General features: G+C 43.5%; 10 protein-coding genes across 12 annotated transcripts; 4 read left to right on the top strand and 6 right to left on the bottom strand.

Annotated features, from left to right (window-relative positions):
* The first annotated feature begins 19,649 nt into the window (after positions 1-19,649).
* On the top strand, positions 19,650-21,952 carry armc7 (armadillo repeat containing 7). The gene is made up of 4 exons (XM_064923994.1): positions 19,650-19,750; positions 19,838-19,949; positions 20,188-20,331; positions 20,460-21,952. Exons 2-4 carry the CDS (start codon positions 19,859-19,861, stop codon positions 20,804-20,806), a joined length of 582 nt encoding a protein of 193 aa, XP_064780066.1. The 5' UTR covers positions 19,650-19,750; positions 19,838-19,858; the 3' UTR covers positions 20,807-21,952.
* Positions 21,953-26,162: 4,210 nt separating this feature from the next.
* Positions 26,163-65,158, bottom strand: acsf2 (acyl-CoA synthetase family member 2). Its single transcript, XM_064923992.1, has 16 exons — positions 64,759-65,158; positions 54,125-54,320; positions 45,255-45,383; positions 45,075-45,128; positions 44,759-44,877; positions 43,116-43,277; positions 42,754-42,850; positions 42,208-42,359; positions 41,972-42,063; positions 41,695-41,771; positions 28,739-28,846; positions 28,082-28,233; positions 27,844-27,985; positions 27,630-27,740; positions 27,467-27,535; positions 26,163-26,996 (listed from the first exon to the last, which is right to left on the bottom strand). Exons 1-16 carry the CDS (start codon positions 64,869-64,871, stop codon positions 26,946-26,948), a joined length of 1,824 nt encoding a protein of 607 aa, XP_064780064.1. The 5' UTR covers positions 64,872-65,158; the 3' UTR covers positions 26,163-26,945.
* Positions 31,210-41,218, top strand: LOC135505000 (chondroadherin-like). Its single transcript, XM_064923991.1, has 4 exons — positions 31,210-32,260; positions 39,072-39,235; positions 39,471-39,619; positions 40,139-41,218. Exons 1-3 carry the CDS (start codon positions 31,475-31,477, stop codon positions 39,610-39,612), a joined length of 1,092 nt encoding a protein of 363 aa, XP_064780063.1. The 5' UTR covers positions 31,210-31,474; the 3' UTR covers positions 39,613-39,619; positions 40,139-41,218.
* A 10,368-nt stretch (positions 65,159-75,526) lies between the features above and the next one.
* Positions 75,527-89,088, bottom strand: tap2t (transporter associated with antigen processing, subunit type t, teleost specific). The gene is made up of 12 exons (XM_064923990.1): positions 88,732-89,088; positions 87,700-88,253; positions 87,400-87,514; positions 87,122-87,252; positions 86,662-86,867; positions 84,895-85,092; positions 84,561-84,689; positions 84,269-84,457; positions 81,156-81,329; positions 78,909-79,068; positions 78,503-78,639; positions 75,527-78,239 (listed from the first exon to the last, which is right to left on the bottom strand). The coding sequence occupies exons 2-12, from the start codon at positions 88,208-88,210 to the stop codon at positions 78,048-78,050; spliced, it is 2,142 nt and encodes a 713-aa protein (XP_064780062.1). The 5' UTR covers positions 88,211-88,253; positions 88,732-89,088; the 3' UTR covers positions 75,527-78,047.
* Positions 89,089-93,524: 4,436 nt separating this feature from the next.
* LOC135503741 (monocarboxylate transporter 6-like) lies at positions 93,525-99,071 on the bottom strand. Its single transcript, XM_064921882.1, is given in 5 exon segments — positions 93,525-93,873; positions 94,815-95,482; positions 95,484-95,643; positions 95,860-96,003; positions 98,833-99,071. Coding segments are annotated over 5 exon segments (1,440 nt in total). The 5' UTR covers positions 99,032-99,071; the 3' UTR covers positions 93,525-93,604.
* A 22,520-nt stretch (positions 99,072-121,591) lies between these two features.
* kctd2 (potassium channel tetramerization domain containing 2) lies at positions 121,592-137,456 on the bottom strand. The gene is made up of 6 exons (XM_064923989.1): positions 136,825-137,456; positions 136,442-136,550; positions 136,195-136,286; positions 135,810-135,905; positions 135,516-135,641; positions 121,592-126,192 (listed from the first exon to the last, which is right to left on the bottom strand). The coding sequence occupies exons 1-6, from the start codon at positions 137,173-137,175 to the stop codon at positions 126,163-126,165; spliced, it is 804 nt and encodes a 267-aa protein (XP_064780061.1). The 5' UTR covers positions 137,176-137,456; the 3' UTR covers positions 121,592-126,162.
* A 163-nt stretch (positions 137,457-137,619) lies between these two features.
* On the top strand, positions 137,620-150,002 carry LOC135504997 (gamma-tubulin complex component 2-like). The gene is made up of 18 exons (XM_064923988.1): positions 137,620-137,714; positions 138,273-138,430; positions 138,512-138,640; positions 138,749-138,925; positions 139,170-139,332; positions 140,962-141,169; positions 141,786-141,985; positions 142,780-142,969; positions 143,141-143,286; positions 143,466-143,646; positions 144,607-144,787; positions 146,040-146,212; positions 146,450-146,578; positions 146,686-146,806; positions 147,133-147,276; positions 147,407-147,535; positions 149,113-149,276; positions 149,574-150,002. Exons 2-18 carry the CDS (start codon positions 138,281-138,283, stop codon positions 149,647-149,649), a joined length of 2,661 nt encoding a protein of 886 aa, XP_064780060.1. The 5' UTR covers positions 137,620-137,714; positions 138,273-138,280; the 3' UTR covers positions 149,650-150,002.
* A 1,954-nt stretch (positions 150,003-151,956) lies between these two features.
* On the top strand, positions 151,957-160,288 carry LOC135504996 (zinc metalloproteinase-disintegrin-like 4a). Of its 2 annotated transcripts, none has more exons than XM_064923987.1 (23): positions 151,957-152,135; positions 152,451-152,557; positions 152,716-152,789; positions 152,876-152,954; positions 153,091-153,167; positions 153,562-153,760; positions 153,904-153,969; positions 154,069-154,131; positions 154,369-154,538; positions 154,771-154,995; positions 155,103-155,280; positions 155,546-155,635; positions 156,752-156,947; positions 157,206-157,308; positions 157,506-157,677; positions 157,798-157,878; positions 157,969-158,053; positions 158,138-158,258; positions 158,375-158,549; positions 158,824-158,871; positions 158,983-159,033; positions 159,170-159,340; positions 159,564-160,288. In XM_064923987.1, the coding sequence occupies exons 1-23, from the start codon at positions 152,090-152,092 to the stop codon at positions 159,621-159,623; spliced, it is 2,637 nt and encodes an 878-aa protein (XP_064780059.1). In that variant the 5' UTR covers positions 151,957-152,089; the 3' UTR covers positions 159,624-160,288. The 2 variants fall into 2 exon arrangements, with proteins under 2 accessions (XP_064780059.1, XP_064780058.1); XM_064923986.1 differs by having other exon boundaries at positions 159,561-160,288.
* Positions 160,289-164,490: 4,202 nt separating this feature from the next.
* On the bottom strand, positions 164,491-177,159 carry LOC135504995 (inhibitor of nuclear factor kappa-B kinase subunit alpha-like). Its single transcript, XM_064923984.1, has 22 exons — positions 176,783-177,159; positions 176,474-176,580; positions 175,965-176,059; positions 175,692-175,809; positions 175,324-175,393; positions 175,158-175,246; positions 174,889-174,978; positions 174,648-174,772; positions 174,401-174,508; positions 172,521-172,656; positions 172,063-172,257; positions 171,408-171,510; positions 171,054-171,177; positions 170,229-170,380; positions 169,947-170,008; positions 169,259-169,368; positions 168,597-168,646; positions 168,333-168,438; positions 167,929-168,076; positions 167,621-167,757; positions 167,404-167,503; positions 164,491-165,930 (listed from the first exon to the last, which is right to left on the bottom strand). Exons 2-22 carry the CDS (start codon positions 176,576-176,578, stop codon positions 165,865-165,867), a joined length of 2,289 nt encoding a protein of 762 aa, XP_064780056.1. The 5' UTR covers positions 176,579-176,580; positions 176,783-177,159; the 3' UTR covers positions 164,491-165,864.
* An 8,363-nt stretch (positions 177,160-185,522) lies between these two features.
* LOC135504994 (PH and SEC7 domain-containing protein 1-like) lies at positions 185,523-246,385 on the bottom strand. 2 transcript variants are annotated; one of them, XM_064923982.1, is made up of 17 exons: positions 246,031-246,385; positions 235,412-237,912; positions 234,913-235,030; positions 234,129-234,645; positions 229,941-230,471; positions 223,376-223,564; positions 222,505-222,585; positions 222,068-222,180; positions 221,919-221,977; positions 219,521-219,610; positions 201,121-201,164; positions 191,619-191,812; positions 191,044-191,114; positions 190,118-190,275; positions 186,580-186,724; positions 186,152-186,295; positions 185,523-185,924 (listed from the first exon to the last, which is right to left on the bottom strand). In XM_064923982.1, exons 2-17 carry the CDS (start codon positions 237,701-237,703, stop codon positions 185,658-185,660), a joined length of 5,013 nt encoding a protein of 1,670 aa, XP_064780054.1. In that variant the 5' UTR covers positions 237,704-237,912; positions 246,031-246,385; the 3' UTR covers positions 185,523-185,657. The 2 variants fall into 2 exon arrangements, with proteins under 2 accessions (XP_064780054.1, XP_064780055.1); XM_064923983.1 differs by lacking the exons at positions 219,521-219,610; positions 221,919-221,977; positions 222,068-222,180; ... (5 more) ...; positions 235,412-237,912; positions 246,031-246,385 and adding an exon at positions 205,730-207,601.
* Positions 246,386-250,735: the final 4,350 nt, after the last annotated feature.

The following is a 250,735-nucleotide window of genomic DNA, read 5'->3' as shown; positions in this document are numbered from 1 at the left end:
TTGCACTCGATACATTTTCTTCCCTATTAGGGGTCATATTAGCGGGCTATCCCGGGGTTAGCGCGAGGGAATGTATTGTAATGAAACAGGAAGGGAGCAGGTCTCAAACCCTGCAAAAGCATGCTCAAGCGGCAGAGTCGATATCCGCGCTTATAAAGCCAGGGTCGTAACACTACTCCCTCCCAGTGTTGCCAACTCCTCAGTAAGGAAAGTAGCTATTGGCTGTCCTAAAAGTCGCTAAATGATGTCATCACCTAATTTGTATAATTTGCCATGTGCATGTAATTGTGATGGACGCTGTAGGAGAGGAATAACGTCGTGGGAGTGACAAAACGTGAGTTTAAAAAACACCCTACATATGTTTTGAACTACAAATGAGCAAGCTGCAGAGAGTGGCACACACAGCAAATAAAAACCAGATATGAGGCCATACTCCTTCAGCACTTGATGGACCCCATTGTCAGTCCCTATCCCCAGGAGTTTCTCTTTTTTAGGACAACACTTCTCGAGGAAAGCCACAACAGCACAGGCTATAGATTTGGCATCTCCCTCCAACTCAACAAGCCCCAGAAATGTTGATACAATTGTCTGCTTGGTATCACTAAAGTACCTTATCACAACCCCCAGGTACTTAGAAACACTTACATTGGTGGACTCATCGAGGAGGAGGCTGAAACGCTGGTCACCCACATCTGCAACCAACTTTTTCAGGAAGTATGGTGCTAGAACACCATTAATAATTTCTGTGCACTTTGTCCTGTGCATTTTGAAGTGGGTAGCAGCAGTGGAGTCTGAGAAAGCATCTCCAATGTGATCACATGCCAGCATGGAAGTGTTCAGCGATAGCTAAATACCATGGTGGCCTCAACCTTTTTTGCAGTCAATTTTTTAAACCATAAATGTCCGCTTGTTTTTGGTGGTACTGTTATAAGGCGTTGCCTTTTGAGTATGTTTTTGAGTTGTCATGTGTTTTTTTACATCACTAAGTTTGGCGTAGAAATCAGCCTTACAATACAGGCAGTATGCCCGTGTATCATCTCCAATAAACGGCTTCAACCAGCCTTTGAATTCAGGGTTTGATTCCCACTCCTTTCTGTATTTCTGAGTGTACAGTTTAGACTGAGACATGAGCTAGCCAGCTAGATGTTTAGCTTATGTCACAGAGAGGCACACACACAGTGGACAAGGTGAGTAAGTGACTGAGGCTGTGTCAGTCAAATGCCGTGATTTATTTTTGACAAAGAACATTTTACATTTACATCCTTCCCTAAATGTAACCCAGGGTGAGATCAGAAAGCGGCGGCTTCCCGCATGTGCGATTCATTTGCAGTCTGGACGTGGAGGGGTGAACATCTCCTGCTCTGACTGCAGCTGCGCGAGGAATGGGCCACCTGTGCTTTGGGATGGGGGAGGGGCTCACGGCAGCACCCGCTGCTCTTTGAGAAGAGTAAGAACGATAAGCGCTTTCACGTCAGTCTCCAATAACACCAGAAAAGGTCGCTAGATTTGTCGCTAGTCAATTTTTTGAAAATGAGGGGTCTGAATACTCGTTAAATATAGCAACTAAGTCGCTAAATTGGCAACACTGCTCCCTCCTTTCAAAGAGCGCGTCCTCGCGTTAGCTTGTGACTCAACGTCTTATAGGAGCGCGCTCACCGGTCAAGCACACGCACTGTCGTGGATGCAAGGTCCGATCACATCTGACACCAGTGTAATGAAAACAAGCAGGGAGCAGTTCTCAAACCCTCGACCTTCTAGCCCGAAGTCCAGCACGCTATCGACTGTGCCTCAAAAGCATGCTCAAGCGGCAGAGTTGATATCCGTGCTTATAAAGCCAAGCTCGTTACAGAATGCATCTTAGAAGTAGTTTTCACTTACACACATGTCCGAACTTAGAATCAAAAATGCTTCCCAATGATTGCATATTTTCTGCATTTCAGAGTGCCGTCAGTAGCATGATTTCAGATATGTCAATGTAAACAGGATTATTAGGGAAATCGTTCTTATTTGCGAAGCATGTAAAAACATTTTAAACACTTATATTAATCTGACTATCCACAATCATATTAACCATGCTCATTGTCTCGAAGCTAGGTTGTGCCTTTAGATTGTGAAAATGAACAGCAAAGGAATAATCTTTCACTTCTGTAATTTATTTCTCAAACCCCTGGCCTGCTTTGCAAGCCTCTCTGTTGCCTCTGGGTTTAGAAACTCTGATAAAATTATGAAGAAAAAGTCAGCCTGAGTGAAAATTATTTTAATAATTCAATGAATGCTTTGTGCACAAAGGTGATGACTTAAGTGTCTTATTAGGAATTTTCAAATCTGACTTCTTTGTGTCAGTGTACGGAAATAGTATTTCTGGGCAGGTCGTCAGTTAAACTGCTGTACCGAAGCAAAACTGTAGTAACAGTTGAAACCGTGCCTCTGGACTGGAACTCTGGCCCCTTGGACCGCTGGAACTGTGGGAAAAAAATGGAAGGCAGTTGGGAAGAGGCAAGATCAGGTGGGACCACAGCCAATAAGAGAGCAGATATGTGTGTGAACGACTGGCACAACTCCTATATAAAGCGTTTTTTTTAGCTAAGTTTCCAGGATGTCACGTGTCCTACTTATATCACACTTGTAACATCCTAAGCATTAAGAAACTTCTATTCAATCAAACAAGCTAATAAGTCATTCCATTTTTCTGTTGACCAAATTCAACACAATTCAAAGGGCTTTATTGGCATGGGAAACCAAGGTTATGTATGTAACCACGGTTATGTGAGCAATATGGATCACTCCAATATATTGGTATCACTCCCCTGCGGAGGGATACATCCGAGGCGAGGATTTACAGATTTACTCCCGTGTACACCTGTCACGGCTGGGGTCCACCCCTATATACAGTGCCTTGCGAAAGTATTCGGCCCCCTTGAATATTGCGACCTTTTGCCACATTTCAGGCTTCAAACATAAAGATATAACTGTATTTTTTGTGAAGAATCAACAACAAGTGGGACACAATCATGAAGTGGAACGACATTTATTGGATATTTCAAACTTTTTTAACAAATCAAAAACTGAAAAATTGGGCGTGCAAAATTATTCAGCCCCTTTACTTTCAGTGCAGCAAGCTCTCTCCAGAAGTTCAGTGAGGATCTCTGAATGATCCAATGTTGACCTAAATGACTAATGATGATAAATACAATCCACCTGTGTGTAATCAAGTCTCCGTATAAATGCCCCTGCACTGTGATAGTCTCAGAGGTCCGTTAAAAGCGCAGAGAGCATCATGAAGAACCAGGAACACACCAGGCAGGTCCGAGATACTGTTGTGAAGAAGTTTAAAGCCGGATTTGGATACAAAAAGATTTCCCAAGCTTTAAACATCCCAAGGAGCACTGTGCAAGCGATAATATTGAAATGGAAGGAGTATCAGACCACTGCAAATCTACCAAGACCTGGCCGTCCCTCTAAACTTTCAGCTCATACAAGGAGAAGACTGATCAGAGATGCAGCCAAGAGGCCCATGATCACTCTGGATGAACTGCAGAGATCTACAAATGAGGTGGGAGACTCTGGTGGGAGACTTTGTTGTCCATAGGACAACAATCAGTCGTATATTGCACAAATCTGGCCTTTATGAAAGAGTGGCAAGAAGAAAGCCATTTCTTCAAGATATCCATAAAAAGTGTTGTTTAAAGTTTGCCACAAGCCACCTGGGAGACACACCAAACATGTGGAAGAAGGTGCTCTGGTCAGATGAAACCAAAATTGAACTTTTTGACAACGATGCAAAACGTTATGTTTGGCGCAAAAGCAACACAGCTCATCACCCTGACCACACCATCCCCACTGTCAAACATGGTGGTGGCAGCATCATGGTTTGGGCCTGCTTTTCTTCAGCAGGGACAGGGAGGATGGGAAGATGGATGGAGCCAAATACAGGACCATTCTGGAAGAAAACCTGATGGAGTCTGCAAAAGACCTGAGACTGGGACGGAGATTTGTCTTCCAACAAGACAATGATCCAAAACATAAAGCAAAATCTACAATGGAATGGTTCAAAAATAAACATATCCAGGTGTTAGAATGGCCAAGTCAAAGTCCAGACCTGAATCCAATCGAGAATCTGTGGAAAGAACTGAAAACTGCTGTTCACAAATGCTCTCCATCCAACCTCACTGAGCTCGAGCTGTTTTGCAAGGAGGAATGGGAAACAATTTCAGTCTCTCGATGTGCAAAACTGATAGAGACATACCCCAAGCGACTTACAGCTGTAATCGCAGCAAAAGGTGGCGCTACAAAGTATTAACTTAAGGGGGCTGAATAATTTTGCACGCCCAATTGTTCAGTTTTTGATTTGTTAAAAAAGTTTGAAATATCCAATAAATGTCGTTCCACTTCATGATTGTGTCCCACTTGTTGTTGATTCTTCACAAAAAAATACAGTTTTATATCTTTATGTTTGAAGCCTGAAATGTGGCAAAAGGTTGCAAAGTTCAAGGGGGCCGAATACTTTCGCAAGGCACTGTATAGACCCCATGGCCATGACACATGTTCTCTACATAATTTTTGAAGCGCCTCTAGCAGTGTAGAGGATTGGCGTGATCCATATAGCTCACATATGTAACCTTCGTTATGTTTCACTATATTGGATCAGTCAGGCGGTATGCTGTCATAATCATGTCCACAATCCAGAGAGAGAGCCTTTGCTTTGATAGCCCAGCCCCCAGGACTCTCTCACCATAGCAGACAAAGAGCTGGTCTGTTCTCACTGACTATGTGTCCACCGCACAGGGCACAGCATTTCGGAGGTAGGCCCACTCCCCTGCCACTGCCGGGGGGGTCGTAAGCAGAACCTTCAGGAGGAATGAAGGGTTGGGACAGAGATATACTCCTCCCACCAGGATCCACCCAGTAGCACTCAGAACTTACCGAAAAAGCATGGAGCTCACCCACCCTCTTCTTGGAAGTAATCACCACCAAGAAAACCACCTTCATAGAGCGGTGTTTCAGGGAGGCAGACTCCCAACGGTTCGAAAGGCGGTTTTGCCAAAGCTGCCAAGACCACATCCAGATTCCAGCTCGCCATTGAACGGGTCCTGTACCCTTGCACTCTGCATGGTGTTCATTAAGCACTCCTGTAGTCCTAACATGGACTATTGGTGCCGTTCAGCGGCCAAGCCCACAGACTGAGGCGGTGCGATCTCCCGGCAGGTCAGGTCTCAGGGGCAGTTGCCAAGGTGTCCCAGACAACAACAGGGACAGGAGAAGACTGGTACAGGGTCATCTGGGCCAGTATGGGGCCACCAGCAGCAGACGATGCTCCGCCATCCTGGTCCTGTCCAGCACAGCCTGGATCAGGGGAAAAAGAGGGGGGAATATGTAAAGCTCCAGCCCAATCATGAGCCAGTGCATCCAAGCCCAGAGGCCCTTTTGGCGTGGGTTCTCCCGGTGCAAGTCCTTCGGGAGGGAGTCTCTCAGGTCTGGGTGGGTGTCATGTTGTTTTTTTGAGTGGGGTGTCTCGCTGGTCTGGGTAGGGTGTCTCGCTGGTCTGTTACTCCTGGTGAGGTGCTGAGGCTGCGGTTGAGGGTGACATCCTTCAGGGACGTGGCAAAAATTGGGACTGCTGCCTTGTAGAGGTGGACCTGGTCGTAAAGGCTGTTCAAGTCCAGGGTGGAGTGGCAGGCCAGGTAGGTTTTGAGGCAGTCCCTGGAAATGCTTGCATTCACTCGCTGTAAATCAAATCTAATCAATTTTATTTGTCACATGCACCGAATACAACAGGTGCAGTAGACCTTACAGTGAAATGCTTACTTACAAGCCCTTAACGAACAATGCTTTAAGAAGTTAAGAAAAAAATAGCGTTAAGTAAAAAATAGAAAATAAATGTAACAAATAATTAAACAGCATAAAATAACAATAGCGAGGCTATAGTCAATATGCGGCTGCACCGGTTAGTCAAGGTAATTGAGATATGTACATGTATGTAGGTAGAGTTAAAGTGACTATGCATAGATAATAAACAGAGTAGCAGCAGCGTAAAAGAGGGGTCTGGGTAGCCCTTTGATTAGCTGTTCAGGAGCCTTATGGCTTGGGGGTAGAAGCTGTTAAGAAGCCTTTTGAACCTAGACTTGGTGCTCCGGTACCGCTTGCCGTGCGGTAGCAGAGAGAACAGTCTGACTAGGGTGGCTGGAGTCTTTGACAATTGTTAGAGCCTTCCTCTGACACTGCCTGGTACAGAGGTCCTGGATGGCAGGAACCTTGGCCCCAGTGATACACTGAGCCATACACACTACCCTCTGTAGTGCCTTGCGGTCGGAGGCCGAGCAGTTGCCATACCAGGCAGTGATGCAACCAGTCAGGATGCTCTCGATGATGCAACTGTAGAACCTTTTGAGGATCTGAGGACCCATGCAAAATCTTCTGTCTCCTGAGGGGAATAGGCTTTTTCATGCTCTCTTCACGACTGTCTTACTGTGTTTGGACCATGACAATTTGTTGGTGATGTGGACGCCAAAGAACTTGAAGCTCTCAACCTGCTCCACTGCAGACACGTAGATGAGAATGGGGCGTACTCTGTCCTCCTTATCCTGTAGTCCACAATCATCTCCTTTGTCTTGATCACATTTAGGAAGAGGTTGTTGTCCTGGAACCACACGGCCAGCTCTCTGACCTCCTCCCTATAGGCTGTCTCTTCTTTGTTGGTGATCAGGCCTACCACTTGTGTCATCGGTAAACTTGATGATGGTGTTGGAGTGGTGCCTGGTCATGCAGTCATGAGTGAACAGGAAGTACAGGAGTGGACTGAGCACGCACCCCTGAGGGGCCCCTGTGTTGAGGATCAGCGTGGCGGATGTGTTGTTACCTACCCTTACCACCTGTGGGTGACCCATAAGGAGGTCCAGGATCCAGTTGCAGAGGCAGGTGTTTAGTCCCAGGGTCCTTAGCTTAGTGACGAGCTTTGAGGGCACCACAGCTCAGCGTTGTTTAACGCTGAGATGTAGTCAGTGAATAGCATTCTTACATAGGTGTTAGCATTCTCACATGGCAGGGTGAAAGTATTTTCATGATAGCAGGGTGGAGATGACCACTTGTGGAAAGTGGAAGAAGCTTTTTCAATCACTCCCTTTCCTGCTGTGGCCTCCCTTTACTGCTGGGCCCTCAGGTAATTTGAACTCATGTGAATTATGATGTGGCTGGGAACCTAGTCTGTCCTTTGACAACAGCTCCAGGGCATGCCTATTGATGAATGATGGTGCCGACAGAGATGGTCGCTTCACTTCGAGTTCTTAGGAAACTATGCAGTATTTTGTTTTCTTATATTGTTACCCCAGGAAATCTTAAGTCTTATCACATACAGCCGGGAAGAACTATTGGATATAAGAGCAACGTCAACTTACCAACATTACGACCAGGAATACAACTTTCCCGAAATGGATCCTCTGTTCGGACCACCACCCAGGACAATAGATCTAATTGCAGTAGTCGACCCAAAACAATGGTGCCGCAGAAGGGGCAGACGAAGCGGCCACGTGGTCAGGCTCCATAGACGTGCACATCGCCCACCGCTCCCGAGTATACTACTATCCAATGTCCAGTCTCTTAACAACAAGGTAGACGTAATTCGAGCAAGGGTCTCCTTCCAGAGAGACATCAGAGATTGTAACATTCTCTGTTTCACAGAAACATGTCTCTCTTGGGATATGTTGTCGGATTCGTTCAGCCACCCGGCTTCTCCATAAATCGCGCCGACAGAGATAAACATGTCTCTGAGAAGAGGAAGGGCGGGGGTGTAAGCGTCATGATTGACGACTCATGGTGTAATCATAAGAACATACAGGAACTCAAGTCCTTCTGCTCACCCGACCTAGAATTCCTTACAATCAAATGGCGGACATTTTACCTAACAAGAGAATTCATCAGTTATAGTCACAGCTGTGTACATTCCTCCTCATGCAGACACCAAGATGGCCATCAAGGAACTTCACTGGACTATATGCAAACTGGAAACCATATCCTGAGGCTGCATTTATTGTAGCTGGGGATTTTAATGAAGCAAATTTGAGAACAAGGCTACCTAAGTTCTACCAGCATATTGATTGTGCTACGCGCATGGGCAATACCCTCGACCACTGCTACTCTAACTTCCGCGAGGCATACAAAGCCCTCCGCCGCCCTCCCTTCGGAAAGTCCGACCATGACGCCATATTGAAAATACTGTCTGATAGGCAGAAACTCAAACAGGATGTACCAGTGACAAGATCCATTCAACGCTGGTAAGACCAATCGGAAGCCACACTTCAAAATTGTTTTGATCACATGGACTGGAATATGTTCCTGTCAACCTCAGAACACCATCGACCTATACGCTGATTCGATGAGTGTGTTTATAAAGAAGTGCATTGGGGATGGTGTACCCACTGTGACTATTAAAACCTACCCTAACCAGAAACTGTGGATGGATGGCGGCATTCGCACAAAACTGGAAAGGTGATGCACTGCATTTAACCATGGAAAGAGGTCTGGGGATATGACTGAATATAAACAGTGTAGTTATTCCCTCCGCAAGGCAATCAAACAAGCGAAATGCCAGTACAGGGACAAAGTGGAGTCGCAATTCAATGGCTCAGAAACGAGCAGTATGTGGCAGGGTCTACAGGAAATCACTCCAAAAAGAAAACCAGCCACGTGATGGACACCGACGTCACGCTTCCAGACAAACTAAACACCTTCCTTGCCAAGGACTCCACCCCCCCCCCCCTTCTCCGTGGCTGATGTGAGTAAAACATTTAAACGTGTTAACCCTCACAAGGCTGCTGGCCCAGATGTCAGCCCCAGCCGCGTTCTCAGAGCATGCGCAGACCAGCTGGCTGGTGTGTTTACAGACATATTCAATCGCTCCCTATCCCAGTCTATTGTCCCCACATGCTTCAAGATGGCTACCATTGTTCCTGTTCCCAAGAAGGCAAAGATAACTGAACTAAATGACTACCGCCCCAACAGGTCCACAGACGACGCAAGCGCCTTCACAATGTCCTATCCCATCTGGACAAAAGGAATACCTATGTAAGAATGCTGTTCATTGACTACAGCTCAGCATTCAACACCATAGTACCCCCCAAGCTCATCATCAAGCTGGAGGCCCCGGGTCTCAATCCCGCCCTGTGCAAGTTGGTTCTGGACTTTGACGGTCAGCCCCCAGGTGGTGAAGGTAGGAAACAACATCTCCAATTGGCTGACCCTCAACACTGCGGCCCCACAAGGGTGTGTACTCAGACCCCTCCTGTACTCCCGGTTCACCCACAACTGCGTGGCCATTCACACTTCAAACTCAATCATCAAGTTTGCAGATAACACAACAGTAGTGGGCTTGATTACCAACAACGACGAGACAGCCTACAGGGAGGGGGTGAGGGCACTCGGAGTGTGGTGTCAGGAAAACAACCTCTCACTCAATGTCAACAAAACAAAGGAGATGATCGTGGACTTCAAGAAACAGCAGAGGGAGCACCCCCCTATCCACATTGAAGGGACAGCAGTGGAGAAGGTGGAAAGTTTTAAGTTCCTCTGCGTACACATCAAACAAACTGAACTGGTCCACCCACACAGGCGCAACAGCGCCTCTTTAACCTCAGGAGGCTGAAGAAATTTGGCTTGTAGAGAGGCTGCTGCCTGCCTACATTGAGACCCAATCACTGGCTACTTTAATAAATGGATCACTAGTCACTTTATACAATGCCACTTTAAAAATGTTTACATATCTTACAATACTCATATCACATGTATATACTGTTTTTAATACCATCTATTGCACCTTTGCCTTCACTCATCCATATACTTACATGTACATATTCTCATTCACCCCTTTAGATTTGTGTGTATTAGGTAGTTGTTGGGGAATTGTTAGGATTTGTTAGATTACTTGTTAGACATTACTGCACCGTCGGAACTGGAAGCACAAGCATTTCGCTACACTCGGGGGATTATTCTCTTGAATGTGTTTCCCATTTGAATCAATGAGAAGCACAACCTCTGGCTTTTGTGTGTCCTCGTGGATGTGTAGGAGCTGACTGGAGGGCAGTTAGGGAGGGGTAGCGTCTTTTGGGTTGGTGGGTTTTGTGTTGTCTGTCCCATCGTGGTATTGAGGTTGTGGTCCAGGTCTGAGGTGGACTGTTCAGCTGGATTCTCTGAGCGAGTCACACCTCAGCATTCTCACTTCCTCCTTCAGTGCTGTTAGCTGTTCCATGTGTTCCTCTCTTCTCCTTCAGATCTGTTAGCTGTGCCATGTGTTCCTCTCTCTCCTCAAGTTCTCTCTTCTCAGTCCAGGGTGCAGCAAGCTCTCTCGTCTATCTCCACCTTCAGCCCTCCGGGTCTTGTGGGGGGAGGGTGAGTGTGGACTCGCTCTGAGCTCCACAATTACTCTCTCCATCTTTGTGAATATATCTTACTCAACAATGGAGGATCAGTGCAGTTGTGGAACCTGGGTCTGTTCAGTGATGGGGGGGGGGGGGGGTGACTCTCTTGGGGCTGCTCGTCTGCTGGACAGTTTGAGGATGAGGTGTGATTTGACTCACTCAGATGGGGAGTCCTCACCAAGAGAGAGCTTTTCCTTTTGTGCTCTCTCTTTGATCCCTCCATAAAAAAACTGCTTAGTGAGCAAAATAAAAAAAACGCTGCCTGTTGCAAAGACCCAGGTGGCAGCATAAACCCCTGAGGGATGATGTCACAGCTGGACCCTATTGGAAAAATTGCTCTCGCTTCGCCTCTTCCTCTCTGGTTCTAATCCGTGATTTCTCGTATCCTCTCAGTCTCCTTCTCAAACCAGTTGGAGAATGTCCCCCCCTCTGACCTCCAATGCTGTTAAACGAGGTGAGGAGAGACGGTGTAAGGAATCAAGGAAAGAATAATTGAGAAAAAGCTCAAACTTGAATAACGAAAACTCCATTGAGTGTAAACTCTGCCCACTGCCTTCATCCAACATGTCACATTCAAGGCCTAAACTCACCAAGGGCAAGGCGTTTTGTATGATATATTTGAGAATCCATTGTTTAGTTAAGTGATAATGCCAGAGAAGCCAGTGTTTGGAGGATGTATTGGCAAGGGTGTTGTTAGGCATGAGACGAAGTCGTTCTTTCTTAATGTTCTATTGCCATACTGGCTTGCAACGTTCTTATCCCTTGCTTGCTAGCTAGCCAACTATGGCTAACTCACAGTCATGTCAAAAAGTGCAGCCAGAATAACAGCAAAGTAGCTGCATTTGTATTTGTTTAAGCTGTTTTCTAGTGACATTTATTTGGATACATCCATAACAATGAGGCGCGATTTACCCTGGCATAGAAAATGTTCTCACTCGTCAGGACACTGTTGTTCAGAGCTAGCCAACAACACAGCTACAGCAACACAATCAATCACTTCAAACTGAAGCTGGAAAGACTGCAAATTAGCTGCGTTTCGTTGGACCTTTTTTCAATTTACATTTGTTTTTGTAAATATATCCATAAAAATTATACCAGCTTGATTCATGATTTCGACTGGCTGAGAAACGCTGCCTGCCTGTCTGTCTCGTCCTGACACGTTCATTACTAGTACGGGACAGCAGGAGATCAAATGTTGTAAATGTTGGAGAGACAGACAGCAAGGTTTATACAAACCTCCGCTGTTGAAAACAAAATATTAGTCTAAATGAAATGTGAGATAATGTCTAGATGCTTTTTATAGTGGAGATTAAGTTTATAAATTGTCTGGCTGGGCTGATGAGACAGTGGATCGCGTAAATAGGCATTTTAACGTCATAGACTTTGCTGGTGGCAAATTGTTGAATAGACACTAGCTGGAATGTTGTTTTAACCAATCAGCATTCAGGATATGACCCACCGTTGTATAAAATTATAATAACCCAACCGAAGCCGGGCGGGCGGGTTGTCTCCTTTGACGCCCCACTCAATTAGTACGTGTCTATTTTGGCGTTTTATCGCTGGCGCTGTAATCACACAAAATAATACAAACGTCAGTATTCACTTTTTTTTCTAGCTCAATTGGAAGAGGTAGCTAAGGGTTGAGGCTTTACCATACATGCTAAATTAGACCAATTCATCCACTTATGTTAACACCATATCGCTATCAACAAAGATGTTCAGTGACTATGTGCTAGCATAGTCACTGCTCTGCCGGTCACGTCCTTTCCACCCGCCCACTTCTGGTGAGGTTTTAGCTTCATAGCCCTCGAAACAGTGATGCCCTAAGAACAAGACTAAGGATAACGCAACTGAACATTGAGTCACCACTGCCCCCTGGTGGATTACAGTTGTACTTGCAAATTGAACAAAATTATACAAAAACTACACCAAAGTAATGGTTTCCATTCTAGATTAGGCCGTAATTTCATAATTCTTATTGGTAGAGGTAAAGATAACGTTTACCACCATTGCCCTCATGTTTTGTTTTATTTAAATCCAGCAATCATACATTTCGGATGTTGAATTCCCTCTCCGTGGTACCCACTAACAAGTGGATAATCTATTCTGATTAAACATCATGATTTGCTGTACAATTAATGATGACTACTGTAGGCTTCTTCACAGCTGTACCCGATTATCATCATGGGACAAATGTGATGCTCCGCTCTTTAAACAAATATTATACATTGTAGTGAAGTTGCAGCAGCAAACCAAAAAGTGTACCCACTCCCCAAACACCTTATTGCCTTTCAGTTCTTTCTTTGACAAGAAGAGGACCTATTCATGGACATCTCATTGGACAATTTAGAGCTCCACGAAAACATTGTTAGATGAATGATTAACCACAATGAAAAGGGATGCTGTCATTCGGTCTGTCCAGCTCAGTGTCTGTTGTGCCCAGTGGGTCGAGGTTCATCATGGCTTCTTCTTCTCTGCTAACTCCTCCATCTGCCTCTTCCTCATCTCCAGCACCTCCATTAGCTTGGCATCATTCTTAGCACGCTCCTGTGCCCTCATCTCTGCTAGGTCCTCAAAGAATCGGTGTCTGTAGAAGGTATACAATGTAATTACACACACACAAATAAAGTAGCACGCTATATATGCGCCTAATAATTTATTGGGTAAACCAACCTTTCATCATCACAGAAGGCAGTGTGATGCCGAAACGCTGGTGGTTGACCCAATAAATTACTGGGAGCTTATATAGTGACTTTTTTTATAGCCTATAGTTTACTCGCCGTTAGTCAGCACCTCTACTAGCTTCTTGTGTGTGCATTCATGCTTTTCATGAACACATTCATAGATGCCAACTGCCTTTAACGCCTATTGATTTCTTCCAGTGGGGACTTCTGTTAAGAGTCCCGACCCTCGGTCTGAACGTGAACATGCATTGCTTATGGTGAAGTTTTGGAAACATAAGGAAAGTATCTTTCATATCACCAAGAAATCATTTCAATTACTACACACCTTTTATGGCGTTTTGGTACTCCATTCATAGATACTAAGGGCCCAATTTCCGATTTAGGAAATTACACCTTTCTTGCGCACACCTTTCCTATGTACTTCTCAGTAGTTAGTATTCAGACTTACCTTGTGAAGTTGCGTAATGCTGAATAAATGTAATTCAGCAGCTGAAAACCCTTCCACTTGCTGGCCAATCGATTTTCTTGTGGAGTTTTCATTCAATAGGGTTTTCAGTAAATTTATTTTAAGCCATCCCTTTAAATACGGTGTACCTTTTAATTAGAATTTTGATGACAGACTAGAAGACATCAAGAGAACCGGTTCAGAAAATAGGGATAAATGAAAGAATTCCCTCTATGCATCTTCAGCTCCATTTCAACACCAACAGGTAGATTAAAATTTTTTTGTAGATTTTGTAGATTATTTAGGCAAATGTTAGGGTTAGGAAAGGTATATATGAATCATTAAAAAAATACAGTTTGAGAGCCTTTAGGCACAATCAATATTGATGAATAAACAAATACAAATAAACAAATACAGTAGTTTGATTTATCCTGAAAGTTGTCATATTCAAGTTCAATCCAGAAAATACTGGAAGGTGGGAAAAAAAGGTGTACAATGGGGGTATAAATCTACCCTATAAATCTACCCTAATTCTCACTAATCATGGAACTGTATGACAATGGTCGTTGTGAACAGTGCACTAAATTCCAGGTTTAACCTGCTATGTGTGGTCTGAGTTCCATAACAATTCAAATAGGCTACAGGTCCCAAATTATTGCACAACGTTAGCCTAATCTGATCGAACCACTAATGCTAGCGACCCTCGGGAACAATTTACACAGACGTGACAGAGGCAAGAAAGGTAAAGGGAATGGAATGATGCTAAATGTAAGCTACAAATTGAAAACTAACACTAAAGTGCACATAATAACGGCACAGCTATTTATTGCCTGTGTTACTGTGGAAGAGTGGCTGCAATTCATGTCATGTTGATATTATTTTCAGATTGCTTCCATGTGGCTTGTTTCACATTCGTCTCCAGGATCATATGGAAAAAATAATCTAAAACCATTGCTATGTGTATTTACAATCCCCTTTTCCAAACTGATTAACTTAGCTCTTATCAATAGAGCTAATCATATTGATAAAAAAATTACAGTGCATGGAGAATGCTGTTGTTTAATTCTTTCGGAAAAGAGTCGATGCTTTTTCCACTTGGAATCGGCAGGTTCGCTCAACGTTATTCATGTTTCCTCACGCGTAAAGGTGATGGAATTAAGTAAAGGTCAGAATAGGACTTTTTCATTTAACTAGGCAAGTCAGTTAAGAACAAATTATTATTTACAATGACGGCCTACACCATCCAAACCCGGACGACACTGGGTCTGTAGTGATGCCTCAAGCACTGACATACAGTGCCTTAGACCGCTGCGCCACTCCGGAGCCCTAAATCCGTAGACACCACCACACCTTCATTTCTTAGATCTCCACCCCGAACAAATAGCAGGTAAATAGCATGCTATTCTCATGCTTAAGTTAAAGGTCTGAATACGCATAGAGAGAAGTGCATAAAAGGGAAAAACTTTCCATTTATGCATGCTTAACTCGGCTCAGAATCGAGGCCTAACTGCTTTAGCGCCTATTGAAAATAGTATTTTCTTTGTGGGGTGGGGTTGTTAACAGCCCTGATGCTCAGTCGGAAAGTTTACACGCATCGCTTACTGTACTGTTTTGGAAACATAAGAACTATCTTTCATATCAGCAATAAATTATTTTGAAAAAAATGTAAAGGTTAAATTGATGTACACCTTGACAGGGCCATATCTCCATGTTACGGTGCTTGTTTAAGGAAGATAAGGGGTGACCACCTGTGCTAATTAGCTATCTAGCGGAAGTGTAGTTTCGTCGAATGTAGGCATCCCTAACTGTATGGATCTATAAAAAACTGCTACAGTGAGTTTTTTTATTTGAATGATTCTTTCTCGCTGATGAAAGATAAGGCCATATGTTTCAAAAGCCATATTGCAAGCGGTGATCATTGTGTTTGTAAACGTAAAAACAGTGTCAGAATTGTAGTTCACACGAGGTAGTCGTTGGCGAAACGAATGGATGAGAACTGTAGGATAAGGCAGAATGTCGTCTAAAAATTGAAAGCTGAGGTAGGGTTCCCAAACGGTCGTATTTCCATGTTACAGAGCTTGTTTAAAAAAAAACAGAAGACATAGGTCTACCTGTGCTAATTGGTCATCAACACCTGTGTGTAAACGGAAGGACGCCAATACTTCTGTTCACAGGAGGTTGGTGGCACCTTAATTGGGGAGAAGGGGCTTGGGGTAATGACTGGAGTGGAATGGTATCAAACACATGGTTTCCAGGTGTTTACCATTCCATTTGCTCCGTTCCTGCCATTATTATGAGCCGTTCTCCCCTCAGCAGCCTCCACTGCTTGTTTTTGTTTTTTTCACCTTTATTTCACCAGGTAGGCCAGTTGAGAACAAGTTCTCATTTACAACTGCGACCTGGCCAAGATAAAGCAAAGCAGTGCGACACAAGCAACAACAGAGTTACACATGGAATAAACAAACGTACAGTCAATAACACAATAGAATAAAATCTATATACAGTGTGTGCAAATGAGGTAAGATTAGGGAGGTAAAACAATAAATAGGCCGCAGCGGCGAAGTAATTACAATTTAGCAATTCACACTGGAGTGATCGGTGTGCAGAAGATGAATGTGCAAGTAGAGATACTGGGGTGCAAAGGAGCAAAAAATGAATTATATGAGGATGAGGTAGTTGGATGGGCTATTTACAGATGGGCTATGTACAGGTGCAATGATCTGTGAGCTGCTTGAAGTTAGTTAGGGAGATATGCGTCTCCAGCTTCAGTGATTTTTGTTGTACACCTTTTCTATGCATATACAGTCCATAATGGGTTTTCACAACCTCATACCTTTATATTCCCGGACTCTGGACATTGCTCGTTGAAATAATTCTCTCTTAATTCCTTTGACCTTTTTTGGAATTGCGTGTATTGTTAGGTATTACTGCACTGTTGGAGCTAGGAACATAAGCATTTTGCTACACCCACAATAACACTGCAAAATACAGTGCCTTGCGAAAGTATTCGGCCCCCTTGAACTTTGCGACCTTTTGCCACATTTCAGGCTTCAAACATAAAGATAAAACTATTTTTTTGTGAAGAATCAACAACAAGTGGAACACAATCATGAAGTGGAACGACCTTTATTGGATATTTCTAACTTTTTTAACAAATCAAAAACTGAAAAATTGGGCGTGCAAAATTATTCAGCCCCCTTAAGTTAATACTTTGTAGCGCCACCTTTTGCTGCGATTACAGCTGTAAGTCGCTTGGGGTATGTCTCTATCAGTTTTGCACATCGAGAGACTGAATTTTTTTTCCCATTCCTCCTTGCAAAACAGCTCGAGCTCAGTGAGGTTGGATGGAGAGCATTTGTGAACAGCAGTTTTCAGTTCTTTCCACAGATTCTCGATTGGATTCAGGTCTGGAATTTGACTTGGCCATTCTAACACCTGGATATGTTTATTTTTGAACCATTCCATTGTAGATTTTGCTTTATGTTTTGGATCATTGTCTTGTTGGAAGACAAATCTCGGTCCCAATCTCATGTCTTTTGCAGACTCCATCAGTTTTTCTTCCAGAATGGTCCTGTATTTGGCTCCATCCATCTTCCCATCAATTTTAACCATCTTCCCTGTCCCTGCTGAAGAAAAGCAGGCCACACCATGATGCTGCCGCCACCATTTTTGACAGTGGGGATGGTCTGTTCAGGGTGATGAGCTGTGTTGCTTTTACGCCAAACATATCGTTTTGCATTGTTGCCAAAATGTTCAATTTTGGTTTCATCTGACCAGAGCACCTTCTTCCACATGTTTGGTGTGTCTCCCAGGTGGCTTGTGGCAAACTTTAAACAACACTTTTAATGGATATCTTGAAGAAATGGCTTTCTTCTTGCCACTCTTCCATAAAGGCCAGATCTTCTCCTTGTATGAGCTGAAAGTTTAGAGGGACGGCCAGGTCTTGGTAGATTTGCAGTGGTCTGATACTCCTTCCATTTCAATATTATCGCTTGCACAGTGCTCCTTAAGATGTTTAAAGCTTGGGAAATCTTTTTGTATCCAAATCCGGCTTTAAACTTCTTCACAACAGTATCTCGGTCCTGCCTGGTGTGTTCCTTGTTCTTCATGATGCTCTCTGCGCTTTTAACGGACCTCTGAGACTATCACAGTGCAGGTGCATTTATACGGAGACTTGATTACACACAGGTGGATTGTATTTATCATCATTAGTCATTTAGGTCAACATTGGATCATTCAGAGATCCTCACTGAACTTCTGGAGAGAGTTTGCTGCACTGAAAGTAAAGGGGCTGAATAATTTTGCACGCCCAATTTTTCAGTTTTGGATTTGTTAAAAAAGTTTGAAATATCCAATAAATGTCATTCCACTTCATGATTGTGTCCCACTTGTTGTTGATTCTTCACAAACAAATACAGTTTTATATCTTTATGTTTGAAGCCTGAAATGTGGCAAAAGGTCGCAAAGTTCAAGGGGGCCGAATACTTTCGCAAGGCACTGTATGTGTATGTGACCAATAAAATGTAATTGATTTGACAAATGTGTTGTCACTGAACAATACTGTCGGCTGAAACTGTGTTTAAATCGGTTAAAAACCTCTACAGGATTGGTGTCCCCCCAGCGGGATGGTTGAGCTAACGTGCACTAATGTGATTAGCATGAGGTTGTAACAAGAACATTTCCCAGGACATAGACGTATCTGATATGGGCAGAAAACTTACATTCTTGTTAATCTGTCCAATTTACAGTAGCTATTACAGTGAAAGAATACCATGCTATTATTTGAGGAGAGTGCACAATTATGAACTTGAATGTTTTAAACTAATTAGGCACATTTGGGCAGACTTGATACAACATTTTGAACAGAAATGCAATGGTTCATTGGACCAGTCTAAAACGTTGCACATACACTGCCACAGTGGCCAAAATCTAAATTACGCCTTAACTGGAATAATACTTTGGACTTTCTCTTGCATTTCAGATGTATTATCTTTTACCAGATCTAATGTGTTATTCTCCTACATTAATTTCACATTTCCACAAACTTCAAAGTGTTTTCTTTCAAATGGTATCAATAATATGTATATCCTTGCTTCAGGTCCTGAGCTACAGGAGGTTAGATTTGGGGATGTCGTTTTAGGTGAAAATTGAAAAAAAAAAAAAAAAGTCCAATCCTTAAACTTTAGTAACTATATTTTGCATTCGTTAATTTTTTCGTGTGATTTCAAAGTAGAGGGCTTTATGTTTCTGTAATCATACCACAATTGAGAATCAATTCACATTAAGGAGGATTCACGTTTGGAGGCGAATTGGCTCCTCTAAACAGAACATGTAATGTCCTTGGACTATAAGGCTCCTTTAGTCCATTATTAGCGTTTCACTAGATTATTATTACACACTCACTATTGGCAGTCAAACTGACATTGGCAGTACACCATTAAGCACTAGATAGGGGTCCAAAGACATGTTCAACCACCTCTAACAACAATGGGCAGTGAGTCATAAGTAAATTAAATTGTGTCATAGAATTACGTTTTTAGGATGAATTCAGAATTGACATTAATGCAGTATTTCCCTGCAAATAGGACAACACAGACAGGCTACTAAGTGAAGAGCAATTATAGACCGTCTATAGTTAATGGGTCATTGATTGCCCTTTACCAGACAGAATACAGCTACATAGCTAGCTAGAAACATTAATGAAAGGGGATCACCTGTTGAAGAAAGCAGTGGCCAGTCCCACGATTAATGTTCCAAATAAAATTGGTTTTGTAAGGCGCTTTATGGCAGACAGTTGATGTTGCTTCATGGTAGACAACAACCACCACTAAACTTGTCCGAAATTTTGCAAAATTAGTAACTGTTGTCCGTCAAAATATTCTTATTTCACTAGTATCTTGCAACAACTGTACCGTGACCTCCCCAAGAACGCAAAAGATGCACGTACAACGACTTCCGCCGGATCACCCCTCCCTTCATTACGAAACACGTTGGTTAAATCACATGTATTTTGTGAGAATTTAAATAAACTATTTAAATGATAAAGTATACAAGTGTACACAGTTGTCACGCATTCACCAATAAAGTAAAACTGCAGGAATATCCTCCTCCTAGAAAGCCATTTAGTAGGAACCAACTACATTAAGGACCGTGTCCCGTTGGTGAAACAATTCGAGGACGGACCAATGCTTCCCAAACATCCGGCAACAACACTGGTATTAAAATGTGAAAAAAAGATTACTTTATTTATCTTGAGTGAACGTTCGTCATTGTAAATATATCAGTCGATGTTTTATTCATAGTAACTGTGACGAAGTGAACACATGTCGGGAAAAGGACATTCTGCGACGGGATCTGATCGTTTTGAATACCTGCAGACGCTTGTCACTGAGTTTCAGGACACCGACAGTGATGGTACGTTGCTAGCTAATGCAGTAGAGTAGGCTATGTCATGGTTAATATAATATGTAGACATTGGTGTCGCTAATGTTTTAGAATGCAGAAGCCATGGTAATGATTTGGTGGATGATAGACCTCCTGTTTGATTATATTCTAGCTAAATCTTACTACACCACATATAACTAATTGAGCCTTATTTGACCATGTGGTTGGCATTAGCTAACATTACTGTCGAATTGTCCATTTCTTCTAGAGGCGAAAGAGCAAGTGCTGGCCAACTTGGCCAACTTCGCCTATGATCCGAGGAACCTGGAGGACCTGAGAACCCTTCAGGTTACTGATCTCTTCTTGGACATGCTCACAGAGGAAAATGAGAACTTTGTGGAGTTTGGGATAGGTGAGTATGGCACAAGGGACACTAGTTGTGAAATACATAAGATCATGTATAAATGATACATACAGTATATCAACGTAACTTAAATCCAGATGTTCAAAAGGAGAATCTCTGCTTCTGTGCATTCCCAGGGGGTTTATGTAACCTGAGTATGGATCGGGAATGCCGTGACCAAATCTTGCAGAGCGAAGCAGTCCCCTTGGTTACAGGATGCCTGTCCAGCCGCCGGGAGGAGACGGTGCTATCTGCCATCACCACACTCATGAATCTCACCACCGCTGCATCACGCTCCCAAACCACCGACACCGCAGTGCTACAGTGCATGCTGCGTTTTTCCATCTCCCAGAGCCCACGCCTGCATAACCTGGCCTCTGTGTTCCTCCAGGACTGCTGCACTGAGGAGCAGGTGGCCAGGGCAGAGGCACAGATGCAGGGACACCATCCTACAGCACTGGGGATCCCCTTGCCTAAGGACTAGGCTAGTCTGGAGACATGATCGCTAGGTCTGATCTCTGAGAAATGAACAGAGAATCACATACACCGAGTGTACAAAACATTAAGAACACCTGCTCTTTCCATGGCATAGACTGACCAGGTGAAAGCTATGATCCCTTATTGATGTCACTTGTTAAGTCCACTTCAGTCAGTGTAGATGAAGGGGAGGAGATGGGTTAAAGAATGATTTTTAATCCTTGAGACAATTGAGACATGGATTGTGTGCCATCGAGGGTGAATGGGCAAGGCAAAATATTTAAGTGGCTTTGAATGAGTTATGGTAATAGATGCCAGGTGCACCGGTTTGTGTCAAGAACGGCAACGCCGATCGATTTTCACACTCAACCGTTTCCTGTGTGTATCAAGAATGGTCCACCACCCAAAGGATATCCAGCCAACTTGACACAACTGTGGGAAGAATTTGAGTCAACATGGGTCAGCATCCCTGTGGAAAGCTTGACACCTTGTAGAGTTCATGCCCTGACGAATTGAGGCTGTTCTGAGGGAAAAACACCTTCCTAACATTCCTAGCTTTACACTTCAGTACCACATGAGGGAGACAACACCACTGCTATGCTTTGCCGTTGAAAGCTGTGATGTTAACTCGCTCGGTTGCTCTTAGCTAGTGACAGTATGGACTTAAGACTCAGTTGACTCTGTCAACTCACTTCATCCCAGTTAGTTATTGCCGATTTAGAGATGACATAAGCTCTTATGTCCCCTTTGACTGAAGTTACTCAGCACATTAAAAGGGATTGGCAAGAGAAAGTCACTGCAAAGATTCACTGATCTCAAAATCCCTCTGGAACGTGGGGGTTCTCTCAATATCACAGATGCTGCAGCGTCACAAGGATGGAATCTGGTTTGGTCTGGTGGGCCACATTCCAGCTGTGGTGAAGAAAAACGTGGTGTTGGGCCGGTCAATCACATTCCAGAGGATTAGTAGCATAGCTAATCTTCAGTTGGAATACATTGGGATTCAGAGATCAGTGATTCTGTGCAGTGCCTTGCTCAGGCGTATTCCACCAAAGCTGGTCAATATTGAGCCAAATCTCCTGCAGTCATGTCTGCGACCCATTACTATGCTATCCAGTGACATCTTGACATATGGTCCCAATAAAGTCTCTGAATTCAGTAAACTCAGTATTTTTCATCAAATTCAATGCATTCCTTAGATACACCCATGGTCCCAATAAGGTACAGTGGCAAGAAAAAAAATGTGAAATCTGGAATTACCTGGATTTCTGCATAAATTAGTCAGAATTTGATCATCTTAGTCACAACAATAGACAGTGTGATTAAACTAACAAGTTATTTTATTTTTCTTGTCTATATTGAATACATAATTTAACATTCAGTGTCGGTTGGAAAAAAGTATGTAGGCTAATAACTTCTCCAAAAGCTACAGGAGTCAGCTAACCTGGAGTCTAATCAAGGAGACGAGATTGGAGATGTTGGTTAGAGCTGCCTTGCTCTATAAAAACACTCACAAAACTTGTTTGCCATTCACAAGAAGCATTACCTGATGTGAACCATGGATTGAACAAAAGAGATCTCAGGAGACTGAAGATTAAGAATTGTTGACTTGCATAAAGCTGGAAAGGGTTACATAAGTATCTCTAAAAGCCTTGATGTTCATCGGTCCACGGTAAGACAGATGGTCTGTAAATGAAGAAAGCACTGTTGCAACTCTCCATAGGAGTGGCCATCCTGCAAAGATGACTGCAAGAGCACAGCGCAGAATGCGCAATGAGGTTAAGAAGAATCCTAGAATGTCAGCTAAAGACTTACAGAAATCTCTGGAACATGCTAACATCTCTGACGAGTCTACGATACATAAAACACTAAACAAGAATGATGTTCATGGGAGGACACCACGGAAGAAGCCACTGCTGTCCAAAAAAAACATTGCTGCACGTCTGAAGTTCGCAAAAGAGCACCTGGATGTTCCACAGCGCTTCTGGCAAAATATTCTGTGGACAGATTAAACTAAAGTTGAGATGTTTGGAAGGGACGCACAACACTGTGTGGAGAAAAAAAGGCACAACACACCAACATCAAAACCTCATCCCAACTGTATAGTATGGTGGAGGGAGCATCATGGTTTGGGGCTGCTTTGCTGCCTCAGGGCCTGAACAGCTTGCTATCATCGATACAAAAATGAATTCAAGTTTATCAAGACATTTTGCAGGAGAATGTATCTGTCTGCCAATTTTTTTAAATATTTTTATTTCACCTTTATTTAACCAGGTAAGCTAGTTGAGAACAAGTTCTCATTTGCAACTGCGACCTGGCCAAGATAAAGCATAGCAGTTTGACACATACAACAACGTTAAACATGGAATGAACAAAAGTCAATAATACAGTAGGAAAAAAAGAAAATGAAGTCTATATACAGTGAGTGCAAATAAGGTCAAATAAGGGAGTTAAGGCAATAAATAGGCCATGGTGGCGAAGTAATTACAATATGGCAATTAAACACTGGAATGGTATTTGTGCAAAAGATGGATGTGCAAGTAGAGATACTGTGGTGGAAAAGGAGCTAAATAAATAAATACAGTATGGGAATGAGGTAGATAGATGGGCTGTATACAGATGGGCTATGAACAGGTGCAGTGATCTGCGAGCTGCTCTGACAGCTGGTTCTTAAAGCTAGTGAGGGAGATGGGAATCTCCAGCTTCAGTGATTTTTGCAGTTTGTTCCAGTCAGTGGCCACAGACAACTGGAAGGAAAGGCGACCAAAGGAGGAATTGGCTTTGGGGGTGACCAGTGAGATATACCTGCTGGAGCGTGTGTTACGAGTGGGTGCTGCTATGGTGACCAGCAAGCTGAGATAGGGCGGGGCTTTACCTAGCAGAGACTTGTAGATAACCTGTAGCCAGTGGGTTTGGCGACGAGTATGAAGCGAGGGCCAGCCAACGAGAGCGTACAGGTCGCAGTGGTGGGTAGTATATGGGGCTTTGGTGACAAAACGGATGGCACTGTGATAGATTACATCCATTTTGCTGAGTAGAGTGTTTTATAGATGACATCGCCGAAGTCAAGGATCGGTAGGATGGACAGTTTTATGAGGGTATATTTGGCAGCATGAGTGAAGGAAGCTTTGTTGTGAAATAGGAAGCCGATTCTAATTTTTGATTGGAGATGCTTAATGTGAGTCTGGAAGGAGAGTTTAGTCTAGCCAGACACCTAGGTATTTGTAGTTATCCACGTATTCTAAGTCAGAGCCGTCCAGAGTAGTGATGCTGGATGGGCGGGCAATGATCGGTTGAATAGCATGCATTTAGTTTTATTTGCGTTTAAGAGCAGTTGGAGGCCACGGAAGGAGAGTTGTGTGGCATTGAAGCTCGTCTGGCAGTTAGTTAACACCGTGTCCAAAGAAGGGCCAGAAGTATACAGAATGGTGTCGTCTGCGTAGAGGTGGATTAGAGAATCACCAGTAACAAGAGCAGCATCATTGATGTATACAGAGAAGAGAGTCAGCCCGAGAATTGAACCCTGTGGCACCCCCATAAAGACTGCCAGAGGTCCGGGCAACAGGCCCTCCGATTTGAATAGGCTAGTAATATGGGTTGCAACAATTTCGGCAGATAATTTAAGAAAGAGAGGGTCTAGATTGTCGGCTGATTTGTAGGCGTCCAGATTTTGCAGCTCTTTCAGAACATCAGCTATCTGGATATGGGTGAAGGAGAAATGGTGGGGGCTTGGGCGGGTTGCTGTGGAGGGTGCCGGGCAGTTGCCCGGGGTAGGGGTGGCCAGGTGGAAAGCATGGCCAGCTGTAGAGAAATGCTTATTGAAATTCTCAATTATAGTGGATTTGTCGGTTGTAACAGTGTTTCCTAGCCTCAGAGCAGTGGGTAGCTGGGATAAGGTGCTCTTATTCTCCATGGACTTTAGTGTCCCAGAACCTTTTTGAGTTTGTACTGCAGGATGCAAATTTCTGTTTAAAAAAGCTAGCCTTAGCTTTCCTAACTGCCTGTGTATATTGGTTTCTAACTTCCCTGAAAAGTTGCATATCACAGGGGCTGAACGACAGATTTATACCTTGTCAGCTCGGGGATTTGAACTTGCAACCTTTCGGTTACTAGTCCAACGCTATAACCACTAGGCTACCCTGCCGCCCGTGTTTACGGATTTGGGGTTATATCTGGTAGGTTCATTGATAAGTTGTGTGAGATTGAGGGCATCAAGCTTAGATTGTAGGATGTCCGGGGTGTTAAGCATGTCCCAGTTTAGGTCACCTAGCAGCACGAGCTCAGAAGATAGATGGGGGGCAATCAAACCACATATGGTGTCGAGGGCACAGCTGGGGGCAGAGGGTGGTCTATAGCAAGCGGCAACGGTGAGAGATTTGTTTCTGGAAAGGTACATTTTTAGAAGTAGAAGCTCATTTTTTGGGTACAGACCTGGATAGTAAGACAGAACTCTGCAGGTTATCTTTGCAGTAAATTGCAACAATGCCCCCTTTGGCAGTTCTATCTTGTCGGAAAATGTTATAGTTAGGAATGGAAATTCAGGTTTTTGGTCTTCCTAAGCCAGGATTCAGACATGGCTAGACAATTGAAGCTCAACAGAAGTTGGGCAGGACAACGACCAAAAACACAGTAAATCAACAACAGAATGGCTTCAACAGAAGAAAATACACCTTCTAGAGTGGCACAGTCAGTTCTGACCTCAACCCGATTTAAAATGCTGTGGCATGACCTCAAGAGAGCAGTTCACACCAGACATCCTAAGAATATTGCTGAACTGAAACAGTTTTGTAAAAATGAATGGTCCAAAATTCCTCCTGAACGTTGTTCAGGTCTGATCCTCAACTCCAGAAAACGTTTGGTTTATTGCCAAAGGAGGGTCAACCAGTTATTAAATCCAAGGGTTCACATACTTTTTCCACCTTACACTGAATGTTTACATGGTGTGTTCAATAAAGACACACGTGCTATTAGTTTAAGCAGGCTGTCTATTGTTGTAACTTAGATGATCAGATTTTATAACCAATTTATGCAGAAATACAGGTAATTCCGAAAGGTTCACATACTTTTTCTTGCCACTGTATTTTCCATTTGGTATTCAAGTATTTGACTAGCAGGTCTCAAGTAGGCTGCATCTGTGATCTTCTTGGCCCTCTGACAGGGCAGGGTCTGGGTTTCTCATCCAGAAATACTGCATTCCTAGCTCAGACAAGTGTTGGGTGCAGAGGATAGGTATCCTGGAAAAACAAAACCTGACTGGAAATCTTATCCAGCTGTGTGTCTGCATGCTTCCACCTGCCACTGAGATCAATGGAAAAGCTAAAGGCTTCTATCCTCCAACAAAAACACAGACACCTACGCCCAACTTTTAATGGTAAGGTACATGTTTTTTTTATTTTGACATATAGGCAGCTGTAATATAAGGACGCTATTCGATCTGCGTCGCCGAAGTACAGCTTCACTGAAATGTAAAGGCAATGTTCCCGCTTCAGCGTTAAACCCTGCAGATGTCGGCTCAATTGGAAAATCGCGGAATCTGTTAACGCTTCAGTTTTACAGACTGAATAGAGCTCCGAGTCACAGATTGATGAGGTGGTTTCAAGGCTGTCAATAGAGTAAAATCATTTGGCTGTCAGTGTTTAGCTGACTGCTGTACATGGCTTCACTTTCCTGTTAAGCTGTGCCTGCTAAAACATAGCATTAATCCAATGGGTTCTGCAAAAAGGTTTGCACTAAACAAGGCACAAATGATGGCACTTAAGGCTGCATTCAATCCCATATCGCGGAAGATCCACGTTTAAAATTGAAAGGTCATTTCTGTGTTTACCGTGACTGCGGGAACATTGCCTTTAATTGTCAATCGCTCTGTAAAGTGGATCTTCAGCCCTTAGGCTGCCCAATTTAGATATCTTTTCCAATTATTGGTCTTTTGACCAATCACATCAGATCTTTTCACATTAGCTATTAAAAAAATATTTGTAGATAATATTAGTAGAAAAGATAAGAATTGGGCTGCCTGTATAAATTCAGCCATAATGACTGATGATTTCAGCAGGTGCTTTGGCAGAGTGGAGCGAAAACATATGCCATGCGTCGGAGATATGAGCCACCATGTCTAGCCCGACTTTCTCTCCTTACTTCACAGACCTTCACAGTGCCAGAAACTTCTCTGTCTGCTCACGCAGTTTGTTCTTCTGGATCTGAAAGAGGAATTTAAAAAGGAGAGAATAAGTCTTTGTATTAAATACAGTGTTTTATGTCAGGGTGGTTTCTCAGATCGACCAGACAGCCGTGGTGGTTCGTGACTCCCTCCAACATGACGCCCTCTGAATGTGTTTAGCAGGACTGCTGCGTGCAGACTGCTTAATAACTCTGTCTCTAGACAGAAGGAAACTGAGGGGGGGACTGGGCTACTCAAATTACTCTCCATTTCTAAATGGTTTTGAAGTGTCTTGAGCGAGACTGAGGACCACGAGGAACATACAGTTTATGCAATGGACTGTTCATCAAAACTAATTTGTCTCTGACAACTACTTAAGCTTCCTGATTATGTCTTCAGAATTGTATAAACAAATACAAAACAAAATGTTGGTCAGTGTTCATGTAGAAACATACATTATGGGGCATGTCAGCTTAGCTTTGAGTAAGAGTATATGGTTTGAGAGATTACCTTTCCTGAAACTGTGAGCGGGTAGTCATTCACAAATGTTACATAGCGTGGGATCTTGAAATGAGCAATCTGAGGGGAATAAAACAGAATATCAGTACATTTCAAGGATTTAGGCGAGCCACAGCAGGATGTCGCAGAACCTCTCTTTCATTCAATCTCTCACCTTTCCCTTGCAGTAAGCTTTAATGTCCTCTGCACTGCAATCCTGTCCCGCCTTCAGCTTGAGGCAGGCACACACCTCCTCTCCCATACGCTCATCCTTTATTCCAATCACCTGATAGAGAGCGAGAAAGAAACGACATTAGCAGTCATTTCCCTAGAAACCTATCCTTCTGCTTATGTTCAAGCATATATAAACAAACGGATTGAGGATTCACCTGTGCCTCCTGGACTTTAGGGTGGGTGTGTAGGAACTGCTCAATCTCAGCTGGGTATATGTTCTCCCCTCCTCGGATGATCATGTCCTTGATTCGACCCTCGATGCGGCAGAAGCCATACTTGTCCAGGCTGGCGATGTCACTGCATATGGGTATAAGGACACATGTATGACAAATAAGTCAAAGTGGTGACATCAGCGTTTTGGGGAGGTGTATGGGACCAGACCTGTCCACTCACCCAGTCTTATACCAGCGGTCTTTGGCAATGCACTCGTCTGTCTTGGCGACATCCCCCCAGTACTCCAGCATTACACAGTAGCCCCTGATCATCAGCTCTCCTGATATCCCGAGAGGCACGAGCTGACCAGAGCCAGGGTCAACTACCTTAGCCTGAGGAACAGCAGTGATGAGCACAATAGGGTGCGACTCTACTGCAGTCAGTTACCATTACTAGAATACAAATCAATGCTCCCAGCAGTTCTGCCTATGTGGATAAGACATGTAACGTATATACTTTAGTCATGCTTAAAAGGGACAGTTCAGGATTTTGGGGAATGGAAAGTCAGGTGAACTTGTGGATGCCTGGTCATTTTGCGAGCCAACGCTAACTAGTGTTAGCCCAATGTGTGGAAGTCTATGGTAACAGATAGACTTCCAGTCATTGTTCTAATGTTAGTTAGCAATTGCGCTAGGGCTCGTTAGCAACTTCCTTCAAACTGCAAGCAGAGATAAAAATGGTATCCAAGAGTTCATCTGACTCTGGGGAAGTAGATACAGGGCTTCATTGCCAAAATCCCGAAGTATCCCTTTAACAGACATAAATATAGTTATTGTATAATAGAAGTAAAGACATTAAAACATATGCACATAAACGACTCAGGTGGATGAGACGTACCTCTATGTGACTGGCAATGCACCCAACAGTCTCTGACTTCCTCTCCAAATTGTCTGTTGGGAAGCCACAGAATGACACAGGGCTGTTCTCTGTGGTTCCATAGGCAATCTGTCAATCCAAAGTGAAACCACACACTGTTCAATTAAAACATACAGTATCACCACGGTGCTATTCGTGACGTTCTACAACCCTGTGTCATTTGCAGAGGTAGTCGGAGAAGGTGACTGAGGGGACATGGAAAAGTCTGTCCGTTTGTCTACCAAATCATATTTGTCACATACACATGGTTCGCAGATGTTAATGCGAGAGCAGCGAAATGCTTGTGATTCTAGTTCCGACCATGCAGTAATATCTAACAAGTAACAATTTCACAACAACTACCATATACACACAATTGTAAAGGGATGAATAAGAATATGTACATAAATATATGAAGGAGCGGTGGCCAAACGGCATAGGCAAGATGCAGTAGATGGTATAGAGTACAGTATATACATATGAGATGTATATACACAATGTAGGGTATGCAAACATTATATAAATTGGCATTGTTTAAAGTGGCTAGTGATACATTTATTACTTCCAATTTTTATTAAAGTGGCTCGAGATTTTAGTCAGTGTGTTGTCAGCAGCCACTCAATGTTAGTGATGTCTGATGACCTTGAGATAGAAGCTGTTTTCCAGTCTCTCGGTCCCAGCTTTGATGCACTGGGCCCACTGTCTGGTGGACAGTTTCCTGTCAGTACCGGACGCCAGCGTGACTTCACAGTTCCAAGGCCAGGACCAGCTGAGTCAGCGAGGGGCAGGGGGTGAGTCAGCAGGCAAGCCAGGGCATGGGAGCTCAGTGAGGTATGTGGTGCCCCCCTGACAACTGGCACACCTGTACAGTAGGACGGTGCCTGCCCCCTTTCCCCTCTGTAAACCTCGCCCCATACATCTGTCCTGCTGTGGCCTTTCACTAACCAGGGAGTCCTCTTGATAACCTTTTCTTGATTACCGTTTTTAAATTGACAAATTTCAACTGGGTCGTCGGCAGAAGTTGTAAGTTGAGTGAAATGAAGGCTAAGACTTTGAATAGCAGGACCAATGGAGTCAGCAATGGTTTCGTCCTCTGAAGCGCTCGCTAGACGATTCATCTGCTGCCACAAGCACATCCTTCTGAGGGCCAAGTCCAGTAGTGATAGAGTGGCAGAGTAGGGTCATCACTGGTGAACAGAAAGGCATTGAAGGAGCCATTTGGGGATGGTGAGAATGTTCGCCTGGGCAGCCAGGAGAAAGACGTTCCCGATAAAATGCTAGATTTGTTAAGTAAACTCGAGATTCCACTTATCATGAGAGTGTCCATCGGACTCATAAACACACCCTTCTGAGGCCAAAGCGTCATAGGAGCTGAGCCAGCAAGCCCAAGGGCTGAAGTGGACAACTTCGCCCTCTCTCTCCCTCCATCCATTCCTGTCTCTTTCCCCTCATGCTCCTGGTCAATTTCAAGTAGCCAATGGATCAGCGCTCGAGACCAAGGTCTCACATCTGGTTGGTTAAGGCCCACTCAGAGCCACACACACACCTCTGAGTGAAAGCTAATGAAAAATATTGTGATTTCTAAACATACACTATCTGCTGAAACTCAATTCTGCCAGACAGAACCTCGCCTCTATTTGGAAAGTGAGAGTGACCACAAAGACCATTGTAACACCCTACTCCTTTTCAAAATAGTAGAAAATATGCACGCAGGAATGAAACTGAGCATTTGAAACCCTCTTTTAGTGAGGTGAAGAGGGACCATTTCACATTTTTTGGACTTGAAAAGGAGTCCCGCCACTTGCCAACCATCTGGTGAAGATTATGGGTTATAAAACAGCCACAGCCTTTTCCTCTGACTGCAGACTGAAAAACAATAGAGACGTCTGGAACCCTAAACACTGGAACCTTAAATCTCTTGCCTACCGCCTGACTACACTCAGGCAACTATTTTAGAAATGACTGACAATGGCCACGGCCTGTGGAGGGCCTCTTATCTACCCAAAAAAAATCCAGGTAACCTGTACAGGTATACAGACCATTGCTATATGGGCTTGATCCACCAAGACACTATTTGATTTGGAAGCACATTTTGCCCTTCTTGAGAGTGCAATGTTTACACCATTTTTCTGCTTATATAACTAAAATGACCTAGATAGAGATCCTTTGCCTGCTAAACATAACAATCAACTTAAACATATGCACGCACAAAAACTGTTTGATTAAATGTCTCATGCAGAAGATCTGGAAGCTTTTTAGAAATTTTAACCAGAAGTTAGCTGAATTTAGTTGAGCTCCCTATGGTCAGTGGAAGATCCCGAACTGTGTGCGCAGAGTTAAACTCTCAGAGACACTTGACTTCCTCTTGCAGCCGTCTCCACGTAACACCTTGGTGAGCCCTCCTCAGATTTTTCCTCAAATAAATGTTATAAATAGTGCTGTGTTCTGTTCAGCGCCGTGCCGTCCTCCTCTCAAAGCCCCAAGTGAATATTTTTTGCACTGCCCCCCTTTTCTCTCAGTCGCACACTCACTCTCTCAAACCAGCTCACCTCTTGCCTTCCCTCTCTGAATCCTCTCTCTTTCTCTCTCTCGCCCTGAGACTTTCTGGAGGACTTTTTCTAGCTTGGAGTGCCTGCCAAGCAGTGAGAAGAAGCTCTCAGGAAGAGGCAGAAAGACCGATAAGGTGGACAGACACAAGTCTAGAGTAGCAGCGTCAGCATGCGGTGTGTGAGCTTCCTCTCGGTCTGGCCCTACCTGCTGGTCCTTGGCCCGGTGGTATGGGGCGCTCCCAGCCAGTGCCCGGCCCTGTGTCACTGCCACGGGGACCTGCAGCACGTCATCTGTGACAACGTGGGGCTAAAGAATATTCCACAGGTGTCCGAGGCCACCCGTCTGCTCAACCTGCAGAGGAACAACCTGGGCAGCCTGCCCACCGGCTCATTCGCCAGCAGCAAGGGTCTCATCTCGTTGCACATGCAGCACTGCCAGCTCCGCGAGATCGGCGGACAGGCCTTCAAGGGGCTCAAGAAGCTCATCTACCTCTACCTGTCCAACAACGAGATCACCAGCATCAAGCCGGGTGCCTTCGAGGACCTCACCGAGCTCACCTACCTCTACCTGGACGGCAACCGCATCAGCGACCTACCCAAGGGCATCTTCTCGCCCATGATCAACCTGTTTATCCTGCAGCTCAACGATAACAAGCTGCGCGACATCAAGCCAGGCACCTTCGCCGGAGCCAAGGACCTGCGCTGGCTGCACATGAGTGGCAATGAGATGAGCTCGCTGCAGCCGGGCTCTCTGGACGAAGTAGAGAACCTGGCCATCCTGCACCTTGACAGGAACAGGCTGTCCACCTACCCCAGTCTGGCCATGAGCAAGCTGAGAGTGGTGGAGGAACTGAGCCTGGCCAAGAACCCCCTGAGAAGCATCCCTGACAACGCCTTCCAGAGCTTCGGACGCTACATGGAGAAGCTGCACCTGGACGGCATGGGGCTGGAGAAGGTTAGTCTCTCAGATTGTTTGTGGGGTGGGTGTGGGTCCTTTTTGTGGGTGCAAAGTGCTTATTGAGTTGGGAAGAATTAATCGGTGATTGAAACTTTAAGAGAACGGCAAGGCAATAACATAGATGTGGTAAATAAGTCTACTATGAAAAGAATAGAGAACAATTAATTTCAAGCTTTAGAATATTGAACATTTACAACAGATCCATTTCATGCAACCTGAATCTCATTTATTTGACGCAGTTAGCCATTCAGGAGACAGAGAAAGCTTCAGTAAGTACACATATTTTGTATTCTTGTCTACTCTAGCAACCCTGTGGATTAGGGAGGCTCGTTGTTTGTTTGTTTTGGTTCTGGCTTGCCATATTTCATCTGCTATTTATATGTACAGTCTGGCTTGCCACCGGCCAACTCCCTCTTTTCCAGTAGCCAAAAGTTGTTTGTCTTTTCCCAGTTCTGTGGTTGCGTACTGTAGCCTGGGAGGGCAGATAATAATGTGAGGTGGTTTAGTAGATTGCTACCATTCATAATATGATCACTGACAGTTCAAATTTCCGAGAGTGGACTACTCAAATCAAATGTTATTGGTTGCGTACATACTTAGCAGATGTTATTGGTTGCGTACATACTTAGCAGATGTTATTGGTTGCGTACATACTTAGCAGATGTTATTGGTTGCGTACATACTTAGCAGATGTTATTGCGGGTGTAGCGAAATGCTTGTGTTCCTAGCTCCAACAGTGCAGTAATATCTAACAATAATCACAAATCAAAAAGTAAAAGAATGAAATTAAGAAATATAGAAATATTAGGACGAGCATTGGAGTATATATATATTTATTTTTTTAAATACACAGTATCAGTCAAAAGTTTGGACACACCTACCCATTCAAGGGTTTTTATTTATTTGTACTATTTTCTACATTGGAGAATAATAGTGAAGATATCAAAACTATGAAATAACACATGAAATCATGTAGTAACAAAAAAAGTGTTAAACGATATCAAAATATATTTTATATTTGAGGAATGCTTTTCCAACAGTCTTGAAGGAGTTCCCACATGTGCTGAGCACTTGTTGGCTGCTTTTCCTTCACTCTGCATCCAACTCATCCCAAACCATCTCAATTAGGTTTAGGTCGGCTGATTGTGGAGGCCAGGTCATCTGATGCAGCACTCCATCACTCTCCTTGGTCAAATAGCCCTTACACAGCCTGGAGGTGTGTTGGGTCATTGTCCTGTTGACAAACAAATGATAGTCCCACTAAGCCCAAACCAGAATGGATGCTGCAGGATGCTGTGGGAGCCATGCTGGCTAAGTGAGCCTTGAATTCTAAATAAATCACAGACCACCAGCAAAGCACCCCCACACCTCCATGCTTCACAATGGGAACACCCATTCACCTACTCTGTGTCTTACAAATACACAGCGGTTGGAACCAAAAATCTCAAATTTGGACAGATTTCCACCAGTCTAATGTCCATTGCTCATGTTTCTTGGCCCAAGCAGGTCTCTTCTTATTATTGATGTTCTTAAGTAGTGGTTTCTTTGCAGCAATTCACGCAGTCTCCTCTGAACAGTTGATGTTGAGATGCGTCTGTTACTGGAACTCTGAAGCATTTATTTGGGCTGCAATTTCTGAGGCAGGTAACTCTAATGAACTTATCCTCTGCAGCAGAGGTACCTCTGGGTCTTCCTTTCCTGTCGCAGTCCTCATAAGAGCCAGTTTCATCATAGCGCTTTATAGTTTTGCTACTGCACTTGAAGGAACTTTTAAAGGTCTTGAAATTTTCCGAATTGACTTACCTTAAAGAAATGATGGATTGTCGTAATATGGACTTGGTCTTTCACCACCCCTACCTTGTCACAACACAACTGATTGTCTCAAATGCATTAACCTCTTGATGCTATGGGGGCGCTATTTCATTTTTGGATAAAAAGACGTGCCTGTTTTAAGCGCAATATTTTGTCACAAAAAGATGCTATGCTAGACTATGCATATAATTGATAGCTTTGGAAAGAAAACACTGACGTTTCCAGAACTGCAAAGATATTCTCTGTGGGTGCCCTAGAACGGGAGCTACAGGCAAAACCAAGATGAAACGGCATCCAGGAAACCAGCAGGATTTTTGAGGCTCCGTTTTCCATTGTCTCCTTATATGGCTGTGAATGCGAGAGGAATGAGCCTGCCCTTTCTGTCGTTTCCCCAAGGTGTCTGCAGCATTGTGACGTATTTGTAGGCATATCATTGGAAGATTGACCATAAGACTACATTTTCCAGGTGTCCGCCATCGAAATTGGTGCGTCTTTTTCAGCTGCTGGTATTTTTCCATGCGATTCTGAGGGGAAAGCAGGCTTCCATGAACTGCATATCAATGAAGAGATATGTGAAAAAACACCTTGAGGATTGATTCTAAACAACGTTTGCCATGTTTCGGTCGATATTATGGAGTTAATTCGGAAAAAGTTTGACGTTTTGGTGACTGAATTTTCGGTTCGTTTCGGGAGCCAAATGTGATGTACAAAACGGAGCGATTTCTCCTACACAAAGATTCTTTCAGGAAAAACTGAACATTTGGTATGTAACTGAGAGTCTCCTCATTGAAAACATCCGAAGCTCTTCAAAGGTAAATTATTTTATTTATTTGGTTATCTGGTTTTTGTGAAAATGTTGCGTGCTAAATGCTACTCAAAATGCTAAGCTAGCTTAGCATACTCTTACACAAATTAGTGATTTGCTATGGTTCAAAAGCATATTTTGAAAATCTGAGATGACAGTGTTGTTAAGAAAAGGCTAAGCTTGAGAGCAGGTGCATTATTTTCATTTTATTTGCGATTTTCAGAAATCGTTAACGTTGCGTTATGCTAATGAGCCTGAGGCTTTATTCACGATCCCGGATCCGGGGTGGGGAGTATCAAGAGGTTAAGAAGGAAAGAAATTCCACAAATGTAATTTTAAAGGCACACCTGTTAATTGAAATGCATTCCAGGTGACTACCTCATGAAGCTGGTTGAGAGAATGCCAAGAGTGTGAAAAGCTGTCAAGAATATGTAATAAAATATTTTGATTTGTTTAACACTTTTTTGGTTACTACATGATTCCATGTGTTAATTCATAGTTTTGATGTCTTCACTATTATTCTACAATGTAGAAAAAATAAAGAAAATCCCGAGTAGGTGTCCAAACCTTTGACTGGTACTATATGTGTGTGATGTATAGACATTGTGCACTTTCTCCGCATCGCTCTAACTGTAACCTAATAAGATCCTTATGACTTATCCACCCATATGGGAAGAAAATAGGTCACACAGGCTTTGGGTCAGGATGCACGTGCTGAGACCAGTGGGATCTCTGTCTCAGGCTGTTTGTCGGCAAAACAGTTGCCTGTGGTTTTAGCCGGTGTTTTAGCCCTGATTGCTCTGCTCGCCATATGGTGTGGTACAAAGAGATCTCTTCCCCTGAAAGTGTGTAGGTCAGGAGGATTGCACAGTGGTAGAGAGGTGTGGTATTCTAGTCTTGTGTTGCTCCATTCCCATATATAACTGTAGTTGGTTGGTGGACTGTTGGCGCTGAAGATTGGATTCATGTCCAATTTAGCTTGGTGAGGACAAGAAGTGGAGTTGGCGGAGGGATCCGGTCCCTGCTGTTCATATTAAGGAGATATGGGCGACACATACATGCCGTCCTAATTGGGAGATTTGAAACAATGTCAGGTGGCCAAGTGACATCACCTAGTAAGCATCACACTCTTCAGCTTCAGCTCGTACAATACTGTAAACCCAGACACACCATCATACAAGGGTTCCTGAAGCATAGCCCGAGATATCCTTGACCATGCAGTGAGTGGGCGGCGTCGACGCAGGTCTTGATCATTCCTGAGGTTCAGGCTGGTGTGTGAGGTGGGTGACCGCCTCATTACACTTAAATGGTGCAGCCCGACGAGGTTTTTAAGATCTGGCTAGCTTCCATCCTTTGGTGGGGAAGGAGTTTTGAACTGTCATACAGACACTCCAAGGCTATATAGTTCAGGGAACAACAGCAGACACAGTCCAGAGAGCACAGGAAATGGTGTCCTGTCTAGAGATAATCGTCGATCCTACACCTAGTAACGCGTAGCGTAACAATGTAAGAGGTAACAAGGTTGAATGAACCCCAGTCAAGGCCTGAGTGGAGAGATGGGAAAGGCTGGCCTCGAGGCACTTATCACATTTACTGATTGAGGGGTTAGCTTGCTGCTGCCCATTCATTCCAAACTCAAAGTTAATCCAATATTTGAGTTTTTCAAACCATAATACAGTATGGAGAGATTCCACAGGGGAAATGGTAAAATAACAAGCATCTCTCAGGCAGACTGTACCAGTGAAAGTGAGGGGAAAGCAGTGTGAGATGGCAGGGTTTTGGGGTGGCGGGAGGGCACATGGTGGGGGAGAGTAAAAAGCAATTTTCCAGTCAAACGTGGGTATTTTTAGGGTGTTTTTGTTTGCTAGCCCGTATCCAAGCATGTACTGTACCAGCCAAATTCTAGAATTTTCAGTGTGTTTTTTCCCCTTGGAAGGAGGGTCCTGCCAACAGGTCAGTAAGGGTTAGGAGACAGGTAAATAGAGGGTGTTCCGTAGCCCATGAAGGACGGGTATTTTTAGTTTGCTTAGGTGAATGGACAATTGGGCCCTTTGCAAGCGTTCTTGGCAGAGAAGTGGCTCAGAGAGAGACTAAAAAAAAGAGAGCAAAAACAACCTGGCCACGCTGGAAGTCATCCATCTTCCATCGCTGCAAATTACTAGAAACCTCCACCTTGGCACTTGCGCCCTTCCGCAGTGGAAATTTCCAAAAGACACCTCAATCAACAGCCTCCTCTCTTATAGACTTACATAACATGTTGCAAAAGCCCACCCTCCTCTCACGGCTGCCCCCGGAACCTCCTTCTCTCCCTGTTAAGAGGCTAAGAGCCAACCCACTGGACAAACGGGTTGAGTCAACGTTCTTTCAAAGTCATGTCAACATTTTTGACGTGGAAAATACATCGGATTTGGAAAAACGTTTTGAGAGTCAAATTTCAACCACAGGATTATGCCATCATGTTAACCAAATTTCAACATAGACAAACCCTGTACACATTCCCCTAAAATTATACCTTGAAAACAACATCAGATCTTCAACATTTATATCCACTATCTAAAAAAACAGGCCGGGCAGCACCTCCTACTGGAGAACTGATCTATCTACTGCTACCTGTTGGTCTCCCATCCAAGGTTTCAACTAAGCCCTGCTTAGCTATGATATTTGTCACTGACTATTACCAATGTGCTATGATGAGATTGATTGTTAAGATCTCACTCATGCTATCAAAGTCATTCCAAAAGGGTAGGTTTAACAGAACAAATGAAATGTGACCATACTTTCACTCATATCATCAATGATGCTATTTAGGCCTATATAGCATTTACAAAGTTAACAACTATTGTTTCAATTCAACCCAGAATTCAACTAAAAATTAACAATACAGTAAGCCTAGAGTTTCAAGCTCAGGTTGATTGAAAAGGACAGTTATTTTTGTAGACAAGTTAACAAATGATATGTTGAATTCATGTCTCCAACTCAACCAAAAATACAAAGTTAAAGAATAGGATTAAGCCCATCCAAGAAGTAGATATGCCTATATCTCCTTTTAAAATGTTGATATTTGGTTGTGTTGTCAACCAAACACAATTCAATATTACTTTTGTAATACAGTAAATAGCCTAAAGTTATCTTACAAACTAATGTAACATTCAACCTAAAAATGAGTAACACATCCATGGCCATATTAGGGTTACTATAACTATACATTTCTTTATATGTAATCATATAAAGCGTGAATGTTCAAGATAGCATGCATAGGTAATTGCAAGTCTGTGGAGATCCTCACAATTGCTGTAATATTCTGTGCAGAATCTTGAACATCATTGATCACTTGCACCATGTACTTTTTATGTAATCTCAATTGCAAGCTAGGTCATTTGGTTCTGCTATTAAATGAAGCACAGTGATAGATATTTAATTTATTTACACAACAAATAAACCTTGACATTGTATTCCCCTTTGCTGCTTTTAAAATGGTTGAAAGCGTAGCGATACACGTTTGGGTGACAACTAAACCAAAAACCAGACATTGTTTTTCAGTTGGAATTTGGTTTTGCTCTTAGATGATTGAAAGTACAGTGATAACACGTTGGAAATTCAACTAACTTTTTTGAGTGGGTGAATATAGGTTATAATCCCATTGATCAACGTCTCAACCAAATATTACCCTATTATTCACGTTGAAACAAAACACGGTGAACATCAGCTCATCTTGCACCTCTGTGGAGTTTTTAGCAGCCTCACAAATGCGTATGAAGTTTGGGAGAAGGGAGGGGTGAGACAGTCCAGTTTACATAAGCAACAGTACAGGAACCAGTTATGAGTGGAGGCTTTCATGTCAGACAGAGTGACATTGCTGGAGAAAAAAAAACAATCCCCTCTACCAAGCATCGCTGTCTGCCCTATGACAGATATTAAGGATGAGGTCTAACTGCAAATTCTACATCCATTTACAGCACCAGGCATGCCTTCCCTGCAATGTGAGAAAGGGGAGATCTACCTTACTGTTGAGTTCAGGGTTTCAATCAGTCACATGAAGCTTTTATACTTGCAATTAACTACTTTTGGATTTGAGGGACGAGACTATTCTTGGTCATGACATTATGGTTTAAATATCTCTCGTCAAAGTCTACCTCTTCTGATGAAACTGAATAGCCTCCTATACTGTGTCTTATATCTGTCTGCCTGTAGTTTTCTGACGGGGCGTTCAACGGCATGACGGCCATCAAGTCTCTGCACTTGGACAACAACAGGCTCAAGTCCCTGCCCAAGAGCCTGGAGTTCACCAGCATCACCAACCTCACGCTCGCCAACAACCCCTGGAGCTGCACCTGCATGCTAGCCCCTCTGCGCAAGTAAGTAATGACCTCCCCTTTACACACACATACAGTAGGAAATCTTACCTTGAACTGACACAATAGAGGTAGAAAACCCACACACAGACAGTTGTCTATTTGATATGCACACTAAACGGAATCCATGAATACATTTCAACATTCTAAAACCTTGATTAGCAAACATATTATCCAAACCGCGAGAGAGAACTTCCAAGACCCTGTATGTCTGATTCTCTCGGTTTCCCTCCACTAGGTGGATGGATTCTAGCCGCCAGCGCCCTGATGCGCTCTGTGCCGCTCCGTCCTCACAGAGAGGAAAGCAGATCAGGGACAGCTCTGCCTTCAGCGACTGCACAGTTAAGACAAAGAGAGCCAAGAAGGGCACACGCCATTAAAACACAGGTAACCTGACTAACGATGACTCGACGAAATACAAAACTAGTCCGTAAATAGGCAAGTTGAAACCTCAGTCAAGTGAACTTATGACCTGAGCTTAGCAAGCTTAAGAGTTTCTCAGTATCAAACTTGAGATGTTGCAGTCCTATGCATTTACCCAAGAACAGCTTGTCAAAGGATTTCGATTGTGATACATATTTCACATTTTTGTTGGTCCCCTTCTGGCTTCAATGCTTTCCTCACGGTTTGAATTCTTACAAAGGATTGTATTTATGTGTTTGGGGACTTGGCACAACATGACATTGGATTGAAACGATAGCACTTACGGTCGGTGGATGGGTTTGGACCGGTCTAGCTTGATATTCTTCTTTTCCCTCAGAACTTTGTCTTCTGTCCTCTGGCTGTTATTTTCCGTCTTGGCCTTGGGGTCCTGTCCAGAAAAGAACTGTGTGTCCCGGTCATGGCGTTGAACAATAGGAGGGCAGACTGTTTGACTTGGCTGCTGATGTTTGTGTCTTTCCACAGGAGACGCTGCCTGAGGGGAAAGGCCTGTCCAGGTGACGGGCTCAGTACGTGTGCAGAGAAAGAAAGCGACGCTAACTGCTACTTAAAAGACCGTCCATCTCACTATCTGCCAAATATCATGCATCCCACAACCAACATTCAGATGAGCAGCCATGTTGACTCTCCTTCTCTCGCTCTCCCTAAAGCCGGCTTTACACCCTCACCTCTCAGGACCCCATCACCTGTTGCCACAGCAACGGCCTGCATCATCCCCCAAGCCCCCCCCCCTAACAACCTTCCAAATGGAATGTTCCAGGCCAGGTCTCCCTTTTATTTAATGTGGTTCACTCGGTTGGTCATGTCTTGCTTCTCCCATGAGAAATTCTGTCAGACTGAGAAAACAACATCCTGAAAGGACTGTAACCGTAAAACGGACCTTGACATAGTGACTTGACCCGACTCCTCTCAAAACTCTGACCAAAGGTAAATGACACAACACAGCGCAGGCGGCTAAGGACTTCTTCTGAAAGGGTTTGAGATAATGGAGCAACGGCAAGTTGAAAAGGAGCATAGTCAGAGATGACAAAGAGAGGAGTCCAGTTCTCCAGCGGTATCTTTCGTTTAAAGACTGTCCTTTGTATGTATTCAATCTCCCAAGAGATACAACAACAAAAAAATCATGCTTACATGAATGGAGGTTGGAAGTGTTTGCAGTGCCTTTAGGTCTGTTACCACAGGAGGACATGTTGTACAGTTCAAAATGGATTAGAGAATAGGTAGCAGAGGTGTCATGTCTGAGTCTTTGACTAAATAATATACTATATATTTAGCCTTTTCCACCCCCCCACTCCCACTGCTGTGGCAATGCTTACACTGTGTGACATTTCATTTAAAGTAATTGATTTACATTGAAAACAAGATTCTTTCCACTGCTAAATCAATGGATTATCTATAGGCATTGAAGACTTCCCAAACTCTGGGAGCATGTAGGTACCCCCCTTTCCCTTTCATAACTCTTAATATTTGACTCTTCAGCATTTAAAAAAAATGTATATTGAACATCATATTTTGGGGGGACATTAAGAAATAAATATGTAACCTTATCTTGTCCAGATTCCATTTTCAACTACTCTGCGCTAACATATTAACAGAGAGATAATGTCATAGGAGCGGCCGACCTTACTCCCAGGGAGCTACAGAGTTTGGGGGTTTGTCCCAGCCCAACACGAGCACACCTGCTTCAACTAATCCAAGTCTGGATGTGTAGCTTATTAGCAAAAGCATGTGAGTTAGTGCTGGGCTGAAACAAACGCATGCCCATCCTGTAACTCGCTAGGAGTAGAGGTCGGCACACAACTCTGCAATAATGAATCTGGAAGGACGCTCTCATATGAAAATGTCTCCCTCTAACGAAAAAAATATATTAACTGTACCCAGCAGTGAAGGTCCTGAAGGGTTACCCCACAGCTGGTTTTGAGCTTCCACCTCTAACCAGGGACTGACTCAGGCCTAAATTATATTCAGTAATCATTTAGCTAACTTTAAGCAATTAACTTAATTAAGAAAACATTACTCACTACGAACTCCTTAATGCCCATGGTAGAAATGACCTTCTTCACTATTTCAGGTGGACACGGGGAACCAGCCATGATGCCTAAAATGCATAAATAAACACATCTAAGATACAGTACATTTGATATAACCAATATAAAGATTGCTCAATAACGGTCCTACAGGACCCCCGAGTATATGCAGGATTTCATCCCAATCAATGGCCATCCTTCAATCCAGCCGATTTCCAGGATATGATTAGAACAGAAACAAATGAGCGGAGTTAAAAACATGATCTCTCACCTCCCTCCACTGACGACAAGTCAAACTTGGCCAAGTCAGGCTGGCCCAGCATGTCGATGTACATAGTAGGAGTGCCATAGACAAAGGTACACCTGGTGGAGGGAGGGGGTGGAAAAGTGGATACACTTGATCGAGGCACAAAGCACACAACCTACACCACAGTTTACTGTCCCAGAAATGTCCTCAATAACACTGAATGCATGTTTACCACCAGGACTTAGTTATTTCTGCCATACCTTTCACTCTCCATAGCTGCCAGGTTGGCACGTCCGTCGTACCCGGTGGAGGGAGAGACCAACGTGATGCCATGCGTGGCCATGACAATGCCACCACCCACCGAGCCGAAGCAGTGGTACATGGGCACAGGCAGGCACACGCGTACCTGAGACTGAGGGGACATATCATATCAAATGTATGTGTCACATACACATGGTTAGCAGATGTTAATGCGAGTGTAGCGAAATGCTTCTAGTTCCGACAATGCAGTAATAAACAACGAGTAATCTAACCTTGCAGTAATCTAACATGGATTAAAGATTACCCCAATGACTCTATGGCTATGTTTAGACAGGCAGCCAAATTCTGATTTTTTTTCTTCACTAATCGGTCTTCTGACCAATCAGATCAGCTCTGAAAAAGATCTGATGTGAAAGTATCTGATGTGATTGGTCAAAAGACCAATTAGTGTAAGAAACAACATCTGAATTGGGCTGCCTGTCTAAACGCAGCCTAACTAACTCATTGTCTGGAATCATATGTGTCTGTGTAGGCAGGGCACTCACCCTCCAGTCATATCCAAGTCGCATGCCAATGAAGTAGGCATTGTTGACGATGTTGTGGTGGGAGAGGGTGGCACCTTTAGGGTTCCCCGTCGTGACATCAGACCTGACATCAGAGAAATAGTGGGCACAAAGCAATGCATATTCGCAAATGCACTTGAATAGGTCAACTGGGGCATGCACAGGGGACATGCATCATGACGAAATACTGTTGAGTATTATGATTCAGATCCCTGTCAGAGGATTTAACATGAATTCACAGTATAGATTTGTTGGACACCATGACCATGTAAAGACGACATGTGAGCACAGGATCAAATGGGAAGAATAGAGAGTGAGAGTATATACAGTTTACTAAAAGTACCGATGTGAACTGAATATTGATGGGGTCGTCGAAGGACAGTTTCTTCTGCAGCTCCTCCAGCTGCTGCATGTGCTGGCTGCTCCCTGCCTGCATCACGTCCTCTAGGTGGTACATCCCCGGCTGCCGGCTGTCTGTCACTATCACTGTGTGGAGGTCAGGGAGTCTGAGGAGGAAGGGTCACACGTAACAAAACATTCAGATAGAAATACATTATGTAGAATAGAACAGATAATTGTGTGAGCTCAGTGGAGTGCAATGTAACTAAAGCTGAGCGATTATCTGACATTTTGGTTATTTTTAAACAACTAATTGAAGTCTGTTTGTATTTTTTTCTGTGAGTTTAATAAGCACATTACACAGTTTCTGTAGAGATAAATCATATCAAGCCCCAACTGTGCGATATAGTAGGAAGTTGTAGTTTCCAACAGGCCAATATTCTACTTAGTTGAGTGCAGATAATGTGGCAATTAACTACAATGACCATAATTCATTGCGGGCAAAAAAATTTGTTCTGTGTTTTTTTATTTTTTACAACTGCTATGTAAAAGAGAGAAGAATGCGCAATCTAGTGGTATCTCTACTGGAAAATACAAGATCTAAGTTAGGGATGGGCAACTTTGATGGGGGTGCACATTTTGACATTCGGTGGTAGAGAAAATGGAAGTTTTAAAGCAAATTTGCTGCAATTCTACACATTTTGCCATGGGGCAGAGAAGAAATGTTTGCAGTTTTTTTATATGATATATGAGTGAGACTTAAAAAAAAAAACATTAGTCAATCAGTGGGTGGCCCCCTGGCCAGTAATTCAACCGTGATAGTAAGTTTAGATATCTGGCCACTAAACAAAGCAATCTAAAAATGTTTTGCTGACATGGGCTAATTGACTGACTATCAGTGACTTCTAACAGTAAGGTGAGACGAAAGAGTTTCTCCCCCAAAAAATATATATACATATTAGTATTACATTTTTTATTGATCCGAAAGCCTTCAATAGGGGCGCCGCTAGTTGCCCATTCCTGATCTAAGTGTTTGACAGTTGGTATTTAGCAGTCATAAAAGTATGCCTTATTTACTGAAGAATAATTACTAAAATAGTGATTTTGCCAGACAGCATATAGAGCTCTATTGAGAAGATGACTTGGAATGAAATAATAAAGTCATCAAATGAAACAAATATACACAACTGAAATATTTTAGTAATGTGAATAAATGATGGTTAATAAGTGAAAAGCAGTTATGGCAAGTCACCTCCATCATGGGACTTTCCTTAATTGTTTTACTCTGCGTTCTTACAGCATTCAACCCACAAAATGTGTATTGCATTTAATGTTGTTTTTTTCCTCCGAAAAACATAATTATTTTTCAAACTGAACCGACCTCAAAAAGCTCTAGTCGCTCAGCACTAAATGTAACAAAACATTCCGATAGAAAAACATGTAGAACAGACAGCCATGCTTCTCAGTCATGTAGAATAGATCAGAGAATCGTCTGAGCTGTAGAATTTTTTTCTTTCTGCAATATTCAGTGCTTTGCACCCACCAGAACACAACCCATTGTAATTTGATCGTCATTCAGTGTAACTGAAATTGTGTTATTTCGTCAAAAGAAGAGTTGTGATTGTATATGAAAACAGGGTGGTCATACCTGGCACTCTTGACCGATCCTGGGATAGCAGTGTCCATCTCTGGACAGATCTGCCTGAGCATGTCACAGTACTTCTGGGTCTTAAACTGGGTCGGGCACACAATGGCATTGCATCCAACCTGGACCAAAGCAGGAAACTACATCATTACCACCAATGAACACACTTATTACCACCAATGAACATCATCAACATCATTGCCTTTATCCTCATAATAAACTGTTTAATTAGCAATAATCTCTGCACCGTACTTAATAGTGCCACACCCAGTGCAACTTTCATGGAACAAAACATGACGTGGCAACTCAAGTGACCCACCTTCCTCAAAGCAAACTCCAACTCCTGCACCTGATAGGCTGGGTTCACAGACACCTGTCAGAAGACAAAGCATAACCACTGAAAACATCCACTTTAATGTACTTGACTTCACAATTGAGGTTGAAAAACCTCTTTCCCCTGTTAAGATTCCTCCTCCATGCCACCAGTGTCAGCGCTCACCAGTATGATGCCAGCCTTGGCTGACGCAAACTGGAACAGGACCCACTCATATGTGTTGGGTCCCCACATGCCCAGTCGGTCCCCCCTCTTCAGTCCCAGTGCCAGGAGGCCTGCAGCAGCCTGGTCCACCTGAGCCATAATGGAGCACCATCAGCACAAAGAGGTAATGGTAATCAATGCATAGCTGGACGCTAGAAAGCGATTCACAGCAGCATTGCTGAAAGAGACAGGGGAATTGAGAGAGACAGTTGAGTAAAACAGTAACAAGAGATATGGTAAAACATATCTAAAGGGATATTTTGTAGTGCACATTTCAACATTGAATTAATCAGAACCGCATAAAAAAACTGCAGAAATACATTATTGATTACTATGACTATCAATAGAATCTAAACCAAACTGAGTGAGCGACACAGCTGGTTGTTACCCAAACACGTGACAATTCTTTATCGCCTAATGAATGTTTAACTTCAAAAGTCAAGGTTTGGCTATCTGAACTCTACACACACTATGCACCGTGAAATATCATGGGTAGCTGTATCCACAGCAGGTAAGTGCCGTAGAAATCACTTTCTAATCAGATACCAGTAACTGCCTGGTTACCGTAGTCCCAGGACAAATACTGTTAATACGTTTGGTGTCATTGGTCACATTTGAACTTAGTTTAATGCTTTCATAACCTGGAGATCACACCAGGTTAGACTTTGCCTCCAACCCAGCTCACTGCATTCTTCCAACCATTGGGGTCTTGTTAAATAGCCACAACTGCTTAAGATAACCCAAACTCAGCAAAAAAAACATCCTCTCACTGTCAACTGTGTTTATTTTCAGCAAACATAACGTGTAAATATTTTTGTGAACATAACATTCAACAACTGATACATAAACTGAACAAGTTCCACAGACATGTGACTAACAGAAATGGAATAATGTGTCCCTGAACAAAGGGGGGGTCAAAATCAAAAGTAACAGTCAATGCAGCTGGTGGCCACACCAGATACTAAGTACTGCAGTGGATCTCCTCCTCATGGACTGCACCAGATTTGCCCATTCTTGCTGGGAAATGTTACCCCACTCTTCCACCAAGGCCCCTGCAAGTTCCCGGACATTTCTGGGGGGAATGGCCCTAGCCCTCACCCTCCGATCCAACAGGCCCCAGACATGCTCAATGGGATTGAGATTCGGGCTCTTCGCTGGCCATGGCAGAACACTGGCATTCCTGTCTTGCAGGAAATTATGCAAAGAACGAGCAGTACGGCTGGTGGCATTGTCATGCTGGAGGGTCACGTCAGGATGAGCCTGCAGGAAGGTTACCACATGAGGGAGGAGGATGTCTTCCCTGTAACGAACAACGTGGAGATTGCCTGCAATGACAAGCTCAGTCCGATGATGCGGTGACGCACTGCCCCAGACCTTAACGGACCATCCACCTCCAAATCAATCCCGCTCCAGAGTACAGGCCTCGGTATAACTCTCATTCCTTCGACGATAACCGCGAATCCGACCATCACCCGTGGTGAGACTAAACTCATCAGTGAAGAGCACTTTTTGCCAGTCCTGTCTGGTCCAGCAACAGTGGGTTTGTGCCCATAGGTGACATTGTTACCGGTGATGTCTGGTGAGGACCTGCCTACAAGCCCTCAGTCCAGCCTCTCTCAGCCTATTGCGGACAGTCTGAGCACTGATGGAGTGATTGTGCGTTCCTTGTGTAACTCGGGCAGTGGTTGTTGCCATCCTGTACCTGTCCCACAGGTGTGATCTTCAGATGTACTGATCCTGTGCAGGTGTTGTTACATGTGGTCTGCCACTGCGAGGACCGTCAGCTGTCCGTCCTTTCTACCTGTAGCGCTGTCTTAGGCGTCTCACAGTACGGACATTGCAATTTATTGCCCTGGCCACATCTGCAGTCATCATGCCACCTTGCAGCATGCCTAAGGCACGTTCATGCAGATGAGCAGGGACCCTGGGAATCTTTCTTTTGGTGTTTTTCCAGAGTCAGTAGAAAGGCCTCTTAGTGTCCTAGGTTTTCATAACTGTGACCTTAATTGCCTACCGTCTGTAAGCGGTTAGTGTTTTAACGACTGTTCCACAGGTGCATGTTGATTAACAAGCATGGGAAACAGTGTTTAAACGCTTTACAATGAAGATCATTTAGTTATTTGGATTTTTACAAATTATCTTTGAAAGACAGGGTTCTGAAAAGGGGACGTTTCTTTTTTTGTTGAGTTTATGTCAATGAAGTAACAGATTCCTTTTTTAAATCTACAGAACAAAAGAGCATCATGTGCAACAGTCGATAGTAAACAGTGATGAATTCTCATCAAATCAACCCCTTCTCTAAATTTGTTTTGGGCTGAATCTCCTCCTCGTATTTGTTTTGGCTCTGTGTGTGATGTCAGCGCTGCATTTGCGAACTCGTGCAATGCTGTTTCCAACTGAACGAGAGGGGAGAGACAGCTGATGTATTGACGTCCAATCAACCTGATGTTCCCTTTTGTGCAACCCCTTGTGTAATGGAAAATGATTTGATTCATTATTTCCATGTATTTGATAAACTGTTGATATGGATTGATATGTACTAAACATGATCGTAGGTGCGGGGAGATGCATTCCCTTTGTGGAATGGAAACGGGAGTTAACCATGTATGTATCAGGTATGAAGATAAGACCCAGATGAAGACATGTCAAATTAACAATGGTTTAAGAATGCAGCAGGGGCAGGCAATAAGACAGGTCAAGGCAGGCAGGGTTCTGTAAACCAGAGGTGGGGCAACGGTACCAGATGACAGGCAGGCTCAAGGTAGGCAGAGGTACAGGTCGGCAGGCTAGCTCAGGGTCAGGAACAGGCAAGGGTCAAAACTAGGAGGGCGAGAAAAAGGGAGACTGGGAAAAGCAGGAGCTGATAACAAAAACGCTGGTTGACTTGACAAACTGGCAACAGACAAACAGAACAAAGGTATAAATACACAGGAGACACCTGGGGGGTGGGCGACACCTGGGGGGTGGGCGACACCTGGGGGGGGTGGAGACAATCACAAAGACAGGTGAAAGATCCTGGTGTGACAGTATGTTTAAGTACCATATTTAAATAAATAGTTTTTCACTACAATTATCTGTTGCAAATAAGTACCGATGTTCCCATCTTTGACCTGTTTAACTGCCAGTATCAAATGCCTGCCTGTACTGTGGCGGACTGCAATAGCATCGAACAGTCCCCGCGATATGCAACTGTTCAGGGAAGTCAGGAACCAATACACGCAGTCAGTCAGGAAAGCTAAGGCCAGCTTCTTCAGGCAGAAGTTTGCATCCTGTAGCTCCAACTCCAAAAAGTTCTGGGACACTGAAGTCCATGGAGATAAAGAGCACCTCCTCCCAGCTGCCCACTGCACTGAGGCTAGGGAGCACGGTCACCACCGACAAATCCATGATTATTGAAAACTTCAACAAGCATTTCTCAACGGCTGGCCATGCCTTCCGCCTGGCTACTCCAACCTTGACCAACAGCTCCGGCCCCCCCGCAGCTCCTCGCCCAAGCCTCTCCAGGTTCTCCTTTACCCAAATCCAGATAGCAGATGTTCTGAAAGAGCTGTAAAACCTGGACCCATATAAATCAGCTGGGCTTGACAATCTGGACCCTCTATTTCTGAAACTATCCGCCGCCATTGTCGCAACCCCTATTACCAGCCTGTTCAACCTCTCTTTTCTGAGATCCCCAAGGATTGAAAGCTGAGTCATCCCCCTTCAAAGGGGAGACATTGGACCCAAACTGTTACAGACCTATATCCATTGCCTATCTAAGGTCTTCGAAAGCCAAAGGGGAGACACCCTGGACCCAAACTGTTACAGACCTATATCCATTCTGCCTTGCCTATCTAAGGTCTTCGAAAGCCAAGTCAACAAACAGGTCACTGACCATCTCGAATCCCACCGTACCTTCTCCGCTATGCAATCTGGTTTCCGAGCCGGTCACGGGTGCACCTCAGCCACACTCAAGGTACTAAACGACATCATAACCGCCATCGATAAAAGACAGTACTGTGCAGCCGTCTTCATCGACCTTGCCAAGGCTTTCGACTCTGTCAATCACCATATTCTTATCGGCAGACTCAGTAGCCTCGGTTTTTCGGATGACTGCCTTGCCTGGTTCACCAATTACAGACAGAGTTCAGTGTGTCAAATCGGAGGGCATGCTGTCCGGTCCTCTGGCAGTCTCTATGGGGGTGCCACAGGGTTCAATTCTCGGGCCGATTCTTTTCTCTGTATATATCAATGATGTTGCTCTTGCTGCGGGCGATTCCCTGATCCACCTCTACGCAGACGACACCATTCTATATACTTTCGGCCCGTCATTGGACACTGTGCTATCTAACCTCCAAACGAGCTTCAATGCCATACAACACTCCTTCCGTGGCCTCCGTGGCCTCCAACTGCTCTTAAACGCTAGTAAAACCAAATGCATGCTTTTCAACCGATCGCTGCCTGCACCCGCATGCCCGACTAGCATCACCACACTGGATGGTTCCGACCTTGAATATGTGGACACCTATAAGTAAATAGGTGTCTGGCTAGACTGCAAACTCTCCTTCCAGACCCATATCAAACATCTCCAATCGAAAATCAAATCAAGAGTCGGCTTTCTATTCCGTAACAAAGCCTCCTTCACTCACGCTGCCAAGCTTACCCTAGTAAAACTGACTATCCTACCGATCCTCGACTTCGGCGATGTCATCTACAAAATTGCTTCCAACACTCTTCTCAGCAAACTGGATGCAGTTTATCACAGTGCCATCCGTTTTGTCACTAAAGCACCTTATACTACCCACCACTGCGACTTGTATGCTCTAGTCGGCTGGCCCTCGCTACATATTCGTCGCAAGACCCACTGGCTCCAGGTCATCTACAAGGCCATGCTAGGTAAAGCTCCGCCTTAGTTCACTGGTCACGATGGCAACACCCATCCGTAGCACGCGCTCCAGCAGGTGTATCTCACTGATCATCCCTAAAGCCAACACCTCATTCGGCCGCCTTTCGTTCCAGTACTCTGCTGCCTGTGACTGGAACGAATTGCAAAAATCGCTGAAGTTGGAGACCTTTATCTCCCTCACCAACTTCAAACATCAGCTATCTGAACAGCTAACCGATCGCTGCAGATGTACATAATCTATTGGTAAATAGCCCACCCATTTTCACCTACCTCATCCCCATACTGTTTTTATTTATTTACTTTTCTGCTCTTTTGCACACCAATATCTCTACCTGTACATGATCATTTATCAATCCAGTGTTAATCTGCAATATTGTAATTATTCGCCTACCTCCTCATGCCTTTTGCACACATTGTATATAGACTCCCCTTTTTTTTCTACTGTGTTATTGACTTGTTAATTGTTTACTCCATGTGTAACTCTGTGTTGTCTGTTCACACTGCTATGCTTTATCTTGGCCAGGTCGCAGTTGTAAATGAGAACTTGTTCTCAACTAGCCTACCTGGTTAAATAAAGGTGAAATAAATAAAAAAAAATAAAAAAAATGTTATGAATAAAGTTTGAACCCAGACTGAGCCGAGGGCCCACTGATAATGTACAGTATCCGTGAAACTGTGTGATTCTGTACCACAGTGATGGGCAACTGGCGGCCGCCCTTTCGTAGGCCCGCGGATTAGTGATCCGCAGGTTGACTCATAACCTGCAGCGTGGCAGTCGGGTTTAAATATTGTGTGTATGTAGGGATGGTGTGTGGCAGGTGGGTTGAATAAAGAGAAAACAATACATTAGGGCTGCCAGCTTTTGAAGAAAGCTTGGAGTGAGATTTCCTATGTGAATTTCATTCCCCCCTGGCACAACCCCTGGAGGGGATATTTATTTTACTGTTTAAAAAGCTCATTTCTTGCATTTCTATGCATTTTGACATGGCTCAGGCCTATGACCAGGGTGGAACATTTCAAAATAAAAACCACAGGTCAGGTGAATTGAACATCAAATGAACCCTAAAAATTGGACGACATTGTTACTTTGAAATTTTGGGGGAATGGCATTTAAAGTATGCTAATATTATTTTTTAGGTGGTTTGACACTTTATTCAGACAGTAATTAAATTAGTTAAGGAGACAGGTAAATGCTAGAAACAGTTGGAAGGTTGAAAGCAGAGATCACCTGTTCTCAGGTGAAATGTTGTATACGACATGTTACCACTACACAAAAGCTCTCCACAGGAAATATTAACGGTTGATGGCAGTGCATAGCCAAATCATAGATTGCAGTCTGCTTGTCCATAGACTGCTTTTAAGATGAATACAAAATGTTTGTATTCTTTTGTCATTTGGGTGAACTGTTTAAAATAGGGATGGAAAAAAAGACCAGAGTAGGCACATTTGCTATTTATCGCAACAGTAGAGTTGAAAAGTCCATAATTATTCGGTACATAAGAGAAAAAGTAATTGTGTGTGCACTACATCATCACCCACGGATCTTTGGAGGCATAGGGTATATGTTGTGTGTGAATGAAGGAGAATGGATGAGTAAGTAGATGTAAAGAGGAGTGTAAATTTGCCTGAGAAGATAAGACGATAAGGGAAAGATGCAAGGATGGGGCAAGGATAGGGGTTGGTGATAAGCTTGGCCAACAAAATCCAATTTATCACATGGAATGTGCACGGGCTCCATAATGTTTTTTTTATATGATTCTCAAACACTTAGAAATTGTCAGCAGATGTGGTTCTTGCAAGAGTTACACTTAAATAAAGGAGAAATGTAATATTTAAATAGGAATTGGGTTGGAGAGGCCTATTCTGCTACCTACTGTAGCAACAACAAAACTGTAAGCATCATGATAAATAAGAATACACTATTTTCCCTTATATCTCAGCATATTTTCTCATTTTGAATTGTACAGTACCTTGCATGGGGAAAAATATACATTGCTTTTATTGTATATCCCACCAGGGGCACATCTGGTGTTTTTAGATAAATTCTAGCTATATTAGATCAAATCCAGACAGGAACTATTATTTTAGCAGGTGACCTAAATTCTACTTTAGATAAGATTGACAGACGTAATAAAAAGGCACATTTAGGGAGCCTCCAAATATTTACTAGGACACCTGAAGATTACCATTCCTAACTACAAAAGATTATTAATTTTTTTCTCAAAGTAACAAAAGCTATTCAAGAATTGAATGTACTCAACAATAGATTCAAACATTCATGATATAATGATATCGGATCGTTGCCGATCACCAATATAATTTGGGATGCCTTAAGAGAATGATAATTACCTACTTGGCAAAAGTTTTTTTTTTTAAATAGAGATTTGTCAATAATGGCTGTTGATGCCGAAAAGGCTTTTGACAATCTTGGATTGCCTTTCTATTCAAAACTTTCCAGCTGAAATAATAAATGTTATACAAACATTATATAAAATGTCCTAAAGCAATAATTTACCAAATAATACATTACCTGATTCAATTCCTTTCGAAAAGGGGCAGGGCACAAGACAAGGATGTCCCCTCTCCCCCCTCCTGTTTGCACTGTCAACTGAACCGCTTACAGAAAGAATTAGACAGGACCCAAACGTAACAGGTATCATGGTAAACATTAATATAAACTAAACTTATTTGCAGATTGTTAAGGGAATTTTTTTATCAATGATGACTAATTATGTATACATTTCAATCAGGACTGACTAATCAGAATACTATTATGTTACTGTATATGTACTAATCAGAATACTATTATGTTACTGTATATGTATGAATTTTCGTTCTTAATCTTAGTACTGAATATAATGTTTGTCAATGAATCAAGGATTAGAACAATGACGGTCTGTTCCTGGGTAGAAATGAATGAACTAAATCTTCAGACTGGCTAGAATGCTTATCTACACCGGAAAACCTTGGCTCAGCCATAATTTATATTAAATTGGTAGGGAGACGAGGTGAGAAGGCTTGAGATACAGCCTTTGTACTGGAACGGAGATGGCATGGGTTGGTGCTGAAACTAATGATGTCATTTTCAGTTTATAAACCTGTGGTAAACTGTATCGTGGTCAGTACTCTCGTGAATAAAGGCTGCTATTTGACTTTAAGACCGGGCTCTGTCGATCTCTATAAAATAAGGATCTTACAAATTCTTATGAATTGACAGTGTTTAATTTTAATTGGGAATTAAAACAGAGGAATTAAATTCCTGCAACACAGATGATCTCCTGATATACCTGACTAATATTGAAAATTCTATGCCCCCTTTGATAAAAAATATTTTAGGACTACTCTAAAATCTCAGGATATAAAATTAATGGGGTAAAAAAACAACAAAGGCAATAAAAATAACTCATGATATACAGCAATCCTTTAAGTGGACCAAAAAATATGAAATACTTAGGATGCTTAATAAGTGACAACAAATATAAATGAGAATGACAGCAAGTCTAACAAAATGTCACGTAGGGCACCCAAAAGGCTAGGGCCAGCTCTGACTGCATGTGTAGGTATGGATGAGAGTACATAGACCATTATGTGTTACTGTATTCATATTGCAAACAATGACACACTTTGCTTTTTTATATATCTGCCTCCATAGGGTTTCCCTTAAATGGGTGTAGAACATGCTGTTTTAATTAGATGTTACAATTCCTTTTGAAGGGGGCGAGAAGACACGTGTCTTGGCTCGGTCTGAAAAGTGTGCAAGCCTCAAAATCCTTGATTCCTTAACTCTCTCGCCTTGGATCTCCTCCTTCAATGAGCTTTGAGATAGTGGCAAGGAGTTGAGGAATCAAGGATTTGAAGTCTTTCACACACTACAGAAAGAGCCCTTGTGTACCCCTAATCTGTTTGGCATAGGATTAGTAGAAAATAGGAAGTAGACACCACTCACATCCTGCTGGAGCTGTGAGAAGGTCTTCCTGACCCCGTCCTGTAGGAACACTACAGCCTCCCGGTCTGGAAAGCGTTCAGCTGAAGCCTGGAGGCTCCCACCAACCGTACTGTAGAGTAGAGACTTGGAGGAGGTGCCGTGGGCATAGCTGGTGGTAAGTGTGGGGATAGTGGGTGGACTGTCCACATGGACTGCACTAGGTGGGAAAATAGAGAGAGAGCTGAAGTTACAGATCTGAAATGGTCCGAGTTTTAAAAGTCAAACAAACTGGAGTTCGTACACAGCCTTTAGATTAAAATGGAATTCAATAAAGGGTGATATTCATAAGAGGATTTTCAGAAAAATTATGGGAGCCATGGAAACAGTTTGAGTAGGACATCGTTTGAGATAGTGTCATATGGAGTGTCAAAATGGGGCCGACAGTAGGGAAAAGTAGTCCAAGTAAATGAGTTAAATGGTTAGGATGTGAGACCGATGAGGACAGGGAGGGTGAATAGGAGAGTAGGGCAAGGGAGGGGGAGGTGCACATTCAACACAATGGACGGAGAGGGAGAATAAATTCATTGGTTAGGCTAGATATTTAGGGGAGATGAAGTTCATGCAGCTCCCACCCAGGCTAGGGGAGACTCCGCAGCTGTTGCCGGAGTGAGATTCAGAGCCGCGTGCCTGACCACTCTGTTCTCAGGACCTCTCCTCACACATAGTCTGTTACTGTGTCAGTTGAGTCTGGCTTCTCACATCAATACCATGCCCATTCCACCTGTATGGATGTACCTAGGCTTAGAGCATACAATTCAGGCTGTGGATTCCCCCTTCAGTGCTACTCTCGGCCCACGCCTACAGTATATGAAGCACGATTGGCTATGATGTCACGTGCTAATGACAAAGCCCTGTTTACAGTCATCTTATCACGCAGACAGCTTTGGCTCTCACAGACAAAAATGTCAGCCTCTGTGAAAAAAATCTTATGGAGCTCCCCATCTCCCCAGGCCAAATTTTGGTCCTAATGTGGATGCCATTTTGGACCAAACGGCTAAGCTGCAGAAGGACAGAGAGACCCTGCAGTCTTGCATGGGTCCCTCTGGGTAGGGTAATGCTGGGCAGAGACAATTGCAGTCTAGACCTCAGCTTTCCCCTGCCTCAAAAGGCCGCTTGGGTCCTCCACCAAACCAGCCATGCCGATATCACCCACATCAATAGACTCCGGGTCAGCAGTGGCGCCCCCACCAGCACAGGCAGTGACATAACAAGCACTGTCCCTCTGCTCCGAAGGGCCCCCTCAGTCATCCTGATGGGTGTGGCAATGGCTTGAGCTTGTGGGAGGAGCTTGTGGAGTCCCTCTGGGTACAGTACTACAGGGCTAAAAACTCCAGTTCCGATGCCGGCCACCACCTTTCAGAGGGGTTTGGTCAACTACAACAGCCGACCCCCTGAAAAGAGAAGCTCTTCCAACTAGAGATTGCATTCTTCTCCATCAGGGAGGCAATCAGACAACTCAAACCATCAGAACAGCACAGTGGGTTCTGAGGAGTGGATTCTAAGCACAGTGGGTTCTAAGTTCCTAGTCCTCAAGAGGGATGGTGGCTTTTGCCCCATCCTGGACTTGAGGCCTCTCAACCGGTGCTTGAAAACCCTCCCCTTCAAAGTGCCATCTTCGTCCTGCATCCTACAGGCTATCAGCCCAGGCCAGTGGTCCACCACTGTTGACCTAAAAGATGCCTACTTCCAAATATCGATCCACCCGGCTCACAGGAAGTTCCGCGCTTTGCATTCAACGGTATAGCGTGAGTACCAAGTGTTACCTTTCAGCCTCTTCCTGGCACCAAGAACATTCACAAAATGCATGGATGCCGCTCTAGCACCCTTAACATCACAAGCTATTTCAGTACTAAATGACCTAGACGATTGGCTAATCTAAACTCAGTCATGAGAACAGGCAGCAGCATGCATACAAGACAGCTCTCGTGAAGCACATCTCAGAGCTAGGCCTCCGGTTGAACATGCAAAAAAGCTACCTGGTCCACACACAAACTGTGATATTTGTGGGCATGCGGATCGACTCGTCTCAAATGGAGGGCTCATCTCACCAAAGACCGAGTCCAGAAAATTGTAGATCACCTCAATCCTTTTGTCCAAGACCAGAACGTGAATGTTCTTCAGTGTAAAAGACGGATGGTTCTCCTCCCCTCCGGATGGGGAGTGGCGACTACATCCCTGAATAGTGAGTCGCATGTTGTTATTCTTTAGGGAAGCGGAGGTGGATCTGTTTGGCTCAGAGGTACACACAGTGTCCCCCCTGTTTCTCAATATTTAAACCCCCCTGGGCCATGTGGCCTAGATGCCCTGGTCCACGAGTGGCCGAGGAAGAAACTATACACCTTCCCCCCAATCCCAATGATTCCAACGACTCTGAACAGAATCGGGAAACAAGGTCCTTCTGATTGCCCACAGATGGCTGAGACACCACTGATTAAGGTCAATACTGTCACTCCTAGCGGGGACAGCATGGGAACTACCTCGGAGGTCGGACCTATTGTCACAGGCGAAGGACACATTGTGGCATCCAAATCCCTGCCGCCTGAAGCAGTGGGCCTAGCCACTGAACAGCGAAATAGGTCTGATTTAGATCTTGAGCCCTCTTGTTGTTAACATCTTACAGAGGGCCAGGGCCCTGTCCACCACATTAACCAATGACACAACGTGGTGTGTGTTCTGCCAGTGGTGTGGGGAGCCGGGTGTTGGTCCAGAATCTTGGAACATAAAAAAAAACTGTGCTCCAATAATAGAGGTCTTTGTTCAATGCTGGCAGGGCAGCATCCACACTTAAGGTACTGTATACGCTGCAGCCATTTCAGCAAGTCATGATGAAGAGCAGGATAGTCCACTTGGCAGCCATCCGCTCATGCCAAGGTTTCTTAAGGGAGTCTGTCGATTACACCCAGCAAGAGCTCCATCGGTTCACAAATGGGATTTGGATCTGGTTCTTGGAGTAATATCCAGACCTCCCTTTGAACTGTTAGATGTTATAGACTTGAACATCTCTCTTTTAAGACTGCGTTTCTGGTGGAAATCGCCTCAACCAAGAGGGTTGGCAGGCTCCATGCTTTATCGGTTAGTGATGAGTGTTATCGTCTAGGCCCAGGTAAGGCGATCGTTACTCTGCGGCCTAATCCTGCTTTCACGTGAACAGAGAAACAGCCTTGTCCACCTCCATATCCCCTGGGGCTCATGATTTTGATGTACGCGCTCCGTGTCCTGTGAGATCCCTAAACGCGTACGTGGAGTGGACTCATCATCTGATCATCTGTTTGTGTGCTTTCGAGAGTACAGGGTAAGCCTCTCTGAAAACAGTTGGTACTTGAATTGCAGACACTATCCTGCAAGCATATAGCCAAGCTGGCCACCCAGTGCCATCCTCTGTGGTAGCACATTCCACCAGGGGAGTTGCCACCTCCTGGACACTGCTTAAGGGAGTCCCCCTCTCTGACATATGTGCAGCTGCCAGCTAGGCGTCGCCCAGTACCTTTGCAAGGTTTTATCGGGTGAATGTGGCTGACCCGCATGGTATGAGTTCAGCTGTGCTTGGTGCTACCCTTCCCTCCAAACAGTAACCTGCGGTTGAGCCAGGTACTGCCTCGAACACCTATGGTGATGTGTTGCTCTAGGCTATGCCCTAGAGGAACCGACTTACTCTCGTAGTCATCCCATTGAGTGACTAGCATAGTCCCTTAAGCAAAATAGAAAGATTACTCACGTAACCACGGTTCTATGAGCTAGGGACCATGCTAGTCCAGATGTCAGTTCCTTTGTAGCCTCGGGAAGAGTCTCAAGGAACTGACACTACATGCCCAGGAATTTATTTGGTGGGGTAGGGTGTGGGTATGCACATCACACCCATGGTACGGAATAACTCTGATATTAAATCTTAACTCATCCTGTCCGCCAGGGGTACGGCTCTCCCATTGAGTGACTAGTTGGGTTTGGGGTTAGCTAACATGTTAAGTAGTTGCAAAGTAGCAAGAAGTTGCAAAGTTTCTAATTAGCAAAAATGATAAAGTTGTCAGTGATGACATTCGAACATGCAACCTTGCTAGATGTTTGCGTAGTAAGTAGTTGCAAAGATAATAAAAGTTGTCCATGATGAGATTCGAACATTCAAACTTTGGGTTGCTAGACGTTCGCATTATACAACCACCCTGCTTTTATTTCTGCCCTACTGTATGTAAACTTCTGTCTTATGTTACCATACAAAACTAATTTGGAGTATCCCAGATTTACATTTACTATGGTCGTCTCTACACTTGATATACTTACATGCGCCTTCTGCTATCAGAATATGAAGATCGCATTGAAAAGACGATTCTAGGCGCACAAAAGCCGCTTTGTGGTCCGATTGTGTTCAGATCTGGCTGACCACTTCAGGTGGTGGTCAGGGATGCATTGTGTGCGGATTTCTCCTCAGTCTGGACGCAATCAGGCTACGGAAATGCACACAGTGGGCGACGTTGTCAGCACTCGTCGCACAAGTCTCCAAAAACATGTGTTTTGGGACCGAGAGGCACCTTTTTATTATAATATTGGGGGAAATACGTTCCTAGCATGAGGGCCGTGTTTGCTGACCTCATAAATGCAGGCCAGCAAGCTAATATTTTGAAAAATGTATTATTTTTGTATCATTTAGCAGACGCTCTTATCCAGAGCGACTTAAAGTAGCGAGTGCATAGATTTTTTCATACTGGACGCCGTGGGAATCGAACCCACAACCCTGGAGTTGCAAGCAACATGCTCAACCAACTGAGCAACCGTTTTGCAATCTATTTTGCATTGCTTGCTAGCTACAGTAGTTAGCTACTGCCATCAGTTGTGTGATTATCATATTTTGCCTGTTCCACTGCTTGTAGAATGCATACTGGCATTTGAATATACTGCGGGAAAAGGTCATCCAGACACCATAGACACATTTAAATGTAGGTGTAGATGCATGACGTGTTCGGAATTCCATGATCAAAACTCAATGATCAGAATACTAATAGGCCGTCACTGTAAATAAGAATTTGTTCTTCTTTGGGAACGGGGGCAGTATTGAGTAGCTTGGATGAATAAGGTGCCCAGAGTAAACTGTCTGCTACTCAGGCCCAAAAGCTAGACTATGCAAATAAGTAGTAGATTTGGATAGAAAACACTCTGCAGTTTCAAAAACTGTTTGAATGATGTCTGGGAGTATAACACAACTCATGTGGCAGGCAAAAACCTGAGAAAAGATCCAACCACAAAGTTGGAAATCTGAGGTTTGTAGGTTAAGTATTTGCCTATCCAATATACAGTGTCTATGGGGTCATATTGCACTTCCTAAGGCTTCCACTAGATGTCAACATTCTTCAGAACCTTGTTTCAGGCTTCTACTGTGAAGGGTGAGAGAATAAGAGCTGTTTGACTAAGAGGTCTGGCAGAATGCCATGAGCTCAGTCAGGCACGCGGCCGTGAGAGCATTCCTTTTCATTTCTAAAGACAAAGGAATTGTCCAGTTTAAACATTATTGAAGATTTATGTTAAAAACATCCTAAAGATTGATTCTATACATCGTTTGACAAACTGTAATATAACTTTTTTGACTTTTGTCTGAACTAATTGCTTGCGCACTGTGCATTTTGATTACTGGGCTAAACGCTTGAACAAAAAGGAGGTATTAGGACATAAATGGACTTTATCGAACAAAACAAACATTTATTGTGGAACTGGGATTCCTAGGAGTGCATTCCGATGAAGAGCAAAGGTAAGTGAATATTTATAACGCTATTTCTGAGTTTTGTGACACCTCTCCTTCTCCGAAAATGGCTGTATGTTTTTCTGTGACTTGGCGCGGACCTAACATAATCGCAAGGTGTGCTTTCGCCGTAAAGACTTTTTGCAATCAGACACTGTGGCTGGATTAACGAGAACTTTATCTTTAAAAAATGGTGTATAATACCTGTATGTTTGAGGAATTTTAATTATGAGATTTCTGTTTTGAATTTGGCCCCCTGCAATTTCACTGGCTGTTGGTTAGGTGGGACGCTAGCGTCCCACATTTCCAAGAGAAGTTTTAACTGACTTGCCTCGTTAAATAAAAAAATATATACAAATTATAATAATAAAATATTAAAGCTGCATGAACTGTCAAGTCTAGACACGGCCTGTGTTATTTCTAGTCTATGAGACCAGGCTGCCCAGGAGTAATCCGCAAACAATGCTTGACTGATCACCTTCTCAGCCAGATCTGAACACATTCCGACCACAACGCGACTTTTGTCCATCTAGACCTGCCTCTACAATGCGATCTTCGTATTCTTGTAGAAGTCACATCCAAGTGTTGACACAGCTTACAGTACACATTCAGAAAGTTCAGACCCCTTCCCCTTCTCCACATTTTGGTACGTTACAGCCTTACTGTAAAATGTATTAAATAAAAAATTGAATCAATCTACACACAATACCCCATAATGACAAAGCAAAAAGTATTTTTTTTGCAAATTTATTACAAATAATAAAACAGAACATAAGTATACAGACCATTTGCTATGAGACTCGAAATTAAGCCCAGGTGCATCTTGTTTCCATTGATCATCCTTGAGATGTTTCTACAACTTGATTGGAATCCACCTGTAGTATATTCAATTGATTGGACATAACTTGGAAAGGCACACCTGTCCATAGTCCCACATGTGATAGTTCATGGCAGCGCAAAAACCAAGTCATGAGGTCGAAAGAATTAGAGCTCCGAGTCAGGATTGTGTCGAGGCACAGATCTGGGGAAGGGTACCAAAACATTTCTGCAGCATTGAAGGTCCCCAAGAACACAGTGACCTCCATAAATCTTAAATGGAAGACGTTTGGAACCACCAAGACTCTTCCTTGAGCTGGTCGCCCGGCCAAATTGAGCAATCTGGGGAGAAGTGCTTTGGTCAGGGAGGTGACCAAGAACCCGATGGTCACTCTGACAGAGCTCCAGAGTTCCTTTGTGGAGATGGGAGAACCTTCCAGAAGGGCAAACATCTCTGCAGCACTCTACCAATAAGGCCTTTATGATAGAGTGGCCAGATGGAAGCCACTCCTCAGTAAAAGGTGCATGATAGCCTGCTTGGAGTTTGCTAAAAGCCACCTAAAGGACTCTCAGACCATGAGAAACAAGATTCTCTGGTCTGATGAAACAAAGATTGAACTCTTTGGCCTGAATGCCAGGCGTCATGTCTGGAGGAAACCTGGCACCATCCCTACGGTGAAGCATGGTGGTGTCGGCATCAGGTTGTGGGGATGTTTTTCAGCAGCAGGGACTGGGAGACAAGTCAGGATCAGTGACGATTTTAGCATGTACATTTTGGTGGGGCAAACTCCCCTAAAAATATATTTCAGATGCATGCCAGCAAAGCCACTACACAAAATATTCATTGCACTATAACGGCAGAGCTTTCTTTCCAGCACAATGGAGTGAATCCTTACCACCACTACATATGGCTATCAGTGGAGCCTTGTCTGGCAGGGAAACAATTAATCCTTTTTTTTTAAACATAGCTGATATGGCTGACCATATCTCCCTGGCATATTACGTCATTTATGCAGCAGCATATAACACATTTTTGGACTCACCTTGTTGTGCGCGGTGATCCATCGTTGGCAAATTTTGTCATCAAAGAAAGATTTTACAATTCCGAGTTGGATGACCATTCAAAATGTATTTTCCCAGTCTGACTTCCCAGTTGCAATGCTTGCGGGTAGCCACTGTCACTGATTCTTTCCATACATCTAAATTGTTGAATTTGCAATTTCCAACTTGTTGTGTAATGTTTATGTCCACTGAGCACCGACTCGTTTTATCTATTTTATTTTATTTTTTTATTTCACCTTTATTTAACCAGGTAGGCTAGTTGAGAACAAGTTCTCATTTGTAACTGTGACCTGGCCAAGATAAAGCATAGCAGTGTGAACAGACAACACAGAGTTACACATGGAGTAAACAATTAACAAGTCAATAACACAGTAGAAAAAAAGGGGAGTCTATATACATTGTGTGCAAAAGGCATGAGGAGGTAGGCGAATAATTACAATATTGCAGATTAACACTGGAGTGATAAATGATCAGATGGTCATGTACAGGTAGAGATATTGGTGTGCAAAAGAGCAGAAAAGTAAATAAATAAAAACAGTATGGGGATGAGGTAGGTGAAAATGGGTGGGCTATTTACCGATAGACTATGTACAGCTGCAGCGATCGGTTAGCTGCTCAGATAGCAGTTGTTTGAAGTTGGTGAGGGAGATAAAAGTCTCCAACTTCAGGGATTTTTGCAATTCGTTCCAGTCGCAGGCAGCAGAGTACTGGAGCGAAAGGCGGCCAAATGAGGTGTTGGCTTTAGGGATGATCAGTGAGATACACCTGCTGGAGCGCGTGCTACGGATGGGTGTTGCCATCGTGACCAGTGAACTGAGATAAGGCGGAGCTTTACCTAGCATGGCCTTGTAGATGACCTGGAGCCAGTGGGTCTGGCGACGAATATGTAGCGAGGGCCAGCCGACTAGAGCATACAAGTCGCAGTGGTGGGTGGTATAAGGTGCTTTAGTGACAAAATGGATGGCACTGTGGTAAACTGCATCCAGTTTGCTGAGTAGAGTGTTGGAAGCAATTTTGTAGATGACATCGCCGAAGTCGAGGATTGGTAGGATAGTCAGTTTTACTAGGGTAAGTTTGGCGGCGTGAGTGAAGGAGGCTTTGTTGCGGAATAGAAAGCCAACTCTTGATTTGATTTTCGATTGGAGATGTTTGATATGAGTCTGGAAGGAGAGTTTACAGTCTAGCCAGACACCTAGGTACTTATAGATGTCCACATATTCAAGGTCGGAACCATCCAGGGTGGTGATGCTAGTCGGGCATGCGGGTGCAGACAGCGATTGGTTGAAAAGCATGCATTTGGTTTTACTAGCGTTTAAGAGCAGTTGGGAGGCCACGGAAGGAGTGTTGTATGGCATTGAAGCTCGTTTGGAGGTTAGATAGCACAGTGTCCAAGGACGGGCCGGAAGTATATAGCATGGTGTCGTCTGCGTAGAGGTGGATCTATAATTTATCTTCATTATTTATCTTCAACTGACAAGGATTAAAAAGGATTCTCCAGTAGATTGTCGACTTGACTTGACTTGATGACTGCCAGCTAAGATGTTGACATGATCAGTCCAATCAAAGCTACTGTTGATATGTTATTTGATGTAATTTTATCTGTGGCCAATGACCTTAAGCCTTATTGGAAGGGCACTTCTAATCCAAGTCTATGGTAGGGCCCAAAGGGCTCACATTCTTGATGTCTACCCTTACTAAAGGCCACATTATTGACATGACAGAGCCAATCATGGTGCAATGATCCTATTTTTCTTTATGCAAAAAATGTGGGGCTCAAAACAGGTGGGGCTCTGCCTCATCTGCCCTGAATGATGGGTCGCCACTGGTCAGGATTGAGGGAAAGATGAATGGAGCAAAGTACAGAGAGATCCTTGATGAAAACCTGCTCCAGAGTGCTCAGGACCTCAGACAGTGTTGAAAGTTCCCCTTCCAACAGGACAACAACCCTAAACTCGCTGCCAAGACAACACAGGAGTGGCTTTTGGATAAGTCTCAATGTCCTTGAGCCCAGAATTGAACTCTGGAGAGACCTGAAAATAGCTGTGCAGCAACACTCCCTATCCAACCTGACAGAGTTTGAGATGATCTGCAGAGAAGAATGGGATAAACTCCCCAAATTTAGGTGTGCCAAGCTTGTAGCATCATAACCAAGAATATTTGAGTCTAATCGCTGCCAAAGGTGCTTCAACAGTACTTCTGAGTAAATAAGGGTCTGAATACTAATGTAAATGTGATATTTGCGTTTTTTATTTTTAATACAAATCTAAACGTGTTTTCCATTGTCATTAGGGGTATTGTGTGTAAATTGATATGGGGAAAAACGATTTAATCACTTTTAGAATAAGGCTGTAACGTAACAAAATGTAGAAAAAGTCCAGGGTTCTGAATGCTTTCCGAATGAGGTAGCACCCTCAGCTGAAACATGATACTTTCATTTTGAGATCTGCTTAAAATATTATTTCTGAGCGAGCCTGAGGAAATGCCCCACCATATCCAATAGCAGCCAAGGTTAATCTACACCCTATTCTTGAATAACCATTTAAAATGAAAGAGCAAAGAGAAAATATTGGAAGTTAGGAGATACACACGTAACAAGTCGACAATAATTCATTATCTGTGATTGTAAGCCTGTGTGGTCTATTGCACATTCACTCGATTTGGGGTTGGGAGGATTCTTGAAACTTCTGCAGCTCAAATACCTTTGGTGTCTCCAGAGAATAAATCAAGTGCATTATTCCGTTTTTATACACTCACTTGGTCAAATTTGGTAACAGTTTAAGTATGAAAAGTGACATCAATATTTTTGTGCAGTTGCATATAGGGGTTGTTTTTCCCAAACAACTGGAACACTGAATGATAACATTTATTGTAACAAGTAGTGGCAATCTATTTCGAGTTTATTTCCCACGAGGTTACCAATTTTCGCATAGGCCTATAACAAAAATACTGATCACGAGTCACGGATGAGCATATTCTCTGCATGGTTACTCACCAACTGCCTTGTGAAGGAAAAGTTGTCCTTGGTGTTTGCAAAAGTTTTACTGGCTTGGAAAAAAATACATTCGACCGAAGAGGCTGAGAGCCAGATGCAATCCTCGAAAACATTATCTAAGAAATCCTTTAAAAATATGTTTATGCAATATTAAAAACCAAACGATAGACTGCAGTTAAAGCTGACCCTGGTGATGCGCCATCGAGTTAAGAAAGTTCCTTCAGTAGTTGTATAACAAGTCCCATTGCACCAATCTACCCGAAAAGAGGTAGAAAATATATGTTGTTTGACACTGATTGGTCGGTTTGGAATGCCTCCCAGCCATAGATAATATCGCCTTAAAATAACAGTATAATAAACCCGTATGTTGAGATGACAGATTTTGTTACATAAATTACAGCAGATGAACTTTGTTCCCAGGTTGTGCGTTACGCTTCACTGACCTGCAGATGACACAAATGTACATGGTGTAACCAGTTTCTATTCTTTGCTTTCTTTGGTGTAGCAAGCAAGCATTTTGGGCTTGAAAACACCCATACAAATGTTTTTTCAGTTAACACGTTTGATCCGTGTACGAACCGATCAATCACTATCCGAATTTAAACAACTACGACGGATAATCATTTCGAATGCATGAATTAATGTTTCTTATGTCATCCACAATACTTTATTACTTAGAAGAGGGACTGCAACAGGATGTGTGCTAGCTGTGTTCTTTTATTTGTAATTATCTTTTTATTATAATGTTATTTTCTTTTAACAGGGGTTACATAGACAACCAAAAAACGGCACCACACAGACTAAGTACAATAAAAGGAATAAGGATACAAGCAAAAATCTAGTCCTTATCACATCCGGCCGTGATTGGGAGTTCCATTTGGCAGCGCATAATTGCCCCAGCGTCGTCCAGGTCTGTCCGGGGTAGGTCGTCATTGTAAATAAGATGAACTGACTTGCCTAGTTAAAAATAATAATATTAACATTATACAAAAAGGCAGTTATAAAATGGAGTGTTTTGGAATAACAGAAGCTTGAGAAAGCTGCATTCACGCAGATGGTACTTCAAGTATGGAACATAATAATAAATCAAATAATTTGACTGCAAACTGACCGCAAGAAGCTTAAACAGATATAATAAAACATAATCATTTCAAACCTTGATTACATTTGGGAACATTGTCCTGCGTAGGGTGCCGTCTTTCGGGTTGGGACGTTAAAACGGGTGTCCTAACTCTCTGTAGTCATTCAAAATCCCATGCCGTTTATTGTAAGATTAGGGGTGTTCACCCCGGTGTCATGGCTAAATTCCCAACCTGGCCACATTCTATCATGGCCACCTATTCATCCCTAAATGCCATATATCACTCCTCACCCTTCCACCTGATAGCTGATGTGTGGTGAGAGTTCTGGCACAACAATTGTCGTTGTGCATCAACAAGGTGGGTGCTACACATTGATGGTGGATGAGGTGAGTATTGTAAAGTGCTTTGAGTGCCTCTATTGGTAAAGTGCTATATTTATTTGACATTAATTTAACTAGGCAACTCAGTTAAAAATACATTATTATTTACAGACGACACTGGGCCAATTGTGCACCGCCCTATGTGACTCCCAATCACGGCCGGTTGTGATACAGCCTGGAATCGAACCAGAGTCTGTAGTGACGCCTCTAGCACTGAGATGCAGTGCCTTAGACTGCTACATCACTCGGGAGCCGTAAACCCAATCAATTCTTATTATTTGTATATGATCACAGCATTCGGAAAGTATTCAGACCCCTTGACTTCTCCCACATTTTGTTACGTTACAGCCTTATTCTAAAATGTATTAAATTGTTTGTTTTTTCCTCAATCTCCCATCAACATTTCTAGTAAGAACTCTATCCTGCTGCTTTGCTTTTGCTCTGATGTGATCACCCCATACATTTGTAAGAATAAAGTTACAAATGAAAGTAGTGCTATTGTTTGGATAACTTTTCTGCCCTGATTTACTTGGTATACTCATGTATACTCCCAACAGTGGAGGCTGGTGGGAGGCGCTATAGCAGGAGGGGCTCATTGTTCTGCCTTTCTAGGGAGTTCTTCCTAGCCACCGTGCTTCTACATCTGCATTGCTTGCTGTTTGAGGTTTTGGGCTGGGTTTCTGTATAGGACTTTGTGACATCGGCTGATGTAAAAAGGGCTTTATAAATAAATGTGATTGATTGTAATGGCTGGAATGGAATGTATGGAATGGTATCAAACATGGAAACCACATGTTTGACTTCCTACCATTTATTCCATTTCCGCCATTACAATAAGCCCGTCCTCCTATAGCTCCTCCCACCAGACTCCGCTGACTCCCAACACATATCAATTAATTCAATCGGACAGCTGGCAAAGATGGTCAAGGATTCATCAATTTACAGATCTCAATGCATTTACTAACAACTAAATGTTTTTGTTGTAAAATATAAACAACATAAATAAATATAAACAAACATTTAACATATTAACAAAACAAACAAGTTCAAGTCAAACAACATCACATCAAGAAAAAATACAGTCAGATCAAACATTCTTGCAGTGCAGCCAACCAGCCAGCCAGCCACCACTTTCAATTCCTGTGTCATTGCAGGGTTACAGCAAATTATTTGACAGATATTATTTCAAAATCATATTTATATTGATGCCATAAGTCAATGGTGCCACCTGTCAATGATTTTAGAAGGCGAGGGATAATGATGATTTAATTGGTTTCACTGTCCAGATCCGTCGACACTTGCATGTCTGACTACCTCGTGACTACCTCCGGAGGTTGTCAGGCAGATCACAGTCAGACCACAAATGCATCTTTTAATCATCTACACCTACCTGTCTGGAAATGTGGCTACAATCAGAATGTGGACTAGATCAGGACAATGGATGCATGTTAGAACCAGGTATAAACAGGGCTTTTGTCACCTTGGTGACCTGGACAACCTTGATCTTCTACCCCAACAAAACAAACTTCTCTGGAAATATTTTGCTCTGGAGAAGAAATGCATCTTTCGAAACTAAAATAACAACTCCATACAGAATTGGCACAAACTGATCGTTGAATATGTAGACATTGAACAAATCGCAATGTCAACAACCCATCAAACAGCTGCATTCATTAAAGTCTGAAATACATTAATAGCCCATCTGAATCTCATCTCCAATTGATCAATTCAACCCCTTCACGTACTCTCTCTCTCTGTCTTTCCCTGTCTCAGAACTTGACCTATTTGCTTGTCTGTCCTAGGCACCTTGTTGTTAATTGTTAATGTCTTAAGTGAAATGTAGGTCTTGGTTCTGTAAACTGTCTAAAATGTTTTACACATTGGTGTTAGTGTATGGAGGTCAGTGGCAGTTGGTGACGTTTAAGATGAGGGAGGGCGATTATTGTTTTTAGGAGCATGGCCTTAATTGTGTTACAGCATATTGGATGACTATCATTCATATTCCATTCACCCAGCTCAATGTAACGTCAATGGGTTTAGGCTACTGCATGACACTCAAATGTTCCCTATACCCATCATGAGGTTGCTACAACCTAGCCTATGAATTAAAGTTTACAACGTAGGTGCACAGGTCAAGAGAACATTTGAGTAATCAAGGTGGCAGACATTCAATACTGCCTTGCACACTCTTTCCTGCATCTAGATGATCTAGGGTGTAATGATTAGTCCAACAGTTGCATATGAGAGTTTCTATTGGACAAATTCAGGTACGTTTATCCCCGTTTCATTCTGTTTGCTTCCGTTTAAGAAACGTTTTGAACAGAATCGGCTAAATGAATACACCCCTGATTTCATGCAAACACATTTCACTTTCATAGCAGCCACATACAAAAAGCATGATCATTGTATCGTTATATAATTCCTTCTCGTATCTAAGTGCTCTCCTCTTCTCACCTTTTCCCTTCACTTGTGGACTAGGTGAAAAAACCTTTCCAAGCCAAACCTTCATATCATAACCGCTAACCGCTACACACAGCCTACATTGTTGTCTCTTTATTAGCTAACATCATAGTCAACATAACTACTAGAACTAACATGTGTGTAAACCCGCTACAATCATGCAGTACAGTGTACAGTCAGCAAGCAGTTTAGCATTTACACCGGCGGGCCCCGGTGGCAATAAATTAATAAAACCAAAAGCTTACCTTGACTTAGAAGCATTTCTGTGTTGGATAGCCAGAGCCAGTTAGCTAACACAGTATCCCTCTCTGTTTGAGCCGGGTGTTTGAGTAGGCTAACATTAGCTGCATTTGCTAGCTATGTGAAAGTGAAAAGAATACAACAAAATATAGCTAGCTTTCTCTCTCTTGCTTCTCCTTCATTTTAAAGAAATGTATTTGTTAACTGTTCAACTACTGTCTTTCTGTGAGTCAACCACTCACCAGATTTTATGCAATGCAGTGCTAGCTCGCTGTGGCTTATACTTTCAGTACTAGATTCATTCTGATCCTTTGATTGGGTGGATAACATGTCAGTTCCTGCTGCAAGAGCTCTGATAGGTTGGAGGACGTCCTCCGGAAGTTGTCATAATTACTGTTTAAGTCTATGGAAGGGGGTGAGAAGCATGAGCCTCCTAGGTTTTGTAAGTCATTGTACCCAGAGGGAGACGGAAACTAGCTGTCCTCCGGCTACACCGTGGGGCTACCCTACAGAGTGTAGTTGAGGTTACTGTAGACCTTCATTGCAAAACAATGTGTTTTAATCAATTACTTGGGGACATGTGAATATATTTTCTAAAGTTTAATCTAAAAAGGACAACTTTTAATGTTTCACTATTTTTATTGTTATGAAATTCAATGAGGAGGATGGTCCTCCCTTTCCTCCTCTGAGGTACCTTCACTGATGGAGCTGTTTTACTTGTATATCACAGAAATACAATTTAAAAAACATATACAGTATATAAAATAAAACAGAGTTGCCACTAAACCACATGGCAGCACTAACTAGCAGCAAGTATCTCTGTTGTGTTTACAAGGTATCCCGGGACCTCTTGAAATGGACCATCATTGTAGTTTACTGTATTATTAAATACCCAATCACCTCTGCCAAGTGATTGGGTATTCATTTTCCTGCAAAATAATAATATGGTCCACCAAAAAGTAAGCCATGTTAAGATAACCATTTGAAGTCAGCAGAGATACAGTACATGTAGGACATGTTCAACACTCCTACATCCAACTTCATACTACCACTTATCCTCTTCCTGCTATCCCTAGTCAATCTTATTCATAGCATGTCTTGTGCTGCAAAAGTGAGTATCATTTCCAAAATAAATGTCTCTCCGCTGTACAACAGATTTGTATCCCTACTTTGTGAGTTGTGTGTTGGTGGTTCTACCACGGTTTAAGTAGTGCATCACATGCAGTAGCCAAGGGACACAGCTTGAAAGTAGATGTAGTAAGCCTGCCCTTGCCAGTACGCTCTCCATTACCAAGACCCTTGCAGTGCCTCCTCATGGCAACACATATGCAACGAGCTAATGTATGACTCAGGCTAAACTGCTTGCGATCTTTCGGGAACAGCAGTGGGCTACAGAGGTGTAAAGTGCATGCCCACTGGCATGTGAACCCGCCCAACCACTTCCCCAGCTATGGGTTCTTAAAGAGTAGGGTTATTGTAGGTATGCATGTTATATAAAGAAACAATTTATCTGCAAATAAGCCCCTATGGTCAATAAATAATGTCATATCTATGGTCTAGACTGGATTGTGTCAATACTAATATGTTGGTATGTGGATAAGGCAATGGAGCTTAGATGTAAGAAGTAAGGGTTGTGTGAAAAATTGGGTTTAGTTTGCTGCCAAGCTGATGTGTGGCAGTAAATGACTGCTTTCTTGATTTACAAGGACATGACATTCAGATGTTGCCCTGCATCTCAATTTTTCTTTCAATCTATTTTAAGCTGCAGGGAGGAAGAGGCCTTTTTCCTAGAGAGGATTTATAGCAAGATAAAGTGGTTCTTGCAGCTGACTCCCTTCCTGCGGTGGCCTCTGTGCAGCAGCTGACCACGCTCCACCTGCAAATCCTTCAGCGGCAGGTTCTGAAGGACACGTTTTCCTGTGCTGTATGCAGAGGTGGCTGATCTCTGACATTCTCACTGACTGCCACACTGCAAGCAGTGGGTAGGTCCTACTGTAATCTTTTGTCATTTGAATTTCATTTAGCCGATAGTCCTTCCACAACCAACAGGACATGTGTTACACATAGGCTTATCAGCATTAGAGACAAGGACTAAAGAAAGTATAGTACTTTGCACCCTGTGGAGCACAAGGCAGCAACAAGCCCTTAACTTTTTCAGCTCTCCCCCCCAAGACAGGCTCATTTACATTTACATTTAAGTCATTTAGCAGACGCTCTTATCCAGAGCGACTTACAAATTGCATTGTCTTCAGTCCTTTGTGGTTGAATTAGAACTAGGTGTTAAAGTTGAAAGGAAATCCAAACCATGTTGTCCTGACTCATTTGGTCAAGCCCAGTTGAAAGTAGGCTCAGCAAAGTGTTCCATTTCTAACCAGATCATATAGACATAACATGACTTTCATTTATACCTTTGTTCTTACACATTTATGAGGTGATCACAGCAGAGCAGTAGTTACTGACGTTATCACACTCAAGGATAAAGTTCTTAACAGAAAAATCATGGAAAACATAATGTATTATTTTATTCACACCAACTGACATAACTAACTCTTGCGGTTGCCATATCAACAGTTGATTGAAATGTATTTCAGTGCAGCTCATACAAACAAAAACAGTACCACAAAATAAAACACAAAATATCCACAAAAGCATTCATATTTGATGATTGAGGGCCTCTGTACATACTAATGTCAAGTGCTAACCAGAAGAGTATTGTCCTCACTATAGTGCCTGTGGGAGGAAGCTACCAGACTATTGAGATGCAGCCACGGTGTGTGTCCTCAAGATAATGAGGTGTTGAAGGTGCCCCCCATGGGGTCCGCAGGAGGCGAAGAGGAGAGAAGTCCTTGCTGGCGAACATGAAGACATTGCTTGGTTCTTTGCTGAAACAGGAACTGCAAGAAGTCGGACATCGTGGCACGGAGCTCCTGGTGCTGTCGCAGGTACGAGACATGTTCCGCCTTCAACTCCTCCTGTAACACGCACGTCAGGCCATGTTGGAAACTTAGGGGTTAGTGGTTTAAGAAGGGGCTATGAAAGAGTAGGGGGTAATGGTAGAGTGTAGGGAAACACCAATATAACATTTCTGTCCAGGAACTTGGAGTGCATCTGCATGTCCTCCTCACACACCAGATCCCTCTTCTCAAACATTGGCTTATTGTCCCTCAACTCTGACACACACAACATTTAAATAGGTGGAACATTCATAATAGTCTGTGTTCTGTGTATGTCGGTGTGTATTTGGGGAGTGAGCACAGGAGCCTCGTGTTGACAGGAGAACACACCTGCATTCAGCTGGCCTGGTGCCTAAGCAGGAACATGATATGACATCACACATGTAGAAAGAGATGGCAGAAGCAGTGGTACCCTGTATATCCCGGGTTCCCCTGGTGTAGGCCGGCTTACTGTAAAAACACTTTGTGACACCTGCTGATGTAAAAAAAATATATATAATTTTGCTTGATTGATTGTATAAGGAGAAGTTATGTCCTCTGACTCGTCAGGCAGGAAGTAAACAGTGCCAACACTGCCAAGTGGCTGGGATGTCCTCCACTGAGTCCACCGTCCTCTCCACCCCAAACACCACTATCTGATGTCTGCACCCCAGCTCACTGACCACAGTTTGACGTGTTGGCCCACCAGGGCACTTGGTCGGAAGTGTCTGGGAACGAGATTAAATCAAACAACTGAGAACACACATCAACTTCGTGGAACATGTGGAAGGACCACCAGAGGGCAGGCTGGGCTCACGGATAGTCGCCCAACAAGGCATGGGAGACAAAGTAACCAGAGGCAATTAAGCACAGCTGACGGTACTAATGACATATTCTCCTTCCCCTATAAGAGAGAGAATGGAACCAGCAGAGAAAGGGGAGAAACTCTGGAAGATGGCCACCAAGACAGAGGAGCTATCCATGAAGAACCACTAAGACGGTGACAATCCTGTGACTTTTGTTGTAGTTTAAAGATAATCTTATTGTATTCCTGTTTGATCTGGAGAAGATGTATGTTTTTTCCTTGGGAGATTTTTATTGGTTTATGTTGGAGTGTTTGTTGACCAAATGCCCTCAATAGAGAACTGTGTTCAATCAAAACCTACTCCTGACTCGTTTATTCCACCTTTCCGCTTTAGTGACGCCCAATTACTTGGTCCGCTCACAAACGGGTAACTTATTGCGCAACAAAACACACTTCCATGAGTTATGAGTAGGGCAGACTAAAACAACTGACACACACACACAGTATGTAGAGGTTGAGAAGTGTGTGTCCTGGTGAAAGGAGGGGAAGGCCATGTTTTTTCAGGACGTTCTTCCTCAGAGGGAGCAGCGTCAGAAGCAGCATGTTAGAGCCCTCACACACTAACCCCTTCAAAGAGGACAGAGGGTATGACAGTCTGCATCCTCACCTCCCACACACAGGTTAGCACCTTCAGATACATACCCTCTAACAGAGCATAATGGGAAACATTCACTCTGCACGCTTACCTCACACATACACAAATATCTCATAAGATTATCGGTGCAGACTAAACCTTTCTATGCAGAAATGATGACCGTTTGTGTGCTCATCCATTCCTGTGTGTTACCTGTAGGAAGTGGTATCTGCTGCAGCAGATTGTAATTCTGCATCCAATCTATTTAGTCCTACCTCAGGCCAACAATCTGACAGGATGGGACACTACAACGTAACGCACCCTGTAACTCTCCTGATGTCAAGTCTCGCACACCCAAATATCTCTGCAGCTTTCGTTCTATCCCTGAAGTAACCATTGCTAAAAATACAATCTTACGGAAACATATCACTTGTTGGCCTATCTCTCTGTACTGGTACAGATCTACTCACACCACTCCTCTCAGGATCCCTCCCCCTTGACTCATGTTCCTCTACTTTCTTCCCTGCCTCAGCATATGACAACTTCTGCACGCCTAACCCTGGAAACATCAACCTGCTTCTCTCGCATGTGACATTTCTGATCCCCAGCCCCATGGGCATCCCTACAATTAACACATACCACTACTTTCCCCCAATGCCACACATTCTTTGTCTCATGCCCTTTTCACACCTCCCCTCCTACACACTGCTGCCACATGCCCATAAGCTTGACACCTGTAACAACAATGTATTCGGGACACTAAAGCACGTACAGGATAACTTATATCCTAACATCACTTTGTCGGGCAAAGACTCATCAAAACTCGAAAGAACAGAATGACTCTTTCACCACTCATATCACCATGTCTGAGTCGCACCAAACGACAAGCATCACAAACACCAGGAATCTTCCCCTTCAGTTGGTAGACTTCTTCTGCTTACCCACAATTCACATTTCTTGTCCCCCATTCATTTAACATGGAGCGCCTTCTCCCTCTGACCAGCAGAAACCCAAACAATTATCACAAGACCACTTCTGGTTACTCTCACCAATTCCACAGCACCCAACTCTGTTTTCACCCACCCTGAAACCACAAATGGATTAGCCAACAGGCAAGGGTCCACTTTTTCCAAAAACTTCCCTCCTACTGTCAGACTCAACTTTATCCTGACCCTCGATGCAAGCCTCAGCTCAGAACTTCACCACACCTCTACCACCTCCAATATTTCGACCTCATTCACTTCCATTTCTCCACCTGTCTTCAGCTCACTTTGCTTACATTTTCTACCATTGTTAATTAACAAACCATCTCCCTTTTCCCACCATTTTTAATCTCAAGCTCACCCTCTTCCTCCTTCTCTCTTAGACCTCCTCTGCCTGTTTTCCCCCTCCATTCCTCCTAGGTATTCCAAGTATACTTCTCCTTATAATGCTGCACTTCTCCTGACATACATCTTGCCCTTGCTTTCTCAAGGGACGCCATTTAACCGGCTGTCACAATCAGCATGAACCCCTCCGGGTGTAGCGCTCACCAGTGCACCCCACGTATAAAGCAGCTGCTTCGTCTCGAAGTCCTTCTTTATCAACGGCTACCGAAACGTTTTTCCATGCGAAACAAGCGCGCTCTTCTAACCACCATTCACCGTCTCGCTTCCTGCTGGTTTTCCATTCTACCTGATAATTAATAGCACCCACCTAAACCAGTCCATGATTAGAGGGGAACGATGAAAAAAGGCAGTGGAACTGGCTTCAAAGTCCAGAGTGTAGTTTGAGGGCTCTAATATATACAAAGGCATGGAAATGGCAGAAGGGATGTGCCTACCTATATGTGTAGTGTCACTGTCAACACTGCCAGCTTCAATTTCACCCAGTGGTGCAGGTTTAGTCCATACGCAGTATGCCCACAGATTTACTCCTAATTACCATTAAGAATAATTGAATATAGATCGTTATATTTTTCAATCTTAATTCCTTTAACCTCTGCCATTATTAGGTGGGAATGACCACCTATAGCTAGCTACGTACACCATATAGACAATTGTTGATAATTAATTCCTACTCACCTGATGGCAGAGGTGGTGATGGTCAAAATGTATGTCAGCTGGGGCTGGATAGCCTTGGATGATCCTTGTACAGTGTACAGACAGGCACATACACCTGCTTATTATGATTGCTAGTGCTAGTGTTTCATACTGGAGAGGGAATGCAAATCAACGACGCTGGACAGAGTGGAATCAGGTGTATCAAAAAGGCCGTTTATTGATCAAATATATCTTGTCCCGCAGTTTAACGTGCACGGATCTAGTTCATATAACCCAGTAAGGAGTCAGGTGAAAAAGAGACTTAGATATTGGTCACAACAGATTTTATACATGGAATATGTAGGTGGAGTCTTGTCGTGTTGGTCTTCTGACTGGTCCTGAAGAGTTGGAGGCGGGCCTTGCTCTAGCCAGAGCGGGCCCCATTGGTGCACAGCAAAGTCCTTTGCTCTTGGCACCCGAACAGTAGGGGGGGTAGAGTGTGAGTGTACAGTGCTTTGTGAGATGTGTGTGTCCAGTAAGCGTGGATATTGGTAATGTCTGCTTTAGGCTCAGGTGCTTCCTGTCTTTGCAGGAGTGCATGCAGGGTTCAATGTCAGTGAGATAGCTTGGCACTTCTAAGCTCGTTAGTGTTGCAGGATGCTCTTTGTAGTTTTACAGGGGAGTAATATTTGCGTTATGGCAGCTGTGTGTCCTTCGGATAATCATGTTATTGCACACAGGCTCTAGACTTGGCTGAAGACACTGGGCCCAGAGTTATCTGAGGGCATCCGGTTTAACCAGAGCTTTGGTCTGCTAGTAACGCTTTATATTAGATTATTTATATAACACTAGCCAGTGGTGATTTTAGCATGTCAATCTTGGTTGGGCAACAAAAAAAAGTGGGATGCATGCCAGCAAAGCCACTACACAACACAACACTAAACAATACATTAATTGCACTATACTTTGCAGTTAACAGTTGCTTTGAGCGCGGCATAAATAATGCTTAATTGACAGCATGGCCAATGTTGAATGTTTATAATTTTCAACTAGGAAAAGAGACCCTTAATCTTAGACTTGGGACCACACAGCCACTCCACTGAATAGCAGGCTAACGATTGCTTTGCAATGCTTGCATTTAGCCAATGATTCCTTCCAAACCACTCATTTTTGAATTTGCAATTTCCAACTTGGTGTGTAATGTCCAATGGCCGATGAGAACCGATACGTTTGATCTACAATTTCTCTTCATACGACAAGGATTAAACAGGATTTGCCAGTAGATTGTCAACTTGATTCATGATGATGACTGCTAGTTAAGATTTTTCAGTCCAATCAAAGCTACTGTTGATATAATGTGATTTGACGTCATTTTATCTGTGGCCAATAACCTTGAGCCTTCTTGGATGGGCACTTCTAATGTAACTCTATGGCAGCACCCAAGGGGCTGGAATTTTAGAACTCTACCCTTGGACTTGGCAGTGACGTAGTGTCCCCATGAGTGACAGAACACTGAACCAATCACGCCGCAGCGCTCTGTATTTTCTGCTGGCTTGCCCCACCACCACAGAAAGCATTGAGCTAGGCTGAAACACCTGCATTGGAGCTGCCTTACTCAAGAAAATAAAGCTGCATACAAACATGGTCGCTTTTTTGTTAACTCAATTATATATATTTTTTACATTGTTTGCAAACTGATATGTGACACGTACTCATGCCAAAATAACATGCAAAACAAAAAATTCTAAATAATCTATATATGTGAATGACGTGTGAATGATAGGTCCCCACTGTTGCTAGCTAGATTTAGCCTTTTAATATAAGCTCCTTCTCTTGTCTGCCAGTAAAGCCAACAAGCATTGAAGGCAGCTAACTTACTAAATTACTTGCTGGTGGCCCTTATTTTTAACTAACCTGGCAAAAGCTAGTTAGCTGGAGCGATGGGTCAGGTAACATCAGATAGTCACATACTGTAGATTTGACTCTGAAAACAGCTAGCACACGTATCCTTTTGCAGTTCCTCTATCGCTGTGCATTAATTCAATATTATGGATGACATAAGGAAAATACATTTATGCAATCTAAATGATTATCCTTCTTAGTTGTTTATGTTCAGATATTGATTGAACGAACCGAACACGGATCACTTTTGCACTCATTTTCAAAGATGTTTATTATATATATACATTTTTAAAACTAATTTTCAGTGTTCACAAACTTGTTCTTTAATTTTAACATTTCAGTGCCACTGAAAAAAAACATCACATTTTTATTTGATTGTGAATCAAAGCAAGGAAAATAGATATATGTGGATTTCTTGCAGTAAAAAAAACTATTAACATGCGTCATATTCAGGTCTGATCATTGAGTATCATTAGCTATGTTTCTATTAACTTGCCCGGTGATTTTTTTTTTTGTCGACATTTAGAAAGTTTGAATAGAGAATAGATGCGACAATTGCCTGCTTATGGCGCGTATCCATTTAACCATAGATAACACGGTTAATTTTGGATATGCTTAGTTGGTCGTTTTTTTAACAACCATGTAGTTGTGTCGATTACGTAATGACGTCAGACCAACAAAGATTATTTTTTGCGGCATTGCTTTTGTCGAATAAACCTGTGTCTATGGAAACATGCCTCATGATAGTGTGCAGTTCAATCAACATTTTCACTTTTCAGAAATGGAAGTATTCTGTGTGGGTCTCTCTCTCCGACAGCTGTGTGATTCCTAATCAGTCCTCAAAGAGTTTCTCTTTGAGCCGACGGTAGCGCCCCTTGCAAGCCATGAGCTCCTGGTGTGTGCCCTGCTCAACCACCTCCCCACCCTCCATGAAGATGATGTGGTCAGCCTTCTCCACAGTCTGCAGCCGGTGGGCCACCACCAACACTGTCAGGCCCACTGAGCCTGCCAGGACGCCCTGCACCTGGGAGAGAGCATTAAGAACCCTATTGACATCATGTTACTGAAGCTATTAGATTTAGTTTCTATGACATTATTGGGTCCTGGTTATAGGCTATACCTAGGACCCAGAGTTGTTCCTACATAAGTCCAATTCTGACTCCTAAAAAAGATTCAGAGTCTGTAGTAGTTAGACAGGTTCATTTTGCAGTTGGTTTAGTTATATGTTTTACGTTAGACATGAAAATCATGTAATATTGTTGTGCTACAGAGGTCTTGAATGTGTACCGCATGCTGTGTGTTGATGTCCATGCCACTGGTTGCCTCGTCCAGAATTAGGACCTGTGGCTCTCGAACCAGAGCTCTGGCTATGGCGATGCACTGCTTCTGTCCAGAAGACAGCTGCCCTCCACACTCACCTACATCTGAGAGATGCACAGGACATCGGTCAGCTGGTAGCTACACAGACAGATAGGCCTGTAACTCACAATACGACACACAGCAGATTCCTCCCTCAAGCATTGTACAACCGGTTGTTCCAGTCTTACACCTTACATGCTAACTTTGTTAGTCTTTTTGGCAGGCTTTTATGAAGGCAGAACAGCCCCTATACAGAAAATAAAATGCTTGTCAATTAATACATCTGATGAATATTGTCAATACAATGGCCACAAGATGACCCATCACTATCTACCTGTGTCGTAGCCCTGTTCCAGCGTACAAATAAAGTCGTGGATATTGGCGCTCTTCGCAGCCTCTTTCACCTTCTCCAGGGTGCATCCCACGAGGCCGTACTCTATGTTGTGTCTGATAGATCCAGAGAAGAGCACTGGTTCCTGGGACACCAGGGCCATCTTACCTCAAAGAGAGATAATCATTGGGGAAGTTTGGTTTAAAAACATATTAAAAACAATTGAACAAGTCACATGGTATGTCTATATGACACGAAACAAGTGTTCTTTTCTTCTCAGGAAGGCCAAGTCTGAATATTTTATGTCTGTTACCACTGATAACCTGAATGACCCTAGAAAGTTTTGGAAGGCTATTAAGTCTATGTCTGGTAACAGTAATGTTAATGAATTAACGTCATGTGTTTTGAAGGACTCTGTTGCTATATATGACAAAACTGAAATGCTGAATTGTTTCAATGAGCACTTTGTATCATCTGGTAGGCTGTTTGATTCAGTGTCCTCTGTCTCTGTACAACCCAGTGTGGATGAACCAGTGAGAGCTGGTCAAACTTTTAGCTTATTGCCATTCTCTGTGCAGGTGGTACATAAAGCCCTGAAATCCTTAGATCAGAGAAAGCCTGCAGGTCCTGATCTTTTGGATCCCTGCTTTTTAAATCTGGCAGCTGATTTCAAACCCTTGTGAGTGAACAGCTAAAAGAGTTTTTATTTACTAACTCTATTTTATCAATGTACCAATTGGGCTTCAGGAAGAAGCATAGCACAATTACAGCAGCCATGAAAGTTTTGAATGATATCACTGAAGCCCTTGACAAAAAACAGCACTGTGTTTATTGATCTCTCTAAGGCTTTTGATACAGTTGATCATGCTATACTAAGGCAGAGATTGTCGAGTGTAGGTCTTTCGGGGGAATGCAGTTGCATGGTTTGATAATTACCTGTCTGATAAAACTCAGTGCACTCAATTTGATGGGCTTATGTCCGTTAAATTGTCTGTCTTGAATGGTGTGCCCCAAAGCTCTGTACTTGGTCCTCTCTTATTCACTATTTATATAAATTATTTAGACAAAAATGTCCAAAATGCACAACTTCATTTTTATGCTGATGATACTGTTATTTAAATGTTGTGCCTCGTCTCTTACAAAAGCTTTCCAGAACATGCAAACTGCTTTTTATACTGTTCAACATACCTTGTGTCAATTGAAGCTTATCCTCAATACTGAGAAAACTAAACTAATGGTGTTTTCTAATGCAAGAAATAGACCTCTGAACCTTTCACCTATTACTACCTGTCAGGGCAAGGAGATTGAGGTTGTAACCTCATATAAATATATTGAAATTTTAATTGATGACGTCCTCTCTTTTAAATTGCATATTCAACAGCTTACAAAAAAAATGAATCTGAAATTGGGATTTTATTTTAGGAATAAGGCCTGTTTTTCTTTTGAAGCCAGAAGGAGGCTACATTTATGCCTTTACAAGACTATGGGGATATTTTATATATGAATGCTTCCGCTCAGTGTTTGAGATCAATTGACACTCTTTACCATGGCACTTTGAGATTTATTTTAAACTGCAAAACCTTACTGCACTTTGTATACCAGGGTTGGCTGGCCTTCTCTAGTCACTCGTAGACTCAGTCACTGGTATACTTTTATTTACAAAGCCATTTTGGGATTATTACTTTTTTATTTGTGCATTTTTATTGTTCAGAAATGTGGTGGGTACTCTCTTCGTTCACTTGACTTTATCCTGCTAAGTGTTCCAAATGTCCAAACTGAATTTGGTAAAAGGGCTTTTATGTACTCTGCGCCATCGTCTTGGAACACCTTACAAAATACTTTTAAACTGGAAGAACTTGTCCCGATTGGTGTTTTTAAATCACCGATGAAGGATTTTGAGGCTGATTCCCTGACCTGTCAATGTTTTTAATTTGCTGTTTTATACTCTTGTGAATTCAATGGTTTTTACTAGATTACTTGTAGTTTTTCATGTTGTCAGTCTGTAATTTTTTTGTAATGACTTGGTGCTGCCTATCTTGGCCAGGGTGCTCTTGAAAAAGAGATTTTAATCTCAATGAGCCCTTCCTAGTTAAATAAAGGTTAAATAAAATAAAGAGGGAGTGAGCTGAACAGTCCTAGTTTGCATAACGGTTGTTCACACACGTATAAAGGATTATGGAAAGCAGAGCCCTATCAACAGGCTAAAGTACTACAGCACATTATTGGACATGGCGGGTTTCCTGTCTGTACCTTCTGATGCAGGTACTGGTGCTGGTAGCAGTGCAGGGGATGTCCATCCAACAGCACCTGGCCCTCCTTGGGCTCATACAACCTCGCCAGCAGGCTGACGCAGGAGCTCTTCCCGCCACCAGAGGGCCCCACCAGCGCTGTCATCTTCCCCGGATGCAGTTCCAGACTCACAGCCTGGCAGATAGATGGTTAGAGACATTTAACCAACAATATACTGGAAATTATTGCAGGTACAGGCAAGCATGGCAGGAAGATAATAGAGTGCCTTCAGAAAGTAATGACACCCCTTGACATTTTCCACATTTTGTTGTGTTACAAAGTGGGATTCAAATGGATTTAATTGTGTCATTTTTTGCTAACGTTCTACGCAAAATATTAAAAGGTGGAAGAAAAATCAAAACATTTGTAAAAAAAATAATAAAGAAAAAAAACATTAATATATCTTGATATATAAGTATTCAACCCCCTGAGTCAATACATGTTAGAATCACCTTTGGCAGCGATTACAGCTGTCTGGGTAAGTCTCTAAGAGCTCTGCACACCTGTGTTGTGCAATATTTGCACATTATTATTTTTTTGAATTCTTCAAACTCAAGTTGGTTGTTGATCATTGATAGACAGCCATTTTCAAGTCTTTTCAGAGATTTACAAGCCGATTTAAGTCAGAAGTGTAACTAGGCCACTCAGGAACGTTAAATGTTGTCTTGGGAAGCAACTCCAGTATATTTGGCCTTGTGTTCTAGGTTTTTGTCCTGCTGAAAGGTGAATTTGTCTCCCAGTGTCTGTCGGAAAGCAGACTGAACCAGTTTTACCTCTATGATTTTGACTGTGCTCAGCTCTATTCCGTTTATTTTTATCATAAAAAACTTCCTAGTCTTTGCCGATGACAAGAATACCCATAGCATGATGCAGCCACCACCATGCTAGAAAATATGAAGAGTAGTACTCAGTGATGTTTTGTTTTGGGCATAAAGTTAATTTCTTTGTTACAGAATGCATGTTTTGGAATATTTGTATTCTGTACAGGCTTCCTTCTTTTCACTCTGTTAATTAGGTTAGTATTTTGGAGTAACAACAAAACTAAATAAAAACACGATTATTGCACACACAGTGAGTCCATGCAACTTGTTATGGTCTTTATTAAGCCCACGTTTTAGGCTTGCCATAACAAAGGGTTTGATTACTTAGTCAAGACATTTCAGCTTTTCAAAAATGTCTAAAAACATAATTACACTTTCACATTATGGGGTATTGTGTGTAGGTCAGTGATATACAATCTCAATTTAAGCCATTATAAATTCAGGCTGTAACACAACAAAATGTGGAAAAGTTCAAGGGGTCTGAATACTTTCTGATGGCACTGTAAGTGCTTGGCCAACAGACATAAGGTACAATGCATTCGGGAAGTATTCAGACCCCTTCACCTTTTCAACATTTTGTTACTTTACAGCTGTATTCTAAAATTGATTAAATTAAAAAAAAATCCTCAACAAGCTACAAACAATACCCCATAATGAGAAATAAAAAACAGGTAATAACTTTTTGCAAATGTATGAAAAGTAAAAAACAGAAATACCTTATTCATATAATTATTCAGACCCTTTGCTATGAGACTCAAAATTGAGCTCAGGTACATCCTGTTTCCATTGATCATCCTTGAGATGTTTCTACAATTTCATTGGAGTCCACCAGTGGTAAATTCAATTGATTGGACATGATTTGGAAAGGCACACACCTGTTTATATAAGCAGTTGACAATGCATGTCAGAGCAAAAACCAAGCCATGAGGTCAAAGGAATTGTCCGTAGAGCTCAGAGACAGGATTGTGCCGAGGCAATGATCTGTGGAATGGTACCAAAACATTTCTGCAGCATTGAAGGTCCCCAAGGAACACAGTGGCCTCCATCATTCTTAAATGGAAGAAGTTTGGAACCACCAAGACTCTTCCTAGAGCTGGACACCCGGCCAAACTGAGCATTCGGGGGAGAAGGGCTTTGGTCATTGAGGTGACCAAGAACCCGATGGTCACTCTGACTGAGCTCCAGAGTTCCTCTGTGGAGATGGGAAAACCTTCCAGAAGGACAACCATCACTGCTAGCACTCCACCAATGAGGCCTTTATGGTACAGTGGCCAGTAAAAGGCACATGACAGCCTGCTTGGAGTTTGCCAAAAGACACCTAAAGGACTCTCAGACCATGAGAAACAAGATTCTCTGGTCTGGTGAAACCAAGATTGAGCTATTTGGCCTGAATGCCAAGCACCACATCTGGAGGAAACCTGGCACCATCCCTACGGTGAAGCATGGTTGTGGCAGCATCATACTATGGGGATGTTTTTCAGCGGCAGGGACTGGGAGACAAGTCAGGATCGAGGGAAAGATGAACAGAGCAAAGGACAGAGAGATCCTTGATGAAAACCTGCTGCAGAGTGCTCAGGACCTCAGACTGGGGCGAAGGTTCACCTTCCAACAGGACAGGGCAGATGTGGCTTCGGGACAAGTCTCAATGTCCTTGAGTGGCCCAGCCAGAGCCCGGACTTGAACCCATTCGAACATCTCTGGAGACCTGAAAATAGCTGTGCAGTGACTCTCCCCATTCAACCTGACAGAGCTTGAGAGGATCTACAGAGAAGAATGGGAGAAACTCCCCAAATACAGGCGTACCAAGCTTGTAACGTCAAACCCAAGAGGACTCGAGGCTGTAATCGCTGCCAAAGGTGCTTCAACAAAGTACTGAGTAAATGGTCTGAATACTTATGTAAATGTAATATTTCCAGGGGGGGTTTATATACATTTGCAAACATTTCTAAAAACCTGTTTTTGCTTTGTCATTATCGGGTATTGTGTGTAGATTGATGAGGGAAAAAAACAATTTAATCCATTTGAGAATAAAGCTGTAACATAACAAAATGTGGGAAAAGTCTGAATATTTTCAAAATGCACTGTATATTTCAATAGTTACATTTAAAAAAAGGTGCTGGTTCAAATACAAGTCTCCCTATTAAGAGATGTAATGGTATCGGTAAATCCATGAAAATAGCAGGGCTATTACGCTTTTTTTGAATATTGTTACAATCTTTCATAACAGCTCATATCCTGTAAATGGATGCTTACCTTCAGTGCGGGTGTATTTTGGCATGAGGGATAGTAGAAGCTAACATGGTGGAAAGCAAGTTTCCCCTGAAGCTTTGCAGGAGCCAGCTCTCCTGCTTCTTTCTGGTCTGGCCTCCTGTCCAGAAATGTGAACACTTTGGCTGCCGCCCCGACAGTGCACAGCATCTCTCCAAAGACATTCACAAGTTGCTGACAACACCAAAGAAAACATTTCAGTCAGTTTCACATCAGGTATTCCCAAACAATGACCTGAGAATTCAAACGCCTGCTATTGGTTCATTTGCTTTCTCACCTTCATATCGGTCACCATGTCTTTCTGGAAGAGGACAAAAGCCAGCACACTGCCAATGCTCAGCTGGCCAGCCGAGATGAGCCTCCGACACAGGAACAGCATAGCCACCTTTAGGCCCACTGTCACCACCTGGCCAGACAGAGAAAGACACAGAGGGGTATTGGATACAGGAACATGTCACGTATATAGAGTACTGTATACGAGTTAAAGGTCTTCAGTGTGTAGGGATGTAGGGAGGAACAGACACATCATGTGGGATAGACTACATCTCCATGTTATTTACAGCACCTAGGTGTCTCAAACATCCTAGAGTTATCATTAGTTGAATTTTTACCTTTCTCAGTAAAAGGTGGACGGCACTGATGATGCCCTTGTGCTCCTGGACCTTGTACATCCTCTCCAGTGCTTGGTTGTACCTATCTTGCTCTTTCTCCTCAGCTTTGAAGCTGCGAACCGTTCTCACCGCCCCAATGGCCTGGGATGCCAGCTCCTTGATCTGGGCCTGGCAGTCCTGCAGCTGCTTAATGAACTCCTGTTGGGTGGTAGCAGTCAGTCAGTCAATTAATCAATCAATCATAATTCTACAAGCATCTATCACTAACTAGTCAATAATCCCATTACTTTTCTACACTTGGTGTAGACATTTAGTCTACATTGCTGTCAGAGTTATAGCTGCATGGGTGTTTGGGTGTTGTTCTAGCTGTAGGTAGGGTAGAGTGGGGTAAGTTGAGCCGGTATCACTCCGTCAAGGGAAATATAGTATTCTTTCTAAAAAGATATCGGCATATATTTTAGGATGTTGTGTGTCCCTGGAAATAATCAGAATTCATGTAAATATTACAGGTTTGAAAACGTTGCTTGTCCTGAAAAAAATGGTCTCTTGGCACAACTTACCCCGGGTTTGGGGTAAGTTGAGTCACGGGACAGGGTAAGTTAAGCCACCTACAAATTTCTGTACTGATTGAAATATTACCTCTACCTTTTTAAAGCCATGTCTTTATTTCCCCAAACACCATCGTTTTTTTGTCTTTTAATAATTTTAAGAGTCTTTTAACACTGGCTTAACACCTAACAAGCACGTTGTACTTTTTTTAACACTTTTAACATAGGCCAGGCCCTGTTGTTACCTCATATCCCAACAACAATGCCTTGCATTATGCCATGGAAGAAAACACTTAAATTTGCTTAACTTGCCATTGGCTCAACCATTGTCTCAATTTCCCCATGGCCATTGGCTCAACATACCCCAAGGCTATATTGACTATATTAGCCCACACAGATACAAGGATGCACTTTCATGCTAGGTTTAGGACCTCATATTGAAGCTTATGAAGACCCCAACTGATGTACAATCTTAAAATGATCTACTTTGGTTTAAATAGTATCATATAACCTTTAACACAATAAATTCACAGGATGAAAATCCTTTTTTTGGACCTAACTTGTTTACCACTTGTTCCATGTGGTGTCTTCCTTCACAGACTCCATGAATTTAAAAACATTTTTTATTTTATTTTACCTTTATTTAACTAGGAAAGTCAGTTAAGAACAAATTATTATTTTCAATGACGGTCTAGGAACAGTGGGTTAACTGCCTGTTCAGGGGCAGAATGACAGATTTGCACCTTGTCAGCTCGGGGGTTTTGAACTTGCAACCTTCCGGTTACTAGTCCAACGCTCTAACCACTAGGCTACCCTGCCGCCCCAATGATGACCTCTTCCTAAATATTTGGTCAAATTATTACATTTGTGTATGGTTTCCAAGAAACAAGAGTGGCTCAAATTACCTCTTTGGCTCAACTTACCCCCACGCTCCACTATTATATTTTAGGTGTTTGGCTGTTGTTATGTCCACCTGGCAGCAGGTGTTTGGATGTTGTTGTGTCTATCTGGACGTATAATGGTGTAGGTGTTTGGGTGTTGTTGTGTCTATCTGGACGTATAATGGTGTAGGTGTTTGGGTGTTGTTGTGTCTATCTGGACGTATAATGGTGCAGGTGTTTGGATGTTGTTGTGTCTATCTGGACGTAATGGTGTAGGTGTTTGGATGTTGTTGTGTCTATCTGGACGTATAATGGTGTAGGTGTTTGGGTGTTGTTACCTGGTTGTATGTGTTATATTTGGTCTGCAGCAGGGTGAGGAGGGGCATCTCCACCATGGTGAGCAGGGTGAGCTGCCAGGACAGGCCCAGCATCAGGAACAGCATACCAGCCGTCTTCAACAGGCTGCGCACCAGCACATTACTGTTCAGAGCCACAGAGCGTCCCATCTTGTCCACATCATAGCCGAGGCGTGAGACAAGGCTTCCTGTGGGAGGAAGGACATCATTCCTAAATCAATTGGATTATAATGGTGGTAGAGCTGTCATATTTATACCAGAATTGTCTGTGAGTAAAGATAGAGATCACATCACATGCCACCAAAACAAGCGAATAGGACATGGCATGACAATATGTGTTATCATTCTATTATCTCTATGATATAATACCCATCCCACTGGGCACAGACGTCAATTCCACGTTGGTTCACCCAGTGGGATGTTCCTGTGTACATCATCTCACCTGGTTTGTTCTCCTCAAAGAAGGGTATGTCCTGTTGTACCAGGTTGTGGAACAGCATGTGTCTCATCCTCTTGTTGAGTCTGGACAGGCTACACATGAACAAGCCCCCTCGCAGGCCTGAGCACAGAGCACTGAGGGGAAAAAACACAGAACGGTCACAGACAGGTCCATCAACAATCACAGAAGGGTCTATCATTCTTCTCTCTGTCTATTCACAGATAAATCAAAACACAGAGGAGAGGAAACAACCAAAGGAAAAAGTGGAGAAACCTGTGTACCTTCCTAGTGAGACGAGTCCCATGCCTCCAATGGCGTACATGAAGCTGTTGTGCTGGTACTGACCACTCAGTGTATCAATGACCTTCCCCTGGTAGTAAGGGATAAACGTCTCACCTGCAACAACAAGATTGGCTCGATCAAAAACAGTTCACTGGAAAGGTAGGCGTAAGTAAGATTAATTATAGCTCAAAAATAACTAGCTCAACAAATTCCTTGAAAACAATTGATAACAGAATACAAACGAACGCATGTGCTTGGGATGCACATTTTAAATTACTTTTACACAACGCTATACTCACAGATGACAGCCAGGCTGAGGAAGAGAAAGGCTGCAGCCAGGTAGAGGGTGTCTGGTTTGCAGTATCGCACCACCCTCATCAACTGTGCCCTGGCCTCCGGTTTCTTCTTCTTCTCCTTCCCTTGGTTCCCTCCATCATCAGGGAAGCCCAGCTCCCACGCCAGGCAGGCCACAGTGGAGGATACCAGGGCCAAGACCACCATGCTTGGGCCAGGCACCAGACCCAGGTCGTCGGCAGTCGATGCCGGCACCATGACCATACGTCCACTTTCAAACACAGGAGGTAAGAGGCAGAGCACTGCCACCCATCTCCTCAGCACTGGCTGTGGCTTTCTTTCAGAAAGAACCAGGGTGATTGAGTGGTGCAATGCCCACCTCAGGGCTCCAAAGGCCCATAACCCCACCAGTCCTCCACTACTGGAGAACTCAAGTAGCACTAACCCAGTCCACAGTGCCCCCCACAGCACTAGGTCATAGAGAAGGACCAGCCCATATGTTTTTAAATGAGCCATGGCCAATAGATAGAGTTACAGCAGTATCTTAATTGTGCTTATCCTGGAAAGAAAACAAATAAACAGGTGTGTCGATATGGTGCTCATTATTAACGTAACAATAGCAATGCCTTTACATGCATGATATTGATATCCATAATGAGCGCACAAGACACATGGGCAGTATATATTTCTGAATGTATAGTATAAAATTTGTATAGTAATACAATTAAGCAATAAGGCTCGAGGGGGTGTGGTATATGGCCAATATAACACGGCTAAGGGCTGTTCTTAAGCACAACGCAAAGTAAACCTCCAACCACCCAGTTTATAATATAGTATAATGCATACATGGAAGACCGGGAGTTTCAGAAAAAGATAGGGCCCATGGCATGCTCATCGTAAAATCGATGGAGACTGTATTGCAATAGACAGCTAGCTTAGTCATATGAAGTCAGAAAACGTATTTGGTAGTCTATCATCCACACTGACAATCGACCTGCATAACTCTACTTTCTTAGAAAAGCTAACAATATTCTTACCATAGTCTTTGCTGGCTGATGTAAAAGTGGCTTTATAAATACATTTGACTGATTGTTTTCGTGTAGCAGGTTAACGTTACCAAGTAAGGGAAGGTACGTGGATACTTTTACTTTCCCTTTCTATTGACCACCGGAACAACAAGGTTTCTGTGAGCGAGCGGTTGAAGTGTCTAGCCTACTCCAGTCCTAGCCTCTCTGTCAACAACATTTTACTATAGCTTTGTAACTGACAACTTGAAAAGTACATTTAAAATAATGTAAATATAAATATTTAGCTTTGGGAGAATATCATTCGCTTTTCCTTGGAACAATTCTCAAATTCGTTCACCTCGCGTCCTCCCTCATCGACTCCTTCTCAAAATCCTTTGGAAGACAATATCAGGGGGGCGGGACCTCTGATATTTTCATCCAATGGGTTTTGAGAAGAAGCGAGGAGAGGACGCGAGGAATCAAGGAAATACAATTGAGATTCTCCCCTTGAGTTCAGCTGAAAAACTATTCCGCCTTATTTTCAGTTTGAACTGGCAGGCAACACTACACTGTCGCCACATCATGTCATACTTTGACAACATTTATCAAATTGGAACACTCCGTTCTCAGAACATTAATGGATCGCCTACCTTTCTGACCTCGACAGCTTATTTGCTCTTTTTTTTTTTTTACTTATGTTTTTTAAAGTGACATTTATCATTTCCACAATTATTTTATATAAATAATGACTTGTATAAAATGAAATAAATAACTATTTGGCCCCAGCGCAAGACACAATAGCCCTTTCTATAAAAAAAAATACCTATTAATCGTTCCATGACAAGGGAGCTATAGCCAGGGGCAGACTGGCCATCTGGCATTTCTGGGAAATAGCAGATTGGTTGGTCCAATTTTTGCCTAGTGGGCCTTCTAAGTTGTATTTTTTTTGCGCAAAATTATAATTATTTGGCCAATAATGGGGGCCTCAAGTGAATAAATGGGCCAGTGTGTTAGAAATGCCATAGCCTAAAAAGTATGTTGCCACATACAGTACCAGTCAAAAGTTTGGACACACCTACTCATTCAAAGATAAAAACAACTATGAAATAACACCAAAAAAGTCTTCAACAAATCAAAATCTATGTTACATTTGAGATTCTTCAAAGTAATCACACTTTGCCTTGATGACAGCTTTGCACAAACTTGGCATTCTCTCAACCAGCTTCACCTGGAATGCTTTTCCAACAGTCTTGAAGGAGTTCAACATTTGCTGAGCACTGAACTCCTCCCAAACCATCTCAATTGGGTTGAGGTCAGGTGATTGTGAAGGCGAGGTCATCTGATACAGCACTCCATCACACTCCTTCTTGGCCAAATAGCCCTTACACAGCCTGGAGTGTTGGGTCATTATCCTGTTGAAAAACAAATGATAGTCCCACTAAGCTCAAACCAGATGGGATGGCGTATCGCTGCAGAATGCTGTGGTAACCATGCTGGTTAAGTGTGCCTTGAATTCTAAATAAATCACTGGCAGTATCATCAGCAAAACACCCCCACACCAACACACCTCCTCCTCCGTGCTTCACGGTGGGAACCACACATGCAGAGATAATCTGTTCCCCTACTCTGCATCTCACAAAGACACAGCGGTTGGAACCAAAAATTGTAAATATGGACTCATCAGACCAAAGCACAGATTTCCACTGGTCTAATCCCCATTCCTTGTGTTTCTTGGCCCAAATTAACCAGGTGAAATTGTGTCACTTCTCTTGCGTTCATTGCACGCAGAGTCAGTGTATATGCAACAGTTTGGGCCACCTAATTTGCCAGAATTGTACATAATTCTGACATTTATTTTCACCTTTATTTTACTAGGCAAGTCAGTTAAGAACAAATTCTTATTTTCAATGACAGCCTAGGAACAGTGGGTTAACTGCCTGTTCAGAGGCAGAACGACAGATTTGTACCTTGTCAGCTCAGGGATTTGAACTTGCAACCTTTTGCTTACTAGTCCAACACTCTACCCACTAGGCTACCCTGCCACTTAACATTAAAGGTTGTGCAATGTAACAGGAATATTTAGACTTATGGATGCCACCCGGTAGAAAAAATAAGTAACGGTTCCGTATTTCATTGAAAGAATAAATGTCTTGTTTTCGAGATGATAGTATCCCGGATTCGACCATATTAATGATTTAAGGCTCGTATTTCTGTGTGTTATCATGTTATAACTAAGTCTATGATTTGATAGATCAGTCTGACTGAGCGATGGTAGGCACCAGCAGGCTCGTAAGCATTCATTCAAACAGCACTTGTGTGCGTTTGCCAGCAGCTGTTTAAGACTTCAAGCCTATCAACTCCCAAGATTAGGCTCGTGTAACCGATGTGAAATGGCTAGCTAGTTAGCGAGGTGCGCGCTAATAGCGTTTCAAACATCACTCGCTCTGAGACTTGGAGTGGTTGTTCCCCTTGTTCCCCGCGGTTTTTGTGGAGCGATGGGTAACGCTGCTTCGAGGCTGGCTGTTGTTGTTGTGTTCCTGGTAGGAGCAAGGAGAGGGAGGGAAGCTATACTGTTACACTGGCAATACTAAAGTGCCTATAAGAACATCCAATAGTCAAAGGTTAATGAAATACAAATGGTATAGAGAGAAATAGTCCTATGATTCCTATAATAACTACAACCTAAAACTTCTTACCTGGGAATATGAAGACTCATGTTAAAAGGAACCACCAGCTTTCATATGTTCTCATGTTCTGAGCAAGGAACTTAAACGTTAGCTTTCTTACATGGCACATATTGCACTTTTACTTTCTTCTCCAACACTTTGTTTTTGCACGATTTAAACCAAATTTAACATGTTTCATTATTTATTTGAGGCTAAATTGATTTGATTGATGTATTATATTAAGTTAAAATAAGTGTTCATTCAGTATTGTTGTAATTGTCATTATTACAAATGAATAAAAAAATTGGTCGATTAATCAGTATCGGGTTTTTTTTGGTCCTCCAATAATTGGTATCAGTATCGGCATTGAAAAATCATAATCGGTCGACCTCTAGTTGAGATGTGGTGTCTGTTAATAGGCCATCATTGTAATTAACAATTTGTTCTTAACTGACTTGACTACTGTAGTTAAATAAAGGTTAAATAAAATATTTAAAATTGAACTCAGTGAAGCATTTACTTGGGCTGCAATTTCTGAGGCTGGTAACTCGACTGAATTTATCCTCTGCAGCAGAGGTAACTCTTGGTCTTCCTTTTCTGTGACAGTACTCAAGAGAGCCAGTTTCATCATAGCGCTTGATTGTTTTTGCGACTGCACTTGAAGAAACTTTCAAAGTTCTTGAAATGTTTCGTATTGACTAACCTTCATGTCTTAAAGTAATGATGGACTGTCATTTGTTTTTGCTTATTTGAGCTGTTCTTGTCATAATATGGACTTGGTCTTTTACCAAATAGGGCTATATTCTGTATACCACCCCTACCTTGTCACAGCACAACTGATTGGCTCAAACGCATTAAGAAAGTAAGACATTCCACAAATGACCTTTTAACAAGGCACACCTGTTAATTGAAATGCATTCCAGGTGACTACCTCATGAAGCTGGTTGAGAGAATGCCAAGCTGCCATTATTGTCAAATCTCAAATATATTTTGATTTGTTTAACACTTTTTTGGTTACTTTAAACATTTTTAACTAGGCAGTTAATTACAAATTCTTATTTACAATGACGGCCTACCGGAGAACAGTGGGTTAACTGCCTTGTTCAGGGGCAGAACAATAGATTTTTACCTTGTCAGCTCAGGGATTCGATCCAGCAACCTTTCAGTTACTGGCCCAACGCTCTAAACGCAAGGCTACCTGCCATCCCCCCCAAAATGGCACGTGTTATTTCATAGTTTTGATGACTTCACTATTATTCTACAATGTATAAAATTGTTCAAATAAAGAAAAACCCTGGAATGAGTAGGTGTGGCCAAATTTTTGACTGGTACTGTATGTGACTATGTTCCTTAGAGTAACATTTTCTTGATGATACCTGAAAAACGAGCAGGTTGAGAAGTAACAAATCTAACACCTACAGTACTTGCTTCAGTCTTTGACAATGAATAGCACCCATGTCCTCGTAACTCCTGCACTTTTACACAAGACATTCTCAGTCATACCAGTAAGCTACTGATTGTTCTTTAACTCTGTTACACAATGAACATAAGAACAAGGCATGAACAGTACCATAAAGAAATGTTTAGGCGCAAAAAAAATCCAAGACTTCTTGGGATAAAGCACTTGAGTCAGTCAATGATATCCAGCTTAATAAACTGGTAGACCTACAGTACTCATCATTCAGTTAATGATATCCAGCTTAATAAACTGGTAGGCCTACAGTACTCATCATTCAGTTGAAGTTTCTTCTGGTGAAGTATATATATATGACATTTAATAGGCCTACAGATATTAAATGTTTATTTTGATTGATTGCATGTACAAGGCAGGGTGGCGAAGGATTCCTAAGGTATGTCTTCTTGAACAACTTGATATCGATGAATGTGTAACAGAGTGTGAGGGGGAAAGACACAGGTTTGCAGAATGTGTGAAAAAGTACTGTATTCGATCACCAATAATAGTATTAGTCCGCATAAACAGTTCAGACTGTAATAGCAATGAATAATCCACTCCTAGCATGAACCCATTGGATGAATTACTCAACCCATTTGCACTCACCAATACTCTAACAGTCAAGAGTGTGTATACTATGTGTGTCAGATCCTAACAGATTGGGATATCATATCAATTATCATACACGTGTACTGTAAGATCAGCAGCACAGGGTATACAATCACAAAATCATAGGAAATATACATCTGTGAGTTTGGGGTATGTGTTTGGACAATGACGCTGTTCACAGGCAGCTGACATCCCCAGTCTCAGAGTCTGAGGCCTTGTCTTTGTCCCCCTTGGTGGGCACACTGCTGTACTGGCACTGGGGGACCACATTGTGAACACTGGCAGGCTTTGGTGGGGAGACCTGCGGTGGCACCTGCTGCCCCTTTAGCACCTTTCTGTCCAGGCAGTAGAAAGACACCATGAGGAATACAGCCGATGAGGCAACAGTCGCACTGCAGGCGAAGAAGACATACAAATACTCCCCAGTTCTGTCCACCAGGATTCCTGTAACAACAACATAAACAACAATATCAGGAGCCAATCAGCATGAGTAAAGCCCCAGCAGTGCATGACAGACAGTTCATGATGACATAAGGGAATAACTGCAACAATAACAGAGTATTTCCCCAGAACTTCTTAAACCCAGAGGCGCAACATCATATGACTTCCGGAAACGCTTGTAAAGCAGACCAGGCCGGGGTTTGAGAACTCAATGAGAGAAGTGAAACATTCTTCCTTAGTTGTTCATTTTGTAAAAGGCACAACCTAGACTAGAGCCTATGTCTTAAGCAGTTGAACATGTTATTACTCCAACCTGGTGAAAGTGACACGTTTCCATTTTCGTCATAAACAACTATATCGAAGGTGTGCCTTTGATTTTGACAGCCTGCACATGCACAGTTCGGCGCAAGATGATCGTTAGATCCAATGATGTGTTTATGCACGAGCTTAGCTGGCCAACGTCGCCATGACATTGCCTGCAAGTGTGATCAGGAATTTCTATTGGAAAAGCAGTTCCGTACTATGCCGTCTTTGATTCTACCATTCCACAGTGAAATACAACCAGCTACATAAGCAGTCAGACAGAAGTCGGTTGCATACCTGACATTTGAGCTGGAATGCCCCCTCCCCAGGAAAGAGGGAGCTGAAAATTCCATTCTTATTCAAGTTTGTCTTTAAGACCCCCCGCAACATGCACAAACAGGCATGAGCACACACACATGATTGGTTGGATGTCTGTGGAATCCAAGCAACAGGATATGCTCCTTGCCTCTGACCACAGCCTGTGTTAAGCCTAGCACTACTTCAAGTTACACTACAACACTTACTTGATGAATGTGTTCATCATTGAATAGGACATCTCCTCGCCTGGTTTTCATGTAGGGGAGGGAGGCACACACACACACACACACACACACACACCCCCCCCTCAGAGAGTTCGGTACCTGCAAGCGGGGCCCCGATCAGTAGCATGACACTATCCATGATGGCGAGCAGGCCCAGGGCAGCGGGGAAGCGACTCATATCCAACGTATCCATGAGGACAGTGAACATCAGCGAGCCCACCACGCTCATGGACAGGCCATAGGTCACCACGTACACCAGCAGCACATGGAAGCTGGCATCGATACAGCAGATACTATTACTCAGTCTGTTGATCAGCACAGCAGCAGAGAACACGTAGATGTAGCGCCCCTTGAACCAGGGCAGACTGAAGAGCAGGCCACTGGTCGGCCGCACCATGATGTTGACGATACCCAGGATGGAGAGGAGGAGGGCGGCCCGGCTCTGCTCCATGTCATGGGCCGTGGCGTAGGGCACAAGGTAGATCAGCGGCACCAAGAAGCCAAGCATCATCCAAGTGATGCCCACAGAGAACACGCGGTAACGCGGGTTGTTACATAAGAGGTCAAAGGCCATGTGATGGTGCAAGGCGGCCTTCAGGCTACCCCACAAGGCCCTCATACTCCCCTTTGGCTTCTCCTCCTCCGGCTGAAGAGGCCCGTGGTTCATCAGGGGCTGGCCACGATGTCTGTGGCTCCACAGATGCCTCATCACAGCTCCACACACACAGCAGTTGAGCAGAATGGCCCCCAGAACCAGAAAGCTCCCGCCAGCCCAGCTCAGTGTGGAGGTAGTTTCCCAGGAGGGGCAGGGTGCACAGGCCCAGGGCAGTGCCTGTGGATGACATTGCTTTGGCGAAAGCCCGCCGCCGCATAAAATAGTGCCCGAGAATAGTCACTGCAGGCTGGAAGCTGAAGCAGAATCCAAGTCCTGTCAAAGGAGAAGACAATGAATAAGGCACATGGCTGAATGCATGGGAGAAGGTAGAGGTTGCCCCTAACCACTAATACAGGGTGTGATTTTTTTTTACCTTCCCTAAAAATAAAGATGGTAAAATTGGGATGTAGGGTTATCTGATTCTAGATCTGTTGTTAGGGGTTAACTGCTTTGTGGAGTGATTCCATTTTTTGTTAGGAGGTTAGTGACCTGTAATAACCCCAGCTGTGACGTAGAGCTCAGTGATGGTGTGGGTAAATGAACTGGCCGCCATTCCAAGACCACTCAGGACCCCACCCACCATCACCGTCGTCCGGCAACCAAACCTCTCCACCATTACACTGCAGAATGGACCTAAAGGAGGAGACGTGCTATTGGTTAAACACACAAAGACCTCAAAGAAAGTACAGTAAAACTTAGAGCCTTAGGTACAAGGGAATTTCCCTAATCCAACAATCTTAGCATAACTGCCCTCTATGGCTATCTTTATCTTCAACAAAGTGGTGGTTTGTGCAGGGCCTTTTGCACCAGATGGGACCCCAAGCACAACCCTAAAGAGATACAATGACTTCTAGTAAGTCAAACAACGTTTGGGTTGTGTTTCACTGCTAGGATCTGCTGTTGAGTGAAAACAGAAGGGTCAATGCTCTGTGAGATCCCGCCCCACACACACCCACTTCTTATTTTAGCCTATCCCATTGTTATGCTTACTAGAATGAAATCTGTGGAAGCAGTCATTGCAGTGGGTGCACCAGACTCAACATTAAAAACAACCATGTCTCATTGGCTCCTTGTCTATATTCAGTTTTTCATTGCATTGGAGTCAATCAAGTTTAGGCACAAACATGGAGTTCCAGGTAAGATGCCAGTAAGCAGTGGTACATGGAAAAGTGGGTATACTCTAATTTGTTCCAAAATTTCCCAAATGGCCCACCCGGTGAAGAAAAGGCACCCCTGTGTGAAAAATGCTATGAGAGACAGTGACATACACGCTGAATGACCTAAAATGATAAATCCCATATTGGTATTTCACAGTCAGGCCAACCTGTACTGTGGAAGTAGGCTTACTATTGAAACATAAATGAGGTAAAAGACGAACGGAGCAAAGTACAGAGAGATCCTTAATGAAAACCTGCTCCAGAGCTCTCAGGATCTCAGACTGGGAAGGTTCACCTTCCAACAGGACAATGACCCTTATCACCCAGCCAAGACAACACAGGAGTGGCTTCACGACAAGTCTCTGTATGTTCTTGATTGGAAAAGCCAGATATCGGACTTAAACCTGACCGAACAGCTTTGGAGAGACCTGAAAATAGCTGTGCAGCAACGCTCCCCATCCAACCTGACAGAGCTTGAGAGGATCTGCAGAGAAGATATGGGAGAAACTCCCCAAATACAGGTGTGCCAAGCTTGTAGCGTCATACTCAAGGCTGTAATTGCTGCCAAAGGCGCTTCAACAAAGTACTGAGTAAAGGGTCTGAAGACTTATGTAAATGTAACATTTCAGCGTTTTATTTTTTATAAAACCGGCTATTTAAAAAAAAACTGTTTTTGCTTTGTCATTATTGTTTTTTTATTTAACTAAACAACTCAGTTAAGAACAAATTCATATTTACAATGACGGCCTAGGAATAGTGAGTTAACTGCCTTGTTCAGGGGCAGAATGACAGATTTTTACCTTGTCAGCTCAGGGATTCGATCTAGCAACCTTTTGGTGACTGGCCCAACGCTCTAACCACTAGGCTACCTGCAGCCCCGTGTGTAGGTTGATGAGCTAGTTAACATTTAATTGAGTAGGGACAACCTTTCCATCTACCAGAAGAGTTATATTTTTCCTGTTCCTTTAATTGTTTGAAACCTGGACATTTTACTTCATATTATAAGGCATGTGTTACCTTGCTTTAAAGTAGCCTATAGCCAAAATCCAACAAAATAAACTTTCTTTCATTGTCTAGCAGCCAAAGCCATCATCCTAGTCATATGATATTTGTTGCATCTTTAGATCTCACCTCTTTCAAAATGTCTAAGATATATTTTAATCTCTGTCCATGAAACCGCTTGCATGTGAGGTGATTATTTTAGAACTGTGTTTTCCCGCAAATTGCATTTTGGAACATTTGCGCGTAGGCCTACTGCCATGTGCACATTGCTGCGCTTAAAATGTGAAAAACATTTTAAGATAAACATTGTAATATATATATATATATATTGATACACCATATACCTCAAAACTATTTTGATACGCATCATGGGGATAAGAAGGGAGTATACGCAATGCCCACCAAAAAAGTGGGTATACGGAAAAAGTACAAAATTGTCATACTTGAGTAAAAAGCAAAAAAAGACACCTCAATAGAAAATGACTCAAGTAAAAAAATCACCCAGAAAAATACTACTTGAGTAAAAGTCTTAAAGCATCTGGTTTTAAATGTACTTAAGTACAGTGGTTGAAAATGCACTCAATATCATACTTAGTGGAGCCAAGTGGTACAAACTGTAAGGTCACGGCAAGTACACCCTGACATTGCAAGGCCATTGAAATAAGTAAGGTACCAGCTTACTGATTCACGCCACACATTGCTCAGTTTATCTTTTGGCTCACCTTAATTCAGTTCGGGTGATTTCTTTGTTGTTGTGCAAAGGCAGTGGACATACACAACTTTCCCAGATGTTTAGGGCTTGAAACCCAAACAGAAATAGACCCCCTGTGAGCGGCTGACCAAAGGAAGGCAGCTCATGTGGCGCTACACAGCGTTAGTGTGTGTGCGTAAGGGTGAGAGACCATCCCCTGAAATCCCACTTATCAAATAAACAAACAGGGGATGTGATGACTCTCATAATGTACACCTTTTCTATGCTTTTTGTGTCTGTCTGCCTGCGTGTGTCTGATCTGACCAGTCATTATTAGACTGCAAACCTCTGCACTGTAAATCAAATGTGTACACAGTGAATGATCATGACAGGCTGAGTGGGTTAGACAATCTGCTTCAAGAGTTTTAAAAAGTAAGGCAGTATTGTACTGTAATAGACTGTCAGTGATTACTGAACTTACTTTGAGCACATTTCCCTGCAAGCATATATGAATGTGTAAATGCAAAAAGAACCCTGAAAAAGCCCTACTTAAAATCAGAAGGTGAATCTATGGAAATCTATGGAAACGAGGATGTGACTCTACTACCATACCTCCAGCATGAAGCACTGATGTCATTATTGAAGGCACCCAGAAAGTCTCTTGGTTGCTGACCTGGAACTCTGTCTGTAGGTCCGTGTAGAAAATGCCTATGCATGAGGAGAAGCCCAAAGTCAGGGCTTGCACCAGGATGGTGGACACCAACACCACCCAGCCCCAACCCCCATCAGGTGCAGTGACGGGCCCATCCATGGCCACAGGAACTATGGGTTCAGACTTGCCATTCTCCACCTCTTCAGATTCCATGATCTCTCCATTCTTCTGCCCGATGTTATGCGTCTGCTCAGGTGTCTTGCTCTCCATCTGGAGGCTGCCTTTCCTCAGGTTCATCCTCTGCTCAGATGCTATGGAAATGCCCTAGTAGTACAGTAGTTTGCCATGGTGAATGACACTCACTAATATATTCCATCTCACAGTCTCCTCAGCAATGAACATGCCTGTTAATAGATGGGGAAAAAACACGAGCAACCCGATTTGTCCTCTGGCTATGTTGTGTAGTCTTGTTTGTATCAAAACTTTAGACACACAATTTGCATAGCTTGTGGCAAAAACTATCCAGCTGTCACTTCATATATAGGAAAATACTAACTTTTCCTAGCTTTAGTGTAATTCTGTATGCATGAAGGTAAGGGCCGATTTCCACTATTGGTGTCTGTTAATGAAGGGGGAAGGGAATAGGATATGGCACATATCTGCATGTACTTGATAAAGTAAAAAAATTCAAATAAATTTCCTACTGTGCAAGACCTTTTCCAGTTTAGATTTCTGGCTGTAATCTGTTAGTTTAGTGGTATTCCTTACAAAAAAGGAGAAGATGGCAGTTGTGAAACTGCAGTAAAAATGCATTTAACTGCAGTCAACAGTGGTATTGTGGATGCAGTGACTGCTGGTATACTGCACTCTGGCTGCTGGTATACTGCACTCTGGCTGCTGGTATACTGCACTCTGGCTGCTGGTATTGTTATGAACTTGAGAGAAGACCCAAAAGCGGTTTTAACAGAAAACAGAGTTCTTTAATGAAAAAACAGGAATGGCATAAATCCTCTTCCAACGTTGTCAGCGGAACAAAAAGAACGTTAGTATAGTGCAGGTGGCACCTGCCAGGCAGACTCCGACAGGACAGGACAAGGTGGAAGCAAACGAGACGACAGCTTGCTTCTGGCATCAAAAAACACAAACAAGAATCAGACCCTGAAAGTAGCAGGAACAGAGAAAGAAATAGAGACCTAATCAGAGGGGGAAGAGAGAACAGGTGGGGAAAGAGAGAATGAGCTAGTTAGGGGAAATGTAGAACAGCTGAAGGATGAGAGACAGAGAAGGTAACCTAAAAAGACCAGCAGAGAGAGAGAATGAAGAGAAAGGACAGGAACAGACATAACAAGACATGACAGTACCCCCCCCACTCACCGAGCGCCTCCTGGCGCACTCGAGGAGGAAACCTGGCGGCAACGGAGGAAATCATCGATCAGCGAACGGTCCAGCACGTCCCGAGAGGGAACCCAACTCCTCTCCTCAGGACCGTACCCCTCCCAATCCACTAGGTACTGATGACCACGGCCCGAGGGCGCATGTCCAAAATCTTACGAACCCTGTAGATGGGTGCGCCTCGACAAGGATGGGGGGGGGGAGGGACGAGCGGGGGCGCGAAGAACGGGCTTAACACAGGAGACATGGAAGACCGGGTGAACGCGACGAAGATAGCGCGGGAGAAGAAGTCGCACTGCGACAGGATTAATGACCTGGGAAATACGGAACGGACCAATGAACCGCGGGGCCAACTTGCGAGAAGCTGTCTTAAGGGGAAGGTTCTGAGTGGAGAGCCATACTCTCTGACCGCAACAATATCTAGGACTCTTGGTCCTACGCTTATTAGCGGCCCTCACAGTCTGCGCCCTATTACGGCAAAGTGCCGACCTGACCCCCTTCCAGGTGCGCTCGCAACGCTGGACAAAAGCCTGAGCGGAGGGGACGCAGGACTCGGCGAGCTGAGATGAGAACAGCGGAGGCTGGTACCCGAGGCTACACTGAAAAGGGGATAGACCGGTAGCAGACGAGGGAAGCGAGTTGTGGGCGTACTCTGCCCAGGGAGCTGTTCTGACCAAGACGCAGGGTTACGAAAAGAAAGACTGCGTAAAATGCAACCAACAGTCTGATTGGCCCGTTCGGCTTGACCGTTAGACTGGGGATGAAAGCCGGACGAGAGACTGACGGAAGCCCCAATCAAACGGCAAAACTCCCTCCAAAATTGAGACGTGAACTGCGGGCCTCTGTCGGAAACGACGTCAGACGGAAGGCCATGAATTCGGAAAACATTCTCGATAATGATCTGAGCCGTCTCCTTAGCAGAAGGGAGCTTATCGAGAGGAATGAAATGAGCCGCCTTAGAGAATCTATCGACAACCGTAAGAATAACTGTCTTCCCCGCTGATGAAGGCAGTCCGGTGATAAAATCTAAAGCGATGTGAGACCACGGTCGAGAGGGAATGGGAAGCGGTCTGAGACGGCCGGCAGGAGGAGAGTTCCCAGATTTAGTCTGCGCGCAGACCGAACAAGCGGCGACAAATCGACGCGCGTCACGTTCCCGAGTGGGCCACCAGAAACGCTGGCGAATGGAAGCGAGCGTACCCCGAACGCCGGGGTGGCCGGCTAACTTGGCAGAGTGGGCCCACTGAAGAACGGCCGGACGAGTAGGAACGGGAACGAACAGAAGGTTCCTAGGACAAGCTCGCGGCGACGGAGTGTGAGCGAGTGCTTGCTTTACCTGCCTCTCAATTCCCCAGACAGTCAACCCGACAACACGCCCCTCAGGGAGAATCCCATCGGGGTCGGTGGAGACCTCAGAAGAACTGAAGAGACGAGATAAAGCATCAGGTTTGGTGTTTTTGAGCCCGGACGATAAGAAATAACAAACTCGAAACGAGCGAAAAACAGAGCCCAACGAGCCTGACGCGCATTAAGTCGTTTGGCTGAACGGATGTACTCAAGGTTCCTATGGTCAGTCCAAACGACAAAAGGAACGGTCGCCCCCTCCAACCACTGTCGCCATTCGCCTAGGGCTAAGCGGATGGCGAGCAGTTCGCGATTACCAACATCATAGTTACGTTCTGACGGCGATAAGCGATGAGAGAAAAACGCGCAAGGATGGACCTTGCCGTCAGAGAGAGAGCGCTGAGAAAGAATGGCTCCCACGCCCACCTCTGACGCGTCAACCTCAACAACAAACTGTCTAGAGATGTCAGGTGTAACAAGAATAGGTGCGGATGTAAAACGATTCTTAAGAAGATCAAAAGCTCCCTGGGCGGAAACGGACCACTTAAAGCACGTCTTAACAGAAGTAAGGGCTGTGAGAGGAGCTGCCACCTGGCCGAAATTACGGATGAAACGACGGTAGAAATTAGCGAAGCCCAGAAAGCGCTGCAGCTCGACGCGTGACTTAGGAACGGGCCAATCAATGACAGCCTGGACCTTAGCGGGATCCATCTTAATGCCCTCAGCGGAAATAACGGAACCGAGAAAAGGGACAGAGGCGGCATGAAAAGTGCACTTCTCAGCCTTCACATAAAGACAGTTCTCCAAAAGGCGCTGGAGGACGCGTCGCACGTGCTGAACATGAATCGAGAGAGACGGTGAAAAAATCAGGATATCGTCCATGTAAACGAAAACAAAAATGTTCAGCATGTCTCTCAGGACGTCGTTAACTAGTGCCTGAAAGACAGCTGGAGCGTTAACGAGGCCGAAAGGAAGAACCCGGTATTCAAAGTGCCCTAACGGAGTGTTAAACGCCGTCTTCCACTCGTCCCCTTCCCTGATGCGCACGAGATGGTAGGCGTTACGAAGGTCCAATTTGGTGAAAAACCTGGCTCCCTGCAGGATCTCGAAGGCTGAAGACATAAGAGGAAGCGGATAACGATTCTTAACTGTTATGTCATTCAGCCCTCGATAATCCACGCATGGGCGCAGGGACCCGTCCTTCTTCTGAACAAAAAAAACCCAGCTCCGGCGGGGGAGGAGGAGGAGACTATGGTACCGGCGTCGAGCGAAACCGACAAATAATCCTCGAGAGCCTTACGTTCGGGAGCCGACAGAGAGTATAATCTACCCCGGGGGAGTAGTTCCCGGAAGGAGATCAATACTACAGTCATACGACCGGTGTGGAGGGAGAGAAGTGGCCTTGGAACGACTGAACACCGTGCGCAGATCGTGATACTCCTCCGGCACCCCTGTCAAATCGCCAGGCTCCTCCTGTGAAGAAGAGACAGAGGAAACAGGAGGGATAGCAGACATTAAACAGGTTACATGACAAGAAACATTCCAGGATAGGATAGTATTACTAGACCAATTAATAGAAGGGTTATGGCGCACTAGCCAGGGATGACCCAAAACAACAGGTGTAAAAGGTGAACGAAAAATTAAAAAAGAAATGGTTTCGCTATGATTACCAGAGACAGTGAGGGTTAAAGGCAGCGTCTCACGCTGAATCTTGGGGAGAGAACTACCATCTAAAGCGAACAAGGCCCTGGGCTCCCCTAACTGTCTGAGAGGAATGTCATGTTCCCGAGCCCAGGTCTCGTCCATAAAACAGCCCTCCGCCCCAGAGTCTATCAAGGCACTGCAGGAAGCAGATGAACCGGGCCAGCGGAGATGGACCGGAAAGGTAGTGCGTGATCCAGAAGGAGAGGCCTGAGTAGTTGCGCTCACCAGTAGCCCTCCTCTTACTGATGAGCTCTGGCTTTTACTGGACATGAGGTGACAAAATGACCAGCGGAGCCGCAGTAGAGACAGAGGCGATTGGTGATTCTCCGTTCCCTCTCCTTGGCCGAGATGCGAATACCCCCAGCTGCATAGGCTCAGCATCCGAGCCGGCGGAGGAGGGTGGCAGTGATGCGGCAGGTGGCAGTGATGTGGAGAGGGGAGCAACGGAGAACGTGAGCTCCTTTCCACGAGCTCGGCGACGAAGATCAAACCGTCGCTCTATGCGAATAGCGAGAGCTATTAAGGAGTCCAGACTGGAAGGAACCTCCCGGGAGAGGATCTCATCCTTAACCTCGACGTGGAGACCCTCCAGAAAACGAGCGAGCAAAGCCGGCTCGTTCCAGTCACTAGAGGCGGCGAGAGTGCGAAACTCAATAGAATAATCCGTTATGGATCTATTCCCCTGACATAGGGAAGACAGGGCCCTGGAAGCCTCCTCGCCAAAAACAGAACGGTCAAAAACCCGTATCATCTCCTCCTTAAAGTCCTGATACTGGTTAATACACTCAGCCCTCGCCTCCCAGACTGCCGTGCCCCACTCACGCGCCCGTCCGGTAAGGAGAGAAATGACGTAGGCGATGCGGGCTGCGCTCCTGGAGTAAGTGTTGGGCTGGAGAGAGAACACCACATCACACTGAGTGAGGAATGAGCGGCACTCAGTGGGCTCCCCAGAGTAACACGGCGGGTTGTTGATCCTGGGCTCCGGAGACTCGGAAACCCTGGAAGTGGGCAGTGGATCGAGGAGGAGTTGGTGAACCTGTCTTGTGAGGTCGGAGACTTGGACGGCCAGGGTCTCAACGGCATGTTGAGCAGCAGACAATTCCTCCTCGTGTCTGCCTAGCATCGCTCCCTGGATCTCGACGGCGGAGTGAAAAGGGTCCGGAGCCGCTGGGTCCATTCTTGGTCTGATTCTTCTGTTATGAACTTGAGAGAAGACCCAAAAGCGGTTTTAACAGAAAACAGAGTTCTTTAATGAAAAAACAGGAATGGCATAAATCCTCTTCCAACGTTGTCAGCGGAACAAAAAGAACGTTAGTATAGTGCAGGTGGCACCTGCCAGGCAGACTCCGACAGGACAGGACAAGGTGGAAGCAAACGAGACGACAGCTTGCTTCTGGCATCAAAAAACACAAACAAGAATCAGACCCTGAAAGTAGCAGGAACAGAGAAAGAAATAGAGACCTAATCAGAGGGGGAAGAGAGAACAGGTGGGGAAAGAGAGAATGAGCTAGTTAGGGGAAATGTAGAACAGCTGAAGGATGAGAGACAGAGAAGGTAACCTAAAAAGACCAGCAGAGAGAGAGAATGAAGAGAAAGGACAGGAACAGACATAACAAGACATGACAGGTATACTGCACTCTGGCTGCTGGTATACTGCACTCTGGCTGCTGGTATACTGCACTCTGGCTGCTGGTATACTGCACTCTGACTGCTGGTATACTGCACTCTGACTGCTGGTATACTGCACTCTGACTGCTATCTTTTTTCGTAGGGGACACGTTCGAATTATGAGTGCAATTAGGCTTTAAGATGTCCAAACATAGCCTCTAATTCGCATTTAAGCCCACATTAATGACATAATGAGATGCACGTAATTTAGCTGTAGTTTATCCCATGTGAATGCCTCAGTGTGTGAGCCACTCTTCAAAGACCGCAGACAAGTACAGTGTATGCAATTTGGGCGGCAAAATCCAATTCAATGTTCAGTAACATTTGGTTGTCATACGTTGTAATCGCGTTTGCACTCTAGTAGCCTTCTCACGTGGAATGTCAATTTATTTGATATTAGGAATCTTAACTGTTGGAGATATCCGGGCCAAGAAAGACAGACGTCGATCCATCCGAACTCCTAATTACTAGAGCGGCTACTTTGAATCTATGTACAGCAACAGCACGACAACGCTCGAGATAACAGGCTACGATGGTGAGAAAACAGTTTGCCTGCCCTATAGTTTACTCTCTTATTATTGTTGAAGATCGTCCTGGCTCAAATACTTGACGTCAAAATACATCATTACATTTAATTTAAATCCAGTCTCAAAATAAAAACACTGACTTAACAGGCAAGATCACTTGTTTTCAGTAGACCATCAAAATGCTCACCAAATTGAGGTCGGCTAGAAAAGCTTGTTTACACTAACACGTTAGCACAATTTGCTTACCTTTTGCGGCTACTCATATCTGACGACCATTAGCCTACTCCGTTTCGAATATTTTTACCCTCTACTACCACATCATAAACAAGCCAGCTGTAAGTCCTAGCCCCTGCCATGGAGCAAACATATCGTGTTATGGGTGGGAGGAGACAGAACGTACGAGCGTTGATGGATGTTTATCACAAATTACATTACGGAAACTCACATTTTTGGCCATTGGTAGGCTACTGTTAATCCAGACCAATCTGTCGTGTAGCCTAATGTGGTCTCAAAAGCATCAGTGTACCAGGACTATGGCTGAGTGTACACAGGCAGGCTAATTCTGATATATTTTCACTAATTGGTCTAGATCAGTTCTGAAAAAAAGACCAAATAGTGGAACAAATATCAGAATTGGGCTGCCTGTGAAAATGGTGCCCATGTAGCTCAGTTTAAGACCATGTACCTGGAGCGCTACCCTCCTGTAGGTTCTCTCCAACCCCAGTTGTAACTAACCTGGTTTAGTTTATCAACCAGCTAATTATTAGAATCAGGTGTGATAGATTTGGGTTGGAGTGTATTTGTATTTATTAGGGATCCCCATTAGCTGTTGCCAAGGCAGCAGCTACTCTTCCTGGGGTCCAAACATATTAAAGCGCTTACATTACAAATAAAACAGTACATCATATAATTTACACCATTACATATCTACAATACAAAATGTTTAATACCACCATACAACAATATCACAATGTATGCATGTGTCTGTACCTTTGTGTGTCTCTTCACAGTCCCTGTTGTTCCATAAGGTGTATTTTTGCCTGTTTTTTTTAATCTGAGTCTACTGCTTGCACCAAGGGGATTTAACAATTTTTACAGTCATTTTCTTAATGGGCTCCCGAGTGGCACAGTGGTCTATGTAACTACAGACAACTTGGTTCAAATCCAGGCTGTATCACAACCGTCTGTGATTGGGAGTCGCATAGGGTGGTGCACAGTTGGCCCAACTTCTGGGTTTGGCCGGTATAGGCCTTCATTGTAAATACAGTCGGGGACTCTTGGTGCTGTTCTGTGAAGGGAGTAGTACATAGACTGATGAGTTTCAGAAGAAAGTTCTTTGTTTCTGGCCATTTTGAGCCTGTAATCAAACTCACAAATACTGATGCTACAGATATTGCTTCTTTAATCAGGACAACAGTTTTCAGTTGTGTTAATGTAGTGGAGTTAAAATGGTTATTCCATCAAACTATTTGGAATAGTACACAACGCAGAACAGAACAACCAGGTTGAGGGTCAGTGGCCAAAGCCCTTGAACAGGAATATTCCAAGTTCAGACAGAAGGCTATGATCACCAGGAACTTTACTTTTGGTGTGTATTTCTAATTGTTGTGCTTCTGGTGCCGCCTGTTGATGTTAGGCAGGCAGCTACAGTAGCTGAATTTTTGGGGGATTTATTTTACCTTTATTTTACTAGGCAAGTCAGTTAACTCAGTTAACTCAGTCACACTAGGCAAGTCAGTTAAGAACAAATTCTTATTTTCAATGACGGCCTAGGAACAGTGGGTTAACTGCCTGTTCAGGGGCAGAACGACAGATTCGTTAAGAAAACAAAGTGGAATTGGGACAGCCTCTCCAAACCTGCCAAAGGAGATTCACACAGACTTTTACTCAGAATGCTAGCCAACGTGAACCACTGGCACGGTGACAAAATACCAGACAAAGTGGGAACTGTAATGCTCAAGTAGAGTGTGACTCTCATGCCTCAACATGAAAATTTGGTCTGGGGAAAACTGAAAGAAAAGGTGCCGCTATCAGTTGGTAGTACTGTAGTTATAGAGGCCACTACAGCACAATCTGCACCAAGAAATGTCCTAGTAGGACGCACTGTATGTCCTTTGAGGGGTGACAAGTGGGTCCACATGAAAGTGATCAACATGTTGGACCACCCTACTGTTCTCCGCCGTAACACCAAGTTGGCTGATGTGTACCCATGCCTAGCCCTAGAAGAGAGCTCTATTCCAGCCATGCTGAGAACCCCAGTAAGGTCCAGTCAGCTCTTCAGAATGTCACCCAAGCTGGGGAAGATTGTTCAGTTAGTGGAAAAATGGCAAAGGGGTATCTACAAAAGTTGGAAGAGTTGGGCTTAACAGGAGTTGACAGAGTCCTGTGAAGTGTCTGATATGTGGAAAGGAAAACTAGTGGACCTTATTGCTCAGTATGAAGGCATCTTCTCCAGGGACCGACTTGACTGTGGAGAAGCGAAGAATGTCATCCACCGTATCAGACTCAAAGATGAAAAGCCTTTCAGGCTGCCGTACAGGAGGGTCTCTCCATCCGACTACCAGAAACTGAGGCAGACGTTGGAGGAAATGGAGGAGCAGGGCATCATCCGAAAGTCCAGTAGTGAGAGGGCCTCCCTCCTTGTCCTGGTTTGGAAGCCGTCAGGAGAGTTGAGAATTTGCACTGATTTCAGATGGTTGAAGCAGAGGACAGAGAAAGATGCATACCCATTGCCCCATCAAGCCGATGCTCTCGCTGCTTTGGGAGGGAACTGCTTCTTCAGTACTATGGATTTGACTTTGGGATTCTACAACATCTCCATACATGAAGATGACCGCAAGTACACAGCGTGCACAACACCCACAGGTTTATTTGAGTACAACAGAATGGCTCAGGGGTTATGTAACAGCCCAGCAACATTCGCCAGAATGATGACCCCGATCTTTGGCGACCAGAACTAATTGTCCCTCCTGTGCTACTTGGATGATCTCCTGGTTTTCGGGAAGAGTGAGCAGGAAGCCCTAGACCGTCTTGAAATGGTGTTCTCCCACCTTAAGGAACACAACCTGAAGCTAGCTCAAAAATTTTTTTACCTCCTCAGAAAAGTTTTTAGGCCATATCGTCACGGCAGAGGGCATTGCAACCGACCCAGGAAAAGTGTCTGCAATCAACGACATCACAGCAGCTGAAAAATTATGGGAAAACACCTTCACCCACCAAGGTCAGATCATTTCTTGGTATGGCAAACTATTATTCCCACTTCACTGTGAGTTTCTCAGGTTTAGCCAAACCACTGTTTCGTCTGATTGCAGGACAGAAAAGTAAGCGGAAAGGAGAAAAAAGAAAACCTCATGGCTGGGAGCTAAAACGTCAAACCTGAAGACTGGACTACTGAATGTGAGGAGGCGTTGTAGAAGCTAAAAGTTGCAGTCTCCCAAACAGCCGTGCTGGCTCACCCAGACTTTAGCAGACCGTTTCTCCTATCAACAGATGCATCAATGGATGGCTTAGGTGCAGTACTTAGCCAGACATTTGAGGGTGAGAGTAGGCCCAGACCAGTAGCCTTTGCAAGCAAGACTCTGTTGAGGTCCCAGTCCCATTACCCAGCACACAGATTAGAATTCTTCGCTCTTAAGTGGGCTGTGTGTGATAAGTTCACCCATTGGCTGAAGGGGAGTAGATTCACAGTCCTGACAGATAACAACCCCCTGACATATATAAATGACAAAACCAAAGCTAGATGCCTGTGAGCAACAGTGGGTCTCTAAACTGTCCCCCTTTGACTTGAAGTACATCCCCCGGGCCCCAGAATGTCCCAGCAGACCTGCTTATTCGACAGCCATTCGTTGGAGCTAGGAAGGCAAGTGAGTTCCCAGTTTGTGAATTCAGAGTCCATCCAGGATGCATTCAAACTGTCAGTCAATTTCCAAGGTGGTGAGATCCTGGCTCAAGTCTCTTCTGAATGAGTGAAAGCAGTTTTGGAATCCTGTCTGGAGTGGGATGTGAGTGTGCCAGTGCACAAACTCCAATTAGCCCAGTATTCTGCCAGCATCCTTCAGCATGAAGGGGGAGCGGCTACTCTTCCAGTACTTTCTTCTGATGTGATATGGAGAAAACAGAATGCGGATCAGGTGCTGGCCCGAGTGGCCTACTTTGTTGAGAGGAGGAGTAGACCTCCGGAGAGAGAGGGCTCACGAGACTGCCCAAGTGTTGAGAATGCTGAAGCATTGGGATCAACTCAAAATCAAGGATGAGATCCTCTACCGAAGATCTAAGGACAGAGTTGTCAAGAAGAGGTACCAGCTGGTGGTGCCAGATTCCCTTAAAGCCATCGTTCTGAGGGGAACCCATGATGAAGCCAGCCACCAAGGCCAGACTAGAACACTCCATTTGGTACGTCAAAGGTTCTTCTGGACTGGAATGGAAGGGGAAGTGAAGAAGTATATTTCCTACTGTAAGCGCTGTGTGGCTGGCAAGACAATGGAGCCAGAGGCTAGGGCACCATTGGAATCTATACAGACCAGCACATCGTTGGAACTGGTGTGTATAGACTTCTGGTCAGCAGAAGGAAGGGATGGAGATTGCATTGATGTACTCGTCATCACAGATCATTTTACGAAGCTGGGACATGCGTTTCCTTGCCCGAACCAGACAGCAAAGGTGGTTGCCCAGAAGTTATGGAACCAGTTCTTCTGTGTCTATGGGTTTCCCCAGCGGATACACTCTGACAAAGGAGCAAACTTTGAGAGTCACTTAATCGCAGAATTGCTACAAGTGTCAGGAGTCAAAAAGTCCCATACCACTCCATATCATCCTATGGGCAACGGTCAGATGGAAAGATTCAACTGCACGCTCGGTAACATGGTCCGATCGTTGCCAGCGATAGCAAAATAAAGACGGCCCCAGATGATACAGACGCTCACCTTCTCGTACAACTGTACCACACACGAAACGACAGGATTCACACCGTTCTAACCTGATGTTTGGACCGAATTCCACAGCTGCCAGTGGACATCATGTTTAGAAGTACCTTGTAAAATGAAGACATGTTGACTCATGACGAGTATGTTTACTCGTTACAAAAGGACCTGAAAGACGCTGTCAGGATCACTCAGGCCAACACCACTGAAGCTCAGAAAAAGCAAGCAAGGCAGTATAACAAGAGAGTGAAAGGTACTGCCCTGGAGATTGGAGACCGAGTTCTCTTGGCAAATCGAAAGGAAAGAGGAAAAGGTCAACTTGCCGACTTGTGGGATTCAACGGTCTATGTGATCACATGGAAAGACCCGTCTGTGCACATCTACAGAGTCGAAGATCCTACTACCAAGAAGAGTAAGGTAGTTCATCGAAACTTCATACTGCCAGTGAACTTCCTGTCGGTGGGACAGACAGGCGAGATTTCGAGAGTAGCTTGTACTGCTTTAGAGGAGGACATAAACACAGACGACGAAAGACGGGTATTCGATGTGGATGAGGATTCAGAGGATCGAAGGACTGCTGTCTGGATTTTTGAGCGCCAGAACCCTGAGGGGCCCACGGAAGCTGAAGCTCAAAAACTTTGGGACTGGAAGATGTTAGTAAACATGAGACAAGCTGATCCTCAAGGCCCAGGGAAGGATATGATCTCCAGACAAGCAGCTAACTCAAGCACAGGAAGCTCCTCAAGGATGCCTGGTGATGATTCAAGTATTCTTTCTGAAGATGACACAAGTAGAAAAGCCACGTCAGTGAGCAGTCTAGATGGCATCCGCAGTAGAAGTTCATTAGTCAGCGGCTCCGAATGCATAAGATCTACTAAGAAGAGAATGAGTAACCAGAGAGAGGTAGAGCGCAGAAACAGCCAAACGTCTGAGTTCACTGATACAGTTCTGAGACCCAGTGAAGGCACTTTGAGAACTCCAACTGGAAGAGTTGTGAAGCCTGTCAGAAGACTTTTAGAGTCAATGAGTCAAGTGATTGCTGAGCCGGACAAAAGAGAGCATCTAGCTGCCCTGATTCAAGCCCTATCAACTTTTGTTGAAGTGACAGTACCCCAGTGAAACAGAGGCCAGAGGATAGATTAAGGAAATGAGAAATACTTTATTAGGGGGTCATAGGTTATATGTATATGGGCATATTTCTACCTGTCCTTCTGGACGACTCTTGGCCAAGGTTACCCCTGTAGATGAAGAACTCTTACCGTATGTCTTAAAGTTTGCTGAAATGAATAAGGGGTGAATGTAGTAGAGTTAAAATTATTATTCCATCAAACTTCAAATTATTAGAATAGTACACAACGCAGAACAGAACAACCAGGTTGAGGGTCAGTGGCCAAAGCCCGCGAACAGGAATATTCCAAGTTCAGATAGAAGGGGGACTTGTGTTCCTGTCCTGTCTTTTCACAATACTATTGCAGGTATGGTTCTATTGTCTAAGAATTAAGATTATACATTCTTTGTATTAAGGACTGGTTATTATTTTATATCATACATTATGGCTTTATGTATGAGTGTGATTGTGTGAGTCCGAGAAAACACTGAGAGAGAAAGAACAACTTGTCAGATGGTGCATTGGAGATTGATGTGTTCCTGTCCTGTCTTTTCACAATACTATTGCAGATCAACATAAAAGCCTAAAAGACAGCCGTGGTGTCGCTCTTCATTTCTTGGTTCTCCTGTGGTACATATAAGACCCACTACATTAACATAATTGCAGAAGGGGTTTCTAATGATCAATTAGCCTTTTTAAAATGATAAACCTGGATAAGCTAACACGACGTGACACTGGAATACAGGAGTGATGGTTGCTGATAATGGGCCTCTGTACACCTATGTAGATATTCCATTTAAAAAATCTGCAGTTTCCAGCTACAATAGTCATTTACAACATTAACAATGTCTACACTGTATTTCTGAAAAATGCTTTTCTTTTATAAAACAAGGACATTTCTAAGTGACCCCAAGTTTTGAATGGTAGTGTACATTATCAAGCATTTCACACATATTATCCAGATACTGACTGTTAGCACTTGATGGTTTATAGCAGTTTACCACAAGAATGGGCTTAAGGTGAGGCAGATTAACCTGTAGCCATATTACTTCAACAGTATTTAACATAAGATTTTCTTGAGGTTTTACAGGAATGTGGTTCTAAATATAGGCCGCAACACCGTTCGCATTTCTGTCTTTTTGGTAGATGTTATAACCATGTATTGCTACCACTGTATCATCAAATGTATTATCTAAGTGAGTTTCAGAGATAATATGAATGTCATCTGTTACAAGCAAGTTATTGACTTCATGGACCTTGTTTCTCAGGCTGCATATGTTAATGTGGGATATTTTTAGCACACCGCCTCAGTGCTAACAGTATAACTCTGGTTCATAGGCACAAGATTACCACATACAATAGCTGTAGGATCAACAGAGGTATTCAGGGCAGTTAGAGGGACATACATTGTGTCTGCCAACGCCCCTAGGATAATGTATATTTGATACAGCATTATGACGACTCATTGTCACAATGGTAGGGATTAACTGAGCTGGTCTTGGGTCATTGATAAGTCATTGTTTTAAAGCAGCCTTGAAATGCGTGTCCAGGAGCCAAGATGATTTGGATAGACTCCGTCATTCCTGTAGAGTATCTTCTAGAAGGTGTCAAAGTTATCTATAAAAGTGATTCCAGCAGAACTACAGTAATATTTTAGCCAGATGTGTAATGCCAGTAGCCTGCTGAATCTTTCACACCCACGGCCCAAATATGGTACTGGACCTGAAATGATTGGCTGTTTTTTGGAGTCTTTTAATGCAAAAATCTGTTATTTAAAATCCATTTTCAGATGTTCCAAGCTAGCTCTCCTAATGTCGTTTGACCCCACATAGACTATGACGGCGCCAGCTCCCGGCACCTGCCGTAGAACATTCGGAAGCAGCCTTGTGATGTCCTGTACTCGTGCTCCTGGGTAGCACAGGGTTTTTGCATTGGGAACCGAGATGGCATCACTAATGTTGGTCGAAAATTCTCTGTGCTACACCAAACAATACCTATCCTGTAACTCCCAGTAATGGACACCAAAAAATCTTTGGTTAAATCACATCATATGGTGTAACAATCTGTAGCTAAGAGAACTGGTGGTCATGATGAAATTGCCATCAGGCAAGTTTGATTGGTCAAACTTGTACAGTTTGAACAACAGTTAAACCGTCCTAGCATAACATTAACATTAGGGTAGACTAGTTGAACATGCATGCATGTGCACAGGCACAGAGATGACATTTACAACAATATCTAGCCTAATAGAAAGAAATATGGCATAACTCTCAACCTTTGCACAGTGACAAGACTGTACAAATTAGTCTAGGTAGGTAGGCAGACAGACATGACTGTAGGTAGATACTATCAGGCATGCTCAGGCAAATATTTTTATATTACAACCATCTATTTTTGTTTCTCTTCACCTCTTGCTTGTAAACTTAGTTATTTAAAAATATATATATATATATTTACCTTTTATTTAACTAGTCAAGTCAGTTAAGAACAAATTCTTATTTCCAATGGCGGCGTACCAAAAGGCAAAAGGCCTCCTGCATGGACAGGGGCTGGGATTCAAAATAAATTAAATAAAAAATATAGGACAAAACACACATCACGACGAGACAACACAATACTACGTAAAGACAGACTGAAAACAACAACATAGCAAGGTAGCAACACATGACAACACAACATGGTAGCAACACAACATGACAACATGGTAGCAACACAAAACATAGTACAAACATTATTGGGCACAGAAAACAGCACAAAGGGCAAGAAGGTAGAGACAACAATACATTATGCAAAGCAGCCACAACTGTCAGTAAGTGTCCATGATTGAGTCTTTGAATGAAGAGATTGAGATCAAACTGACCAGTTTGAGTGTTTGTTGCAGCTCGTTCCAGTTGCTAGCTGCAAGCAAAATGAAAATAGGGATGTGTGACCTTTAACAGAAGGTGACTGGCAGAACGGGTGTCGTATGTGGAGGATGAGGGCTGCAGTAGATATCTCAGATAGGGGGGAGTGAGGCCTAAGAGGGTTTTATAAATAAGCATCAACCAGTGGGTCTTGCGATGGGTATACATAGATGACCAGTTTACAGAGGAGTACAGAGTGCAGTGATGTGTCCTTTGAGGAGATTTCGGCCAAATCTGATGGTCGAATGGTAAAGAACATCTAGCAATAAGGTTTGTGGTATATGGCCAATATACCACGTCTAAGGGTTGTTCTTGTGCGCTATGCAACGTGGAGTGCCTGGATACAACCCTTAGCCATGGTATATTGGCAAAATACCACAACCCCCCGAGGTGCCTTATTGCTATTATAAACTGGTTACCAACATAATTAGAGCAGTAAAAATAACTTTTGTCATACCCGTGGTATATCACGGCTGTCAGCCAATCAGCATGCAGGGCTCGAACCACCCAGTTTATAAATTGTTATTTACATAGGTTTCAAAACCTATTTTGTGTCATGCGTATAATTTTGTGAGATTGAAATGCATCCACAGTCAATCATAACCAATGTCAACCATTGTTAATTATGTTACATAACTAGTTAGTAAAAGGATTTACAGTTGCTGATGTTACACATCATTGCGAGCTAACAAGTTACACATCTGAGGCGTGGCACATAAAGTTAGCTGGCGCCAGGCTAACTAACTAGCCAACTCCAGTCATGTGCTAACGTTTGCTGGTAAACCCAAGTGGTGGCTGGTTGTAACGTTGTAATTTACTGTTTAATAGCTAGAAATATCTACGTCTAAAAAGAGAATAGAGGTTTTTTCAATCAAGACACAAAAGATCTATTGTAAAACCTACCCTATTTTTTTTTGTCATAGGTATGGCTACGGATAGTTGTTTCGCTAGCTAACTTAGCTAGTTAGCTAACTTAGCTAGTTAGCTAACGTATCTAGTTAGCTAACGTATCTAGTTAGCTAGCAAATATATTTTTTTCCATTTCATCCCCTGACTTTGAGAAGCGCCGATGTGACTTGCATCAAGCACACCCACCTCATTAGTGGTGGTGAGATGAGAGAAATTAAGTCTGACTAATTTGCAATTGACTGTTATAGCCCCACATTGAAAGTATATGATGGTGAGTTCAGAATACAATCGAAAATCATGTTAGAACGTTTTGCATTTGACTTCCATAGCACCAACTTAAATTTGTTTGTTTTTTAAATTCAGATATCAAAAAGGGGTCATGGGCCAAAAATGTTGGGGAACCCCTGCCCTAGCCTAGCTAACGTTAGCCACCTAGCTAGAATACGTAATTTATCACGCATTTCGCAAATTCGTAACATATCCACCTCATTTTGAACGTTGATATGGGCACAGCCAAACAACGGGAGTGATCGATTCGACTTCCACTTTAATTTATAGATTTTTAAAGTAAAGTAAACGAGTATAAGTGTAATATTATTTATTTATTTCAAGAATGCTAACGTTATAGCTAGACCTACAAGTAGGCTTGTTCTGATAATAACGTTAGTTAACGTTAGTTGTGTTGTGTCAGAGTTAAGGGCCATCCACTAGGCCAATAACTGCAATGATAAGATATAGGCTACATAACTATAAAATGTGGGTGAGCATCCACACAAGAGGAAAGTTGGAAATGTTTATCGTTGTACAGTCCAGCAAACACCTGTCAATCAACTGATCAATGCATCCTACTGCACACTGCACACAGTAACGCAAGACCACTTGAAAAGGAGAGCCACTCCATGGCCTCAGATGCAATAATTTTATAACCAACATTTCGACAGCCAAGCTGTCTTTATCAAGGTATAGTGACAAACACTGTGGTTCACCAGTTGTATGTAGTTTGAAAGGACACGGGTGTCTGTAATCATGGCCGGCTGTGGCTTAATTTCATTGGTTGGTTTACAGATATAAATAGAGCATATAAAAAAGCATGAATGGATAACATACAATTTGGCTACATAGGCCTACAAACATTATTTACAATAGATAGCAAAAACACAAGAATGGCTTCAGATTGAACTCTACTTTGAGACCGAAAAGAGCAAGGGTCTTTAAATAAAAGATCCAGGCGGCCTCTCATTTTACCAATAAATTGTCAAGGTCACCCCCCCCCCCCCTCCGACTAGGGAGGATGAAATGTTCGATGCAGAGTGTAGCGAAGGCACGAAATAGTGGTTTGATTCCAAAAAGTGGGCCGCAGCTGGGAATCACATTCCAATGATAAAACGAGTTTCTGCACCCAATGATGCTTATTTAATTGATTTAATTAACGATGCTCTGTGTGAAAAAGAGAGTCTTACTTTTAGTTTTGGCCCACTTTTGCATGCAGAACTGCTGTAACTCAGTGACTTCTGTAGGTTTTCAAGCATGAACTGCTTGTTTCAAGTCCTGCTACATCTCAATTGAGATTAGGTCTGGACTTTGACTAGGCCATTCCAAAACTTCAAATCTATTGCTTTTTAACCATTTCCATGTAGACTTGATTGTGTGTTTTGGATCATTGTCTTGCATGACCCAGCTCCGCTTCAGCTCACAGATGGATGGCCTGATGACAGGAAAAAGAGGACCGAGCACGCCACCATTGTCATTGATGGGTCTGTAGTGGAGCAGGTTGAGAGATTCAAGTTCCTTGGTGTCCACATCACCAACAGACTAACATGGTCCATGCATACCAAGACAGTCATGAAGAGGACACGACAAAACTTATTCCCCTCAGGAGACTGAAAAGATTTGACATGGGTCCTCAGATCCTCAAAAGGTCTACAGCTGCACCATTGAGAGCTGCACCTTCTACAGCTGCCATCCAGGACCTCTATACCAGGCGGTGTCAGAGGTAGTCTCTAACAATTGTCAAAGACTCCAGCCACCCTAGTCATAGACTGTTCTCTCTGCTATCGCATGGCAAGCGGTACCGGAGTCTAGGTCCAAGAGGCTTCTAAACAGCTTCTACCCCCAAGCCATAAGACTCCTGAACATCTAATCAAATGGCTACCCAGACCATTTTGCATCCCTCACCCCCCCCCCCAGGGAGGTGTGTAGTTTTAGTCAAGAATTAGAACAAGGACTTTCTGTTCCTTGTTAGAAACTAATGGAGCTACCGTCAGACCGGCTGGAATACTGTGTTCCTTACAGGACATTCTGACCCTACCCAGGGAGGGGAGAGCCCTTGAGCTTATAGTAGATTGTTTAACAGGTGGCAGACAATGTGAGAAGGCTTGTGAATTATATTGCCATTGTATCTGAGAGGAGGAGAGACATTTATGACGAAATGTGAGGTATATAAACCAATGTACATGGTATTATGACCAGAGCTCTCGGGAATAAACGCTGTTGATTAATTTTGAGACTGGTCTCTGTCCATTTTATGCAAATATGAATCTTACAAATTCTTAGAAACGGACAGAGTGTTTTAATTGAATTGGTTAATGAACACAAGAACTAAATTCATCTAACAATAGTCACTTTAATAACTCTACCTACGTGTACATATTACCTCAACTAACCAGTGCCCCCGCACATTGACTTTGTGTATATTCTCGCTATTATTAATTATTATTATTTCTTATTCTTACTCATATTTGTTATTCTTACTCATATTTGTTATTTTTTTTTTAAACTGCATGGTTGGTTAGGGGCTCGTAATAAGCATTTCACTATAAGGTTGTATTCGGTGCATGGGACTAATAAAATTTGATTTGACATTCATCTGTAGAATTCTCTGATACAGAGCAGAATTCATGGTTCATTTTATTAAGGCAAGTCGTCGAGATCCTGAGGCAGCAAAGATTCCCCAAATCATAACACTACCACCACCATGCTTGACCATTACTATGAGGTTCTTACTGTGGAATGCAGTGTTTGCTTTTTGCCAGACATAATGGGACCCATCTCATCAAAAAAGTTGACTCAAGTTTTCCAAAAAGCACCTGGAAGCGCCTGGATACTGGCTTGGAAGAATGTTCTATGGACAGATGAGTCAAACGTAGAACTTGGATGACAAGTATACAAACCCTCCCCTAACCCAGACGACGCTGGGCCAATTGTGCGCCGCACTATGGGACTCCTGACCACAGCCGGTTGTGACAGCCTGGGATCGACCCTGGGTCTGTGGTGATGCCTCAAGCCTTAGACTGCTGCGCCACTCGGGAGGCCCCAATACAGCCTTATTCTAAAATGGATGAAATACATTTTTCCCCTCATCAATCTACATACAATAACCCATAATGACAAAGCGAAAACAGGTTTTTAGAAAAGTTTGCACATTTATAAAAAACAGATACCTTATTTACATAAGAATTCAGACCCTTTGCGACGAGACTCGAAATTGAACTGAGGTGCATCCTGTTTCTACAACTTGGAGTCCACCTGTGGTAAATCCAATTGATTGGACATAATATGGAAAGGCACACACCTGTCTATACAAGGTCCCACAGTTGACAGTTCATGTCAGAGCAAAAACCAAGCCATGAGGTGGAAGGAATTGTCCATAGAGCTCAGAGACAGGATTGTGTTGAAGGAACAGATCTGGGGAAGGGTACCAAAAAAAGAGAGAATGCCAAGACTGTGCAAAGCTGTCATCAAGGCAAGGGGTGGCTACTTTGAATAATCTCAAATATAATTTATTTTATTTGTTTAACACATTTTTGGTTACTACATGATTTAATGTGTTATTTCATTGTTTTGATGTCTTCACTATTATTCTACAATGTAGAAAATAGTAAAAATATAGAAATACCCTAGAATGTGTAGGTGTGTCCAAACATTTGACTGGTACGGTACTGTACATGTAGGCCTAATAAAAAAATATATAGTAACTCTTATTTAAATGTAGAAATTATTTTACAGCATGTCATTGCCTCGCTGCTCAAGTGGTTTGCAAGTGGCTTCCATTTTCCCAATTCCTTTTGGTCTCCTTTTTAACTTTGCTCATTTCTCTGTATGTCCTGTGCAACAATGTTATCATAACTGGCCAAAAGGGATCACACCGATGCACCTTCTTTCCTCAACTTTCCCCGACATGCATTTTCTATGCTGTAGGCCTGTTTTACATTCAACAATTATCAAGAGCAAGCCTGCTTCTTTCCCTGAATAGGTTATTAGGCCTTGTATAAAAAAATGAGAAAAATGACTGTTCTATAGCTTTTCTAGCCTATAGGAATGGTCTATTGCAGAGAGCCTTGTGTAGCCTATAGCCTGCCGTGCACAGGAACAGCTAGAATAGAAGATGTGTAGCTAAAAGTACGAAGCTAAATATTAGCTAGATATTAGGCCATTCCTTAGCTAAATATTAGGCCATTCCTTAGCTAAATATTCGTTTTAGGATAAATATTTACCTGTCAAAAGTGCAAAAAAGAATAATGAACACATGATGTAATGGTAGATCTGTAGTGCATTCTGCAGCGCTCTATGGTCCCCGGGCTCACAAAGCACCACTATTGATTTGGCCTCTAGGCCTACGTTTTTGACAATTATTATAACAGGGCTAACATAGTGCAATTGTGAGTACACAATTATTTGACCATAGTCTACATCACTGCAGTTTACAGCCTAATTTTAATATCCACCCAAAAGTCCTGTTTTGTTTCATGCTGAAGTAACTGCAGAGACCTACAACCTAGGTCTGATTATGCAACCATTTGGATCAGTTTGGGTCTATTCTCCACTGTTTAGAATGTCCAGAAAGGTACATTAGCAGGCCACTTTATCAGGATGTAGCCCGGTATTAAGATAGGACTGCTATAGGAAAAGATGGGCTTCCCCTTTCCAACTCCCTGTCCATCTTACATTTAGCATGCACAAGCAAGCATGCATCTATCCTCCAATAGGCTATTAGTAGGCTAAAGTAAATGAATTGAAATAAGTTTACAACCAGTTTTTGTAGTATGGCTTTGAGACTCTTGAGATTTAAGAGGAAAAGCCCTGGTTGCGGAGGCCGGGTGCACAATTGTGCAACAGAACAAAGTCAGACAGGCTCGAGATGTAGACTATAACCTAAATTAGAAGCGTATGCATATTAGCCCATAATTCATAAACTCAATGTTAGGCTTAATAATGTAGTGAAGATATCCATGCAATTTACACAGCGAAAAAAAAAAAGTGATCAGATAATGAAATCATAGCCTACAATATGTACACTCCCGAAGCTGAGCGCGCTTCCTCCCAGTACCCAGGTATGCAGCTCGAAAAGCTACCCTATTGTTTCTGGGTTTTTTTGGGACAAGAAAGGTATCCTACAACAACACAATGTAATGAAACATTTTGTTTTCAAGTGAGTACACAACTCTAGTCTAGGCTGTAAACTGCAGTTAATAGCCTATGTCATTTGAATAATTGATCAAAAGCCTGGCATTTTGAATGCATATTCATTTAGAAATAACTGCATCTCGCCTGCCTGATTGGGCAACCATTAGGATCAGTTATGGGGGATTTTCTCTGCAGTTTAGCCTACATGGTCCAGGCACAATAACAGGACAGTGAAATGGTGTATTTAGTCAGTATGTATCGTCAAACAGAATCATGCTAATGTAGGGATTTCTAGTGACCTGCATATGATAATGCGCGAGCATGGAGTAAGTTGTATCCATAGTTTCTGCGTTTGGCTTCCATGTTTTAAAAGTGTTTGAAAATGGTGGATAGTACATTTGACAAATTCGTAACATATCTTACAAAATGGGTGACGGACAACCACAAATGAATACATACCATACGAAATGTAACATACTAAATGGAGTGTCTCTGATTTACGTACATAATAATACGACATGCTCTGACACCAGGTTGCAGCAGCCTCAGGCTACTGTAAAGGCTAATCTCTTGGTTTATGTGTGAAGTTTGATACTGAAACATGCAGCTATTTGGGACGGGGACCCAATAATAGGCTAAATCAGAAAGTGTATGAATTTCTTGTGGATTTGTTCACTTTTCTAAAATTATGAAATATTTGAGATGGTATAAGACCTTTAAATCCACTTTCACACACACACACACACACACACACACACACACACACACACACACACACACACACACACACACACACACACACACAAACTTAAACAGCTGTACAAAAACCAGTTACACACACATTTTGAAACAGAGACACATTTTATAATTAAAAACCAGACTGGATTTTGTTAAAATTATTCAATTGAAAAGAAAAGGCATTGGTAGACAAAATTCCAAAATATAAAATAAATAAAAGGGAAAGGAAAATCAGACAAAATGTTGTTTCAGCTTCAAAACAGTTCTCCACAGTCTCCATTGACAATAGTCACATGACATGAATATTGTTGATAAATTAATACACTCAAAATAATTTAAGTTTTCAGTACATCTAAAATGTGTGTACAAGTATGTATGTGTATAAACACATGCAGATGTTACAGATTAACTATGGTAGAAGGAGCCCGGATTAAAATGATCCTCTCTTCATTTTGCGTGTGGACTTGTGGTTTGAGTCAATACTAAATCCAAGGTTGTGGTCTGCAGACGTGTTCAGTTTCAATAGACAAAAGAGTCTGTTAATTTAGTGAGGTTAACTTTAAACTAGTTATTTGTTTTTTTTTAGCAACTGTTAAATTGACTTGACACAAAAACAGAAACAAAACATGATTAGAGAACACTTCTAGTTGCAGACTCACTGTTCCACACAAGAAATGTACACCTACTACAGCCATGCCTCCCTCTGCTCTCCATCCATGCTCCATATACAGTTTGTACTAACACAGATGTCCGACAAACTCCAGTACACAACATCGTATTCTCTAGTACACTGCATGTGTTTTTGCAGATTTGTTCAAATAGTACAAATATCTAAATAGTGCAGTGATAGGGGAAAACACTTTTTTTTGTTGCAATGATCGTTTGTATCCAAGCACAAAGTTCAATTTAAAAATTGGATGAACCAATATGTATAAAAGGAAACAAGTTAATGTCAAAGGAGAAATTTGGGTTCACTGGAGTGAAAAATAAGTGCTTCAAAGTGAATGCATACATCAACAACAAAAAAGTTCTGTCAGTGTAATTGTCATAGGGATCAAAACAGACAGCATAAGTTGCCTTAAACATGCAATTCAAGAGAGAAAGCCAAATAAACATGTCTTGCCATTTTCCCAAAAGAAAAGGGCACTGTTGGCTTTTGGTTCGTGCCACGAAATGAGTGCCTTTTGCGTCCCTTTGATATTTTAAGTGAAATTGTGCACCAACCAATATTGAATTTTAAATGCCTGATGTGCCCTTTAATATAGACCACATGGAGAATTCAATATTTAAAAAAATATGAATAAAGACTTATTAAAAGGGCAAAATTCAGCAATTGGACATGTCCAACCATGCACCTTCTGACTTCCAGGAACATTCAAGTTTTCACCATCATTGTAAAGCCCTAGTTATTTTGTTGCTTTGACAAATCAATTTCTGAAGTTTATTATTTCATATGATTAGTGATTCATTTTAAAATCAGGTCAGCTGTTTCTACTCTGCATTTCCTGGTGTTTTGTTGTGGAAAACTGAGTTACCATAGATACACAGGTTAGAAGTGTTCTAACAATTATGTTTTTTTGTGAAGCTTGCGTTCCAATTGCCCCTCCCTGTTGCACACAACTTTCAATTTCCCCTGTCACAAGTGGAGTTATGTCTGATTTAAGATGAAATCGTCAACCCTGTTACTTTATTTGGCACTTAATATAGGCATTAAAAACAATTAAAGATGAGAAAACGGGCTCTTTATGACAGAATGTAAAAATGAGGTGAAATCAAATGTTATTGTTTCACCAAGTTACACATCTCAAAAGGCACCGACTTGGTGGATGGACCCTTTTACTGAGATAAAATCGCAACTACAACCACTGACTCCTGTTCTCTGCCTCTCAGCTGGTTGTGGGGTAAACTTACAATGCCAACTGCACCTACAGTCTACGCACTTTTATGACAGGAAAGAAAACAAAGGAATGCAGCGACAAACTAACAGAAATGGTTCTGGAGCTAAGGTACAGGGGTCAACAGGGGGGGGGGGGGGCTTGGTTAAAAAGTATTGGCACAAAAGAAAAAAGGAGTTAAGCCTAATAATCTGCACTGTACGTAAACAAACAGGACCCAGTCATGACGGAAGAATAGACTCGGTCACGGTCTATTCCAGGAGTTTCTCTCACTGACTAATAACAGGAGATCGAACCAACAGAGGAACCACGCCACACGGGTCCCTCGGTGCCTCGTAGCGTTTCATTTCCAATGCGAGAGGAGCCTCAAAAGCCAGAGGGGGGCAACAACTGTGCACAACACAGGTCAAAAAGGCACAACACTGGACACAGACAGACAAAGGGAAAGAGAACAACCCCCAGGGGCTTTGAAAAAGGCCCAAAGAGGAGAAAAAGAGCCTCTATTAGAGAGTCAGTCATTCTTCCAGCAGCACAGTCTGTGCGCTACTGCAGTTTTGTCCCAGTTTAGTAGTAGAATTGCACAACATACACTCCAAGGGGGAAAAAAAGTCACAAAAAATAAAAAGTCAAGGAGCATAACGACAGCACAGGTAATTATTTTGGGGTGTGGTTTTTAAGTTGAACGCATTCTTACACATGCCGATATAACATAATTGCACCAAATATTCATTATACACAGGAAAAGGTGTACAGATTATGTGACATTGATCAACTATGGGGTACTTATTTTAAGTACACAGTCAAATTGACAGAATGTAGTACAAATCGGGGTAATACCAGGATTTACTCCAGGACAATGATATGCGTATAAGAGAAGTATACTCCAGACAAGCTTGTACCCATCACTGCTGGTTGGCACAGAGAGATGGAACACTTGTTGAGAAACAAAGTATAATTTCCTTATTTTCCCCCAACGTTACAACTCAAAAAACAGAGATGTCCCATCCATGAGGCAATTTCAATACCCAATGTTCCTGTGGGTATACCTACTCTGTAACAATTCCAGAGTATGCATTTCAAATATTCATTTCCGCATACTCTAGAGCTACAAAACAGTGCATACTGCAAAATGTAAAGCAAAGCTGTTAACTGAACATACGCCAAGGTGTGTAGCAGGCAAATGCACAGTGAGTGATAATTGGCATGAAAATGAAACAAGGCTTGGCAGATTACAGATGATCAAAGGTCCAACAGGCACACTGTACTGGACTCATGCCATCACAGCTTTTCAGTAACCCGTCTCTTATCTCGGATTACAATTTTAAGATATGCAGAGAACACAGAGCTGCGAGAAATAAGGATTGTTTGAAAGGGTGATAAGGGACAGAAAAATCTGCTTAGAAGTTTTGTGTCATTGAAAAACTCTGGGTCGCTGATCATATTTCCAATCATTGACGTATAGCAGAGAGGCACTGCATACACAAACGCACACCTTTGTCAATGGGGGAAACACAGAGAGGAGTGATATGTCCTCCCCCAATGGAATAAACTCACCATACTACACAACAATATGACAAATATTAATAATTTGCATTCATTTTCTCCATATAATTTCATTATATATAGATTTATATTTCTCACATGCCTGACAATTGTGTACATGTGTGTGGTTTAGTCTTTTAAGTTGTGTGTTTTCTTTTGCACTGAAACATCACTAGCACAGCTGCAAAAAAATAAAAAAATAAAAGATGTGCCCTCTTCGGTGACAAAGGACTTTGACCTGAGCCAAAAAGAAAAATGGATGCTCAGTGTGATGGATGCTCAGCACTCAGCAGTGAAAGTCACTGATGAACCACGGTGGGGTGGAGCCTCTGTTAGACAAAGGTCTGTCCCTCCCCACTATCCTCTAGTTTTATTATGAAAGCGTTTGTGTGAGAGCAGGACTGACTGCACAAGATGACCAAAAGAGATGCTGTAGAACAGGGGTATTCAAATCTTACCCTACAAGGTCCATCCTACTGCTGGTTTTCTGTTCTACCTGATAATTAAAATCGCACCCACCTCGTGTCCCAAGTTTAAATCTGTCCCTGATTAGAGGGGGAAGAATGTGGGGGCGGGGGGTTCCAGATTGAGGTCCAGATTTGAATTTGAGAGCTGTAGAAGATTCTGGTGGCTTCATTGTCCTCAGCCCCACCCCTCCGCCGTCAGCCTCTAAAGCGACTATGAACTATCTTGGAGCTCCAGCTGGTGGATGGTGGATATTCAAGGTTGTAGGTGGGGCGGGTCAGTCAGTAGATTATTTTTTTTTCGTCCTTTGAAAGTCCTGAGGAGATTATCACAGATTTCCGCCAAATCGACATAGCCGGACAGACAAGGAAAGGGCTCCCCACTAACTGTGTGATCACCTCAATGTGGAAGGTGACAATGATTTAGCTCTGTGTGGAGGTACTATAGACAAGATGGGGATTATGATCAGGGGCAAAACCTGAATCTTCAAAAGCCAATTTATGACAACAGGTGTTGCATTTAATAATACTCTATTGCCATCTCTTCAGAATCCCTCAAAATGTTCATGAATATAACTGAGAATAAGAAATGACGATGGGGTTATGTTGCAGCACTGTAGGGGAGGGGGATGGGAACCCCCCACTGTGGAAAGGCACACCCAGAGGAGGGGGAGGTGAAACAGGTGAAGGTTTGGACCATGGCTGAGGTGGTGCAGGGGACATCAGGAAATGTCACATGAGCTGAGCAGGGTGAGCTCAGGCCTGGGAGTCTCATCACATCCGTGAACCTCTCTCCTGGAGGATCTGTAAGGAGAGAAAATGCATCCGTCTAGATCAGGGATCATCAACTAGATCCATCCGCTGGCTGATTCTCGGATGGGGCCACAGTGTCTCCTGACCCCTCCTGTCTCAGCCTCCAGTATTTATGCTGCAGTAGTTTATGTGTCGGGGGACTAGGGTCAGTTTGTTATATCTGGAGTACTTCTCCTGTCCTATTCGGTGTCCTGTGTGAATCTAAGTGTGCGTTCTCTAATTCTCTCCTTTCTCCCTCTCGGAGGACCTGAGCCCTAGGACCATGCCCCAGGACTACCTGACATGATGATTCCTTGCTGTCCCCAGTCCACCTGGCCGTGCTGCTGCTCCAGTTTCAACTGTTCTGCCTTATTATTATTCGACCATGCTGGTCATTTATGAACATTTGAACATCTTGGCCATGTTCTGTTATAATCTCCACCCGGCACAGCCAGAAGAGGACTGGCCACCCCACATAGCCTGGTTCCTCTAGGTTTCTTCCTAGGTTTTAGCCTTTCTAGGGAGTTTTTCCTAGCCACCGTGCTTCTACACCTGCATTGCTTGCTGTTTGGGGTTTTAGGCTGGGTTTCTGTACAGCACTTTGAGATATCAGCTGATGTACAAAGGGGTATATAAATAAATTTGATTTGATTCTTTCTTGAGAGGATGGTCAGGGGGCCGGATCATGAGGACAAATATGTTGTTGACAGCAAATTGATCGCAAGAAGTCCAAACGTATATAATATTTAAATAAAACTATTTCAAACCTTGCTTACATTTGTATACGATCGCATCTCTCTCTCTTATGCTTGGGAATACTTTGGAACAGCTTTCCCAAATTATAATCACTTGGAGCTAAGTTGCTGGTGTTTTTACAGTGTTTTTACAGTCTTACAGTCTGTTCAACAACAAAAACGTGTTTGGTCTCTGAGAAATTAAGCCAATTGATTGCACCCAAAATTGGCCATTTTAAATTTATAGGAATCATATCAAATTAAATATAGTACCTAACATCCGATTTAAACCGAACGTTTTTCCTACATTGGGGTAGACATGAGGAATCCAAGAAAATGGTGTAAAGCAACCCGCAGACCCCCCCATACTCCTCACGCCAATCTGACCCCAACAATGAGTATACACTATCAGTTTGACATGTAGTATGGAGCTGCGGCTCTGAGTATTGTTTGTTCATCTTGTGTTATGTATTCTTAGTGAATATGGTGATATTTTTGAACCATGTTCTGAGAAATTAGTCATTGAAGTTGTTGGGTTTATGCCCCATCCTACATCCTGATATGACCAGGTTCTGACCACTAGATGGTGTTGTTCCTCCTATTAGGTGATAATTTTTTTAAAGAATCCCTCCCTCCCCATTGTTAAAGAGATAGTTCACCCAAATTACATATGTTTTGGTTTTGTTTACCTAGGGGAAAAAAGTTAGTATTTCAAACAGTGTAAAGGGAAACAAAAATCTAAATCAAACCAAAATGTATTGGTTGCGTACACAGTTTAGCATGTGTTGTAGTGGGTGAAGTGAAATGCTTATATTACTAGCTACTAATAATGCAGTAAAATGTCAAACAAGTACAAATAATAAATATATATATAAGTTTGGACACACCTACTCATTCAAGGGTTATTCTTTATTTTTTACTATTTTCTACATTGTAGAATAATAGTGAAGACATCAAAAATATGAAATAACAGATATGGAATCATGTAGTAACCAAAAAAGGTATTAAACAAACCCAAAAATATTTTAGATTCTTAAAGTAGCCGCCCTTTGCCTTGACGACAGCTTTGCACACTTGTCATTCTCTCAACCAGCTTCATGAGGTAGTCACCTGGAATGCATTTCAATTAACAGGAGTGCCTTGTTAAAAGTTAATTTGTGTAATTTATCTTTCTTAATGCGTTTGAGACAATCGGTTGTGTTGTGACAAGGCAGGGTTGGTATACAGAAGATTGCAAAAGTATCCCCCTTGGCGTTTTTCATATTTTGTTGCATTACAACCTGTAATTTAAATTGATTTTTATTTGGATTTCATGTAATGGACACACACAAAATAGGCCAAATTGGTGAAGTGAAATGAAGTGAAACTGGCTCTCATGGAGACCACCATAGCAAAGGAAGACCTATAGTTTCCTCTGCTGCAGAGGATAAGTTAATTCATCCTGTACTCCCTGTTCACCCATGACTGAGTGGCCATGCACGCCTCCAACTCAATCATCAAGTTTGCAGACGACAACAGTAGTGGGCTTGATTATCAACAACGAGACAGCCTACAGGGAGAAGGTGAGGGCAGGTGTAGTGTCAGGAAAACAACCTCTCACTCAATGTCAACAAAACAAAGGAGATGATCATGGACTTCAGGAAACAGCAGAGGGAGCACCCCCCTATCCACTTCGAAGGGACAGCAGTGGAGAAGGTGGACAGCTTTAAGTTCCTCGGCGTACACATCACAGACAAACTGAAATGGTCCACTTACACAGACAGTGTGGTGAAAAAGGCGCAACAGCGCCTCTAACCTCAGGAGGCTGAAGAAATTTGGCTTGTCACACAAAACCCTGACAAACTTTTACAGATGCACAATCGAGACCATCCTGTCAGGCTGTATCCCAGCCTGGTACGGCAACTTCACAGCCCACAACTGCAAGGCTCTCCAGAGGGTGGTGCGGTCTGCACAACGCATCAACAGGGGAAAACTACCTGCCCTCCATGACACCTACAGCACCCAATGTCACAGGATGATCATCAAGGACATCAACCACCTGAGCCACTGCCTGTTCACATCACTACTGTCCAGAAGGCAAGGTCAGAACAGGTATATCAAAGCTGGGACCGAGACTGAAAAAAAAGCTTCTATTTTCAAGGCCATCAGACTGCTAAACAGCAATCACAAACTCAGGGAGGCTGCTGCCTACATTGAGACTCAATCACTGGCCACTTTAATAAATGGATCACTAGTCACTTTGTGCAATGCCACTCTAAATAATGCCACTTTAATAATGTTTACATATCTTACATTACTCATATCACATGTATATACTGTATTTTATACCATCTATTACACCATATACTTACATGTACATATTCTCATTCACCCCTTTAGATTTGTGTGTATTAGGTAGTTGTTGGGGAATTGTTAGATTACTTGTTAGATATTACTGCACTGTCGGAACTAGAAGCACAAGCATTTCGTTACACTCGCATTAACATCTGCTAACCATGGGTATGTGACAAATAAAATTAGATTTGATTTTTAGAGTTACCAGCCACAGAAATTGCAGCCAAAATAAATGCTTCAGAGTACAAGTAACAGACACATCTCAGCATCAACTGTTCAGAGGAAACTATGTGAATCAGTCCTTCATGGTCGAGTCGCTGCAAAGAAACCACTACTAAAGGACACCAATAAGAAGAGACTTGCTTGGGCCAAGAAACACAAGCAATGGACATTAGACCAGTGGAAACCTGTCCTTTGGTCTGATCAGTCCAAATTTGAGGTTCCAACCACATCTCTTTGTGAGATGCAGAGTAGGTGAACGAATGATCTCCGCATGCGTGGTTCCAACCGTGAAGCATGGATAAGGAGGTATGATGGTGTGGAGGTGCTTTGCTGGTGACACTGTCAGTGATTTATTTTGAATTCAAGGCACACTTAACCAGCATGGCTACCAAAGCATTCTGCAGCTATACGCCATCCCATCTGGTTTGGCCTTAGTGGGACCATCATTTGTTTTTCAACAGGACAATGACCCAAAACACACCTCCAGGCTGTGTAAGGGCTATTTGACCAAGGAGAGTGATGGAGTGCTGCATCAGATGACCTGGCCTCCACAACCACCCGATCTCAACCCAATTGAGATGGTTTGGGATGAGTTGGACCGCAGAGTGAAGGAAAAGCAGCCAACAAGTGTTCAACATATATAGGAACTCCTTCAAGACTGTTGGAAAAGCATTCCTCATGAAGCTGGTTGACAGAATGCCAAGAGTGTGCAAAGCTGTCATCAAGGCAAAGGGTGGCTACTTTGAAGAATCTCAAATATATTTAGATTTGTTTAACACTTTTTTGATTGCTACAGGATTCCAAATGTGTTATTTCATAGTTGTGATGTCTTCACTATTTTTCTACAATGTAGAAAATAGTACAAATAAAGAAAAACCCTTGATTGAGTAAGTGTGTCCAAATGTTTGACTGGTACTGTACATTGAAGTATTATCTGCAGTTGTGTCACTATGACCGTGAACACACCCTGAAAGCACTGAATGGGCCAAAACAGAATCTGTGTTTAAATACCTCACGAATGCTCGTGTTACCGAATGCAAACTACAAGTGTAATGGCTGTGCTCAATGCAATGGCACTTACAAATGCAGATCCTTCAAACAGTGAAACAGATCCTAATCAAAAGATGTTATCAGCTGCTCCACTAGTGAAGACATAGTTTTGATGTCTTCATTATTATTCTACACTGTAGAAAATAGTAAAAATTAAGAAAAGGTCTTGACTGAGTAGGTGTGTTGAGAACTTTTGACTGGTACTGTATATATACACAAAAGTATGTGGACATCCCTTCAAATTAGTGGATTCGGCTATTTCATCCACACCCGTTGATGACAGGTGTATAAAAATCGAGCCCACAACCATGCAATCTCCATAGTCAAACAGTGGAAGTAAAATGGCCTTACTGAAGAGCTCAGTGACTTTCAATGTGGCACCGTCATAGGATGCCACCTTTCCAACACATCAGTTCATGACATTTCTGCCCTGCTAGAGTTGCCCCAGTCAATTGTAAGTTCTGTTATTATGAAATGGAAATGTCTAGGAGCAACAACGGCTCAGCTGTGAAGTGGTAGGCCAACAAGCTCACAGAATGGGACTGCCGAAGCAAGTAGCGCGTAAATATAATCTGTCCTCGGTTGCAACACTCACTACCGAGTTCCAAACTGCAACGTCAGCACAATAACTGTTCGTCTGGAGCTTCATGAAGTGGGTTTCCATGGCCGAGCAGCCGCACTCAATCCTAAGTTCATGATGCGCAATGCCATGCGACAGCTGGACTGGGGTAAAACTCGCTGCCATTAGACTCTGGAGCAGTGGAAATCATCACCATCTGGCAGTCTGACAGATGAATCTGGGTTTGGCAGATGCCAGGAGAACACTACCTGCCTGAATGCATAGTGCCAACTGTAAAGTTTGGTGGAGGAGGAATAATGGTCTGGGGTTGTTTTTCATGGTTTGGGCTAAAGGTCGACTGATTAATCGGAATGGACGATTTCAAGTTTTCATAACAAATGGAAATCTGCATTTTTTTGTACACCTTTATTTAAACATCAATGCCTTTCTTAAAATCAATACACAGAAGTATATATTTTTAAACCTGCATATTTAGTGTATATGCAACAGTTAGGGCCGCCTAATTTGGCAGAATTGTACGTAATTATGACATAACATTGAAGGTTGTGCAATGTAACAGGAATATTTAGACTTATGGATGCCACCCATTAGATAAAATACAGAACAGTTCCGTATTTCACTGAATGAATAAACATTTTGTTTTCGAGATGATAGTTTCCGGATTCGACCATATTAATGATTTAAGGCTCGTATTTCTGTGTGTTATTATGTTATAATTAAGTCTATGATTTGATAGAGCAGTCTGAGCGGTGATAGGCAGAGCAGGCTCGTAAGCATTCATTCGAACAGCACTTTTGTGCGTTTTGCCAGCAGCACTTCGCAATGCTTCAAGCATTGAGCTGTTTATGACTTCAAGCCTATCAACTCCCGAGATTAGGCTGGTGTAACCAATGTGAAATGGCTAGCTAGTTAGCGGGGTGCCCGCTAATAGCGTTTCAAACGTCACTCACTCTGAGACTTGGAGTGGTTGTTCCCCTTTCCCATGCAAGGGCCGCGGCTTTTGTGGAGCGATGGGTATTGCTGCTTCGAGGCTGGCTGTCGATGTGTTCCTGGTTCGAGCCCAGGTAGGAGCGAGGAGAGGGACGGACGCTATACTGTTACACTGGCAATACTAAAGTGCCTATAAAGAACATCCAATAGTCAAAGGTTAATGAAATACAAATGGTATAGAGAGAAATAGTCCTATGATTCCTTAGCAAGGAACTTAAACGTTAGCTTTCTTACATGGCACATATCACACTTTTACTTTCTTCTCCAACACTTTGTTTTTGCATTATTTAAACCAAATTGAATGTGTTTCATTATTTAGTTGAGGCTAAATTCATTTTATTGATGAATTATATTAAGTTAAAATAAGTGTTCATTTAGTATTGTTGCAATTGTCATTATTACAAATAAATAAAAATATTGTCCGATTAATCGGTATCTGTTTTTTTGGTCCTCCAATAATCGATATCGGCGTTAAAATCATAAATCGGTCGACCTCTAGTTTGGGCTAGGCTTCCTAGTTCCAGTGAAGGGAAATCTTAATGCTACAGCATACAATGACATTATAGACGATTGTTTGTTATTTTTTTCTCCCCAATTTCGTGGGATCCAAGTGGTAGTTACAGTCTTTGTCTCGTCGCTGCAACTCCCGTACGGACTCTCCCGTCGCTGCAACTCCCGTACGGACTCTGGAGATGCAGAGGTCGAGAGCCTCTGAAACACAACCCAGCCAAGCCGCACTGCTTCTTCTCACAACACCCGCTTAACCCATCCGCACCAATGTGTCGGAGGAAACGGCGTACACCTAGCGACCGTGTCAGCAGGCACTGCGCCCAGCCCACCACAGGAGTAGCTGGAGCGCAATGGGACAAGAACATCCCTGCTGGCCAAACCTTCCCCTAATCCGGACGACGCTGGGCCAATTGTGCACCCCCCATGGGTCTCTCGGTCGCGGCCAGCTGCGACAGAGCCTGGACTTGAACCAGGATCTCTAGTGACACAGCCAGCACTGAGTGACCACTGAGTCACTCAGGAGGCCCATCCTAGACAATTCTGTGCTTCCAACTTTGTGGCAATAGTTTGGGGAAGCCCTTTCCTGTTTCAGCATGACAATGCCCCCGTGCAAAAAGCGAGATCCATACAGAAATGGATTGTTGAGATCGGTATGGAAGAACTTGACTGGCCTGCACAGAGCCCTGACAACTTTGGGATGAATTTGGAACACCAACTGAGTGCCAGGCCTAATCTGACAACATCAGTGCCCGACATTAGTCCCTGCAGCAATGTTCTAACATAATGGAAAACCCTGCCAGAAGAGTAGAAGCTGTTACAGCAGCAAAAGGGGGACCAACTCCATATTAATGCACATGATTTTGGAATGAGAATGAAATTGGAATGAAAAGTATGTGGACAAGCAGGTGTCCACATACTTTTGGTCATGTAGTGTATATATAAAATAAATAACAAATCGAGAACGGTGGGACAAATCCAATTAATCACCCAAATAGCATTGTAGTAGTAATCAAAATGCAATCTATACATATGTATACCGGGAGAATTTACACAAGATATACTAAGAATGATATGCATTGCAGTAGATATATGAGAGTGAGCTATCACAAGAATTCAGTATATAAACATGTGGGGTGTATAAACACTGTAAATAAAATACAATTTACAGTAGTAGAAATATTAGAATGAGTTATGTTGGGGATACAGTATTTTAATACACAGTGTTGTTGGGTTCTGAGAATATGAAATATACCTATGTCATTGAAGGAGAGAGGGTAATGTATAACGTTTACATTATGTCAGGATATGTTATTGTTAGCCATCAGGGATCCTATGGGAAGGATCCTCTGGGAGGAGAAGAGATACAGTCTGGTACCAGGCACCATGACAGCCGTGAGTTGGGGAGGAGTGAGTACTTTGGGGCAGAGGTCAGGTCAGATGAAGTGAGGAAGAACAGATATCACTAAGGTTCTGTCTCGCAACAGAGATGCATTGGCGGTTCAGATGTGTAGGAGGAGACTCAGGAAGAAGTCTTAAATATCAGTGCTTGTGTGAATATGTCATCTTCTAATGCAGCTGTATTGATCCTCTGGGAAGAATAAACTTGGTTTGAGCTGTCATAGTGTCCGTTGTGTTTTACTCTGAGAATTAGAACCTGATAGTGTGTAACAGGAAGAGTCCAGTGGTTCAATGTCTCTATAACATGTGACAGCAGCATTGACTCTGTGTGTGTGTGTGTGTGAGTATGTGTGATAGCTTATGTGTGTCTATTGTGTGAGTGAGTGTGCGTCACCTGCAAACCAAAGCATAGGTTGCTGTCATACCTGATCCATAGACTGCATACAGGGTTAGAAAACCAATTTGTAATTTGGGTGAACTATCCCTTTAACAATAACCTAATAGCAGGAACAGCACCATCTAGTGTTCAGAACACCTAATATTATGATGTAGGATGGGACATAAACAACTTAAATCACACATTTCTCTGAACAGGGGAAAGAAACATCAACAAATTCACGGAGAATACATTATATAGGATGAAGAAACAATACTCTGAGCCGTAGCATCAGACTACTTGTCAAACAGAGAACTGATACTGTAGTATATACTTGTTGGGGTGGGATTGGCGTGGGATGTGGGTGGTCTGTGGATGGCTTTTGACAACTTGTTGGATTCCTCATGCCTTACTCATTGTTAGAAAAAAAAGTTTGGTCCAAATAAGATACTATCATTAATTTAATATTATATAAATAAATAAAAAAGTGGCCAATTTGGGTGCAATTCCTCCGATATCTAATTATATTGCAACAAAATAATGTTTCTGCAATGCTCATCTTATCTGTTTCAGAATAATCTCTGAGATGACGGGTGTCGTGGCTTGCTGAAAGGACATCGAACGACCCTGCACAGATTTTTCCGTCACTGATCATTCGGGAAAAAAAAAATAAAAAAATAAAAAAAAATCACAATTTCAGAGAGGTTTGCATTTTTTTCATTTTAAGAAGGGGAGGGGACAATTAGCACATAAACTTGCCCACAACTAGCAGGCAGAGGGGGATGCAGCTACTGCTCTGCTTCCGCTCCTCTTTCTAGTATCTTTTTTAAACTCGATCGAGCATCTGACGTAATTACGCAATATTTTAGCTCTGGGTTTCTGAGATTAGGCACCGGCTGATTTAAAAATATTCAGTGCCTATCATTTCCATTAACTTAGGGTTAAAAACAAACAAACAGTGAAGCTCAATCTACACAACCGATGACGTGGGACGAGGCCTCATCTATACATTACACCATTTTTTGAAGTCTGAAAATGCCTGACAAACTTTGATGTCGCAGTGAACTATCCCTACACGTGAGAATCTTCTGACTTCATGCCTAACACATGACTCACAGACACTCTCAGCAGCTGATCTCACCTTGGCCTTCTCAGTGGGCTCGATGACAATGCCGTTAGTGGAGTTGTTGAGCTCCCGGGAAACCACACACAGGAATTCAGCCTGGTCCTCGTTACCATAGTTGTAGGACGAGCCGATGCTTATGAGCTGTGAGGGGAGATGGGGGAAAGGGTGAGCGAGATTGTAAATTAGATTAAAAAGTCAACTTCACAAGAACGTTTTAAGGCACTGGAAAAAGGTATGGACATTACCAGATTTACCACCAACGGCCTATGGATCTAAAGACAAGTGTTACATGACGACTACTAGGCCTACCTGCTCAAACTTCCAGCCATCTGACATGGTGGACACCATCTGGGTGAGCTCCTCCTCTTGGCACTGCAGCACCCGGTACACATGTTTCACTGGGCCCTGAGAGAAAAACAGATACTACAATAAAAGCTCCTGTTTCCACACAGTGACATGTGTCTACCAGAGCACATTAGGGTTAATTGGCAGGTAGGTGTTTTGCATTGGAACAGTGAGTGGTGTGTGTGTGTGTGCGTGTGCCAGTATACACACAAACACAGACTTGTAAACACATTCATCCTCTGAAATGTTAATGTTTGGTTTAGCATGTGTTATTTCACAGCATCAATGCCATCATCCTTCCCAGACTAAGGACTTTTCCATTCATCCTGTCTGCCTTTCCCTGGCATACCTGAGATGTCCTGTTCTCGTTGTCCCGTATCCTCTCCTTTACCAGCCTCACCAATGACGCAATATTGTAGAACTCCGCCTCCTCAAGGACACCTGAGACAGCCAACCAATAGTTTAGTCGCATGATACTAATAAGGAAAGGGCCTGTATCACACATCTGCAGAATCCCATTGCTTCTAAATAAAAGCACGGTGTGGGATCGGGATTGTATTTGACAATTTTTTAAACTATTATTTGGACAGTCTTACCTTCTTCTGCTAGGTTCTTGTCCATGATCAGTTTCCCATGCCGCAGGTAATTCAGAATGGGGCCAAAGTATGTGGGATCTCTGTCAATGAGGTATGCACCGGTCTCATCCTAAGATATTTATAAAAGTTTGAAAAAAAGCCCATTGTATGCCTGCCATTAGTGTCAGATAAATGTTTTTCTGGTGCTTCTTCACATGCAGATCAAATCATACATTACTATCAAATGGCTGAGCAGTAGACTTTGATGAGTGTTACAATGGTCAAACATTTTAGCTTAAGGTGATAAGTGTAATCTCATGCATGATCTTCACAGTGGCAATGCATTATGAATGCTACATTGATGCACCTTGATTTATGATATAATGGTTATGATAGATTGTTACTTTATCAGAGTCCAAATCCGGATCTTCTTGACACAATCGGTACAGGAACGATTTGGGGTCCCTGCACAATGTCTGTTTGGTTGTGACAAAGCAGGTTCCACCAACATTGAGGCGAACCCAGCGGGATCCGGGTTTCTCTGCTGGCTCTGACGGGGAACTGGGGTTGCTTCTCATTGGAAACCCAAACACTACTCTGCTAGTACTCGATACCCCGGGACTGGTGGGCAAGCTACTCCGCGGCGGAACCATGAGACTGGACGAAGCCAGCCGAACAGAGCCTCGGACATCACGGTGCTCGGTTTGTTCTATAGTGCTAGTACCACTCTGCTCCACAACGTGCAATTCAGCCATAATTCCTTCGTCAAAAACAACCACACTGCAGGGTAACAATAATTCCTACCGATTCGTGAACACAACGGGGTTCTTTTTATCCAACAAGGTGGCTGACATTAGGGCGTTGTTACACACATTCGTTCATGTCCATGCCTTCCAAGACATCTATATTTCTTAGTTGAAATATACGATATTTTTTAGCAACATCGCTTGCAATGTTTTCCTAAAACAAATGGGCCATTCTTGTTTATTCAAACGTTAATCAGAAGAGGACAATTCTTCCGGGTTGGAACGTCATTACTGTATACTTCCGCTATGTCGTTTTCCCCCTCCAAAATAAGAGTTCATTGTTTAAATATAAATGTTATTTTCAGTCATACTATAGTTAGTATTTAAATGAAAAATGTGTTCTCTGTTGATGTTGTACATCTCCTTATATTAAGCACTTTATTAAATTATTTTAATCTAAAAACATTTATTATGAAAGATCTGAAACAGTACATGTTGTGTTGCCAGACAGTTGGCGGTAACTGCTTGTTAGTCAACAGAGGCTTCAGGTAATGTGCTATCAATTTTTCATGTTTCTAATCATCCTTTACTCTCTAAGTGTTTCCAGATAATACATTTCAAGATTCAGTTTATATAGCTAACCAGGTAGCTAACATGTTCGCTAGCAAGCTCAATTTTCAGACCCTACTCTAGTAGTTTAGCTAACGTGCTTGCTAAAAGTGGTTGGCTAGTTAGTTAGCTATCTAGCTCGACCAAATTGGGTCAATTTGAAGACCATCAAGCTAGCTTCATAACTAGCTAATTAAGGAAATTGTTTAATAATGTTCTCGGGGAAAAGGCTAGCAAGATATGTGGTCTAGCCAGCTCAATTCGTTATACTAAAGCCAGAAAGGGAAGCCACTAGAATCTAAAGCATCATCAGTTGTGTCCCTATGTAGCCAGAGAAGCTGCAACATCAATACGAGGGTGGAGGGGAGGGACATATTGATAGATAGCAATCAGCCACATTCATTTATACATTTGCATGCTTTAACTATTAACTGCTGTTAGAGTTGAAATTGACAGAGGATGGATTATTTAGTTATTGACCTTTCTCATTTCAACAGCCTTAGCCATGAGTGAGTTTCGGATACATCATGACGTCAACGAGCTGCTCAGTCTGCTTCATGTGCGAGGAGGTGATGGAGCAGAAGTGTATATTGATTTACTGCAGAAGAACAGGACACCATATGTCACCACAACAGTGTCTGCACACAGTGCAAAGGTGATTGATGGGGAAATTATTGGCCAATTTTGTAAAGGTTTATGCTCTTTCTACCTTGACTAATTCAACTTTCATTCTCAGGTCAAAATAGTAGAGTATTCAAAGACGCCAGAGGACTTCCTAAGGAAATATGATGAGCTCAAGTCAAAAAATGTCCGCAACCTGGACCCACTGGTCTACCTCCTATCAAAGCTTAGCGAGGACAAAGAGGTAATCATTTTGCATATGTTTCTCAGATGCTGACAATTCCTACACTGTTTAATTTAAAGTACAGTATTATGTCCCAATAACAATGTGTTGTGTTTTAATATATTCCAGACGCTCCAATGTCTGCAGCAGAATGCCAAAGAAAGGTCTGAAGCAACTGGTAATGTGACATCAAGTACAAGCACAACCTTTGCTATCCCTCCAACCAGCACCAAGATGTCAATGCAGGAACTGGAAGAGCTGCGCAAGAAGCTGGGAAACGTCACTGCCAGCTCCAACGTGCCCCAGGTGTGTACTCACATCATTTTAAATGTTACTTATAATTAGGGACAGGATATTTTCTGGCCCTTTTTATAGTCTGTTACATAGTTGTAAAGTAGGGTCTGGAGTTTTTCCTGGTGAAGTCATGTAGTCAGAAAAAACTCCTGGCCCACCGCGTATGACTACTTCAAGTGGGCCGGACCAAATAGTTTTGAAAAGGCTAAAGTTGAATACATCTGTAGGTTCTACTACTTGTCCTCCATCTGTACAGTCGGCTGAAGTCACACGAAAGATGCTGAGGGACAGACACAACAAAAAGAACCCCACTCAGCCCAACCCAGTGTTTCCAAACTGGGTGTATGACCGGCCTGCTCTGATTGGGGACTTCATCACCGGTGCCACACCAGCAGGAGGAGACCCAGCAGTGGCTGTTGGTATGAATGTTCTTCATATGTCTGACACATTTTGATAGATTTCATGAAGTTTGTGTATACAGTGCCTTCAGAAAGTCTTCATTACCCCTAACTTATTCCACATTTTGTTTTTACAGCCGGAATTCTAAATTGATAAAATTTATTATTTTTCTCACCTATCTACACACAATACCCCCAAAATGACAAAGTGAAAAGGGGTTTTAGAAATGTTTTCTAATTTATTGAAATTTAAATACAGAAATATCAAATTTACATAAGTATTCACACCCCTGAGTCAATACATGTTAGAATCACCTTTGGCAGCGATTACAGCTGTGAGTCTTTCTGGGTAAGTCTCTAAGAGCTTCGCACACCTGGATTGTACAATATTTGCACATTTATTATTTTACAAATTCTTCAAGCTCTGTCAAATTGATCATTGCTTGACAACCATTTTCATGTCTTGCCATAGATTTTATAGCAGATTTCAGTCAAAACTGTAACTTGGCCACTGGCCATTGCCTTCTTGGTAAGCATCTCCAGTGTATAATTGGCCTTGTGTTTTAGGTCATTGTCCTGCTGAAAGGTGAATTCATCTCCCAGTGTCTGGTGGAAAGCAGACAGAATCAGGTTTTCTTCTAAGATATTGCCTGTGCTTAGCTCCATTCCATTTCTTTTTTATCCTCAAACTCCCCCGTTCTTAACGATTAGAAGCATACCCATAACATAATGCAGCAACTACTCTGCTTGAAAATATGGAGAGTGGTACTCAGTAATGTGTTGTATAGGATTTTCCCCAAACATAACACTTATATTCAGGACATAAAGTGAATTGCTTTGCTAAATTTATTTGGAGTATTACTTTAGTGCCTTGTTGCAAACAGGATTCAAGTTTTGGAATATTTGTATTCTGTACTGGCTTCCTTATTTTCATGCTGTCAATTAGGTTAGTATTGCGGAGTAACTACAATGTTGTTGATCCATCCTCAGTAATCTCCTATCACAGCCATAAACTCTATCGGTTTTTAAAGTCACCATTGGTCTCATGGTGAAATCCCTGAGTGGTTTCCTTCCTCAACGGCAACTGAGTTAGGAAGGACGCCTGTATCTTTGTAGTGACTGGGTGTATTAATACACCATCCAAAGTGTAATTAATAACTTCACCATGCTCATAGGGATATTCAATGTCAGTTTTTTTTTTTTTACCTCATCTCTGTGTGTAGGGTACGGAGATGAGGTAGTCATTCAAAAATCATGTTAAACACTATTGCATAAAGAGTGATCCAATGCAACTTTTTATATGACTTGTTTTAATCCATTTTTACTCCTAAACTTATTTAGGCTTGATTTAACGAAGATGTTGAATACTTATTGACTCAACACATTTCAGCTATTTGTTTTTAATACATTTGTAACAATTTCTAAAAACAACATTCCACTTTGACATTATGGGGTATTGTGTGTAGGCCAGTGACAATATATCTCTATTTAATCCTTTTAAAATTCAGGCTGCAAGATAACAAAATGTGGAAAAAGTCAAGGGGGGTGTGAATACTTTCTGAAGGCAGCAACTGCTCATTTTTATGTAGTGAATTCAATAAGGAAATGTGTGAAAATGTACCTCAAATCTCTTTGGTGTTTTATGATCAGGTACAATGCCCCTGCCAGCCCAGGAGCAGGCTTTGGTTGATGATCTGTTGTTTGTGCTGATCGGTGTGGATGGCAGAGACATCACAGCCCAGCCTGTCCTCGGGAGGCAGAACCGCTCCTTCATCATTGACCCCAGCCTTGACATGTCCATCAAGGAGCTGGTCAACAGGATACTACCAGTCGCCTCATACTACTCTACTATAACACGGTGAGTGAACTTTAACAAGGAAATCTACACTGAGTGTACAAAACATTAAGGCCTTTCCTAATATTGAATTACACCCCCCCTTTGCACTCGGAACAGCCTCAATTCATCAGGGCACGGACTCTACAAGGAGTCAAAAGCATTCCACAGGGATACTGGCCCATGTTGACTAATGCTTCCCACAGTTGTGTCAAGTTGGCTGGATGTGGTGAAGCATTCTTGATACACACAGGAAACTGTTGAGTGTGAAAAACCCAGGAGTGTTGCAGTTCTTGACACAAACTGGTGCGACTGGCACCTACTACCACCCTCTCAAGGATTAAAAAGCCTTCTTTAACCTGTCTCCTCCCCTTCTACAGTGATTTTGAAGTGGATTTAACAAGTGACATCGGTAAGGGATCTTAGCTTTCACCTGGATTCACCTGGTCAGTCTATCATGGAAAGAGCCGGTGTTCCTAATGATTTGTACACTCAGTCTAGATACTTAACTTTGTTTTGTTTCTGCGGGACTCAAGTTGTGATCCTTACACCATCTGGAGATGTATCACGTGGCTTGCGTTGTCAAACAATTTGTTTGTTTTGTCTGGTATAACAGTTTTGCTGTGTTTATGTCTGGCAGCTTCACTGAGGAGAAGTCGTCCTTTGAGTACGGCCAGGTGAACCACGCCCTGACGGCGGCCATGAGGACCCTGATGAAGGAGTACCTGATCCTGGTGACCCAGCTGGAGCACCTCCACAGGCAGGGCATGCTCTCCCTGCAGAAGCTCTGGTTCTATATCCAGCCTACCATGAGGACCATGGAGATCCTAGCCTCCATTGGTAAAGCTGTTATGATCATACAATACAATAAATCGTATATGTAAACGGAGTATACCAAACATTAGAGAACACCTTCCTAATATTGAGTTGCACCTGTCCCCTTTGCCCTCAGAACAGACTCAATTTGTCGGGGCATGGACTCTACAAGGTGTCGAAAGCGTTCCACAGGGATGCTGGCCTGTGTTGACTCCAATGCTTCCTACAGTTTTGTCAAGTTGGCAGAATGTCCTTTGGGTGGTGGACCATTCTTTATACACAGGGGAAACTGTTCAGCATAAAAAACCCAGCAGCATTGCAGTTCTTGAAATAACACATGGAATCATGTAGTAACCAAAAAGTGTTAAACAAATCAAAATATATTTTAGATTTTAGTTTCTTCAAAGTAGCCACCCTTTGCCTTGATGACAGCTTTGCACACGCTTGGCATTCTCTCAACCAGCTTCATGAGGTAGTCACCTGGAATGCATTTCAATTAATAGGTGTGCCTTGTTAAAAGTTCATTTGTAGAATTTCTTGATTCCATTTCATATGCATGCATGCATACATACACACAATCATATATATATTCTGGTTCGTTGGTAGCTGTATCTGCATTGCACTTTTGGACATTCAATTGTATTATTGCTTTTTAGATAGATCTGTCAGAGGTGTTATGCCGATATTGTCTTGTCCAGTGGTCTATGAGGATGTGATGGTCGTGTGTGGTATGTTGTTGCAGACTGCCCAAAGTAAAAAGTGCCCCTAGTAATAATAAAAAAAGATAATCAATGGGTTGCATGTTCTGTTTCTCAAAGCCTCCTCGGTGGACAAAGGAGACTGCATGGGTGGGTCGACGTTGAGCCTCCTTCACGATCGTACCTTCAACTACACTGGAGACAGTCAAGCCCAGGAACTGTGCCTCTACCTCACGAAAGCAGCTAGTGTCCCTTACTTTGAGATACTGGAGAAATGGATCTATAGAGGCATCATCAAGGACCCTTACAGGTATCGTTTTTTTTTTTTTTTTTTTGGTCACAACTCATTTCCTACATTTCTACCATTTAATCAAATAGCTACTTCTCTATTATGTCACATACTTGGACATGAGTTATGGCAATTTTAAATTTTTACATAGTTTTTGTTCATGTTTTTTGTGATTTTATCTTGTCTTCATAGTGAGTTCATGGTTGAAGAGCACGAGCTACAGAAAGAGAAGATCCAGGAGGACTACAACGACAAGTATTGGGATCAGCGGTACACAATCGTACAGCACAGAATTCCATCCTTTCTTCAGAAAATGGCAGACAAAATTTTAAGTACAGGTAAGACACATCATACTGTTCGCATCAGATTTGCTCATGTCACCCTTTTAGTGCATCCTGACCATGGCCAGTGCAATTCAGTGTTTTCTTATAGTGTAGAAAACAAGGAGTATCAAGGTCCTGATCATTTGTAGGAGTTTTTGTGTCTGTTTTTTTCTTCTTCTCATCCTGTTCTATAGGGAAGTACCTCAACGTGGTGAGAGAGTGTGGCCGGGACGTGACTTGTCCCGACGCTAAGGAGATCCTCTACACTCTCAAGGAGAGAGCCTACGTGGAGCAGATAGAAAAATCATACTACTACGCCAGCAAGGTCCTTCTAGACTTCCTGATGGAGGAGAAGGAGCTGGTCGCACGCCTTAGGTAAACAACAACACAACCATAAATATATCATTCAAGTTTGATAGGGTATTTCTGATTTGGTATGCTCAAATTAAAATGCAACAATGCAGTTCAAGAGTTAAGAAATTATTTAAGAAATAAACTAAAGTTATTATTATTATTATATATTTTTTAAGTAACAAGTAAATTACATAACAATAACAAGGCTATATACAGGGGTTACCGGTACAGAGTCAATGTGCGGGGGTACAGGTTAGTCAAGGTCATTTGTAAAGTGACTATGCATAGCTAATAGACAGCGAGTAGCAGCAATATAAAAACAAAGGGGAGCGTCAATGTAAATAGTCTGGGTGGCCATTTGATTAATTGTTCAGCAATCTTATGGCTTGGAGGTAGAAGCTGTTAGGGAGCCTTTTGGACCTAGACTTGGCGCTCCAGGAACAGCTTCCCGGGCGGTAGCAGAGAGAACAGTCTATGACTTGGGTGACTGGAGTCTTTGACAAAAAAATTGTCTTTCCTCTGACACCGCCTATTGTATAGGTCCTGGATGGCAGGAAGCTTGGCCCCAGTGATGTTCTGGGCCGTACACACGACCCTCTGTAGCGCCTTACGGTCAGATCCCGAGCAGTTGCCAAACCAGGCGGTGATGCAACTGTTCAGGATGCTCTTCGATGGTGCATCTGTAGAACCTTTTGAGGATCTGGAGACCCATGCCAAATCTTTTCAGTCTCCTGAAGGGGAAAGGGTGTTGTCATACCCTCGTCACAATTGTCTTGGTGTGTTTGGACCATGAATGTTCGTTGGTGATGAGGTCACCAAGGAACTTGAAACTCTCGACCCGCTCCACTTCAGCCCCTTTGATGTTAATGGAGGCCTGTTCGGCCCTCCTTTTCCTATAGTCCACGATCATCTCCTTTGTCTTGCTCACATTGAGGGAGAAGTTGTTGTTCAGTTCTATGCTAAAATATGTCTTCTTCCTAGGTCAATCAAGCACTACTTCTTAATGGACAAGGGAGATTTCTTTGTCCATTTCATGGATCTGACAGAAGAGGAGCTGAAAAAGCCAGTGGATGACATTGTCCCTCCCAGACTGGAGGCCTTGCTAGAGCTGGCTCTGAGGATGAGTACTGCTAACACAGACCCATTCAAAGATGACCTGAAGGTAATTATAAACCGGATTTTTATTTATTTTAAATGTAACCTTTATTTAACTAGGCAAGTCAGTTAAGAAGACATTCTTATTTACAATGACGGCCTACACCGGCCAAACCCGGACGACGCTGGGCCAATTGTGTGCCGTCCTATGGGACTCCAAATCACGGCCGGTTGTGAAACAGCCTGGATTCAAACCAGGGTGTCTGTAGTGGCGCCTCACTGAGATACAGTGCCTTAGACCGCTGTCTCCAGGCACTCTGCATTGCGTCGTGACCAAGAACAGCTCTTAGCCGTGGTATGTTGGCCATATATCAAACCCATCTGACCTTATTGATTAAATATCCTAGAGGTGTACCAGTCTGGAATTTCTCCCATCTTGATAACAGCAGCACCATCTAGTGGTTACCTTTATTCATTCAGTTTCAGTTTTGTAAATGGGTTTAGTTCAAGCATCATGACCTAAATGCATACTACACGGTATGATTGTAAATATCTTTTCATGCATGTATTATGATGAATAGGCTCGTGTAACCTTCCCAAAATATGTCTGAGCATATTAACATTCGCTTACAGCAGCTGGGGGCACTATTGACTACTTTGAGGTGAATCTAAAGTCATTTATTATCTTGTTATTCAAATGGTGCGTCCATTGCTGTTCACTGCATTAGACCATTTCTTATAGCTGCACTCTAGCACAGTAATAGACAATTGCTGAGGGGCAGAATCACAATTGTATAGCAGGATGGGCAACTTTGATGGAGGTGGGGTCCAACCAAAAATCTGAACTCATCATGAGGGGCCGCAGTGGCTCACAGGTCTGCGTACCCACATCCATAACCACACATGCAGTCAGAGCCGGCCCTAGCCTTTTGGGTGCCATAAGCATCTTTAGAGTACATTTTCTGCAATTCTACACATTTTGCCATAGTGGAGAGAAATGTTTTTAATATGATATCTGAGCAAAGTGGGAGACAACAACACCTCCGCCACGTTGATCTTCAACAGGGGCCCCACAGGGGTGCGTGTTCAGCCCCCTCCTGTACTCCCTGTTCACCCATGACTGCCTGGCCACGCACATCTCCAACTCAACCATCAAGTTCGCTGACGACACAAAAGTGTTTTTTTGGGAGAGGGGAAATTGTGATCTATAGGATATACATATAAAAGACTAAGTTAAACAACTGGTATGTAATGTGGCTGTTTTGGGAGGGGCGTCACACTGAACTCTCCCACTCACCCTCTGGTCCGGTTTCTCAAAGATTGACCTGATGCCACATGACGTGATCACCCAACTGCTGCGGGTGCTGGCCATCGAGACCAAGCAGGAGAAGGCCATCATCAATGCCGACCCCACCGAGGTGGCCCTCAGCGGCCTGGAGGCCTTCTCCTTCGACTACATCGTCAAGTGGCCGCTGTCACTTATCATCAACAGGTCGGTACACTGGGGCTATATCCAAGGCCAGGCCTCCTGACCTCGGTATGACTTCCTGATTAAATGAAGGCAAAAAAAAAGCTCAATTGAAGATGGGATTAAAATAAAAAAAATCTATACTTTTCTACCCTAATGTAGCTTTTCTCAATCTATTGACCCCCCCGGGGACTCAGGGCATGCTAAATGCCAATACGATAACCATGTGTTCTGTCTGATTCTGAGTTTGTATTTTTCTAGGAAAGCGCTTACGAGATACCAGATGCTCTTCCGTCACATTTTTTACTGCAAACATGTCGAGAGGCTGTTGTGCAACGTGTGGATCAGCAACAAAACAGCCAAGCAGTACGCCTTGCACAGAGCCAAGTGGTGAGTTGACGAAACTTCTTCACTTGACTTCCTTGTTTGTTCCTCTTAGTGCCAACTTCCTAATAGCAAGTTCTAATATGAGCTATCTGGTTTCCTCCTCCCTGAAGGTTTGCAGCAGCGTTTGCCCTAAGACAGCGCATGCTGAACTTTGTCCAGAACATCCAGTACTACATGATGTTTGAAGTCATGGAGCCCACCTGGCATATCATGGAGAACAACCTGAAATCTGTGCGTGCAAAGTAACCAAGGCTGCTCCTCACCTTGATAGCATTCAGTGCTATCATGTATCAGCCTATAGCTACTTGTGGCGTAATTGTTCTGTGCCTAGTGTAGTAGATTGGCATCCATTACCAATGTCAGCCACAAGCATTTTCTTTGCTTTGACCTAAGATTGTTGCGGTCAAATGTTTTTTTCCAGTCCTCATTTTCAAAATTACATTCATTTAATATGCTCCTAATAACTGCATGCTGCAGTTTAGTGCACACTGTCATAACCATGCCAAGCCCTGCATTGACCAGGAATGCCCTAATATAGTCCATCTTGTCTCTCTCAGGCCTCCAACATAGACGACGTGCTCTGTCATCACACCAGCTTCCTGGACAACTGCCTGAAGGACTGCATGCTGACCAACCCAGAGCTGCTCAAGATCTTCTCCAAGCTCATGTCCGTGTGTGTCATGTTCACCAACTGCATGCAGGTCAGTGGATGTGGAACGCAAACTACAAAAACTGGGAATGTCAAGGCAGCTTGTTGTAGCTTACATGTGTGACGATACAGAGTCTCTCACTGCTGATCCTTATTAAATGTGTGTCTATTTCCTGGTGTAGCGCTTCACCCAGAGCATGAAGCTGGACCGGGAGATGAACCGCCTGTCTCTGGAGCACGGCACCATGGAGGGTCCTCCCACCCAGAGCGAACGCACCGTGGAGCAAGAGAAGAAGAGGCTCACCTCCAAGGTCACTACATACATACTCACTTATCTGCAGCAGATACTCACTGCTATAGACAACTTGAAGCATGGCTTTCAAAGGTAAAACGTCAAAGTATGACATGGGTTTTACCTGGGTATGTTACATAGAACAACAACCAAATACAATAGTATCATAAAAATGTCAATGAATGTTTTGTATTCTGTCTCAAGTGCAATCAGATATAAAATTTCTGTATCCCAATCAGAAAATGTCTTTACCTACAGATGAAGTCAGAAGTTTACATACACTCCACACATTTCTTGTTAACAAACCATAGTTTAGGCAAGTCGGTTAGGACATCTACTTTGTGCATGACACAAGTCATTTTTAGCGAAATGCTTGTGCTTCTAGTTCCGACCATGCAGTAATATCTAACAAGTAACAATTTCACAACAACACCTTATACACACAAGTGTAAAGGAATGAATAAGAATATGTAAATATATGGATGAGCGGTGGCTGAACGGCGTAGGCAAGATGCAGTAGATGGTATAGAGTACAGTATATACATATGAGATTAGTAATGTAGGGTATGTAAACATTATAAAGTGGCATTATTTAAAGTGACTAGTGATACATTTATTACATCCAATTTTTAATTATTAAAGTGGCTAGAGATTTTGAGTCAGTATGTTGGCAGCAGCCACTCAATGTTAGTGATGGCTGTTTAACAGTTTGATGGTCTTGAGATAGAAGCTGTTTTTCAGTCTCTCGGTCCCCGCTTTGATGCACCTGTACTGACCTCGCCTTCTGGATGATAGCGGGGTGAACAGGCAGTGGCTCGGGTGGTTGTTCTCCTTGATTTTTTTGGCCTTCCTGTGACATCGGGTGGTGTAGGTGTCCAACCGTGAAGCATGGGGGTGGCAGCATCATGTTGTGGGGGTGCTTTGCTGCAGGAGGGACTGGTGCATTTCACAAAATAAATGGCATCATGAGGAAGGAAAATGATGTGGATATATTGAAGCAACATCTCAAGACCTCGGTCAGAAAGTTAAAGCTTGGTCACAAATGGGTTTTCCAAATGGACAATGACCCCAAGCATACTTCCAAAGTTGTGGCAAAATGGATTAAGGACAACAAAGTCAAGTTATTGGAGTGGACATCACAAAGCCCTGACCTCAATCCTATAAATTTGTGGGAAGAACTGAAAAAGCGTGTGTGAGCAAGGAGGCCTACAAACCTGACTCAGTTACACCAGCTCTGTCAGGAGGAATCGGCCAAAATTCACCCAACTTATTGTGGGAAGCTTGTGGAAGGCTACCTGAACCATTTGACCAAAATTAAACAATTTAAAGGCAATGCTACCAAATACTAATTGAGTGTATTTAAACTTCTGACCCACTGGGAATGTGATGAAAGAAATAAAAGCTGAAATAAATAATTCTCTACTATTATTGACATTTCACATCCATAAAATAAAGTGGTGATCCTAACTGACCTAAGACAGGCATTTTTACTATGATTAAATGTCAGGAATTGTGAAAAACTGAGTTTAAATGTATTTGGCTAAGGTGTATGTAAACTTCCGACTTCAACTGTATGTCATTGTTCCCCGTCATCAGTTCCTAGCGGAGCACATGGACGCCCTGCAGTCAGACTCGTGCTTCGAAGCCACCATCAGCAAGTTTGACAGCAACTTCAGCACACTGCTCCTGGACCTGCTGGACAAGCTCAGCGTCTACAGCACCAACGACTGTGAGCACAGCATGATTAACATCATCTACCGGTGGGTATACTACTGCACAGGTCTCTCTGGTACTGGAGAGATACTGGCTACGCACACTTTTGTTGCTGCCCAGCACCCACACACCTGATTCAACTGATAAAGGTCCAGACTGAACACTGTGAGAAGTTGGTTATTGGAAATGGGTGTGTTAGTGCCGGGCTGGAACAAAAACCTGCGTACCCCGCAGCTCTCCAGGAACGGAGTGGGGAAACTCCTGGTCTATAGATAGTTGCTTGAATGGATATGCTAAGATAGTTACAAACCTAGTAAAAAACTGCTTTGAATTTGATTCCATAGGTTGGATTTCAACGGGTTCTACACAGAGCGCCTTGAGAGGATGGCTATAGAGAGAAGTCAGAAGGCTGCTGCATAGCATTGTCAAAGTGTGCTTGATGGTAACCCAAGCAATATGTATTTATTTCTCCTACTCCTGCCCATATAAAAACCACCTTCAAAGACGACATTTCTCCCCCAGACATTTCTCCCCGTATCAAACATAAAACGGTTTAGTGTTTGATTCAAGAAACTATCAACATAGATATTGATGTGTTTTGAAACTGGCTCTATGGTGTTTCCCCCTTTTTAAGAGGGGCATAGGATTAAATAACCAGGAACTGTATGCATTTCTTTCAGAAGAAATAAAAGAACCTGGAGCTCTATAGGGGTAACTTGTTTTTTTGTGTGTTTCCTGTGTACAATAACAAATATTAAATGTCCTCAAGCATTCTCTTTGTCATCTTTGCCTACAGAATTTTAAAAAAACACTTTAGACAGTAAACCGTAGGGGGGAATGGGTGCCAAAGGGTTGGTTGAGCAACCCCTTGTTTCTAGGAAACCATACACAAAATGTATAATGTGACCAAATATTTAGGAAGAGGTCATAATTTCATGGAGTCTGTGAAGACGAAACCACTTGGAAAAATTGGTAAGGAAGTTAGGTCCAAAAAAATATATTTTCAAAGTTAAATACATTTGTGGTATAGGTTTCATGATGTTTGTATCTAAACCAAAGTAGATAGTTTTTAAGACTGTTTTATACATCAGCTGGGGTCTATAAGCTACAATATGAGGTCATGCACCTAGCATGAGAGTGCATCCTTGTAGCTGTGTGGGCTAATATAGTCGAGGCAACAACCACTCTTCCTGGGGTCCAAACACATTAAGGTACTTGCATATAAAACAAAATATAAAACGGTACATCATATAACATTATTACACCACTACATATCTACAATACAACATGTATAATACCACCATACAACAATACTGTGTGTGTGTAGAATGCGTGCTAACACTTATGTGCGTATGCATGTCTCTTCACAGTCCCCGCTCTTCCATAATGTGTATTTTTACCTGTTTTTAAAATCTGATTCTACTTGCATCAGTTACCTGATGTGGAATAGAGTTCCATGTAGTCATGGCTCTATGTACTACTACCCATAGTCTGTTCTGGACTTGGGGATTGTGAAGAGACCTCTGGTGGCACATCTTGTGGGTTATGCATGGGTGTCTGGGCTGTGTGCTAGTAGTTTAAATAGACAGCTCGGTACAGTCCGCTTGTCAACACTTCTTACAAAAACCAGTAGTGATGAAGTCATTCTCTCTTCCACTTTGACCCATGAGAGATTGACATGCATATCATTAATGTTAGCTCGACTTGCTCAATTTCCACATGATTCATTACAAGATTTAGTTGAGGGTTAAGGGTTTAGTGAATGATTTGTCCCAAATACAACGCTTTTAGTTTTGGAAATATTTAGGACTAACTTGTTCCTTGCCACCCACTCTGAAACAAACTGCAGCTCTTTGTTAAGTGTTACAGTCCGTTCAGCCGCTGTAGAAGCTGACGTGTATGGTGTTGAGTCATATGCAGACAATAGACACGCTGGCCTTACTGAAAGCCAGGGGCATGTGGTAGTAAAGATTGAAGAAAGTGACATCATCATGCCCCCCCCCTTTGAGGTTCTTGAAAGTGAAGGGAAGAAGTCCATTTGAGCAGCAGCAAGGGATGAAAAAAATTAGACTGAGTGACACGGAAGAGGAACATTGTCAAAAAATGAACATGTACCTGTGCAAAAGAGTTGATAGAGTAGCAGAGAAGGTCTTGCCTGATGACATGGAGTCTGAGCTTGCTGAACATATCAAGAATCTCACTGATCAGTTTCATGGGTTTAGTTGCCTCAAATGCAGAGAACTTGCCCACATGTGAAGGTGGCTCAATTTACCCTGTCCTTATACTAATTTTACCCAATACCTGGTAACTTGTGCCAAGAGGTCACTTTTGGACATGCTATGTTTTCAGAACTGTTATGTTTACATTAATTTGGATTATTGACATAGATTTCAGGATGTGGAGTATCCATGTTAGAAAGAATACTATATTTCCCTTGACCTAGTGATGCTGAATGTAAAAATGGCTAATTTTACCCCACTCACCCCTATTAATGAGGAAGAGGCTATAAGGACACAGCTGAAGCTTAAACCGACTAGCAAAAACGTAAAACTAATCCTTACCTTAACCCTAACCTTCACCTAATTTTAATTAATTCTGAAATATCGATTTTGGCGTAAGGCGTGGCTTTTTATATATTATAAGGCGTGGCGTGGCTTTTATATATTATAAATCTCGACCGGTTTTCCGGTAATATGTGAGTGATGTCATGATTGCTACGAGGAACAGCTGCCCCTTGGCGATAACGTACGTCATGGAGAGGCGGCACTGGAACAGAGCTGCTTAATTTCTATGTTCACTATCAAATTAGTATCGGTGCGTACAGCACATTTGAGAAACTCTGGGATATTACGCTCCAGCCATGCGATACACTATATATACTTTCCTGTTGTGCATCACGTATTGGGGTAAATTGAAAATATATAATTATGGTTTAATATTTGCTATCTGAAGGTCTTTATATCACATATAATCATATATAATTATAATGAAAAACTACAAAAAATAAGGTGTATTTTAATGTACAGTATTTGTAAGGACAGCGACCTAATTAGCCCAAATGTTAATAGCACATTTAGTACCTATTTATAACATTGTAAAGTTGATAACTTGTATGATGCTCGTAGTATGATCAATGTCTACAGTCTAGACTTTAAATCAATGACAATTACTATAAGAAAAAAGATTACTGTTAAAGTAGGTCTGGATGTCTGTTCTTTCAGTTTTACTGGTCAAGGGCGCAAGGAAATTGGATCATGTGGAGCGTTACGATGTAGTCCGACCTCAGAGACTGACTGGTCGGGTCAAAAGAAACATTTTCTCAAACCAGGTGCTTGCTTACATACCGTAACATACCGTTATATCTCTACAATTAGGTAATAGTGGTTCCCTGCAAATTAGGGAAATATTTCAAATCCCAATGATGAGGGACGTTATAAAGAACAGGATAGCTTTTCATTGTCGACAACTAAACAACATCTTTGCTAGGTTTATCCTGACGAGTTACAATATGCATTAACCATTGATGGAGAGAACCACACTATTCATCTGGAGAAAAATAGGTAAATCATTTTTAACTGTCCACCAATTACTAGACGAGTTTTGGTAGCAGTTATATTAATTGTTCTACTACTTACTCTTTTCATAGGCAACTTATTGGGAGGCATTACGGTGAAACACACTATTCAGAAGATGGAAGGCGGGTGACAACATTTCCAAATTATGAGGTATTTAAGCCATTTAAATTAATAGCTTACATTTTGTGTCACATTTTTGATTCATTGCATGTTATGCAGATTTAATGTGTAGAGTATTTTAACATATGCTCTCAACCAATACTTGTATTAATTTCAACATTTTTAGGACCACTGCTATTATCATGGTCATATTCAAGGCATTGAGGATTCATCCGTTAGTGTTGGAATCTGTTCTGGCATTAGGTAAGTGAGATATCTTCATATTTCCTGTTTTCTATCAGCAGTTTCTGAACTTTTTGAATGACTTGACATTTCACTGGAAGTCAAAGTTCTCTTTTGAGAAATTCAACATTTCCACAGATGTGTATTAGGAATGACAAACATTTGGGGTTGAAATCATTTTGAAAGAGGTCTTACACATTTAGAAATGTACCTGTCTTTTATGACATTGGCTCTAGTGCCATTTCACTTCCAAGACAACGATTAGAGTTTCTATACTGAATAGCTTGCTGATATTGATTATTCATGCTATATCATATCGTTTGAAGGAACAATGCTATGTTCATTGGGGAGAAACTGATTGTCCATGCTTTTCAATGCAACACTTAAAAAACCGCCCTCTGATGTGTCTTTCCAGTGGCTTTGTGAGGGCTGAGCAGAAAGTCTACCTGGTTGAACCTTTAGGAGACTCTGCCGATGGGGAGCATGCTCTGTACAGACAGGAGCACCTCAGAGCCAACAATACCAGCTGTGGTCACTCCAACGACAGCACGGTCTATGACCATGACCAGGGACCGGCCCCCAGACTCTTAGGCCTCTTCAAGTCCAAAGGCTGGGTACGCAGTTACTTACTAATGCTTCCTTTTGGTTACTTACACAATACACATCCAAAGTGTTCAGAGATGATGTATGTTGTATTTATCTTGTAAGAAGAGTCCAATGTTTTCTTATCTCTCTCTTTAAAAAATTTTTTTTATAGAAAAGTAAACCCATCTCTGGGCCTCAAAGATTTGTGGAGATGTATCTGGTGGCTGACTATGCAGAGGTATGTTATGTTATGTATCAATATAGATGTATGTTTTCTTTCTTGTTTCCTGACAGCCTTTGTTGGAGGCTAACCTATGTGTGTTTGTTGTTTTTTCAGTACAAACAATTTGGAAGCAAAACCCGAGGTCGAATGCTGGAAATTGCCAATCATGTTGATAAGGTACCTTTTCAAGGAAGTCATTTTGTGTGTTTGTTTGTGAATGGCTGCATGAGCATAGTTAGATCAAGGAGTTTCTCTGAGCTGGTCCAGGCTCTAGTTATAGGTATCTAGGATGCTATATTGAATTAGCCTACTGTAATAACAAGAGCCTGGAGTCCCCCACCCCACCTGTCTCTAGTACATATATCTTATGTTAATGAAGGAGTTATTGAAAAGACCTCTGTCTTTACATCCTAGTTGTATCGGCCATTGAACATCCGGGTCATGCTTGTGGGGTTGGAGATATGGACTACTAGGGATCACATTGACGTCACGATCAGTCCTGAGAACACCCTGAATGGGTTTCTCCAGTGGCGCCAAGACGACCTTCTGAAGAGGGCAAAACATGACAATGCCCAGTTTGTCACGTGAGTAGTTAGCCTTATCTTCCTTGTGTTTGTGTTGTATGGAAGGAAATGGATTGCAATTAATCACAATCATTTTTCCATTCTATTGTTTGGTTAAAAAAAAATATCAATATAAATTTTGTTTTCAAAGCATAGCATTGAAATGATGGCCAAATGTCTTGTTTCGGGGGGTTTGCAAAGCTAATGACAGTTCTAAAGCTTTCCTCCAACATTTGGTTGTTGTTTTCAACAGTGGTAAAGATTTCTTGGGCGATACTGTCGGACTGGCAAATAAACTTGCCATGTGCACTGGAAGTTCAGGTGCAGTCAACCAGGACCACAACATAAACCCTATTGGCGTTGCCTCAACCATCGCTCATGAGATGGGCCACAACCTGGGCATGTCCCATGATACCTCAGGCTGCACCTGTGGGACATCGCTGTCCAACGACAACTGTGTCATGGCAGGTCGGGTCAGGTAAATACAAAAACACTCACACGTTTCACATTCACTAACACATTGACACAGTGAGGAATGTCCTATGTTAGTCATTCTAAAGTGAGCCATCATTCCCACGCCTTTAGGTCAGAGTACCCAGGGCTGTTCAGTGGCTGCAGTCAGGAGCAGCTGAGTGACTTCCTGGAGAGAGCCAATCCCAGATGTCTGCTGGACACACCTGGCTCTGATAGGCTGTATGTGGGGGCTGCCTGTGGCAATGCCTTCCTGGACCCGGGAGAAGAGTGTGACTGTGGAACTGTGGAGGTTAGTCAGGCTCACAAGGTGCACTGGCATTGATTATATCGTCTTACACTATTCCACTGACTCAATCCAAGGTTTATCTTTGTTGTAAGGATGATACAACTTTGCAAAAGCTTATAAAAGGGCGAGAACAAAATACACACGCATGACTGCTTTGTTTGCACTGTAAATTATACATTTTGGATGACTGACTAAATGATACATTTGGTGAGATTAAATTGTTATTTTGTCTTTTGTAACTGATTGGTGTGATTTTTGTCCCTTCTAGGAGTGTAAGAATAGCTGCTGTGACCCCACTACCTGTCGCCTCACTGAGGGATCCAGCTGTGCTCATGGAGCATGCTGTGAAAACTGCCAGGTAAGTGCATTTTCGGTCATATGTAAAATCCTGGGAAATCTGGGTGCTTTATTAAACGTACGATTGAATGAGTCAGACCAGCTGGTAACATCTTTTTCGGATCTCTCTCTGCTCATCACCATATGATTTAATTAGTCAGACCAGCAGGTTTCATCTTTCTCTAATCTCTCTTTGCTCATCACCATATGATTGAATGAGTCAGTCCAGTTAGTAACGTCCACCTCTGATCTCTCTCTGCTCATCACCATGATTGAATGAGTCAGTCCAGCAGGTTTCATCTTTCTCTAATCTCTCTTTGCTCATCACCATATGATTGAATGAGTCAGTCCAGCAGGTTTCATCTTTCTCTAATCTCTCTTTGCTCATCACCATATGATTGAATGAGTCAGACCAGCTGGTAACGTCCACCTCTGATCTCTCTTTGCTCATCACCATATGATTGAATGAGTCAGACCAGCTGGTAACGTCCACCTCTGATCTCTCTTTGCTCATCACCATATGATTGAATGAGTCAGACCAGCTGGTAACGTCCACCTCTGATCTCTCTTTGCTCATCACCGTATGATTGAATGAGTCAGACCAGCTGGTAACGTCCACCTCTGATCTCTCTCTGCTCATCACCACTCAGACAGACACACACAACCAAGCAAAAAAAAGAACATAGCCACAAGAGAAGTAGTGTTCTGAGAAACCAGGGTTGAAATGGCAGCCATAATACCAGGAAACAGACTGATGCACTTGTGTTTCCCTGTACTGTGCTGCACATATCCTTCCTTAATATGACAGTCAGGGGACTGTAAGAGGCAGACAAACAAAATGGTTTAATGGGTCCGCGCTCAAAAAGATTTTGCATAAACTTTATTATTCCATTTTTTGTATTATTTTCAGAGCATCAGGGACAGCGTACACAGACGTTTCAGCGGGCATAGTCAGTCATCAAAAATACATTTTTACTGTATGAACCAAACTTGGCGTCTAACCAAGAATCATTCACTTTGCCGTAGTAGTAGAGTCCAATTTTCGTGTTGACGTTAGCACTTTGAGCGTAGTGTTTGAGAAGCACTGTACAAATAAAGCAATTCCTCAACCACTAAACTATTTGTTCTCAATCTTCAGCTGAAGCAAGTAGCCAGTTTGTGTCGAAGAGCTTCCAGTGACTGTGACTTGGCAGAGTACTGCACTGGAACATCAGAGCATTGCCCAGAAGATACCTTTCAGATGAATGGGAAACCTTGTAGCTATGGTCGGGGCTACTGTTACAATGGGCAATGTCCGACACTTCAGCAGCACTGCAAGAGACTGTGGGGACCAGGTACATCTGTCTTTACCGTTTTAAGTACATAGCCACACATTTTACACTACACTAGTTATGACACGGCGTAACCATCCAAAACCGCATGACGTTATTTCATTAGCACAAAGCAGAACCCTTCCAGAGAAAAAAAACTAGGCCTAGATATAATCTCATTCGGTCAGTGCAGGTTGAACGGCACATTGTCCATTGTGCAACGATGATCATCTACAGTACGGATTCATGTCATAACTGTCACACCTTTCTCTTGTTTTCTAGCGGCACAAGTAGGCACGGATTCCTGCTTTAATCTAAACCTGGGTGGCAATGAAGGAGCCCACTGCGGAAGGACCAAAAATGGCTTTGTTCGCTGCACACCACAGTACGTGCCCCCCCATCTGACTTCCTGTGTTCTGACATTTCCTGTTTCCCATCGAATGTGACCACACAATGTCCCTCCTCGAGGCAATTTACAAAAAGAAAACAGATATTACAAGACTTCCATACGTTTGTGCTGTTAAGAAACATGTTGCCATATTTTGACGTCAAATACTAAGTCAATTTGTTTTCTTCTCCTAGGAATATGAAATGTGGAACACTATTTTGCTATGGAGGAGATGAGTATCCCATCACTGGGCAGAAGGCCTTCTACAATATGCAGGGAGGGGGGACATGCAACATAGCAGTGGACCAGGACAAGATAAGATCTCTGGACATGGTCCCAACAGGAACTAAATGTGGTGTGAATGAGGTAAGACTGTTTATGAATTCTAAATCACACCCTCAGGAGGGCCTATATGATTTCATGGACGCAAATTCATGGTGTTCATATGAGAGGGCAAATGAAGTGAACAATTCTTTGTTTCCACAGGTTTGCTATGATCACAAATGCCAAGATGTCAAAGTCTATGGTCAAACGGAGGACTGTTCATCCAAATGCCATAACAATGGGGTGAGTGCATTGGCTGTCGATTTCGAGTCGTTTGTACAACTTAGCTAGAATTGTATGGACCCAATCACACCCTGTGCTCTCTTTTGTTAGGTGTGCAACAACAAGGGACAGTGCCACTGTGACCCAGACTGGGCTCCACCCTACTGTGACGTCAAGTATTCAGACTTGCCTCAAGGTACGCCTCATTCACTCTGTTGTGACATGCATGGTTGTTCATGAAAATGAACATCTTAATGATTGGTTATGTTTTGCATTGCAGACCAGTTTGGGGTGGTAGCTGGCATCTCAGCAGCGATAGCTGTGTTGTTGCTGCTCACTTTCCTGGTTGCAGGACTGATGTGCTGCAAGAAAAACAAGAGAGAAACCTACACCTCCAAAAAGTGAGTTTTTTTCACCAACATACACATTTTTAATACGAATTGTTAATGCCACTTCGCAGTTGTCATTACAAAGGATTTGGTACATAATCAACATGTACCAAATGTGTGATGCGCAGGAAAGTCCACTCTACCTCCGGCCAGTTGAACCCAATGTTCCGGGAGAGGGGTGAGAAGGGCAAACCTCTGAGCAAGCCCCCCCAAATTAGCCAACCCACCTTCATGGAGTCATCTGCAACACAAGCCTGCACCGCTCTGTTTGTCACTGTGGTCCCTTCCAGGCCCCCTCCACAGGTGAGCTACATTACCACAAGTTAACATTATCTCAAAATTACCACTACTCCAGACCTGTTATGTGGAGTTACTAGTATTATCATACCTGTTGTATGTAGTTCCTATGTAAATATATATTGATAGCAACAAGAAGTGAAACAGCTGCTGAACTCGGAAAGATAGCCTGCCTAAAGTTAAGGGTTGGTATGCTTTGAATAGACTAGGGATATTTGGAAAGAAAAATAAATGGCAATTAAATGGAGAGGAATATTTATGAGAAAATGTTGTCTTGCAGCCACCAAAGAGCTTGCCTGCAGTGCAGCCACAGTCTCGCATTGAAGCGGTGAGCTATGCCAATTGAAATACCTAAATGTATCATATTAATAAACTCTGGAATCTTCTAAATGTATTCTGCCGTGCCAAACTCATACAAGCATTTTTATTTGATCATCAGACTAAACCTCTACCTCCATCAAAGCCTTTGCCGACTCTGAGTAGCAAACCGGTGAGTCATTCCAGCCATTACGATGACTAACATGTTAACAACATGGTATAACAACTGTTATAAGAAGTAACTACATGGTCTCCACACACAGTCTAATCATGAACTGATTATCAATTGTTTTATATTGTTCTATTAGAAAATCAAGCCTGTCGTCCCAGTGCCACCAGTCAAGTCCAGTCCTTACCCAGTGCCACCAGTCAAGTCCAGTCCTTACCCAGTACCTCCAGTCAAGTCCAGTCCTTACCCAGTACCTCCAGTCAAGTCCAGTCCTTACCCAGTGCCTCCAGTCAAGCCCACAGCACCAAAGGTACCCACAAGTAATTGTTTAGCTAACACATTTTTCGTAGTCATGTCTTGTAAATTCTTCATAGCAGTTAGATTTAAAAAAAGTAACTTCTGAAACCATTGCATTGCAGGAAAGTAAAAGTTAAAAAGTATATATACATCTTGTGTTCGTAATTCTTTGCGTAACCAGAATTGAAGGGCACGTTTCAAGATGGCTGTCTAATTGATCCCTGTGTGTTCAGCAGACCTCAGGAGGAGCAAGCCACAAGATTGCATTGAAGCCTCCCCCCATGCCACGTCGATGATGACTGCTGCATGGAGCAGTATGGTGACTCATAGGAAGACAAGGCTTTGAGGAGGAGCCTAGTCCTTGTTTCAGGCTCTAGGAGGTCCTGGAGGACCGAGTCTAAAGTCAACTGTGGAGAATGTCTTTGAAGACTCAACATCAACATGGTGGTGTCTCAAAATGTCCTCCTCAACCACTGTGGAAAAGTGGTTTGGAAAGTGCTGGAACAGAATTGCTGGTGCATTTCTCACGCAGTGTTTTTTTATTATATATATTTTTTTTTAATAATAATTGTATATAAAACTTCTTTTTTTTTTTACAGTAGACCACTCCCTTTTAAATAAACCTAGCAGTTGTACTTGTTTTTATAGGCTGCTTCAAAAAAAATGAGGGGGAGAGCCTCATGGTATTGTACATATGAATGTTCATTTTAAGTTTGTCATGTGCTCAAGCCATTGTGTCTCTTTTTTTAAACGAAAATGTATTTATTACATTGATATTAGTTCTTTTTTCAAAGATATTACTAATGTTACAAGTGAGAGATAGGCTTCCTGAAATGAAATACTGTACGTATTATACCTGCTTATTGTGATATGTGCAATAATCCAGTCCAATGCATCCTTGTTCTTCAAATGGCCTTGGAAACTGTTGATTGTAATATAAATAAAAATGTGCCTAAACAAACAGTGTTTGTCTTCGTTTTATCAGACACTACTCATCTCAGCCCAGAAGTAGGACAGAGAAAAAGGGGAGAGCACTGTTTAAATTCAAGAAAAGCTAAAACAAATGTTTACATATTCATTGCATTCCTTCATCTGACAGCACAATCATTCATTTTTTATGATAAGCTAATGCTCGAGTGGAACTGAATAGTTGTACTCAGACAGAATTCACCAAGGAGTCACCTAGTTAATTGCACGATAAGCCAAAAGCAGAAAGGTCTCACTAGCTAAGAGCATTAGTTCCACAGTACTTCATGGTTTCATAATATCTCTTGCTGTTAGGCACTTGTTTTTGTTAACATGCTGCAGAACCGCTCTGTGTCAAGCACCGCAGTCATGGGGTGCATGAGTCTGTGGGAAATGAGCTGAGGAGCACACAGGATTTCATACATGCTCAATGAATAGTGAATCATTGTGAACCTCCAGTCAGTGGCCTGGAGGTTGACAATATAGTATGTATCTCACTAGAACAATACAGTATTCACTAACAGGTTGTGTATGTTGCAACCAACAGAACAGGAAATGCCCTCAGTTGCTCCAGGAGGAGGCTTGACCCATCTATATATTGCGCAATTGCTACATCTAGGAGAACAAAAACAGCTCAGTGACAAATTCAGTTTTGATTCTGTCAATATCTAATTCGATGGCAAAATGTGCCAAAGGGAAACGTTGCATTACAGCCCCAATCAGTAAGATTTCTAGTCTTAGTGTCTTAAGCTCCGTTTATACCTGGCGCTAACATTCATCCTTGGTCCTGATCTTGTCCACATTCTGATTGTGCCCACATTTTCAGATAGGCGTTTACACGTAGTATTAAAAGGTGTCTCTTATCTGTCCACTGTGTCTGCATTGGTCCCTTCCTTTATGCAACGGCAGTCTTCAATTACTCATTTTATCTCCCTTGATATCTCTGGTGTTAATAGCCTGAAACCATTCCTAAAATATCCCTCATTCATTCTGGTGGGGGGGTGGGGTCATGACGGGAACACTCATCCAATGAAAGAACAATCATTGATGGAACATAATTTCAAGTGTAATATGTCATATGATATACTTTCCCAGACACTTTCATCCAAAGCCAACCAACGTTAGATCTGTGTAGCCTCTAGATTCAAACTCCCTGTGTTGTTGCTAGGACCATGCCCTAACCAGCTGACCCATATACAGTGGACCATACTGTGTGCTGTATATTAAGTGTTGACACAGACTGACTTTGAGAATAGTTCCCAGATTGATGGTTTTCCTGTGCGGTCTCATGAGTGACCATCCAAAATTACCAAAATGTTCTAGCAAGAAATGCTAAATAGAGGAGTGAAACCGAAAGGAGGAGCTCAACCCTCACTCTTTGAAAGTTACAGGCCGAATGTCCCCTATCCTTCCGAAATTCAAAAGATGCTAACACCTGAGAAATCTTGATTTGTCCAAATAACCAGAGACGAAAAACCCAAACACAGGAACTACTGCTACTCTTATCCTAGACATCCAGTTCAGTTCTGATAGATTCTCTCAGTTCACACACAAAATCTTTCCACAAAAGAAGATGGCTTTGCCAGCCAGGAGTCATAGGCCTATTGGCCACAAAGCCTATTGCTTACAGACTGACTCAGAACAGCTCCCAGATTTACAGGCAGTCTCCTGGGCAGTCTCGTGAGTGACTAAGGAAATGGTTTGGGAAGCATGGAGTGACTCCCCAGAGAGGCCCTGATCTGGGTCAGCTCGGACTGAGGAGTAGAGCAGACAGGAATCCTGATCTAGGATCAGTTTGGCCCTTTAGACTCAAATGAACATGGTAACATGGACAAGGAGGACCTGGTCCAAGATCAGCACGCAGATGCTTTATGCTCAGGAATGTAGCATTAAGTAGGGGTTGGTCTCAGGCATGCTGAGGCCTCCGATGATTCAGTCTGATTCACTCAGTATCAACGTATTAAAACACTGCTGGTTGTTATTAGAATGGGGGATGGGATGGCTGTGTCTGTGCTTGTTTTAATAGTTTAGTACTTGGTTCACTAACATTGAAACAAGGATGTCTTGCTTTCTATTTCGGAGTTAACAACGAAACAATTAATTTTGTTGTTCACTCAGATTTCAACAGTAGTTTTGGGTTGGAGGGATTACAAAGAATAAGTATTATTAGAAAAGAGTACATTCACAACACTTGGAACATGGAACAAAACGTACAGCAGTTATTGTGGTCTTGTATTAAGGAATGTTCGTATTGTAAAATGCTAAATGAAAAACACCAGACAAAACCACTTTGCCTCGTGAAACCTAGAGTCCTAGACTGGGCTTCAGGACAGTCCGACCACAAGTTTATTTTTATACAGTTCTACAGTGGCAGTTGTTACTTACAAGCAGTTGCTATTTTAGTGGTTTGCCAGGCCACAGCAAACGCTGAATAGTTTAATTCATTTTCCTCATCCATCACTGCAAAGTGAATGCAAAGCAGAAACTAACTCAGATCCTGAAGACGTGATGACACCCACAGAGTAGGATTGACTAATAGCCTATATTTAAATGATGCCGTGTGAGCAAAGAAATATGAGAAGTTCCGCAGAACCATGGACGATGAAGATATCTTCTTCCTTTCTTTGGAGCAAAAAAAGAAGAACAAACAACAAGCAACTAAAGCTCAATTACTAGGTGAAGAGAGAACCAACTGCCACTTGAAGAAGGGAATGCAAACATATTCATCTGACAAAAGCTACGGTCACATGTCTGAAGAGGACAAAAAGACCTACTATTCCATTTAATAAAATTATCCAAGAAGGGGAGTAGGTTACATTTCCCTGCCGGACATGACCTGTCCAGCTCCACAGGCACTCACCCCCCCACTGCTCTTAAATCATTTCCTGACATCTGCAGTAAAACTAATATGTCACAAGGCCAGCTGAGAGTGACTCTTTTCAACGGAAACAAAGAAACATTGGTGATAATGACAGGGTGGGGAAAGTGCAAGACCAGTATATCCTGCACATCCTTCAGTGGTCAGTGACTCATGTATTGAATCAGTGACTGTCTCTTAGGCTGCGTTTACAAAGGCAGCCCAATTCGGATTTTTCTCCACTAATTGGTCTTTTGACCAATCACATCAGATCTTTTCACATCGGATCGTTTTCAGAGCTGATGTGATTGGTCATAAGACCAATTAGTGAAAGAAATGATCAGAATTGGGATGCCTGTGTAAACGCAGCTTGTGTGCAGGAACAGAATTTGGCCCATATCCACAAAGCATCTCAGAAAAGGCCTTAGGAATCCTGTTAATACCTGTTTAAAGACACACAAAAAAAAACAACTTACAACTCAGAGTAGGTTTTGGGATGATGTTAAGATGGTACCAAGACAAACTGTGAGCCAGGAATCAAATGAACTCATACAAGTTCATCTCAGATGGTAATCAGGACAGTTTGAGGTACCGCAAAGGAAAGATAGTGATGACGCTCATTGACGTTGTTGCAAATGGGAAAATAACCGAAAAACTTTACAACACACGTTGCTTAAGACAACCACAGTGAATGTGACTGCATCAAATGTTGCAATGGTAAAACATTTGATATACATTTTCACCTGACATGATCACTTTGTCTACTCTTAATTATTGCCTAATTCTGATGGTTGTTAAGTGGAATTATGACAATAATTACCATTATATCAACACACTCCTCACTCCCGTTTAACAACTAAATCCATTTGGCACAGTAGGCAGTCAACGTTTGAAAGGTCTACCATTTTCATCGAACACAATCAAAGTTAGCATAAGCCCTAGATTCCTTCAATTTCATCATTTAATAGGCATGCCCAATTTAGACATCCTTTTCAACGTCATGTTGTGCTCCAAACAGATAACTTGAAATAACAGGTAGGTAATTAAATAATGGAAAGAAAAACGTGTATATTTAGTGGTTATAAGTATTTAGGCATAGTATGTAAAATAGGCCTTGTGTGAAATCATTGCCAAAAGCACAAGAGCCTGTAGCTCGAGATTATTCTATACGATCAAACCATGAAATAATCAAAACATTCTTTAAGCAAGTCCTTCACACAGACGCCTCAGTCTTCAGAAGCCTCAGTTAAAATCCACCATTGGAATTTGGTAGAGCAGAAAATATAGACAGTGGGCACCACAAACATTAGCTTCTTAGAACTAATATTAAGCAATACAAATTCATGCCAAGTCCATTTTTTATTGTAATACCAAGTCAATGTTTGATATCTACACAACACAATTACTAAAAAAGTAAACATTCAGACATGGGTTTTAACATCAGATCGTGACAAACCTTGAAGAGGGAAACTGACATAGCAGGTCACTTAAATACTACAAAATAAACGTTATCCATTGCACTTAAAACTACATAAATACAACTTATAGATTTAATGTACATGTCTTTCTGGAGCAAAGTGTGTACTTCATCTTTGTTACACCTCGGTGGTGCGTTCAATCATTTATCATGGCCCGCCATATGTTTCTATTCATTGAGCATCCAGTGAAAAGAAAGAATGACAGTGGCCCTGACAAACTGAATTTAACTTGTATTCTATTTTTCAGGTTTAAACATTTTCAACATGTGGGAAAAGAACATACCAGTATTCTTGGTGACACAAACGTCACAAAGTAACTATAGGATTTCCACCCCCCCCCCCTTCCATGTAAAGTGTGTTTAGTCATGATGGAATACTTTTAGTCAATCAAAATACAATTTATATATAGTCAAAACCCTTTCCCCTTGATCGATGCATGACTTGATTTCAAATACAGCTGATACATTTCCTGTCCCGTTGGATGATTGTAACAAGAGGTGTGTCACAAGGGCCCAGACTGATAAATAGGGTTCTAGAGGGCATCTAGGACCCCAGATGTCGGACTACTACTTCCTCGGCACAAACAGGATGGAGGATGCTTGGGAATGTCAAAAGTGCTGCTGGTCGATTGTAATTTCCTCCCCCCCCTCTCTTTTCCTTGTGCTGTGTCACATCACGAGACATGATGGGGCTCAACACAAACGCGCGTGCATAGAAAGCTTTCTTATCACTTCCATTTCCTTAGCCCAAACACTTTCCAGCTCTGTCATTCCAAAACTTTGACTCACAATCAATTGCAGTTTACTCTGATACTTTGATAAGATAATAGTAAAATATGGATTTTGATGAATAGTGGTACTTAGATTTGCACAATGATCCACGAGGTAAAATTAAAAGGTTACATTTGCTTGAAGAGTAATGGATGACTGACATGTCGTGTTCAGACTCTTTTTTTTGTTCATATAAAAACAAAATGATACATACATCCACCCTTCTCACCAAATAGAAGAGAAAACGGAGAAGACAAAACCACTGAGCATTTGTATTTTTTGATCTGCCTTTTTAAGAAGCTCAGGTTGGCCGTTAAAGTGAGTTAGCAAATCCGCACATCAAAATGTACAATTACATGAACTGCCGTGACTCCATTTTGTTAACAGCATTCTGTCCTTAGTGTTACTTGGTTGGAGGGCAGGCAGGGATGAGCTGGACAGTGCTTTGTTTACTGTTGACATGTATTCACACATTTCGTTTGAGCAGTTTCGTAGACAATGTCTCGTATTTAGTCCAGCTCCAATCTTGCTCCTACAAAGAGATGACATAACACTTGACCTCAATGAAGCTTTAAGGTTGTCGCTGTAACAAACAAAGGGTTAACTGTGGAGTCGACACAAGGTCAAAATTGTCTATATTGTGAAAAACCATGAACAAAAATGTGTATTTTGGTTTTTAATTTAAGGCTAAGCATAAGGTTAGCAGTGTGGTTAAGGTTTAAAATCACATTTTAAGAAGACAAATTGTAGAATTAGGTGGCGTTTGACTTTGGGGCTGCGGTAACTAGTGATGACCATGGTGTTTGGTTTGTGGTTTAGACACCGTATCAATCTCAGTGCCCTCCGGGAAAGGCAGCCAACCTCCCCAGACATGTTTCGAATGGATGAGATTAGCCAGTTGGCCTTAAGGACATGTCTGAGCCCACTTAATACAACACAAGGTTGGGGAAAAAGACAGAGGGAACCTTATCACCCTCCTGACCTGGGACAACTAATCCCACCCTGATAGGGAGTGGACCTACAGAACAGTGTGACTGGTAAATGACGCACACCAGTGGTGCCAACTTAACAAGTACCTACATGTTTCAATTCCACGTTATAGACTGAACGAATATATAAATGCAACACGTAAAGTGTTGGTCCCATGTTTCATGAGCTGAAATAAGAAATTCCAGAAATGTTCCACATGCACAAAAAGCTTATTTCTCTCAAACTTTGTTTGCATCCCTGTTAGTGAGCATTTCTCCTTTGCCAAGATAATCCATCCACCTGACAGGTGTGGCATATCAAGAAGCTGATTAAACAGCATGATCATTACACAGCTGCACCTTGTACTGGGGACAATAAAAAATGCCACTGACATGTGCAGTTTTGTCACAACACAATGCCACAAACGTCTCAAGTTTTACAGGGGAGTGCAATTGGCATGCTGACTGCAGGAATGTTCACCAGAGCTGTTGCCAGAGAACGTAATGTTAATTTCTCTACCATAAGCTGCCTCCAACGTCATTTTAGAGACTTTGGCAGTACATCCAACCGGCCTCACAACCGCAGACCACGTGTAACCACACCAGCCTCAGACCTCCACATCAGGCCTCTTCACCTGCAGGATCGTCTGAGACCAGCCACCCGGACAACTGATGAAACCGAGGAGTATTTCTGTCTGTAATAAAGCCCTTATGTGGGGAAAACTCATTCTGATTGGCTGGGCCTGGCTCCTCCAGTGGGTGGGCCTATACCCTCCCAGGCTCCCTATGGCTGCACCCCTGCCCAGTCATGCGAAATCAATAGTTTAGGGCCTAACTAATTTATTTCAATTGACTTGATTTCCTTATATGAACTATAACGCAGTAAAATTATTTTTCTTCAGTACAGACGTGTGTGTGACTTAACACACTGCAGAAAACGTGGTGACGTGCAACACTGAAATATAAGACGCTGCATTGACAGAATACCAGGCTTCCATTACAAGTCTTGCCAGCTGAGAGAAAACGTCCCAACTCACCACTATGCTTTTGGACTGCTCGTCAGCAGCTTCCTGCATCAGGCTGGTCAGCTGACTGAGGTACTTCTGGTTCTCCTGAAGCAGACGCGGGGCAGCATCACTGGAGGGAAGGAGAAACAAAGAGAACAAGTCACCTACTGTCCTAAGGGAATTCCTTTTCATTCTGCTACATATAACGTGTCATCCCCTCCCGTCTGTCTACTGTATAGCCCAGTACCTATCGTTGGGTCCTGGTAGGGAGGTCAGGGGGTGAGGGTTGCTGATGGGCTGGGCAGACTGGGCCCACTGGGACACCTGCAGGGGGTTGGACAACTCTGGGCTGGCTGCTATCGAGTTCCTTGCAGAGTTCTGAGCCTGGGAGAAGACAAATGACTGACACTGAACACGTGTTCACTTATTATGACGTAGCTAGCTAAGTGAGTTCAATAGAAAATTGCACAATGTAAAATAACCCAATGCCATCTTACAGTAGATCTCATGACCTTATGACTAACTTAACTCTGGTTCTACCTCTCTGTCACTCACACAGGCAATCTTCAGTAGGTGCCAGAACTCTCTCTGTCTCTTGACCTGCATCTGCATCACAGTGTTGTCGGCATCCTTGATGTTCTCCAGCGTCTTCTCAATCCGTGGGAACAGGTCAATTATCTTCTGCTTGCTCAGTAAGATCTTACTGCATGGGGGGGGGCAGACGGTAAAACCTCAGGAATAGCAAAGAGGGCAAAATCCAACTAGGCAGCCATATCACCACATTTCTGTGGAACGTTCAGAATTCTGAGATAAATATATTGCATTGAACAGACACATGCCTCTCTGACATGCAGAGTGTAGAATCATGTCAGCTCTACTCATGCTATTTCTATCTGCAATGCTCAGTTGATGACCCGGGTGAGGTGACGGTCTACTGAACAGTGCCGGACCCTGTCTACCTGAGATGTGCGTAGAGGTCTCGGAGGACCTTGTCTTGGTTCTGGACAGTCTGGATGATGGCTTTAACCATCTCGGAGCTGTCGCTGCTCACATCAGGGTCAGGCGCTGAGGGAAGAACAGCACACTGGTGTCAGGTGGTGGTAGCGTTTAGAATTACAGTTGTACCATTACAGATTCTATTCCATATCCAAAAGTACTACTGTCTTATGGACATTTACGACAGCTGCAGTGCAGTGACTGTTTATTGGTCCAAAGTGGCTTACTTCTGCATTTCATCTTCAGTTGTTTGTAGAGTTCAATGGCCTTCTCCTCTCTGAAAACAACGAATAAACAAGTCATTATTTTAGAAGATTAATTTTATACAGAAGAGTTGACCTTTTCTTCTTAAAAAGTGTGCATTTGAGTACTCTAAAATCAGTGTTTCCTAACCCTGGTCCTCGAGTACCCCCCAACAGCACACATTTTGATTGTAACCCTGGACAAGCACACCTGATTTAACTTGTCAACTAATCATTAAGCCCTCAACTAATCATCAAGCCCTTGAGCGGGGTACATTTGTCAAGGGCTACAACGAAACTGTGTACTGTTGGGGGTACTGGAGGACCAGGGTTGGGAAACACTTCTCTAAAATGTATATGACTAGCAATGCAAATTAAAGAACATTAGGTTAGCTGTCAGATCAGCTACTGCTTTAGCTGGACACAGAAGCCAGACATCTCAATAAGGTTCCATCCATTTCTACTTAAAAAAGGAAAGTTTCACCCGGTTTGAATGTTTGAACAACGTATAGTGCAGATACACAGGAAAACGTGAAATGACCCCAAGGAATCTATAGAACATTGCTCAGATACTCAGACAGATAGACCCTTGATGCGTTTCATGGAGAGACAGAGCGTGTCATTCACGCCTGGTATAGAACACTCACAGCTGCTCCATGACGTCTCCTTGGCGACGGGCGTAGGGACTCCGCTGCAGCTCCACAATCTCAGAGTGTAACGACATGATTTCCTCATCCAGGTGGCTCACCTCTGCCACCTGGTGGACCAGACACATTACACCTGGTCTTTCAATGGTAATAGGTAGAGTTGTCCCTGAGCACTAATAGAGGGTAATACTTTTATTAACCGAACGAAAACAGTTGGTGGGGTAATCTGATTCTAGACCTGTGGTTAAAGGGGCAATCTGCAGTTACCACATCCATTTTTTTGGGACATTTAAATTAATATGTACCCATTGATTCCTGAAGAATATAACGTCTTAATAGGTCATGAGTTTAGTTCAACTGTCGTACCCCATCAGAACCCCAAAAATACACTTGTTTGTAAACAATGTCATTCTAAAACAGTTTATAACATCAAAACTATACATTTTGATATCATGGATGGTCAGTCCTTGCATCCAGAGCTCTGTCTATGAATTTGAGTGGTTCCATTTCTCCAGCCCCATCCCTTAGCCTTTTACCAAAACAAGGGCAAGATGTGTTCTATACCAACAATCAATTTGGAATGAAGAAAATCCATTGTACATGAGAATATATATATATATTATTTATTTTTTTACACCCGGAATGCATGCAGCAAAGTTCCTAAGTTTGTCCCCATCCCTGCTGGTACCTGTGTATAAGCAGCAGCTTTCCCCTCGTTCTCCTGCCACGCTTTCAGCATCTTCTCTGACGCTGAGGGGTAAAAACAACCAAATCTCACGAAAACAACTCCATCTTTTCACAACACAAAACCATTGTTGCTTCTGAACTGGCACCCTATTCCCTAAGTTGGGAAATGGCACCCTATTCTCTACTATGGGCCCTATGTAAGGAATAGGGCACCATTTCAGACAAGAGGGCCATGTGGGTGACTATTCATGGCACTACCGATCATTAGCCGGCAGACACTCACAGATCCCATAATGCATCTGGTCGCTGTACTTCTCCAGGTCGTATTGAATGCTGCTCTTGAAGAAGTCCAGCTTGGCCTTCAGCTGCTGGGAGAAGGCAAACATGCCGTTCTTGCACCGGGTCAGGTTGGTGTTGTAGCGTAGGAGGCTCAGCCTGGACACACACACAGAATAGAATAACTGTCTGTTCAAATACAGAAATATACATCAATATAACACGAGATCACACCAATTTCCCTCCAAAAAACATCAGCCTCGAGCTAACTTCAGCGCACGTAAACGGAAAGGTGAACATCGTGAGCCTTCTGTGGGATTTCTGGAACGCTTTAACTGAACACTGAGGCTGTACCAGTATTCAGTTACCCGCGGGGTAACTGAATGAGCACTCCTACCTGTCAAAATGCACTAATTCTACTGCAACCTTTTTCGCTTACAATAAAAATCGCTGACTCAATCTTGCAAAGTTAGGTTTGCTGCATTTAAAGAGGCTGATATTATGTTAATTCGATCACAATTCCCACATCAGAAAAGTTTATCTGACAGCTAGTGTAAACTAATGGGGCAACACTAGTGCAGTTTACTGAAGTTCAATCTCATGTGTCTCAGCGCGGACTGGCATTTCTTCTGCATGGCCTCGCGTGTAAAGCTCATTGGGAACATTGAATCACCCACCACAGATGAAAAAGCAACTGGCCGATTCTTCGAAAGCAAGTCTGGGAACTTCTTTTAGCAATTTCAGTTTGGTAATATGGTAATGTCTCAACGTAAAGAATCTCACTTCCTTTTAGATTTGTTTAATTCTAGTACAGCCATGCTGGCTTACTCACATGGCAGCCCTCTGGCCCTGGAACAATCTGCTGTAGTCGTCATTCAGTCCACAGATGTAACTAACCGCCTCGCCCCACACCTTCTTCAGCACCACCAAGGGAAGCTGGGACTTAGCTTCCCGTACTGGGGAAGAAAAGGTGACTTGCTTCTACATAAGGCTTTGTACATATGAAGGAAGAACAAACTGAAGACATTTTTGAACCAAACGATGGAAGGAGGACTAGTTTAACCGAAAGCTCAATTTTGTTTTTGCCCAAAAAAACACTACCTCTAATTGCATGAGCTTGTATTCCGATCCAAATCGGCTTAACATCTCAAAATATTTATCAGCGGGCAGAGAAGACAGTACTCACCAATAGCGTTGACTTCATCAGGCAGCTGTCTAGCACTGAAGGGACCAGAGTACTTGGTGAGGCTCTTGTCAAACAAATAGATGATGTAACTGTCCCAGCCTCGCTGCACAACATACAAAGCACACACAATCACTTTACATGGGGGTCAAATGCTAAACATGTTCATGCTGAAGAGGTGAGTAAGATTTACAATGTATTGCATCGAAACCAGCCCGACGACTCAAAATTAATTATTCCGCTGCTCTATCGTTTGCTACCTACTTCAGTCTGAGACAGCCGTCATTTAAGTTGTTTGTGGTGAAGTCAAAATGAGGGGTGTTGTACAAAACAAAGTTATCAGCGATTGGATCATCTCGAACCAAACAGTATCAATGCCAAATTTTTCAAAACATCGCTTTACCCACATGTGTTTTGGCTCTGGCCCAACATATTGGTTTCTGCGACCAATCAGACGGTCTAGAACGGATTTCCATTCTAGAAATTGTCAGGGAGGTACTCCGATCCAGACTCACCACGGAGAACAAACTAACGTCCGTGGGCGTGGTGTAGCGTTTGGCCAGAGCAAGGAGTTTGGGAAGCCAGGCAATCAAAACAACATTCTAACAAATAACATAACACCAACGAAGTAGCAGAGTGGAACCAAAAGGAGTCTTACCACCCCGTCAAGGACACACTGGGCTGCAGCCTTCCTGGGGTCCAGCGACACCCCCGTCTCCTGCAAAAGCTCCTGGTTGACCAGCTCAATCTTGGTCTCAGTCTCGATGCGGCGCTGCAGGCTATGGAGGCTCTCCTCTGGGACCAGTTGGAAGGAGTGGACCTGGGCTGTGGTCATGTTTAGGATGTGGACAACCTGCAAATGAGAGAGAATATATGGGTAAAAGGAAAAGGAAGCCGACTGGCTAGCAGATTGAGTCAATCCAAAATATCAAAACACTGACAGTCAAACTTAACATTTTGCTGAAAAAGTATATTCATTGCACATTCACTTACTGAGGAAAAATAAAGAGTTCACTGAAATTTGCCTATGAGACCAAACCAAATAAATGAGGCCAGCCTTGACAGAGAATCTATGGTCAGCTCAATAAATACAGTATGATACATTACAGAACTAACCTTCATGCATAATATTTGTTCCAGCACTTCAAAGCACTGGGGTTTCTTGCTGTCAGCGTTGGTCTTGCCTCCCCTCTGGACAGGATCCCATTTCAGCATCAGCTGAAGCAGCATCTCCATGCGCTCCAGCAGTGTCCTGAATGAGCACACCGCAAATTAACATTGCCCCCGGTGGAGGGGAAATAAATAGGTTCACTCTATACAGGTCATGGGTCGTTTCTCTCGAGTTAAGAGTCCCGGTTTTCAAATTTCAAGTTATGCTATTCAATGAGGTGAAACGTTTAGAATGTTGTCATAAATTGAGCTGACACGATTCACTGTTCTACATGACAGAAAATCACACACCTACTCATTCAAGGGTTTTTCTTTATTTTTACTATTGTAGAATAATAGTGAAGACATCAAAACTATGAAATAGCACATTTGGAATCATGTAGTAACCAAAAAAACTGTTATATGAAAATATATTTTAGATTTTTCAAAGTAGCCACCCTTTGCCTTGATGACAGCTTTGCACACTCTTTGCATTCTCTCAACCACCTTCATGAGGTAGTCACCTGGAATGCATTTCAATGAACAGGTGTGCCTTGTTAAGGAATTTCTTTCCTTCCTCATGCATTTGAGCCAATCAGATGTGTTGTGACAAGGTAGGGGTGACATACAGAAGATAGCCCTATTTGATAAAGACCAAGTCCATATTATGGCAAGAACAGCTCAAATAGGCAAAGAGAAACAACAGTCTATCATCACTTTAAGACATGAAGGTCAGTCAATACAGAAGATTAAGAACTTTGAAACTTTCCTCAAGTTCAGTTGCAAAAACCATCAAGCGCTATGATGAAACTGGCTCTCAGAAGACAGCCACAGGAAAGACCAGACTTTGCTTGGGCCAAAAAACATGAGCATTGGACATTAGACTGGTGGAAATCTGTCCTTTGGTCTGATGAGTACAAATTTAAGATTTTTGGTTCCAACCGTCGTGTCTTTGTGAGGCGCAGAGTAGGCGAACGGATGATCTCCGCATGTGTGGTTCCCACCGCAAAGCATGGAGGACGTGGTGTGATAGTCTGATTTATTTAGAATGTGGTCTGATTTATTTAGAATTCAAGGCACACTTAACCAGCATGGCTACCACAGCATTCTGCAGCGATACGCCATCCCATCTGGTTTGCGCTTAGTGGGACTATCATTTGTTTTTCAACAGGACAATGACCCAACACACCTCCAGGCTGTGTAAGGGCTATTTGACCAAGAATGAGAGAGTGCTGCATCAGATGACCTGGCCTCCACAATCCCACGACCTCAACCGAATTGAGATGGTTTGGGATGAGTTGGACGCAGAGTGAAGGAAAAGCAGCCAACAAGTGCTCAGCATATGTGGGAACTGCTTCAAGACTGTTGGAAAAGCATTCGAGGTGACTTCATGAAGCTGGTTGAGAGAATACCAAGAGTGTGCAAAGCTGTTATCAACACAATGGGTGGCTACTTTGAAGAATCTCAAATATATTTTGATTTGTTCAACACCTCTTTTAGTTACTACATGATTCCATATGTGTTATTTCATAGTTTTGGTGTCTTCCTTATTATTCTACAATGTAGAAAATAGTACAAATAAAGAAAAACCCTTAAATGAGTAGGTGTGTCCAAACTTTTGACTGGTACTGTGTGTGTGTGTGTGTGTGTGTCTATATATTTCAATGCTCTGTTACATGACACCCTACTGAACAGGCACCTGATTGCCCAGGTAGAAATATGTCTGTGGCTAAAGGTTATGATGTGAACCAGCATACACATCCTTCGAGGACCCTGCTGTACATAAAGATGTTAGGCGACAGGTAGTTAATAACGCCATCAGAATGAAGTGTGTGATGGCGTCGGACCTGCTCAGATTGTTGGGGTATGGTAGATGTGTGGAGAATCTGACGTCCCCATTCAATTCCTCTACGGCCATGATGTCTTTGGGACCTTTGCTCCGCACTTTGCTGGCCCTGAGGAATAACAACATTGAAATGGTATTTAGAATGGTTGCCTAGTGCCCCTTGGAGGATAACTAGCACTTGAGAACTGTGTTACTGTATTAATTTATTTTGGGGTTGGGGGCACAATCAAATGCAGAGGGACAACTACCATTGGACCGGCTGAAGATTGTGCAGAAACGGCCGGAATCCACAGCTGCATTCAAATATCATTGTGCCAAAACTCCAGTAGTCCACTGTGACAGTGTAAGGCTTATTCTCAAATAGCTCAGGTGCCTGGGGAAAAGATATGCAATGTATCAATATGTAAGTCCGGTTTTAACAAACAAACAAAGACAGTAGTGTAACATTGAATCAATAGGAATCGAGCAGTGCGTGGATATTATGCTCACCAAGTACTGCAGTGTTCCCACAAAAGAGGTGCACAGACTCCCCTGGTCCAAGTCTTTGGCATAGCCCAAGTCTATGATTTTGTGAACCAACTGAACAAGGAAAAACATGAGAAATCGTAACATTGCAAGATGAACAGTAATCTTTCAAAATAACAATGTCACCATAGTCGATTTCACACTTTACAACACCAATAGCACAAAAATGTAGACTAATTTAAAACAGAACATGGTGATACATTCTGTGTGCTGGTCCATAAATATTGGGTTACCTTTCCGTTGACATCCTGCAGCACTACATTTTCTGGTTTAAGGTCTCTGTGTATGATCTTGTTTTCATGTAAATACTGGACGCCTGAACCTGTTAAGACCATTCAGAAAATCAGCTCTACGCAGAGCAACGATTGACACAACACAACGGTGTGGTACAGTACATACCGACGTCATTAAGCAGGGAAAGCACTTCACTTTCTTTCAGGCCACAGCAATTTTCTGGCTTGCTCAGCATCTGTCAAATTCAACCATTAACACATTGTTAGACAAATGGCTGCTAATATGAAGAAAAAAATGTATACTTCAGACCTCATGACAGAGCAAGCCCCCCAAAAAACAATTTTGTTGTCGTGCCTTTCCGCGAGGCATTTACCACTTAACTACTCCAGGGGCACTGCGCTGTGGCTAACCCTCTTTCTCTAACCCCCCCCCCAGGAGAGTATGTAGGTGCCAAGGGGTTTCAAATCAAAATGACACATTTGCGTGGACTTTAAGGAAAATTGACAAGTAAGTATTAATCCTCTTCAGTCCACCTTTCTGAGGTCTCCCTTGGAGCAGTACTCCATGGCCAGCAGTGGAAGGTCGTTTAAGGCAATGTGCTTCATCTCCTCTGGCACGTCTCGCGCTGTCACTACATTGAGATTATTCAACCTGAATATGAAAGAGATAAGAAAAACATTGTACTTGATCCTAACAAGCAAATGCCGATATGTCAATGTATCAGTGAAAAGGTAGAAGTCACTGTTCACACTGTTCACGTGTGTGGCGTTCAATGATGTACAAAGGATAATACGATGAAGACAAACTTTTTCATGATCTGGATCTCTCTGCTCCACCTGTCTTTGTTTCTTGGTATTAACTCCAGACGACACATTTTCACTGCTATTTTTTCCGATGTATCCTTGGAAACAAGGGGGGAAAGTATAATCTATTATCTTGATTGAACCTGTAACAGCTGGTCAATTCAACAGATGTGTACTTGTGAATTCACAGAGGGAAAATTACAAAACAGTACAGTATTCCAAAAGCTATTTTTAGGCTACGAAGTGTTTCTCTCAACTGGTGGCCATTGGACCTATGATACATTATATTTATTTATTTTTATTCAAATACAGATCAAAAATGTACATTCTTACATCATACTAAACAGAACGCAGGTATCTATGATACATTATCTGCCACCCAGTCAGGCCTACTGTTTACATCTAGGAAGTGGTTGACAACCTTTCACACCTACTTGTAAACATATCTCCAGATCTGATTTGGCAGCCGGATGTGTAGCTACCTTTATTCGCTAGCAAGTTGGAATACTTACATGATTTTGATACAGGTAGACATGGGCAAAACTGCCCATGCCCAATCTCTCTTTGAATTCCCAGTCTCCACAGTTTTGGTTTTGTCTGAAAGGAGGCTTATCCATTGCTGTAACGTTAATAACATGAACGATTAATGTTACATTTGGCTATGCAAATTGGCAACATGTACAGTTAGCCAGCTATGCTGTAAATCAAGCATTTACTAGCTAACGGTTAGCTTGATAGCTAAACTACTTATAACAGCTAACGTTAGTGGTGCTAGCTAACATTAGCTAGCTAAACAACTTTCAAGTTTGCCTTAATAGTACCTTCAACTTAGCTCCACCGTCAGATGATGTCCGTAAACAAAACGTATTAATAGCCAATATAGACGTTTAAACTTTACAATCGCCCATATTTTCCTCGCAGGGTTGTACCCATGACTGTTCAACGAAGCTCGTAGACGAAGTAAACATAGCTACCGTTAGCTAGCTAGCTCGTTGGACAGACAGCTAGCTAACGCTGCTGGCTATCAAAACTGGGAAACTATTGGAGTAATACTATAATCTTATAATCTCAGATAAGTATTACGTTACTTTGCTATTTCATACGAGAGTCATTGGCTGTTTTTTTTCTCCAGAAAAATAAAGATAATCTTCTTGTGTCTGACCAATGAACCTAGACAGGAATGTGCGCTTTCCTAGATTTGACGTCACCAAGAAACCCGGCAGCTTTTCTGAATTTAAAAAAATAAAGGGGCCAGGGGCCTCATTTATTTACGCTGACTGTGATGGTTTAATATTCGCGAAATAGTTAGGATAGTCTACCATTCGCTCCATCTCTTATTTAACTGGAACCACTTCACAGTAGCAAATAGATAAAGCCATTTCAAGTATTTGCTCTATTTGACCCGAACTGATGCGCAGTTTAACAGTAGAACAGACGTTTCACCTTTTCCATTGACATTTGTAGGCTACTGCATCTGAATAATGTAATGTTACATTTCTTCAGTAGACAATATTTAATTTATTAACATTGTACATATACAGTATCATAACCATTGTAGAATAAATTCCTCACCTTTGCTGGCCATGATGAGTTCATATTCCCGAAGTAGCCATACAGCGAATTACCATGCACATCTCTCATTATGCCTATTAGATATTGTAATTTCATGTTTTTGAATCAGAAAGGGAGCGAGGTTTATAATTTACAGTATAATTTAACAGTTGAATAGACAGTTGATATTTTGCATTGAAGTGTATAGACTACCACTGTAAGTAGGCCTGTAGCCTGTTTGTGCAGTCTTTTCAGAAATGGCACACGCAGATATTTATTAAATGTATTATACGGTTATAATTGAGCTCCTGGTGAGGACTAGATTGTATAAAGCTAAGGACATTTACTTTTCGTTGCAGGTTAGGAGAACTTACGCAGCAGGTTAAGATAATTACCGTAGCAGGTTAGGACAATAGTTCGTTTTAGGGTTCGTTAACGTTCTCCCCGAAAATACAAAAAAAAAAAACGTTTTTTGACGATTTATGCATCAATTCCGTCGGTAGCTGTACACATCTAGCCACAACTGTTGTGTCTGACAAAAGTTGCTGCTCAGTATGACGTCATGCCAAAGACCTTGAACACCATGAGAGTGAAAGTACGTGACTGACACACACAGTTTTACTTTCCTCTTGAAAAGACAGGTGCAAACGCTCTGGCCTATGACAGTCCAGAGAGAATATATAAATAAATACAAAATATGCCCTCGTTTTGTCGAGATCAGAAGATAATGTTTTTTTTTATCAAAAAAATAACAAAACTTATTTTGTCAAGATCAGGAGATAAACTATAAATAGGAGTGGACTTATTGATAGATTGACTATGGCTGAGGCAGAGAGCCCACGGTGGATCAGCGCATCCGTTTTTTATTTTGATCAGTGATTAACACATGCAAAAACGTCATTATGTCCGTCAGTTATAGACGTCTTCCAGAATTGGCTCCACTCCAATCACATTTTAAAGGCATGCAAAAGGTGGGGTCGCACTTCTATTTTAAATGGATTGAATGTGTAATGTTCAGTGCAAGAAACGTTAACATCGAGGTCTGTGGTTTCAAACTACCAATAAAAGTTCATTTTAATCTCGTAAATAGTTTTAACAGAGGTCAGCCTCTCAATAGAAGAAAAAACGCAGTCGCAAATAACAATTAACAGGTCGTACAGAACATTTTTAACAGCAAAACAGGCGAAGTGAATCACATGTTGAGGTTTCTAAATACTCCAACATTTAATGTAGGATACAGTGGAATGGTTATTTCAGTCCCAAATGTTGGGCAAAATGTTGTGGTGCTGAAGGACAGCTCCTCCGGTCATACAAATCATTTCACTGACTAGACACATACTCTACTGTAACACCTGCAGTTTGTTTGGAATTCCTCAGTTGGCCATTGTTGGCCTTTTATTGCTGGAGCTTTGATAAGAAGACCCTGGCCTATACAGTAGCACATGGCTACTTACAACAGATAATGCTCTATTAGAAGGTCTTAGATCTTTGTAGAGCCTTACTGCCTTTGGTGCACTATGGACACTGCTGTCCATCTAACATCACTATGTCCACTCCTATCTTGAGTTTACCTTGTGATCTTAACACAACAACTTTTGTATGCTATAGCGTTAAGATTTCCCTTCACTGGAATTAAGGGGCCTAGACCGAACCATGAAAAACAGCCCCAGACCATTATTCCTCCTTCACCAAACTTTACAGTTGGCACTATGCATTGGGGCAGGTAGCGTTCCGCTGGCATCCCCCAAACCCAGTTTAGTCTGTCGGACTGCCAGATGGTGAAGCGTGATTCATCACTCCAGAGAACGCGTTTCCACTGCTCTAGAGTCCAATGGCGGTGAGCTTTACACCACTCCACGCTTGGCGATCTTACACTTGTGTGAGGCTGCTCAGCCATGGAAATCCTTTTCATGAAGCTCCTGACGAACAGTTCTTGTGCCGATGTTGCTTCCAGAGGCAGTTTGGAACTCGGTAGTGAGTGATGCAACCGGGGACAGACGATTTTTTTAAGCACTACGTACTTCAGCACTCGGCGGTCCCGTTCTGTGTGGCTTACCACTTCGCGGCTGAGCCGTTGTTGCGCTTAGACGTTTCCACTTCACAATAACAGCATTTACAGTTGGCCAGGGCAGGTCTAGCTGGGCAGAAATTTTGACGAACTGACTTGTTGGAATGGTGCCACCCTATGACGGTGCCACATTGAAAGTCCCTGAGCTCTTCAGTACGGGCCATTTTACTGCCAATGTTTGTCTATGGAGATATCATGGCGTTGTGCTTGATTTTATACACCTGTCAGCAACAGTTGTGGCTGAAATAATTGAATTCACTCATTTGAAGGGGTGTCCACCTTTGGCCATGTAAATCGTGTAAGTCGTGATTTCAACATAATGAGGGAAACATTTGCATTTATTTATATGTCCTCTGGAGTTCCAGTACTGGCCCTATTTGTGGTGGTATCTTATTTTATGTAGTTTGACTTTGATATTTGACAAAATACAACAATGCACAAACAATCACTTTTTGAAACACTTTTATTTTCCCCGCTGTGCCTCTCCAGAAGAGCTCATATACAAGCAATGTTTCCGTAAAGAAGTGAGGTTTTAACAGGCAGTTGACACGTGTACAGCTAAAATGAGTAGAACTATCCAAGTAAAAACATTTCAAACGTCTCTCCTTGGCAGCAGTCTAAGAAAACTGAAATCAGTCAGAACCCCACTGTAGTACACTATATCACAGTTTTGAATGCATTGGTGGCTTGGTGTGGTGTCTACAACACATTAGCAGAAAACAGCATAAATACAACAACTTTTCCTTCATTCAGCTTTATAATTAAAAAAAAAATCATGACAATGAACTGCAGGACAAAAATGTTGTTCTATATATTAACCTTTCATTAAATACTCTAAACATAATATAAAGGAAAGCAGACCATTATAATATTATCTCATGCTGTATATATACAGTATATACACACATGTCACATTCAGAAGTGCTGGCTGGGAAAGGGTCAAACATACAGTAACACCGAGGCTTTCATTTCAGTATCAAGGAGCCAACATTTAGATTTTATTACCCAGAAATGTCACAATCAAATAGGCACATTTGACATACTTGGAGGGAACTAGCGGTTTCCATGCAAACCAGTGCCATGGAGACCCTGCAGCTGCTCTGTGATAACGTCAGAGGGGGCGGGGTGGCAGGGTGGGGCATAGAGAGCTCGCTGAGCTTGACGCGGAGTCCTGACTATCATACTGCCGTACAACAGACAGCGTACCGTATCAAACTGTCTGTGCCTCTCTCCCTCATGGTTAGTGCCTGGGCCAGAGGGAACAGGGCACGTACTGCATAGACCCCAACATATGAAGAAATAGTGTGTCGAAAATGACATTTTCAGTGTGGTTCACCTGTTGATTGAACGACACAACGTCCATTTGTATGTAAAGGGCCCTCATACCTTGTACCATCCAATGTCCCGAGGTGACATGTCCTTCTGTGATAGACTAACCTGCTCACATATGCCACAAGTGTCAAACACTATCAGTAAATACAAGTACCAAGCAGTAATATCACAGCAGTAACATCAAGTTACAATACAATTCAAGTTGTATGTCATCAGTAATAGTAACAATATACACAAGCAGTTAAGTGATGAAGGCAGCTTCCCAAAAGATTGTGTAGGAGAGTGATAGCAGTGAGATGATGAATGAGACAGAGGGCAGAGCAAACTGACAAGGGGGAAAGGAAGTGACGCGAGAGAGGAGGACGAGTGAAGGGGAAAAATAGAGACGGTATGAGGTTGGAGTGGAAAGAGATCATGGAAAAGGAAGGTGACAAATGGAAAAATAGCTGAAGTGAGATAGCAAAAGACGAGAGGCAAAATACACCCAAGTGAAACTTCGACTTAACATTCAATTGTCTGTACTAAAATTGTACAGATATTTTTTTTTCAGCAAGGTAACTACATGCGATGGACACAGCTGGATAAACCATTCCGGCTTCAAAACATTACATGAATCTGCCGGCTAGAATATCCTCCTCAGCATACTGCATTCAATGACATTCACGAACCTACAGCAGAACAGCCAGGTCGCAGCATACTGCATTCAATGACATTCACGAACCTACAGAACAAAAACACATCTCCTCAGATGTACGCATTCGCGCGCACACGCGCGCGCACACACACACACAGAACTATCTGTCAATGATCACAGATAGCTCCACAGTACTCCCTAGCCAGAGACTGCGAATGGGCCCCCCTAAAAAGCTTGTGCAGTGCGGGGGCAGCAATGTTATGGCTGAAAGTTAACTGAATGTCCTGCTAAACAGCTCTCTCTGCTGGTAGGATGCTGGCAACACAGCTGTTCAAGGCGACGTTTGAAAGCCTGAGTAGAAAATGCTATCCTTCAAACATATTACGCAACTATATGACATTCTCCAGTGAATGTTTGAAACTGAAGGTGTGTCATGAAATGGCTATGTCGATTATTTTTTATCTGCATTGATTGAGGATATGGTATGGATAAGCTTCCATACATATTTCGCCAGTAAATGCATTGCCGCTCCCCTGCAAGGCAATTCTCTCACATTCCACGTTTCACATTCACCTGTTACATTATTCCATGTCTGGTTTTTTTGTGTAGCAACAACAGCAAAACATTACTCTCTGACATGAGTAACACATACCTTCAAAGTAAATCATGCAAACAATTTAAAGAAGAATGACTCTCTCACTCTCTTCAAAATAATTCAGACCAGAGAGTTGAAATCATGATGGGAATTGATTGTGGCACTGTCCCACTTCGCTAGGTCTCCTTTCTCAGTCACAACATTGTTTGATAGAAACATAGGCTTTTAGATAACACTCAGATTGTGCTGGTTCCTTGGTTGCCCCTTTACATACAGAAGAATACTATGTAAAAACACATGATTATCACAGAACACTTTCAGGACATTTAAATACAGGGAATGTATAATATCAACTCTATGTTTATTTTATGCATATTCACCAGGATATATTGTAAAAGTACATATACTGTATAATGTATGATACAATATAAGCTTAATATAGTAGCTGGCAGGTTATTATAAAACGTCTGCCATAAGTTTACTATGAATATGAATAAAATACTTCTTATATTCTTGATATTTCATCGTACAATGACGCTTACAACAGTACACAAGAGGAAGAGGAGCATGTCCGACAGACTATTGTAAAATACTGTAAAAATATATATAAAAAAACAAGAACATTCAGGGTCTGCCTGGTGAGTGTTAAATAGGTCTTATAAACAAGTGCCCTATACATATACACATAGATTAAGGGAGTAACAGGGAGGACATGTCAGGGGGTAACAGGGGGGACAAGTCAGGGAGTAACAGGGAGGACAGGTCAGGGGGGACATGTCAGGGAGTAACAGAGAGGACAGATCAGGGAGTAACATGGAGGACAGATCAGGGAGTAACATGGAGGGCAGGTCAGGGAGTAACATGGAGGACAGGTCAGGGGATAACATGGAGGACAGGTCAGGGAGTAACCTGGAGGACAGGTCAGGGAGTAACATGGAGGACAGGTCAGGGAGTAACCTGGAGGACAGGTCAGGGAGTAACCTGGAGGACAGGTCAGGGAGTAACAGGGAGGACAGGTCAGGGAGTAACATGGAGGACAGGTCAGGGAGTAACAGGGAGGACAGGTCAGGGAGTAACCTGGAGGACAGGTCAGGGAGTAACCTGGAGGACAGGTCAGGGAGTAACAGGGAGGACAGGTCAGCGAGTAACCTGGAGGACAGGTCAGGGAGTAACATGGAGGACAGGTCAGGGTGTAACATGGAGGGCAGGTCAGGGAGTAACAGGGAGGACAGGTCAGGGAGTACAGGGAGGACAGGTCAGGGTGTAACAGGGAGGACAGGTCAGGGTGTAACATGGAGGGCAGGTCAGGGAGTAACAGGGAGGACAGGTCAGGGAGTAACAGGAAGGACAGGTCAGGGAGTAACATGGAGGACAGGTCAGGGAGTAACATGGAGGACAGTTCAGGGAGTAACATGGAGGGCAGGTCAGGGAGTAACAGGGAGGACAGGTCAGGGAGTAACAGGAAGGACAGGTCAGGGAGTAACATGGAGGACAGGTCAGGGAGTAACATGGAGGACAGGTCAGGGAGTAACAGGGAGGACATGTCAATACAACAACGTGAATAAAAATACAACACAACCCAAACAGTTGCTGCTCTCTTTTTTTTCCAGCAAGAAGAAAAAGGCATAAAAGAAAAAGCTGAGCTCAATGCAGACATGCTGAGAAAAAAACAAAGTGCAGCCCAGAGAAGTAAGAAAGAAGAACAGAAGCCCACCACAAGACAAAGCTAAAGCAACTGGCTAGGTAGGAGTAGTATCAACTGTTATTAAATGGGCACTCTGCGATTCAACAATACAAAGCATCAACCGGCCAATGATTTGGTTTTCAGCTGAGGGATGGGGCTGGAGAAATAATATATAATAATAATAATATATCCCATTTAGCAGACGCTTTTGTCCAAAGCGACTTACAAGTCGGCTGGGGCCACTACTTTTTACTGCCCCAGCGGGGGATGGCGGGCGCCATGCTCTACCGACTGAGCCACACAGGATGTAACCCCTCTCACATCCATGGACAGCGCTATGGATACAAGGACGAACCATCAATGATATCAGAAACGTAGTTTTAACCACGTTTTGTGGAGATTCTGTTTTTGTTTACAACTACACTGTTTACAAACAAAGGAGTAAAACAAGTTTATATTTGGGGTTCTGATGGGGTACAACAGTTGAACTAAGCTCATGAGGCATATATACTGTACATTATATTATTCAAGAGTCAATGGGTATATATCAATCGCAGAGTGCCCCTTTAAGGAAAGGAAAGAAACCATGGGTCTCTCTTGCTGAGAGGATGACGCAGGACAACTAAGCAATAAGGCACAAGGGGGTGTGGTATATGGCCAATATACCTCGGCTAAGGGCTGTTCTTAGGCACGACGCATCCCCCGAGCTGCCTTATTGCTATTATAAACAGGTTACCAACGTAATTAGAGCAGTAAAAATAAATGTTTTGCCATACTCAGTGGTATACGGTCTGATATACCACAGCTGTCGGCCAATCAGCATTCAGGGCTCGAACCACCCAGTTTATAATGACATGTCTCAAATGACATCCGCCACTCTGACAACCCATTTGGGAGATAGGATAGAGATGGGAGCCACAGTTACCCCCTCTCTGAGAGGGGAGAAGAGTGCGAATGTGTAGAGAGTGGAGTGTCTGAAGTCATGAGATCTCAGTCTCTCCTCTGCCCTCGCCCTGATTCGGGCCAGGAGGAAGAGTTGCAACTGAACCTCCATTGCTGATCCTGATGCATAGTGCACTGCCATTACGGATCCACTAGAGCCACCTTGTTGCTGCCATATTTGCCCCAAAGAAAAGTTCAGGAACTGCAAGTACCCTAGTGTTTAGGCTCCCTCATGGAATGTGGACACACCCTGATGTTGTGGAAAAAATGGTACTGCAATGAGTCTAGGGTCTAGCTCCTCTTACTGCAGTATTACAGTACTGTAACACATGTTGAAATCAACAGAACAGTCATTGGAGACTTAAGGTGTCAAACATGTAAACATGTTTGGTCCCAAATCAGAAAAAAACAACGTCAAGAAAAAAGGTTGGTAGAGGGGTTTGTGAGAGAGGTGACCTCAAAGAATTAGAAGGAAAGGATGCTGGATGGGAGTCCCCGTACGGCAGAGCTACCGCTTACAGGAAGACCCTCTGTCTTACCGTATGGTATAGTACAGTCTATTAGTGCATCCAGAAAACCTTCTCTCAAATTATTCCTGTCCAAGCTCCATGACCTCTCCAATGCTCCTCCCTCCCTCATGTCCCAACACACCGCTGGCATTGGCCAGTGACCGCGCCAGTCATAGGACCTGCACCTCTGCACCTCCCCTACTGGCTGAGGAGATCGGGGGTGCTGGATGGGGGCTCCATGGGAGGGGGGCGTGGTGTTTACAGTAAACTCTCACCCCGCTCCTTTTCAAGCTCCTATAACCCCCCCTCACCCGGATCTCAAATAACCTGCGCAGGGAGACAAGCCTGCCACGTCATCACCACCCAGCACCCCGCCCTGACTCACTTCTTGACGGCCTGGCGGTAGCTGTATCTCTGGCCCTCTGTGCGCTTGGAGCCTTTTCCTATACCGCTGCAGCCCACCGGCTCCTTGGTGCTGCTGCCCTGGGAGGCCTGGCTGGCCTGGCTGCTGTCCTGCAGTGTGGGGCTGGAGTGAGCGCGCTGCAGGCCATTGTCCTCCAGGATCTGGGCCTCGAATACGGACAAGTCATCCTCGCCGCAGCGGATCTTGGCCCGCAGTAGCATGGCGTAGGTACCATAGCGCGTTTTCTACATTACAGAAGAGGGAGGGGAGGGAGGCAGAGGGGGACAGAGGGAGAGGGAGAGAGAGAGGGAGAGGAAGAGGGGGGAAGGGAGAGAGAGAGAGAGGACTGAGAAAGTGAGCGAGGCAGAAATGCAGTGCTGCATAATTGCTTAACGCTTGACTTGATTCCAATTTCTTTCTTTTCTTTTCCTGTAGCCTTTGAAAAGTTCACACACTGTCGCCTCGGCCTCACCTCAAACTCCAGGTACTCGTCCCGCTGGCGGTACTCCTCCAGCTCACGGCCTTTGACCTTTCGGTCTGGAGGATACGAGCGCAGCTCAGCCAGTTCAGTGGAGATGGCCCGGAACCGGGCCTCATGGGACTGGACCTGCTCCTCCTGTAAGCACAGATACTTAGGGTCAGAGTTCACCACCCAGGTCACCAGAGGGCCATGTATTCTCTCCCAGCACATGATCATCACTAGTTTGACCTCTGTAGGCCTATACTTTATTTCTGAGATCATTGCGAGTTTGGTCCTTTAATCATCCTTGTGGACATTTAAAATAATAGCATTTATTCATTCATTTTGAAGAGTGCCTTCAGGGATGTTTTCAATTATGGTAGTGATGTGGTATGGTAAATGTGATTGGTGATATGAGGACATGGTACGGAGGCGGGTACCTGTGACAGTTTGGAGGTGGAGCCTGGCAGCAGCGGTCGGGCAAATTTCTTCTGTGAACCAATGGCTGCAGGGAAGGGTGGTGCTGAGAACATGGCTGATACCGTGTTGATGCGCGTGATCCACGACTGCATTTGCTCTGCGTTTCTATGGAGGACAAAACACACACACACACAGAGTTTATGAGATCTTGTTGTACAAACACACGCACGCTCGCACACAAGCTCACACACCACACCCCACACATATCAATCCCTACTGCACAGAGCTAAACTAAGCCATCATAGTGATTATCGTCACAGCTGCTGTATTGAAAAACGCTGCTTTGCTGTTGAGAAATAAATCATTGAGGGGCCAATTAATAGATGTTATCTACTAACGGGCCATTAGAGACCCCGGAGAGTAATCAGATTGAATCAGACGGTTTTGTCACAGCTACCTGGACACTGGCTGAGAAATGAGAGAGAGGACAAGAGGGTGGGAGGGAGGGAGAGAGGAAGAGAGAGAGATAAGGAGCGAGAGAGAGAGGGGGGAGAAACAGAGGAAGAGAGAGAGGTTGAAAAAAAGAGGGTGAGAGAGGCAGGAAAGGAGAGAGGGGGGGACAGATAGTGACAGAAAGAGTGGCTACATCATGTGCCTCTGATGGACACGCACACACGCACACACACACAGTCCAGGAGGTGGTAACAGCCATCACTCACAGCTAGGGAGAGTGAGAGAAAGGGAGAGAAAGGAAGTTAAGAGAGAGGATGGAGAGAGAGAGGAAGGTATCTGGGAGGGCAGAGCTGGTCCTCCTGGGTGACTGGGACAAGGAAGTCACTCACAGACAGACAGACAGACAGACAGAGACAGAGACGCACGCACACGCACACACGCACACACACACAGTCAGCAGGAGGTGGTAACAGCCATGACTGCCTCAAGAGAGCGGGCAAACAAGGAGACAAGAGGAGGAGGGAGCCCTGGCAAAGGAAGGAAAGTGAGATGGAGAGAGAGAGGAAGGTATCTGGGACAGGCTGCAACTGGAGCAGAGCTGGTCCTCCTGGGTGACTGGAACATGTGGCCACATCATGTGCCTCTGCATTCTTGATTTACACCCCCCTCCTCCTCACTCAGACAGACAGACAGACAGACAGACAGACAGACAGACAGACAGACAGAGACAGACAGACAGACAGACAGACAGACAGACAGACAGACAGACAGGCACGCACGCACGCACACACACACACACACACGCACACACGCACACACACACAGTCAGCAGGAGGTGGTAACAGCCATGACTGCCTCAAGACAGCTAGTGGGCAAACAAGGAGACAAGAGGAGGAGGGAGCCCTGGCAAAGTCAAGATCAGGTTTATTGACCGAGGCAGATGTTAAGAGGGCAGATGTTAACAGTAACAGAGAGGGCAGATGTTAACCAGGGCAGATGTTAACAGAGGGCAGATGGCGCAGCGGTCAGATGTTAAGGCAATGCATCTCAGTGCCAGAAGCGTTAACCGAGGGCACTACAGACACCCTGGTTCGATGTTCCAGGCTCTGTCACAACCAGATGGACGTGATTGGAAGTCCCATAACAGAGGGGGCGAGGGCAGATGTTAACAGAGGGCAGACGTTAACCGAGGGCAGATGTTAACAGAGGGCAGACGTTAACAGAACGAGCGTTAACAGAGGGCAGATGTTAACAGAGGGCAGATGTCCATGTTTGGCCGGTGTAAGAGTCATTGTAAATAAGAATTTGTTCTTAACTGACTTGCCTAGTTAAATAAAAGTTAAATAAAATAAACAAATAATAAAAAGAAAAACCAGGGCAGATGTTAACAGAGGGCAGATGTTAACCAGGGCAGATGTTAACCAGGGCAGATGTTAACAGAGGGCAGATGTTAACCAGGGCAGATGTTAACAGAGGGCAGATGTTAACAGAGGGCAGATGTTAACAGAGGGCAGATGTTAACCAGGGCAGATGTTAACCAGGGCAGATGTTAACAGAGGGCAGATGTTAACCAGGGCAGATGTTAACAGAGGGCAGATGTTAACAGAGGGCAGATGTTAACAGAGGGCAGATGTTAACAGAGAGCAGATGTTAACAGAGGGCAGATGTTAACAGAGGGCAGATGTTAACCGAGGGCAGATGTTAAGAGGGCAGATGTTAACAGAGAGGGCAGATGTTAACAGAGGGCAGGCAGATGTTAACAGAGGGCAGATGTTAACAGAGGGCAGATGTTAACAGAGGGCAGATGAGGGCAGATGTTAGAGGGCAGATGAGGGCAGATGTTAACAGAGGGCAGATGTTAACAGAGGGCAGATGTTAGCCAGGGCAGATGTTAACCAGGGCAGATGTTAACAGAGGGCAGATGTTAACAGAGGGCAGATGTTAACAGAGGGCAGATGTTAACAGAGGGCAGATGTTAACAGAGGGCAGATGTTAACCAGGGCAGATGTTAACCAGGGCAGATGTTAACAGAGGGCAGATGTTAACAGAGGGCAGATGTTAACAGAGGGCAGATGTTAACCAGGGCAGATGTTAACCAGGGCAGATGTTAACAGAGGGCAGATGTTAACAGAGGGCAGATGTTAACAGTTAAGAGGGCAGATGTTAACAGAGGGCAGATGTTAACAGAGGGCAGATGTTAACAGGATGCAGATGTTAAGAGGGGCAGATGTTAACAGAGGGCAGGTTAACAGAGGGCAGATGTTAACAGAGGGCAGATGTTAAAGGGCAGACGTTAACAGAGGGCAGACGTTAACAGGGGATGCAGATGTTAACAGAGATGGGCAGATGTTAACCGAGGGCAGAGGGCAGATGTTAACAGAGGGCAGATGTTAACAGAGAGGGCAGATGTTAACCAGGGCAGATGTTAACCGAGGGCAGATGTTAGATGTTAAGAGGGCAGATGTTAGCCAGGGCAGATGTTAACCAGGGCAGATATTAACAGAGGGCAGATGTTAACAGAGGGCAGATGTTAACAGAGGGCGGATGTTAACAGAGGGCGGATGTTAACAGAGGGCAGATGTTAACAGAGGGCAGATATTAACAGAGGGCAGATGTTAACAGAGGGCAGATGTTAACAGAGGGCAGATGTTAACCAGGGCAGATGTTAACAGAGGGCAGATGTTAATCAGGGCAGATGTTAACCGAGGGCAGATGTTAACAGAGGGCAGATGTTAACCGAGGGCAGATGTTAACGAGGGCAGATGTTAACAGAGGGCAGATGTTAACCGAGGGCAGATGTTAACAGAGGGCAAATGTTAACCGAGGGCAGATGTTAAGAGGGCAGATGTTAACAGAGGGCGGATGTTAACAGAGGGCGGATGTTAACAGAGGGCGGATGTTAACAGAGGGCAGATGTTAACCGAGGGCAGATGTTAACCGAGGGCAGATGTGTTCTGTGCAGGGAGCAGTTGTAGGTTATGGCTTCAAGCCAAATAATAAACCATCTCGCATTCAACTTATAGTGTGTAACCTGAACTCGTATGGGGATGGCTCAATCTTACAGAGGAATGAGAGAAGAAGAGTGAAGCGAGGGATGGGACTCACGGTGCCTGGAAGAGGTAGACTCTCCAGTCGGCGGTGCGGAGGTAGAACACATTGGGTCTCTTGCTGTAGTCAGCAGCCCTCATCGCCAGAGAGTGGTGGATGGACACGGCGTTCTTCAGATCCTCATCTGACAGCTGTTTATCTGGCCGGTACTCTCCCTGCATGGTCAAACAATGACAATCATCATAAAGTGTGATTACATCCTGATATCATTATTGACCATCGCAGTAGTTCTGACCACAGCGTAGTGTATTCAACCCCCAGATGGTTCTTTGAGTACCGGTCATCTAATTGAGTTGTAATATGAGAATGTCAAGCATCAGTGAGTTGGCACTGGAGGTTATGGTGTGAAATTCCAGCAATCAAAAAACACAGCAATTGATTGTAGCCCTTTCCTGCAATCAAATGACCAAATCTCCCCCTAGTGGCCTCATGGATGGAATGTTATTACTATCTTTTATAAATTCATAATTAATAAATTCATTCTTTTTAAAAACCTGCAGAAAATCCGGTGTTTCTATGTCAAACTGTTTTGTTATATTTCAGTTTTCTGTGATTTAATTAAAGTGTAATATTGGGATGCAAACTCAAAATTGAAAACATTTGTAGTCTATCTCTGACAGGTCTGCAATCTGAAGGCACTGAACCAAGGACTCAACCCTTTTCCATGTGTATCACAAATGTTATTGTGTATGAGTACATAACAAAGTAGGATCATCTTAGCAGTCTTTTTAGACTTAATTCTCTGGAACATTTGGGGGTTTTCATTGGTGCAAACACATACATAATGTCACTGAATACGAATATGTAAAAAGTGAGTCAACTGAGCAGGCATTTATAGACTTTTCAGAGTTTCGGGACAGTGGATGTGTTGCTAGCTCATAAAGTGAGACAGAAGTGACAGAAGTGTAGTCACACCTGCTCACCTTCTGCAGGTAGAGAATCAGCCCCTTCAGAATGCCATAGAACGTCTTCCATCCTCTCTTCCCACGCGGTGCTGTGATCAGGAGAATAGTTTGGTCAAAACATAGGTCACCTTCAAATGTCCATACTACCTTCACACCTATACATACTCAATACATTGCTTCATATTAAGTGGTAGGCAAGTATGGATGTTGGAACAGAGCCACCAAACTCTCCAAAGAAAGTTTACAATTTACTGTATGTGGACCACAATAGGTACGCTGTAGATAAAAAAACAGCATAGGGCTAAATAATTAATAATGATAATAATAATAACAGTAAAAAGAATGGGACTTATATAGCGCGTTTCAAGGACTCAAAGTCACTTTACAAATGTAGAAATGAAAACAAAACAAAAAAATAGCAGTCAAAACAAAACAAAAGTGTGAATATAAAGAGGGGTGGGCTTAACAAATAAACAGCGATGAGGATAAGGAGGGAATACGACACATACTATGAGGAATTATAGGGGGGGGTCAATGGGGGTTCAGACCAATAAGCTATAAATGTACAATATATCTGTGGTTTTGACACATACTTCTCTTGCCATCTGAGTCGGCATGCACCTTGCGCACCAGGAAGCCATTCTTGTACAGCAGGGCTCCCGAGGGTTGGGCCATGGCCACTAGGTGTTTCTCACCGCTGGCCATGCTCTTCATTTGTTTAGAGGTGGAGTCAGCCTGGTTGGTGTCCCCCAGCTCCGAGAAAGACTTCCGCATCTCCTCCTCATCGCTATGGCGACAACAAACAGAAGGATGAGCAACCTGGTTGCTGTTTTACCACGCCTCATTAGCAACAGGTCAACCAATCACCTTTCAACCAATCACTTTCCAGCTGTCTCCCTCTATGACTGTCCATTAGAAGACAGAGATGAGAAAGAGTAGTTTCAATGGCGAACACATGCACTTAGTCGGAAGTTTACATGCACTTAGGTTGGAGTCATTAAAACTTGTTTTTCAACCAATCCACAAATTTTGTGTTAACAAACTATAGTTTTGGTCAGTTAGGACATCTACTTTGTGTATGAAAGATTATTTCACTTATAATTCACTGTATGACAATTCCAGTGGGTCAGAAGTTTACATACACTAAGTTGACTGTGCCTTTAAACAGCTTGAAAAATTCCAGAAAATGCTGTCATGACTTTAGAAGCTTCTGATAGGATAATTGACATCATTTGAGTCAATTGGAGGTGTACCTGTGGATGCATTTCAAGGCCTACTCAGTGCCTCTTTTCTTAACATCATGGGAAAATCAAAAGAAATCAGCCAAGACCTCAGAAAATGAATTGTAGGCCTCCACAAGTCTGGTTCATCCTTAGGAACAATTTCCAAACACCTGAAGGTACCACGTTCATCTGTACAAACAATAGTACACAAGTATAAACACCATGGGACCATGCAGCCGTCATACCGCTCAGGAAGGAGACGCGTTCTGTCTCCTAGAGATTAACGTACTTTGGTGTGACAATTGCAAATCAATCCCAGAACAACAGCAAAGGACCTTGTGAAGATGCTGGAGGAAACAGGTAAAAAAAAGTATCTATATCCACAGTAAAATGAGTCCAAAATCGACATCACCTGCCACTGCTTCAAAACCACCATAAAAAAAGCCAGACTACGGTTTGCAACTGCACATGGGGACAAAAATGGTACTTTTTGGAGAAATATCTTCTGGTCTGATGAAACAAAAATAGATCTGTTTGGCCATAATGACCATCGTTATGTTTGGAGGAAAAAGGGGGAGGCTTGCAAGCCGAAGAACACCATCCCAACCGTGAAGCACAGGGATGGCAGCATCATGTTGTGGGGGTGCCTTGCTGCAAGAGGGACTGGTGCACTTCACAAAATAGATGGCATCATGGGGAAATGAAATTATGTGGATATATTGAAGCAACATCTCAAGACATCAGTCAGGAACTTAAAGCATGGTCACAAATGGGTCTTCCAAATGGACAATGACCCCAAGCATACTTCCAAAGTTGTGGCAAAATGGCTTAAGGACAACAAAGTCAAGGTATTGGAGTGGCCATCACAAAGCCCCGACCTCAATCCTAGAGAAAATGTGTGGGTAGAACTGAAAAAGTGTGTGTGAGCAAGGAGGCCTACAAACCTGACTCAGTTACACCAGCTCTGTCAGGAGGAATGGGCCAAAATTCACCCAACTTATTGTGGGAAGCTTGTGGAAGGCTACCCAAAATGTTTGCCCCAAGTTAAACAATTTAAAGGCAATGCTACCAAATACTAATTGAGTGTATGTAAACTTCTGACCCACTGGGAATGTGATGAAAGAAATAAAAGCTGAAATAAATAATTCTCTCTCCTATTATTCTGACATTTCACATTCTTAAAATACAGTGGTCATCTTAACTGACCTAATACAAGGATTTTTTTACTAGGAGTAAATGTCAGGAATTGTGAAAAACTAAGTTAAATGTAAAAACTCCTTCACTGGTTATATTGCGCTTTTTGTCATCTACTAAAAACACTGAAGTGAATTTTGTGGGCATAGCCTTGGTTATATAACATTTATACAAAGCACAATTCTACCTAGGGGGAACCTGAGTGAATGAAAGTGTTTCTTCTTCTTCAAAGCCTTAATTCAGTGTCTTTCCCATTCCCTGTCTCCTTCCCTCCTCGACCATGTCGTTGTGATTCCCTCCTGGTCTCCAGAGAACCAGTCCACTCTCCTAGATCAAAGCACACTGCAGTAGAAGAGCGACACGATCCATCGCGTGGCGGCCTTGAGGTGAAAAACGAGGGCATTCCGTTTCACTAGGGACTTCCTATTTTTGAGACTAATTTCAGACTTGTCACTGTTTTTTTCCAGTTTTGTTTTCCCCCATTGATCAAGAGAGGAACTGCTCCAGAACTGTGAAAAGTCATACTTTTCCCAAATGCGTAACTACCTCAAACAAAACAAATAAATGGGCTACAATTGATGTGTTATTACAGAACTAGAAAATGTCAGTGTGTATTAGTGCACGATGAAAATATAACTGTATACAGTTGAGTGTAATTCTTATACCAATGGAGGCTGGTGGAGGGAGGGTGGCTTATTGTAATGGCTAAAATGTAATGATTGGAAAATTACCAAAACACATCAAACACATGGTTTCCATTCCATTTGGTTTTCATGTGCTTGATGCCATTCCATGTGTTCCCTAACCATAATCCCTACCCTAACTTTAACTATAACCCTTTACTTAACTAACTCTACCCTTAACTATTTAAAATGTCAACTTCAATGGGATAGGGATGTCCCAAGGATCCCGGATAGCACGCTTTTTGAGGCAGGTTCAAATGATGATCACTCTAGTCCCACTCAAAATGAAGATACTGTACTTAGTATAAACCATGTACATCACATGTCCCTTTACTGATATGATAATCCTACAACCATGGTTGGGGTGTTGTTAACATATTTTTACATGTGGGATAATCTGGACCTGAGGCACCAGTTAAGAGGATGACTCATGTTAAAAGCTAAACCTTTCTTATAATGTTTCCCAATACTAGTCAGTCAATCCACCCGAAATCAGTCAAACCCAGTTTAAAACGAGGACTACACTTGTTACCTCACCATGTGTAAAAGTTCACATTTAAAATAGATGTGCAAACCACCATCAAAATGGCTTCTCTTGTAACCCTTTAAGAGTATGAAATGAGTAACCAGCCGTATATAACAACAGTTAGCTCTACATGAGAGAGAGCATGATGGATAGCTAGTGAGAGCTGATGAGCATGTGTCTCGGAGTTCTAGCCTGTTGCCTGGTAACTGCTGGTCTGTGTGAATCCCACTCTACACTGAGTCAAAATAAAAGGGAGAGAAAGAGAGAGAGAGAGAGAGAGAGAGAGAGAGCGAGAGAGAGAGAGAGAGAGAGAGAGAGAGAGTGGGGAGATGGACGGAAATGAGGGAGCGAGGGAGCTAAATAGAGGAGAGAAAACAAAAGCCTAGAAAGACAAAGCTGAGATGAGCCATGTCCAATCAATTGAATTTACCACAGATGGACTCCAATCAAGTTGTAGAATCATCAAGGAGGCTCAATGGAAACAGGATGCACCTTAGCTCAATTTCGAGTCTCATAGCAAAGGGTCTGAATACTTATGTAAAAAAGGTATTTCTGTTTTGTATTTGTAATACATTTGCAAAAATGTAAAAAAAAAACAGTTTTCACTTTGTCTTTATGGGGTATTGTATGTAGATTGATGAGGAAAACATTTTATTTCATACATTTTAGAATAAGGCTGTAACGTGAATACTTTCCGAATGCAATATATATTGGACAAAAAAATTAACACAACATACAACAATTTCAATGATTTTACTGAATTACAGCTCATATAAGGAAATCAGTCAATTGAGGAGCCATAATAAAGAGGAGAGGAGAGGGGGATGGAGCTGTGGTGCGGAGGAGGAAGAGAGTGAACAGGTTGATTAGGTGTAGGTTTATTTGAACATCTTGCAGAAACATACGTACATCAAATATGATGTCATGACATAAAACACAAGTTTCCAAATAACACAGTGGCCATGATTCTTCAATGGAAGAAGTTTGGAACCACCAAGACTCTTCCTAGAGCTGGCCGCCCGGCTAAACTGAGCGATCGAGGTAGAAGGGCCTTGATCAGGGAGGTGACCAAAAACTCTGACAGAGCTCCAGAGTTCCTCTATGGAGATGGGAGAACCTTCCAGAAGGACAACCATCTCTGCAGCACACCACCAATCAGGCCTTTATGGTAGAATGGCCAGACGGAAGCCACTCCTCAAGTAAAGGGCACATGACAGCCCACTTTTTCCAAAAGGAACCTGAAGGACTCAGACCATGAGAAACAAGATTCTCTGGTCTGATGAAACCAAGATTGAACTGTTCAGCCTGAATACCAAGTGTCACGTCTGCAAAAAACCTACCACAATCCCTACGGTGAAGCAAGGTGGTGGCAGCATCATGCTTCGGGGAGTTATTTCAGCGGCAGGGACAGGGAGACTAGTCAGGAAAGAGGGAAAGATGAACGGAGCAAAGTACAGAAAGATCCTTGATGAAAACCTGCTTCACACTAACAAAATGTGGAAAAAGTCAAGGGGTAATACTTATTAGTTTTTGCTCTGACATGCACTGTCAACTGTTTGACCTTATATAGACAGGTGTGTGCCTTTCCAAACCACGTCCAATCAATTGAATTTACCACAGGTGGACTCCAATCAAGTTGTAGAAACATTAAGGATGATCAATGGAAACAGGATGCACCTGAGCTCAATTTCGAGTCTCATAGCAAAGGGTCTGAATACTTCTGTAAAAAAGGTATTTCTGTTTTGTATTTGTAACACATTTGCAAAAATGTTTAAAAAAAAATGTTTTTATTTAGTCTTTATGGGGTATTGTATTTAGATTGGCGAGGAAAACATTTTATTTCATACATTTTAGAATAAGGCTGTAACGTAACAACATGTTTAAAAAGGGAAGGGGTCTGAATACTTTCCGAATGCACTGTATACTGAACAAAAATATAAACGCAACATGTAAAGTGTTGGTCCCATATTTCAATAAAAATAAAAGATCAGAAATGTTCCATTTGCACAAAAAGTTTATTTCTCTCATATTTTCCGTACAAATTTGATTACATCCCTGATAGTGAGTATTTCTTCTTTGCCAAGATAATCCATCCAGCTGACAGGTGTGGATATCAAGAAGCTGATTAAGCAGCATGATCATTACACAGGTGCAACTTGTGCTGGGGGAAATAAAAGTCCATTATAAAATGTGTAGTTTTGTCACACAGCACAATGCCATAGATGTCTCAAGTTTTGAGGGAGCATGCAATTGGTATGCTGACCGCAGGAATGTCCACCAGAGCTGTTGCCAGATAATTAACTGTTCATTTCTCTACCATAAGATGCCTCCAAGGTCATTTTAGAGAATTTGGCAGTACGTCCAACCAGCCTCAAAACCACGCCAGCCCAGGACCTCCACATCCGACTTTACCTGCAGAATCGTCTGAGACCAGCCACCCAGACAGCTGATGAAACTAAGGAGTAATTCTATTTGTGATTGGCTGGGCCTGGCTCCCTAGTGGGTGGGATGTGCCTCTGCATAGTCATGTGCAGTCCATAGATTAGGGGCTAATGAGTTCATTTCAATTGAATGACTGACTGACTGACTATGACTGACTATATGAACTGTAATTCAGTAAAATTGTTGAAATTGTTGCATGTTGCGTTTATATTTTTGTTCAGTATACAGTATTTAAAATAACGTATAAAAAAAACTTTTGTTTTTGTTGTTGAACATAAGACTGTAACATCACCAGGAAATTAGCTCAAAGTTATTTTAATTTCTGAAATCTGTTCCCAAGTATCCCCACGCATAGATAGAGAGGCATATGTGATCATGTCCCAATATAATCAAGGTTTGAAATGATTCTGTTTTTGTCAAATACTATACTGTATGTGTTTGGGATTCTTGCGGTCAATTTGCAGTGTACCAAATATATATATCTGGCCCCCCGACCATCCGCTCAAGGAACAATTGGCCCACGGCTAAATGTAATTGGGGACCTCTACGATAGAGTATTGCCTTAAACTCCTTAGATTATGCGGTCTCTGTGTAGGGTAGAAACTAGTGCAGAGGATTTGTGTGGCCATGCAGGAGTCCTTTGAAGGTCTTGACTGTAGGTTCATCATGCCTGCTCTCCAGAGATGGGAGTGAGTTGCAGGGAGTGCCAATGACGCAGCAGATCCGTCTCTGAATGCCTTCTAAGTCCTTAGAGAGACACTTTGGAAGGCCAGGCCACACTGACGAGGCATACTCCATGATTGGGACGGATGAAGGTCAAGTATATCTGCAGTAGGACTTCAGTTGGGAGGCCAGCTTGTCTTGCTTCCCTTAGGTAGTAGATCCTGGGTTGAAGCTTTTTTTTAGGATATACCAGACATGCTCGTCCCAGTACAGGTCAGCTGACACCATCACACCTATCAGTCAGAAAAACTGCAAACGCTCAACTGTGAGGCAGTTTACAGCAACCGTGGGTGGAAAAGCCTTATCAGCCAGCAGCCCTTCTGAAGCTGATGAGCATATCCTTAGTTTTCTTTTCGTTCACATACAGGCAGTTGGTTTTTCCCCACTCAGCCACTGCATTGACGGCGGCTTGTGTTTGGCCAGGTAGATCGCCAGGAAACAATTCTATGAGTGTGAGGTCATCAGCACACTTGACAGGATGGATTCTGATTGGAAGGCTGGAGTCTAGGGTGTTCATGCATAGCACAAACAGTAGGGGAGATAGCACACCACCCTGGGGAACTCCAGCTGGGACTGGCTGTGAGTTGGAATGGTATGTTCCCCACCTCACCATCTGCTTGCGGTTATCCAGGTAGCTCTTGAGGTCTGAGGCTGGGGATGTGTGAAGACATTGCAGCACAGCAAGCTAACGGTAACATGCACTTTTTATACAAAAGTATGTGAACACCCCTTCAAATGAGTGGATTTGGCTATTTCAGCCACACCCATTGCTGAGAGGTGTATAAAATCGAGCACACCGCCATGCAATCTCCATAGACAAACATTGGCAGTAGAATGGCCCATACCGAAGAGCTCAGTGACTTTCAACGCGGCACCGTCATAGGATCCCACCTTTCCAACAAGTCAGTTCATCAAATGTCTGCCCTGGCAGATCTTCCCCGGTCAACTGTAAGTGCTGTTAATGTTAAGTGGAAATATCTAGGAGCAACAACGGCTCTGCCGCCACACAACGAACAGGACCGCTGAGTGCTGAAACGCGTAGCGCGTAAAAATCGTCTGTCCTCACTACCGAGTTCCAAACTGCCTCTGGAAGCAACGTCAGCACAAGAACTGTTTGTCGGGAGCTTCAGGAAATGGGTTTTCATGGCCGAGCAGCTGCACACAAGCATAAGATCACCATGTGCAATGCCAAAAGTCGGCTGGTGTGGTATAAAGCTCATCGCCAATGGACTCTGGAGTAGTGGATACGCATTCTCTGGAGTGATGAATCACGCTTCACCATCTGGCAGTCCGACGGACAAATATGGGTTTTGCGGATACCAGGAGAATGCTACCTGCTCCAACGCATAGTGCTAATTGTAAAGTTTGGTGGAGGAGGAATAATGGTCAGTGGCTGTTTTTCATGGGTCCGGCTAGGCCCCTTATTTCCAGTGAATGGAAATCTTAACTCTACAGCATACAATTACATTCTAGACGATTCTGTGCTTCTAACAGCTTGGGGAAGGCCCTTTCCTGTTTCAGCATGACAATGCCCCCGTACACAAAGTGAGGTCTATACAGAATTGTTTGTCGAGATCGGTGTAGAAGAAGTTGATTGGGCTACACAGAGCCCTGAACTGAACCCCATCAAAGACCTTTGGGATGAATTGGAACAACGACTGCGAGCCAGAGGCCTAATCGACCAACATCAGTGCCTGACCTCACTAAAGCTCTTGTGGCTGATTGGAAGCAAGTCCCCGAGCAATGTTCCAACATCTAGTGGACAGCCTTCCCAGAAGAACGGAGGCTGTTATAGCAGCAAAGGGGGGACCAACTCCATATTAATGCCCATGATTTTGGAATGAGATGTTTGACAAGCAGGTGTCCACATACTTTTGGTCATGTAGTGTAACACAATAGTCTTGTCATTCCTGTGACACTTCCCATTAAAACACATATGACACCTGTTACTGACTGTATACAGTTGTGGTCATGTGAAATATGTCTACTGTGAATAGGGCACCTGGTGCAGAGCAGTGATCACAACGCCTGTCGTAGATTACCGTGATGGTAGAAAGCATTTCAGCCATGATATCCGAATAATCCTTATCGTCACCAAAATCTATGAAAAACATCATCATGCAAAGGAGGTGCATGGTCCCTTATAAACAAATGAATAAATACATCATTGAAACGGGACTGGTATATTGGTATTATTATGATAACGTTGTTCAGATGACTGGTGGTGTCTATTTTGTAATGCCAGTGAATTAGGTTATTCTTATCTCTTTTTATAACAGGCGATAGAAGCTAGCAGGAGAGAGACAATGGAAGACAGGATGATTAGAGCCAATACTGGAGGAGAGCAAGATTAGGAGAATAGAAGGAATAATAGAGCAGGTCTCTCTCTCTCTCTCTCTCTCTCTCTCTCTCTCTCTCTCAGAGTGTCTAAAAATGTGTCTAAAAATGACTAGTCTATCCTCAGCCTCTTGTCCCCAGCATCATGGCCATGTATTTTAATTGGGTGTCTGTTTCTGTGGAGATGTTTGAACTGGATTGCCTCTCTCTCTGTGGATCTGTTCCCAGACCTGTTCCTCTGACCACCTTTCAGTCAGCTGCTCTGGGAGTGCTGCTATTTTTGGGAAGTTAGTGGGAGGCTGTGGTCACACCTTTGTACAGGATGCAATGAGGACCCTTTTATTGGAATGATAGGTGTGTGTGTGTGTGTGTGTGTGTGTGTGTGTGTGTGTGTGTGTGTGTGTGTGTGTGTGTGTGTGTGTGTGTGTGTGTGTGTGTGTGTGTGTGTGTGTGTGTGTGTGTGTGTGTGTGTGTCGTCAGAAGTGTGTGATTGTGCTTGCACCGGAACACAGAGGCAAGAGCAGAACGGTCGCTATGTAGCTGTAGCCATGGTGCTGTAACTATGGCAACAAAGCTTGGAAAGCCAGGGACTTAATTGGCATCTCTGAAGCACAGTGAGCTGAGATCCAGAATAGCAACCCTTGACACACAAATGTTTCCATCACAACCTGACAACATGCACGTCATTAACACCAATACTCTTCACTATCCAAACACTATGTGTGTGTATGGATTCTAAGTGAACTGTGTGTGTGTGTGTGTGTGTGGACTCTGAGTGAAGTATGTTTCTGTGTGTTTCTCTGTGTCTGTGTGTGTGTGTGTGTGTGTGTGTGTGTGTGTGTGTGTGTGTGTGTGTGTGTGTGTGTGTGTGTGTGTGTGTGTGTGTGTGTGTGTGTGTCAGAACATACACTTAAATGCACAAATACTGTATATACTGTTGATAACAAGGCATTAAAGTGGAACTCACATTGTCCATTGAAGCTTCTCATTCTTGATTGAGTTGTACAGGGCCTGTGGAAGAAAAATCCATTAGACAATAACGACAAAATAGTACACAGATTCACCTGGGAGAAACAAATGGTTGAATCCATCAATCAATAAACTATTCAGTCAGAAAGCCAGTTAACCAATCAATCATTTGCCTCCTCCTTCCTTTCAAGAATCCTCTTTGGGGCAAACACGACCGTTGACCTAAACTCATGCACCATTTCTATGTTATATTCTTCAAGAATCAATGGGTAGACATCCTTAATGTTTAAGTCCAAAAATGTATGCAGCAACTGCTGATTGCCCCTTTAAGGGGAGTCTATGGAATAACACAGCAGGCAAAATGGGATTTGAAGAAAAAGGCTGCAGTTTCTGTGTGCGCCCTCATTGACAAATACAACAGGCTTTTAATCTCCTTTGACAGCCAAGCCATTTAGACATTCCTATTCAAATCCAGCCCCTTTTAGTGACAATGGGATATGCTAGCGGAATATGATCTACCGTTTAGCACTGAGGTTCTGTGAAAGGAGTTTCGAGGAAGAGAAGTGCAGAGCTATCAGCCCCTGATGGTGAATTCAGATCAAGGCCCTAGAAGGGACTGACGGACAACTGTGACAGCTGACGTGATGGAGAGGACTCTAGCAGGAAGTACATCATCACCACGTCCCTCCCAGATCCTCTGAAGTCTGGGAAAATATACAATGGTGTTTTCATAAGGAGATGGGACAAATGGCTGTACAAGGTAGTAGGTCTTATCTGACATTGAAATCAGCTTGAGCTTATTTATTTTCAAATGTTGTATGATTGAGAAACTGATTCTGATGATATTCAATTCGATCGAGTTGATTGACAGTGTTGGTTTCCACTGACTGTTCTAGACATAATATTGAGGTGTGGTTTCTCAGTTAAACCCATTGAAATGAACAATGTGTTCGATGTAGTGTATCCTTTCAAACTAATTTCCTACGTTTCCTATTATACAGGCACTAATTGAAATATGTCTGAATATTATTCATATTCATATTCATATTCATATTATATTTATTATTATTATATTCATGAGCAGCCAGACCATTTGGATTTTAGGTTCTGGGCTCAAATGTCCCCTCGCTATGCAGACATACTGTATACAAATCGAGACTCAAACTGTGTTACGAGCTTCATTAATATTAATATTCAGCGCAGATAAGGGCCGACTTCGTGGAAAGCCGGCGTTGGCCCATTTCAAAGTCTAATTTCGATGCACTCTCTTTTGTAGCACAAAAGTCTTCAACATATTAAATCTGGGGGTCAATTTGTGAACCAGAAAAACAGATGGATTGATCTACTGTTGCTTGTATCAACAGCAATTATAGCCATAGTGGCTCATTGAGAAATGTCATTAACTTGAGATTCATGGTCAAATTTGAGTCAATTATTGGTTTCTACATATAGACACTCAAATGTCATTGCTTGGAAAGACAACGCCATTGCTTGGAAAGACAGTACCGTGCAGTATCGAAGAGCCCTTACTGCTGCTCAATCATCCTATTGTGAAGGTGAAGGTGGTAAATGACCTTTTAATGGCATCAGACCAAGGCTCTGCATCTGTCCTCGTGCTCCTAGACCTTAGTGCTGCTTTTGATACCATCGATCACCACATTCTTGTGGAGAGATTGGAAACCCAAATAGGTCTACACGGACAAGTTCTGGCCTGGTTTAGATCTTATCTGTCAGAAAGATAGTCTCTGTGAATGGTTTGTCCTCTGACAAATCAACTGTAAATTTCGGTGTTCCTCAAGGTTCCGTTTTAGGACCACTATTGTTCTTACTATATATTTTACCTCTTGGGGATGTCATTCGAAAACATAATGTTAACTTTCACTGCTATGTGGATGACACACAGCTGTACATTTCAATGAAACATGGTGAAGCCACAAAATTGCCCTCGCTAAAAGCCTGTGTTTCAGACATAAGGAAATGGATGCCTGCAAACGTTCTACTTTTAAGCTCGGACAAAACAGAGGTGCTTGTTTTAGGTCCCAAGAAACAAAGAGATCTTCTGTTGAATCTGACAATTAATCTTAATGGTTGTACAGTCGTCTCAAATAAAACTTTGAAGGACCTCGGCGTTACTCTGGACCCTGATCTCTCTTTTGACGAACATATCAAGACTGTTTCAAGGACAGCTTTTTTCCATCTACGTAACATTGCAAAAATCAGAAACTTTCTGTCCAAAAAATTATGCAGAAAAATGAATCCATGTTTTTGTTACTTCTAGGTTAGACTACTCCAATGCTCTACTTTCCGGCTACCCGGATAAAGCACTAAATAAACTTCAGTTAGTGTTAAATGCTAGAATCCTGACGAGAATCAAAAAATGTGATCATATTACTCCAGTGCTAGCCTCCCTACACTGGCTTCCTGTCAAGGCAAGGGCTGATTTCAAGATTTTACTGCTAACCTACAAAGCATTACATAGGCTTGCTCCTACCTATCTCTCTGATTTGGTCCTGCCGTACATACCTACACGTACGCGACGGTCACAAGACGCAGGCCTCCTAATTGTCCCTAGAATTTCTAAGCAAACAGCTGGAGGCAGGGCTTTCTCCTATAGAGCTCCATTTTTATGGAATGGTCTGCCTACTCATGTGAGAGACGCAAACTCGGTCTCAACCGTTAAGTCTTTACTCATCTCATCTCTTCAGTGGGTCATATGATTGAGTGTAGTCTGGCCCAGGAGTGTGAACGTGAACGGAAAGGCTCTGGAGCAACGAACGACCCTTGCTGTGTCTGCCTGGCCGGTTCCCCTCTTTCCACTGGGATTCTCTGCCTCTAACCCTATTAAAGGGGCTGAGTCACCGGCTTACTGGTGCTCTTTCATGCAGTCCCTTGGAGAGGTGCGTCACTTGAGTGGGTTGAGTCACTGATGTGATCTTCCTGTCTGGGTTGACGCCCCCCCTTGGGTTGTGCCGTGGCGGAGATCTTTGTGGGCTATACTCGGCCTTGTCTCAGGATGGTAATTTGGTGGTTGAAGATATCCCTCTAGTGGTGTGGGGGCTGTGCTTTGACAAAGTGGGTGGGGTTATATCCTTCCTGTTTGGCCCTGTCCGGGGGTATCATCGGATGGGGCCACAGTGTCTCCTGACCCCTCCTGTCTCAGCCTCCAGTATTTATGCTGCAGTAGTTTATGTGTCGGGGGGCTAGGGTCAGTCTGTTTTATCTGGAGTACTTTTCCTGTCTTATTCGGTGTCCTGTGTGAATTTAAGTGTGCTCTCTCTAATTCTCTCTTTCTCTCTTTCTTTCTCTCTCTCGAAGGACCTGAGCCCTAGGACCATGCCTCAGGACTACCTGGCATGATGACTCCTTGCTGTCCCCAGTCCACCTGGCCGTGCTGCTGCTCCAGTTTCAACTATTCTGCCTGCGGCTATGGAATCCTGACCTGTTCACCGGACGTGTTACCTGTCTCAGACCTATTATTTGACCATACTGGTCATTTATGAACATTTGAACATCTTGGCCATGTTCTGTTATAATCTCCACCCGGAATAGCCAGAAGAGGACTGGCCACCCCTCATAGCCTGGTTCCTCTCTAGGTTTCTTCATAGGTTTTGGCCTTTAAAGGGAGTTTTCCCTAGCCAACGTTCTTCAACACCTGCATTGCTTGCTGTTTGGGGTTTTAGGCTGGGTTTCTGTACAGCACTTTGAGATATCAGCTGATGTACAAAGAGCTGTATAAATAAATTTGATTTGAAATGTAATTACAAATCCTGTTCATATTTGACTCCGATTGGAAAACCAGGCAAACTGAACCGAAAGCACAACAGTAAACATGAGAGTAAGTCGTATAGCTGAGACATACAGGGGGTCCATAATTATTGGCATTACAGTAGTAGTACATTGGAAGGAGATCAAGCTGAGAGAGACAGATGTTAATATACACATAACACTGGTCCTGACTGCCAAGGAGTCGGTGGAGGGGAGTCTAACGTAATAGAGGTGTGGGGGTGGTTCATGTGGGAATAAGTGAGATGTATGGGGAGGCCCTGTCAGAACCATAAGAGTTGGAGAGAGAGGGGGAGGACAGGGTGTAGAGGCGTAATCAGTGTCACTGGGAGCAGTCGGCCTCATTCAGATCAGGATGAATGTTGTCACCTTCACCTACGCGCTCCGTCAGAGTCCCACGGCACCCGGGCAGCGAATGAGAGTTAGCCTTGAGGGCTGGTGTTACCACCGGTTACTACACACAACATGCGGTAGCCTAGATTACGGAAGGGCCTGTCAGCCTGGTGATCACCCAATCTGCAATCTACTCAACTAACAAATTATTCACAACCCTATAAAAGTCATATATAAATGTATGAATCTGTGGATGTACAAGGTTGCATTGTCTTTGGTTGACAGACAAAAAGTCCCTAAATTACAAACACCTGCAGTGCTAGGCATGGCATTTTACAGTATGTTGACATGACAACGATAAACAATGTCATCAGAAATAAGAAACAGCTTGAAACACAAACCCACTTTAACACATGCAAACACAACCAAAGTGCTGAATGAAGTGTGGAACAGTTTAACGCAGCAGGTCGTGCTGTTAGTCGGTGTCTTACCCGGGTGGCACATTGTACCTTCTTCCTCTTGCGGGCCTGCGGGTGGTTCTGTCCGTCTTGGGCCTTGCCCAGCAGGTCTGGGAACATTAGGGGCTTGAGGGAGCGCGAGCGGGGGGTTCGGGGGTAGCGGAAAGGGTCAATCATCCGGAAGTCTCGGCCATAGCGGACCGAGCACAGGGAGCGCGAGCGCAGGCGCCCCGCCGAGTGCAGGCTGTTCACTCCGATCATGGCCCCCCCCCCTCCCGAGGGTAATGTTACACAGCAGGACTAGATAGGCCAATCAGAGAAAGGTACACACTGCACACAGCCAAGCGATGGTTCCAGATACACCCAGATTCCGTCTTTCTGTTCAGAGAGCTGTACAGTAGGGCATGGCCAAGAACAAGAGGAAAAAGGTGTCTGTCTGTCTGTCTGTCTGTCTGTCTGTCAGTATGTCTCAGCAGCTCTTAAGTACAGTGATGAGACTGAGGGCCAAGCAGTTCAGTGACAGTTCATAGAGGGCCGTCTGTTGCAGGAAACAGCGCGTAGCTCTTGTCACTCTCACAGCGTCCCGAGAGCATCAAACTGTGGTACACACTCTCTCACACACACACACACTCATTAGGTTATCTGGAATCTGATCAAATAATGGATGATCGGACAGTTCATCTATAGAACATGGTATGGCAATTCCTTCATTGCCACTCAATGTCACACTGACATGTTTTGGATTGAATGTATTCCCAAGCGACACCGTCCACAGGTGGGCGTATCAGGTGATCAGTTAACACTGTTCTTGGATCAGATCCTCATTGAATTGATCCTCCAGGAGGTTTAATAATAGTCCTACCGGTCCTATTGGGAGAAGACAGTAGAATCTCTCAAACTGTTCCCTTGACAGCTGTTGGCTAAGCGGGCCCTCTGTCCCCCTTCTGCCCAGCTTAAACAGTATGCTGGGCTGTGCCTCCAAAAATGGTAATTAGCCAACTTTTGATCAGTGGCGTAACTGTGGGTGACAGATACTTACACACACTCACGTTGACACACACACTCACTCCCGTTGACACACACTCACATTGACACACACACTCACTCACGATGACACACACACAGATGGTGCACAACACTTGCAGAGGTGTGAAAGGACAGCCAGCATGAAACAGATGGGTGCCAAGGGTGGAAATACACATAGAAACACAAACACACGCATAGAAACGCACACACACACACACACACGACGTAAAGAGTCCACACAGGACTCCTCCCACTTCTCGAGCAGGGATCCCAAATAGCACTCTCGATTGCGTCACTTGCCCCCAAAACACAAACAAAAAGTAATGACGAAACAGGAGAAGAATTGAAGGAACTGTCTAACTAGACCAACGTCCAGTTAAAAAGAGAAGAGGGGAACAAGATATCGTAGGACTGCCTGGTTCAGTCTACCCAGTAGAGTAAACGGGGGCAATGTTAAATCCTGTTGCTCTCAGTGTAAGATGGAAGATGAACACCCCTTTGTCCATCACCCAGAATGATGGAGGGATGACTACCCCTCTATTTTAGGAGATCAGCGTCCGTCCATCTGTCCGGGTCCCTTGTCGGCATCTACTCCTTCTTTGATCCCTCACTTCTTTTGATCCCTCACTTCTTTTGATCCCTCACTTCTTTTGATCTCTCACATTTCTTTTGATCCCTCACTTCTTTTATCACCTTCTCCTTGTTCTTCAACGTGACAGCTCTCAATGCGAGAAAAAGCTTGTCCTCCTGCTGTTGTCTTTCCCTCCTTGTTTCTCTCTGTCTTTCAGTCGTCTATCTTTTTGTCATCCTCTTTTTGGTTCTGTGTCGGAGAGCTGCCGGAATCGTACTGAGGAGAGAGACCTGACGGCAACTGTGTATGTGCTCTCTTCTCTATATGAGCCCCTCCCACTATCCCTCCCCCCCTCTCTCTCTCTCTGTCTGTCGGCAGCGAATCACAGACTTCCAACTCCCTCCTCCAGTCACACACACACACATACTCACGCGCAGCAGCACACACACACACTCCTGAATATTCTTTGAATGGTGATTAGCATTCGGTGCTTGTCTCCACAGTCAGGTGGCGGAGAGAGTGGTGGGAATCAGCAGGAAATGTGTTTATGCACGTGTGTGAGTGTGTGATATCTTGTGTGTGCTTTTTTTTTCTTCTCTCAAATCAAATGTTATTTGTCACATGCTTCGTAAACAACAGGTGTGGACTAACAGTGAAATGCTTACCTATGGGCCCTTCCCGACAATGCAGAGAGCAACAACTAAACAAGAATCCATAACTTCAACCCGTAACAAACGAGCTCAAACCAGCCCGCACGTGAGCAACAAGCCCGTTGAACATTCAAGACAAACGCTAACGAACGACGAACAAAACATCCCGAAACAAAATGCAGTAGCACCATTTCTAAAAGCCTATTTGCTTTGCTCCTGTTCTCTTCCAGTCAAGGCATTCGCCTGCATGAATGATTAGGTTGGAGTTCGAACCCTTCCCCAAGAGCAAACCAGCTACAATCGCACATCTGAAACCTAAAATCCTATCACCAATGCTAGAAAATAGGATTTGCATGTAAGGTATGGTCAGGGAAGAAACATGATAGAGGAGATAGAGGAGAAAAATGTAGCCCTGGTCAGCAACCTGGGATGAGAAGATCCATGAAGGAAGAGGACTGGCCTCTTGTCAGATAGAATCGTTGACTTAAAGGGGCAATCTGCAGTTGCTACATTCAGTTTTGGACTGAGAAATGAATGATATACACCCAATGATGTGTGTAGAATATAACTTAGAAATACCTCACGAGCTTAGTTCAACTGTCGCACCCCATCAGAACCCCAAATATAAGCACGGCTTGTAAACAAAGAAAATGTAAACAAACACTATATAGCCTCAAAACGCGGTTAAAACTATAATTTTTTGATATCACGGATGGTCAGTCCTTGTGTCCATAGCTGTGTCTATGAATTTGAGAGTGGCTACAGTTCTCAAGCTCCATCTCTCGGCTTTTTTACCGAAAACAGGGGGCGGCTTTGTTATTGTTTCAACTGCTGATTGCCACATTAAGAATCAATAACAGGGACAAGGGAACAGGATTAATCACACGATCTACAGCCATCGGGCTGACAAGAGATATAATGAGGGTGTCACTCACGCAGCGTGTGATTCATCGATATGACCGCAAGACTGAAACCACTCAGGTTTCCACACCGAGAGGCTAGACAATGGAGCTAGATCTATTCTCCGTATGCTAATGAGCAGCGCTCCCCCAAAATTACCACTACAGGGAAGTGGGAGGGGCAGAATGGACAGAGAGAACAGGGCAACAACTTAGATCCAATGAGATAATGTTTGTCCAACATATATGCATTACACCTGCCAGTGCCTTGTGTGACCTTATCAAAGTCCACGGCCGGAGCTGAGAGGTCCAGTTCAAATGCAGGTTGACGTTTATTGTCCATGAGTCTTGTCCTTGAGGCAGAACTGAGCGATCTCCGCTAGACGGGCCAGCTGCAATGTCAAAATTGGCTAAAATGTAAAAATTCATGAACATGTAGGGTTAGGGTTAGACATTAGTGTTAACATTGTGGTTAAGGTTAAGTTTAAGGTTGTCAGATGTTATGACGTTGTGGCTGTGCCAGCTATTGACCACACTGCAGAGCTGCCTCCAGAACAAGATTAATGACAAAAAACGCTAACCTGCCACATGTACACTACACATCTCTCTCTCTCTCTCTCTCTCTCTCTCTCTCTCTCTCTCTCTCTCTCTCTCTCTCTCTCTCTCTCTCTCTCTCTCTCTCTCTCTCTCTCATATATATGAGACAGCTTGGGGAGCGGGTGGGGTGCACTCTACACCCCACGTCTCTGCTAATTTAAGCAGCCAGCTAGCACCAGACATGACCTCTTTCCCTCAGCCCAGACTGAAAGGCTGGCACCCAGCAGCATGGCATAAGATATGCTGGCCTGGGTGAATGGCTGCCAGAGCTTTTGGGTACAGACACACAGCCAAATGTAGATGCAAAAGCACCGCCCACCCTAAAAATTCCACAGAGGTGAAAAGGTGGTAAAGTATTCAGACCACTTGACTTTTTTCAAATTTGGTTAGGTTACAGCCTTATTCTAAAATGGATTAAATAGTTTTTATACATTTTTGCAAATGTATTAAACATTTAAAACCAAAATATCACTTTGTTGAAGCACCTTTGGCAGCGTTTACAACCTTGAGTCTTCTTGGGTATGTCGCTACAAGCTTGGCACACCTGTATTTGCAGAGTTTTTCCCATTCCTCTCTGCAGATTCTCTCAAACTCGGTCAGGGGGGATGGGGAGCGTTGCTGCACAGCTATTTTCAGGTCTCTCCAGAGATGTTCAATGAGGTTCAAATCCGGGCTCTGGCTGAGCCACTCAAGGACATTAAGAGACTTGTCCCGAAGCCACTCCTGCGTTGTTTTGGCTGTGTGCTTAGCTGTGCCATTGTCCTGTTGGAAGGTGAACCTTTGCCCCAGTCTGAGGTCCTTTTCATCAAGGATCTCTGTACTTTACTCCGTTCATCTTTGCCTCGATCCTGACTAGTCTCCCAGTCCCTGCCACTGAAAAACATCCCACAGCACAATGCTGCCACCACCCACAGCATGATGATGCCACCACCATGGTTCAGAAACATTTCTTCAGCATTGAAGGTCCCCAAGAGGGCAAGCTTACAGTAGATACCTGGCCCTGCTAGCCGTTGACCTCGGCACAGTGACACACTGGCTTGGGCTAACAGCCAACAAATTAAAAAGAGGGGTTTTAAGGGGTTTGGGCTCAAGGTGAAAATCTCAACTATGTGCTGTACAAGGCCCCCAAATCATAATCCTTTCCAATAATTGGTGATGGGAAAGTTCTGGCTGTCTAGTTACATAATTGAACACTAAATCCTTTGGGGGGTTGACTATGACTAGTCTGCAAACATGTCTCTGTGTGACATACACTAACGGTCAAAAGTTTTAGAACACTGACTCATTTTTACAATTTTCTACATTGTAGAATAATAGTGAATACATCAAAACTACGAAATAACTCATATGGACTCATGTAGTAACCAAAAATGTGTTAAACAAATCAAAATATATATATTTTTTCAGATTCTTCAAAGTAGCCATCCTTTGCCTTGATGACAGATTTGCAACCTCTTGGCATTCTCTCAACCAGATTCACCTGGAATGCTTTTCCAACAGTTTTGAGGGAGTTCCCACATATGCTGAGCACTTGTTGGCTGCTTTTCCTTCACTCTGCGGTCCGACTCATCCCAAACCATCTCAATTGGGTTGAGGTCAGGGGACCTTGGAGGCCAGGTCATTGGATGCAGCACTCCATCACTCTCCATCTTGGTAAAATAGCCCTTACACAGCCGGGAGGTGTGTTGGGTCATTGTCCTGATGAAAAACAAATCATAGTCCCACTAAGACCAAACCAGATGGGATGGCGTATCACTGCAGAATGCTGTGGTAGCCATGCTGGTTAAGTGTGCCTTGAATTCTAAATAAATCACAGACAGTGTCACCAGCAAAGCACCCCCACACCATAACACCTCCTCTTCCATGATTTGTGGTGGGAAATACACATACAGAGATCATCCGTTCACCTACTCTGCATCTCACAAAGACATGGCGGTTGGAACCAAAAATCTCACATTTGGACTCATCAGACCAAACAACACATTTCCACCAGTCTAATGTCCAGTGCTCGTGTTTCTTGGCCCAAGCAAGTCTCTTCTGCTTATTGATGTCCTTTAGTTGTGGTTTCTTTGCAGCAATTCGACCATGAAGGCCTGAATCACACAGTCTCCTCTGATCAGTTGATGTTGAGATGTGTCTGTAAAGCATTTATTTGGGCTGCAATTTCTGAGGCTGGTAACTCTAATGAACGTATCCTCTGCAGCAGAGGTAACTTTGGGTTTTCCTTTCCTGTGACGGTCCTCATGAGAGACAGTTTCATCATATCGATTGATGGTTTTTGCGACTGCACTTGAAGAAACGTTCAAAGTTCCGTATTGACTGACCTTCATATCTTAAAGTAATGATGGACTGTTGTTTCTCTTTGCATATTTGAGCTGTTCTTGCCATAATATGGACTTGGTCTTTTACCAAATAGGGCTATGTTCTGTATACCCCCCTACCTTGTCACAACACAACTGATTGGCTCGAACGCATTAAAGAAAGAAATTCCATAAATTCCACACCTGTTAATTGAAATGCATTCCAGGTGACTACCTCATGAAGCTGGGTGAGAGAATACAAAGAGTGTGCAAAGCTGTCATCAAGGTGGCTATTTGAAGAATCTCAAATATAAAATATATTTTGATTTATTTAACCCTTTTTTGGTTACTACATGATTCCATATGTGTCATTTCATAGTGATGAGGCCTTCACTTTTATTCTACAATGTAGAAAATAGTTCAAATAAAGAAAAGCCCTTGAATGAGAAGGTGTTCTAAACCTTTTGACCGGTAGTGCATTTCTGCTGAGCGATAGCATGTGGAACTAGGGGACAGGACAGTGGCCCCTAGAGCACATCTGGATAGTTTATAGTGTCCTTGGTATCAATTGGGTACACCCAGGCACAGACTAATAGATGTATAAATAGCTTGATAGAATGTGTGCACTACCAGAAGCACACATACACATGTTACAGTAATATGATCTACTAGAAGCAGCTGACGATGCACTGAACTAGGTTAGACTTAGAGAGGCAACGCAGAAAAGGGGACACGAAACATCAGACATGTGTCAAGTAACTCTTAAAGCAGTAATCATTTATACCATTGGTTATCTGCTAGCAGACTTGACCAGCTTTTCACCTCTGTGGAAGTTTGACGGTGGACCTGTACTTATTACAACCATTAGAATCACATCATTCTTCCAATGCATTCATCTACTTATGAAACCTAACAAAAATATCCCTCCAAAAACCTACAACAGTGTTGTTGAACAAAGTAATTGAAAATAAATGCCCTCTAACCCTCTATCATAATTAGTTTAATAATTATTAGATTATTAAGAAGGAATAGCCTGCTAAACTCCTGCTATGGAGGCCTAATATTGTGTTGAGAAGGCTGAGAGATAAGTGTGACGCCATAGCCAGCTATCTGCACAGTACAGGAGATTGCTCCATTCTGTCTCTCTATTGTAGTGTTAATGGGAAACATATCACTGGGTTTAATCTGAAAAGGCTGCAGAGGCGAGAGAGAGAGAGAGAGAGAGAGAGAGAGAGGGGGGGGGATGGAGAGAGGAAGAGAGGAGAGGGACAGTTAGTGAGAAAGAGAGTTACAGTGTAAAAGAGAGAGCAAGAAGTACAGAGGGAGAGAATGAGAGATGGTGAAACGGGTACCGCGGGGGTGCTCAGCCTGCTCATTATTTTACATACCGCATGGATCCTGATTTCAGCTGTAGCTGGAGGGTTCCGTTTAGTACCCCTCTGTGTAGCCTGTCCCTCCCAGCCATCCCTCAACATATGGCACAGGTTGAAATACCCCAAAATATCTCCTCAGACTCGTCTATGATCTGTATAACTGAAAATGCTCCCTTTGTGTTTTTCCAGTATTGTAGATGCAAAAGGTATTCTCAATGCTGTATTGTACATCCAAATACTCTACTACATATGGAACTTGTTTACACCCCCCCCCAAATATCACCTTACCCTCCTCTATACATCTCGGGATCTTCTGATCTGATGTGATTTCCTTTAAGATTCTACAATATTCTAGATACAAAACAATGTCTCTCTGATGTATTTGAACACGAATATAAACATGTACATAAACAAAGAAACAACTGTACAACATGCCTTGTAACGTCATGGTAAATAAAATATGCATAAAAGAAGGGGGCGTGCACAAAAATAATAAGGAAAGGAGGGAAAGTAAAAAAGGAGTGGCCATGAGCTCCCTAGTATGTACGTTGATGAGTGGAAGTGTTGTAGCGAGAGAGTGTGTGTGAGAAAGTGAGAGATACTGTGAGAGAGAGGTAGTGTGAGAAAGAGAGATATACTGTAAGAGAGTGTGAGAAAGAGAGAGTGTGAGAAAGAGAGAGATATTGTGAGAAAGAGAGAGTGTGAGAAAGAGAGATAGTGTGAGAAAGAGAGAGTGTGAGAAAGAGAGAGTGTGAGAAAGAGAGTGTGTGAGAGAGAGAGTGTGAGAGAGAGAGAGTGTGAGAAAGAGAGAGAGAGTGTGTGAGAAAGAGAGAGAGTGTGAGAAAGAGAGAGAGTGTGAGAAAGAGAGAGAGTGTGAGAAAGAGAGAGAGTGTGAGAAAGAGAGAGAGTGTGAGAAAGAGAGAGAGTGTGAGAAAGAGAGATAGTGTGAGAAAGAGAGATAGTGTGAGAAAGAGAGAGTGTGAGAAAGAGAGAGTGTGAGAAAGAGAGTGTGTGAGAGAGAGAGTGTGAGAAAGAGAGAGTGTGAGAAAGAGAGAGAGAGTGTGAGAGAGAGAGAGTGTGAGAAAGAGAGAGAGAGAGTGTGAGAAAGAGAGAGAGTGTGAGAAAGAGAGAGAGTGTGAGAAAGAGAGAGAGTGTGAGAAAGAGAGAGATAGTGTGATGTTAGAGCTAGAGATTGAAGAGAAGAGCAGCACACAGGTTTGCCTTCTCCAGGGGCACTGCTATTTCATACCGCTGAAAATAAAACACTTTGAACCTCAAGAAAAAGGGAGGGAGGGAGGAGAGGAGAGGAGAGGAGAGGAGGAGGTGAACGAGAGCAGGCAAAGAGGGAGAGGGTGGCATGGTGGGGGTGCTGTGGTGCTACACTGAAAACAGAAACAACAGAGAGAGAGAGCGACAGAAAGAGAGATCGAGAGATCGAGGCCAAGAGAAAGGCCGAGAGAGAAAGAGAGAGGCCGAGAGCGAGAGCCCGAGAGAGAGACCGAGAGAGAGAGACCAAGAGATTTAGACTGAGAGACCATAATATAGTGTGTGTGTGTGTGTGTCTGTGTGTCTGTCTGTCTGTCTGTCTGTCTGTCTGTCTGTCTGTCTGTCTGTCTGTCTGTCTGTGGACATGTTTTCCTATCTTATCAAGACCACAATGTCCTGACAAGTCACCAGAATGTCCTGACACAGTAGGAAAACAAGAAATAAGTCAGGACTTTTTTCATGTCCTGAATTTGTTAAAATGCTATTTCAGGCTTAAAGTGGAACTGACAGTGTTTTACCTACTTTGCAGATATGAAACAAACAATCATAAGATCAGTCAAAAATATCAAACTCCCAGTTTATGTTACAAAAACAACTTTATAATAGCTTTTAAAAATAGGTTATATTTGACTCAAAATCCCATGACGTTTGCTGGCATTGCTGGCAGAATAGATGGATACAGTTCAATGCATGATTAATATAACTCACCAAAACATTTTGCTGTCAGGTTGTAAATAAAAGCTGTCCTGATACATTGTTTGCTTCCTCCATCCATTCGGGGTGCACTGTTTCAGTTTCAATGACTCGATATTTTGAACAAAAACGACTGTAATTAAGGCTGGGAATGTCAATACAATCAATCTAGCAAGGGCAATGATCACAAGCCTGTCATAACGTGAGTAATAGGCTAGCGCACGTGTCACATGTCAAACACAAGGCGTTACACATTTCTATCCCGCCACGCAATGATTTGGGTTGTCAATCCATACCGGCCGCGTTGCGCTCCCAATGTGCTGCACGACTAGGAAAGGCGCGATTTGGGTGATGTTGATCGTGGAGAAAGAGGCAGAAACTGAGGTTTTGTTTGAAGCTGCCAGTGAGTCGAGTAAAGCTAATAGCACAGAAAGTGAGAACGAGTGTGTTACAGTGGCGAAGAAAAGGGGAAACAGGAGAAGCAAAGCTGTGGTGGAGGAAACCACTCGACTCATTTGTAGTTGGAGTGAGGGATTTGGATCAAAGTGTGGAGTTGTGGTCTTATTTCGATTTTTGGCGTGTTTTAAGACTCAAAAAAGATACCGGAGTGGAATGTTTTCCTGTATGGATTTTCGCAGCAGGTCACCCATCAAGGGGGTTATTTCTGCGGTGGCACAAGAAGTAAAGTCAGAGGATATAACTGAAAACATTGATGGAGTGGTTGGTGCACGTCGACTGACCTGTATGTTGGACGGAGAAAATAAATGACTTTATCCATGCTACTGTTCTTTCATGAAGAGTCTCTCCCTTCTCAAACCAAGTTAGGATTCATTAAATACCCTGTATGAGCTTTTTGTGCACAAGCCCCTTCAGTGTCATAAATGTCAAATATTTGGCCATGTGTCAAGTGTGTGCAGAGGGGAAGAGTATCGTACGCCAGATGAAGTGGAATGCTGTAACTGTGGAGGTGAATATGCGCATGACTTCGTGGAGGAGAATGAGGTGGCAAGGAGTGTCCAGCGTGTCTCCTATCTGGAGGTGGTGAGAAGATGGGAAGGAACGAGTGGCGGGGAAGAAACAATGGTAGTAGAGCCACCACGACCAGTGAAGGGTTCTCATCAATCGATGCATAGTGAAATGCTACAGTCGAGGTCATGCAAGAAATCCTGTCAGTGAATGTACTGCCATCACAGGCCCCTGAGCGTGTGTAGGGATGTATTTTGGAGTGGACTGGGCTTGAAGAAGTGGGATGGGATTTCTTAGTTGACGTGTTTTATTTTGTATGATGGCGTTTGTCCCCCTTTCTCGCAATGTTTTTTTTTGTTTTATCCAGCTGGTGGCGGTAATGCGCCATTAACATTGGATGCCAACCGCCATTAAACCCCATCGAAGAAGAACGTGCTACACACCAAACGGCAGTGCATTGCCACTCACACAACATTCTTCCCTAACCAACAGGAGCCAGCCCATCATCACTAATGGCACTGAACAAATCTTCTACCCAACCAAAAGTTTAAACATGTTGTATCAAATCTAATTGCATTGGTCACATACACATGGTTAGCAGATGTTAATGCGAGTGTAGCAAAATGCTTGTGTTTCTAGTTCCGACAGTGCAGTAATATCTAACAAGTAATCTTACAAATTCACAACGACTACCTAATACACACAAGTGTAAAGGAATGAATAAGAATATGTACATAAAAATATATATGGATGAGCGATGGCCGTGAGGCATAGGCAAGACGCAGAAGATGGTATAGAATACAGTATATACATATGTAGGATGTGGTAATGTAGGATATGTAGATATTATTAAAGTGAGGTTATTTAAAGTGACTAGTGATACCTTTATTAAGTCAATTTATTAAAGTGCCGTTATTTAAAGTGACTAGTGATACATTTATTACATTTATTAAAGTGGCAAGAGATTTGAGTCTGTATGTTGGCAGCAGCCACTCTATGTTAGTGGTGGCTGTTTAACAGTCTGATAGAAGCTGTTTTTCAGTCTCTCGGTCCCAGCTTTGATGCACCTGTACTGGCCTCGCCTTCTGGATGATAGAGGGGTGAACAGGCAGTGGCTCGGGTGGTTGATGTCCTTGATGATCTTTTTGGCCTTCCTATGACATCGGTTGCTGTAGGTGTCCTGGAGGGCAGGTAGTTTGCCCCCGGTGATGCATTGTGCAGACCTCACTGCCCTCTGGAGAGCCTTGCGGTTGTGGGAGGAGTAGTTGCCGTACCAGGCGGTGATACAGCCCGACAGGATGCTCTCAATTGTGCATCTGTAAAAGTTTGTGAGTGTTTTAGGTGACAAGCCACATTTCTTCAGCCTCCTGAGGTTGAAGAGGTGTTGTTGTGCCTTCTTCACCACGCTGTCTGTGTGGGTGGACCATTTCCGTACACCGAGGAACTTCTCCACTACTGTCCCGTCGATGTGGATGGGGGGATGCTCCCTCTGCTGTTTCCTGAAGTCCATGATCATCTCCTTTGTTTTGTTGACGTTGAGGGAGAGGTTATTTTCCTGACACCACACTCTGAGGGCCCTCACCTCCTCCCTGTAGCCGTCACCTACTCCCTGTAGAAATTTCAGGACCCAGTTGCACAGGGCGGGGTCAAGACCCAGGGTCTCAAGCTTAATGACGAGTTTGGAGGGTACTATGGTGTTAAATGCTGAGCTGTAGTCAATGAACAGCATTCTTACATAGGTATTCCTCTTGTCCAGATGGGATAGGGCAGTGTGCAGTGTGATGGCGATTGCGTCGTCTGTGGACCTATTGGGGCGGTAAGCAAATTGGAGTGGGTTTAGGGTATCAGGTAGGGTGGAAGTGATATGATCCTTGACTAGTCTCTCAAAGACTTCATGATGACAGAAGTGAGTGCTACGGGTGAATATGTCCGTAAACACACCAGTCAGCTGGTCTGCGCTCTGAGGACGCGGCTAGGGATGCCGTCTGGGCCGGCAGCCTTGCGAGGGTTAACACGTTTAAATGTTTTACTCATGTTGGCCATGGTGAAGGAGAGCCCACAGGCTTTGGTAGCGGGCCGTGTCAGTGGCACTGTATTGTCCTCAAAGCGAGCAAAGAAGTTGTTTAATTTGTCTGGGAGCAAGACGTCAATGTCCGCGATGGGGCTGGTTTTCTTTTTGTAGTCCATGATTTCCTGTAGACCCTGCCACATACGTCTTGTGTTTGAGCCGTTGAATTGCGACTCTACTTTGTCTCTATACTGACGCTTTGCTTGTTTGATTGCCTTGTGGAGGGAATAGCTACACTGTTTGTATTCGGTCATGTTTCCAGTTGCCTTTCCATGATTAGAAGCGGTGGTTTGTGCTTTCAGTTTTGCACGAATGCTGCCATCAATCCACTGTTTCTGGTTAGGGAAGGTTTGAGGGGATGTCAGGCTCAGGTTGGCCCAAGTAAAAGACACAGATCAGTGTGTGTTTGTGTGTACGTGTGTGTGCATACATGTGCACCCACGTGTGTGTGTGTGTGTGTGTGTGTGTGTGTGTGTGTGTGTGTGTGTGTGTGTGTGTGTGTGTGTGTGTGTGCATGCATGCGTGTGTGTGTGTGTGTAATGTAACATTATATGATAATGGGTGACCAGGGAATACACACCAGAGATAGAAGGGAAATGGGAAAGCAGGAAAAGGAGGGAAGGGAATGAAAGATATGAAGCAGATTATCGGGAACAACATGACAGTCATTTAGTCAGAATTAAATGATGTTGGTATAAGCTAGGATGGGATTGGGGCAGCGAGGAGAACAAGGAGTGGGAGAGAAAGAGGGAAAACGAGAGATAGAAAGTGGGCAGGGAGAGTTAGAGAGAGAGGGAGAGAGAGGGAGTGGGAGGAGAGCATGATTTAAAATACACTTCCTAGATATATACAGTGCATAAATAAAACAGCTGCCACCTCTCTCTCTCCATCTCTCTCCATCTCTCTCTCACCTTAATGCTGTACCATGGCAGTGGAGCTGATGCTATCCTGACTTAATAACAGCAAAGCCTGTCATTTTTAGAATTCATATTCCTTCATTTCTGGGTGAAAAATATTGCCTGGTTCCCTCTTCCCCCATCTCCCTCTTTCACTCACATGTATTATAGATACACCATTACAACTTGTTGACTTACGCCTTGAGGGAACCCTTTGCAGACAAAACGAATCAAACGCATCATCATTAGCCACGTCAACGGCAGGCAACCCCACTGATTTAGCTCATCTGGCATCCGCTGGTGTGCCTGTGGGCTCCGAATGAATGGCCCCAGATGAGCCTAACCCCATTATTCTGCCCACAACAGGGAGAAGCTAATAGCATAATCTAACGTTGTCCGATGTCGAGCAGAGATTCACCAGAGGGACGGTACAGTAAGTCTTCTCCTGGTCTGCTAGACAACACAACAATTAGTGTGTGAATGTGTGTTTTTATAGCAATGTACAGTACAGTGACTCACCTTCAGCAAGTCTTTGGGAAAGTCTTGACCCTCATTCAGACCCTCCAGGTTGTCAATGAACTGTGTGCAGGACATCCTTTTGCCAAAGTTCTGAAAAACATGACACACAGTACTTACTCTATGCTATTAGTCTCTCTAGACCAGGGATGGGCAACTTTTGAACTCATAATAAGGGGCCTCAGTGACTCGCTGGTCTGCATACCCACATCCATACCCACATCCATACCCACATCCATACCCACATCCATACCTACATCCATACCCACATCCATACCCACATCAATACCCACATCCATACCCACATCCATACCCACATCCATACCTACATCCATGCCCACATCCATGCCCACATCCATACCCACATCCATACCCACATCCATGCCCACATCCATACCCACATCCATACCTACATCCATACCCACATCCATGCCCACATCCATACCCACATCCATACCTACATCCATACCCACATCCATGCCCACATCCATACCCACATCCATACCCACATCTATACCCACATCCATGCCCACATCCATACCCACATCCATGCCCACATCCATGCCCACATCCATACCCACATCCATGCCCACATCCATACCCACATCCATACCCACACATGCAGTCAGAGACCTAGCCTTTTAGGGGCCCTAAGATACATTTTACAGCTAATTTCCTGCCATTTTAAACTACGTTTTGATAGCTGGCTAGACTAACTTACCAATGAAAAAAATGTTAGCTGACATGGGCTAATTGAGTGACTGTCAGTGACTGTTAGTGACTGACATAACAAGAGAAATACTGCTGATGCACAACCACATTTAGAAATTGTATCTGGTGTATACTACTATTGTAACTCATAGTAGAATATCATCAGGTACCCATCCCTGCTCTAGACAGGTGGGTTTCCTCCCGCGATGTACCAATGTTCCAACATACATGTCTGTCCTCAAACCAACGTTGGTTTGGCAGAGAGGAAAGGGCGGAGTTGGATGCCGGAAAATCCGTCCAGAGCCCTGCCGTAAACATCTCCGGTAGCTAGCTAGATATTTTCAATGAGTGTGTTTCGCAAGTGAGTAGTTTGCATGCACCATGATGTTAGCTTTACCAGCTGAAAACCACTGACTGACAGGGTCAGTGGCTCGCTATCCGCGTCTATAGTGTGTCCGCCTCTGATATGTTTCCGAGGGGATTCTTTTTAAGCCCCGCCTAGCCAAACTTGTGATTTGTTAGACCAAGCGCTATTGCCCTATCCCTGAGATTTCCGAGACAACTATGCTATAAATGAATATAATCTTTAAAAAGCACCACTAACATCAGTCATCTAAAATATTCGAGGCACAGATTGTCTAATTCATCTGTCCTTCTGCAGCTCTTTGACAAACTATTATATTAGAATTCATCTCTGAAGGATGTTATGGGGAGAAATGACTTTCAGGGACGTCATCCAATTGATTTAATCTAGCTGATGAGCTGAGAGTGTTCAGAAGGAGATTGTTTAAAGGACGTCACGCTGCTTGCTTAGCGAGTACCGCTTTCTCCTGATTGGGCTCCCACTGAGGCTCGAACGCATGACCTCTGCCTCGCAAACAAACGTGGCCGCCCTCCTGAAGCATCTTACTCAGTCACACCGCGGAAAAGCTCGTTTTTCGGCAGCGCAAAGGGAGACACTTCAGGCTGAGGAGTGAGTTTTCACAGAGCCCCATCTGCTACTATTGCATGCTGGGAATATTGCTGAAAAGAGATAGTGAGTGAAGATAAAGACGAAGAAGATGCTGGGGACTATGATGATGATGATGATCAGGATGACGCCATTGATGACGATGATGATTTTGAAGAAGAAGAAGATAATGACATTGGTGACAATGATGAATGATGATGATGGTGATGAAGCACAGAACTATACCAGCCAGGCATCTCTCAATCCCCCCTTCCCCTGAGAGAGTGGGTTTCTCATGAAGCCAACTCTAGCCCCTTCAACCAGACCTGAATATTTCCATATAATATAAATGGTTTCGACTAAACTACCTGGAGTCATCTGTAGAGGCTGCACATCACACCATGCAGCAATATATGGCCTAGATTTAGAGTTATACTGGAATCAGCCTACAGTTTGATATGGACTGGATTATATGATAGTGTAGGAACACATTGTAATCAGGAGGCTGGTCCCAGATCAGCTTTCGATAAGTCGGGGGCTTATTTCCCAAAGCTACCACTATACTGAGTCAGTGGAGCCTGGGGGGGAATGGATCTCTGAGAAATGTCTCTACACTGAACTCTACCCTGAACTTAATGACATTTGTATCCCTAACACACACACACACACGCACACACGCACACACACACACACACACACACACACACACACACACACACACACACACAGAACTCAACTTACATGACCATGCAGGTCTGTGTTTAGCAGCATCAGGGCACAGGTCAAGGTATGAACACCATCTGGATAAGGAGGAGACATTTCAATCTATTACCATGACGACGGAGCTGTGCTATTTCTATAGTGGAAATGAGACAGTGGCGTCCTCTTACCCTCAGTAGGTATGAGTATTGGGTTACAGTGCAGGTATCTCCTAGAGAAGTGAGACAGCACCCGCTCCCTCTCCTGAGTCTCTCCCATCAGGGAGAACTGCTTGAGTAAGGCCCTGGAACACACAGACACACACATTGAGCAGAAACACAGTGCTTCTCAACCCCAATCCAGTATCCAGTTTCTCTAGTATCCTAAAGGGTGGCAAATGTTGGTTCCAGCCCAGCGGTAACGGACCTCATTACGCACCTGTCCACATTCAACGACTTAATTAATCACCAAGCCCTTGATTAATTGAATCAGGAGTGTTTTTTTCTGGGCTAGAAACACGTCTGGCATATTAGGCTACTTTCCCTCAGCCTGCCACCAGAGAGCAGTATTACCATCTACTAACCAGTGGCTGGCGAGTTGAACAAGTCAGTCAGTTTGAACCTCTCACCTCAGAGCCTGGTCCACATTAAGACCTGTGAAGTTAAAGAAGTGTAGATACTCCTCTGCAACCTTATGACTGAAGTCATTGCTGGGGAGAGAGAGAGAAACATAGATAAATAAACAGAGAGAGAGACAGGAAAAGAGAGAGAAAGAGAGAAAAGAGAAAGGAGAGGGAGAGAGATAAACATTAATCAGATGCTGGCTTTCCCAGCTCAAACACACAAGGCCACAGTTGGGTTGTGTCCTTGAGACGAAGACTTGGGGCCAAAAACTATGATTCCCAGAGTGCATCTGTCAGAGAGGAGGAATCTCTTTTCATCCTAAATTCCTTTTCATCAGACAGATGGACGGACGGATGGATGAGCAGAAAGACAGATGTGCAGAAAGATGGACGGACAGACAGCTTTTCATTGGGTAGGATCATTGTAAGAGTTTAAGAGGCGCCACCACAAACATGACAACTTTGGACTAACTTCCCTTATAATAACACTCAGTTTGAAACTTTGATTCCCAGGGTGAATCTGTCAGACAGAAGGAATCTCTTTTCATCCTAAATTCCTTTTCTCCAAACAGACGGACGAAGGTACAGACAGACGGACGGACGGACAGACAGACAGGCAGACAGGCCGGAGAGACAGACAGACTAATCGAAGAGTACAACCGCGGAGGAAAACCAAGGGGTCAGACAAGGTCCAGACCAGGTTTAGTATAGAAGAGAGCGAGAGAGAGAGAGAGAGAGATCTTGGAAATGTTAGCCACATCCATACTAGGTGTTGTCATCGGCAGTATACACGCTACACATAGCATAGACAAAGTACAGCAGCACATCGTAAAGAGAAGGATCGATAACACGAGAAGGCTAGGTGCCAGGTGCTCACTTCTTGCTGAGGTGACGGGCCACGTCGGACTTCCTGAAGCCGTCCAGGGTGAAGAGGCGCTTGGCCAGGCGCTTGGCGGCCTCTCCGTCAGCGCGGTTACCGTTGGTGAGGGTGTCGCTGCTCCCCAGTCCCAGCCGCTCACTGAGGTCCTGATCCAGCTCCGAGTCTGTCGCCAGACGAGCCTTCTCCCTGGGGGGAGAGAAAAAGTAAGAGGGGGGAAAGAGAGGGAGAGACGAGTTAAGAGGGAGAGGGAGGGGGATAGAGGGAGAAAGGGAAGGAGCGGGAGGACAAAGAAGAAGAGTGAAGGGAGGTATGGATAAATTATGATGCAACCCACTTTGTTGTCATTTCTTCACGGCAACACTGTAAAGCTTGCAGCAAAACTGTAAGTCTCTGGTCAGGTCTACTGAAAAAATGGTCCTGTTACCTTTCCTATTTTAGGCCAATGCTTTCTTCTGGTGTGACACAATGATAATTCAGTACATTAATACACTCAAATGTGGACCATGTTAAGCATACACAGGGCACAATAAACAGAAGGACACATTATACAACCTCCTTCCATAAATCTATCCTTTCCTGCAACTATCTCTATATCACCCAGTCATTTAACCCCCTTTCAAGCAGTAGAGGGTTCAGGAGGGCTATATCTCAATTATATGCTGTGGTAATAGCTTTCCGCATGTTATGTCACCTTGGAACAAGAACAGAAACAAGAACAGAAAATTAAGATCTGTGAGTTCTATCTGTTGATAATACATGGTTTCAAATGATAGAAGAGGACCTGAACTACAAGTCTGGGCTTCAGCCATAATATATCATAATAAATGTCCTCTCACTGTCTACTGCGTTTATTTTCTGCAAACTTAACATGTGTAAATATTTGTATGAACATGACAAGATTCAACAACTGAAATATAAACTGAACAAGTTCCACAGACATGTGACCAACAGAAATAGAATAATGTGTCCCTGAACAAAGGGAGGGGGGTCAAAATAAAAAGTAACAGTCAGTATCTGGTGTGGCCACAAGCTGCATTAATTCCTGCAGTGCATCTCCTCCTTATGGACTGTACCAGATTTGCCAGTTCTTGCTGTTCATGCATGTTCCCGGACATTTCTGGGGGGAAAGGCCCCAGCCCTTACCCTCCAATCCAACAGGTCCCAGACGTGCTCAATGGGATTGAGATCCGGGCTCTTTGCTGGCCATGGCAGAACACTGACATTCCTGTCTTGCAGGAAATCACGCACAGAACGAGCAGAATGCCTGGTGGTATTGTCATGCTGGAGGGTCACGTCAGGATGAGCCTGCAGGAAGGGTACCACATAAGGGAGGAGGATGTCTTCCCTATAACACACACCGTTGAGATTGCCTGCAATGACAACAAGCTCAGTCCGATGATGCTGTGACACACCGCCCCAGACCATGATGGAACCTCCACCTCCAAATTGATCCCGCTCCAGGGTACAGACCTCGGTGTAACGCTCATTCCTTCGACGATAAACGCAAATCCGACCATCACCACTGGTGAGACAAAACCGCGACTCGTCAGAGAAGAGCACTTTTTGCCAGTCCTGTCTGGTCCAGTGACGGTGGGTTTGTGCCCATAGGCGATGTTGTTTCCGGTGATTTCTGGTGTGGATCTGCCTTACAACGGGCTACAAGCCCTAAGTCCAGCCTTTCTCAGCCTATTGTGGACAATCTGAGCACTGACGGAGGGATTGTGCGTTCCTGGTGTAACTTGGGCAGTTGTTGTTGCCATCTTGTACCTGTCCCGCAGGTGTGATGCTCGTATGTACCGATCCTGTGCAGGTGTTGTTACACAATGTCTGCCACTGCGAGGACGATCAGCTGTCTGTCCTGTCTCCCTGTAACGCTGTCTTCGGTGTCTCACAGTAGGGACATTGCAATTTATTGCCATGGCCACATCTGCAGTCCTCATGCCTCCTTGCAGCATGCCTAAGGCACGTTCACGCAGATGAGCAGGGAGCATCTTTCTTTTGGTGTTTTTCAGAGTCAGTAGAAAGGCCTCTTTAGTGTCCTAAGTTTTCATAACTGTGACCTTAATTGCCTACCGTCTGTAAGCTGTTAGTGTCTTAACAACCGTTCCACAGGTGCATGTTCATTAATTGTTTATGGTTCATTGAACAAGCATGGGAAACAGTGTTAAACCCTGTACAATGAAGATCTGTGAAGTTATTTGGATTTTTACGAATTATCTTTGAAAGACAGAGTCCTGAAAAAGGGATGTGTCTTTTGTTGCTGAGTTTAAATCCATCCAAGAATACAAGCTTGGGAACAGTATTTAAAATATTTAAACTATGACAGAAACACACTTTACCCAGACTACCAGGACTACAGCACAGCACATTCAGACTTCCTCATTATCACTGAGTCATACACACCTCCACAGAGCAAACAAGCCATTCCATTAGCTGAATGAATGGCTTTGTTACCGAGCAATGACTGATCACCAGACACCCTGGTTTCCTTGTCTCATATGGAGCCTACAGAGGCAGTGAGAGGATTAGAAGGCAGATATTTCCACACTACCTACAGTAGTCTGAGAGGAGAGAAGAGAAGAGAAGAGAAGAGGAGAGGAGAGGAGAGGAGAGGAGAGGAGAGGAGAGGAGAGAAAAGAGGAGAAGGAGTAGAGCTCTTACCTCCGTCTTGAGCTCGAGTGGCGAGTAGGAAGGTACCTATCCTCTCCGAGTGAGCCATGCCAACAGAACACAGAGCTGGCCCTCCTTGTTATACCTGTCCCCTCCCTGTACGAGTGTCTCAAACTGGTCACCCTATTGACCCCCCCTCTCCCCCCTCTCCCTGTCCTGGCTCCCCGGCCTGATCGCATCCCCCCCCCCCGCTGACCCCTCTACCGCTCTGTTTTTCTCAGTCTCAGCTGGTCTGCTAGCTAGTCCTAGTGCAGTACATCACCTGGATTCACCTGGATTCTAAACCCTTTAGCTGTAGCTAACACACACAGCTGTATGACGCCACTTTCTTTTTCTATTCACATTCTTGTCCTTCTCTCCTTTTAGCAAGTTTCCCAAGCTAGATACATTTTGTCCAGCAGCGCCTCTTTCTCTTCTCTTCTCTTCTCTCTCTGTTTGTTTCAGTTCTATTCACTCCTCTCTCCTCTCTCTCTCTCTCTCTCTCTCTCTCTCTCTCTCTCTCGTAACTTCCCCTGCCGACCTTGGGCACTGAGCATGGCAAGGAACTTGGCCGCCTTTCACTCAAAATCTCTCCCTCCTTCTCTCGCTCTCCCACCCTCCCTCCTGCCTCCTCTCTCACAAGCTCCAATTATTCATAGTCAGTAGGTACATCCTTTGGATGAGGTATACATGCTGTTCACCTCGACTCTTAATGCAGGTATAAGCACACAAAGGAAAACAAAGCGGGTTAGTGCCAGGGACAACTCCCATTGATAAACCCTATAGGTGTGTGCTATAATATAAATATGATTATATTATTAACAAATTACAGTAGAACAATTTTTTTTGTTCTCTCTCTCTCTCTCCACAACAACGGCTTGGTATCCAGGGAAAGGAATCAGGTTTTATTCCTCAACTCCAGACCCACCCCTGTACACACAGACATGACTCAACTGGTATAGGTACCGTATCATCAAGCCTTTGATTACAGTATTTCCATCAGGTGTGTTAGTGCTGGGATTGAACCCCGGTTTAGAAACATACATGGAATAGAGAGGCCTATTGTGAGCGCCAGTCATTAATGAGGTGCCTGTTTACTGTAAGCAACTCGCAGCCGATAATCACCAGAGCACGCTACAGTCGTGAGCACTAATTGAACAGCTATCACATAAAGCCATAAGAGAATTCCCACTATCGTCAGCCTCCACTTCAACGGTTCATTGCCACACAATTGGCCCCCCTCCGTCTGTCTAGATGGATGGTTCTACACAATGGGCCTCTGTCTAATGGCTCAAACAATCTCAAAAGGGAGATGTGAGGGAAGGGGGGGGGGGGCAAGGGCTGAAATTCCAACTGTTATCAAAGTATGGAGTGGATATGCCCTCTGAAATATTTTCCCTGGTGTCCTCTTCATGGATTCCTTTCTTGCAGGACTGTGATAGGTGGATCAGTTTGTACAGTAACTGTGGTAACAATACCAGCACAATGTCAATATTTACCAGACAAATAGAATAGAATAACTTTGTTCTTCCCAGAGGGAACTTGGTCAACTACGACGGCGTTGAACTTTGTAAGCCACTATATCCTATTTTCTATTTTGGTTTGGTTTTGTACTGGTCATTGGATGTGTTCCCAGGAAACACTTTGAATTTAAGAGTGGATTATCACTGTCAGTGGGCTTTCAGGGCTTTTCTGGCTCCACACAATCCAGCCACTGTTCTGTTCTGTTCTTCTGGTGTCGTGGCAGGCTGCAGCTGAACAGACTACTGGAAATGGACTGATGTCATTTTACTGTCACCAGCCCTACAGAGCAGGACTAACAGTGGTGGCCCAGTGCCAATGGTAAACATACATACGGGAGCCTTTATACGCACGCGTACAGTACGCACTCAAGTCTGCAAGCACGCATGCATACACGGACGCACACACACACACACACGCACACGCACACGGACACACGCACACACACGGACACACACACGCACACGGACACACGCACACACACGGACACACACACACGCACACGGACACACGCACACGGACACACGGACACACATACACACACGCACGCACACGCACACGGACACACGCACACACACGGACACACACACACGCACACACGCACACGGACACACACACACGGACACACACACACGCACACGGACACACGCACACGGACACACGGACACACATACACACACGCACGCACACGCACACGGACACACGCACACACACGGACACACACACACGCACACACGCACACGGACACACGGACACGGACACACACACACGGACACACGCACACGCACACGGACACACGCACACACACGGACACACGCACACGGACACACGGACACGGACACACGCACACGGACACGGACACACACACACGGACACGCACACGGACACACACACACACAACTACATTATCTTGAACAATAAACATGTCTGTTGTGTTAACAGTAGGATCACTGAAGAATGCTACTTTAATGCTGTTTTCTCCAACAAATGTCACTTACAGTAGACACCACAAGTGGTCCACACATTTGGCTCTAAAAACCCATTGGCATCATTATCCATATGTTCAGACAGTATCAAGCCACAACCTGCAACATGGTCCTTTAGCAGCATCTAGTGGTCTGTACCGCAAGGTGACAGTGTCCCACTGCCACCGCAGTGCTGCCAAACACAATTATCATCTCCCTCATCAGCACTGCAGTTCCTCTCTACACTAACCACAAAACCCACCAGATGGTGCTGGGTTGTCAAGCCCGTAGCAGATCATTCTCTGTTATTGGTGTTGACGAAAATGATAAATGCTGATTAAGCAGAAGTGTATATTGACCACATGAGAAATAAGAATATTCTCTACCTAAAATTACAATATTTGCATATATCATAATATATGATGATACATCATCTTAATACGTATGTAATGGATTGATCTGGACACGCAATCTGATTGGTAAAGAGTTCCAGCTATGCTGTTATTGACAGTAATAGTAAAGCTAGTTGAATCACTTTAACATTATCAATAGTTGAGAGCTGTACTACCACAGCTATCTGCCCCAGTCAGTACCAGTCACCTGCTCCAGCCATCACACACAACGGCAAAGACACACACACACACACACACACACACACACACACACACACACACACACACACACACACACACACACACACACACACACACACACACACACACACACACACACACACGTATAGTCACACATACCAACACACACACTCACACCGCATGCCGTCATGGAAACCAGCGGTACGGTGGGGCAGACAGCCTCCTAGCGACCTTCACTAACAGCTCTGCTCCAAAATCGCACTGCAGCAGGTGCTGTGTCCCAGCAGACAAGCCTGGGACTGGCGCTTTTGGAAACTGATATTGTTAGGGGAAGACTCTAAAAAAGTATATTTTCAATGTACATATACAGTACATAACATATGCACATTATGATCCTCAGTTATTACGTTGTCCTCTAATACTGTACATGGACAATAGAGTATAATATACTGATTTGTTGTCTTAGATTATACCATACTGTATGTTCTGAATAGAAGCCTACCTTGGCTTTACTTCATCTATGAGAGTAACCTCATACCCATTAGGCAAGAACTGGTTGAATCAACATTGTTTCCACATCATTTCAACCAAAAATGTGGAAAACTTATTGGATTTGTCTTTTATCACCCAACTTTTAACCTAAATTCAATGACAGGGTGATATTTTTGGTTGATTTCATGTTGAATTCACGTTAGTTGACAATTCAACCAAACGTAATTCAAAACTAGACGTTAATCTGACGTCTGTGCCCAGTGGGTACTTTATGTCAGCAGCCTATCGGGTCTGGCCTTTCATAAGGTACTACATCATAGCAGTAGTGATGACATCACTGACCTGTGGAAGGAGAGGGAGGGGTTGCTGCTGTATGACATCACTGACCTAGGGAAGGAGAATGTGGGGTTGCTGTACCAGCTGCTCCCCAACATCCGTGCCCCGCCCCCTCCCCCTCGCGGAAGTGTGTCCTCCGAGCCACTGCTCAGCCTTTCGCTGGAGGGGGCGCGCGTGGCGTCTGAGTCACCTGTCACCGTGACGATGGAATCTGATAGGCTTGTTCCCCTCTCACAGTGGGCCAGTGGGGCGAAGCTCAACTTGACAATGTGCCGGGCGCTCTGACAGATCATCTGACCGCCCTGGATCTCTGGGGTCAGTGTGGGAAGGTCAAAGGTCAGGACCGTCTGGGTGCTGGAGGTCAGCAGCTCCTCGCTGTCCAGGCTGCAGTAGGATGTGCCCTTGGCGCGATGTGACTCCATTATGCTCTCAAAATGGCGGCTGAAGGTGTCCTCAGTCGTACCTGCCAGACGAGGACCCGAAACCAGGATCGGCGACTTGAGGGCCGGGAGGTTGTCGAAGAAACTGTCCAATGGCCTAGGTGGAAAGAGAGAAATAGGGAAAGAGGATAACAACCAAGAGTGAGGCACAGGAAGGCTCTACTTCAGGGATGTCAAACTCATTTTTATTCATTTATTATATCTGGGTCCATATTGTTCGTGAGTTTCTAATAGTCGATAGACCATATGCTTCAAGAGAAAAATTGCCTAGATAATAAGCAAGCATCTAATCCACAATGGCTATATTTTCAATTAACTCTGAAACCATTCCAACTATTGACTTTTTCTACAACTACCACCAGTTTGAAGGCAAAACACTGACAGCAAATACATAGACATACTTATATAGTAAAATAAAGTGTGTAAACCAAAAATATAAAGGATATTTCATGCTGAAACCCTCATATTAAACACCAATGGTATTGACTAAGTTGATTGTTTATATTTAGGATAAAGATTTTCAGCTTTGTCATTTTATTTCATATTTTAAAATCATCTTATTTATTATTTCATATATTTTACATGTGATAAGGCCATAGATAATCTGAAGTACCCAAAAAGGCCACTAAATATCCTGTGATAGATGACATACAATATTTCAAAGATACCAAAATTCTGGTACCCTCCCTTTGCAACCCTAAATATATATATATATAATTATCTTTTTTTATTTTTTATTCTCAAAGCACTTACGGACTAGATTGGACCCCTTCCGTCCTGCGTTCGTATGTTTGACACCCCTGTTCTACTGGGTCTCTTAGTACTGTCTAATATTCCGGATGAATGGATCTCAAATTAATTTATTTGAGGGTGAGTCTAGTGAGTCTCCCTGGAAACGATGTTAGTTGAAAAACTAATTTGAAATACTATTCCAGTTTTTTGAATCGCTTTGGTACAATTTTCACAAGCATGTGGTGAATTTTATAAACTCTGAGTACAAGACTTCAAATTGGTAACTATTGTAATGTAGCCAATTTTCAATCAAATGCTTTATTGTGCATAAATGTTGTTTGTAGACATCTTTCAACACACAACAAATGATGCAAAATACAATTTTACTGTGAAACATAATGAGTACATTGGTGTAATCACCAAAACGCAACATAATATTTTCTCAATATCAACCAGTTAATCCAATAGCAAATATTTTTTCAAAATGGCCCTTTGAATGTACAGTTTAAGTCTGAAGTTTCCATACACTTAGGTTGGAGTCATTAAAACTTGTTTTTCAACCACTCCACAAATTTCTTGTTAACAAACTATAGTTTTGCCAAGTCGGTTAGGACATCTACTTTGTGCATGACACAAGTAATTTTTCCAACAATTGTTTACAGACAGATTATTTCACGTATAATTCACTGTTCACTTATAATTCACAATTCCAGTGGGTCAGAAGTTGACATACACTAAGATGACTGTACCTTTAAACAGCTTGGGGACAAGGATGGTACTTTTTGGAGAAATGTCCTCCGGTCTGATGAAACAAAAATAGAACTGTTTGGCCATAATTACCATCGTTATGTTTGGAGGAAAAAGGGGGAGGCTTACAAGCCGAAGAACACCATCCCAACCGTGAAGCATGGGGCTGGCGGCAGCATCATGTTGTGGGGGTGCTTGGCTGCAGGAGGAGCTGGTGCATTTCACAAAATAGATGGCATCATGGAAAGGAAAATGATGTGGATATATTGAAGCAACATCTCAAGATATCAGTCAGGAAGTTAAAGCTTGGTTGCAAATGGGTCTTCCAAATGGACATTGACCCCAAGCATACTTCCAAAGTTGTGGCAAAATGGCTCAAGGACAACAAAGTCAAGGTATTGGACTGGCCATCACAAAGCCCTGACCTCAATCCCATAGAAAATGTGTGGGCAGAACTGAAAAAGTGTGTGCGAGCAAGGAGGCCTACAAACCTGACTCAGTTACACCAGCTCTGTCAGGAGGAATGGGCCAAAATTCACCCAACTTATTATGGGAAGCTTGTGGAAGGCTACCCGAAACGTTTGACCCAAGCGAAACAATTTAAAGGCACTGCTACCAATTAAGTGTATGTACACTTCTGACCCACTGGGAATGTGATGAAAGAAATAAAAGCTGAAATAAATCATTCTCTCTACTATTATTCTGACATTTCACATTCTTAAAATAAAGTGGTGATCCTAACTAACCTAAGACAGCGAATTTTTACTTGGATTAAATGTCAGGAATTGTGAAAAACTGAGTTTAAATGTATTTGGCTAAGGTGTATGTAAACTTCTGACTTCAACTGTATATATATATATATATATATACAGTGGGGCAAAAAAGTAGTTAGTCAGCTACCAATTGTGCAAGTTCTTCCACTTAAAAAGATGAGAGAGGCCTGTAATTTTCATCATAGGTACACTTCAACTATGACAGACAAAATGAGAAAAAAAATCCAGAAAATCACATTGTAGGATTTTTAATGAATTTATTTGCAAATTACGGTGGAAAAAAAGTATTTGGTCAATAACAAAAGTTTATCTCAATACTTTGTTATATACCCTTTGTTGGCAATGACAGAGGTCAAACGTTTTCTGTAAGTCTTCAAGGTTTTCACACACTGTTGCTGGTATTTTGGCCCATTCCTCCATGCAGATCTCCTCTAGAGCAGTGATGTTTTGGGGCTGTTGCTGAGCAACACGGACTTTCAACTCCCTCCGAAGATTTTCTATGGGGTTGAGATCTGGAGACTGGCTAGGCCTCTCCAGGACCTTGAAATGCTTCTTACGAAGCCACTCCTTCGTTGCCCGTGTGGTGTGTTTGGGATCATTGTCATGCTGAAAGACCCAGCGACATTTCATCTTCAATGCCCTTGCTGATGGTAGGCTTTATTACTTTGGTCCCAGCTCTCTGCAGGTCATTCACTACGTCCCCCTGTGTGGTTCTGGGATTTTTGCTCACCGTTCTTGTGATCATTTTGACCCCACGGGGTGAGATCTTGCGTGGAGCCCCAGATCGAGGGAGATTATCAGTGGTCTTGTATGTCTTCCATTTCCTAATAATTGCTCCCACAGTTGATTGAACATTACAGGCCTCTCTCATATTTTTAAGTGGGAGAACTTGCACAATTGGTGGCTGACTAAATACTTTTTTGCCCCACTGTATATATACCACATGCCTGTGAAAATTGCACCAAAGCGATAAAATAAACTGTAGTCAAGTGATTGACTACGGTACACTGTACACTGTAAATGTTTGACCATAGAAAACTACGAGTGGTAAAGAAAAACAATGTCATCAAACTGCTTTGAGAGGTCTACTGATAAGTAGGTTGCTAGGAAGATCTCAACATGCGGCCGCAGAAAGAGACACACGTTCATACATTTGTACTGGAGTTCTTGCTAGAGATCCTGCTCCATCAGTGTTCTTGTGGGAGAAAAGAAATGATGAAACCAACTAAAAACATTAGCACTTTTGTTCTATTCACAAGGACAGAAGCTAGAAATAGATAGCAGTCATTGTCTGTAATGAACATAAATTGGTCAAAATCCTGTCAAACTTGAAATGTGTGTTTCTGTATATCTGCGTTACATGAGTGTGTGTATGTGTGTGTATGTGTGTATGAATTTATATATGTCAGCATATTTTGTGTGTGTGTGTGTGTGTGTGTGTGTTTGTGTATGATTTTGAGCATGTGTGTGTTTCCACTTGTCGATGCGCGTGTCCATCTCACCTCTTCAGCAGCTGACTGATCACCTGCTGCTGCTGCTGCCTCTTAATGTCCCCCTGCATCCTCACTGAGACCCAGCTCACCACCTCCTCCTCATCCTCCTCATCATCCTCCTCCTCCTCTTCCTCCTCTCCTTCCACCTCCTCCTCCTCCCCACTCGTTCTCTCATAGGGACAGACACCCAGGGGGCTGCTGCCTGTACCCGATGTGCTTTTCACGCTGCGGTTACTCCCAAACGCTGAGTCGGTGTCTTCCTGCTCAGCCAATAGCACCTCATCGATGTCGGTCTCGCGGTAGCAGCGCAGGGGCACGGCATCCAGGTCCGTCTCCGAGTACTTGAGGGTCCCCCGGATGATGCCCGTCTTTGGCGACTCCCCCACCGCCGCTGGGGGAGGAGTCACCAGCTCTACCTCCACGTGCTGCACCTCGTGATTGGCTGAGATGAGGGGGAGGGAGGTGGGGGAAGTGGGGGATTCACTGGACTGGCCACTGGGAGGAGCTGTGGAGGGTTCGATGGTACCTGCCACGATGGAACAGAGGAAGCAGTTGATATCACCGAAAAAGTACCGAAAACCCCTGCGCTACCATGCTAATGTTAATGTTGTTGTTGTTGGATGCTGAACACCGACCTATGTGCGTGGTTTGAACACATGCTATGATACGTGCTTGAATCACATCTACAGTATAGTGTATATCCAGTGGGAACAGTTAAAGGGTCATAGGCTCAGAGATAAATACTATATATAGCTCTATGGGTAATAGGTATGGGTGGTAAATATGCTCTCACTTTTCTCCCCCCTGCTAGCAGCCTCCTCAGCGGGTGTCCCAAATAGGAACTCCCACTTGGCACGAGCTATCCTCTGGGAGTGGAGGGAGGGGCCTGGGACTGCAGTGCCACTGTCCGTCTGGAACACACACGCAGACATGTACACATGGCAAATTTAACAAAATACAAGATACATTTGGTTAACATTAATATCTTTAAATTATTATTTTAATGCATATACACTCCCCTTGGCATTTATTTTGATAGTGAAGCTAAAACTTTTAATTAGGCTCAATACTCCATATGAGGAAACAGTACATAATGTCACCTTTCATTTGAGGGTATTTTCATACATATCCGCTTTACCATTAAGACATTTTGAGAAATTCACTTATATGTGTTTTAAAGTAGTCATCCAAAATGACAAATCCAAAATGCTGGAGAATAGAGACAAATTAAAAGTTTTATCTTCACTGTGCAAATAAATAAGTAGGGCAGTGTAAGAAGAGAAATGTCTCACCTGTATCCCTGAAGTGGCAGCCCCTGTCTCGTTGCTCTGGTGGCTGGACTGACTGGACTCTGGAGACACACATTCCCTTTCACCTAGGCTGCCCGTCACCCCGCTGGAGCTGCGCGACGAGGACCCCGCTATCCCAATTCGCTCCCCCCCTTGAGGCTCCTCCACCCTCAGCAGGCTTGGCTGCTGCCCTTGTCCCGAAACCTCCTCCCCTTCCCCATCCCCATCCAGGCCCTCGTCCTCCTCTGGGGAGTCCAGCACCACAGGGCCTAGCAGCAGAACCTCCCTCCTCCTCTGCTCAGCCCTCTTCTGCTGGGCCGTGCTCAAGGGCTGCTGACCGGGTCCATGTCCAAGTCTGGGGCTGGAACTGGAGCTGCTGCTCTCCTCCCCTACCAGGTGGCTCCAGGGCTGCCTGGAAGTCCAGCTGACAGGGGCTTCTTCCACACTCTGGCGTATGTAGAGCCTACGGGCCAGCTCGGCACTGTCCCCCCTGTCGAAGCAGGACAAGTCGGCTGTCCTGTCCGGCTCGAAGGACCAGAAATCTCCAGTGTATTGAGGGGGCTGACAGCGGTGCAGCGTGGGGCTGTCGGTGACTCTGAGCTGGGCTCTCAGCAGCCTGGGGTCCCTCAGAGGGGAGCTGGTCTCGGCTGGGGGAAGAAATGGACGGAGGAAGCGCGAAGGCAGGGCTGGGGACACTCCTCCACCCACTACTGCGTCTGATAGGATGGAGCTCTGACCCAGAGCCCACCCTCCTCCGTGCTGTGTCCTATGATTGGTTAGTGTTGGAGTGTTTGTGTCCTGTGTGCGTGACGATGGTAAAGAGTTTACAGCATGTTGAGAGTCAGTGTCGTTGGATGCTGGTGTGTGTAGGCCGTGTAAAGGGATGTTCATCTTAACTTTCTGATGCTGCAAATGTTGCAGTTGTGCTTTTGGGACAGAACTGTTGGCTTCTCTGGACATACATCCACAGTTGGGGCTCTCTACTTCGTCTAAAGTGCTGTGCAAAGTCAATGAGTTCCTCCTTACCTCTGCTAAAATAGAGGACACTTTGGTAGCCTCCTCAGCTAGCCTCCGGGCCACTTCAGGGCTGTTGGATGGTGAGGAGGGTTTGCTACCACTTAGCTGGTTCAGTACAGTTCCTACCCCTAGTTTATTGCTAAGTTGGAGAATGGTCCCTTGAGGGGAGGAACTGCTGTTACAGGGCTTGTGTACTTGTCTCTGGGTGGCTGGACTCCCTGTGATAGCTTTGTCCTGACCTTCCCATTGGTGTGGGCTCTGGGCCTTGGGCCCCATACACAACCTGGGTCTCGAGTTAGGAGACATACCCAGAGCGGCCTGGCTAGCATGAGACGAAAGCTGGTCGGAGGCTGGGCTCCTGGGTAATGGCCCGCAAATGGCCCGGTTTCTATCTGTGTCCATGGCGTGATTATTGCAGGCGCTGTGGCGTGGGACAGGAGAGCCGCCTGCCCATGACAGGCAACCGGCCTGCTGGTTGTGGCGGGAGCCCCTGGGACTCTGCTCGAGCCCATGGAGAATCTTACTCCTGTGCAGGGGGGAACCAAACCCAAACTCTTCCAGGGCAAGCTGGGTGGCTGCCCTGCCGACGGGATCCAAGACGGGGTGGCAGTGGCTGGGGGAGACTGACGGTTGCTGTTGTTGCTGGATACACCCTGGGGGACGAAACGCTAGTTTGGGACTGGAGCTGCAGGAGGAGCCAGGACTACCCATCCAGATGGAGTCGCTGAGTCTCTTCCGGGGGTAGGAAGGTGGGGATGACCTCTCCTCCCTAGACCTCCTCTGACAGGCAGAGTTCTGTGGGCTCTCCACTCTCTTGACGTTAGCCTTCTCAATGTAGCTGAAGGTGACCACCGAGCGTTTGGCATCACCCCCCACCCCCTGCCCTTTGGAGGAGGGTTTGTGGGGGGTGGTGGTCCTCCCATTTCTGGAAAAGGCTGGGGAGTGGGTCAGTGCTGCCGGTAAACTCTGCCGCTTGGAGATGCTAGGTGACTGGTTGCCATTGCCTTGGTGGAGCTGGAAGCTCACTGTGTGTCTGGAGGGAGACTGGGTGTGAGTGAAGTTATGGGCTCGGCGGTGCGTTTGTACTTTGGTAGGAGTCTGACATTTAGTCTGGCAGGTTAGCTTTGACAAAAGCCCAGCTGGCCCATCCTGTGCTGAGGCTGAGTTACTCCCAGTCCCAGGACCCTCCACTCCTCCCCCCAAGCCCCCATTCCCATCCTGCTCCGGGGCTGACCTCACCTCCACGTACAGATGAAGGACTTTTCCAGACTGGGACATGACCTCACACTCGAGGCCAGGAAGAGAGAGCGAGTGATACAGAAGACAGAGACTGGCCTCCTCTCCTTTTACTAGGATTTTGTTTGTTTATCTGTTGATGGGGGTGTCACTGTATTTTTAGGACATGTTCCTTCCTACTCAGTAAGACTAAGGACATTATGGGCAAACAGGCCCTTAGGACGCCTCCAGCAGATCTCTAGTCACCATACCTGTGAGGGGGGAGAGAAGCTGTAGTGAGAAGTCAAACAGCTTTTCCTCAGAAAACCTAGAAAGTTAATCCATAATCCTTATAGAATGCTGTACACTTCAACAGACATAGAGGTGTACTACACACAATCACATCCAATCATCCAATCTAGACTTTACAGCTTTGAGATAATTGTCTTAATCAACAACAAAGGAAAGCTGCTTTCCCTGATGACTAAATGCCAACCTTCTGTCTCTCTATCGGTTTAACACAGTGTGTTAGGCGCCCTAGTGATTGAGAATGACATTTTATCCTGATTGGCTGTTAGAATGACCATCACAGTATCTATTCTGACAAGACACTTCAAGGAGTCTCAGTTTAGGAAGCTTTAAGCTGTAGGAAATGAAGACTTGGCTTTCTTTAGAGGAATCCATTAGACAACGATGTAGTGGGAAGGAGACTGAGGACTTTTGTCATTGCTACTCGGGCATATCTTCAGTCAAATAAGCGGCGTATTCAAACCTGCCATCACCCTCTTCAATCTCACACAGCTCATATCTGTCAAACGTCTAGAATTCCCTCACAAGTCGCACATGGAAATGTTTTCTTCTTCAAAACATGTCATAACAAAGATCTGTCAGTGTACGTCAGCATGTCACACACCAAGCTGTCCCTCTTTCATTACAAAAGTTTGAACACACACACACACACACAAAAGTTTTTAAACCAAGACTAGTCATATTTAACTATTTGCTGAACAAAAGGCTTTCAGTTAAGAAATACCTGCTGTCCAACCATCAAAAGTGTTTCCCCGTGTTGCTATGAGAAGCTGCACAGAAAGAAGGAGGAACTCAAGTGGAAGAGGGGGACAGATTGGAGCAAAGACTTGCTTTACGGTAACAGTAGGGGAAAGCGTGTGCACCGGTGGGGCTCAAATAGGACTTAACAGAACAAAGAGAATGTGTTTAAGCCTTGGAATCACACACACACACACACGCACGCACGCACACACACACACACACACACACACACGCACAGACACACACACACACACACACACACACACACACACACACACGCACGCACGCACACACACACACGCACACACATACACACACACACATACACGCACGCACACACACACACGCACACGCACTTGCACATGCACACACACGCACACACAGCATTTTACAAAGACTGACTCTATGCCTGCTTAACCCCCTTCTCTGACCCCTACCTCCCTCCACATCAGTTTCATTCCATGTTTAGAGTGCCTGTTGGGTAATGTAATTTTGGCCTAAAAAAAATATTTATACTTTTAACATTATGTCATAAAGAGCACATGTTCAACTTCATAACAAACACGTTTTCCTAACTCAAGAGGTTAATTTAAGAAATATGACATAAAACTGACAATTAAAAAGTGACAGGGTGGTCCATAACAGGGTTGACATTTTCAGCTTCAATCAGCCATAACTCCCCTTGTGACAGGAGGAATGGAAGCTTGTTGTGCGCAACAAGGAGGGACAATGAAATACGAGCTTAGCAAAACATTTGAACTTGTCAAAACATTTCTAGCCTATCTATCTATGGGTAACAGCGTTGACGCGTTATGCTCGACTCACTCCGTTTTCAACCACAAAACACCAGGAAATGACCAAAAAGAATAGAACCAGCTGACCTGCTTTTACAAAATGATTTGACAAGCCTATTAGACGTTCAATATTTCTTTTGAAAAAATGACTTGAAAAGGAATAGTTTCACCATATTAAAACGAGAGTTCAGTTCACGTAACAGGGTTGACCTTAAACCTTGGGTACAAATGTAAATGAATCCCTCATCGCATGAAATAAACAATCATCGTCAGAAAGAACTTTGTCAAATCGACAAAATAACTAGGGCTTTACAATGATGGTGAAAACGTGGAGAAATGTTGAGGTTAAGTGGGTCGGACAGACATGAGACATGCCGAAACTTGGAGAAATGTTGGGGTTAAGTGGGTCGGACAGACATGAGACATGCCAAAACGTGGAGAAATGTTGGGGTTAAGTGGGTCGGACAGACATGAGACATGCCAAAACGTGGAGAAATGTTGGGGTTAAGTGGGTCGGACAGACATGAGACATGCCAAAACGTGGAGAAATATTGGGGTTAAGTGTGACGGACAGACATGAGACATGCCAAAACGTGGAGAAATGTTGGGGTTAAGTGGGTCGGACAGACATGAGACATGCCAAAACTTGGAGAAATGTTGGGGTTAAGTGGGTCGGACAGACATGAGACATGCCAAAACGTGGAGAAATGTTGGGGTTAAGTGGGTCGGACAGACATGAGACATGCCAAAACTTGGAGAAATGTTGGGGTTAAGTGGGTCGGACAGACATGAGACATGCCAAAACTTGGAGAAATATTGGGGTTAAGTGGGTTGGACAGACATGAGACATGCCAAAACGTGGAGAAATGTTGGGGTTAAGTGGGTCGGACAGACATGAGACATGCCAAAACGTGGAGAAATGTTGGGGTTAAGTGGGTCGGACAGACATGAGACATGCCAAAACGTGGAGAAATGTTCGGGTTAAGTGGGTCGGACAGACATGAGACATGCTAAAACTTCGATTTTCTGAGAAAACAGTACATTTATTTGAATGAAAATACACTACTATTGGAATTTTAGTTTAGTTAGACTGTAGATGTATGTGATCCTATTGTTAAATTGCATGTTTAATCTCATGATAAAAATGTAAATCCTTTTTTTAAAACCTTTATTTAACTGGGCAAGTCAGTTAAGAACAAATTCTTATTTTCAATGACGGCCTAGAAACAGTGGGTAAACTGCCTTGTTCAGGTGGCAGAACGACAGATTTTTACCTTGTCAGCTCGGGGGATTCAATCTAGCAACCTTTACAGTTACTGGCCCAACGCTCTAACCACTAGGCTACCTACCACCCCACACAATGTCTCAAGAACATAAAACGCCTTCTATTCGTGAAACGACCCCTCGCACCTTCATTCAGCGGAGCTGGCACCAACTCACAGGCAATGTAGACGCCTTAATGAGGCTTTTAGACAATTTGTTACAGTCGTTTTACAGCAGTGGGCCCCATGAGGTCCCATTGTCTAAGTGGCGTCAACAGGAAGATAATCTCCGTAACCAGTGTCCTAAACGTGACAGCCACTCCTGTTCCTGGTAGCAATGACCTCACCTCAGAGAGCTACTGGCTGAAGAACCACAACTATCAGTTATGTTTGTAGCTGTCAGGCCATCAGCTGAAAGACGACACCGGGCCGTGTTCATTTTTGGAGGCTGATGAGCCTCAACTTCATTGACCCTCTACTATCCATTACTACGTCGGCCCAGGCAGGACTGTGAGGGAGAAAAAGACAGAAAGAGACAGAGGAAGAGAGGATGAAAAAATCTGTGTAAACGAGAGGCAGAGAAGAAGTGGCAGGAAGACAAAGTGATCAGAGTGGAGATTTACAGGAAGTAGCCTGTGGTAACAGAATGACATAGGGATTAGGTAAGCAACACTTCCCAACTAGCACCCAGATGCCATGGAACAGAGTTAAGGGACATATTGTCCTCCTCCTCGTCTATCCTTAGTACCGGTGGTATACATGCTGCAGTGCCACCCTTGAAAGCCCTGCTCACTGAGAGTTGGCCAAGTTGGCATGCAGGCTGGAGGGATATGGGCGCTCTCCAGTCACAAACACACACACACCGGTCTGCCGTGCCAAGAGTCACAATGGAGCGAGATCGTTACCACTAGCCAGCTGCCATGTGGTTACTGATTTACTGTTGACTTGGACTTAAAGGAAAAGTTGTGATAACATTTCTTTCCTTCTTAATGCGTTTGAGCCAATCAGTTGTGTTGTGACAAGGTAGGGGGGGTAAAAAACCAAGTCCATATTATGGCAAGAATAAGGAAAGAGAAACAACAGTCCATAATTACATTAAGACATGAAGGTCAGTCAATCAGAAACATTTCAAGAACTTTGAACGTTTCTTCAAGTGCAGTCGCAAAAACCATGATGAAAGTGCTATGATGAAACTGGCTCTCATGAGGACCGTCACAGGAAAGGCAGACCCAAAGTTACCTCTGCTGCAGAGGATAAGCTCATTAGAGTTACCAGCCTCAGAAATTGCAGCCCAAAATGCTTCATTGAGTTCAAGTACCAGACAAATCTCAACATCAACTGCTCAGAGGAGACTGTGTGAATCAGGCCTTCATGGTTAAATTGCTGTAAAAGAAACCACTATTAAAGGACACCAATAAGAAGAAGAGACTTGGACATTAGACCGGTGGAAATCTGTCCTTTGGTCTGATGAGTCCAAATTTGAGATTTCTGTGTCTTTCTGTGTCTTTGTAAGACTCAGAGTAGGTGAATGGATGATTGCATGTGTGGTTCCCACCCTGAAGCATGGAGGAGGAGGTGTGATGTTGTGGAGGTGCTTTGCTGGTGACACTGTCAGTGATATATTTAGAATTCAAGGCACACTTAACCAGCATGGCTGTTGGAAAAGCATTCCAGGTGAAGCTGGTTGAGAGAATGCCAAGAGTGTGCAAAGCTGTCATCAAGGCAAAGGATTGCTACTTTGAAGAATCTCAAATCTCAAATATATTTTGATTTGTTTAACACTTTTTTTGGTTGCTACATGATCCCATATGTGTTATTTCATAGTGTTGATGTCTTCACTATTATTCTACAATGTAGAAAATAGTAAAAAATAAAGAAAAACCCTTGAATGAGTAGGTGTGTCCAAACTTTCTTTGGTACTGTAATTACTGTGACTTATATAATATAATCAGATATAGGATTAGAATGCCATGGTTAAATCAGAAGTAAGTCAAAAACTCCTGAATCTTATCAGAGATACCGATTGTCTGATGTCCTTGGATTGTATGGATTTCTCCTCCATTTCTGCTCTCCATGACAACCCAAGGAGCTTCTCCATTCGTGGCTCTATGAGGCTTGTTACAGAAAGACAGACACAAAGCACAGAGGACGGACACACACCAGGCGAATTCGACACCCCTCCAGCAATCAGCGCAAGGGGGCTCAGGGTATGTGTGTGTGTACGTGTGTGTTTGAGTCAAATCACACAGATAATTAAACCCCAGTGAGCACAGATAGCTAATATTAGACTGCAGGGAAACGTCGGTGTGAGTGTGCTAATATTAGCCACAAGCTTGCTTGTTGACCGTCTTAAGCAGGCAGCTATGATTTCAGCAGCATGACAGCAGGCTTCGCAGTGTTGTGACGCCTCAAAGGCAGGAGAGAAGAAAAGTTTTGTAGTCCCTTCATGTGTGAGGAACACGGCCATAGCAAAGACATGACTCTGGCAATTCTGTCTATACTCTCATTGATTGAATGTTGACCGCATGGATTCGTTGGGATAGTATGACCGTCGGTCATTGTTCACTGTATATCTCACACATATCTGAAGCAGATGCTTAGTAAGGAGCTGTCGCTCCTACAATACACTACAAACTCAATGAACCTCCAATATGCTGTACTGAATTAATAGCGCAGAGAAGCTTACTAACAAGGCTGATGTAATATGAGAGTTGTACCGTACTGTACGTAGCTGCCCTTAACATTTAAAATATGACTCTGGTTGGAACAGAGACAAAGCCATCTCTCTCTCTCAACTTTCTTCCAAGAGGGACTGAGACAGAGACAAAGATGAAGGTGCGCTGACTCATACAGGCGGCACAAAGGAAAACAGAGAGAGAGAGAGTGTCTGTCTGTCTGTCTGTCTGTCTGTCTGTCTGTCTGTCTGTCTGTGCATGTCAGAGGGAGAGAGAGAGAGAGAGCAAGCGAGAGTGTCTGTCTGTCTGTATGTGCATGAGAGAGAGAGAGAGAGAGAGAGAGAGAGAGAAAGAGAGGTGGAGAGAGACAGAGAAAGAGAGGGAGAGAGAGAGAGAGGGAGAGAGAGAGTTGTCTGTCTGTGCATGTCAGAGGGGGAGAGAGCAAGAGAGAGTGTCTGACTGTATGTGCATGAGAGAGAGTGAGAGAGAGAGAGAGAAAGAGAGAGAGAGAGAGAGAGAGAGAGAGGGAGAGGGAGGGAGAGAGGGAGAGAGAGAGAGAGAGAGAGAGAGAGGGAGAGGGAGAGGGAGAGAGGGAGAGGAGAGGAGAGGGAGGGAGAGAGAGAGAGGAGAGAGGGAGAGGGAGAGGGAGAGGGAGAGGGAGAGAGAGGGAGGGAGAGAGAGGGAGAGGGGAGAGGGAGAGGGAGAGGGAGAGGGAGAGGGAGAGGGAGAGGGAGAGGGAGAGGGAGAGGGAGAGGGAGAGGGAGGAAGAGGGAGAGGGAGAGGGAGAGAGAGGAAGAGGGAGAGGGAGAGAGGGAGAAGGAGAGGGAGAGGGAGAGAGGGAGAGGGAGAGGGAGAGGGAGAGAGAGGGAGAGGGAGAGAGGGAGAGGGAGGGAGAGGAGGGGAGGAGAGGGAGAGAGAAGAGAGGGAGAGGGAGGAAGAGGGGGAGAGGGAGAGGGAGAGAGAGGAAGAGGGAGAGGGAGGGAGAGGGAGAGAAGGAGAGGGAGAGGGAGAGGGAGAGAGGGAGAGGGAGAGGGAGAAATGGAGGAGAACAGATGTGTTAGATCAGTACTCACTAGTGGAATGGTATGAAGTGGTAAATGACCTTGTGGCAGGTAAAGATCTATTCTTCACTGCTTTTGTGACTTTTTAAAGAAACAATGAAGAATGACATAGCAAAGCATTTCAGGAGAAAAACAGCATGTGACTAAGACACACCCCAATATTTTGTTTTCTAGAAAACATCCCTTTAACTCAAGCTCTTTCTGGGCCAGCAGCACATTGTCCAGTTTAAGACAAGGAGGCGTATGTGTCCATCCATTTATTGATTGATGGAGCATCAGTGTTATTAACAGGAGGGTCACATGTATTTTATTAGTGACTGTAGGGTGGAGGTAGGAGTGACTGTAGGGTGGAGGTATTAGTGACTGTAGGGTGTAGGTATTAGTGACTGTAGGGTGGAGGTAGGAGTGACTGTAGGGTGGAGGTAGGAGTGACTGTAGGGTGGAGGTATTAGTGACTGTAGGGTGTAGGTATTAGTGACTGTAGGGTGGAGGTATTAGTGACTGTAGGGTGGAGGTATTAGTGACTGTAGGGTGGAGGTATTAGTGACTGTAGGGTGGAGGTAGGAGTGAAAACACATATTTGAATCTACTTCACAACTATGATCAAATGCACTCAATTGTTCTTCCTCTCTTTGAACCCCAGAGACAGTCTCTAAGCCAGCTCATGTTTGAGAAGAAAACCCAGTCCTTGGAGACATTACCAACACAGGAGAAAAAACATCTCAGTGCTAAGTCCTAAACGGTCCTAAACTGAACCGGTTTTCAGGACTCGATGAGAACTAATTAATACAAGGGCTATTTTGTTTTCAATTAGCACTGCTTTCCAGTGAGGCATCTGGTTGGCCCCACTATCTGAGAGAACAGAGTTAACATGCGCTACATTGATGAAGGGACTGAAGCTACTGGCTCTGATAAAGGGAAGGATACTGTCAGCGTCTGGGCATTATTTTCCTTCTGAGAGCCAAAAAAAAAGATTCCAGACGCCTCATTTAGATAATCCACATAGCAGGTTCTTCAATACTGACCTGTATATTTTAACCATCACACACACACACACACACACACACACACACACACACACACACACACACACACACACACACACACACACACACACACACACACACACACACACACACACACACACACACACACAGACACACACACACACACACACACACACACACACACACACACTATAGTAGTACTGGGTTTTGAATTATGATACACTGGAAAAAATGCAAAAGCACTTATGCAAAATCCTGCTCAGTTCTTCTGTAAAGTACCTATATGTGGGACAGAAAAACTACTTGAAAGTGCTTACGTTGACATGCCCTAATATTCTAAGTATACACTAACATTGACACACCCCCATGCATACACATTCACTCACAACTGCTCGCTCTCACGCACACACGAGCGCGCACACACACACCCCTCGCAGGCAAACCACACACTCAAACAGGCTTACTTTCTCATGGTCTGACTAATCCTCATCTCTTCAGTTAGTCATTATAATTACACCCAAACATTCGATACAGTACACACCTTCATCCTCTGTCGAAGCCTTCTGTTATCCTGGTGAAGCTTTATCGTGATCCACCACACAGTGCAGAAACAGCAGAGGGAGAAGCAGCAGCTGCAGCCTCACACATAGAGCCAGCCGAATCTCCTCTCCTGCCTCCCTGCCTCTCTTCTCTTCCCTCCTTCTCTATCACCTCTTCTTCTCCCCTCAGCTCATCCACAGTGGATTTACACCTCCCACATGACTTCTTAGTCTGTCTTCTCTCCTTCTCTCCTTCCTCCTTGCCCTCTTTTCTTCCTTCCTTACCCGGCTGCAGCATGCAGTAGATGCATAGACCTGCCCAACTACTCCAGGCTGCTGCTATACTGGCCAGCCTCCCCCTGCAGGCAACACTGCCTCAGAACACACCCACTAGCCACCCCACTAACCAATCAGCACACTCAAACCGGCTGGCCCTCCCACTCCGCCTCAGACACTGTGTGTGTGGAGTAGTTTGTGGTGGGGTAAATGGTCGAAGTGAGTGTGGTGGTGGGTACAGGAGTTTTAGGGTTGATTTCTAGGTACAAAGGGCACAAGGACAGAAGGGAAGTGTGACATGATAGAGTTTAGGAGGGAGTTGGCAGATGGGAGAGGAACAACAATATATAGCCAAACCCTGACCAATGCTGCTACTGTAGTACAGTGCATTCGGAAAGTATTCAGACCCTTGACTTTTTCCACATTTTGTTAAATTACAGCCTTATTCTAAAATGGATGAAAAAAAATCCTCATCAATCTACACACAATGCCCCATAATGATAAAGCAAAAACAGGTTTTAAGATTTTGTAGCAAAATTAAATATTACATTTACGTAAGAATTCCGACCCTTTACTCAGTACTATGTTGAAGAAACTTTGGCAGCTATTACAGCCTCGAGTCTTCGTGGGTATGACGCTACAAGCTTGGCACACCTGTATTTGGGGAGTTTCTCCCATTCCTCTCTGCAAATCCTCTCAAGCTCTGTCAGTTTGGATGGGGAGCGTTGCTGCACAGCTATTTTCATGTCTCTCCAGAGATGTTTGATCGGGTTCAAGTGCGGGCTTTGGCTGAGCCACTCAAGGATATTCAGAGACTTGTCCCAAAGCCACTTCTGCTTTGTCTTGGCTGTGTGCTTAGGGTCGTTATCCTGTTGGAAGATGAACCTTCACCCCAGTCTGAGGTCCTGAGTGCTCTGGAGGAGGTTTTCATCATGGATCTCAATGTACTTTGCTCCATTCATCTTTCCCTCTCACAGTCCCTGCCACAGAAAAACATCCCTACAGCATGATGCTGCCACCACCATGCAGCACCGTAGGGATAGCCAAAGAGCCAAAGAGTTCCATCTTGATTTCATCAGACCAGAGAATCTTGTTTCTCATGGTCTGAGAGTCTTTAGATGCCTTTTGGAAAGCTCCAAGCGGGCTGTCATGTGCCTTTTACTGAGAAGTGGCTTCTGTCTGGCCTCTCGACCATAAAGGTCTGATTGGTGGAGTGCTGCAGAGATGGTTGTCCTTCTGGAAGATTCTCCCATCACCACAGAGGAACTCTGGAGCTCTGTCAGAGTGACCAACGGGTTCTTGGTCACCTCCCTGACCAAGGTCCTTCTCCCCCGATTGCTTAGTTTGGCCGGGCGGCCAGCTCTAGGTAGAGTCTTGGTGGTTCCAAATAACTTACATTGAAGAATGATGGAGGCCACTGTGTTCTTGGAGACCTTCAATGCTGCAAAAAACTGTTGCCTCGACACAATCGTGTCTTGGAGCTCTACGGACAATTCCTTTGACCTCATGGCTTGGTTTTCACTCTGACATGCATTGTCAAATGTGGGAGCTTATATAAACAGGTGTGTGCCTTTCCAATCATGTCTAATCAATTGAATTTACCACAGGTGGAATCCTATCAAGTTGTAGAAACATCTCAAGGATGATCAATGGAAACAGGATGCACCTGAGCTCAATTTCCAGTCTCATAGCAAAGGGTCTGAATACTTATGTAAGTAAGGTATTTCTGTTTTTTTTTTATTATAAATTTGCCCAGATTTTGAAAAACCCGTTTTCGCTTTGTCGTATGGGGTATTGTGTGTAGATTGATGAGGAAAAACATTCATTTAATCAATTTTAGAACAGCACTGAATATAATACTCACCACACACACACACACCCACACACACACACACATGTCTGAACATGTACTTGAATAAACAAATCATAACTAACCTTCAGCATGAGCTGTAGGTTTAGGGTTAATATGGCCATATGTACAATGCATAGGCAACATGAATAATGTAAACGTATTACGCAATGAATATGGGAGGCTTAATAATTCAAGGAAATATGAAATCTTGTTCCTCTTATAACCAGCAATAAAATGTGTTTTGAAACCTTCTGTATTTGGACCACACGTGCTTATCAAACTATGGCCTATTAGATAACCAGAGATATTCTCATCCATGAGATCCAAGATGAAACTGTAGGAAGATCTGAGTACTATGAAGGAACTGACAGAGATCAGCCTGAGAGGACCTACAAAAGTTAACCAAAACGCTAAGCTTTGCTTCGAGCACCGTTGTGACTCAAAGTTCCATTGAAACTGATATAACTTGAAGTCCTAAAGATTTCTAAATGATATTCCTATAATCGTGATATTGAGAGAGATATCCCAAAGACGACAAAATCAGAATTTGAGATATCGGACTGCGCAGCCATGTGTTGTTGCATCCGGAGTGACAGTTGAGAGATCCTGCTGTGAAGTCTTAAAGCTCTCAGACGCTCAGAACGGCACAGAAAGAAAGATCATGACACACTTTCAGTCTTCTGAAATATTAAAGAGCATCGCTGGGAGCTTTAAATAAAAGAGCAAACCTATATTTGTCAGTGCCTTTCCATCCTGTGTGAAGTGTGCCGATGCATTTCCTGTCATGTGGTGTGACAATCTCTAACGCATACCACGTGACACAACAGAACAGTGGCGATCAATGAAAAGCCCATCTTTTTGCTCTCCTTCTATACAAGACTGATGCTCAGTGGTGTAGTGGTGCTGGAGAAGTGGGTAGACTCCAATTTAGCCATATACTTCCCATACGGCACAAAGGAAAGGTGCCCTGTGTAAAAAATAAAAATAAAAATTATATGACAAACAGTGACATAGGTTCTGAATGACCTAAAAAGACAAATCCCATATTGGTCTTTCACAGTCAGGCCAACCCAACCTTAATTCAAGTGCACACGCGCCTAGCACTGTTGGTTGGTTATCCGTGTTTCTGTAGCACATGAGATGGAGTTTGCAAAACAAATGGCTACTGGATTGATATTAATAACTAGGATGTCATTCCGCCAGCGAGTTAACATTGCAGCTAGTAGCTAGTTAACATTGCAGCTAGTAGCTAGTTAACATTTCATTGAGAAGACGGTCAGAAGAAGACGGTGAGGCCTACCAGAAGGTTATTATCATCTCTCTATTTTTCATGTTCTTTACTTGTTTGAAACCTGGACGTTTTACTTCATATTATGAGGCATGCACTCCAAAAATGAGGGGTGAAACAAGGGTGCTTCTAAGATCCTCAAAGTTCTTTGAAGAACCGTAGGGATCTTGGCACTGAAGAGGTGACTTCATTTGAAAGGACAGCAGGTGCACTTAAATGAGACATGTAAAGATCTCCTCCATTTAAGATAAGGTTTGTCTCTTGTACGATCGAAAGTATATCGTTGTATGATGATACCATCTCTCTTTGCGTATTTGTGCAAATCTTTCTAAAAAAAACTGAGAAATGACACAATTCAATGGATATCATCAACAGAGGTAATAATATGTAGGCTATAAGAATATGTTGAAGGCTCGCTGTATTGGGTGCAGATGACTGAACTGCTCACTTGTTGTGTCTGTGTCTGCAGGTATACAGACGAGGAGGCACACAAAGGTATGTCAATTGGTAAGTATGTTATGCAGATCACATGTACCATCCTCCTCCCTTGCCTCTTCCACAGGCCTCAACATTATGGACAAGGTATGTGTATGAAAACCATTATCCAAACAGGTTTTTCTATTCACATTTACCACAAAAAAAACAAGGTATGAATACAGCCATGTGCATGTTTTGTTAATCATCTGTATGATACATTTTTGGGGGATTCACAGACTTCATCTCTGATGAATATAGCAGGAAACGTGTTCGATCACCATGCACTGCAAAATCATTCTGGCTCTGGATACGGAGAACATCAACATCAACACACCAGAGGATATACCCATTAGACTTGGGGCTCTGCTGTGAGTTTACATCATATTTAGATTTTTTTTTATTCTGCTTTGCCACTAAAATCAGAATAAAACACTGACAACTAAAATATTGTGTCATTGTTTTAATTGTTATGAGTATCATTATTAATAATAATAATAGGGGGGTAGTTAAAAAAATGTACCCCTAAAGGTTCTTCAAAAGGTTCTTCGAGGATCCACTAAAAGGGGTTCCCCCACAGTGTAAATTTGAAGAACCCCTACAGGATACTCCAGGAACCTTTTCTTTTTAGAGGGTGTCTTACTTTGCTTTAAAGTAGCCAAAAGTCAAAATCCCACCTTAGAAATGTGGATGCTATTATTTTATAAAGATTTCCTCATATGCTTTTGTATTGGTTTTCTTTCAACTTTATTTGATTGTTTAGCATCCAAAGGCATCCTAGTCATATTAGCACCCTTGATAGTTGTTGCATCTTTAG

The sequence above is a fragment of the Oncorhynchus masou genome, chromosome 18 (genome assembly GCF_036934945.1).
Source record: "Oncorhynchus masou masou isolate Uvic2021 chromosome 18, UVic_Omas_1.1, whole genome shotgun sequence".
In the NCBI taxonomy this organism is placed as follows: Eukaryota; Metazoa; Chordata; class Actinopteri; order Salmoniformes; family Salmonidae; genus Oncorhynchus; species Oncorhynchus masou.
Note: the sequence above shows the minus strand (reverse complement) of the source record. Positions and strands in the feature narration are given on the sequence as shown.

Excerpts from the sequence above, each read along its gene's own strand:
- armc7 (XM_064923994.1), top strand. The coding sequence starts at position 19,859 with ATGTCGGGAAAAGGACATTCTGCGACGGGATCTGATCGTTTTGAATAC. Across the intron at positions 19,950-20,187 it reads TCAGGACACCGACAGTGATG|AGGCGAAAGAGCAAGTGCTG; the intron begins GTACGTTGCTAG and ends CATTTCTTCTAG. Across the intron at positions 20,332-20,459 it reads CTTTGTGGAGTTTGGGATAG|GGGGTTTATGTAACCTGAGT; the intron begins GTGAGTATGGCA and ends GTGCATTCCCAG.
- LOC135505000 (XM_064923991.1), top strand. The coding sequence starts at position 31,475 with ATGCGGTGTGTGAGCTTCCTCTCGGTCTGGCCCTACCTGCTGGTCCTT. Across the intron at positions 32,261-39,071 it reads ACGGCATGGGGCTGGAGAAG|TTTTCTGACGGGGCGTTCAA; the intron begins GTTAGTCTCTCA and ends GTCTGCCTGTAG. Across the intron at positions 39,236-39,470 it reads ATGCTAGCCCCTCTGCGCAA|GTGGATGGATTCTAGCCGCC; the intron begins GTAAGTAATGAC and ends TCCCTCCACTAG.
- acsf2 (XM_064923992.1), bottom strand. The coding sequence starts at position 64,871 with ATGTTTTCGAGGATTGCATCTGGCTCTCAGCCTCTTCGGTCGAATGTA. Across the intron at positions 44,878-45,074 it reads TGGAGTTTGCTTTGAGGAAG|GTTGGATGCAATGCCATTGT; the intron begins GTGGGTCACTTG and ends GCTTTGGTCCAG. Across the intron at positions 26,997-27,466 it reads CGCTCACAGTTTCAGGAAAG|ATCCAGAAGAACAAACTGCG; the intron begins GTAATCTCTCAA and ends TTCCTCTTTCAG.
- tap2t (XM_064923990.1), bottom strand. The coding sequence starts at position 88,210 with ATGGCTCATTTAAAAACATATGGGCTGGTCCTTCTCTATGACCTAGTG. Across the intron at positions 84,690-84,894 it reads TCCACCTTTTACTGAGAAAG|GTGGTGACAGTGGGCCTAAA; the intron begins GTAAAAATTCAA and ends CTGTCTGGCCAG. Across the intron at positions 81,330-84,268 it reads AAAATACACCCGCACTGAAG|GCTGTGAGTCTGGAACTGCA; the intron begins GTAAGCATCCAT and ends TCTATCTGCCAG.
- kctd2 (XM_064923989.1), bottom strand. The coding sequence starts at position 137,175 with ATGGCTGAATTGCACGTTGTGGAGCAGAGTGGTACTAGCACTATAGAA. Across the intron at positions 135,906-136,194 it reads ACGAGAACAGGACATCTCAG|GGCCCAGTGAAACATGTGTA; the intron begins GTATGCCAGGGA and ends TTTTTCTCTCAG. Across the intron at positions 135,642-135,809 it reads ATGGCTGGAAGTTTGAGCAG|CTCATAAGCATCGGCTCGTC; the intron begins GTAGGCCTAGTA and ends CTCCCCTCACAG.
- LOC135504997 (XM_064923988.1), top strand. The coding sequence starts at position 138,281 with ATGAGTGAGTTTCGGATACATCATGACGTCAACGAGCTGCTCAGTCTG. Across the intron at positions 139,333-140,961 it reads AGACCCAGCAGTGGCTGTTG|GTACAATGCCCCTGCCAGCC; the intron begins GTATGAATGTTC and ends TTTTATGATCAG. Across the intron at positions 147,536-149,112 it reads AGAAGAGGCTCACCTCCAAG|TTCCTAGCGGAGCACATGGA; the intron begins GTCACTACATAC and ends CCCCGTCATCAG.
- LOC135504996 (XM_064923986.1), top strand. The coding sequence starts at position 152,090 with ATGCGATACACTATATATACTTTCCTGTTGTGCATCACGTATTGGG. Across the intron at positions 152,790-152,875 it reads ATTCATCTGGAGAAAAATAG|GCAACTTATTGGGAGGCATT; the intron begins GTAAATCATTTT and ends CTCTTTTCATAG. Across the intron at positions 158,872-158,982 it reads CACAGTCTCGCATTGAAGCG|ACTAAACCTCTACCTCCATC; the intron begins GTGAGCTATGCC and ends TTTGATCATCAG.
- LOC135504995 (XM_064923984.1), bottom strand. The coding sequence starts at position 176,578 with ATGGATAAGCCTCCTTTCAGACAAAACCAAAACTGTGGAGACTGGGAA. Across the intron at positions 176,060-176,473 it reads TCTACCTGTATCAAAATCAT|GATACATCGGAAAAAATAGC; the intron begins GTAAGTATTCCA and ends CTTGTTTCCAAG. Across the intron at positions 167,504-167,620 it reads CTACCAGGACCCAACGATAG|TGATGCTGCCCCGCGTCTGC; the intron begins GTACTGGGCTAT and ends CCTTCCCTCCAG.
- LOC135504994 (XM_064923982.1), bottom strand. The coding sequence starts at position 237,703 with ATGTCCCAGTCTGGAAAAGTCCTTCATCTGTACGTGGAGGTGAGGTCA. Across the intron at positions 201,165-219,520 it reads TTCCCAAAGACTTGCTGAAG|GCCCTGTACAACTCAATCAA; the intron begins GTGAGTCACTGT and ends TTTCTTCCACAG. Across the intron at positions 191,813-201,120 it reads GAGAAGCTTCAATGGACAAT|CGATGAGGAGGAGATGCGGA; the intron begins GTGAGTTCCACT and ends TTGTCGCCATAG.